Source organism: Physella acuta, unplaced genomic scaffold (assembly GCF_028476545.2).
Source record: "Physella acuta isolate Inbredline_101_S28 unplaced genomic scaffold, ASM2847654v3 ptg000345l, whole genome shotgun sequence".
NCBI lineage: Eukaryota > Metazoa > Mollusca > Gastropoda > Physidae > Physella > Physella acuta.
In genome coordinates, this window is record NW_026731864.1 from 306028 (window position 1) to 594385 (window position 288358).

At 38.0% G+C, this 288358-nt stretch overlaps 15 protein-coding genes and 2 long non-coding RNA genes across 30 annotated transcripts; 8 read left to right on the forward strand and 9 right to left on the reverse strand.

Moving 5' to 3' along the window:
* Positions 1–12624: 12624 nt before the first annotated feature.
* Positions 12625–56573, forward strand: LOC131941092 (b(0,+)-type amino acid transporter 1). The gene is made up of 16 exons (XM_059300089.1): positions 12625–12937; positions 14287–14564; positions 15047–15154; positions 41231–41331; positions 43071–43289; positions 43548–43649; positions 48712–48975; positions 49200–49325; positions 49543–49642; positions 49944–49988; positions 50730–50853; positions 51158–51261; positions 51477–51573; positions 51835–51984; positions 52220–52388; positions 53383–56573. The coding sequence occupies exons 4-16, from the start codon at positions 41256–41258 to the stop codon at positions 53448–53450; spliced, it is 1644 nt and encodes a 547-aa protein (XP_059156072.1). The 5' UTR covers positions 12625–12937; positions 14287–14564; positions 15047–15154; positions 41231–41255; the 3' UTR covers positions 53451–56573.
* Positions 56574–68088: 11515 nt separating this feature from the next.
* On the forward strand, positions 68089–86683 carry LOC131941106 (b(0,+)-type amino acid transporter 1). 2 transcript variants are annotated; one of them, XM_059300112.1, is made up of 16 exons: positions 68089–68342; positions 70189–70374; positions 72162–72263; positions 73436–73552; positions 74122–74247; positions 75102–75227; positions 75625–75724; positions 76892–76936; positions 77885–78008; positions 78790–78893; positions 79421–79517; positions 81083–81232; positions 81473–81647; positions 82292–82340; positions 82560–82869; positions 83408–86683. In XM_059300112.1, the coding sequence occupies exons 1-16, from the start codon at positions 68327–68329 to the stop codon at positions 84131–84133; spliced, it is 2553 nt and encodes an 850-aa protein (XP_059156095.1). In that variant the 5' UTR covers positions 68089–68326; the 3' UTR covers positions 84134–86683. The 2 variants fall into 2 exon arrangements, with proteins under 2 accessions (XP_059156095.1, XP_059156096.1); XM_059300113.1 differs by lacking the exons at positions 68089–68342; positions 70189–70374; positions 72162–72263 and adding an exon at positions 73075–73088.
* A 498-nt stretch (positions 86684–87181) lies between these two features.
* LOC131941072 (uncharacterized) lies at positions 87182–110812 on the forward strand. Its single transcript, XM_059300057.1, has 17 exons — positions 87182–87278; positions 88807–88940; positions 89958–90099; positions 95899–96009; positions 96263–96434; positions 96747–96803; positions 99295–99345; positions 100380–100427; positions 100658–100714; positions 100961–101038; positions 103466–103480; positions 104212–104235; positions 104378–104410; positions 104779–104802; positions 107079–107312; positions 107744–107890; positions 109618–110812. Exons 1-17 carry the CDS (start codon positions 87234–87236, stop codon positions 109698–109700), a joined length of 1455 nt encoding a protein of 484 aa, XP_059156040.1. The 5' UTR covers positions 87182–87233; the 3' UTR covers positions 109701–110812.
* A 2032-nt stretch (positions 110813–112844) lies between these two features.
* LOC131941068 (dermatopontin) lies at positions 112845–118434 on the reverse strand. 3 transcript variants are annotated; one of them, XM_059300053.1, is made up of 5 exons: positions 118144–118434; positions 116000–116131; positions 115268–115391; positions 114560–114644; positions 112845–112946 (listed from the first exon to the last, which is right to left on the reverse strand). In XM_059300053.1, the coding sequence occupies exons 1-4, from the start codon at positions 118364–118366 to the stop codon at positions 114584–114586; spliced, it is 540 nt and encodes a 179-aa protein (XP_059156036.1). In that variant the 5' UTR covers positions 118367–118434; the 3' UTR covers positions 112845–112946; positions 114560–114583. The 3 variants fall into 3 exon arrangements, with proteins under 3 accessions (XP_059156036.1, XP_059156033.1, XP_059156035.1); XM_059300050.1 differs by lacking the exon at positions 114560–114644; XM_059300052.1 differs by lacking the exon at positions 112845–112946 and having other exon boundaries at positions 114423–114644.
* A 723-nt stretch (positions 118435–119157) lies between these two features.
* On the reverse strand, positions 119158–125893 carry LOC131941100 (dermatopontin-like). Of its 2 annotated transcripts, none has more exons than XM_059300100.1 (4): positions 125538–125891; positions 122637–122768; positions 120778–120901; positions 119158–119260 (listed from the first exon to the last, which is right to left on the reverse strand). In XM_059300100.1, exons 1-4 carry the CDS (start codon positions 125758–125760, stop codon positions 119188–119190), a joined length of 552 nt encoding a protein of 183 aa, XP_059156083.1. In that variant the 5' UTR covers positions 125761–125891; the 3' UTR covers positions 119158–119187. The 2 variants fall into 2 exon arrangements, with proteins under 2 accessions (XP_059156083.1, XP_059156085.1); XM_059300102.1 differs by lacking the exon at positions 119158–119260 and adding an exon at positions 119940–120122 and having other exon boundaries at positions 125538–125893.
* Positions 125894–131183: 5290 nt separating this feature from the next.
* On the reverse strand, positions 131184–134881 carry LOC131941070 (dermatopontin-like). Its single transcript, XM_059300055.1, has 4 exons — positions 134513–134881; positions 134004–134135; positions 132747–132870; positions 131184–131388 (listed from the first exon to the last, which is right to left on the reverse strand). The coding sequence occupies exons 1-4, from the start codon at positions 134733–134735 to the stop codon at positions 131328–131330; spliced, it is 540 nt and encodes a 179-aa protein (XP_059156038.1). The 5' UTR covers positions 134736–134881; the 3' UTR covers positions 131184–131327.
* Positions 134882–157354: 22473 nt separating this feature from the next.
* Positions 157355–168613, forward strand: LOC131941086 (diphosphomevalonate decarboxylase). The gene is made up of 12 exons (XM_059300081.1): positions 157355–157572; positions 162891–162961; positions 163555–163622; positions 163963–164009; positions 164330–164467; positions 164595–164649; positions 164838–164982; positions 165387–165554; positions 165767–165889; positions 166302–166463; positions 166640–166705; positions 167479–168613. Exons 1-12 carry the CDS (start codon positions 157503–157505, stop codon positions 167548–167550), a joined length of 1185 nt encoding a protein of 394 aa, XP_059156064.1. The 5' UTR covers positions 157355–157502; the 3' UTR covers positions 167551–168613.
* Positions 168614–169501: 888 nt separating this feature from the next.
* Positions 169502–173198, reverse strand: LOC131941081 (protein O-linked-mannose beta-1,4-N-acetylglucosaminyltransferase 2). 3 transcript variants are annotated; one of them, XM_059300067.1, is made up of 2 exons: positions 173172–173198; positions 169502–172456 (listed from the first exon to the last, which is right to left on the reverse strand). In XM_059300067.1, exon 2 carries the CDS (start codon positions 172432–172434, stop codon positions 169837–169839), a length of 2598 nt encoding a protein of 865 aa, XP_059156050.1. In that variant the 5' UTR covers positions 172435–172456; positions 173172–173198; the 3' UTR covers positions 169502–169836. The 3 variants fall into 3 exon arrangements, with proteins under 3 accessions (XP_059156050.1, XP_059156051.1, XP_059156052.1); XM_059300068.1 differs by lacking the exon at positions 173172–173198 and adding an exon at positions 172956–173048; XM_059300069.1 differs by lacking the exon at positions 173172–173198 and adding an exon at positions 172808–172903.
* Positions 173199–174004: 806 nt separating this feature from the next.
* Positions 174005–218508, forward strand: LOC131941085 (synaptic vesicle membrane protein VAT-1 homolog-like). 5 transcript variants are annotated; one of them, XM_059300079.1, is made up of 12 exons: positions 174005–174326; positions 176511–176751; positions 178826–178955; positions 201883–202098; positions 207891–208039; positions 209011–209114; positions 210549–210604; positions 212679–212702; positions 214590–214784; positions 215035–215118; positions 215345–215450; positions 215897–218508. In XM_059300079.1, the coding sequence occupies exons 2-11, from the start codon at positions 176549–176551 to the stop codon at positions 215426–215428; spliced, it is 1245 nt and encodes a 414-aa protein (XP_059156062.1). In that variant the 5' UTR covers positions 174005–174326; positions 176511–176548; the 3' UTR covers positions 215429–215450; positions 215897–218508. The 5 variants fall into 5 exon arrangements, with proteins under 5 accessions (XP_059156062.1, XP_059156059.1, XP_059156063.1 ...); XM_059300076.1 differs by having other exon boundaries at positions 176528–176751; XM_059300078.1 differs by lacking the exon at positions 174005–174326 and adding an exon at positions 175709–175974 and having other exon boundaries at positions 176528–176751.
* A 142-nt stretch (positions 218509–218650) lies between these two features.
* Positions 218651–227803, reverse strand: LOC131941082 (protein arginine N-methyltransferase 5). The gene is made up of 16 exons (XM_059300070.1): positions 227512–227803; positions 226254–226372; positions 225903–225988; positions 225584–225715; positions 225379–225488; positions 224705–224918; positions 224122–224283; positions 223831–223908; positions 223600–223658; positions 223091–223216; positions 222437–222612; positions 222075–222187; positions 221795–221888; positions 219704–219820; positions 219146–219210; positions 218651–218978 (listed from the first exon to the last, which is right to left on the reverse strand). Exons 1-16 carry the CDS (start codon positions 227631–227633, stop codon positions 218823–218825), a joined length of 1929 nt encoding a protein of 642 aa, XP_059156053.1. The 5' UTR covers positions 227634–227803; the 3' UTR covers positions 218651–218822.
* Positions 227794–246295, forward strand: LOC131941084 (dual specificity calcium/calmodulin-dependent 3',5'-cyclic nucleotide phosphodiesterase 1B). Of its 4 annotated transcripts, XM_059300072.1 has the most exons (18): positions 227809–227860; positions 230755–230945; positions 231629–231673; positions 236299–236374; positions 236966–237079; positions 237374–237458; positions 237688–237735; positions 238056–238208; positions 238536–238634; positions 238750–238850; positions 238945–239061; positions 239182–239283; positions 239401–239533; positions 240249–240330; positions 240615–240686; positions 240805–240875; positions 241100–241187; positions 242279–246295. In XM_059300072.1, exons 4-18 carry the CDS (start codon positions 236358–236360, stop codon positions 242395–242397), a joined length of 1401 nt encoding a protein of 466 aa, XP_059156055.1. In that variant the 5' UTR covers positions 227809–227860; positions 230755–230945; positions 231629–231673; positions 236299–236357; the 3' UTR covers positions 242398–246295. The 4 variants fall into 4 exon arrangements, with proteins under 4 accessions (XP_059156054.1, XP_059156057.1, XP_059156055.1 ...); XM_059300071.1 differs by lacking the exon at positions 230755–230945 and having other exon boundaries at positions 227794–227860; XM_059300074.1 differs by lacking the exon at positions 230755–230945 and having other exon boundaries at positions 227794–227860; positions 242283–246295.
* Positions 246296–247852: 1557 nt separating this feature from the next.
* LOC131941088 (acanthoscurrin-1-like) lies at positions 247853–250219 on the reverse strand. The gene is made up of 3 exons (XM_059300083.1): positions 250106–250219; positions 248234–248447; positions 247853–248054 (listed from the first exon to the last, which is right to left on the reverse strand). The coding sequence occupies exons 2-3, from the start codon at positions 248442–248444 to the stop codon at positions 248029–248031; spliced, it is 237 nt and encodes a 78-aa protein (XP_059156066.1). The 5' UTR covers positions 248445–248447; positions 250106–250219; the 3' UTR covers positions 247853–248028.
* A 14216-nt stretch (positions 250220–264435) lies between these two features.
* On the reverse strand, positions 264436–265540 carry LOC131941087 (acanthoscurrin-2-like). The gene is made up of 3 exons (XM_059300082.1): positions 265468–265540; positions 264842–265100; positions 264436–264539 (listed from the first exon to the last, which is right to left on the reverse strand). The coding sequence occupies exons 2-3, from the start codon at positions 265095–265097 to the stop codon at positions 264520–264522; spliced, it is 276 nt and encodes a 91-aa protein (XP_059156065.1). The 5' UTR covers positions 265098–265100; positions 265468–265540; the 3' UTR covers positions 264436–264519.
* Positions 265541–268549: 3009 nt separating this feature from the next.
* LOC131941110 (uncharacterized) lies at positions 268550–270101 on the forward strand. The gene is made up of 3 exons (XR_009386612.1): positions 268550–268674; positions 269436–269679; positions 269987–270101. It is a non-coding gene; the product is annotated as an uncharacterized LOC131941110 (long non-coding RNA).
* A 3157-nt stretch (positions 270102–273258) lies between these two features.
* LOC131941109 (uncharacterized) lies at positions 273259–274579 on the reverse strand. Its single transcript, XR_009386611.1, has 3 exons — positions 274519–274579; positions 273668–273911; positions 273259–273378 (listed from the first exon to the last, which is right to left on the reverse strand). It is a non-coding gene; the product is annotated as an uncharacterized LOC131941109 (long non-coding RNA).
* Positions 274580–276173: 1594 nt separating this feature from the next.
* Positions 276174–285062, forward strand: LOC131941094 (putative PE-PGRS family protein PE_PGRS46). Its single transcript, XM_059300091.1, has 6 exons — positions 276174–276219; positions 276480–276723; positions 279238–279576; positions 282578–282681; positions 284352–284697; positions 284947–285062. The coding sequence occupies exons 2-6, from the start codon at positions 276483–276485 to the stop codon at positions 284964–284966; spliced, it is 1050 nt and encodes a 349-aa protein (XP_059156074.1). The 5' UTR covers positions 276174–276219; positions 276480–276482; the 3' UTR covers positions 284967–285062.
* Positions 278945–280158, reverse strand: LOC131941071 (uncharacterized). Its single transcript, XM_059300056.1, has 3 exons — positions 280074–280158; positions 279260–279578; positions 278945–279057 (listed from the first exon to the last, which is right to left on the reverse strand). Exons 2-3 carry the CDS (start codon positions 279573–279575, stop codon positions 279038–279040), a joined length of 336 nt encoding a protein of 111 aa, XP_059156039.1. The 5' UTR covers positions 279576–279578; positions 280074–280158; the 3' UTR covers positions 278945–279037.
* Positions 285063–288358: the final 3296 nt, after the last annotated feature.

Consider the following 288358-nt stretch of genomic DNA (forward strand, 5'->3'; position numbering starts at 1 on the left):
GTATCATTTGTCCTGATATATTTTGTCCCGGTATCTTTTGTCCGTGAGATCATTTGTCCTGGGATCATTTGTCCGTGAGATATTTTGTCTGAGATCATTTGTCTTGTCACCGTCCAATCAGTTGGGGTCAGAATGTCCGACCCAGTTGGGGTCAGAATGTCCGAACCAGTTCATCAGTTGGGGTTAGAATGTCCGAACCAGTTCATCAGTTGGGGTCAGAATGTCCGAATCAGTTGGGGTCAAAATGTCCGAACCAGTTCATCAGTTGGGGGCAGAATGTCCGAACCAGTTCATCATTTGGGGTCAGAATGTCCGAACCAGTTCATCAGTTGGGGTCAGAATGTCCGAATCAGTTGGGGTCAAAATGTCCGAACCAGTTCATCAGTTGGGGTCAGAATGTCCGAACCAGTTGGGGTCAGAATGTCCGAACCAGTTCATCAGTTGGGGTTAGAATGTCCGAACCAGTTCATCAGTTGGGGTCAGAATGTCCGAATCAGTTGGGGTCAGAATGTCTGAACCAGTTCATCAGTTGGGGTCAGAATGTCCGAATCAGTTGGGGTCAGAATGTCCGAACCAGTTCATCAGTTGTGGTCAGAATGTCCGAACCAATTCATCAGTTGGGGTCAGAATGTCCGAACCAGTTCATCAGTTGTGGTCAGAATGTCTGAACCAGTTCATCAGTTGGGGTCAGAATGTCCGAACCAGTTCATCAGTTGGGATCAGAATGTCCGAACCAGTTCATCAGTTGTGGTTAGAATGTCCGAACCAGTTCATCAGTTGTGGTCAGAATGTCCGAATCAGTTGGGGTCAGAATGTCCGAACCAGTTCATCAGTTGGGGTCAGAATGTCCGAACCAGTTCATCAGTTGGGGTCAGAATGTCCGAACCAGTTCATCAGTTGGGGTCAGAATGTCCGAACCAGTTCATCAGTTGGGGTCAGAATGTCCGAACCAGTTGGGGTCAAAATGTCCGAACCAGTTCATCAGTTGGGGTCAGAATGTCCGAACCAGTTCATCAGTTGGGGTCAGAATGTCCGAACCAGTTCATCAGTTGGGATCAGAATGTCCGAACCAGTTCATCAGTTGTGGTTAGAATGTCCGAACCAGTTCATCAGTTGTGGTCAGAATGTCCGAATCAGTTGTGGTCAGAATGTCTGAACCAGTTCATCAGTTGGGGTCAGAATGTCCGAACCAGTTCATCAGTTGGGATCAGAATGTCCGAACCAGTTCATCAGTTGTGGTTAGAATGTCCGAACCAGTTCATCAGTTGTGGTCAGAATGTCCGAATCAGTTGGGGTCAGAATGTCCGAACCAGTTCATCAGTTGGGGTCAGAATGTCCGAACCAGTTCATCAGTTGGGGTCAGAATGTCCGAACCAGTTCATCAGTTGGGGTCAGAATGTCCGAACCAGTTCATCAGTTGGGGTCAGAATGTCCGAACCAGTTGGGGTCAAAATGTCCGAACCAGTTCATCAGTTGGGGTCAGAATGTCCGAACCAGTTCATCAGTTGGGGTCAGAATGTCCGAATCAGTTGGGGTCAAAAAACCGAACCAGTTCATCAGTTGGGGTCAGAATGTCCGAACCAGTTCATCAGTTGGGGTCAGAATGTCCGAATCAGTTGGGGTCAAAAAACCGAACCAGTTCATCAGTTGGGGTCAGAATGTCCGAACCAGTTCATCAGTTGGGGTCAGAATGTCCGAACCAGTTCATCAGTTGGGGTCAGAATGTCCGAACCAGTTCATCAGTTGGGGTCAGAATGTCCGAATCAGTTGGGGTCAGAATGTCCGAACCAGTTGGGGTCAAAATGTCCGAACCAGTTCATCAGTTGGGGTCAGAATGTCCGAATCAGTTGGGGTCAGAATGTCCGAACCAGTTGGGGTCAAAATGTCCGAACCAGTTCATCAGTTGGGGTCAGAATGTCCGAACCAGTTCATCAGTTGGGGTCAGAATGTCCGAACCAGTTGGGGTCAAAATGTCCGAACCAGTTCATCAGTTGGGGTCAGAATGTCCGAACCAGTTCATCAGTTGGGGTCAGAATGTCCGAATCAGTTGGGGTCAAAAAACCGAACCAGTTCATCAGTTGGGGTCAGAATGTCCGAACCAGTTCATCAGTTGGGGTCAGAATGTCCGAATCAGTTGGGGTCAAAAAACCGAACCAGTTCATCAGTTGGGGTCAGAATGTCCGAACCAGTTCATCAGTTGGGGTCAGAATGTCCGAACCAGTTCATCAGTTGGGGTCAGAATGTCCGAACCAGTTCATCAGTTGGGGTCAGAATGTCCGAATCAGTTGGGGTCAGAATGTCCGAACCAGTTGGGGTCAAAATGTCCGAACCAGTTCATCAGTTGGGGTCAGAATGTCCGAATCAGTTGGGGTCAGAATGTCCGAACCAGTTGGGGTCAAAATGTCCGAACCAGTTCATCAGTTGGGGTCAGAATGTCCCATCCTAAGAGTGGGGGTGGGAGCGTGGAGCCAATGCGACCCTCTAGCACCGAGCCTGTGACGAGGGCGGTCACCAGATTCTAGCAGACGATCGATTTTCCCCACACATGAGGGCTGTGTGAGGGCTGGGGTTGGATGAAGGTGAGAACATCCAACAGTTGCCGTGTATTGTTGGTGCCTTAGATCAACTGCTTTAACAACATCAACATCAGAAGACTCAGAGATACTCGACACATACAGCAACATCTTCTAGCTATGGCGGTCAGCATATGAACATACCGGCCGTCTGATACAGGAGACATCTTGTGACATCAGTGTGACATTTGTCGGTGGAGACATCTTGTGACATCAGTGTGACATTTGTCGGAGGAGACATCATTACATTCTCTGTGACGTCTCATTTGTGCTTGTGGCAATAGGTAACAATTATCTTTACTACATTATTAAAATAGTCGGGTCATTTGTTAATTTATTTTCATTATAATAGAGGGAATAAGATGATATAATTATTAAAATTATTTGACTAAAATAAGTAGAGGATATTAGATGAAAACGGCAACGACTCAGTCAGACGAGGCTCATATGACTGAACCATATGAAGTCTACATGGTGTCAATGTTTGTGTCTACTTTTTCTCTTGTTAAAATAATGTAATCTAATGTAATGTTGGCGCTGGTGTAGGTGGTGTAGAGCTCGCTGATCACCTGTCGACGTCAAGACAAAGTTGACGACTCGACTCTAAAACGTTCACACAAAGCTGTTTATTTTAACACAAGCTATAAGGCGTCTCTACGTATAGATATAAGGCGTCTCTAAACATAGATCTAAGGCGTCTCTGAATGAAGATCTAAACAGTGATGGAGAAACAGAAACAGCCGCTCTAGTACAGCTTAAAAAAAACAATTTAAGATTCAATTCTGTAATGTTACGTTTTTTAAACCCACTTGGTCACATATCGCCACTAAAGTTCGACCTCCCCCCTCCTCCCCTCCCCTCCTCCCCCTCCCCTCCTCCTCCCCCCCCCCCCGGGGTGGTAAAGCAATTAAGGAATAACCGTGAGTCAGGGGGCTAATGTTACTGATCGATTGTGTCATCCATCTATTCGATGATTCCTACAAGCGTTAAATTTTAGTGGTAAGTAGGTGGTAGATAAATACATGTTTCACATCTAGTTGGTCATAGCTAAATAATGTCACACAGCTAGTTTTATATAGCTAAATAATGTCACACAGCCAGTTGCTGATAGCTAAATAATGTCACACAGCCAAAATAATGTCACACAGCCAGTTGCTGATAGCTAAATAATGTCACACAGCCAGTTGCTGATAGCTAAATAATGTCACACAGCCAAAATAATGTCACACAGCCAAAATAATGTCACACAGCCAAAATAATGTCACACAGCCAAAATAATGTCACACAGCCAAAATAATGTCACACAGCCAAAATAATGTCACACAGCCAAAATAATGTCACACAGCCAGTTTTATATAGCTAAATAATGTCACACAGCCAGTTGCTGATAGCTAAATAATGTCACCCAGCTAGTTGGTGATAGCTAAATAATGTCACCCAGCTAGTTGTTGATAGCTAAATAATGTCACCCAGCTAGTTGTTGATAGCTAAATAATGTCACCCAGCTAGTTGTTGATAGCTAAATAATGTCACACAGCTAGTTGTTGATAGCTAAATAATGTCACCCAGCTAGTTGCTGATAGATAAATAATGTCACACAGCTAGTTGGTGACAGTGGTGTAGCGAGGTTGGGTGTCACCCGGTGCGGCACTTAATGGTGTCACCCCCCCCCCCCCCCCAGGGGCGTTGCGACCCTTCCCGGGGACAAACTTTCAAGTTTTCGATTTGCACCCCCCTCAAACTTTCGATTTGCACCCCCCCCCTCAAGTTCTTCTCTATATATTTTGCTATTTTTTGCCTTGGTGTCACCCCCCTAAATGGTGTCACCCGGTGCGGTCCGCACCCCCCACCCCCCTCGCTACGCCCCTGGTTGGTGATAGCTAAATAATGTCACACAGCCAGTTGATGAAAGCTAAATACATATAATAGAGCCATCTTTCTCAGCTGAAATGGAGAAATGGCGACCCAGACGAATCTAGACTGCGACACAGAGAGAACCCAATTTCAAGTCGCACTCGAGCGATAATTTGTGTCCCCTGTGAATGAATGCCTGAACTTGTAATGTGAAATGAAATTGCTGTGTTTATAACGGACTGCAGTCTGCGCTGTCTCCAGAATCAATTTATGTTCCAGACGGTGCCCTGTCAAAACGGCCCGGGACAAATCGGCCCCGTCAAAACGGCCCCGTTAATACGACCCCGTCAAATCGACTCCCGACAAACCGACCCCGTCAAAATAGCCCCGTCAAAAGGGCCCCGACTTATTGGCTCCCGTCAAATGGGCTCCCGTCATATTGACTTGCGACATATAGGCTCCCGACAAATGGGCTCCCGATATTTAGGCTCCCGACAAATGGACTCCCGACATATTAACCCCTGACAAATAGGCTCAGGACATATTGGCTCCCGACGAAGCGGCTCCCGACATATTGGCTCCCGACATAAGGGCTCAAGACAAATGGGCTCCCGGCAAATGGGCTCACGACATTTTGGCTACCGACAAATGGGCTCCCGACATATTGGCTCCCGGCAATTGGGCTCCCGACATATTGGCTTTTGACAAAATGACTCCCGACATATTGGCTCCAGAAAAATGAATGATATGACCACTATTGGCATAAAAGTAACCATTGTGTCCTACCTCCAATACCACCATAACCTCTTTTTAATGCCCGAATGAAATTATTTTTTCATGAACCAACATTAATTCACAAACAAATCGAGCCCTTAACAGCTAAATTCCACCAATTCTAAAGTTTTGATAATGTTTAATTTACAACAGAAAAGATCTGTTGCTTAAAAGCGAGCACAGAAGTGTAAATGTATGATATACATGATGTTAACATGATAACAGCAGATTGTTTTGATAACCTACAAGCACAGTGGCGTAGCGAGGTCGGGTGTCACCCCCGGGGACAAACTTTCAAGTTTTCGATTTGCACCCCCCCCCCCCCAAACTTTCGATTTGCACCCCCACCCTCTCAACTTTTTCTCTATATATTTTGCTATTTTTTGCCTTGGTGTCACCCCCCTAAATGGTGTCACCCGGTGCGGTCCGCACCCCCCCCCCCCCGCCCCCCCCCCCCTCGCTACGCCCCTGTACAAGCATATTGCAGTTAGGAAGGTACAGCGTGGACCCTTCTCCCCACACAATGAGTTGGAACAGCCTATAACCGACTCAATTATGGATGTCATAGATAGATGACCCTTAAATTAAAACATACTATATTTTATAATAGATAAACTAATATAAAAATAAGGCCTGCCGAACAAGAGATGCATACGTTGTATTACATAAGAGTGTTGGATAAGCTAACTCTAAAGAATATTGATGAAGGGGTCCCACTGGCAGATGTCATATTCAATGAGACCGCTTTGCCGGGAGACTTAGTCTCTACAGAAACGGTATTGTCAGTGCAGTGGCGTAGCTAGGATTTTGGTCCCCTATGCAAAAATTATCAGTGGGCCCCTTCGTCAGCCGTTAGGCCAGTGGCGTCGCTAGGTCGGGTCTCACCCGGTGCGGCACTTCGTATTGTCACCCCCTCCCAGGAAACAAAGCATATATATATATATATATATATATATATATATATATATATATATATATATATATATATATATATATATATATATATATATATATATATATATATATATATATATATATGTGTGTGTGTATATATATATATATATATATATATATATACACACACATATATATATATATATATATATATATATATATATATATATATATATATATATATATATATATATATACACATATATATATATATATATATATATATATATATATATATATATATATATGTGTGTGTGTGTGTGTGTGTGTCGGCCTACATAGGCCTAAAATTTATATATATGCTACATACTGGTACACGTACGTGTTTAAGCTTAATCACTGCTGACTTAATAGTTACGATGTTTATCTACAGTCTGTTTATAATACAGTTGGATTTAGCATTGTTTTCTTTATAGTTTACATTTACGTCGTGGTGTCACCCCCCCCCCCCCCCCCCCCTCTTGATATAATTTTCGATTTGTACTTAGAAGACTATTTAACTTTAACTAATGGATCTGGAAAATGGCATTTCATTCTATAAATTTTACAATTTTTTGCCTTTGGTGTCACCTTCCCCCCTCCTAAGTGGTGTCACCCGTTGCGGTCCGCACCCCCCGCCTCGCCTTCGCTACGCCTCTGCGTTAGGCTACAGAGGAGTTAAACGAAGAGATCAACTTCTACTTACGATGGATATTTTTTAATATATAAATATTCTGAAGGCAACATTTTGTATTTTATATGTCCTGATTTTGTATTTATACTGTATTATTATGCTTGCCTACTACTGCTAAAAAGTTTATTTATAGGCTGATTCTCTCAATGTCTTGCACGACAAAGTGATATAGCCTGTAGTGTTATTATAACGATTGGGCTCTGTTTGACCCACAAACACTGAATCCCACTGCCGAAACGGTGGGGGGGGGGGGGGGGCTTTTTGGAACTTTTAACCTTTTTCTTTTTTAAAATTATTTATATGTAACAAATATTAAAATTCCATTGTAAAAGTTTTAATTTTTTATGAGGGAAAAGGGCCCCTATGTGCCTTGGGCCCCCTTGCCTTGCTTACGCTAGCTTTACGGTAGCTACGCCACTGTGTCAGTGGTCCTTTTGTCTGGAGCCAAATTGACAGGAGCCTTTTTGTCGGGACCCAAAATGACGCTAGCCTATTTGTCGGGAGTCGTAATGACGGGGGCCGTTTTGTGGAGAAACTAAATGGCGGGAGCCTATTTGTCGGGAGCCAAAATGACGGGAGCCTATTTGTCAGGAGCCTTATTGACTGGAGCCCTTTTGTCGGGAGCCTATATAACGGGAGCCTATTTGTCGGTAGCCTAAATGACGGGAGCCTATTTGTCGGGAGCCTATATGACGGGGTCCATATGTCGCTGGCCCTTTTGACGGGGCCGATTTGACGGGGTCGTTTTGACGGGGTCGTTTTGTCGGGGTCGTTTTGACGGGGCCGTTTCGTCATTGGCCGAATTGACGCCGCACGGTTCCAGACACACTGAGATTTCTCAACATCAGGGGAAGCTACTTGTGTTTAGTAATGGCGCCAGGCTATTTTTAGATCACCGAATGATGATGGTTTGTCTGGGGTGACGGGAGTTATGGCCCCTGGGATTGCCGGATATTCTGCTTGGGCGGCTGAATAATTTTCACTAGGCCCTATAGGATACACATTTTAGAAATACATATTTTAAAATTTAGTTTTAAAAAATCATCCTTCATGTATGTAAGGTTAATTAATACATTATTTTTTTAAAGCCTTTAAAATTTAAAAGGCATAGAAACAAAAACGTAAACATACAAACAAATGCACAAACAAACACACTACTTTGAGGGAAGAAAACTCGTAGACGAAATTAAAATAGATGAGTGTAAAAGGGGAAGGAACTGTGCAGCAAATGACGTGATAATTACCCGCCGCTGTCGCTCAACAAGATAATTAAGTCTGTATGTGACAGTATATGTGACAGTATATGTGACAGTATATGTGACAGTATATGTGACAGTATATGTGACAGTATATGTGACAGTATATGTGACAGTATATGTGACAGTATATGTGACAGTATATGTGACAGTATATGTGACAGTATATGTGACAGTATATGTGACAGTATTTGTGATAGTATATGTGACAGTATATGTGACAGTATATGTGACAGTATATGTGACAGTATATGTGACAGTATATGTGACAGTATATGTGACAGTATTTGTGACAGTATATGTGACAGTATATGTGACAGTATATGTGACAGTATATGTGACAGTATATGTGACAGTATATGTGACAGTATATGTGACAGTATTTGTGACAGTATATGTGACAGTATATGTGACAGTATATGTGACAGTATATGTGACAGTATATGTGACAGTATATGTGACAGTATATGTGACAGTATATGTGACAGTATATGTGACAGTATATGTGACAGTATTTGTGACAGTATATGTGACAGTATATGTGACAGTATATGTGACAGTATTTGTGACAGTATATGTGACAGTATATGTGACAGTATATGTGACAGTATTTGTGACAGTATATGTGACAGTATATGTGACAGTATATGTGACAGTATATGTGACAGTATTTGTGACAGTATATGTGACAGTATATGTGACAGTATATGTGACAGTCTGGCTAACGTAGTCTGTGTGAGGATTGAAACGTAGGTTTAGTAACTTGACTCAACTGTTCAACACAATAGATCAGGTAGGTTGAATAACATTTACTTCTTTAATTTGGTGTTTACTGTGCCCGTTTCGCACCGTTCAAATGACCTTTGACCTTTACACGAGCCGTTTACTAAAGAAAGTTGTCTAGGCCAGTAGATTTTCTCTTTTTTTTACTTTCTCGTATATACGAAGTATAGAGAAAGTCTTGTAATCGTGCAAAAAAAAAATCGAGATTTTTGCAAATCTCGACGTTTTACATCTCACTGATACGGAAAAACATAATTTTGCAATCTTGTCCGTATGTCTGTGTGTGTGTGTGTGTGTGTGTGTGTGTCCGTGTGTAAACACGATTACTTGAGTACCGTTACAGCTAGGTTGATGAAATTTCATATATAAGTATTTTATCAAAATCGTAGATCCGTATCAACTTTTGAGCGATTTCCGATAACCGGAAGTGGTACTTTTTCTGCTTTGAAATTTTCAAAAGCCTATAACTTGAGTACTATTTCAGATAGATAAATGAAATTTGATATGTAAGTAAAAGATCTAATCCTCTACCTTCTGTCAAATTTTGAGTAATTTCCTTTGACCGGAAGTACTAATTTACGCTATTTCCGATTTCTCAAAAACGCATGTAAATTTATAAAGTACTAATAAGATTGCGCACTATAATGCACATCTTTATTTAGCGTTCACTTGGTGTGCATTTCTTTTTTCTACGAGATTATATTCTATTTTTAAAAATTTGAGTAATTAAAATGGATTAAATATTATGTCTAGAAGTCTATATCCCGAGTTGCCATCCCCCATAGTGTTATATAAGAATATTCGAGAAAGTTTAGGGGAGATCACTCCCGGTTTATTTTACCTTTGTAACCCACCTAAACCTAGATGATAAGTGGATGCCCTGCGTCCACTATTAAAAACTGACAAAACCAACATTTAACTGATCAACCTCTGGTTGTTGATTCTGTTCCACACTGTTGTATGGTGTTACATATGTGATACAAATTCATGTTATGTGGTGTGTTGGCACACGGTGTACACATTAAGCCGTGTGTTATAACACATATGCTACCCACAGATTGTGTGCTGTGTTGTTAGACTGATGGTAACGATAGCCTAGTCCTAACCTGGACCTAGAGATTGACGTCAGCAATGTTACACGTCACCAGGTTACACGGGTGTCAGGTGTTTTAGGTCATAGACCGTCACAGACGAGATACTGACAAAGTTGCTAAACCTGGACAATGTTACTAAACCTGGACAAAGTTGCTAAACCTGGACAATGTTATTAAACCTGGACAAAGTTGCTAAACCTGGACAAAGCTGCTAAACCTGGACAAAGCTGCTAAACCTGGACAGAGTTGCTAAACCTGGACAGAGTTGCTAAACCTGGACAAAGCTGCTAAACCTGGACAGAGTTGCTAAACCTGGACAAAGCTGCTAAACCTGGACAGAGTTGCTAAACCTGGACAGAGTTGCTAAACCTGGACAAAGCTGCTAAACTTGGACAAATCTGCTAAACCTGGACAGAGTTGCTAAACCTGGACAGAGTTGATAAACCTGGACAAAGCTGCTAAACCTGGACAGAGTTGCTAAACCTGCACAAAGTTGCTAAACCTGGACAGAGTTGCTAAACACGTGTTCGGCTATTAGAAGGAATGTTTTGGTGTCAAACAATTGGACTAAGTAAAGAAGGGTGAAAAGTCATGGAAGTAGTTTGAAAGATCGCTTATCTTTCACATTGCAGTTCGTGTAGAGTTTTTTCTTATATAACAGCGTGGGTTAGGCCTACTGGCTGTAGAATAATCTCAGCTTATAGCTTTTTAACTGTAACGAAATGTTCACACTTAAATTTTTTTATTGTTTATTTATAGTCGGCGAGACTAGGCCCCCGAACGGCCCGACAGCACATTGACGAAAATCTGGGTGCAATAGCACCTTGAACTAGATCTGTGTCCAAAAGAACACAATTCATAGCACCTTGACTTAGATCTGGGTGCAAAAGAACACAATTCATAGCACCTTGACTTAGATCTGGGTGCAATAGAACACAATTCATAGCACCTTGACCTAGATCTGTGTGCAATAGAACACAATTCATAGCACCTTGACTAAGATCTGGGTGCACTAGAACACAATTCATAGCACCTTGACTTAGATCTGTGTGCAATAGAACACAATTCATAGCACTTTGACCTAGATCTGGGTGCAATAGAACACAATTCATCGCACCTTGACTTAGATTTGGGTGTAATAGAACACAATTCATAGCACCTTGACTTAGATCTGGGTGCACTAGAACACAATTCATAGCACCTTGACTTAGATCTGGGTGCAATAAAACACAATTCATCGCACCTTGACTTAGATCTGGGTGTAATAGAACACAATTCATAGCACCTTGACTTAGATCTGGGTGCAATAGAACACAATTTATAGCACCTTGACTTAGATCTGGGTGCACTAGAACACAATTCACAGCACACCTGGCTATTAAAGCCAAACCTTATCAGGCAGGTAACCGAGTTACAGGTAAGACAGAATGATGAAGTGTCAGCAAATGTGCACGTACATTGTGAGTAACACGAAAGCACGACCCTGTCACTTTAGGTGGGGGCCGAGTAACTCATGCTGTCGCTTATTGTTTGTGTTATTTTGTTTTAAACGTTAAAGCCCCCCCCCCCCCCCACATATATAGGTTCACTAACACTAGCACAAATACACGCACACACGCATACACGCACAGCTAAACAACGTGCTGTTCAGAACAATAATAAACAGGTAAGTGGATTATAATTTAACGAGCCGACCCGCGGCGTATCATATGCCGCTATTTAGTTGTTTTATTTTCTACTTTTCAGTAATTCATAATTTGTGAATTCGACAGTACCAACGCTGCCACTGAAAATATTTGCTTAAATACACTATAAGTAGGTCGTTAAAGACGATAACCACTCCCTCCTTTCCCCCAACCCCCCCCCCCCCCCGTGAAAGCAGCCTCCTCTTAGTTACCTCCCCTAAGTTTAAAATAGTTTCAAACTAAATTATCTGCCCCTAATAGCCGTCACTAAACCCGGCTCTACGATTGTAAACATTTAGCGTAAACCACAGCTCACCAGACCATGTGGGGGTGGAGGTGGTAGGAATATGCCTAGAGAGGAAGAGAGGGGCCTGCTAGGCGCGCTTACAGCTTTGTGTTTTCTATGGTATCCAAGAAGTGAATTATATATATATATATATATATATATATATATATATATATATATATATATATATATATATATATATATATATATATATATATATATATATTTAAACTATAAATATGCAAGCTGATCATATTGTAGTTGTAGTGAGCCCAATATCGTTGATCATATTGTAGTTGTAGCCTAATATAGTTGTAAGTGCATGTTGTGGTTCCTATTTTAGCCTGCCATAACTAGGCCCATGCGGGCAATGTTCATTAACATGTCTACACACAAATAGCATTGAGCAAACAGCCAGACACTATTGCTGCGACGGGCATTGAGCAAACAGCCAGACACTATTGCTGCGACGGGCATTGAGCAAACAGCCAGACACTATTGCTGAGAATTCCCCTGGAACCCCAGAACAGTTCTGTCAATGCCGGGCAACCCTCACACCTTTACCTTTGTTCACCTGGGTGACGTCACGCCCTTTGTGGCGAGCGAGCCACACGCAATCAGAAAGTGTGTGGTTACCGGCATGTAGGCAGGTGATACCTGAGATTATACCAGTGTGGTGGATCTTGTGGATTAAGTATTGGATATGTAGTGTAGTGTAAGATTATCGGATCTTTAAACGTGTGGATTAAGTGTTGGATAGTTATAGCAGTATACTGTTAAATTATTGGATCGTTGAAGTAGTGGACTGAGTGTTAGACGTACCAGTGTAGGATGTCTATCATGTAGGTGTCAAGTCTAATGAAAGATATAGACCAGCTGGTGTCTGAAATAGTTGAGTTACTGGAGGTTAAAATTGATTGAGTCCAATTAAAGTTAGCTGAGCACTGTGTGGTAAATATTGTTGTAGTGATACTGGATGGTGTTCTAGCTAAGCTTATCATGCAGGTAAGTCTAGCAGTTTGTTGATTTCAACATATTAATTGTACCTCAAAACTGTGTATATTTATGTGTGTGAAAAAAATATTGTAAAACTGGATTGGAAGATATTCGTGTGTCAATCACGTACAATATCTACACGGTTGTTTTTGTGACAGTGTGTTGTAGCCACTTCAGACGTTTGTTGGATTGTTGTCAGATGATTGTTGGATTGTTGTCAGATGATTGTTGGATTGTTGTCAAATGATTGCATATTGTTGTCAAATGATTGCTTGATTGTTGTCAAATGATTGCTTGATTGTTGTCAAATGATTGCTTGATTGTTGTCAAATGATTTCTTGATTGTTGTCAAATGATTACTTGATTGTTGTCAAATGATTGTTTGATTGTTGTCAAATGATTTTTTTACTGCTTTCAAACGATTGTTGTTTGAAGATTGTTTGATTGTCAAATAATTGTTGATTGTTGTCAAATAATAGTTGATTGGAGTCAGGCAAAAGTTAGATTATTGTTACTCAAGAAGTGTACGTGGTTTAATGAACGAAAATGTGAACGAGGCTTATGACCTACCGTTGAGGGAATGTTGGAGAATAAATGTCATGAAAACTAATGACTGCCCGCTCATTATGTTTGTTTGATTAACCTTCAACAAGGTTATTGACTACGTGCAGCGACTTGATTCGTACAGGACTCTGGTATGTGGCGATGTGGTTGTATAAAGATGTGATATGTGGTAATGTGGTTGTGTAATGATGTGATATGTGGTGATGTGGTTGAATAATGTTGTGATATGTGGTGATGTGGTTGTATAATGATGTGATATGTGGTGATTTGGTTGTATAATGATGTGATATGTGGTGATGTGGTTGTATAATGATGTGATATGTGGCGATGTGGCGATGTGGTGTTGCTGTGATGTGGTAGTGTTGTTGTTTTCATGTAGTGATGTTTTGATGCGGTGATGTGGCGATGTTGCGATGTGGTAATGTTGTAATGTTGTGATGGATGTGGTCATATGTGATGTGGCGATGAGGTGATGTTATAATGTTTTGATGTGATGATGTGATGATGTATAATCGTGTGACATAGCTCCAACCAGCTATGACGAAACCAAAACGTCCAATAACCCTATCCAGAACTAAACCCTTCCTAAACCTAACCGCACCCACTTGTCAGTGTGGAGCTAAACAAGTGATCCAGACTTTTTGTAGCCAAATGGTTTTAAAACTGTCTATGCATCTGTATGTTTGTAGTGTTATCAGTTCAGTCTTTTTGTAGCCAAATGGTTTTAAAAGTGTCCATGCATCTGTATGTTTATAATGTTATCAGTGCGATAAAGTCACGTGATCTATTTTCAGTGCACCTTTGGTCTGTGTGACTTTCCCCCCTGGAACAGAGAGCTGTGACAGTGGCGACCTCTGACCCCGCCCCCACACGGAACATGTTCCCTCAAGCCAAGACTGACAACGTGTTATGGACCATGTCCGATATCCTCAGACTTTCTCTGGCCGCCCCGCTCTCCCTATACAAGATATGATTCACTGACCTTGACATTTAACTAGTTCTGTGCTTGTGATTTTATGCATTTCATTTGCATCTGAAATTTGATTTGGCACAAAAGAAAAAGACGTCCTTGGTAAGTTTTCCTACAGCTTGTAAATATTTTAAAAATTAGTTCAGGAATAAAGCATTCATTCTTTTGAGCTAGTTGTGAGGCTTTGTTATCAAAACTTTTATTTGCGTCTGAAAGTAGAAAGTGAACTGACATTTGGAGTTCTAATAGATTGAGAACTGACTTTAGTTGTAGTTCTATTAGATTGAGAACTGACTTTAGTTGTAGTTCTATTAGATTGAGAACTGACTTTAGTTGTAGTTCTATTAGAGTGAGAACTGACTTTAGTTGTAGTTCTATTAAATTGAGAACTGACTTTAGTGGTAGTTCTATTAGAAAGAGAACTGACTTTAGTTGTAGTTCTATTAGATTGAGAACTGACTTTAGTTGTAGTTCTATTAGATTGAGAACTGACTTTAGTTGTAGTTCTATTAGATTGAGAACTGACTTTAGTTGTAGTTCTATTAGATTGAGAACTGATGTTTATGTGTATTGACACTGTACAGGTGGACAAGATACTTGAAGGACATCGAGTTGTCCCACACACAGGATATTTGCTGTTTGACCAAATTTGGTAGCATCCATATTTAAAGGGGAATTCTCCCTATTTGAAGGTAGGCTTGTGTTTTTATTCTTTAATTATGTTATGTACTTTTCAACGATCACTGCATGTAAACAAATATCTACGTACCTACTCTATAATTCTCCCAACCATTTTAACAACTTGCTAGGTGTGGGGTGTTTAATGTAGCTGGCAAGTATCACCATGTTATATGTTAGGTGTTGTACAGGCTATTAGAAACTGTATCAAGATTTGAAAAGAGAATTTAAACACCAGGACATAAAATATTATTGTATGGTCGACATATATTAGGCGTAAGCTCTTGTTTTTATCGTTGTTCTGGCATGTGGTCAGATATTCAACCTGGGGTACTTTAACTTTAGGTAGATCCAATAGCCTCAGGTAGATCCAATAGCCTCAGGTACTTTAGCCTCAGGTAGAATTAATAGCCTCAGGTAGATCCAATAGCCTCAGGTAGATCCAATAGCCTCAGGTACTTTAGCCTCAGGTAGATCCAATAGCCTCAGGTAGACCCAATAGCCTCAGGTACTTTAGCCTCAGGTAGATTCAATAGCCTCAGGTACTTTAGCCTCAGGTAGATCCAATAGCCTCAGGTAGGTCCAATAGCCTCAGGTAGATCCAATAGCCTCAGGTAGATCCAATAGCCTCAGGTAGATCCAATAGCCTCAGGTACTTTAGCCTCAAGTAGATCCAATAGCCTCAGGTAGATCCAATAGCCTCAGGTACTTTAGCCTCAGGTAGACACAATAGCCTCAGGTAGATCCAATAGCCTCAGGTACTTTAGCCTCAGGTAGATCCAATAACCTCAGGTACTTTAGCCTCAGATAGATCCAAAAGCCTCAGGTACTTTAGCCTCAGGTAGAATTAATAGCCTCAGGTAGATCCAATAGCCTCAGGTACTTTAGCCTCAGGTAGATCCAATAGCCTCAGGTAGATCCAATAGACTCTGGTAGATCCAATAGCCTCAGGTAGATCCAAAAGCCTCAGGTACTTTAGCCTCTCAAGGTCAGGATTTAATGTTCTATGGTAGCTACTGTCTGAGATTATTGATTATTTTATTTGTCGATGATCTCAGTGAGTTGATGACGTCATTAATTTAATTATACAAAATTAATTACATTAACGATATGAAACGGATGCTATTCCTAATGATTAACCTAAATAAAAAAAGTTAGACATTAAAATCTCGAATAACGCGGGCATCAAATGAACAGTTTAAGATAAACATACAATTTAAAAAAAAAAACTTTGAAGTTTTATTTTTCGTCTTAACATGTGGAAATGTTGTTTCAAGCATATTTGGTGGGATTATCCGTCTTATTTTAAATTACCTGTAAAATGCGGCTTGCCTTACAGAGGCGTAGCGACCCTTCCCGGCGCCCGGGGACATACTTTCAATTTGGCGCCCCCCTCGGGAGCAAATTTTCGATTTGCACCCCCCCCCTCGAACTTTTCATTGCACCCCCCCTCGAACTTTTCATTGCACCCCCCCTCGAACTTTTCATTGCACCCCCCCTCGAACTTTTCATTTGCACCCCCCCTCAAACTTTCAATTTGGCGCCCCCCCCTAAGGTCGGCGCCCGGGGACATATGTCCCCCCCGCCCCCCCCCCCCTCGCTACGCCTCTGTTGCCTTAATGAGTGAATAATTAGGTAATTAACTGGGTGAGCCAGATGTGCTGCTGTAAGACACCTCCACCTGCCTGATAATCTGGATCCGTTAATTAGCGAGGTGCTCTGTGAATAAATTGTCCACACGGTACGCATGTAATTAACCTTGAGTGACCTTCATCTGATCAACGCTGATTTCTCAAGCCGCCATCTTGAATATGGCTGACCGAGGTTCACACCTGCGCATATGGTAATTTTCTTTTACTACGTACTGGCAGCGGAAGTGCGCAGTCTGTAGACATGATAAAAGATGGGCCACTGTGGAATCCTCGTGACCCATAACCTCGGGGGGGGGGTGCACCTCTTTAGACTCCTTCATTTATTACTTGACACCTTTACCTGTCTTCGGCTGCTTTTTGTGATATATATATATATATATATATATATATATATATATATATATATATATATATATATATATATATATAAATATATATATGTATATATATATGTATATGTATATATATATGTATGTATATATATATATATGTATATATGTATATATATATATATAGAATATAGAATTAAGAAATCTGCGCACACAAAAAAATGTGCATACTAAATCACGCGCAGACAAAAAGGCGTACTTATATGAGGGTGTATGTTACTGAATGGACGATGCCCCGGGAAATGATCAGATCACTATGCCAGTGTAGCAATTAACTACATGGATGTGACGACAAATTGAAGCAAACTTTAGACAAATTGAAGCAAACTTTAGACACCGCTGTGTTCACATCCTTGTCTTACCAGCTCAAGCTGTCGCCCTCAGCTGGTGCAAATATTTCATCCAACAAAAACTCTAATGAATAGTTTTGTTTACACTCGAAACGCTCGCTGTGTTTGGTACGTGGGTATGTATTGATTGACCGTATGACTACACCACACAACTATTTGGATTCCAGTGGTGTCTTGGCGCCCCATTGAGTGGCATGTTTTGGCGCCCTAGGAAGGCGGTGTATAATTGCCTCCAGATGTTTTGCCGGCCTAGGTAAAGGATTTACTGCGCCCCACGTATGGCGGTAAAATGGAGCCCAGGGAAGTTGTTATACTGGCGCCCCATTTAAGGCGTTGTTTTGGCGCCAGTGAAGTAGGGTTACTGCCGCCCCATGTATGGCGGTAAAATGGAGCCCAGGGAAGTTGTTATACTGGCGCCCCATGTAAGGCGGTATTTTGGCCCGCAGTGAAGTGTGGTGCACTGACGCCAAAGAAGTAATGAGGTGTCTGGAAGGCTGGTATCAGGGATGGCAATATGTAAAGATGTGCTCACTCAATACAGGTCATACAGTCTAGATCTTGTCTCACTCAATACAGGTCATACAGTCTAGATCTTGTCTCAATACAGGTCATACAGTCTAGATCTTGTCTCACTCAATACAGGTCATACAGTCTAGATCTTGTCTCAATACAGGTCATACAGTCTAGATCTTGTCTCACTCAATACAGGTCATACAGTCTAGATCTTGTCTCAATACAGGTCCTACAGTCTAGATCATGTCTCACTCAATACAGGTCATACAGTCTAGATCTTGTCTAACTCAATACAGGTCATACAGTCTAGATCTTGTCTCACTCAATACAGGTCATACAGTCTAGATCTTGTCTCACTCAATACAGGTCATACAGTCTAGATCTTGTCTCACTCAATACAGGTCATACAGTCTAGATCTTGTCTCACTCAATACAGGTCATACAGTCTAGATCTTGTCTCACTCAATACAGGTCATACAGTCTAGATCTTGTCTCACTCAATACAGGTCATACAGTCTAGATCTTGTCTCACTCAATACAGGTCATACAGTCTAGATCTTGTCTCACTAAATACAGGTCATACAGTCTAGATCTTGTCTCACTCAATACAGGTCATACAGTCTAGATCTTGTCTCACTCAATACAGGTCATACAGTCTAGATCATGTCTCACTCAATACAGGTCATACAGTCTAGATCTTGTCTCACTCAATACAGGTCATACAGTCTAGATCTTGTCTCACTCAATACAGGTCATACAGTCTAGATCTTGTCTCACTCAATACAGGTCATACAGTCTAGATCTTGTCTCACTCAATACAGGTCATACAGTCTAGATCTTGTCTCACTCAATACAGGTCATACAGTCTAGATCTTGTCTCACTCAATACAGGTCATACAGTCTAGATCTTGTCTCAATACAGGTCATACAGTCTAGATCTTGTCTCACTCAATACAGGTCATACAGTCTAGATCTTGTCTCACTCAATACAGGTCATACAGTCTAGATCTTGTCTCACTCAATAAAGGTCATACAGTCTAGATCATGTCTCACTCAATACAGGTCATACAGTCTAGATCTTGTCTCAATACAGGTCATACAGTCTAGATCTTGTCTCAATACAGGTCATATAGTCTAGATCTTGTCTCACTCAATACAGGTCATACAGTCTAGATCTTGTCTCACTCAATACAGGTCATACAGTCTAGATCTTGTCTCACTCAATACAGGTCATACAGTCTAGATCTTGTCTCAATACAGGTCATACAGTCTAGATCTTGTCTCACTCAATACAGGTCATACAGTCTAGATCTTGTCTCACTCAATACAGGTCATACAGTCTAGATCTTGTCTCAATACAGGTCATACAGTCTAGATCTTGTCTCACTCAATACAGGTCATACAGTCTAGATCTTGTCTCACTCAATACAGGTCATACAGTCTAGATCTTGTCTCACTCAATACAGGTCATACAGTCTAGATCTTGTCTCACTCAATACAGGTCATACAGTCTAGATCTTGTCTCACTCAATACAGGCCATACAGTCTAGATCTTGTCTCACTCAATACAGGTCATACAGTCTAGATCTTGTCTCACTCAATACAGGTCATACAGCCTAGATCTTGTCTCACTCAATACAGGTCATACAGTCTAGATCTTGTCTCAATACAGGTCATACAGTCTAGATCTTGTCTCACTCAATACAGGTCATACAGTCTAGATCTTGTCTCACTCAATACAGGTCATACAGTCTAGATCTTCTCACTCAATACAGGTCATACAGTCTAGATCTTGTCTCACTCAATACAGGTCATACAGTCTAGATCTTGTCTCACTCAATACAGGTCATACAGTCTAGATCTTGTCTCACTCAATACAGGTCATACAGTCTAGATCTTGTCTCAATGCAGGTCATACAGTCTAGATCTTGTCTCAATACAGGCCATACAGTCTAGATCTTGTCTCACTCAATACAGGTCATACAGTCTAGATCTTGTTTCACTCAATACAGGTCATACAGTCTAGATCTTGTCTCACTCAATACAGGTCATACAGTCTAGATCTTGTCTCACTCAATACAGGTCATACAGTCTAGATCTTGTCTCACTCAATACAGGCCATACAGTCTAGATCTTGTCTCACTCAATACAGGTCATACAGTCTAGATCTTGTCTCACTCAATACAGGTCATACAGCCTAGATCTTGTCTCACTCAATACAGGTCATACAGTCTAGATCTTGTCTCAATACAGGTCATACAGTCTAGATCTTGTCTCACTCAATACAGGTCATACAGTCTAGATCTTGTCTCACTCAATACAGGTCATACAGTCTAGATCTTGTCTCACTCAATACAGGTCATACAGTCTAGATCTTGTCTCACTCAATACAGGTCATACAGTCTAGATCTTGTCTCAATACAGGTCATACAGTCTAGATCTTGTCTCACTCAATACAGGTCATACAGTCTAGATCTTGTCTCACTCAATACAGGTCATACAGTCTAGATCTTGTCTCACTCAATACAGGTCATACAGTCTAGATCTTGTCTCAATACAGGTCATACAGTCTAGATCTTGTCTCACTCAATACAGGTCATACAGTCTAGATCTTGTCTCACTCAATACAGGTCATACAGTCTAGATCTTGTCTAACTCAATACAGGTCATACAGTCTAGATCTTGTCTAACTCAATACAGGTCATACAGTCTAGATCTTGTCTCACTCAATACAGGTCATACAGTCTAGATCTTGTCTCACTCAATACAGGTCATACAGTCTAGATCATGTCTCACTCAATACAGGTCATACAGTCTAGATCTTGTCTCACTCAATACAGGTCATACAGTCTAGATCTTGTCTCACTCAATACAGGTCATACAGTCTAGATCTTGTCTCACTCAATACAGGTCATACAGTCTAGATCTTGTCTCACTCAATACAGGTCATAAAGTCTAGATCTTGTCTCACTCAATACAGGTCATACAGTCTAGATCATGTCTCACTCAATACAGGTCATACAGTCTAGATCTTGTCTCACTCAATACAGGTCATACAGTCTAGATCTTGTCTCACTCAATACAGGTCATACAGTCTAGATCTTGTCTCAATACAGGTCATACAGTCTAGATCTTGTCTCACTCAATACAGGTCATACAGTCTAGATCTTGTCTCAATACAGGTCATACAGTCTAGATCTTGTCTCACTCAATACAGGTCATACAGTCTAGATCTTGTCTCAATACAGGTCCTACAGTCTAGATCATGTCTCACTCAATACAGGTCATACAGTCTAGATCTTGTCTAACTCAATACAGGTCATACAGTCTAGATCTTGTCTCACTCAATACAGGTCATACAGTCTAGATCTTGTCTCACTCAATACAGGTCATACAGTCTAGATCTTGTCTCACTCAATACAGGTCATACAGTCTAGATCTTGTCTCACTCAATACAGGTCATACAGTCTAGATCTTGTCTCACTCAATACAGGTCATACAGTCTAGATCTTGTCTCACTCAATACAGGTCATACAGTCTAGATCTTGTCTCACTCAATACAGGTCATACAGTCTAGATCTTGTCTCACTAAATACAGGTCATACAGTCTAGATCTTGTCTCACTCAATACAGGTCATACAGTCTAGATCTTGTCTCACTCAATACAGGTCATACAGTCTAGATCATGTCTCACTCAATACAGGTCATACAGTCTAGATCTTGTCTCACTCAATACAGGTCATACAGTCTAGATCTTGTCTCACTCAATACAGGTCATACAGTCTAGATCTTGTCTCACTCAATACAGGTCATACAGTCTAGATCTTGTCTCACTCAATACAGGTCATACAGTCTAGATCTTGTCTCACTCAATACAGGTCATACAGTCTAGATCTTGTCTCACTCAATACAGGTCATACAGTCTAGATCTTGTCTCAATACAGGTCATACAGTCTAGATCTTGTCTCACTCAATACAGGTCATACAGTCTAGATCTTGTCTCTATACAGGTCATACAGTCTAGATCTTGTCTCAATACAGGTCATACAGTCTAGATCTTGTCTCACTCAATACAGGTCATACAGTCTAGATCTTGTCTCAATACAGGTCATACAGTCTAGATCTTGTCTCTATACAGGTCATACAGTCTAGATCTTGTCTCACTCAATACAGGTCATACAGTCTAGATCTTGTCTCTATACAGGTCATACAGTCTAGATCTTGTCTCACTCAATACAAGTCATACAGTCTAGATCTTGTCTCACTCAATACAGGTCATACAGTCTAGATCATGTCTCACTCAATACAGGTCATACAGTCTAGATCTTGTCTCAATACAGGTCATACAGTCTAGATCTTGTCTCACTCAATACAGGTCATACAGTCTAGATCTTGTCTCAATACAGGTCATAGTCTAGTTCTTGTCTAACTCAATACAGGTCATACAGTCTAGATCTTGTCTCACTCAATACAGGTCATACAGTCTAGATCTTGTCTCTATACAGGTCATACAGTCTAGATCATGTCTCACTCAATACAGGTCATACAGTCTAGATCTTGTCTCACTCAATACAGGTCATACAGTCTAGATCTTGTCTCACTCAATACAGGTCATACAGTCTAGATCATGTCTCACTCAATACAGGTCATACAGTCTAGATCTTGTCTCACTCAATACAGGTCATACAGTCTAGATCTTGTCTCAATACAGGTCATACAGTCTAGATCTTGTCGCACTCAATACAGGTCATACAGTCTAGATCTTGTCTCACTCAATACAGGTCATACAGTCTAGATCTTGTCTCACTCAATACAGGTCATACAGTCTAGATCTTGTCTCACTCAATACAGGTCATACAGTCTAGATCTTGTCTCACTCAATACAGGTCATACAGTCTAGATCTTGTCTCACTCAATACAGGTCATACAGTCTAGATCTTGTCTCACTCAATACAGGTCATACAGTCTAGATCTTGTCTCACTCAATACAGGTCATACAGTCTAGATCTTGTCTCACTCAATACAGGTCATACAGTCTAGATCTTGTCTCACTCAATAAGGTCATACAGTCTAGATCTTGTCTCAATACAGGTCATACAGTCTAGATCTTGTCTCAATACAGGTCCTACAGTCTAGATCTTGTCTCACTCAATACAGGTCATACAGTCTAGATCTTGTCTCACTCAATACAGGTTATACAGTCTAGATCTTGTCTCACTCAATACAGGTCATACAGTCTAGATCTTGTCTCACTCAATACAGGTCATACAGTCTAGATCTTGTCTCACTCAATACAGGTCATACAGTCTAGATCTTGTCTCAATACAGGTCATACAGTCTAGATCTTGTCTCAATACAGGTCATATAGTCTAGATCTTGTCTCACTCAATACAGGTCATACAATCTAGATCTTGTCTCAATACAGGTCATACAGTCTAGATCTTGTCTCACTCAATACAGGTCATACAGTCTAGATCTTGTCTCAATACAGGTCATACAGTCTAGATCTTGTCTCACTCAATACAGGTCATACAGTCTAGATCTTGTCTCACTCAATACAGGTCATACAGTCTAGATCTTGTCTCAATACAGGTCATACAGTCTAGATCTTGTCTCACTCAATACAGGTCATACAGTCTAGATCTTGTCTCAATACAGGTCATACAGTCTAGATCTTGTCTCACTCAATACAGGTCATACAGTCTAGATCTTGTCTCACTCAATACAGGTCATACAGTCTAGATCTTGTCTCAATACAGGTCATACAGTCTAGATCTTGTCTCACTCAATACAGGTCATACAGTCTAGATCTTGTCTCACTCAATACAGGTCATACAGTCTAGATCTTGTCTCACTCAATACAGGTCATACAGTCTAGATCTTGTCTCAATACAGGTCATACAGTCTAGATCTTGTCTCACTCAATACAGGTCATACAGTCTAGATCTTGTCTCACTCAATACAGGTCATACAGTCTAGATCTTGTCTCAATACAGGTCATACAGTCTAGATCTTGTCTCACTCAATACAGGTCATACAGTCTAGATCTTGTCTCACTCAATACAGGTCATACAGTCTAGATCTTGTCTCACTCAATACAGGTCATACAGTCTAGATCTTGTCTCACTCAATACAGGTCATACAGTCTAGATCTTGTCTCACTCAATACAGGTCATACAGTCTAGATCTTGTCTCACTCAATACAGGTCATACAGTCTAGATCTTGTCTCACTCAATACAGGTCATACAGTCTAGATCTTGTCTCACTCAATACAGGTCATACAGTCTAGATCTTGTCTCAATACAGGTCATACAGTCTAGATCTTGTCTATAATCATATCTTGAAACAACCACACTTTGGGGAGGGGGGGGGGGATTGGGAAGGCTCTGCCGTATAGTTTTGATACACATATTACACACTGATATTAGGTTTACAAATTAAAGCTGGATAATAGATTTGGATAAATATAATCTGATATTTAACTCTTAATGTTTATTAAGCTATTTGTATGTATGATTATTTCTATTGTAATGGACACGTTGCAAAAACATACGCCATGGCCATGATGTTTTAAACAAAGCTCTCTCAAATGCTAACCTTTAAAACCCGAATGTCTCAAAACTGAGGATATAATGTTTGAGTTCTCCGTACCTGTATGGGTCTATTTGTAGATAACCAATCAAGGGCCACTTGAATGACGTCACACAAAAGTGTTGTCATGGAGATAAAACATGAAGAATTGATAGGCTGGCATTGTGAGTGACACTGATTGGATGCTTGTGTTAAGTGTAGCATTGTGTGGGTGGCATGTATGGTTTTGTGTGGTGTTGTGTGGTGTTGTGTGGTGTTGTGTGGTGTTGTGTGGTAGAATGTGTGGTGCTGTGTGGTGTTGTGTGGTGTTGTGTGGTGTTGTGTGGTAGAATGTGTGGTGTTGTGTGGGTAGAATGTGTGGTGTTGTGTGGTGTTGTGTGGGTAGAATGTGTGGTGTTGTGTGGTGTTGTGTGGGTAGAATGTGTGGTGTTGTGTGGGTAGAATGTGTGGTGTTGTGTGGTGTTGTGTGGGTAGAATGTGTAGTGTTGTGTGGGTAGAATGTGTGGTGTTGTGTGGGGAGAATGTGTGGTGTTGTGTGGGGAGAATGTGTGGTGTTGTGTGGGGAGAATGTGTAGTGTTGTGTGGGTTGAATGTGTGGTGTTGTGTGGGTAGAATGTGTGGTGTTGTGTGGTGTTGTGTGGGGAGAATGTGTAGTGTTGTGTGGGTAGAATGTGTGGTGTTGTGTGGGTAGAATGTGTGGTGTTGTGTGGGGAGAATGTGTAGTGTTGTGTGGGGAGAATGTGTGGTGTTGTGTGGGGAGAATGTGTAGTGTTGTGTGGGTAGAATGTGTGGTGTTGTGTGGGTAGAATGTGTGGTGTTGTGTTGTGTGGGGAGAATGTGTGGTGTTGTGTGGGGAGAATGTGTAGTGTTGTGTGGGTAGAATGTGTGGTGTTGTGTGGGTAGAATGTGTGGTGTTGTGTTGTGTGGGGAGAATGTGTGGTGTTGTGTGGGGAGAATGTGTAGTGTTGTGTGGGTAGAATGTGTGGTGTTGTGTGGGTAGAATGTGTGGTGTTGTGTGGTGTTGTGTGGGTAGAATGTGTGGTGTTGTGTGGGTAGAATGTGTGGTGTTGTGTTGTGTGGGGAGAATGTGTGGTGTTGTGTGGGGAGAATGTGTAGTGTTGTGTGGGTAGAATGTGTGGTGTTGTGTGGGTAGAATGTGTGGTGTTGTGTTGTGTGGGGAGAATGTGTGGTGTTGTGTGGGGAGAATGTGTAGTGTTGTGTGGGGAGAATGTGTGGTGTTGTGTGGGGAGAATGTGTAGTGTTGTGTGGGTAGAATGTGTGGTGTTGTGTGGGTAGAATGTGTGGTGTTGTGTGGGTAGAATGTGTGATGTTGTGTGGTGTTGTGTGGGTAGAATGTGTGGTGTTGTGTGGGTAGAATGTGTGGTGTTGTGTGGGTAGAATGTGTGGTGTTGTGTGGTGTTGTGTGGGTAGAATGTGTGGTGTTGTGTGGGTAGAATGTGTGGTGTTGTGTGGTGTTGTGTGGGTAGAATGTGTGGTGTTGTGTGGTGTTGTGTGGGTAGAATGTGTGGTGTTGTGTGGGTTGAATGTGTGGTGTTGTGTGGGTAGAATGTGTGGTGTTGTGTTGTGTGGGGAGAATATGTGGTGTTGTGTGGGTAGAATGTGTGGTGTTGTGTGGGTAGAATGTGTGGTGTTGTGTGGGTTGAATGTGTGGTGTTGTGTGGGTAGAATGTGTGGTGTTGTGTGCGGAGAATGTGTGGTGTTGTGTGGGTAGAATGTGTGGTGTTGTGTTGTGTGGGGAGAATGTGTGGTGTTGTGTGGGTAGAATGTGTGGTGTTGTGTGGGTAGAATGTGTGGTGTTGTGTGGTGTTGTGTGGGTAGAATGTGTGGTGTTGTGTGGGTAGAATGTGTGGTGTTGTGTGGGTAGAATGTGTGGTGTTGTGTGGTGTTGTGTGGGGAGAATGTGTGGTGTTGTGTGGGGAGAATGTGTGGTGTTGTGTGGTGTTGTGTGGCTAGAATGTGTGGTGTTGTGTGGGTAGAATGTGTGGTGTTGTGTGGTGTTGTGTGGGTGGAATGTGTGGTGTAGTGTGGGGAGAATGTGTGGTGTTGTGTGGGGAGAATGTGTGGTGTTGTGTGGGTAGAATGTGTGGTGTTGTGTGGTGTTGTGTGGGTAGAATGTGTGGTGTTGTGTGGTGTTGTGTGGGTAGAATGTGTGGTGTTGTGTGGTGTTGTGTGGGTAGAATGTGTGGTGTTGTGTGGGTAGAATGTGTGGTGTTGTGTGGGTAGAATGTGTGGTGTTGTGTGGTGTTGTGTGGGTGGAATGTGTGGTGTTGTGTGGGGAGAATGTGTGGTGTTGTGTGGGGAGAATGTGTGGTGTTGTGTGGGTAGAATGTGTGGTGTTGTGTGGTGTTGTGTAGGTAGAATGTGTAATGCTGTGTGGTGTTGTGTGGGTAGAATGTGTGGTGTTGTGTGGGTAGAATGTGTGGTGTTGTGTGGGGAGAATGTGTGGTGTTGTGTGGGTAGAATGTGTGGTGTTGTGTGGTGTTGTGTGGGTAGAATGTGTGGTGTTGTGTGGGTAGAATGTGTGGTGTTGTGTGGGTAGAATGTGTGGTGTTGTGTGGGTAGAATGTGTGGTGTTGTGTGGTGTTGTGTGGGTAGAATGTGTGGTGTTGTGTGGTGTTGTGTGGGTAGAATGTGTGGTGTTGTGTGGGTAGAATGTGTGGTGTTGTGTGTAGAAGGTGTTGTTGTGTGATGTTGTGTGGTGTTGTGTGGGTGGAATGTATGATTGTGTGTTTTAGAATGTGTGTGTAGAAAAAACCGTGTTGTGTTAATTAAAATTTGTTATTTGGCGAATAAAATTGAGACAAAGTTTAAATCACTGAAGGTGAAGCTCCATGACGTCGGTGCACTAATCAGAGCCAGCAGTTAAAAATATTTCTGGCAGTCAGCTAAGGTACAGAACACGTCTGCAGACTTCAGGCTATTGTCTGTAGATTACCGTTTTATTGGCGCCATGACAGGAACAATAGATGACAGGTATTCTCAGACAGCAATAAATAGAGTTATTTACACACGAAATTATTAATGCTTGTAGAGTACTTTATATATATATATATATATATATATATAGGCCTATATATGTATATAATATTATATATATATATATATATATATATATATATATATATATATATATATATATATATATATATATATATATATATCTGAATACATCTAATTATATATATATATATATATAGATATATATATATATATATATATATATAATGTATGTATAAATTAACATGCGTGATTAGAGTTGTGTGAAGTCATGCTGTAGATTTAGCACAGTCTTGAAATATGTGGATTTTAAAGAACTGCATTCACCCATTATCTCTGTCATTAGCCAGATATTTATGTCATGTTAGGTTCAAAACCCATTAAGTTGGTCCGCCTGTCTAACCTTAGACCAAAGGTCGCTGGGAACTTTGAAAAAACTAGACCAAGTTAGACCAGATTACAGAAAAAGTAGGGAATGGGAGATTAATGGGCTTTAGGTCAGGTAGAACTGCAGGTAAATTTATCAAATGACCCAGAGAAACCACTTCTGTATCTGAATGACGTTTGGTGGAACCATTGTAAGAAGGCGTGGGGGGGGGGGGGGTTGATTAGAGGGTGGGGGAGATAAAGGGTTGGAGGGGTGAGGAAAGGTGGAAATGAAATGAAACGGCACTTTTGGTACAGTCAAAGGAATGTGTCTGAGAAATGTAATTGGAAATAATTATCTGATGTAAGAGCTTTAAGTTTAATCGATATCCGACCTAGGAAATCAATCGAACTGTCTGTGTGTTAAAGGCCCTCTTCTGTTGCAAGTGATAGCCAATCATGGGGCAACGTTGGACTGGCAGCTGGGGGGTGGGGGTGGGGGGGGGTGGGCAGATGCCGTGTTGTATTCTGGACTGGAGGGGGGGGGGGAATGGTGCGATGTATTCTGGGCTAGCAATGGAAAGGGGGTGGGGCGGAGACCATGGTGCGATGTTGTATTCTGGGCTAGAAAGGGGGGGGGGCAGTGGTGCCATGTTGTATTTTGGTCTGCCAAGAAAAAAATGGTGCACTGAATGCAACAGCGGTATTGCACGTACGTCCAATGGCATTTTTCCACGTCTCGCGAAATGTTTTTTAAACAAGGGCAATCTGGGATTGATATCCGCTTCCACCCACCCTCTCCATAGCCCCACCCCCAATCTGGGATTGATATCCGCTTCCACCCACCCTCTCCATAGCCCCACCCCCCGCTCCCAACTTTTTTATTTGAATCATTTGTTAACAACGTTTGGTTCATCCCTTTAAATCAACCCCGCGTTCTATTTTAATCCACGTCTTCTTCAAAGTTCTTTTGGCAACTGGTATTGAAGGCTGGGAGTAAGAGGCATGTGTTTGTGTGTATGTGTGTTTGTGTGTGTGTGTGGGGGGGGCATTGGTGGCTTTAATAAGGTTGTTTGGGAGAGTGGGATATTTTTGTGGTGTAGCAGGGGTGGGGGAATGGGGGGATTTAGTATTGTTGTGGTGGGAGAGTGGGCTAATACTACAAAATAAAAAAAATTTCCCATTTTATCCGTTAACAACACTTGCACACATAGACAATTTAAAAAACATCTTAAGTCGCTTTTCTTTAGAATTGTAATGATTACTAGCCATCGGTACCCGTTCCACGTCAATTATAGGCCTATATGTTTTTAATGTTAGACTCGTTTGAAAAAAATAATGTATAAAATAGTTATTGGTCAAAATGCAATATGCTTTGCTACCCGCTGAAAGATAATATTGACAAAGCAAATAAATAGCCAAATAGCTAAAAATACGACACATTTGAAATATTACCTATTAGAACATCAAAACCAAATTATTTATATTATTACTCAACACAACACCATATTAAATGCACACACTGATGTTCAATTTGACACCAAATTTGGCAAAAACTGTATAAATTGTCCCCCAAAAAATACAATATTATATTGTTTGAAGTATTTTAAAGTTAATACAATTCCAAAAAAAAGCATGTATTGTATAGCTTGTAGCAAAATGTGCTTTGACTACAGATCCCCCCTTAAGAGACTTAAAGAATTCCGTTAAAAACCCGGCTGTTCAATATTTATAATGTTTCTTGAAGTAATTTGTATTAGTTTTCGCTGAGAAAATTGTGTAAATATCATAGCGTACGTCTTAACACACAGATCAATAGATGTAAACTAAATTTGATGTAACAGTTCATTTCTTCATATTCTAAAATTGGAAGATGTGGGAAGCGAATGTTATTGAGGGTAACTTCATTAGTATTGTGTATCAGGTACGACATTCCATGCTTCATTCTATTATGTGATACAATCAATGGACGCTTTAGTGTTATGTGCTTTCCGTAGTTTAACCATGTGAAATTTTTTTTTTCGCCTCAGACATGTAATTTACATCGTCAGTTGTGTGTGTTCGCTTTAGTATTACAGTTTTCATCATCGGCTTGTGAGGACTGATACAGATTTACAATAGTAATATTTCTTTCTTACTTGTAGCCTACTTTCATTCATTTAAGATGGTTTACTTATACATAGATCTAATACAAAACGTCTAATTACAATCAAAGAAAAAAAAGAAAAACTGAAAATGCAAATGTGTAATTAAATGATGATTCAAGGGATTTTTTTTTTCCATCGGCGTGGTTGGCTGAGGGGGGTTTGGACTTTTAAGTAGAGCTGAAATAAATTTGGGATTACATACTGATCTCATAGCATGTGAAAATATTTTGCGGACAGAGAGAAGTGCGCACATGGGCTTTTATCTATTAAGGATTATTGTCAAATGTGGTTTTTGTTCTTACCAACTGATGTTTAGATTATCAGAATTTTATTTTAGAATTATTTTCATATATTGATTTTAAAAAAAAATGCATTTGGTTTAAAAAGTTGTGCTTGTAAAAGGGTTGTTTATAAATGGTTGACTCTGTATTCTTCATGTATGTTTATAGCTTAAACCCAGATGTCTCAGTAACAATGGAGAGAGCTATTTCTGTATGTGTATGTTGTCCTTAAACTAAGACAGCTAATTATCCCGTAAATTGAATGCGTGTGTGTGACGTATGGTTAGCCCTCCTTGAGTGAAACAAAAAAGTGTTTACAAACTGAAACAACATTGGTATGTAAGTAAAGCTACTTATACCTGGCCGTTTATATTTTTCTGTCCAGGAACTTATTTATTCCATCAATTTGTATTCACACGTGATTTAAGTTTCAGATCTCCTCATAAGGGGTAGGAAAATTAACCCGCGGAGTGAGGGTTGTGGGGGTAGGACCGGCAGATGCAAGAACGACGGTGTGGTGGGAGCGAGTGAGGTGGGGTGGGGTGGGGGGTGGGGTGGGGGTGAATGGATTAAAACTAGATGCTGGATAGGCCTAAAGCTTGCTGATGAAATTTGAGAGAGTTGGGAAGCCAACATGCATGTGATGAGCGGAACATGGAACTGTGGCTGATGTTTGCTCACGTTTGTAGGTGAGAAGTAGGTGAGGTACAGGTGAGGTAAAGAGATAAAATTTTATAAAAATGTATGAGATCTTGAAGGTGCGAAAAGAATGAGATACATAATTTGAAGGTTTAAAAAATGTAAAGAAATGTGGGTGAACGATATGACGTAAACAATCCGTGTCGATTGACTTACATATAGCCGTGCCAGGATTTGAACCTTGACACACAAAGATGTATCTCACCACGCCCTAGTTGTCATCTACCTAAAGTTGCTTACACGCAACCGTGTTGGTGCTCGCTTACATGTAACCATGTATTATTTCCCCTGATAAGACCTGTGGTCAGAGAGAACTTGATTACTCCTATCGACCCCCCCCCCCATGTAATAAATAACGTTTCCCTTATCTCAGTTGCCAGTTACCTCCCTTGGCCAAGACTTGTGCTGACATTGATCATGGTCAAACGGCTCGAGTCGTTAGCTGATTGGTTGGATAGGGCGGGGGGGGGGGGGGGGGCTCAACGTTAGGTTAGGGTTAAGCCGATAATCTTGTGAGGAACAAGCGGACAAACTTTATATCAGCAGACGCACATTACCTCATTGTTTTTATCAGCCGACAATCATTATAAAAGTGTATATCAGCAGACGGTCATTATAAAAATGTATATCAGCAGACGGTCGTTATAAAAGTGTATATCAATAGGCGGTCATTACTTAAGTGTTTTTACCTAGTTAATTGTGTTTAGAAGGTAGAAAAAAAACACCAACGCTACTGTGAAAAAAGCTCCCTTTGTCTTTTGTCCTTATGTTGAGAGAGGCCTAAGGGGTGAAATGGCAGTGTTAAAGTGACCCGGGGAATTTTAAAAGAGGCCCCTGCCCCAGATTACATTTTTATTGTTCACAATTCCACATCAGAGCCTGACGATCATCATCAGCTTGATGGAAATTCACACGGCAAAGTATTTTAAAAGATCAAAGCACTAAAAAGCCCATTACAGCGCAGTTCCACGGGGCCCACCGGGATTTTTGTTACCTTGGGGTACAACGGGAATGTTCCATCCCACAGGAGAGGCCTTTAATGAGTCAAACTTGTACTTTATAATTATAGCTCTTATATCAGTACATTTTTTATAACTAAATTTTGGACAAGTGAAGTCCGTAGAAGCCGATTACGGTAGGTCAAGGTCAGGTCAAGAAGATGAAGTCACCTTGGTGGGTCTGTGAATTCATCCCCCACACGACCAGGATTTCCTTGAGATATCGATTTGTGTGACGTCACTAGCACGTGGTTAACACGCGCCGGCCGGAGTTTGGAAACCTTTGATCAGAGGGTCTGGGGGTGGGGGTGTCATCGAGTAGAAGAGTCAGGGAGTCTGTACTTTACAGAGTAGAAGAGTCAGCGAGTGTGTAAGGCTCTGGGAGTTTGTATGGATCAGGAGTCAGTGAGTCTGTGGGTCTCTAGAGTCAGTGAGTGTGTATAGATCTGGGAGTCAGTGAGTTTGTGGGTCTCTAGAGTCAGTGAGTGTGTATGGCTCTGGAGTCAGTGAGTCTGTGGGTCTCTAGAGTCAGTGAGTCTGTATAGATCTGGGAGTCAGTGAGTGTGTATGGCTCTGGGAGTCAGTGAGTGTGTATGGCTCTGGAATCAGTGAGTCTGTGGGTCTCTAGAGTCAGTGAGTCTGTATGGCTCTAGAGTCAGTGAGTCTGTATATATCTGGGAGTCAGTGAGTATGTATGGCTCTAGAGTCAGTGAGTATGTATGGCTCTAGAGTCAGTGAGTCTGTATGGCTCTAGATTCAGTGAGTGTGTATGGCTCTAGAGTCAGTGAGTGTGTATGGCTCTAGAGTCAGTGAGTATGTATGGCTCTAGAGTCAGTGAGTATGTATGGCTCTAGAGTCAGTGAGTATGTATGGCTCTGGGACTCTGTCTTTGGCTCTGGGAGTCAGTGAGTCTGTGTGGCTCTGGGAGTCAGTGAGTCTGTGTGGCTCTGGGCGTCAGTGAGTCTGTATATCACTAGAGACATGCAGCATGCAGTATCAAGTCGTGTGTGTAAACCTTCACGTGTCTGTACTGTCGGTTGTTCTACGTCTGCTGCTAACCAATCGATGACAGATGGCTGGTCAAATATTGAAAACCATTTCTGAATGTTTCAAAATATTTTTTAAAGATAACAGAAATAGACCGGGTCATGAAAGAATTGAATGTTGATGATTTTTTTTAAATATTTAGAACTGCGTTAGTTCAAACCAAGAAATTGGTACGGTACAAGAGAAATAGTCACAGAGGCAGAGAGAGGGAAAGAGTGAGGGAGGGAGGGGGGTGATCGATCCTGCTGACGTCATCAGACCGAGGCTTAGGGTGGTGTATAGATCTGGTCTAGAGAGGTGCCAGTCTTGTGATGGATTACATCTCAAATACATGATTATATCTCAAATACATGATTACATCTCAAATACATGATTAAATATCTACAAATAAGGACCCAAAAAATTAATTAACAGTAATCTTACACTCATTATAGTCGGATTTGATTGCTAATTAAAGATCACCCTCTCCTAACCTCTCTATCTTTTTTATTTCTCCGTCTCTCTCTTTCCCAGCTCTCTAATACAGTGGAATTTCAGATAGTTTCAGACAGTTTTTTTTATTTCTTCCCAACAATTATTTTTAAACTCACGCGCTCCGTAAAGCAGACACAGGTTTGCAGGCAGACCAGACATTGTTGCAAGTAACCTGCAGGGTGTCTGCTTTAAGCCATTGGGTTTGAACGTTGCCAGTTCTATTTAGATAACACTGCACATAAATATGGGGCTTGGAGGAGATGGTAAAAAGATAACAGCACATCCAGATAGGCTAAAAACTTGATGAATGGCTCGATCGTCATCATTGTCGGCATTTGTTTTTTTTTCTTTCATTTTTTTTTTTGCCAAATGAAGATATTTGGGCTGTGGGTTAGGGGAGTTTTTAAAAGTGCATCACCTTTTCTCACCGGCGGTACAAGGTTTTCCCCATATTCCATGATACGACAGTAGGTGTTGATATTGGAAGCTGCTTACCAACAAGGCTAAAAAAACTAAACAAAAACAAGTAGAAACATTTTTAGCTTCTCTGGAATTGTTCAGTTTGGTTCACGTCGAGGATTATAGAATGTTACAAGGTACGGCATTAAGTTCCACATATTCATAGTCATACGACACAAAGTTCCATTTGTCCATACGACACAAAGTTCCATATGTCCATACGACACAAAGTCCCATATGTCCATACGACACAAAGTCCCATATGTCCATACGACACAAAGTTCCATATGTCCATACGACACAAAGTCCCATATGTCCAAATAAATATTCATAGTTTATTGTTTCTGTTGCTAATATTAAAGAGACGTGAGAACACTTCGGGGGTTTATATTAAAGTTTGGGCTTAGTGTCAATATTGACCATTGTCGACATTAGAAGTTTATATTGCATAGATGCATGGCTATAAAGAAGGGGGAGGTGTGGGTGGGTGGCACTACTGGGGGGGGGGGGGTAGCTATTGTATTCTGCTAACGAGATCGTGACTTACGCTGTATTGCTTTTACGTAATTAAAAAATTGTAATGAAAACTGGTAGCTGGAGTGTGGTGGATGAAAGGATCCAATAAAAACTGCTAGCTGGAGTGTGGTGGATGAAAGGATCCAATAAAAACTGCTAGCTGGAGTGTGGTGGATGAAAGGATCCAATAAAAACTGCTAGCTGGAGTGTGGTGGATGAAAGGATCCAATAAAAACTGCTAGCTGGAGTGTGGTGGATGAAAGGACCCAATTCTGTTTGCCAACAACCTAGAGCACGGATGTTTATCAGACCATCCAGCCTTCCTGTGGTCTGTTTTAAATCTCAGGAATGACGTTACATCGATGACGTCACAAGTCTGATCTGGATTGTTAAAAACCTGCTATGGTTTAAGCCCTGACCGATCAGTCAGCTTTTCAGGATCTATCGATGGTTTTTGTCAACTATTTAATTAGATTTATTTTATATTAATTTATAAATAATTTGTAATTTATAACAATAAAATATTAATTTTAAAGTGCCTCATTGGTCAAGGACTTTACTTCCCAACCTGCTAGATGTACGCTGTTGTATTAAATTGATCTACATCTAAAGGGTTGTCTCCGACTAAAAGATTTACTAGCACAACACGAGGAAGGAAAAAATATTTAAAAATATGTATAGATATGACTCCTATCATTGTTTGAAACAGAATGAATTGGAAATCTTTTTAGTTAGTCAAGGTCCGTGTTAGTCCAAGAAATTTTAAAGTATCTCGTGTAGTTCGTTTCGATTTTACATTGATTTTAAAATAAAGAATGACTAAAATTGCGAGTTACACATCAGTATAACAAATCCATTTCAGATATATTTTTCTATGTTCATTTTTGTATACGTAAAATATCCCTGAATGATCTAACTGTTCTCCTTGTCTTGTTGACCTTGGATGTGCTGTTTTAATGGTGTCAATCTTACATTGCTGATGGGTCGATCTCAGCTAATTTATGGGGCAGTTTTATCTTTCTCATGGGGTCAATAGTTTCTTTTTTATGGGGTCAACCGTTTTTGTGGATGGGTCAACCGTTTTTGTGGATGGGTCAACCGTTTTTGTGGATGGGTCAACCGTTTTTGAGGATGGGTCAACCGTTTTTGAGGATGGGTCAACCGTTTTTGAGGATGGGTCAACCGTTTTTGAGGATGGGTCAACCGTTTTTGAGGATGGGTCAACCGTTTTTGTTGATGGGGTTAAAATATTTTCATCATTGGGTCAAATATTTCTATTTGATGTCCGCTACATTGTAAATTAAATACCCTTTCTAAACTTTTATAAGCGACCCAAGCTTTACTTTATAGAAATTTAAACTGTTATGCATTAATATAGTGACTTTTTTGCTCTCCTTTGCGTGCATATACAGAAGCTTGTTATTAAAAGGTTTTTTGTTTACAAATTTAAGCTCACTTGTCTTTGTTAGGGCCTTCCTTTCAGTTTATGCTAATGCATGGACTAGAACTACGGTTAAGCCTATGATTATATTGAGGATTAAGATGGTATTGTTATTAGCATGAACGCCCTGAGTCTGGGATAATGGCGCCGGAATTATTTTACTCTTTTATTACGCTTTTAAAAAATTATTTCATAAATAATTAAGCTTTACAAACTATTATAACACTCAAATACTTATAACGTCTAGATTTATAACAGAAATGACTGTTTTAACTTAGTGCACTTGTTATGGACAACTAAGAGACCTGTCTGCGCCTAGGTATACCTAGGTATAGTGGTTGTTACACACATACAGTGTTTCTTCCATGCATCTCTTCGAAATGGAATTTATATATAAAATATATAATTTTAACAGTGTCCACCCACACCCCCCCCCCCTACCCAAAATTTCAAGTGCCCCCCCCCCCCCCCCCCCGGATAAAAAAGTCTGGAAGAAACACTGCATGCATACATAGGAGGGTATAAATAATCGGCAAGCAATGAAATCACAATTGACGGCGTCAGTTGATAGATATGCTATGACCTTCAACCCAAGGTCAGACGATAAGGTTAGCCGAGTGTCAGCGTGACATCAATAATCCCAGCTCAAACCAAGATCAAAGAGTTAATCTCTGTATACACGTCTGGCACAGTAAAGGTGTGTAGCTGTGTGTGTAGGGGTGGTTCAGCCAGCTTATGGTTGAATCTGCTTCAAGTTTAAAGTGACTGAACGTATATTTTTTGTCGTGTTTAGTATACGATATATCAGTTGGGTGGCAGAGCGTATATTTTCTGTGCTGAGGTTTGCTAAACTAAACCCCAATATCCCAGTACCTGCCGTAAGAGGGCGCTGCGACACTGACGTCCCAGACAGATGTAGTGCGAGGCTTGGCAGATAAAATTTTTAGTCTGTTTTAATTTGGCTTGCTGATGAAATGCCAAACAGGCTTCAGGTGGTGATTTACGTGTGACAGAGGCGTAGCTCAATAGATGTGCCAAGTGGGGCCAGTTACCTACCTCGTTGTGCCAACATATCTGACAAGTTATGGGACATGTTGACATCGTACATTTAACATCACATTCACATGTTTACCTTGGTACATCTAACATCACATTCAGATGTTTACCTTGGTACATCTAACATCACATTCTAATGTGTTTACTTTGGTACATCTAACATCACATGTGTTTATCTTGGTACATCTAACATCACATGTGTTTACCTTGATACATCTAACATCACATGTGTTTACCTAAGTACATCTAACATCACATTCCATGTTTACCTTAGTACATCTAACATCACATGTGTTTACCTAAGTACATCTAACATCACATTCTAATGTGTTTACTTTGGTACATCTAACATCACAAGTGTTTATCTTGGTACATCTAACATCACATGTGTTTACCTTGGTACATCTAACATCACATGTGTTTACCTTGATACATCTAACATCACATGTGTTTACCTAAGTACATCTAACATCACATTCCATGTTTACCTTAGTACATCTAACATCACATGTGTTTACCTAAGTACATCTAACATCACATTCTAATGTGTTTACTTTGGTACATCTAACATCACATGTGTTTATCTTGGTACATCTAACATCACATTCTAATGTGTTTACTTTGGTACATCTAACATCACATGTGTTTATCTTGGTACATCTAACATCACATGTGTTTACCTTGGTACATCTAACATCACATGTGTTTACCTTGATACATCTAACATCACATGTGTTTACCTAAGTACATCTAACATCACATTCCATGTTTACCTTAGTACATCTAACATCACATGTGTTTACCTAAGTACATCTAACATCACATTCTAATGTGTTTACTTTGGTACATCTAACATCACATGTGTTTATCTTGGTACATCTAACATCACATTCAGATGTTTACCTTGGTACATCTAACATCACATGTGTTTACCTTGGTACATCTAACATCACATGTGTTTACCTTAGTACATCTAACATCACATGTGTTTACCTTGGTACATCTTACATCACATGTGTTTATCATGGTACATCTAACATCACATGTGTTTATCTTGGTACATCTAACATCACATGTGTTTACCTTGATACATCTATCATCACATTCACATGTTTACCTTGGTACATCTAACATCATATGTGTTTACCTTGGTACATCTATCATCACATTCACATGTTTACCTTGGTACATGTAACATCACATGTGTTACCTTAGTACATCTAACATCACATGTGTTTACCTTGGTACATCTAACATCACATGTGTTTACCTTGGTAATCTAACATCACACGTGTTTACCTTGGTACATCTAACATCACATGTGTTTACCTTGATACATCTAACATCACATGTGTTTACCTTGGTACATCTAACATCACATGTGTTTACCTTAGTACATCTAACATCACATGTGTTTACCTTAGTACATCTAACATCATATGTGTTTACCTTAGTACATCTAACATCACATGTGTTTACCTTGATACATCTATCATCACATTCACATGTTTACCTTGGTACATCTAACATCACATGTGTTACCTTGGTACATCTAACATCACATGTGTTTACCTTGGTACATCTAACATCACATGTGTTTACCTTAGTACATCTAACATCACATGTGTTTACCTTGGTAATCTAACATCACACGTGTTTACCTAAGTACATCTAACATCACATGTGTTTACCTTGGTACATCTAACATCACATGTGTTTACCTTGGTACATCTAACATCACATGTGTTTACCTTGATACATCTAACATCACATGTGTTTACCTTGGTACATGTAACATCACATGTGTTTACCTTGGTACATCTAACATCACATGTGTTTACCTTGGTACATCTAACATCACATTCACATGTTTACCTTGGTACATCTAACATCACATGTGTTTACCTTGATACATCTAACATCACATGTGTTTACCTTGGTACATCTATTATCACATTCACATGTTTACCTTGGTACATCTAACATCACATGTGTTTACCTTGATACATCTAACATCACATGTGTTTACCTTGGTACATCTATTATCACATTCACATGTTTACCTTGGTACATCTAACATCACATGTGTTTACCTTGGTACATCTAACATCACATGTGTTTACCTTGGTACATCTAACATCACATGTGTTTACCTTGGTACATCTAACATCACATTCACATGTTTACCTTGGTACATCTAACATCACATGTGTTTACCTTGGTACATCTAACATCACATTCACATATTTACCGTAGTGTTTATTTGTATTTTATTTGATAACTTGTTCAGGCTGTTTAGAAAACACTACATCTGTCAAGTTACGTGAAAAGTAAACTTGACAGCATCTTTATAATTTTGTTATTATAAATGTGATATGTTCGTCAAACATGTTAGCGCATAAAAATGGCATATGTAAAAGTACACTCACTCCTATGACGTGTTTTAAAGTACAAAAAAAAAGAAAAAAAAAACCTACATGCACACGTTACAATTGATGAGCCAAAACAATAAATCAGTGTATTTTGCGGAATTTTTTTTGGTCGACTTTCATTAACGTCAATTAGCGTCTGTTGGAGAGGGTAGTTTGTTATAAGCCGTTCTTTCTATATTTACTTGAGTGCAGATATCCAGGTGAGTTTGTTACGTCATAGAGGTACGGTAGGTAAGAATAGCGCTGTTTCATCATCATTATTTTCCAAGTTTTCAAGTTCGGTTGTAGTCTACAAACATCTGTAAATGTTACTCAGCATGTAATTGTAACTTCTAAGGGGTCCGCGCGTTTTTCCTCGAAATGTAGATACAAGAATGTTTCAAAACCACCTTTGTGATGGAGTGGGGCACAATCCCCCACACCGTGCCACACACAATCCCCCACACCGTGCCACAACCGTGCTACAACCCTCCCCTCCCACACAATGTGCTACAGCCCTCCCCTCCCACACAATGTGCTACAGCCCTCTCCCCCCCACCTCGTGACCCCCCCCCCCTGTATTGATCTGCTATGTCTGGGCACTGACGTAAGACGGTTCTAGACTTGCTAAGTAAATCCCAGCGTCTGTTTGCCTAGCTGCTAGTTCTCAGCGCTTGAACAGACTCTAAGAAAACGATACAGTCATCAATCCTACATCAATAATGCTGGCATATTGCATTGGGACCGTAGAGATCTGAGGAGAGGGTAGGGTCTGTTAGGTAGTCAATCAATAGAGACAGTAACATTTGTTACAGATGGTATAGGTTGTGTTACCATAGAGCTCAAACATACAGACCGTTTATGTTCTCGTATTTTTGTTTCTCTTGTTGCGGAATTTTGTTTAATTACAGATGTAATATCTGCGTATTGGTTAACCTACTAAGAGAGATAACCCACATTTTCAGTCGACTTTCTTTTTAAAAAAAGTACACACTAGATGTTGCCTCGATTGTTTCCCTTTATGAGCAGAGCGCCGATATAAGCCGACATGCCTGCACGCGTTACCTGTAATCCTATAAATATTGTTCTAGCGCAGAATCGTATCATTGGCCGTGTGCGTGTTGCTGCACACGCACGCACACTCGGCGGGTTAGTTCAAGTCAGGCGATTGTTTTATCAGTCGATCGTTCCTTGAGTCTCCTGCCGCGTCAACTATGCCAGGATTTTACGACAAGAATTCTCGTGCTTTCTGATGTTCATCAAATGGTTGTTGAATAAAAGATTTGCGCACCAATTACGTTTTAAACACCCCCTGTTTTAAGCCATATGTTGACATAGTTGATGAGACAAGAGGGTGAATCGGCTCAAATGTCGATTGAGTGCGATCAATATTATCACGAGGCAAGAGAAAAATGAGAGCAAACAATTATTATTTTTAATGATATCAGTATGAGTCAAGGGCATTGACAGTTTATTTTTAACTTAAAATATAAACCTATGTTTTTTAGTCCAAATTATGCTGATGTTTTCTCTCTTTACACAAAAGGGTGGTGACTCGGGTATTGCTCGAAATTATAAATATTTGATTCAATATTTTGATTTTTGTTGTTCCGTATTTGACTACACTTAATTATTTGTATACAACTAGATCTATACATTTTGTGTCTTGTGCTATCCTCAGAAGCCTAGGGACATCGAAGTCAAATATGCCGTGTAGACAACTTCAGCGCGGCAACTCGCCAAAGTTACATGACCAGGTGAACCAGGAAATGAATGATTTAGGTTAGTTCTAAATTCTAATTGGCTGTTCAAAGAAATAATTTTTTCTACTGTTTAGTCTGCAACACATCTGTTTAGTCGGACGTCAGATTTGTGGCAAAGTGGTGCTTCTGTTTGTTTTGACGTTTAGAATTTGGTGATCTTATTTTACATTAAGTTTAAGATTTAGGTAATCTAGATTTCTAGACCTGCTATTTTTTAAAACCAAGAAAGACAAAAGTTCGTACTCTTAATTTGAATCTTTGTTGTTTATTAATGTTTATACTTTATTATAGAACGCTAAAAAAAGTAAATAAAGAAATGATGTGTAATGTGTATTAGCTAGATCTAGACTTAGTAGCTAGAGTTAGTCTAGCTAGACTAGAGAGATCTAGAGTAAAGTTCCACGCGCGGTCACACATAGCGAACTCCCGACTTTCATCGGGCGCTATTTTGTAACCGTTTAACACAGAAACAAACCCAATGTACTATATTATTCCTCTGCCTTTCTACTCTTAATATGTATCAATCATTTTATATTCCTACGCATTGAATTTGAGATATTCATGTTTTAGTGACGTGCTACTTGCGATGTTTTTTTCCCCTCTTTTTTTTTCCCTGCGGACATCTGAACCGGCTTGCGTAACGATCGTGTTTTATACGTTTTAATCCTAGTTTAATAAATAAAATAAATATTTTACACTTTTAAACGTGTTGTTGATTGTATTATTAATTAATAGATTTCAAAACCAAATTAAAAACATGTTAATTAAATTAATTAACGACATTAAAAGTTGACCCAGTGATGACTCAAGGGACGCAACTATAATAATCATAACAAAGGGACGTAACAACCACTGACAAGACATAACGTAACATTTGCTTAGATATGCTTGTATATAGAGACACAAACTAGATTTAGAAGAAGTAGATGATCGAAATAATTTAAAACAGCAGAATAAAATAGAAATTATACAGATTCTAGTCTTAGCTTGAAATGTAGAGCATCTAGAACTAGGCTAGTCTAGCTCAAGTCGTTGGTTACGCAGCGCGGTGAAACCACCCAAATCGACACCCAAGCTGCGGACACCCCTATTTACCTATCAGGTTGCTTTATTAGCCTAATCTATCGTATGTACAGTGTCCCGCACATATTGTAGAAGCTATTTATAGTTAACCTAGTTATAAAAAGCTTTGATTGGTTGGTTTATTCATCTCATCCGGGACCTAGTGTTTTTCATACGGGGAACTAGAATCGCCTTCGACGTCATACCTCGAAACTTTAAAATTTAAAAACTCGACTTCCAGAAGGAGAAAAACAAAAGAATTTGACCTGGACATATTTAGAAATGGACAGGTTTACAGCAGATATCGGTAGTTTCGTATAAAACATCAAAACAAATATTGTACGAAGCGATAAACAGGCGATGACCGCACCGGTGTTTTAACCGCGCGTGGAACTTTACTCTAGATCTAGAATCTAGCTAGTAGAAGATCTAGATTGTAGCTGTGATTCTTAATCTAGCTGCCAGTATTTAGATCTAGATCTAAGTAACAGTAATTCTACAGCTAAGACTACTCAGAGTCTAAGACAAGTCTAGCCATTTTCAATATTGGTTCTATTAACATGAGAAAACAAAGAAATTATAAAATATTTAACAATTGTAAAATGCTTCAAATATGTCTGAGACTTTAAACTTAATTGCCACTATAAATAAAAAAGTAATGACATGTAAAAATTTTGTATTTCTCTTTTTACCTAGTTTCCCCCAGTAGTCAGCCTTTCCTGCAGGATCCAACACTTGTAAGAAACTTGGACAGAATGGCAGAGGTCAGTGCTGGACCAGTGTACAACTCACTAACAGAACCAGTCAGCCCCAGCTCCTCAGAGAACAGCATTGTTGTAGAGGATGGGACAGTTAAGGTTAAGAGGAAGCTAGGCCTTGTGTCTGGCACGGCACTCATTGTTGGCACCATGATAGGTAAACATCTTGTTGAGAAATACTTTCTTCTTTAAATAGCTTAGTTTTAGTTTATTAATTTAAAGTTGTAAGTATCCTGTAATGTTTAACATAATTATGACACTATTTTTCACTATTGTATATTTAGCTGAACAGGTTTAAAAAATTTCTTTCATTTTCCTCGCTTCTAAAAATTGAAAAAAATGTTTCTTTTTTAGATCTATATACTTGGAAATTTAAAACAATTTAAATACTTTTTTTTCTCTTGTTTTAAAACAGGTTCTGGAATATTTATCTCACCCAAAGGTGTTCTTGCTGGCACAGGTTCTGTGGCTCTAAGTCTTATAGTGTGGGTGTCATGTGGTATCATCTCTCTTTTTGGTAAGCCACACCTGTTTCAATTAGTTTCTTTAATTAGTTTTGAATGCATGATTGAATTATTTATTTGTAAGATTTAAGCAGTATTTCCATGATATTTATTCAGAAAAAAATGTGTTGTTTTGTTCTGTGTGTTAAGTTCAAAGTTGTAGTTTTGGTGTTTTTGATTTCTTTGTTTTGTTAAAACCATTGGAGGGGGCTACGTGATTTATTTTGCTTATTTTCTCTAAAAGCTTTTATTGTGTGCATTACCATATTTATTTATAGATTTGCTTGAATCATTTTTGTTACATCATTTAAAATACTGTCCATTTTTGTCAGCTAAATTTGCCTTATTTGTTTAAGTTGAGTGTTTGAAATTGAAAAAATAATTAAAGCCATTTTTAAACTAACATTGACTGTTGTGGTCATTTAATTTGTTTTTTTCCTCAGTATCCAATGTGCAAGTTTCTGAACTGTCTGCTCTAAGTTGCTGTCATTCACTGCTTCTCTTTGCACACTGTTTATTTTTTATCCAAATATTCTTCTACGCTAATGTTTAAATATGCCAAATTTTGTCATTGTTTTTGTCTGTTTTTGTAATTTAAATTTTTTTGTGTCTACAAACTAAAAACATTACTTTTCTGATTTATCAAATAACATGAACATTTTGGAATGAAGTCAAATCAAGTTTATTATAATCTATTGTTATTAATGTAGGTCCAATACAAAAACAATAGATGTGTTGTCCTGTTAGTCTTAGTGCTCTCTTTTCTAGTTTTGTGTTGCTGTTTGTTTTGTCTGCATTTGTCTAATGAGTTACGGTGCTGTCTTATCTAGTTTTGTGCAGCTGTGCTATTTGTCTGACTCACAGATCTAGTTTTGTACTGCTGTTTGTCTGCATGTGACTGTCATATGTCAGGAGGGAGCCTCTCTTTGGTTCCCTCCCTTTAATTCAAATGCTTCTTCCTTTTTCTACTGCACAGGTCTCTCAACCATAACCAGAGGTGGGACAGGATGTGGCCTTCACTTGTGTCCATCTCTTGCCCTCTGATTGTAAAGCCCACTCTACCAATCACACAATCTCTCCTGGCTTGTGATTGGCTTGCGGGCTAGTGGGAGGGGCCAAGGCCTCACCTTCCACTCATTCAGTGCACATATCCCCTTATTTTAAGGGAGATATTGGCTGATCTATGTAAGTAAACGCCCAGTCGTTGACTATTTCACTCCACCCACTATTTGTTGGTCTAAGAATTCTGACCATATTAATATGGGTTTAAAAGCTAAAGGAGATCATGCGACTAATTTTTCCCTTCTGAATAAAATCTTGGACAAGAGATGTTTGCAGTATTTTCTACACTTTGAGAATACACTGGTTTCTTCTTGTAATAAAGACACATGAAACATTGCCTGGATATAGATTTTATTTTTTATTTTTTTACATCGGGCAACATACAAAAATTGTTTTGACTTTGAGAAAAAAAATTTAAACAGGGAAGATTGATTGAATTCTTTCAAACAATCTTTCTTTCGTCATTTAGAATGACTCAGGAAAAAAATATGAATCCGTGAAATGTTAATGAAAGTTTTGTAATTCAATAATATTATGGATAAATATACACAAATAAAGTAATAACATACAATACGTTCAATAACCTGAGTGTTTAGTCATTTTAGACTAACTTCAGTGTATATAGATGACCATACTGCAATGCAACGCAGGTTTGTTATACAATATTAAAAATTAGGTGGGTACTCAATTTTCTGCATATGAGAACAGAAACACATTGCAAGGCTTGGGACTCAGGCTGATGTAGACCACAGTCAGTGTCAAGGAGATGGACCATAGTCAGAGTGAAGCTACACAGTAAGAAGGATTAAAGAAGTCACTCACTAAATCTGCTCTAAAGAAATGATGTACAATATGTTGGCAGTTTCTGCAAACCATCATAGAGCAAATAGGATGGATAGGAGAATTCAGAAAATATCCTCACCAATGGAAAGAAGTTCAGGCACAACTGCGTACAAAAGTAGTTTTTAGTTCTACAGTAAAATGTTTTTACAAGTTTGGCAAATACTAATTTCATCAAACCATCATTCTAACAAGTTGTGTAAAAGGGTAATTCATGAAGAAAAGAACTATCAAATTTGACTGAGGGAAGCATTATCACTACATTTGCTTATTCATTTGATATTATTTGAGGAAATGGAACTTTGAAAACATTCTCAGATTAAAAAAAAATTTTTTTTATCAGTTTCTGATTTTCCCACATGTGTTTTGATGAGTTTGCCATCAACTATAAAAGTTATATTGTTGATGAATTCTATCATATAGTACGCAGAACACAAATATTTAAATTATTTTAGTGATGATCTTTCTTTTTATGATTACAACAAAATAAAAAAGACCATGTTTATCTGAGGATTGGAGTTCTCATATTTCTCTTTCCATGTTTCCTTAAATTATCCTGAAGAATATACAACCAAGATCAGCTGTAGACAACACAATGTTATACTGAAATCAAAGCACATTAAATTCTTTATACCATAACAGGGGAAATAACTAGTTTTACATATTCTTAAAAATAGAACTTCAAAGGTATGACCTTTGTTGCAACACCAATGTTATCCACATATTAAACAGAACTGAAAATATATTGTGCTGCATCTCAATAAAACAAAATAATTTTTTTATAATGAAATAAATGGTAATATTATTAAAAACATGGATAAATGTATTGAATTTAAGAAATGCTTGTAAATTATACAAGGCTGTTTTAAAGTATAATTTAAATAAGGCAATTAACCATGAAAAGAAAATGCCAGAAAGAAAACATTTTGAATAAAAATAGTCTGTCAAAATTTTTTCACTTCACTATTGACATTTGATTGAGTTTTTAGGGTAAATAATATTTTATTAAAAAAGAAATATTGCATGAATATTATTTTTTTGAAAATATAATTGATTCTTACTATTTTGAGTATCTGAAGTTTAATTCATAAACAAAATGCTTTTGGTGAAAAAGTTACTTGAGGTTGGTAGGAAATATGAATGATGTATTTATTCGATCATCTTTTGTAGAATTTAATACCAATCTTTTTAGGAAAAACAACAGAAAAGATTACTTGGAAGCTGTTGATTAAAACTATTCATTTTTCTGAATGTAATCTTCAAAGGTATATCGTCATTTGAAATGGTGATGATGATTATAACTAATTCAAGATTTGCTTTTAGGTGGAGATAGAGATTTGATTTCTGTTGTTTATTCTTCAGACTCAGCAAACTAAGTCATCTTTGCCATTTTTTTCTTTCTTATGTAATTATTACTTTAATTTGCAACTTAAACTGAGACTTCAGTTCTCTAGCAGTCTGATTTTTTATTATCTTTTTTCTAAACTAGTAAAAAAATAAGGCTATTTCTATATTGTGATTCTTTATATAAGTTTGAATTAAATGTAAGTTTCTTCTGATAAATATTATAATGTCTGTGTCTGCAGAAAAAGTTGTAAGTATTATGAATAATTTACTTATTGGCCTATAGGGCCCTATGTCTTCAGAAATTTATTATTGTGTCTTGAGAGGATTTAAAACATTGTATGTGTTTGTGTAGCTTCACTTATGGTCTTTTTTCATAGTCATTAAATAAGAATTAAAATAGTGTGTGTTTTTAAATAAGTAATAGAATACTGTGTTTCTTTAAATAAGTAATAGAATAATTTGTTTCTTTAAATAAGTATTCAAATAGTGTGTGCTTTTAAATAAATATTGAAACAGTGTGTGTCTTTAAATAATTAATAGAATAATGTGTGTTTCTTTAAATAGTATTGAAACTGTAGGTTTTTAAATAGGTAATAGAATAATGTGTGTTTAATTAAATAAGTATTGAAACTGTGTGTTTTTAAATAGGTAATAGAATAATGTGTGTTTCTTTAAATAGTATTGAAACTGTGTGTTTTTAAATAAGTATTAGAACAGTATATTTACATTCAGATAAGTATTAAAATAGAATATCTGCATACACTTAAGTATTAAAATAGTGTGTGTAACTTCAGAAAAGTATTATTGTGCGTGACTTAGATTAGCAGTCGTTTTTAAATAAGTGTGTCATCAGATAAAATATAAATTTTGAGTGTCAGAATTATGTGTTAAAGTGTTATGCCTCTTCCATTAGTTTAAGTCATTGTGTGCCTCACAACAAATGTTTATATTTAACTTTTTTCTTTACAGCTTCATTATGCCCAACACTTTTGGATTTGGATGAAATAATTATATTTTTCCTTTAGTTGCAGAATTTCTTATTTTAACAATTTGTGTATGTCTTAGTATGTTTATGTGTCTGACATCCTATCCTTTTGTTGCAGGGCCACCTATTCCAACAACTTTTCTCTGACACAATATGTTGCTGTGGGATTTAGATTTCTCACATGTTCTGTTTTCATCCTGTTTTAAACAGCTAATTATTAAATGTTTTACATTATTTCTGATCATTGTTTGTCTCTTGTTTTAGTCTTTACAATTTAATTAATCTTTTTTTTATTGTTTGATTAATGTAAATATTTTCAGTTAAATACCTTCAGCTGCTCAACGCTTTGTTTTACTTACAATCTTGTATTCATGTTTAAAAAAAATAAAAAATGGATTTTGTTTGATAAAAAACTAGATGAATTTTGAATTATCTTTTTAAGAATGTAATGTTTATCAGGATATAAAAATTAAAACAAGTTGAACTAATAATTTGCTCTTTTTTAAAATAAAAAATTAATCTGCTTTTAAAAAAGCTATTCTTTTTTAAAAGGTCGCCACATGAGCTAAAGAAACAAATTATGCTCATCATATATACAATTTGAAAAGATGCTCATTATTCATTTTTTTCTAGTTTGTTCAAAATTCCTCTGACTCAGAACTCCCAGGATAACCCAACTACTTTGAAGAATTTAGCTTGTCATTAAGTTCCATTTTTCCTTATAGATAACTGTACCATTGTTAGCATTTACATTTCACAATATTTAAAAATCAAACTTATAAATACTACGTCAATTTTCAGTATCACAGTTTACAATTGTTTTACTTTTCTATTCTACACAGGTGCCCTAGCCTACGCTGAACTCGGCACCATGATCACCAAGTCTGGCGCTGAGTACGCCTACCTGATGGAAGCTGGGAAGGGACTGCCCAGGTGGATCGCACCTGTGCCAGCGTTCTTGTTTTCCTGGGTTTCTGTCTTTGTCCTCAAGCCCTGCCTATTTGCTGTCATCTCCCTGAGCTTTGGTATCTACGCTGTAGAACCATTCTATCACGGCTGTGAACCTCCAATGGCATTGATTAAACTTTTGTCTGTTATCTGCATATGTGAGTCTAGAGACTAGTCAAGGGCCTTAACTGCTAGAGTTGGCTTTGTTTTAATAGCTTAAGTACTTTAATTGAGATGTTATCCATATCTTAGAGACTATTGAGATGTTATCTAAATCTTTGAGACAGTGGTAACTCAGTTTTGCATTTAAGTCAGATCTTGTATATCTGTTTGTGTTCTGTGAGTTTGTTAAAGAATCCAAATGTTTTTTTTGCTTTGTAAGGCCTTGTGGCAGCTGTCAATTGTTACAGTGTTGCTCTAGCTACCAGAGTACAGAACTTCTTCACACTTGCCAAACTGATGGCTGTTGGAGTTATTGTTCTTGGTGGATTTGTCATGATATTTAGAGGTGAGGTTTTAATTGCGATTGACATCAAACTTTTTAGCCATCTTTTCAAAATGCTGTAAATTGTTTAAAATTTTTACCATTTAAATATCGCAAGTATACCACATGATGACATTAGGTTTTTTGTATTCATTCTCAAAGTAATTTTTAACTCAGTAATTTTTTGTTTTGTTTTTGCTTTTTGTATTAATTATTTTGTATTCTTTGTATTATTTTTCAGGTAGCACAGAATACATCAATGAAGGATTTGAAGACACATCCCGTGATGTATCCAGTATTGCTCTTGCATTCTATGATGGTCTATGGGCTTATGATGGATGGTAGGTTTTTGACTTTACATTTTAACAAGAACTAGACATATTTTCATACATTTATTTTTAAAATAAAAAAAAAGTTAATTATTGCATTTTATCAAAATTTACATGTGAACACCATTTTTTTTTTTTTAAGATATTAAAATTATTTTAAAATATAATAACAGTAGGCTATCTACTTAAAATGATCTCTTTACCCTGCCATTTTTATTTTTTAATGGCTTAATGTAATTACTAACAAAACTGTTAGACTTGTAGTTAGAAGCATCATTAAATTATCTTGTAATGTATGACCACATAATTTCAGGAATAATTTGAACTATGCAACAGAAGAGCTGAAAAACCCTTATGTGTAAGCAAACATTTTTCAACCTTTCTATACCTTAATTAAAACATATTTTTAAAACAGAAAATAATTATTAATTTTGCTAAATCTATTTTATTTTAAGGGTCATACTTCTTTCTTCTTCTTCGTTCTTAATTTTAGTGTTGGAAGGGATCCCCCTCCAACACAATTAAGGATATGTGTCAACTGGTTTTGCGCCATGAGGCCATTGACTCCAATTTCAGCCTGCTTTTCTTTTTGGATTTGCTTCCATAGCCTTTGTCCAACCAAGAACAAACTACAAGGCAGCAGTTGTTTGATTTTGGAGTTGTCTCTCCTAGAAGAGTGGCTGTCCCCAGCTAACGAGCCTCATCTGCCCGAGGGTTCGAACTCGAGACTTTCCGGTTTAGCAACCATGAGCTTTACGACTCAACCACGCCGACCCCTAAGGGTCATACATAAATGACTTTTTAAAATATTTACCTCCTTCCCCATGGTCACAAAAAGCCAAACTGCCCCTAAATTGATGTCTCACCTCAGCCTACAACTTGCAGTGTTATTCATCAATTTCTTTAAAAATTTACAAAAACACATTTTTAAAAATGTAAATTTATGGCTAAAATTCTGTTACTAGCATTGCTTTTAAAACGCACAACAAACCCCCCTCCCTTCACAAAATTTGAACTCCCCATAAGAGTGATGTCATTTATGGACGACCCTTCAGCTCCACTTCTAATGATGTGCTCAGTATGACGATGTTTTTTTCAGCAATTTACCCCGTGCTATAATGCTTGGGATCCCACTGGTGACATTGTGCTACTTGCTGACCAATCTCTCCTATCTCGCTGTCATGTCTAAGGAGACATTATTGGCATCTAATGCTGTAGCCGCGGTTTGTTTACATACTTTCTACTCTCTTTACTTACATCAGAATTGGTATCAGAAATTATATATGTGATACTATTGTGTTTCTTGCTGGTAACTGTTTAACATTCTATTGTTGATATATGTTATTGGACATTTGTAGCTAATCTGTCTAACAGCTGTTAAAATTCATCTGGCTTAATTAAATTAACAGTTATTTACAAAGTAACCATTTGATACTCATTTCATTTAATTAAATTAATTAGCCATTAATTTATTCCCCTAATTTGACTTAATTAATGGTGTATAACTAATATGATTTAACCTACCAGACATGGGGAGCAGAAGTACTCGGAGCAGCAGCTGTTTTGATTCCAATATTTGTGACCCTGTCAACTTTTGGTGCAGCTAATGGTTCATGTTTTACAGGAGGAAGGTGAGCTCTCACACTTATTTTTTAGACCTTACATCAAGCCTGCCCCCCCCCCCCCCCCCCCACTAATGGTTACCAATTTAGAATTTAGTAAAGATTGATTTTAGCTGCTGTAATAGTGGTTTAATTATGGAATTTTGTTTTCACTTAAAAAAAACCCACTTCAAATCTTTAAGCTGTATTTGCCATGTTTGTAAACCTTAATGCTACTGCTCCAGACTGGTGTATGCTGCAGCCAGAGAAGGCCATTTGCCAGAGGTGTTCTCATACATCCATGTCAAGAAGGCTACACCACTGCCATCACTGTTGCTTACAGTTAGTAGTCCTTGAGTTTTATTTATAGTCAGTAGTTCTGTACAAAGTAGTCTTTATGCATTTACTTCAGGTTTATTTTTCTTTTTAATAATTTCTTTCTATCCTCAAAAACTTGTTTCTATTCTAGGAAAATAAAATTGTAACTGTAACCCTCAGAATAAGTTTTATGTGTCTTATATTATAAATAATTAGGTGTGTAGTGAACTTACGCAGTAAAATCTTTTCATAAAAATGGTATGTAAGAAGAATTTAAAATTTCAGACAACAGTGGCCATAATGATGATGATACCTGGAGATATCTTCAGTCTGATAGATTTCTTTAGTTTTGCTGCCTGGCTGTTCTACGGCGCCACCATGGGCTCAGTGTTAGTGCTAAGATATACCAGACCAGATGCTCCACGGCCCTATAGGGTAAGGTCTACTTTTTAATTACACTTTTGTTGTTCAACTTTTGTTTTTAATTCATGAATTTTAATAGTTCTTAGCCATTGGAATAAATATTATTCCATGAAATTTTACCTGTTTAATTCATATATAGTGTAAATAGAATGTATTGTAGAATTTTTATATTTTCATTATCATCCTCTAAGAGTAAAATAATTTTGTTTTGAAACATCAAATGTTTAGATTTGTCTTTATGTTTCAGGTCCCAACAGTTATTCCAGTCATTGTGCTCATCATTTCCTGTTACCTCGTCATGGCACCAATCATTCAGCAGCCAAGAATTGAATTTTTTTATGCTACGTTATTTATCCTGAGTGGTCTTCTCTTCTACGTTCCCTTTGTTTTATTCAACGTTAAAATCAAGTTTCTTGGTAAATATTGACACTTCAGTTGTTTTCTCGATTATGTCTCTCTTGCAATAATAATTAGCAATCTTATTATAGCAAGCTACTTTAAAACAGCATTATTGGCTACTTTAATAGATCTGAATTTTTTTTTTTGTTTTTAAAATCTGAAATGTTTACTTTTGAAGAGTTATCGACCTGTAACAAGTTATGTGTATGGATTAAAAACGATTCCCTAAAATCAAAAGAATATTGTACAGTTCCTCTTAAATCAGATACTGATGGACTCAGAGTCTTACAGCCTGTGCTAACTACCATTTTGTTGAAGTCAAACTTTATGAAATGTACATTGAAGTCGATTTAATATCTTAATGACAAAATTTTAAAAAAATTAGCTATCCTTATCATAGGAAAAGCACTTCAAACTTTATAACATTTTATTTGTATCTTGGAAAGTTTGTCAAAACTAGATTTTGCTAATTTTTGTGGCCTGATGAAGAAAGCTGGCTTGATAATAACAAAGGCATGCAAAATTAAGTTAGACAAAGTTTCATGAAAATGAAATTTTTTAAATAAATATAATTAGTAATAAAACAGTGTTAGTTGACCTTTTCTTTTGGATATCATGGCATTTAGACAAGACGTGTTTTCACTGTAGAGCTAAGTCCAAAATTGTGTTACTGTTTGTCTTTTGTCTAATCTGTAACCATTTCCATACTGTTGTGTGGTGACGAAGACCTTGGGTCGAAACGTCCATAGTATTTATAACTGTCTTTAACTTGTGAGGTAACTAACACTATTTGTTTTAATACTAGTTGAATTAACCTCACTGCAGCTGCCATTTGTAAATAAATATAATCATGATAAAAGTTAGTTTATTAAAAAAATTTCACTATCTCAGAACTACGAAATTTAGACGTCAAGCTTTGCTAAATGACTCTTCAATTCATATAGTCTAAGTATTTTGTTAAAGATTTTAGTTTAGTTTGCAAAAAATTAATCAGGGGCTTGAATATTTCAGAGCCGTTCACAACTTTTATTCAGTGCGCCCTGGAAGTGGCACCAAGCAGATATGCACCGCCAGAATGAAGAGCTTTAGGACTAAAGAAAGCTGTCACACAGTTATTTATACACATGTTGCATGTTATGATGCCATTAAAGATGTTTGGATTCTATCTGCTCAGATCACACCAAAAAAAATCTTTCATTGTTGTGTTTGCCCGGTTGCTAATTATTAACTAATTAATTGACAACTAATTCCAATAACATGAGCTATGCTGACAAATCATTATATTATTCCATCAAATGTCATAAAAATAATGAAAAGCTTGTATTGCAGTTTGATATAAGTTTCTCTTCAATGCTCTTTTAAAAAGAGGTATAAAGTAGAGAGAGACAGATATGGCTATTATGTTGACGCTGATAATTATAGTTTTGGTTTTTACTTTTTCATCCTGTTTGATAAAGTCATTTTTAAAAGTTATTTAATTAATAAAAAAACAAAGCCTTTAAATCATTGACTACAGAAAAATATTTTTATGGTAAATTTTAAAAGACGTAACCTTTAATTTGAAATCATTTATTTTATTCATCAAAAAAAAAAAACTTTGAAAATTTTCAATGCCAATTTATTGTTTTTTCCCCACAAATAAGTAGGTCTACTGTAACTGTTTTTTTTTCTTCACATTTTTATTTTTTCAGAGTCCTCTAAATTGTTTATCTCAGCTTTGTTATATTTATGATTTCATGGATGGACTAGATATCTCCAACATGCTAGATGCATGTTCAAGTATCTTTGTGTGATATACAAAGTGGTAGAGGCTTGAGTAGAACCAACCAAAGAAATATTTTCCATGTAGCCAGTCTATGGTGATCTCAAGGCATTCTGTACATAACATGTTTAGTTATGAAGTCTTTCACTAAGATGTCTAGCCAGTTCAGATCCAAAGATGTGTTGATGTATACATATAGGTATGTTGGGTGATGTCTAACTAGTTCAGATCCAAAGATGTATTTATATATACATATAGGTATGTTGGGTCATGTCTAACTAGTTCAGATCCAAAGATATATTTATATATGCATTAAAGTACGTGGGGTGATGTCTAACTAGTTCAGATCCAAAGATATATTTATATATGCATTAAAGTACGTGGGGTGATGTCTAACTAGTTCAGATCCAAAGATTTACGATTTGTTGATATATGCATTAATGTACGTGACTGGATGTCTAACTAGTTCACATCCAAAGATATGTTTGTATATGCATTAAGGAACCTTGGTTGTTGCCATAGCACATGTGTGTGTGTTTGAAGTATGAAAATGGCTGACAAAGATTAGTTGTATTTATCGTAACATACTCATAAATATTTATTTTCCTGATAGTCTGCAGTTAATGAGTTGTCGATTTTAAAATAATGTTTTTACAAACCAATACTGTTGTTATTTAGTTGGTTTTTTTAGCTTCTAACCAAAGAGATTTGAGGAGATTTAAATACAAAGAACTATTGAATTATTGAGATTCTATTTTTTTAAACGCGTGTATTGCATTTGAATTGACTGATATATAAATATGACTTTGAATACACATATAACAACAATTTATTATTTTTCTATTTTTAACAAAGTAAGTAAAGAGATAATGTATTTCTTAAAATAATTTTGTTATGTTATGTAGTTTACAGTTACTTATTCTCAACACTTTTAAAAGTATGTGAATGTTGCTTTGATTTTTATTTATTGTTTTGGCCAAATTTATCAAAAAATAAATGGTCAATTGGTTTTTATCTATTTGGTGAAAGAAACATGATTTTAACAAAAATGTATATTTAAATAAAATAAAAATTATGATTGTGATATTACGTTGTATTATTTAGTTAACAACATATCAGATGATAAATCAAGTTTCCAGAAAGACTAGTGTCTTATCAAGGCTTAACAGAAAAATCTGTTAATTTTTTTATTACCAAACTGAAGCCCAATACCCCCAGAAGTTATTGTAGTCATAACAAAAGTTGGCTTCAGAATAGTGATAATAATTGTCTATTCATCAGAATAGTGATAATAATTGTCTATTTCTTCAATCTGTTGATCAAGGTTGAGTGTAGAGATTTGAAAATTAAATAATACTTACATCATTAAGTGAAGATACTTTATTCTGTCAATGAAAGTTTTGCTTTAGGTGTAAGTTTTCTTTTATCCTATGTCATTTTAAAATTGAAATAAATTCAGGTTTTTTTAACATGGTAAAAACTTTGTGGCCTGTGCCATAAGACAATCATTGTGTTGTAGAAATGTTTGGTGTTTGTTTTCACATACTGGTGTTACATTTATGTGATAATAACATGTGTTTTAATATGTAACAAATTTATTTACTAAATCACCCCTAATGATTGATACTAAGTATTAACTACATATTAATACCAGTAAGTTTAAAAGTTTAAGTTAGACATATTTCAACTGAAAATATTAATTTATATCGTTTACCCCCAAGAGTTTTAGCATGGTTTTTTTTTTTTTGCTTGGACTTGTTTGTCCAGGCTCTCATAATAATTCTTAATATCTAAAATTTATTACTTTTACTATTTTTTTAAATTTTTACAGAATTATTATTTAATATAGCATATCATAAAATACATATTTTACATTTTTTTTCTTATTTATAATATATCTTTTACGTTGTCTTCCAAAATTGTATTATGATGATTTTTTATTGTGTCATGTTTTAAAATCTTTGACCTATCTCATTAGGTTAGTGCTGCTGATAATGTATGATGGGTAAGGATTTTTACCAAGAAGGTTTCATGTTTCTAAAGTAAAGTCTTTAACAGTTTAGTTAGATAGTTTCACATCTTTTCATCTACCATGTTGTGTTGAAGTGTATTATACTGGAATCATGCAGTGCTGTTGATCTTTTAGCTTCTAATTGTAAAGAGTGGCATAACCATTTAAACAGATTTATATTGTTTTTTTTTAACATCACTACAAGAATGTTTGATCATGTTGTAGTTAATCTATCACTATAAGTTATAAGAGCATCATATAGTTGATTCACTCTCACTGACAATCATAAGGAACATGGCATTGTTTACTATCATAGTGGGTAAGGCTTTAAAGGTGTCTTCACTTATAATGGTCCATGATTGCAACTAGATCTTAAATATTGGCTCAATACATTTTTTTAGGTTGAAATAAATTTTTTCTTTAAGTGAATGCACAATGTTTTTTGAGATTATTATAACGTGTGAATGTAGAGTGTGATAAAACGTATTTACAAACATAAGAAACCATTTTAAAAAGTTGAGCATTTTTTAAAAATTAATTTGATTGAACAAAAAGAAGTAACATTTAACTGTAACTAATAATAATAGGCTTACTGGTTAGTTCAACCAAATTGAACATGTAAAGCTAGGTCTATAAAGAAATATATGATGATGTTGTTAGCTCTTATTTTAATTAATTGTTAAACACATTTTTATGCACCATATGTTAGCAAAAAGATCACAGAAATTATTAAAAAATCTGTACAAGATAGCAACCAGTGAAGCAGTTTTCAATTTTTTCCACAGGAAAAAAGTCATGACTGGTGGCTTGTAGTTGTACTAGTTGTAGACCGTGTCGACTCAGTCAAGCTTTGGTTACTAAAATACGTAAGAGATCTCATGGGCGACAAAAGATTTTATTAAAGTGTTGTATTTTCTTATGTTCGGTGCATTCAAAAGCTCGTTATTGTAAATGTTCTTTATATTTGTTTTATTTTCCACTATTTAGTCATTTGTTCAAGGTTACGATTAAAAATACTTGTTTCGAAACCCGACCAATAGCTTCAAAAGACAGTTGTCCCTAGTTTGTGGACAAAACCCAGACAGCCAGCCTTGACCACACATGCGTGAACCAGAGCTCAGCAGACTGATTGGACAAACATGTCTAGCTAGTTATCTCCCCTTTTATTATTGATTTTTAGAAATTTTTAATGATAAATCTGATGTATGATTTGATTTAAAAAAAAAAAAAAAGGTATCCGTGTACTGTCATCAAAGACGAACGTATCTGGAAAGTTTGAACAAAATCACTACATGAGAAGTGAGTAAGAAATTAGTTACAAGATTTGCCACAAATCCACAAACAAACTGACGTAAAGTAAGTAAAAGCTTGTAAAAAGCAGAAATTAATGATTTAAAATATTCCAATTCAAACAATCATCTGATGCCTGTTACAAGATGAATGTAAACAATCATGGAATGATTGTGTGGGGGAAGCTGAGGCATAAAAGCATCCAGAGAGCAGGTAGAGATTTAGTTTAAAGATAAGTAAGATAGGCTACACTAAACTGTAATAGTTTAAAGATAGGCTACACCACACTAAACTGTAATAGTTTAAATAAAGATAAGTAAGATAGGCTACACCACACTACACTACACTGTAATAGTTAATAGTTTAAAGATAAGTAGATAGGCTACACCACACTAAACTGTAATAGTTTAAATAAAGATAAGTAAGATACTAAAAAGATAGGCTACACCACACTACACTGTAATAGTTAATAGTTTAAAGCTACACCACATAATATTTGTTATGAAACATTGAAGGAAATAAAATAGCATTGATGATAGGCGGCAGTTAGCTATTGAAAAGATTTTAACGAGTCGAACCTGTCTGTAAATACATTTTTTTTGTTGAAGCAACAAGCTTTTAATTGCATGGAAAATTTAAAAAATAAAACAAACTCGTTTTTCATAAGAGTTATGTTATTTTAATCAGATTGTCTTCCCTTTTATTATTGAGTCTAGTAAACTCAACTGGTAATCTATCGTTTTGGGTACGTAAAATCGCCCGCGGCTATTAATGTACGAAAACGTTACCTCATTATCAAGGCTGTAATATTGTATATTGTGATATGTTTGTGTCAAATATTATAGATAAATGAATAATAAACCTAAATCAATGGTTAAATATATCAATATAGGCCAGAAATTAACTTTAAACAGCAGTGTCTGCAAGCAAGATTTGCTATATAAACAGCAGCCATTTGTAAAATAGAGTGACTTCCGCCTTTTACAAGATGATTGGCTGTGTTATAGTAAATGAGCATGGTTGCATCTGTTGGAAACATCGCTGGTGTTCATTTATTAGTGAAAAGTTTTAGTTCAATTGTTTAAAAACAGGTACATAAATGAAACAAGGAAACATTTTTGTATTTTTCAAAACATAAATTCTCCTCAAAATGTGAAATAATTATTACAATGTAAGGAGTCACCTGTTTTTCACATTACTAGTCGCGGGCGATTTGACGTAGGCCTACCTAAAACGATAGATTACCACTCAACTTTTTAATTACCATTGAAATTTTAAATGTCGTAAGAGACGAATATATCTGTAAAGTTTAAGAGAAATCGTTGCATTAGACATGTCACGAGCAGAGACGACAGTAAAGGTTTATAAAAACAAAAGTTTTCAAAAGAGGACCGGCACAATAACATCCGATATCTGACAACGTTGGCCAGATAACAAAAACAAACACTTGTTGCCAGAGTGACGACAGGAAAATTGTCACCGATCTCTAGGATGTTTTTGTTGAATTATCAACTGTAGTCTTAGTTCGGTGATGACGAGTTGTTTGAACAGTACCTGCTGTCATCGCGACATAAGTGACATGTGTCATAGACAATACTGACATGTGTCATGGACAAAAGTGTAGTGAAGAAACGGTGAGGATGTTGTTTTTTTTAAAGTCGGACATGTGGAAAAGTAGACTTAAAAAATATTGACCCTGTTTGAAGATTCACATTTCAGTAAATGACGTCAGCCGGTCTCCTACTATTGCAAGAAAATATTTGCCTGGTACACAATTCAAAGTGGGGTTTTGTCATGTGGTGGGGGGGGGGGGGGGGTTAAAAAACAAACATACACACACGCATACATACACGCATACACACACACACACATGTACACACTCAAAACTCCTTCCTACGACAATGTAGAGGTGAAAGATGTTTGGTTATATTGTAAATATACTAAAATAATTGACACGTCAAAGATGTTTGGTTATATTGTAAATATACTAATATAATTGACACGTCACAGATGTTTGGTTATATTGTAAATATACTAATATAATTGACGCGTCAAAGATGTTTCAAGATGTGATGACGTATATTACATGTCACGTGTATTCCGTCTCATGTTAAGCCATTGTGGGTGTCTCCTGTAGATCAACAATCGTTACAAAAAGACAAGTCAGATTTTGGCAGCCCACCAGTGTAAAATCTGGACAATCGTTTTTATCTTGTTTGTTCTGTCTGTGTTCGTTGTTTTAGGAGAGGGGCGGATGACAGGATGGAAAAAAACAGCAATGTCCTTAGATGTAGGACACAATGATGTCCTTAGATGTAGGTCACAATGATGTCTTTATTTATGTAGGACACAACGATGTCCTTAGATGTAGGTCACAATGATGTCCTTAGATGTAGGACACAATGATGTCCTTGTAGGACACAATGATGTCCTTAGATGTAGGTCACAATGATGTCCTTAGATGTAGGACACAATGATGTCCTTAGATGTAGGTCACAATGATGTCCTTAGATGTAGGACACAATGATGTCCTTGTAGGACACAATGATGTCCTTAGATGTAGGTCACAACGATGTCCTTAGATGTAGGGCACAGTGATGTCCTTAGATGTTGCACAATGATGTCCTAAGATGTAGGACACAACGATGTCCTTAGATGTAGGACACAATGATGTCCTTAGATGTAGGACACAATGATGTCCTAAGATGTAGGACACAATGATGTCCTAAGATGTAGGTCACAATGATGTCCTTAGATGTAGGTCACAATGATGTCCTTAGATGTAGGACATAGTGACGTTGGACACAGTGATGTCCTTAGATGTAGGACACAGTGATGTCCTTAGATGTAGGACAGCGATTTCCTGCCATGTAGGACACCGTATGTTTACACGAAGGACAAAGTGATGAACAAAGTCAGCCAGTGACAGCAAAGAGAGATAACAAATAAAATCAGAAGACGACACGAGTTATGTGACTTTAGAATCAAAGCACGACATTGAGCGTTAAGCAAAGACAATCTGCCGGAGTGGGGCTTTGGTAGCGCTGTCAGTCGTGTGAATCGTGTGCCACGGTGATGGGATATGAGGGGAGGGGGGGGGGGTCTTAAAACTTGTATTGTTGTTATCTATTAATAATTTTTTTTAAAATAATCTCCCCTACTCCAACAATTGCTCTGTTTACAGTTTACTGAATTATTTGGCTTTAAGCTATATATATTGTTACGATCCCATGAGGGGGATCTTACCTTTTTTTGGACATGGTTGAACGTGGGTTAATTAGGGTGTCACCTAGAGATTTATGGATGGGGAGAACTCTCGACGTGAACCCCCTTTTTTGTGGTCGGGCCAGGCCGTAATGAGAGATGCCACGGACTGGCGCAGGTCGTGAAAGAGACAAAGGGTGGGATGTTATTGTTGATGCTAGCGGGTTACACCCCCCCCCCCTTCTCACCTGAATCGCCTGGCCTGGTAATAGGTATGTAAATGTAGGGAAAAGCCGTACGAGAGGTTAAGTCAGGACATAGACCCCTGCACCTCGACTGGACTATTTTAGGAGGGGTAGATGGCAGTCTGCGAGGTGTTACGACTGTGGGGGCGTATATAGCAGGGTAGGGTTGACAACAGACGTGACCCAGATTGAACAGGTCTAGATGGAGACAATCAACGAGGCACGTGTTAGAATTAGGTTACATTTACGGACGACGGCATCAATGAGGGTAGTATATTAGCAGGGTCTGACAATTTAATCAGGTACCCCAGACCTGTTGGCGACATTTAATTAGGTTAGGCTTGAGTGGGAAGTGTTGGTGCATAATTAGCCCCGCACCTGGACATTCGTGAGTCCGTTATTTAAGGAGGGGGAGACAGACACTCTGGAGAGACACTCAGTCAGAGCTCACGAGTCACACACGGAGACGGACTCGGATAGCTAGGTCTAGACGAGACAGACATGGGGCGTCTCTGTGAGCTAGTGGACAACCAAGAGATGCCTGTACTGTAGTAGACCTAGGCTAGTTAGACAGTTAGGGACAAGTAGGGTAGTCGTACTAAGAACTTTAGTTGTTTGTAGCTATTTGTGTATATTTCTGATTGTTGTACTTTGGTGGCGGGTTAACTTTAAGTGTTGTAATTTGTGGAAATAAATAGAAATTACTGAAGTGGCGTTCATTTTTATTTTTATTTTTCTTCTTGTTTACGATTCCCTGACTAGTTCGAAAGGATTAGAGAAGGGAGTCGTAACAGAATTGGTGGCTAGCGTCCGGAATTGAATAGACAACGAGGCCATAGTTGAATAGTTTCTTTTGATGCCATGTTCAGTTGGGGGCTCACGAGCTTGTGTTTTAGTTTAAGTTTTATGAGTAGTGACAGTAAAGTTGTTCACGGAATCAGAGAGAGTTTTCCAAACATTGAGTAAGTAGCGAGCTTATCACCTTTGTGTTGACACTGATTTATTCATTAGAAGTTGTTCTTTTTTTTTTGTTGATTCGGTATAGCTGGAGGGATTAATGCCCAGTATACTCGAATGTTCTTGTGTGATCCAGTGGAACTGGAGTTTTCTGATTTGCTCAGTATAGCTGGAGGGTCAATTCCCAGTATACGTGAGTAAATCGTCTGTGATCCAGTGTAGCTGGATGATTTAGTTTGGTTGGCCCAGTATAGCTGGTGTCTACCTATTTAAAGTGTCAAAGGTGATAGCCGTACTTGTAATGTTTAAGTTAAAGTTTTTGTGTGAGCCACATTTTCTTAGTTAACCGCCACCATTTAGCTGGATAAGTTCCGTAAGTGTGAGTCATGGACCTAATGAGTTTTATTGAGTGTCCAACTCTAGAAGTTTTAGACAAGTTTTGTCGCTTAGAGTTGTTGTGTCTAGTTGAGCAACTAGGACTAGAGGTTGATGTCTCGGATAGAGATAAAGTTCTACGAGATCATATTGTTGTTGAGTTGGTAAATACAGGTAGATTAGAGGAGGAGTGTCTAGTCTCTATAGAATACTACGAGATAGGACGCATTAGAGTAGAAGAAATTAAGAGAAAGTATCAAGTTAAGTTGTTAGAGATTGCAAGAGAACAAGAGGAGAAGTTATTAGAGATCAGGAGGGATATATTTATGTCAGAATCTTGTAAGGAAAATGATATTCAAAGTTTAGAGAAACTGAGAATACATGAGGTTAAACTATTAGAGATCAGGAGGGAACGGGATTTACTTAGGCTAGAGGAGGAGGCGCAGCTTAGTGGGTTGTTTGACTTTCCAGAATCTGTCTCTGTTTTCTCTCAGGCTAGTGTAGTAGTTTCCGAGGATCGGTATAGAGATGAAGATAGTTTGTTGTCTGATAGAGTTGGTAGTGAGTTTTGTCAGTCTCAGACTAAGGCTGCCACTAGCTTTGGCTCAGTCCCTGAAGTCGACTCTAACCTAGCAGAACCAGCACAAACGTCAAAACGTGCTGATAGTTTACGAGTTGAAAGTTTTCTGCCGACAAGTACTGAAGGCAGTCAGCAAGTTATTGGTTTAGATGAAATCACGGCGACCACTCTGATGTTGACCAGTCATGAAAAGGGGCTGTCAATATCTGACCCAGTGGATACAACCACCGATGATATCACGGCAACCACTCTGATATTGGCCAGTCATGAAAAGGGGCAGTCAATGTCGGAACCAGTGGTTACAACCACCGCTGAAATCACGGTAACCACCGAGAGAGTGAATACCCATGAGAACAGGCTGTCCTCGTCTGAACCTGAACCAGTAACTGTATCTGATCAAGACCTTACTACTTGTCGTCTTGATGGCGTCATGACCTTATCTGGAGGTCATGTGAATGGTGACCTATATCTTCAGTCAGACGAGTCATCAAATCTTCTGCCAGCATCGGTAACGGACGAAATCTTTACCCATTGTCTTGGAGGTGAGCCTAACACGGGCTGTCCTCCCATTGTCACAGCAGTGTTTAATTTCTCCCCGACCAAGTCCAGCAACCTGGAGGCCATGACCTCACCTGGAGGTCACGTGGATTGTGTTTTACATCCAGAGATCGAGGAGACGGTGAATCTTTTGTCAGCGTCGGTGACGAACGAAGAAGTTGCCTCTTGTTTTGGAGTTGAGCCTAACTCAGGCTTCCCTCCCCTTATCTCGGAGCTGATTTATTGTTTTTTGACCGACCCGGAGAAGACCGGTAATGTGACCTCAGCGGGTCACACTTCTCCCGTCAACCGAGAATGTGTACATGTGAGCGCATCCCACCTCACTTTCACAGAGACGGGGCGTGCAATCGACCTCTCTTTGTGCGGCTCGGTGTATTTGTTGTGGGCGGATAATATCTCCGTCACTAAAATTGTGCTGCGACGTTACAAAGTTCGGCTAAAGATTTATATTTACGGACTCATGATGACCCACAAGACGGAAACATAATGACAATGTGTACCTTTGAGTTTCAAGCCTGTTATAGAACTGTTTCCTATATTGACTGTTTCATGTTTCCCCAAGTCACAAGTGTTCTAATTAAAATGAACTGTTTTCAGGCTTGCAGAGTATACCCTTTTACAGATGTCTTTTGTTTAAAAAAATGGGTTTATGATTTATGGTATGAGGATGTATCTGTAACAGGTTTTTTTTTTGTGTGTGTTTAATGCTTTGACACAATTTGTTGACTGTTGACGTAAATATAATATAACGAAGACTGTTATTTTCATCTTGAAGATTATTTACGACAGTGACATATTTGTGGCTTATTTGATGTTTTCTTTACTTTAATGTCAATTTTTGCAGTCATCAATTTGGGATTCTTAGTCAAACGTGTTATTGTGACTAAACCATTGATGTTACTTATCTTCTTAATAATGATCATGTTGGATTGATTTTGCCCAGACTGGGTTTGTTCTGGGACTTTTGAAATATTGTGTGATGTGGTGTGGTGATCAATGTGTTGTTCAATTAATTCACCAAATGGCGAATTAATTTCTTGAAGGGTGGAGGTGTTACGATCCCATGAGGGGGATCTTACCTTTTTTTGGACATGGTTGAACGTGGGTTAATTAGGGTGTCACCTAGAGATTTATGGATGGGGAGAACTCTCGACGTGAACCCCCTATTTTGTGGTCGGGCCAGGCCGTAATGAGAGATGCCACGGACTGGCGCAGGTCGTGAAAGAGACAAAGGGTGGGATGTTATTGTTGATGCTAGCGGGTTACACCCCCCCCCCTTCTCACCTGAATCGCCTGGCCTGGTAATAGGTATGTAAATGTAGGGAAAAGCCGTACGAGAGGTTAAGTCAGGACATAGACCCCTGCACCTCGACTGGACTATTTTAGGAGGGGTAGATGGCAGTCTGCGAGGTGTTACGACTGTGGGGGCGTATATAGCAGGGTAGGGTTGACAACAGACGTGACCCAGATTGAACAGGTCTAGATGGAGACAATCAACGAGGCACGTGTTAAAATTAGGTTACATTTACGGACGACGGCATCAATGAGGGTAGTATATTAGCAGGGTCTGACAATTTAATCAGGTACCCCAGACCTGTTGGCGACATTTAATTAGGTTAGGCTTGAGTGGGAAGTGTTGGTGCATAATTAGCCCCGCACCTGGACATTCGTGAGTCTGTTATTTAAGGAGGGGGAGACAGACACTCTGGGGAGACACTCAGTCAGAGCTCACGAGTCACACACGGAGACGGACTCGGATAGCTAGGTCTAGACGAGACAGACATGGGGCGTCTCTGTGAGCTAGTGGACAGCCAAGAGATGCCTGTACTGTAGTAGACCTAGGCTAGTTAGACAGTTAGGGACAAGTAGGGTAGTCGTACTAAGAACTTTAGTTGTTTGTAGCTATTTGTGTATATTTCTGATTGTTGTACTTTGGTGGCGGGTTAACTTTAAGTGTTGTAATTTGTGGAAATAAATAGAGATTACTGAAGTGGCGTTCATTTTTATTTTCCCACGTTTTCTTTAACTTGCTTTCTCTGTTTGTGTGTTTGTCTTTCCAATCAAATCTTGCGATCGAAATTTCTGGCACTTCCCAGTTAGCTAGCGCGCTGAAATTTTCAGGGAAGCTTTCTTTTGGATGACCATTGAATATTCAATTGTTATTATTACTAAATTGATCAATGGAAACATTTTATTGAGCATTTTAGACCGCTATATAATCTATATATATAATTCTCCTCTGCTAGCCATTAGAAAAAAAACCAGCGACGCGTACCTCGCGCGCAGTGAAGCGAACGATCACATGTCGCCACAGGCTTAGGGGCAGAGAATTTAGCTTGAACCGAGTTTAAACTTACAGGAGGTAGACCAGTTTGGGGGAGACGATATGGTCGAGTGGTTGGGCACACGATTGCTATCCCACTCGACACGGGTTCAAATCTATGTGTTCTAGTCAGTAACGTATTCAAACAACGTGTTTTTTACGAGTTGTCTTTTTACGAGTTGTCTTTTTACGAGTTGTCTTTTTACGAGTTGTCTTTTTACGAGTTGTCTTTTTACGAGTTGTCTTTTTACGAGTTGTCTTCGTTTACCCAAAAAAAGTGAAAAGATAAAATCGATAGCAAGATTTTAATGCAAACAAACAGACAAAGACTAAAAAGTAGAAAATAATAATCATTAAAAAAGTTTTAAAAAACCCACGTTTTCTGATTGAACTAAAAAGTAGAAAATAAATGCTATAGGCCCTACATCACAATAATGCAAGCGATCACTCTACTATAAGCGAGCAAAAACGTGGGGCGCCGTGATTTTCTTACAGTTTCTAATACTGTTGACTCTCTACAAGCTCCCTAATAAAAGTCAATAGTATTATCTAATCAATAGTAATATAACTTTTACTTCGGCGCCCCACGTTTTTCATCGCTTATAGTAGAGTGATCGCTTGCATTATTGTGATGTAGGGCCTATAGCATTTATTTTCTACTTTTTAGTTCAATCAGAAAACGTGGGTTTTTTAAAACTTTTTTAATGATTATTATTTATTTTTCTTCTTGTTTACGATTCCCTGACTAGTTCGAAAGGATTAGAGAAGGGAGTCGTAACAATATATATATATATATATATATATATATATATATATATATATATATATATATATATATAAATACATACATATATATATATATATATATATATATATATATATATATATATATATATATATATATATATATATATATATATATATATATATATATATATATATATATATAAAACATACAATTTTCGGTTATCGTTGCTTGCCTCTGATTTCGTGGCTTTTAGATCGTACTGACTTCCAGAACAAGACGTCTTTCATAGTTGATGTCAATCTATTAGACGATGTTGACGGCCTCCTCTCCTGATCGTCCCTTTCATCAAATATCCCCCCCCCCCGCACACACACACACACACCACCACCACTACTAAAATAACGGCTGACTTGAAACCCTTACCCAATTAACTTGCAATTTTGTTTTAAAGCAGGATTTTTTTTCTAAAATATTTGGCTGAACTAAGACTTAGCATATTGGAAACATTTATTACACTTTCCAAGAATGTTAGTAAAACGCGAACTAGCTATTACATTTCAGGAAAAAAATATCACTTTTAAAGTACAAAATAGCGTGCTGATCATCCCCTCTCCCCACTTAAGCACGATCCCCTCATCTTATGATGTACAACATATGCCCCTGTGCATATAGGCTATGTGAGAAACACGGCAGTATATACAATGCTTAAACCCTCTATGTAACTTATTAGGCTTTAGGTGAGTTAATAATCGACAGCAGCGTGTAATCTTTTTGACGGGGAAAGGGAAGTAAAATACAAAGGTGTTGCCTGGGGGGGGGGGGGGGGGGGGTTCAAGGGTATTGACGGAGGAAGTGGGGGGGGGGGGTGAGGGTAGAATACAAGGGCATTGACGGGGGGGGGTAATTTCCAGCTCCCGGGTATCGTCTCCCCGTGGAGGGTTGTGTACACGGCTTGTGGCAATCTCCCAAACAAATTGGGTCAGGACTAAACTAGTTCATTGTCAATGTATATGTACAGCCCAATATTTGATTTTTTTTTTCAATTAAGAAAGGGCCTACAACTAGGCTTAGGCTAAACAATCGACAACCGTTATGGGCGAGGGAGAGGCTTTGTTTCTTTAACAATAATTACACCTCCCCCACCCACGTAATATAAAAGTTTTATATATACTTTGATTGATATGAAAATAATAGGAGTGTTTGTGTTTTGAAGATTGTATTCGTGCAACATAAGAGGATTGTATTAATATGTAGGATTTCTGTATCTATATTTTAATCTGTAAGTGAATATTTATATGTATGTATGTATATATATATATATATATATATATATATATATATATATATATATATATATATATATATATATATATATATATATATATATATCGTCAACGCCTAGGTAATAAAGTCGCTTATCAAGTCCTGCGTTGCTTTTGTTTTTAGAAGATAAGAATGTGACGTCATAATTATAGTAAAAGGCTGGGAGCAGCTAACAAGGGGAAATCACCTCTGTGATGACTATAAACTCAGGACCAATAACTCTAATAATGTATACATCTTTAACTTTAAATACATTACAAAGTGTACTCTCATGGTGTACTCAGAGTTTCTTATCTTAGTTTTTTCTCGTTTCGCCTCATCACGTGACATAGATAAAACTTTTGGTTGACGAACGTTTCCCATTCAGCCAGTGGCACGCGTCTGCTAGCTCTGGATGATTTCTATCGTCTGCAAGTGGAAGATGATTTCAATCGTCTGCTAGCTCTGGATGATTTCTCCCAGCAAGTTTCAAGCAATGCCTCCCAATCAACGATCACTGGATTTATTTGCAACTTTATTTGACCATGTCTATATCGACTCTACCTCCAATCGTTTCGTAATAAGAATAACATTTTTCTAATGGAGCGAAATAAAGGTAACGTGTTTGGTTCATTTTTTTTTTTTTTTTTTGACTACTAAGTTTCCGTGTTTATTTACTTGCAAAGGCTATTAGTAGGCTATGGAAACTTCCTGTAGACAGTTCCAGTATTGGCCAGTTTATATATATATATATATATATATATATATATATATATATATATATATATATATATATATATATATATATATATATATATATTCTCACATTGGTCTTTTTATGTCAATCTAGAACCACAATAATTCAGAAAGATACATTTTTTTATTTCGTTATATTTTTAACTTATAACTGTTACGTGAATATATTAGGTAGTTTTTTTGTCAAGCATTTGTGTCAGTAGTAATGCTGCCTAACATTTTGTTAACTGGCTAATAATTATGTCAGTATCAATACTCCCAAATACTTGTGCCAACTGGCAAATCTTTGTGTCAAGTGTCAAATCTTTGTGTCAGTGCCAAACATTGCGTGTATTTTCACACAAGTCCAACAATTCCAGCCGACATTTTCCCGTGTGAATCACCAGATGGCGACACAGCAGCTTTTGTTTTTTTTAATGAATGAACGAAAGCCCAGAGAGATAGCACGTAACACACTGACCACTTTCATTTTAAAGTTATTTTTACACATAAAACATTAAAACATATTCGTAGTAAATGCATGTAGAATGTAATTTTAATTATCCTAGGTGAAATGAAATTGTTAAATTTTAACGGCGTAAAAAAAGAACAACACCGTACGGTGTTAGGTTACCCTCCTACTCTATCTGTTCGGTAAATATTTTGATCTATTGTTTCCTGACCCGTGCTGACCTCCCATGATCTGCCGACATGTAATCGCTAATTAGGAAAACTGATCAACTCCTACAAGTACACACACAATTTACAGAAATATATTTTATCCCTAGACAGTATTGCATTAAATAAAAAAAAAGTTCAACTCAAAGAAAAAGAGCCCAGTTTATACACCAGAAGAAAATTGCGCTATTAATACATTGCGTTGTCAGAAAATTGCGCTATTAATACATTGCGTTGTCAGAAAATTGCGCTATTAATGCATTGCGTTGTCAGAAAATTGCGCTATTAATACATTGCGTTGTGAGAAAATTGCGCTATTAATACATTGCGTTGTCAGAAAATTGCGCTATTAATACATTGCGTTGTCATAAAATTGCGCTATTAATACATTGCGTTGTCAGAAAATTGCGCTATTAATACGTTGCGTTGTGAGAAAATTGCGCTATTAATACATTGCGTTGTGAGAAAATTGCGTTATTAATACATTGCGTTGTCAGAAAATTGTGCTATTAATACATTGCGTTGTGAGAAAATTGCGCTATTAATACATTGCGTTGTCAGAAAATTGCGCTATTAATACATTGCGTTGTGAGAAAATTGCGCTATTAATACATTGCGTTGTGAGAAAATTGCGCTATTAATACATTGCGTTGTGAGAAAATTGCGCTATTAATACATTGCGTTGTCATAAAATTGCGCTATTAATACATTGCGTTGTCATAAAATTGCGCTATTAATACATTGCGTTGTCAGAAAATTGCGCTATTAATACATTGCGTTGTCAGAAAATTGCGCTATTAATACATTGCGTTGTGAGAAAATTGCGCTATTAATACATTGCGTTGTCAGAAAATTGCGCTATTAATATATTGCGTTGTTAGAAAATTGCGCTATTAATACGTTGCGTTGTCAGAAAATTGCGCTATTAACACATTGCGTTGTCAGAAAATTGTGCTATTAATACATTGCGTTGTCAGAAAATTGCGCAGGAAGAAATCATCTAAATTTTATCTTCTGGATATTTTGACTTTTGTCCTGACCAACTTCAGCGTGCTACAGGAGAGGGTCGGGCTACCCCGAGGGTCACCGTCCCTCTGTGACGTGGAGCATCAAAGACAACCACAGTGAGGATGGGAGGAGGAGCCAGGAGGGGGAGAAGAAGCCGGAGCAGAAGGACGTGGGGAAGGAGATAGGTCTCTTGTACGGTGGCTCTCTCGTCATGAATGCTATCATTGGTAAACTACACCAGTCGTTTTCTACATCTACACAACTAGGTCTTTTCCATAAATGTATCACAACAAGGTCTATCCCTACATGAGTATTTATCTAACAGTACACAACTAGGTCTATCCCTACATGAGTATTTATCTAACAGTACACAACTAGGTCTATCCCTACATTAGTATTTATCTAACAGTACACAACTAGGTCTATCCCTACATGAGTATTTATCTAACAGTACACAACTAGGTCTATCCCTACATGAGTATTTATCTAACAGTACACAACTAGGTCTATCCCTACATGAGTATTTATCTAACAGTACACAACTAGGTCTATCCCTACATGAGTATTTATCTAACAGTACACAACTAGGTCTATCCCTACATGAGTATTTATCTAACAGTACACAACTAGGTCTATCCCTACATGAGTATTTATCTAACAGTACACAACTAGGTCTATCCCTACATGAGTCTTTATCTAACAATACACAACTAGGTCTATCCCTACATGAGTATTTATCTAACAGTACACAACTAGGTCTATCCCTACATGAGTATTTATCTAACAGTACACAACTAGGTCTATCCCTACATGAGTATTTATCTAACAGTACACAACTAAGTCTATCCCTACATGAGTATTTATCTAACAGTACACAACTAGGTCTATCCCTACATGAGTATTTATCTAACAGTACACAACTAGGTCTATCCCTACATGAGTATTTATCTAACAGTACACAACTAGGTCTCTACCTACATGAGTATTTATCTAACAGTACACAACTAGGTCTATCCCTACATGAGTATTTATCTAACAGTACACAACTAGGTCTCTACCTACATGAGTATTTATCTAACAGTACACAACTAGGTCTATCCCTACATGAGTATTTATCTAACAGTACACAACTAGGTCTATCCCTACATGAGTCTTTATCTAACAGTACACAACTAGGTCTATCCCTACATGAGTCTTTATCTAACAGTACACAACTAGGTCTTTTCCTACATGTACGCATCTAGGTTTCTTCCTACATGAGTCTTTTCGGCAAGTAGAGCATAGTACTGTTAACCCGAAAGTATTGAGTTCGAATCCCAGTTTTGGGTCTATAGAGCGTCCCTTAGTCCACCAAGCTCAGATGGGTACCTGACTTATGCTAAGGAAAGTAAAGGCGCTATCTCTTCATATGCCGAGGTTACTGAAACAGGTAAACTCTACTTCATCTGCCTCATGCACCTCCAGTTTTGAAAGGGTAACTTTGTTTACTTTTACACAACTAGGTATTTTCATAACAGTAACCCTAGGCTTTTTCGGACAGTGCACAACTCTCTTCACACTACAATACAAGTATTTTTATACAAGTCTTTTTATACAACAAGTCTTTTTATACAACACGTCTTTTTATACAGGTAAACCCTTGGTTTTCTCTGCTCTGTTCTGGATCTGTATCTAATGAGGTCTTTTTCTTGTAATCAGTGACGTAGGGGATGGTAGAGCACTAAAGTCTTTAGTTCAAACTCTGGGTTTGTGTCAGTCCCTGAGTCCACCCAACTCTGATGGGTACCTGTCACATGTTAAGGATTAGGTACTTGACTAAACAATCTACAGTTCTGTTTAAAATTTGAAATCATTTGATAATTTGGCTATGTTTTCATTAGTCAAACGTCTATTCCATAAGTATCTTGACCTCACAAATCTATAATAATAAACAGACAAAAAGTCCACAAAAAGCCAGCAGTATACCAAAAGTATAGCAGCATTGAACAAGTAGTTTATCGTCTATGTATTTTAGGTCCCGGCATATTTGGCACTCCTAAAGGTGTTTTGGCTGGCGTTGGTTCTGTGGGGATGAGCCTTATCATGTGGGCGTTTGCTGGTATCTTTAGTATGTGTGGTAAGTTGTATGTGCTGGTATCTTTAGTATGTGTGGTAAGTGGTATGTACTGGTATCTTTAGTATGTGTGGTAAGTTGTATGTGGTGGTATCTTTAGTATGTGTGGTAAGTGGTATATTTAGTATGTGTGGTAAGTGGTATGTACTGGTATCTTTAGTATGTGTGGTAAGTTGTATGTGGTGGTATCTTTAGTATGTGTGGTAAGTGGTATATTTAGTATGTGTGGTAATTGGTAAGTACTGGCATCTTTAGTATGTGTGGTAAGTTGTATGTGGTGGTATCTTTAGTATGTGTGGTAAGTGGTATATTTAGTATGTGTGGTAAGTGGTATGTACTGGTATCTTTAGTATGTGTGGTAAGTTGTATGTGGTGGTATCTTTAGTATGTGTGGTAAGTGGTATATTTAGTATGTGTGGTAAGTGGTATGTACTGGTATCTTTAGTATGTGTGGTAAGTTGTATGTGATGGTATCTTTAGTATGTGTGGTAAGTGGTATGTGATGGTATCTTTAGTATGTGTGGTAAGTGGTATGTGCTGGTATATTTAGTATGTGTGGTAAGTTGTATGTGATGGTATCTTTAGTATGTGTGGTAAGTGGTATGTGATGGTATCTTTAGTATGTGTGGTAAGTGGTATGTGATGGTATCTTTAGTATGTGTGGTAAGTGGTATGTGATGGTATCTTTAGTATGTGTGGTAAGTGGTATGTGCTGGTATCTTTAGTATGTGTGGTAAGTGGTATGTACTGGTATATTTCGTATGTGTTGTAAGTGGTATATTTAGTATATGTGGTAAGTTTTATGTGTTGGTATCTTTAGTATGTGTGGTAAGTTGTATGTGCTGGAATATTTAGTGTATGTTGTAAGTGTTGGTCTTTAGTGTTAAGTTTGACTTCTGCTTACAGCTGCCCTCTGTTTATATGTGCATACATCTGTCCTGTGTTTTGCTTACATTTGCCATGTGTTTTGCTTACATTTGCCCTGTGTTTTGCTTACTTCTACCCTGTGTTTTGCTTACAGCTGCCCTGCGTTTTGCTTACAGCTGCCCTGTGTTTTGCTTACATCTGCCCTGTGTTTTGCTTACAGCTGCCCTGTGTTTTGCTTACATCTGCCCTGTGTTTTGCTTACAGCTGCCCTGTGTTTTGCTTACATCTGCCCTGTGTTTTGCTTACAGCTGCCCTGTGTTTTGCCGAGCTGAGAGAGTCAGTCAAACGAGAGGGAGTAGAGTACGCCTACATCACTGAAGCTTTCGGTCCACTTGCTGGCTTCGTCTACTCGTGGATGAGAATAGGTGGGTACACATGTGGTTAGGTGGTTGGTGTGGCTGGTTACATGTGGTAAGGTGGTTTGTATAGCTGGTTACATGTGGTTAGGTGGTTTGTGTAGCTAGTTATGTGGTTATGTGGTTGGTGTGGCTGGTTACATGTGGTTATGTGGCTGATGTGATTAGTAATAAAACAGATAGTATTAGTTACCTCACAAGTTAAAGACAGTTACAAGTACTATGGACGTTTCGACCCAAGGTCTTCGTCAGCACACATAATGAACGTTGTGTGCTGACGAAGACCTTGGGTCGAAACGTCCATAGTACTTGTAACTGTCTTTAACTTGTGAGGTAACTAATACTATCTGTTTTATTACTAATTACATTAACCTCACTGCAGCTACCATTTGTTTTTTTATCTTGTGGCTGATGTGGCTGGTTACATGTGGTTATGTGGTTGGTGTGGCTGGTTACATGTGTTTATGTGGTTGGTGTGGCTGGTTACATGTGGTCATGTTGTTGGTGTTGCTGGTTACATGTCTTTATCCACCTGTTTGCCCCTTGTGTTGATGATGCCCTCCACTGCCTGCCTCCAGTTGCCGCTGAGCCCTGCTCCACCGCCGTGTTTGCCCTGGCCTTCACCGACTACGTGGCTGACGCCGTCTATGACGAGTGTGGTCCTCCAGCAACTTTCTTGATCGTCGTGGCCAGCATTGCTGTCTGTAAGTCTTGATCGTCGTGGCCAGCATTGCTGTCTGTAAGTCTTGATCGTCGTGGCCAGCATTGCTGTCTGTAAGTCTTGATCGTCGTGGCCAGCATTGCTGTCTGTAAGTCTTGATCGTCGTGGCCAGCATTGCTGTCTGTAAGTCTTGATCGTCGTGGCCAGCATTGCTGTCTGTAAGTCTTGATCGTCGTGGCCAGCATTGCTGTCTGTAAGTCTTGATCGTCGTGGCCAGCATTGCTGTCTGTAAGTCTTGATCGTCGTGGCCAGCATTGCTGTCTGTAAGTCTTGATCGTCGTGGCCAGCATTGCTGTCTGTAAGTCTTGATCGTCGTGGCCAGCATTGCTGTCTGTAAGTCTTGATCGTCGTGGCCAGCATTGCTGTCTGTAAGTCTTGATCGTCGTGGCCAGCATTGCTGTCTGTAAGAACTTCATACTCAGGGGAGGGGTGGGGTGATGAACGAGGGGTGTGTCGTACGGGGGTCGGGGCATAGGGTTTTGTGGCACAATGAGCATGACACATTTTAATTGTGTCACTCGGGAGGGGGAGGGGCTTTTGAAACTTTGGGGGAGGGGTTGAACACTGATTAAAGGATATTTTAGTATAAATTATACATTTTTAAAATTTCGTTCTGGCTATCATTGTGACTTTACAACACGTTTCTTCAAAATTAGGCTAATTTAAAATGTTTGAATTTTGTTTTTGTATTTTACCGTCTGTCAAAAGTTGTTGTATTTCACTGACAGTCAAAATTTGTTTCACTGACTGTCAAAATTTATTTCACTGACTGTCAAAGTTTGTTTCACTGACTGCCAAAGTTTGTTTCACTGACTGTAAAAGTTTGTTGTGTTGCAGTGACGATGGCACTTGTCAATGTGATGTCGACTAAACTGTCAGAGAATCTCCAGATGTTGGCGTCAGTGGGGAAGGTCACGGCCTTGTCTGTCATCATCGTCATGGGTGTGAAGAGAATGGTGGAGGGTGAGTTAATAGGGGGTGGGGGGGGGGGGGTTATGGAGTGTGGTGGTGGAGGGTGGTGGAGGGTGAGTACAGAGGGGGTGGGGGTGTGGAGGTATGGTGGGGGGGTGGTGGAGGGTGGTGGAGGGTGAGTAAACAGGGTGGTGGAGGGTGGTGAGGGGTGGTGGAGGGTGGTGGAGTGTGGTGGAGTGTGGTGGAGGGTGAGTACACAGGGTGGGGGAGGGGGTGGGGGTGGGTGGTGGAGGGTGGTGATGGGTGGAGGAGGGTGAGTAAATAGGGAGACATATTATTAAGCTTACATGTTCATAACGAAGAAACTATTGACATTTTAGAAAATCTACTATTTATAGTTTATAGGATAATGAAACCGAAGCCAAAATGTAATAAATGTATCCCCCAGGTCACGTGACTGTCATCAGTGAGGGGATGAAGTCAAGTCGATGGTCACCCACTGACCTGGCGTTTGCTTGTTACAATGGGCTGTGGGCTTACGGTGGCTGGTAGGTCATGTGGGCTTACGGGGGGGGGCGGGGGCTGGTAGGTCATGTGGGCTTACGGGGGGGCTTACGGTGGCTGGTAGGTCATGTGGGCTTACGGTGGCTGGTAGGTCATGTGGGCTTACGGTGGCTGGTAGGTCATGTGGGCTTACGGTGGGGCTTACGGTGGCTGGTAGGTCATGTGGGCTTACGGGGGGGCTTACGGTGGCTGGTAGGTCATGTGGGCTTACGGTGGCTGGTAGGTCATGTGGGCTTACGGTGGCTGGTAGGTCATGTGGGCTTACGGTGGCTGGTAGGTCATGTGGGCTTACGGGGGGGCTTACGGTGGCTGGTAGGTCATGTGGGCTTACGGGGGGGCTTACGGTGGCTGGTAGGTCATGTGGGCTTACGGTGGCTGGTAGGTCATGTGGGCTTACGGTGGCTGGTAGGTCATGTGGGCTTACGGTGGCTGGTAGGTCATGTGGGCTTATGGTGGCTGGTAGGTCATGTAGGCTTACGGTGGCTGGTAGGTCATGTGGGCTTACGGTGGCTGGTAGGTCATGTGGGCTTACGGTGGCTGGTAGGTCATGTGGGCTTACGGTGGCTGGTAGGTCATGTAGGCTTACGGTGGCTGGTAGGTCATGTGGGCTTACGGTGGCTGGTAGGTCATGTGGGCTTACGGTGGCTGGTAGGTCATGTGGGCTTACGGTGGCTGGTAGGTCATGTGGGCTTACGGTGGCTGGTAGGTCATGTGGGCTTACGGTGGCTGGTAGGTCATGTAGGCTTACGGTGGCTGGTAGGTCATGTGGGCTTACGGTGGCTGGTAGGTCATGTGGGCTTACGGTGGCTGGTAGGTCATGTGGGCTTACGGTGGCTGGTAGGTCATGTGGGCTTACGGTGGCTGGTAGGTCATGTAGGCTTACGGTGGCTGGTAGGTCATGTGGGCTTACGGTGGCTGGTAGGTCATGTGGGCTTACGGTGGCTGGTAGGTCACAAGGGCTTGTTGGGGGAGGGGCGTTTGTAGGCCACATGGGCTTGTGTGGGCAGTAACCTCCATGTTGACCTGTGGGGACTGTAAGGTCAAATCGTTTATTTTTATCAGCCCGATAAGTTAAACCTTTTTAAAGAATTTAAAAAAAATTCTCGTTATCGAAAATTGCCCGGCATTCATTTTGTTTGTTTTTCATGCAGGTCAAATGTCAACCACGTGACAAGTGGCATTAAAAAACCTCCACGGTAAGCTGAGCTGTACCAGCCAATTAGACATTTCATACCTGGGTTTGACATCTGGGTTTGACATCTGGACATTTCATACCTGGATTTGACATCTGGACATTTCATACCTGGCTTTGACATCTGTACATTTCATACCTGGGTTTGACATCTGGGTTTGACATCTGGACATTTCATACCTGGCTTTGACATCTGTACATTTCATACCTGGGTTTGACATCTGGGTTTGACATCTGGACATTTCATACCTGGCTTTGACATCTGTACATTTCATACCTGGGTTTGACATCTGGGTTTGACATCTGGACATTTCATACCTGGCTTTGACATCTGTACATTTCATACCTGGGTTTGACATCTGGGTTTGACATCTGGACATTTCATACCTGGGTTTGACATTTGGACATTTCATACCGGGGTTTGACATCTGTAACAAAGACGCTCTCATACACATACACACACAAACACTCACACGTGCACTCATAGGTTAAAGAGGATAATAGGTGTCGTGTGCAAACAACACCAAACACAAATATTCCTATAAGAAAAAACATGCTCTGTAGATGAAAATGTCATTTTATAATTGATACTGCTCAGTCAATTGAGTCTTATGTGCAATCATAAAGATAACTAGATCTAAATAAGGCTTTAATCCAACCAACACACCTGTATGACACCTGTATGGCATCAATGTGCCACCTACATGACACACCTATGACACCTGTATGACATCAATGTGCCACCTACATGACACACCTATGACACCTGTATGACATCAATGTGCCACCTACATGTCACACATATGACACCAACCTAACACCTGTACGCCACCTGTGTAACATCTGTACGCCACCTGTGTAACACCTGTACGCCACCTGTGTAACACCTGTACGCCACCTGTGTAACACCTGTACGCCACCCGTGTAAGACCAGTACCATGACGTATTACAGAAACGTCCCCCGTATCGTGAAGACCATCATCCCGCTGGTGCTGGTGCTCTACCTCTTGACGGTGCTGTCGTTCTTCACAGTCATGACACGTGATCAGTTCCTGCATGCACGTGGCATCGGTGTGGTCAGTACACGTATGTGTATGTGTGTCGCTCTCTGTGTGGTCAGTACACGTGTGTGTGTGTGTGTGTCGCTCTCGGTGTGGTCAGTACACGTGTGATTCATCAAACCATCCTTAATGACATGAATTAGCAAAAATAAGAATAAAGTGATCCACACACTTACTTCACATAATCCAATATAATAGAATTATTAACCATCTCTCTACCCAAGAATAATGTCGTCGATCTTGTTTTTAGCACAATTTAAAGCTTGTTATTAAAGTCCTATGATCTTTCATCTCTTCCTTTGTGTCTCTTAAAATCTACGGTAATCAGTGCAACTGACTTTTTAAAATTTTTCCTCTTTTTAAATTCTTTCTGTGTTTGAAATCTTCCCGTGTTTTAAATCTTCTTATGTTTAAAATTTTACTATTTTAAAACCTTCCTGTGTTTAAAATCTTCTATCATGTCTGATTGTTCAAAACCTTCCTGTGTTTTAAAACTCCCTGTGTTTAAAATCTTCCTGTGTTTAAAACCTTCCTGTGTTTAAAATCTTCCTGTGTTTAAAAACCTTCCTGTGTTTAAAATCTTCCCGTGTTTAAAAACCTTCCTATGTTTAAAACCTCCCTGTGTTTTAAAACCTTCCTGTGTTTAAAATCTTCCTGTGTTTAAAACCTCCCGGTGTTTAAAAATCTTCCTGTGTTTTAAACCTCCCTGTGTTTAAAACCTCCCTGTGTTTAAAAACCTCCCTGTGTTTAAAACCTCCCCGTGTTTAAAACCTCCCCTCATATCTGACTGTTCTAGCGCTGGGCCGAGGACGCCCTGGGTCCGGCCAGTTCCATCATCTCCATCAGTGTGGGGCTCATAGCCCTGGGGAGTGTCAACGCCACCTTTCTCTCGTCTGGCAGGTCAGGCCACACACATACACACACACACATACAGATACACACACAGACACACACTCCTATGACAGGTCAGGCCACACACACATGTACAGACACACACACATACAGATACACACAGACACACACACTCCTCTGGCAGGTCAGGCCACACACACGTGTACACACACACACATACAGATACACTCACAGACATACACAGACACACACACACACAGAGACACACATATACACACAGACACACACAGACACACACACAGACACAGACACACACACAGACACACACAGACACACATACACAGACACGCTGTCACACGCACTCACACACTTACACACACAGACACACAGAGAGACACACACACACACGGACACACACAGACACACACAGACACACAGAGTATACTTATGGTGGTCGAAATAAGATCTACATTTAACATTTACAAAATATATACGTGACGTATGAGGCTTATGACATAATCGTAGGACGATAATCTAAACGACGAGGTGTTACAGTTGACCTACATAATCTCCAGGCTGTCTGGTGTGGCCGCCAAAAACGGACAAATTCCAGACGTCGTTTCCTGGGTACATGTCAGAAGTAAAACTCCCATCATTACAGTAGCACTAAGGGTAGGTAACTCCCATCATTACAGTAGCACTAAGGGTAGGTAACTCTCATCATTACAGTAGCACTAAGGGTAGGTAACTCCCATCATTACAGTAGCACTCAGGGTAGGTAACTCCCATCATTACAGTAGCACTTAGGGTAGGTAACTCCCATCATTACAGTAGCACTAAGGGTAGGTAACTCCCATCATTACAGTAGCACTAAGGGTAGGTAACTCTCATCATTACAGTAGCACTAAGGGTAGGTAACTCCCATCATTACAGTAGCACTCAGGGTAGGTAACTCCCATCATTACAGTAGCACTTAGGGTAGGTAACTCCCATCATTACAGTAGCACTAAGGGTAGGTAACTCCCATCATTACAGTAGCACTAAGGGTAGGTAACTCCCATCATTACAGTAGCACTAAGGGTAGGTAACTCCCATCATTACAGTAGCACTAAGGGTAGGTAACTCCCATCATTACAGTAGCACTAAGGGTAGGTAACTCCCATCATTACAGTAGCACTCAGGGTAGGTAACTCTCATCATTACAGTAGCACTAAGGGTAGGTAACTCCCATCATTACAGTAGCACTCAGGGTAGGTAACTCCCATCATTACAGTAGCACTTAGGGTAGGTAACTCCCATCATTACAGTAGCACTAAGGGTAGGTAACTCCCATCATTACAGTAGCACTAAGGGTAGGTAACTCCCATCATTACAGTAGCACTAAGGGTAGGTAACTCCCATCATTACAGTAGCACTAAGGGTAGGTAACTCCCATCATTACAGTAGCACTCAGGGTAGGTAACTCCCATCATTACAGTGGCACTCAGGGTAGGTAACTCCCATCATTACAGTAGCACTAAGGGTAGGTAACTCTCATCATTACAGTAGCACTAAGCGTAGGTAACTCTCATCATTACAGTAGCACTAAGGGTAGGTAACTCTCATCATTACAGTAGCACTAAGGGTAGGTAACTCTCATCATTACAGTAGCACTCAGGGTAGGTAACTCCCATCATTACAGTAGCACTCAGGGTAGGTAACTCCCATCATTACAGTAGCACTAAGGGTAGGTAACTCCCATCATTACAGTAGCACTAAGGGTAGGTAACTCCCATCATTACAGTGGCACTAAGGGTAGGTAACTCCCATCATTACAGTAGCACTAAGGGTAGGTAACTCCCATCATTACAGTAGCACTAAGGGTAGGTAACTCCCATCATTACAGTGGCACTAAGGGTAGGTAACTCTCATCATTACAGTAGCACTAAGGGTAGGTAACTCCCATCATTACAGTAGCACTAAGGGTAGGTAACTCCCATCATTACAGTGGCACTAAGGGTAGGTAACTCCCATCATTACAGTAGCGCTTAGGGTAGGTAACCCGTTGTTATAGCGCTCACCTTTGGTTTATTTAATTTTATTTAAAACATTTAGTAAATAATGATCTCATTATAAAACAGTAACTAGTTTGAAATCAGACGAATAATGTAAGAAAACCGCTACTTTGTATTAAGCTGTCTTATAATGATCTCCCCTCCACCCGTCTATTCCTTACACTTGCATGTGTGTGTCGCCAGTGTGTGATCGCCATTGTGGTCATGTGTGTAGCAGACGGACAGGAACTGCTCAGGTTCTACATCTTCACGGTCTGGTTGTTTCACGGTTCATCGATCCTCGCGCTGCTCATTCTCAGGGTCAAGAACAAGAACAAGAAACGTCCTTATAAGGTTGGTGCTCAGTTCTTATAAGGTTGGTGGTCAAATCTTAGGTGGTCAGTCCTTATAAGGTTGGTGGTCAGTCCTTATTAGGTTGGTGGTCAAACCTTAGGTGCTCAGTACTTTGTAGAGTTCCCCAAAGATATTCCACCCCACTCAAGCCAATTTAATGTTTGAGGAGAACTTTGGTAAGTCATTGGAACTGCTGGCTCATGTTTTCTTTGACCTGTCACGTGATTGATGTCGTCACAGGTCGACCTGTGGGTTCCTGTGGTTGTCGTACTTGGCATCGGTTATCTGCTCTTGGCACCGTTCCTACAGTACCCCAAGAGAGAATTTATTGCAGCCCTCGTTCTTATCGGCACCTCCATAATTAGCTATTACCCAATTAACTGGCTCAAGTCCAAGAAAGTCATTAATATACCAGGTAAATTAGAGGTTTTTTTTGAAAATATGACAAAGAAAACATTTTTCTTTTGCATTTTTCTACATAGTGTAAACATTTGTCTTTTTAATGAGCTAGTCTCGGAATTTTCTTTATAAAGAACTAAGTTATCATTTAATCATTAAGTAGGTGTCACTATAGTCCTAAAATTTATCGATTCTCTTACTAAGTTAATAAGTTCATAGGCTCTTCTAACTCTTCTAAAAGTCTGCTTTTACCGTTCAAGCTTATCAAAGAAAAACTTCTAGTTCTTCTTTTGACCTCATGATCCAAATGTAGATGAAGTAGAGTTCATGTTTCTTGACCTCGGCGTAAGGATAGTGTGATCAGCAAAATGCATAGCTGCCTTTACTTTACCCAACGTAGGTTGGGTACTCATCAAAGCTGGGTGGACGCAGAGACGTCATACAGTCACAAGTCCGAACTGGGATCTGAACTCGAGACCTTAGGGACTGAAGACAAACGCTCTACTATTCGACCACGCCATCCCATATTATCAAACTAAGGTGTCACTAGACACTGACTAAACATGAACACGGCCTGTATATTATTTTGTATGTCTAGTCTCTAGAGATTACTAGATTATATGCCCTACAAGGAAGTAAAGATTTCTTTTTGTTCGACAGATCAGCTTGTGATATGGCTTCAACTGTTCCTTAGAATTGCTCCAAAACGGTCAGTGTGTATGTGTGTGTTCGTATGTATGTGTGAACATGTGCCCGTGTGTGTGTGTGTAAGTACGCCTTGTGTATGTCTTTGTGTGCCTTGTGTGTGTCTGAGTATGTATGAGTCATCACCGAACACCCACGTGACTCACCTATCGACCAAAACGTCACCCACCCAATCCTTGAAACTATTAACAACCCATCTACTTGATCTACTTTTGTTTCCTAGTGACCTGAGACGCGAACGCCGATCTTTCCTGCGCACGATGGGCATGCTAGCACGTGACAGCATCATCATCACGCCCAACGTCCAATCAGATCCCGCCATGAGAAGGTTCTCACGGCGCATGTCCATGCTGGCTAAAGCTGAAGGCTCTCCGGCCCTGCTGCGGCGCCTGGACGAGACGGCCGGCATGGGCCTCCGACACCGGATACACCGGACTAGTTCTCTGGCAGAGGCAGACATCAACGGCAGACTCAAGTCAGAGGCAGACATTCCCAGCAGACTCAAGTCGAGTGTCTGGAGTCTAGAGGGGAAAGTGAGGCTGAAATGTTTTTCTTGGTGGATACACATCTTATAGAATAGGCAATCTTTATAATACATACAACATGTTACTGAGCCCACCCAGCTCTAACGGGTACCTAACTCACGATAGGAAAAGTAAAGGCGGCTAGGCACAAAGCTTACCACACTATCCCTTCATATGCCGAGGTCACTGGTGAACTCTACTTCATCTGCCTATTTGACCGTCAGGTTTGTAAAGGAAAGTTTACTTACATACAACTTACGGGCTTAATAACATACAGACGTAAAACCTACAGTCTTAAAGATTATAAACGTAAAACAGATAAACCTACAAACCTTTTTAAAACCTACCAAAGCAGAAGAGGACTAAGAACCATGCCAGAAAGGTATGAGCAAATAATGTATTCACAAAAAGATGCAATACTGTGCAATATATTCATGACACATTTATTTTAATTACTTTTTTTTTACATTTTCTGACACATTTAAAAAAAAAACTGAAGTAAATATTTGCCCCACTGAGACCATCCTGTTGTCCACTGTCTCCTCAGGCCTCCCCTGCTATCATAAGAAAGAAGGCAAAGAGCAGAAGTAACTCCTTCAACCAATCAGATCTCCCCGCCCTCCGGTCGCCGCCATCTTTGCCCATTTTAAAAAACCGCTACAACACGACGCAGGAAGCGGGCGCTGATTGTAAACCTGGGTCTCTGGCGCCCTCCACCCTGCCGCCCCCTCACCACGTGCTGCGGCCCCAGCCCAGCCCCATACCCGAGGAGGAGTCAGCGAACAGCCGAGCTATGACGCAGGCGTCGTCAAACAACCGTGCTACGACGCAGGAATCATCAAACAACCGACCACTGGAGCAGGAGTCAGAGCCTGACCACGAACATCTGCAGGTGATTGCCGGGTTTGAGAGTGACGGGGGCGGGGAGTACGAGGTGTTGGCCCGACCAGAGGACGCTAGAAGGTTCTCCACAGACGTGCCGGACATCGTGGTGGACGGGGACACGGACAGCTCGTCCTCCTCAGACTCGGACAGCGGGCAGGCCAAGAACAAGCACCTCAACATCTTCTCACACATCCTCTCCTCATCTTCCTCACTCTCGTCTGACTCCTCCATGGAGGAGGAGGGCTCAGACGACGAACCGGAAATACCATCCCATAAACGTTACTATATCAGTGAGGATGAGGAAATGGGCGTGGTCGCGGGTCATGTCAACAAGGGTCACGTAAACAAAGCGCTGACCCTTGATGACGAGCAGGTGAGTACCATATAGACCTGACGTGCAAGAATGCCAGCACCAAGCCAGTACTCACGTATGCCAGGTGTCATCTGATGTATCCGGAGTTTCAGCTTCAGGACTCTGGCATGTTGGCAGATTAGATGGACCAGACACTCAAATATGTTTTCATACTGACACTCAACTCAAATATGTTCTCATACTGACACTCAACTCAAATATGTTCTCATACTGACACTCAACTCAAATATGTTCTCATACTGACACTCAACTCAAATATGTTCTCATACTGAAGAAAAAAACAACAACATACAATTTTATGTTCTAAGTGTTTTACATTTTACAACGAGCTTGCATTTTACAGGGACCGTGTATTGAACAGGGACCATGTATTTTACAGAGAACATGTATTTGACAGGGAACATGTATTGTACAGGGAACATGTATTTTACAGCGACCATGTATTTTACAGGGAACATGTATTGTACAGGGAACATGTATTGTACAGGGAACATGTATTATACAGGAACCATGTATTTTTCAGTGACCATGTATTTTACAGTGACCATGTATTGTACAGGGAACATGTATTATACAGGAACATGTATTGTACAGGGAACATGTATTTTACAGGAATATGTATTTTACAGGGAACATGTATTGTACTGTGTAGACTTTAAAAAAGACTTCCTGTAAATCTTCCAGCACCTACAGAAAAAGACACCAAACGATAAAAGATTTAGTTGTCTGATGTTAGAATACTTACTGCCAAGATTTTTAAAATGTTGCTGTTGCCTGTATTGTTATATTTGTTGCTGTAAGATTTTAAAAATGTTGCTGTTGCATGTATTGTTATATTTGTTGCTGTAAGATTTTTAAAATGTTGCTGTTGCCTGTATTGTTATATTTGTTGCTGTTAGATTTTTAAAATGTTGCTGTTGCCTGTATTGTTATATTTGTTGCTGTAAGATTTTAAAATGTTGTTGTTGCCTGTATTGTTATATTTGTTGCTGTAAGATTTTAAAATGTTGCTGTTGCCTGTATTGTTATATTTGTTCCTGTAAGATTTAAAAATGTTGCTGTTGCCTGTATTGTTTTATTTGTTGCTGTAAGATTTTAAAATGTTGCTGTTGCCTGTATTGTTATATTTGTTGCTGTAAGATTTAAAAAATGTTGCTGTTGCCTGTATTGTTATATTTGTTGCTGTAAGATTTTTAAAATGTTGCTGTTGCCTGTATCGTTTTATTTGTTGCTGTAAGATTTTAAAAATGTTGCTGTTGCCTGTATTGTTATATTTGTTGCTGTAAGATTTTAAAATGTTGCTGTTGCCTGTATTGTTATATTTGTTGCTGTAAGATTTAAAAAATGTTGCTGTTGCCTGTATTGTTATATTTGTTGCTGTAAGATTTTAAAAATGTTGCTGTTGCCTGTATTGTTATATTTGTTGCTGTAAGATTTTAAAATGTTGCTGTTGCCTGTATTGTTATATTTGTTGCTGTAAGATTTAAAAAATGTTGCTGTTGCCTGTATTGTTATATTTGTTGCTGTAAGATTTTTAAAATGTTGTTGTTGCCTGTATTGTTATATTTGTTGCTGTAAGATTTAAAAAATGTTGCTGTTGCCTGTATTGTTATATTTGTTGCTGTAAGATTTTTAAAATGTTGCTGTTGCCTGTATTGTTATATTTGTTGCTGTAAGATTTTAAAAATGTTGCTGTTGCCTGTATTGTTATATTTGTTGCTGTAAGATTTAAAAAATGTTGCTGTTGCCTGTATTGTTATATTTGTTGCTGTAAGATTTAAAAAATGTTGCTGTTGCCTGTATTGTTATATTTGTTCCTGTAAGATTTAAAAATGTTGCTGTTGCCTGTATTGTTTTATTTGTTGCTGTAAGATTTTTAAAATGTTGTTGTTGCCTGTATCGTTATATTTGTTGCTGTTAGATTTTAAAATGTTGCTGTTGCCTGTATTGTTATATTTGTTGCTGTAAGATTTAAAAAATGTTGCTGTTGCCTGTATTGTTATATTTGTTGCTGTAAGATTTTTAAAATGTTGCTGTTGCCTGTATAGTTATATTTGTTGCTGTAAGATTTTTAAAATGTTGCTGTTGCCTGTATCGTTATATTTGTTGCTGTAAGATTTAAAAAATGTTGCTGTTTGCCTGTATTGTTATATTTGTTGCTGTACCCAATACGGTCGTCTGGTCGCTTGTCTATAATGACAGTAGTGACATTAACTAATTACCTCTTAATTAAATCCTTGTATACTCTGTTACTACTATAATTTATATGATTTCTGAGAAAATAAATGGATACAATTTGATATTTTTGCAGATTAATAAACTTCAAATGAGACTGGTTTGACAATGATACACTTGATATATGACATCAATATGACATGACACCACTGTACCATGAGACTAACGTGACATGACATATTCGACATGACACTAATGTGACACAACAAAAGGGTAACACTGTCATAATAACACCGCCAATTTTATCAATGTATGACTCGCCCTAGAAAATGATTTTTTTTGGCATGGATAGAAATATTTTTTTGTCAATTTTGTCTTCGTGGTGGCAATAAAAAACACTCCAATCAGGATTTTTTTTAGAAATTTAATATTTTAAGAATCGTTGTCATAAAAATAAAATGTTCTAACACATCATTGACACAACCTTGACACAACACAGACATAACACAGACACACAATTGACACAACATTGACATATCACTGACACTATACTTACACATCAATGACGCAACACAGAGAACACTAGCACAACACTGACACATCACTGAGACATTACTGACACATCACTGACACATCACTGACACATTACTGAGACATCACTGACATATCACTGACACAACTGAATGTGTGATTTAGACTATGTGTGTATTATAGCTAAACCTAGAGCGCAGCAAAAATGTTCTAGAGTAGTTTTCCCCGTGAAGTGATGCGCTTAGCTGTAGTGGTGCGCTTCAGTGTTGTGGTGCGCTTCGGTTCAGTGGTGCGCTACGGTGCAGTGGTGCGCTTCAGTGTTGTGGTGCGCTACGGTGTAGACGTCATAAGTAGGAGGATAGGGTGGCCATAACGAAGTAGAAGACTGAACCAAAACAAATAGGAGCCAATGGAGACCAACCCGAACAGTCTCTCCAAACTTCCCGCTCTCAAAGTAAGTCACATGACCGGTCGTCAAAATAATAGGACACTAACAATCACGGCTAAAGGTCTAGTCCTACATACAGACAGGCTAAAACCCGAAACAGTGAAACAATAACAAATAAAAGATCTATTCACAAATGGCGATAACAATTAAAATGAGTAAATAGAGTTTATTTTGTCAAAGATATCATAGAATTTGCTTTCAAAATTTACAATTAACGTAGTTGGAGTGAGAGTTATGACACATGTGTGTCCTTTATCGTGGGAATATGCACGACAAGAAGTGTGTGGCCGACGGGTCACTCTCCCCCACAAGAAGTGTGTGGCCGACGGGTCACTCTCCCCCACAAGAAGTGTGTGGCCGACGGGTCACTCTCCCCCACAAAATGTGTGTGGCCGACGGCCTTCCCCACAAGAAGTAGCCTATGATGTGTATATCACATATGAAACAGTAGCATATGATGTGTATATCACATATGAAACAGTAGCCTATGATGTGTATATCACATATGAAACAGTAGCCTATGATGTGTATATCACATATGAAACAGTAGCCTATGATGTGTATATCACATATGAAACAGTAGCCTATGATGTGTATATCACATATGAAACAGTAGCATATGATGTGTATATCACATATGAAACAGTAGCCTATGATGTGTATATCACATATGAAACAGTAGCATATGATGTGTATGTCACATATGAAACAGTAGCCTATGATGTGTATATCACATATGAAACAGTAGCCTATGATGTGTATATCACATATGAAACAGTAGCCTATGATGTGTATATCACATATGAAACAGTAGCCTATGATGTGTATATCACATATGAAACAGTAGCCTATGATGTGTATATCACATATGAAACAGTAGCATATGATGTGTATATCACATATGAAACAGTAGCATATGATGTGTATATCACATATGAAACAGTAGCCTATGATGTGTATATCACATATGAAACAGTAGCCTATGATGTGTATATCACATATGAAACAGTAGCCTATGATGTGTATATCACATATGAAACAGTAGCATATGATGTGTATATCACATATGAAACAGTAGCCTATGATGTGTATATCACATATGAAACAGTAGCATATGATGTGTATGTGACATATGAAACAGTAGCATATGATGTGTATGTGACATATGAAACAGTAGCCTATGATGTGTATATCACATATGAAACAGTAGCATATGATGTGTATGTGACATATGAAACAGTAGCATATGATGTGTATGTGACATATGAAACACTAGCATATGATATTCCTGTCTGTTATAACATTGCCGAAGCTGTGGTTAAGTATAATTTCGGGATTGGCCCAGCTATTATTGACACGGCATTGACACGGTGTGGTAAATATTTACTTCAGCCTATTATAAAGGCCAGTTGAGTGTCTGGTGTGTTATTATAAAGGCCAGTTGAGTGTCTGGTGTGTTATTATAAAGAAAAGAAAACGTCCTTAAAGGAATTCCTCATCTTCCCCCCCCCCCCCCCCCCCCCCCTCATTCCAGTACTTATCCGACGACTTCCACTACAACCATTTCCTGAAGAAGACAGTTGGACAGTACCTGCCCCAGTGCCTGCGCTATGTCACTGAAGTGCGACCTACGGACCCGATCGACTGCATCGCTCAATGTCTTTACAGGTACCACAGTTGTCCTGTTTATTTATCGCGTCCACAGACATTTATTTATCACGCCCACAGACGTTTATTTATGGCGCCCACAGACGTTTATTTATGGCGTCCACAGACGTTTATTTATGGCGTCCACAGACGTTTATTTATGGCGCCCACAGACGTTTATTTATGGGGTCCACAGACGTTTATTTATGGCGTCCACAGACGTTTATTTATGGCGTCCACAGATGTTTATCACGTCCACAGACGTTTATTTATGGCGTCCACAGACGTTTATTTATGGCGTCCACAGGCATTTATTGTGACGTCCTTATAACAGAAAATTAAAATGTGTAACTGGCGTTTCAAAAGTACAAAAAGTTCAGCCTTTAAAAATACAAAAACAGCTATTTAACTTTGTAAGTGAACTCTTGTAATGAGAGATCGATACTGTTAATCTTGTTGTGAGCAACGGCTTAGAGCTGATCACATATGTGACGTAGACCTTTGATCAACACATGAACAACAAATAGAAGACTCTAAGCTAGAACAATTTTGTACAGATCGTAACTGACAAGAAAAGGTAAAAACGTAGGGAACAACTACAGATGGCAGATAGTTTAAAGTCACGGGTTGTTTGACGGCTAACATCTGGCTGTCATGTGACTTGTTGTACGTGGCTGACCAGTGACTTGTACCTGGCTGACCAGTGACTTGTACCTGGCTGACCAGTGACTTGTACCTGGCTGACCAGTGACTTGTACCTGGCTGACCAGTGACTTGTACCTCGCTGACCAGTGACTTGTACCTCGCTGACCAGTGACTTGTACCTGGCTGACCAGTGACTTGTACGTGGCTGACCAGTGACTTGTACCTGGCTGACCAGTGACTTGTTGTACCTGGCTGACCAGTGACTTGTACCTGACTGACCAGTGACTTGTACCTGGCTGACCAGTGACTTGTACCTGGCTGACCAGTGACTTGTACCTGGCTGACCAGTGACCTGTACCTGGCTGTACCCCAACCTGTGCCGACTGTCTGCAGGTGTGTTGACGGCAACATGTACCAACAGGAGAAGATCCAGTACCTGCAGGAGCTAGAGAGGAGCAACAAGCAGGTCATGGCCAGGCGGAGGTCACTCGTGCTCAAAGTCAATCCCATACTGGACACGACCAGACGACAGGAGGTAATTTAGGTCAATCCCATACTGGACACGACCAGACGACAGGAGGTAATTTAGGTCAATCCCATACTGGACACGACCAGACGACAGGAGGTAATTTAGGTCAATCCCATACTGGACACGACCAGACGACAGGAGGTAATTTAGGTCAATCCCATACTGGACACGACCAGACGACAGGAGGTAATTTAGGTCAATCACATACTGGACACGACCAGACGACAGGAGGTAATTTAGGTCAATCCCATACTGGACACGACCAGACGACAGGAGGTAATTTAGGTCAATCCCATACTGGACACGACCAGACGACAGGAGGTAATTTAGGTCAATCCCATACTGGACACGACCAGACGACAGGAGGTAATTTAGGTCAATCAAATACTGGACACGACCAGACGACAGGAGGTAATTTAGGTCAATCCCATACTGGACACGACCAGACGACAGGAGGTAATTTAGGTCAATCCCATACTGGACACGACCAGACGACAGGAGGTAATTTAGGTCAATCAAATACTGGACACGACCAGACGACAGGAGGTAATTTAGGTCAATCCCATACTGGACACGACCAGACGACAGGAGGTAATTTAGGTCAATCCCATACTGGACACGACCAGACGACAGGAGGTAATTTAGGTCAATCCCATACTGGACACGACCAGACGACAGGAGGTAATTTAGGTCAATCCCATACTGGACACGACCAGACGACAGGAGGTAATTTAGGTCAATCCCATACTGGACACGACTAGACGACAGGAGGTAATTTAGGTCAATCCCATACTGGACACGACCAGACGACAGGAGGTAATTTAGGTCAATCCCATACTGGACACGACCAGACGACAGGAGGTAATTTAGGTCAATCCCATACTGGACACGACCAGACGACAGGAGGTAATTTAGGTCAATCCCATACTGGACACGACCAGACGACAGGAGGTAATTTAGGTCAATCCCATACTGGACACGACTGGAGGTAATTTAGGTCAATCCCATACTGGACACGACCAGACGACAGGAGGTAATTTAGGTCAATCCCATACTGGACACGACTGGAGGTAATTTAGGTCAATCCCATACTGGACACGACCAGACGACAGGAGGTAATTTAGGTCAATCCCATACTGGACACGACCAGACGACAGGAGGTAATTTAGGTCAATCCCATACTGGACACGACCAGACGACAGGAGGTAATTTAGGTCAATCCCATACTGGACACGACTGGAGGTAATTTAGGTCAATCCCATACTGGACACGACCAGACGACAGGAGGTAATTTAGGTCAATCCCATACTGGACACGACCAGACGACAGGAGGTAATTTAGGTCAATCACATACTGGACACGACCAGACGACAGGAGGTAATTTAGGTCAATCCTATACTGGACACGACCAGACGACAGGAGGTAATTTAGGTCAATCCCATACTGGACACGACCAGACGACAGGAGGTAATTTAGGTCAATCCCATACTGGACACGACTGGAGGTAATTTAGGTCAATCCCATACTGGACACGACCAGACGACAGGAGGTAATTTAGGTCAATCCCATACTGGACAAGACTGGAGGTAATTTAGGTCAATCCCATACTGGACACGACCAGACGACAGGAGGTAATTTAGGTCAATCCCATACTGGACGCGACCAGACGACAGGAGGTAATTTAGGTCAATCCCATACTGGACACGACCAGACGACAGGAGGTAATTTAGGTCAATCCCATACTGGACACGACTGGAGGTAATTTAGGTCAATCCAATACTGGACACGACCAGACGACAGGAGGTAATTTAGGTCAATCCCATACTGGACGCGACCAGACGACAGGAGGTAATTTAGGTCAATCCCATACTGGACGCGACCAGACGACAGGAGGTAATTTAGGTCAATCCCATACTGGACACGACCAGACGACAGGAGGTAATTTAGGTCAATCCCATACTGGACACGACTGGAGGTAATTTAGGTCAATCCAATACTGGACACGACCAGACGACAGGAGGTAATTTAGGTCAATCCCATACTGGACACGACCAGACGACTGGAGGTAATTTAGGTCAATCACATACTGGACACGACCAGACGACAGGAGGTAATTTAGGTCAATCCCATACTGGACACGACTGGAGGTAATTTAGGTCAATCCCATACTGGACACGACCAGACGACAGGAGGTAATTTAGGTCAATCCCATACTGGACACGACCAGACGACAGGAGGTAATTTAGGTCAATCCCATACTGGACACGACAGGAGGTAATTTAGGTCAATCCTATACTGGACACGACCAGACGACAGGAGGTAATTTAGGTCAATCCCATACTGGACACGACCAGACGACTGGAGGTAATTTAGGTCAATCCCATACTGGACACGACTAGACGACAGGAGGTAATTTAGGTCAATCCCATACTGGACACGACCAGACGACAGGAGGTAATTTAGGTCAATCCCATACTGGACACGACCAGACGACAGGAGGTAATTTAGGTCAATCCCATACTGGACACGACCAGACGACAGGAGGTAATTTAGGTCAATCCCATACTGGACACGACCAGACGACAGGAGGTAATTTAGGTCAATCCCATACTGGACACGACCAGACGACAGGAGGTAATTTAGGTCAATCCCATACTGGACACGACCAGACGACAGGAGGTAATTTAGGTCAATCCCATACTGGACACGACCAGACGACAGGAGGTAATTTAGGTCAATCCCATACTGGACACGACCAGACGACAGGAGGTAATTTAGGTCAATCCCATACTGGACACGACCAGACGACAGGAGGTAATTTAGGTCAATCCCATACTGGACACGACCAGACGACAGGAGGTAATTTAGGTCAATCCCATACTGGACACGACCAGACGACAGGAGGTAATTTAGGTCAATCCCATACTGGACACGACCAGACGACAGGAGGTAATTTAGGTCAATCCCATACTGGACACGACCAGACGACAGGAGGTAATTTAGGTCAATCCCATACTGGACACGACCAGACGACAGGAGGTAATTTAGGTCAATCCCATACTGGACACGACTAGACGACAGGAGGTAATTTAGGTCAATCCAATACTGGACACGTCTGGAGGTAATTTAGGTCAATCCTATACTGGACACGACCAGACGACAGGAGGTAATTTAGGTCAATCCCATACTGGACACGACCAGACGACAGGAGGTAATTTAGGTCAATCCCATACTGGACACGACCAGACGACAGGAGGTAATTTAGGTCAATCCCATACTGGACACGACCAGACGACAGGAGGTAATTTAGGTCAATCCCATACTGGACACGACCAGACGACAGGAGGTAATTTAGGTCAATCCCATACTGGACACGACCAGACGACAGGAGGTAATTTAGGTCAATCCCATACTGGACACGACCAGACGACAGGAGGTAATTTAGGTCAATCCAATACTGGACACGTCTAGACAGGAGGTAATTTAGGTCAATCCCATACTGGACACGACCAGACGACAGGAGGTAATTTAGGTCAATCACATACTGGACACGACCAGACGACAGGAGGTAATTTAGGTCAGTCCTATACTGGACACGACCAGACGACAGGAGGTAATTTAGGTCAATCCCATACTGGACACGACCAGACGACAGGAGGTAATTTAGGTCAATCCCATACTGGACACGACCAGACGACAGGAGGTAATTTAGGTCAATCCCATACTGGACACGACCAGACGACAGGAGGTAATTTAGGTCAATCCCATACTGGACACGACCAGACGACAGGAGGTAATTTAGGTCAATCAAATACTGGACACGACCAGACGACAGGAGGTAATTTAGGTCAATCCCATACTGGACACGACCAGACGACAGGAGGTAATTTAGGTCAATCCCATACTGGACACGACCAGACGACAGGAGGTAATTTAGGTCAATCCCATACTGGACACGACCAGACGACAGGAGGTAATTTAGGTCAATCCCATACTGGACACGACCAGACGACAGGAGGTAATTTAGGTCAATCCCATACTGGACACGACCAGACGACAGGAGGTAATTTAGGTCAATCCCATACTGGACACGACAGGAGGTAATTTAGGTCAATTTAATACTGGACACGTCTAGACAGGAGGTAATTTAGGTCAATCCCATACTGGACACGACTGGAGGTAATTTAGGTCAATCCCATACTGGACACGACCAGACGACAGGAGGTAATTTAGGTCAATCCCATACTGGACACGACCAGACGACAGGAGGTAATTTAGGTCAATCCCATACTGGACACGTCTGGAGGTAATTTAGGTCAATCCAATACTGGACACGACCAGACGACAGGAGGTAATTTAGGTCAATCCCATACTGGACACGACCAGACGACAGGAGGTAATTTAGGTCAATCCCATACTGGACACGACCAGACGACAGGAGGTAATTTAGGTCAATCCCATACTGGACACGACTGGAGGTAATTTAGGTCAATCCCATACTGGACACGACCAGACGACAGGAGGTAATTTAGGTCAATCCCATACTGGACACGACCAGACGACAGGAGGTAATTTAGGTCAATCCCATACTGGACACGACCAGACGACAGGAGGTAATTTAGGTCAATCCCATACTGGACACGACCAGACGACAGGAGGTAATTTAGGTCAATCACATACTGGACACGACCAGACGACTGGAGGTAATTTAGGTCAATCCCATACTGGACACGACAGGAGGTAATTTAGGTCAATCCTATACTGGACACGACCAGACGACAGGAGGTAATTTAGGTCAATCCCATACTGGACACGACCAGACGACAGGAGGTAATTTAGGTCAATCCCATACTGGACACGACAGGAGGTAATTTAGGTCAATCCCATACTGGACACGACCAGACGACAGGAGGTAATTTAGGTCAATCCCATACTGGACACGACCAGACGACAGGAGGTAATTTAGGTCAATCCCATACTGGACACGACCAGACGACAGGAGGTAATTTAGGTCAATCCCATACTGGACACGACCAGACGACAGGAGGTAATTTAGGTCAATCCCATACTGGACACGACCAGACGACAGGAGGTAATTTAGGTCAATCCCATACTGGACACGACCAGACGACAGGAGGTAATTTAGGTCAATCCTATACTGGACACGACCAGACGACAGGAGGTAATTTAGGTCAATCCCATACTGGACACGACCAGACGACAGGAGGTAATTTAGGTCAATCCCATACTGGACACGACAGGAGGTAATTTAGGTCAATCCTATACTGGACACGACCAGACGACAGGAGGTAATTTAGGTCAATCCCATACTGGACACGACCAGACGACAGGAGGTAATTTAGGTCAATCCCATACTGGACACGACCAGACGACAGGAGGTAATTTAGGTCAATCCCATACTGGACACGACCAGACGACAGGAGGTAATTTAGGTCAATCACATACTGGACACGACCAGACGACAGGAGATAATTTAGGTCAATCCCATACTGGACACGACCAGACGACAGGAGGTAATTTAGGTCAGTCCTATACTGGACACGTCTAGACAGGAGGTAATTTAGGTCAATCACATTCTGGACACGACAGAATGTAATTTATATCATTCATAGTCTGTTAAAGAAGTTTTGATAAATTCTCTACTTTTAAAACTTGATGTGGTATCAACATTTTCTAAACAGAGATTGTGTATTTGATATTGACGTTCTTCTATAAGAAAAAGTGGATATGACATTTCAAATCTCTACAAGCCCACGTGTGATCGATGTTTATTTCTTGTTGCAGGAACTTTTGCGGCGACTTCGACTCGAGGAACTGAATGACCTACTTTACATTCTTAAAAATACAGACGACCCTATAGACGACCACATCAGAGAGAGGCTGACATTTTTAGCGGTTAGATCTGACAACTTGTTCAGTTGTAACAACAACTCGTTCGCCAGCCTGCTTCGATGATGTTCTTTAAACTCTACATCCCTTTTACACTTGCGACATGTATACTATACATGTATCGAAAAAAAAACTTTTTTTCCCGCGGAACATTTATATTAACTTGCTGCGACTTTTTTTCTAGACATGTATAGTATACATGTCAGAAGTGTAAATCCTGTGTTAGGTGTTCTATAAAGTGTTGTAATCTGTGTTGCAGAACTTGTTCTCGGCACAGAAGACAGTGAAAGAGATGCTGATCCAGCGAGCCAGGCGAGTTCTGGACAAACGTGCCCACTCTATAGACGTGACGAAGATCATGGACTCGGTCAAACAGAAACAGTCAAGGCCGCTCGTCGACACGTCATCTTCTGAGTTGGATGACAAAATAGGTCAGTAGGGCAGCTATCTGGGTCAGCTGGCTGGGTCGGTTGAGTGGGTCAGTTTTGAGGGTCAGTTATGTGGGCCAATTAAGTAGGTCAGATTCTCTTTGTGCTATACACCTGTCTATGGGAGTATATGGTGATAACTAAAACATTGTAAACATGTCTTATCGTCATAATTTATTCCATCAGCCCTAACAATAATTAGAAGCACTTTAGAGGTATGTTAGCACACTTATCCATTTATTAATGCACACACTCCCATATATATATATATATATATGTTGTGTATGTACATGTGTATATTTTCCATGTCTACAGACAGATCGAACCTGGACTGGGGAGCAGTTAGTTCTGGACAGTTGCACGTTATCAGCGGTAAGTGTTCACTGCTCTCACTATATAATGGCTGCATGTTGTTTGCGTTAGGTTTAGTTGTTCTATTCTATGCTCACATCTGTAACTAGTTGCCATGTTCTCTGCTCAAATTCACATTCAACTTGAGCCAGCTGATAGTGAATACACTGTACATAGGTAGAGACTTCTGCTGGTGGAGAGTAGTGGAGAGTAAGAGAGAGTGGTGGGAAGTGGTGGAGAGTAGGGGAGAGTGGCGGAGAGTGGTGGAGAGTGGGGGAGAGTGGCGGAGAGTGGGGGAGAGTGGGGGAGAGTGGGGGAGAGTGGTGGGAAGTGGTGGAGAGTAGGGGAGAGTGGCGGAGAGTGGTGGAGAGTGGGGGAGAGTGGCGGAGAGTGGGGGAGAGTGGGGGAGAGTGGGGGAGAGTAGGGGAGAGTGGCGGAGAGTGGGGGAGAGTGGCGGAGAGTGGGGGAGAGTGGGGGAGAGTAGTGGGGAGTGGTGGAGAGTGGTGGAGAGTAGTGGGGAGTGGTGGAGAGGGGTGGGGAGTGGTGGAGAGTGGTGGAGAGTGGGGGAGAGGGGTGGGGAGTGGTGGAGAGTGGTGGAGAGTGGGGGAGAGTGGGGGAGAGTGGTGGGGAGTGGCGGAGAGTGGTGGGGAGTGGGGGAGAGTGGGGGAGAGGGGTGGAGAGTGGGGGAGAGGGGTGGAGAGTGGGGGAGAGTGAGGGAGAGTTGCGGAGATTGGAGGAGATGTAAGCCGGGGGTAAAGAGGTTGAGCTGATATAACTTGATGAGTATTAACCTTAGCATCGACTGGTAGACTCCCTAACACTATGGGTACCTGACTCTAGTCCACTCAGCTCTGATGAGAACATGACTCTAGTCCACCCAGCTCTGATGGTACCTGACTCTAGTCCACCCAGCTCTGATGGTACCTGACTCTAGTCCACCCAGCTCTGATGGTACCTGACTCTAGTCCACCCAGCTCTGATGGTACCTGACTCTAGTCCACCCAGCTCTGATGGGTACCTGACTCTAGTCCACCCAGCTCTGATGGTACCTGACTCTAGTCCACCCAGCTCTGATGTTACCTGACTCTAATCCACCCAGCTCTGATGGGTACCTGACTCTAGTCCACCCAGCTCAGATGAGAACATGACTCTAGTCCACCCAGCTCTGATGGTACCTGACTCTAGTCCACCCAGCTCTGATGGGTACCTGACTCTAGTCCACCCAGCTCTGATGGTACCTGACTAGTCCACCCAGCTCTGATGGTACCTGACTAGTCCACCCAGCTCTGATGGGTACCTGACTCTAGTCCACCCAGCTCTGATGGTACCTGACTCTAGTCCACACAGCTCTGATGTTACCAGACTCTAGTCCACCCAGCTCTGATGGGTACCTGACTCTAGTCCACCCAGCTCAGATGAGAACATGACTCTAGTCCACCCAGCTCTGATGGTACCTGACTCTAGTCCACCCAGCTCTGATGGTACCTGACTAGTCCACCCAGCTCTGATGGTACCTGACTCTAGTCCACCCAGCTCTGATGGGTACCTGACTCTAGTCCACCCAGCTCTGATGGTACCTGACTAGTCCACCCAGCTCTGACAGTACCTGACTCTAGTCCACCCAGCTCTGACAGTACCTGACTCTAGTCCACCCAGCTCAGATGAGAACATGACTCTAGTCCACCCAGCTCTGATGGTACCTGACTCTAGTCCACCCAGCTCTGATGTTACCTGACTCTAATCCACCCAGCTCTGATGGGTACCTGACTCTAGTCCACCCAGCTCAGATGAGAACATGACTCTAGTCCACCCAGCTCTGATGGTACCTGACTCTAGTCCACCCAGCTCTGATGGGTACCTGACTCTAGTCCACCCAGCTCTGATGGTACCTGACTAGTCCACCCAGCTCTGATGGTACCTGACTAGTCCACCCAGCTCTGATGGGTACCTGACTCTAGTCCACCCAGCTCTGATGGTACCTGACTCTAGTCCACACAGCTCTGATGTTACCAGACTCTAGTCCACCCAGCTCTGATGGGTACCTGACTCTAGTCCACCCAGCTCAGATGAGAACATGACTCTAGTCCACCCAGCTCTGATGGTACCTGACTCTAGTCCACCCAGCTCTGATGGTACCTGACTAGTCCACCCAGCTCTGATGGTACCTGACTCTAGTCCACCCAGCTCTGATGGGTACCTGACTCTAGTCCACCCAGCTCTGATGGTACCTGACTAGTCCACCCAGCTCTGACAGTACCTGACTCTAGTCCACCCAGCTCTGACAGTACCTGACTCTAGTCCACCCAGCTCTAATTGGTACATGGCTTGAAATTGGGCAAATACAATCGGAATGGCTTACTACTGGCCATACAATCTATTAATGCACTTAAGTAAATGACTCTAGCGAGCTACACTCTCCCACCCACCCCCGCTGCTTAGATTTTTTTTAAAAAACTTGATAGATGTAATTATAATTTTTTTTTTAAACGCTATGAAATATTTTTCTGTACAGAGCTAGACGACGATGATGAGACATCTTCACTCAGAAAACATGGACTTTCATGTAATTATTGTTTCATTGTTTCTGTCTTGCTTGCTTTTGTGATCAAGTTCTTTGAATAAATTCTTTGAGTTTTGTAGAGGGACAGAAAACCCATAGGCACCTTCTTCTATTGCCTGAGTCAGAAGATAATCCTTAAATTTGGCATTATCCGTGGACTGGCCCACTTCTTTACTGCTAGATGTAACCACTAATGTGATTGGCTTTTGTGTTGTAAACACATGTCAATGATGACCTCAACTGACTCCGGCTACTTGAGCTAGCTACGTCATTTGACCAACTATATAAATTATCCAACTAAATTAGCCTATGGGTTAGCCATCAAGATTGTGTACCTGAAGGAAATTTGAATTGTCCATATGTTAAGTTCAAGTTAGATGACAAAAAATGTTACATATATTTTTCTTGTAAGATGACAAAATAAAAAGGTTACAGATATTTTTCTTGTAAGATGACAAAAAAATTTATAGATACTTTTCTTGTAAGATGACAAAAAATGTTACAGATATTTTTCTTGTAAGATGACAAAAAATGTTAGATATTTTTCTTGTAAGATGACAAAAAAGGTTACAGATATTTTTCTTGTAAGATGACAAAAAAGGTTTCAGATATTTTTCTTGTAAGATAACAAAAAAGGTTACAGATATTTTTCTTGTAAGATGACAAAAAAGGTTACAGATATTTTTCTTGTAAGATGACAAAAAAGGTTACAGATATTTTTCTTGTAAGATGACAAAAAAGGTTACAGATATTTTTCTTGTAAGATGACAAAAAAGGTTACAGATATTTTTCTTGTAAGATGACAAAAAAGGTTACAGATATTTTTCTTGTAAGATGACAAAAAGGTTACAGATATTTTTCTTGTAAGATAACAAAAAAGGTAACAGATATTTTTCTTGTAAGATGACAAAAAGGTTTCAGATATTTTTCTTGTAAGATAACAAAAAGGTTTCAGATATTTTTCTTGTAAGATAACAAAAAGGTTTCAGATATTTTTCTTGTAAGATGACCACACAATTTATTTTTCTTGATTCTAGCACCACCAGGTACATTGACGCCAGATAGAAAGCTTGGATTAAAGAGAGGTCAGTGTTGCGGGGACTTGTTTGGGTTTGTTGCAGGAACTTGTTGATAATGTTGGTAGATGTAGTACTGAAGTAGTGTGTTGTATGAATGTGTTGACAATGTTGGTAGATGTAGTACTGAAGTAGCGTGTTGCATGAAAATGTTGATAATGCTGGTAGATGTAATATTGAATTAGTGTGTACACATCTGTACGAGTCAACTAACGACAGCAACCTTGTTCTATCCACAGTTGACTCACAGATGCTGTCTCAGTCAGTATCGGATAATATTCAGCAGATGCTCAAGGGTAATCAGTTTCGTTCAGTCAATTTAACTTCGTTAGGTTATAAAAAAATATTTAAGTGACGTCTTTGAATTATTTTAATAAAACGTAAGTTGCTTAGTTTAATTAATTAATTAAAACTTGAGTGACGTGTTTAATTTGTTTAATTAAAACTGGTATGGCGTCAAAGAATGACCAACAAAGTAAATCGAGTTAAGTGAAAATAACGAATGTTTGTTTTTATGTAAATAACACATGTCTGTTTTTAAGAAATGGACGACGAATCTTCGACTTCTGTACGTGTTGGTGTGGGGAGGCTGTCCAGATCAGCTTCGATCATTGCACAAGGTAAGGGTTGGCTAAAGTTGTAAGGTAAGGGTTGGCTGATGTTGTAAGGTAAGGGTTGGCTGATGTTGTAAGGTAAGGGTTGGCTGATGTTGTAAGGTAAGGGTTGGCTAAAGTTGTCCTTCAGGTTGGGAGTTGGAGCACCTATGACATTTGTCATAGGTGGTAAATGTACAGATGTCATGGGTGGTATTTGTCATGTGGTGGTGAGGTGGTATTTGTCATGTGGTGGTGAGGTGGTATTTGCTGAAGTTGTAAGGTAAGTGTTGGCTGAAGTTGTAAGGTAAGTGTTGGCTGAAGTTGTAAGATAAGGGTTTGCTGAAGTTGTAAGGTAAGAGTTGGCTGATGTTGTAAGGTAAGGGTTGGCTGATGTTGTAAGGTAAGGGTTGGCTGATGTTGTAAGGTAAGGGTTGGCTGATGTTGTAAGGTAAGGGTTGGCTGATGTTGTAAGGTAAGTGTTGGCTGAAGTTGTAAGGTAAGTGTTGGCTGAAGTTGTAAGGTAAGTGTTGGCTGAAGTTGTAAGGTAAGTGTTGGCTGAAGTTGTAAGGTAAGTGTTGGCTGAAGTTGTAAGGTAAGTGTTGGCTGAAGTTGTAAGGTAAGTGTTGGCTGAAGTTGTAAGGTAAGGGTTTGCTGAAGTTGTAAGGTAAGGGTTTGCTGAAGTTGTAAGATAAGTGTTGGCTGAAGTTGTAAGGTAAGTGTTGGCTGAAGTTGTAAGGTAAGGGTTTGCTGAAGTTGTAAGGTAAGTGTTGGCTGAAGTTGTAAGGTAAGTGTTGGCTGAAGTTGTAAGGTAAGGGTTGGCTGATGTTGTAAGGTAAGTGTTGGCTGAAGTTGTAAGGTAAGTGTTGGCTGAAGTTGTAAGGTAAGGGTTGGCTGATGTTGTAAGGTAAGGGTTTGCTGAAGTTGTAAGGTAAGTGTTGGCTGAAGTTGTAAGGTAAGTGTTGGCTGAAGTTGTAAGGTAAGTGTTGGCTGAAGTTGTAAGGTAAGTGTTGGCTGAAGTTGTAAGGTAAGTGTTGGCTGAAGTTGTAAGGTAAGGGTTTGCTGAAGTTGTAAGGTAAGGGTTTGCTGAAGTTGTAAGATAAGTGTTGGCTGAAGTTGTAAGGTAAGTGTTGGCTGAAGTTGTAAGGTAAGGGTTTGCTGAAGTTGTAAGGTAAGTGTTGGCTGAAGTTGTAAGGTAAGTGTTGGCTGAAGTTGTAAGGTAAGGGTTGGCTGATGTTGTAAGGTAAGTGTTGGCTGAAGTTGTAAGGTAAGTGTTGGCTGAAGTTGTAAGGTAAGGGTTGGCTGATGTTGTAAGGTAAGGGTTTGCTGAAGTTGTAAGGTAAGTGTTTGCTGAAGTTGTAAGGTAAGGGTTTGCTGAAGTTGTAAGGTAAGTGTTGGCTGAAGTTGTAAGGTAAGTGTTGGCTGAAGTTGTAAGATAAGGGTTGGCTGATGTTGTAAGGTAAGGGTTGGCTGATGTTGTAAGGTAAGGGTTGGCTGATGTTGTAAGGTAAGTGTTGGCTGATGTTGTAAGGTAAGAGTTGGCTGGAGTTGTAAGGTAAGGGTTGGTTGATGTTGTAAGGTAAGTGTTGGCTGATGTTGTAAGGTAAGAGTTGGCTGGAGTTGTAAGGTAAATGTTGGCTGATGTTGTAAGGTAAGTGTTGCCTGGAGTTGTAAGGTAAGTGTTGGCTGATGTTGTAAGGTAAGTGTTGGCTGGAGTTGTAAGGTAAGTGTTGGCTGATGTTGTAAGGCAAGAGTTGGCTGGGGTTGTAAGGTAAGAGTTGGCTGGAGTTGTAAGGTAAATGTTGGCTGATGTTGTAAGGTAAGAGTTGGCTGGAGTTGTCCTTCAGGTTGGGAGTTGGAGCACCTATGACATTTGTCATAGGTGGCAAATGTACAGATGTCATGGGTGGTATTTGTCATGTGGTGGTGAGGTGGTATTTGTCATGTGGTGTTGGGGTGGTGTTTGTCATGGGATGGTGGGGTGGTTTTGTCATGTGGTGGTGGGGTGGTATTTGTCATGTGGTGTTGGGGTGGTTTGTCATGTGGTGGTGGGGTGGTATTTGTCATGTGGTGGTTAGGTGGTATTTGTCATGGGATGGTGGGGTGGTTTTGTCATGTGGTGGTGGGGTGGTATTTGTCATGGGGTGTTGGGGTGGTTTTGCCATGTGGTGGTGAGGTGGTATTTGTCATGTAGTGTTGGGGTGGTTTTGTCATGTGGTGGTGGGGTGGTATTTGTCATGTGGTGGTGGGGTGGTATTTGTCATGGGGTGGTGAGGTAGTATTTGTCATGGGATGGTGGGGTGGTTTTGTCATGTGGTGGTGGGGTGGTTTTGTGATGTGGTGGTGGGGTGGTTTTGTCATGTGGTGGTGAGGTGGTATTTGTCATGTGGTGTAACATGCACTTTATTTTTTAATTATCCTTATCTCTGTAACGTCTTGAATTCATTGTTACAGATTGGAAAGAAGGAGGTAAGTTTTTTTTTTTGCTTTATGTTCGAACATTATATTTGTTTGTGTTATCCACCACTTATTTTCAATATTCAACCTTGTTCTTTCAAATTAACTTTATCATTATATTTACATAATAAACTTAAATTTTCGAGCGCTTAAAATAGAAGTCCTTAATTAATAACTCAATGCTTTAGTTTGTTTTTGATCGTATGTAAATGTTTACTTTAAAATTTGAGCCAGAAATTACCTGGTCATTTGTTTCGTACTTATTAAAAAATTTAACTTTTTAACAAATTCGACTTCTCGTGAAACAATTCAATTATTTTAGACGAGTTTACCAAATGCTTTTTAGCGCAATTTCCATACTGGACAATTGCTATTATTAACTCGTCATTTCTGGTGATGGGTGGATGTGTGTCCGCAGCTTTAAGTCGTATCTCCTCCTCAACGAAGCAATATCGAGGACTAGTTCCAAAAGCAAATATGTTAAGCAATTTCCGAGGAATTCCTTCCTGGATTTCCCGGAAAAGCCAAAAAAAACTCGAAAAAATGCAGTTTTTTTGCCCATATCTCGGCAACCAGACCACTTAGCGACTTGAAACATTTACCAAACGATTTCTGCCATAATTTAGAACAATATTGCCGAAGAAAGTTTTCAAAAATATCCTTTCTTTCGGTCACAAAAAATTAATTAAGGAAATTGCGCTTAAATTGTCACTAGACTTTTTATTAACTTGTTTATTCTACAGGTGCCGACACAGACAGATTAAAAGGTATGCTGGGTGTGGAGGGGTGGGGTGGTGGGGGATCAGTGGGTTAATGGGGTTCCCGGACTTGCTGTTAAATTGCTAATTTAGTTTAATTAAGTGAACATCTGAAAATGTTAGTGAAAGCATATCAATACTTTTTTTTCAGACTTCAAGAAATTAAAAGATATTTTACGAAAAGGTGAGCCAAATTAGTCGCTTAGTATAAGATGGTATAGGATACCCGTGCATGTAGCAGTTTAAAATCTGGACTATCGCCGAGAGAGAAGTGTACTAGTGTACAGACTAGTTTATGCGTGAAGTATATCTTGGTGTGAGGCGACGCTTTCATCACTCGTGTATATAGGACTATATTTTTAATCCATTTCAATTACTACCCTCAAAAATTTACATACGCATGTAAAAGTTGGATACACACAATAATCCATATATATATATATATATATATATATATATATATATATATATATATACATATATATATATATATATATATATATATATATATAACGAGTATTATGTATAAGCATGGATATTTCTAATCTCCAGTGAAAGACGATGCGGATCAAATAGGTAAAGTGTTGTGATGTTTTGTCAGCGTTTTCTATTTCTGTTCTTTTCAATTTCTGTTCTTTTCAATTTCTGTTCTTTTCAATTTCTGTTCCTTTCAATTTCTGTTCCTTTCAATTATTTCTGTTCCTTTCATTTTCTGTTCTTTTCAATTTCTGTTCCTTTCTATTTCTGTTCCTTTCAATTTCTGTTCCTTTCAATTTCTGTTCTTTTCAATGTCTGTTCCTTTCAATGTCTGTTCCTTTCAATTTCTGTTCCTTTCAATTTTTGTTCTTTCAATTTCTGTTCCTTTCAATGTCTGTTCCTTTCAATTTCTGTTCCTTTCAATTTCTGTTCTTTTCAATTTCTGTTCCTTTCAATTTCTGTTCTTTCAATTTCTGTTCCTTTCAATCTCTGTTCCTTTCAATTTCTGTTCCTTTCAATGTCTGTTCCTTTCAATGTCTGTTCCTTTCAATTTCTGTTCCTTTCAATGTCTGTTCCTTTCAATGTCTGTTCCTTTCAATTTCTGTTCCTTTCAATTTCTGTTCTTTTCAATGTCTGTTCCTTTCAATTTCTGTTCCTTTCAATTTCTGTTCTTTCAATTTTTAGTGAATTATTCTGACACTAACAATAAGGAAACTTTTGTTTGTTCCTGTTCAAATACAAGAGTGGTGCGGTTATCATTATACATACAGACTTTAATGTATTATTCAACAGCTGATGTCATGACATGTTTTATCCTACAGCTGATGACACGACATATTTTATCCTACAGCTGATGACATATTTTATCCTACCGCTGATGACATATTTTATCCTACAGCTGATGACATGTTTTATCCTACAGCTGATGACATATTTTATCCTACAGCTGATGACATGTTTTATCCTAGAGCTGATGACATGACATGTTTTATCCTACAGCTGATGTCATGTTTTATCCTACAGCTGATGACATGTCCATGTTTTATCCTACAGCTGATGACATGTTTTCTCCAACAGCTGATGACATGTTTTCTCCTACAGCTGATGACATGTTTTCTCCTACAGTTGATGACATGTTTTCTCCTACAGCTGATGACATGTTTTCTCCTACAGCTGATGACATGTTTTCTCCTACAGCTGATGACATGTTTTCTCCTACAGCTGATGACATGTTTTCTCCTACAGCTGATGACATGTCCATGTTTTATCCTACAGCTGATGACATGTCATGTTTTCTCCTACAGCTGATGACATGTCCATGTTTTCTCCTACAGCTGATGACATGTTTTCTCCTACAGCTGGTGACATGTTTTCTCCTACAGCTGGTGACATGTTTTCTCCTACAGCTGATGACATGTTTTCTCCTACAGCTGATGACATGTTTTCTCCTACAGCTGATGACATGTCCATGTTTTATCCTACAGCTGATGACATGTCATGTTTTCTCCTACAGCTGATGACATGTCCATGTTTTCTCCTACAGCTGATGACATGTTTTCTCCTACAGCTGATGACATGTTTTCTCCTACAGCTGATGACATGTTTTCTCCTACAGCTGATGACATGTTTTCTCCTACAGCTGATGACATGTCATGTTTTATCCTACAGCTGATGACATGTCATGTTTTCTCCTACAGCTGATGACATGTCCATGTTTTCACCTACAGCTGATGACATGTCCATGTTTTCTCCTACAGCTGATGACATGTTTTCTCCTACAGCTGATGACATGTTTTCTCCTACAACTGATCACGTGTTTTCTCCTACAGCTGATGACATGTTTTATCCTACAGCTGATGACATGTTTTATCCTACAGCTGATGACATGTCATGTTTTATCCTACAGCTGATGACATGTTTTCTCCTACAGCTGATGACATGTTTTCTCCTACAGCTGATGACATGTTTTCTCCTACAGCTGATGACATGTCATGTTTTATCCTACAGCTGATGACATGTCATGTTTTCTCCTACAGCTGATGACATGTCCATGTTTTCACCTACAGCTGATGACATGTCCATGTTTTCTCCTACAGCTGATGACATGTCATGTTTTCTCCTACAGCTGATGACATGTTTTCTCCTACAGCTGATGACATGTTTTCTCCTACAACTGATCACGTGTTTTCTCCTACAGCTGATGACATGTTTTATCCTACAGCTGATGACATGTTTTATCCTACAGCTGATGACATGTCATGTTTTCTCCTACAGCTGATGACATGTTTTCTCCTACAGCTGATGACATGTTTTATCCTACAGCTGATGACATGTCATGTTTTATCCTACAGCTGATGACATGTTTTCTCTTACAGCTGATGACATGTCCATCACGTCCGAGCAGGAAGACATGGAACTGTTCTTCAGCGACAAATCCATCACTGAGGAGCTACAGAGCTCCCAAGTGGACCTGACCCGTAAGGATATGGCTGATGCTCTCAAGGAGGGCCGCTTCGCCATCACCAAGTCGGGACTTGTGGTCTTCGTCAGCACTGACCTAGGGATCCTGGCACCTAAAGCTCCGGGGACGAAACCCCAAAGTCAGATGGGTAAATGCTGTTTGTGTTAGTAAGATTATATAAAGTCAGATGGGTAAATGCTGTTTGTGTTAGTAAGATTATATAAAGTCAGATGGGTAAATGCTGTTTGTGTTAGTAAGATTATATAAAGTCAGATGGGTAAATGCTGTTTGTGTTAGTAAGATTATATAAAGTCAGATGGGTAAATGCTGTTTGTGTTAGTAAGATTATATAAAGTCAGATGGGTAAATGCTGTTTGTGTTAGTTTAAGGCGTACCCGGCTACAGTCAAATACCCAACGCCTCAAACATTTTATTGTGTCTATACACACTAGAAACCCGGGATCATGTTTAGCCTAGGCCCAAATGAAACTTTATTCCCCCACCCCCCTTAATTCAAGACACCCCATATAAAACATGCTCTTGTGTCCATGGTAACGCCGTGTTGTGTGTGTCGAACAGAAAAACCCGAGGAGTGGGCCAAGCGTGAGTTCGCCTGTGAGGTGCTCTACGACTCAGAGCTCTACACGGTCTGTGACTTCAGTGACGTGGACAGGTACAAGGACGTGGAGGAGATGACCATACAGGAGTTTCTAGAGCCGGTCTACAGTGGGTCTCACTTTTGTTTTATGGCTGCTTGTAGATTGTATAGCTGTGTGAAGATTGTATGGCTGATTGAAGATTGTATGGCTGCTTGCAGATTGTATGGCTGTTTGCAGATTGTATGGCTGTTTGCAGATTGTATGGCTGTTTGCAGATTGCATGGCTGATTGAAGATTGTATGGCTGTTTGTAGATTGTATGGCTGTTTGTAGATTGTATGGCTGTTTGTAGATTGTATGGCTGATTGAAGATTGTATGACTGTATAAAAATTGTATGACTGTTTGCAGATTGTATGGCTGCTTGCAGATTGTATGGCTGTTTGGAGATTGTATGGCTGTTTGCAGATTGTATGACTGTTTGAAGATTGTATGGCTGTTTGTAGATTGTATGGCTGATTGAAGATTGTATGACTGTATAAAAATTGTATGACTGTTTGCAGATTGTATGGCTGCTTGCAGATTGTATGGCTGTTTGGAGATTGTATGGCTGTTTGCAGATTGTATGACTGTTTGAAGATTGTATGGCTGTTTGTAGATTGTATGTCTGTGTGCAGAATGTATGGCTGTTTACAGATTTATAATGCCCCATGTCTTGTATCTCCCCCTGTAGGAAGTTAACATTGCCTCATGTCTTGTATCTCCCCCTGTAGGAAGTTAACATTGCCTCATGCTTTGTATCTCCCCCCCCCTGTAGGAAGTTAACATTGCCCCATGTCTTGTATCTCCCCTGTAGGAAGTTAACATTGCCTCATGTCTTGTATCTCCCCCTGTAGGAAGTTAACATTGTCTCATGCTTTGTATCTCCCCTGTAGAAAGTTAACATTGTCTCATGCCTTGTATCTCCCCCTGTAGGAAGTTAACATTGCCTCATGCTTTGTATCTCCCCCCCCCCTGTAGGAAGTTAACATTGCCTCATGCTTTGTATCTCCCCTGTAGGAAGTTAACATTGTCTCATGCTTTGTATCTCCCCTGTAGGAAGTTAACATTGTCTCATGCTTTGTATCTCCCCCTGTAGGAAGTTAACATTGCCTCATGCTTTGTATCTCCCCCCCCCTGTAGGAAGTTAACATTGCCTCATGCTTTGTATCTCCCCTGTAGGAAGTTAACATTGCCTCATGCTTTGTATCTCCCCTGTAGGAAGTTAACATTGCCTCATGCTTTGTATCTCCCCTGTAGGAAGTTAACATTGTCTCATGCTTTGTATCTCCCCTGTAGGAAGTTAACATTGCCTCATGCTTTGTATCTCCCCCTGTAGGAAGTTAACATTGCCTCATGCTTTGTATCTCCCCCCCCCCTGTAGGAAGTTAACATTGTCTCATGCCTTGTATCTCCCCCTGTAGGAAGTTAACATTGTCTCATGCCTTGTATCTCCCCCTGTAGGAAGTTAACATTGTCTCATGCCTTGTATCTCCCCTGTAGGAAGTTAACATTGTCTCATGCCTTGTATCTCCCCTGTAGGAAGTTAACATTGTCTCATGCCTTGTATCTCCCCTGTAGGAAGTTAACATTGCCTCATGCCTTGTATCTCCCCCTGTAGGAAGTTAACATTGTCTCATGCCTTGTATCTCCCCCTGTAGGAAGTTAACATTGTCTCATGCCTTGTATCTCCCCTGTAGGAAGTTAACATTGTCTCATGCCTTGTATCTCCCCTGTAGGAAGTTAACATTGTCTCATGCCTTGTATCTCCCCTGTAGGAAGTTAACATTGCCTCATGCCTTGTATCTCCCCCTGTAGGAAGGCCACCAGCCAACTGGGAAGAGACGAAACTCTATGAACGTGACAGTCTTCTGGCCCAGCCCAAGCCACGCAGCAACTAGACCATCACACGCTCAGTGCTGCTTGTCTGCCCCTGACGATTCTCTGCCCCTAGTAGTAGTCTGCCTGTAATGGTTCTCGTCTTCTAGGGGTGTCTGCCTCTAGCGTGTGTCTTCCCCTAGCGTGTGTCTGCCTCAAACTTGTGTCTGTCCCTAGCGTGTGTCTGCCTCTAGCGTGTGTCTGCCTCAAACTTGTGTCTGTCCCTAGCGTGTGTCTGCCTCTCTGTCTGCCTCTAGCGTGTGTCTGTCCCTAGCGTGTGTCTGCCTCTAGCGTGTGTCTGCCTCTAGCGTGTGTCTGCCTCTAGCGTGTCTCTGCCTCTAGCGTGTGTCTGCCCCCAGCGTGTGTCTGTCCCTAGCGTGTCTCTGCCTCTAGCGTGTGTCTGCCTCTAGCGTGCCTCTGCCTCTAGCGTGTTTGCCTCTAGCGTGTGTCTGCCTCTAGCGTGTATCTGCCTCAAACGCGTGTCTGCCTCTAGCGTGAGTCTGCCTCTCTGTCTGCATCTAGCGTGAGTCTGCCCCCTAGTGGGTATGTGACTGGTGCCCCTGTACCTATAGGCCAAGCCCAGTGTTAGAACGTGTAGCTGTCTGCCCTGACTGAGAGACCAACAACTAACAACAGACACCGACCAACCAGACACAGAACAACCCGACCGTTCACTCGTTCAACATGTACAACAATTTCAGGCTAACTTTGTCAGATTAAAGGTTGCGTCAGGGTTTGTGGAGAGTCGTGTGATGGTTTGTGGAGAGTCGTGTGATGGTTAGGGTTACCAAGATGTTTGAAGGCGTGACATTGGGGCTGAGTTTGAACATAGTTCAGTTATTTGATTTTGAAAGTATTATGGTCCCCTAAAGTCATTATTATCTATTTATCGAACATGTATTATTATTATTTTATATTTTTATTATTCCTTTTGTTTATCTTATTACCATTGATGGTAGATTGAAAGTAGATTAGCTTAGTAGACAAGTATATATCGACATGATACAAACAGGTGGAACAATCATGACACAATCTTGACTCAATCATGACGAAATGTTTTCTACCCATATACATATTTTGATACTCGTTATATACACTTTTTCTTACAGCTTTAAATAAACGTAAATACGATAAACTTATATTTGTTTCTCATTTATTTATCTACAAATTTATCTTTACATTCTGGGATAAGGAGATTTGTTATTTTGCAAAAAATCGAAATTCCAGATTTGCAATGTCGCCTGCATGTTTTTATTTCTGTACGTCTGTTTGTCATTCAGTGAACACGATAACTTTTGATTAATGTTTCACAGTTAGGTTGACTAAATTTCAAATATACTTATTAGATCGTATTCCTCGGTTCGATTAAAAACTTCTGAGCGATTTTCGGTAACCGGTTGGAGTCAACACGATAACTTGAGTACTGTTTTATTTAAGTAAAAGAAATTTTAGAAATAAAATTGTATACTTTGGTTTTTTTAATGGTTTCCAATATACTTTACTATATTTCTGGTTTTATAAATTCCGACAACTTTTGAGCAGGTTCCGATAAACGGAAGTGGTGTTTTAATCCACTACCTGGTGAACATGATAGTTTGATTATCACTCCGATAGGTGGACGAAACCCTCTACATAGGTTTCTATTAACGCTTGAACTGTCTTCGGTAACCGGAAGTGGTACTTTACTCTATTTTCGGTTTCTCAAAAAAGTTAACAATTTCACATTTTTCTTTCTATTATTATAAAGCTGCATGTTCTAAGTACTTTTTGCCTCTGTGTCTCTTGAAAAAAAAAACGACTTTGTCACAAACCTACTATTTCTACAGCTGTATTTCACTGAAATCGCCAGCCCGACACCTACTGTTATGTAAGAATCATGGAGAAAGTTGAGAGGGGCTCCTTACTCTCGTTTTGTTTCAAGTAGTTTTCGCGCCACTACTAGAAGTAGCACTAACCTACCACAACTATAGTGGCTATAGTCTTGAACCTAAATCAAACTTCACATTCAAAGCTTAAAGAAAATAAACCGGGAGTGATCTCCCCTAAACTTTCTCGAATATTCTTATATAACACTACGGGGGATGGCAACACGGGATATAGACATGATTTTTAATTACTTATACTTTTTAAAATAGAATAGAATCTCGTAGAAAATAGAATCGCGCACCAAGTGAACGCCAAACAATCTGTGTATAATAGTGCAGAATAGTAATAGTACTTTATAAATTCAGATGCGTATTTTGAGAAATCGGAAATAGCGTAAATTACTACTTCTGGTCCACAGAAATTACTCCACCTTTTATAGAAGGCAAGAAAGTAGATCTTTTACTTAAAAGTGAAATTTCGTTCAACTATCTCAAACAGTACTCAAGTTATACACTGGAGAAAAGATGGGATCGAACGCAGTCGATTGGGTGATTGTCTATTGGGTGATTGTCATTTGGGTGATTGTCTATTGGGTGATTATCTATTGGGCGATTGTCATTTGGGTGATTGTCTATTGGGTGATTATCTATTGGGCGATTGTCATTTGGGTGATTGTCTATTGGGTGATTATCTATTGGGCGATTGTCTATTGGGTGATTATCTATTGGGCGATTGTCTATTGGGTGATTATCTATTGGGCGATTGTCTATTGGGTGATTATCTATTGGGCGATTGTCTATTGGGTGATTGTCTATTGGGTGATTATCTATTGGGCGATTGTCTATTGGGTGATTATCTATTGGGCGATTGTCTATTGGGTGATTATCTATTGGGCGATTGTCTATTGGGTGATTATCTATTGGGCGACAACCAGCTCGGCGATACAAAAACTGGACTATGACCAACTTGGCGAAATATCAATTTATGAAAGAATCATTTAGTAGTATTTTTTTTAATAAATAAAAGTCAATTCTACATTTGTTTTTGTTTTTTGTAATATCCAAAGGCAATTTTTTAAAATATTTATATATTATAATTATTATTGCTAAATAAGATATTGCTGTTTTCATTAAATGTAGGTAAAAAATTTTAGTTTTTTTTTAAAATGCCGAGACAAAGAAATATAAATGATTAAAAATTAATTTTAAAAATAAGAAATTAGCGCAACTCTATGTTGAATGGGAGAACATTGTACACATGAAACAAACACCATAGCTTGACTGTACTTAGAACACAAGACGAGAAGTGCCGAGCGTTTTATTGTTCACTGCTAGCCAACAATGATGCCACCTTGTCCACCCAGAGGGTCAAGTTTACAGATGTCAAATTTGAAGATTCGGTCTCTGGAAGTACAAGATACAAGCAAACTATTATCCCAATTATTTTCTTAGTTAGTTCAATATTTAAAATTAAAAGTTCTTGGTTTTGAAGATTCGGTCTCTGGAAGTACAAGATACAAGCAAACTTTTATCGTAATTTTTTTCTTAATTAGTTCAATATGTAAAGTTAAGAGTTGTTGGTTTTATGTCCTTTTCTTGCTTGAATTTATCTATTGATTAATTTCTTATTTTCTTTGTGATAGTGAGGATATATAAAGGTCTTATATTAGGTCTTTTCTGTAGAGCAGTGAGGTCTTTATGTACAAGACTAATGTTTACTTTTTTGTGTTTCATTTTCTTTTGCTTTTCAACCCTATATGTGCTATAAAGTTGTAGCTCTATGCTGGACTAGTGACTCTCGGTGTTTTTCTGATATTAACTTTCTTGAATAAAAGGGGACATAACTGAACAAACTCTACTGCTGGTTAGAATCCACTCGGTGACCAGCAGAGTTCCTGCCAGGCATCTCTTCGTCCCCCGAAAAAAATCTACCCCCCCCCCCCTGAACGAAATGAAATTTATATAATTTATATTGAAAATATATACTTTAAACAGTGTTCGCCCCCCCCCCCTCGAGAAAGTCTACCGCCCCCCCCCCCGAAAATTTCAAGTGCCCCCCCCCCCCCTCACCGGAGAAAAAAGTCTGGAAGAAACACTGGTGACCAGATGGCAAGAAGCGACTGTTTAAGATTTAAATTCATCAACAGAACTTAACGGGCTTTTACTATTATCCCAATCATTTAAAATAATTGAATCCTAGAAGTTCAAAATTCTCAGTTTTTATTTCCAATTGTTGCTTGAATTAGCACTTTTTGTTTTGTTTGGTGATTTTTTTTTTCTATTTACCCAGTTGTCGTGAAGTTATTTACACTCTAAATTTTTAGGGATTATTAATTATGTAGTTTGGTGTAGGTCTTCTTAGGCATTTGTAGTTCAGTGTTTCTTGCAGACATTTTTCTCCGGGGTGAGACACTTGAAATTTTCGGGGTGTGGGGGGTGGGGGGCGGTAGACTTTCTTCGGGGGGGGGGGGGGGGGTCGGACACTGTTAAAAGTATATATTTTCTATATAAATTTCATTTTGTTCGGGGGGGGGGGGGGGGCTCTGTTGAACATGTAAGACTGTTTTCCTGATACTAATTTTGGTGATGAGTGGGACACATTCAGGCTTTACTTTATTGGATGAAAGGGGACGTTACTGAACAATCTCTAATCCTGTTTACCATGTTGGCCTACTTTGTGACTCTACATTCATCATAGGAATAAAGTGATAAAATTTTTGTTTTTTTAATCTTCATAATTTTTTTTTTAAATTTAAAATATGCCCGAGTAAAAGCGATAAGAATTTTATCTGATCATAATTGACGATTTGGTGAAATCTAACAGTACTGAGCGGCAAAAAAGTTGACAATCTTAATAAAATTGTATTGAACAAAACTTCAGGCAACCATGCGCTTTTTAAATTTATTATTTGAACATGGGAGACACACATGGTTTTTGTCCACGCTCTGCTGTTGCATATTCACTTGCTAGGATTCCGTTTTATTTATCAAAGAACCACAACTCTTTTGGTTATTACCAAAGTTCCATAACTCTGTGTTATTTAACCAACGGGTATATTCAATGGATCCAGTTTACAGATGTCAAACTTAAAGATGCGATCTCTGAAAACACAAGATTGTGTCAAGGTTAGGGGGAGTGCTGCTAAGTTGGTATTGGTAGATGTGCTACAGAGATGTCCTGATGTTGCCTAAATGTGGTGCTATCAATATGTGGTGCTATCAATATGTGGTGCTATCAATATGTGGTGCTATCAATATGTGGTGCTATCAATATGTGGTGCTATCAATATGTGGTGCTATCAATATGTGGTGCTATCAATATGTGGTGCCGACTAATATGTGGTGCTATCAATATGTGGTGCTATCAATATGTGGTGCCGACTAATATGTGGTGCTATCAATATGTGGTGCTATCAATATGTGGTGCTATCAATATGTGGTGCTATCAATATGTGCTAAATGAAATATGGTGCTAATTTGCTCACGTTATAGAAAATAAAGACGAATGCTGACCACACTATCGCTTCATATACCGAGGTCACAAAAACAGGTGAACTCTACTTCACTTGCCCCTTAGCCTTCAGGTAAGAACAGGGAACGTTTTTTAAGTCTGATGTTAACAAACATTTGAAGCTAAATGGAATGTGGTGTTAACATACATGCTGTGCTAAACGAAATGTGGTGTTAACTGGAATGTTATGTTAACTCAACAAAAGTGAACTTACTCGTGGCCGTTGTCATGGACACTGGTGACTCCCCTCAGGACCATGCCGTCCGGCACCCTGTAGGTCAACATCTGGTCGTATTGGTTGACGTACGGCGTGTACTCACACGCATGGGAGACATGACCTGCAAGTGAAAGTGTCAAAGGTCATTCGGTGCTTCTTACAATAAAAATAAAAATTTAATAGTCAAATAAAATATTTTTCAATATGAGAAAAAAACGGTGTTTAATTTGGTGCTGACAGTGTTTAAGAAAACACCACTACCAGTTGGTCACCCCCCCCCCCTAGATACACACACCCACACACATTTTTTTTAAAGTGTGGTGTCCCAAAAAAAAGACGAATCTGCCTATGACAAGTTTGTCCTAGCTCCATTGCTATCAGAGACCAACCAAAATCCAATTGTTCTAACTAAACTCTAGCAGCAACCCTTCCTTGGGGACTCCCTAGTACAACTTTCAAAACATAGGTTATGCACTGAATCAGCCAAAGCAATAGTTTATATACATTGCTAAGTATCATAAGGCTTACCATCTGTTATAATAAGAATCGGCTACAGCAATAGTTATTATACATTGCTTAATATCATAAGGCTTACCATCTGTTATAATAAGAATCAGCTAAAGCAATAGTTTATATACATAGTAAAATATCATAAGGCTTACCATCTGTTATAATAAGAATCAGCTAAAGCAATAGTTTATATACATAGTAAAATATCATAAGGCTTACCATCTGGGTTACAACACTGAAACCCCCACATCCTGTCTTCATGACCGTTGTCATGGATACTCTCTACACCGGTGATGATGCCGTCGTTAGGACATTGAAACTCCAGCAGCTGGTCGTAGCTGTTCTTGTAGCCTAAAATAGGAAAATTGTCTATGACATTATCAGTTAATTGCCTTGATCAATAATTCTCTCAAAGTAGTAAATATGTTTTTAATGCACGGTGCTATTAATTATTTTAAATTTAAATGGCCAGCTTTTGTTGAACTTGGTTCCTCGTCCGTGTTTATTGGTTTTTGTAGTTTTACTTACCTTGTCATAGATCAAAACATTGGGATAGATATTTCAACCAATCCCATTCTACCTGACCGATTTCTTTCAAGCTTGACACGAAGGTCAAGACCAGATGACGATACAACGTGACATAAAACGGCTAATGTTTTAATTTATTTCTAAAAATTACTTAATGATTACTTTAAAAATTATTAATTTTTCATGCTATTATCACCGTACATTTTTTAAACGTTGTTTTTTTTAAGATTTCATGTAGATTAAAAAGAAGCAAAACAAATGTATTTTCCTTACATTTTTTTAATAAATAAGAACGTACCACTATATAAATAACTACAAACAAAATTGTTGGTGGTAGTTATATTATATTTTAAATACTACATTTTTTTTTTTAAATTTTAAATAGTGGTAGAGGAGCGGAAGTTTTCCCGATGGACAAGTGTCCGAAAGCGACAAATGCCCTTATGCCACTTGCCCGAAAAAAATGTTCATGTTATATGTTATCAAACCCCCTATGGTCAAAGCCCCTACGGTCAAAGCTCCGCTGTGGTCAAACCCACTATGGTCAAACCCCCTATGGTCAAAGTACCTGTGGTCAAAGGGGGTTTGACCACATGTGTTTTCTAAGCAGAGGGTCTTTGATCACAGGTGGTCTATAAACGGGTGTTTGATCACAAGCGCTGTGTCCGGCTTTGATCATAGGTGTGATACAATTAACACGATTTTATACATGTTTCCTGAGAGTACGTTAATAGAAATTAACATGTATTTAAAAAAGCCAAGAACTATATTTTAGTCTCCACATAAAGGCTGGTGCTAGGCCTCATAGATTTATTTTAAATATAAATGAAACACAAATAATGCGACATATAACAAGTTTCACAAATAAATAATGTAGAAGTACTTGAAAATACATAGCATATATAAAGGATAAAAAATGATACAAAACTTGCCAACAATATAGTCAAAGATGTAATACATAAAATGGTTAACTAAATGACAGATGTGCTATAGCACGCAAATATGTCAGTACATCTGTTTGACCATATTATTACATCATGTCGAAATTTAAAATATAATTTAGCAACTTTTAAAATAAATCCTTACCATATATGGACAGCATTGGACAAAACACCTGAGATCAAAGACCCTCTGCTGACAAAACACCTGTGGTCAAACCCCCTATGGTCAAAGCTCCTATGGTCAAAGCCCCGCTGTGGTCAAACCCCCTATGGTCAAACCCCCTATGGTCAAAGCTCCTGTGGTCAAAGGTCCTAGGACCTGAACGTCATTTTGACATTTTGATAATCAACACAATGAGTAGTTTCTAATTAGATTAAAACCATAAATATTATTTTATAGTCGTCGGAAAAAAATGTAGCAGGAAAAAATATACGCGGATGAGACAGGGACTATAGCAATAACTGGACACTACATGAAATTAGTGGACTATATGCATTACATGTGTTATGATGTATGTTTCAGATAGATCCATTGAATGGACAACACGCAATAACTGGACAACACACAATAACTGGACAACACACAATAACTGGACAACACACAATAACTGGACAACACACAATAACTGGACAACACGCAATAACTGGACAACACGCAATAACTGGACAACACACAATAACTGGACAACACACAATAACTGGACAACACACAATAACTGGACAACACACAATAACTGGACAACACGCAATAACTGGACAACACACAATAACTGGACAACACACAATAACTGGACAACACACAATAACTGGACAACACGCCCAAGTAAACAACATGAGATAAACAACTATTAGTTTGTCCACACGACACTAGAATAAAAATCAAGAAACGTTTACCGCTCCATTCACAAGCACTGAGGATAGCCCCGTGGGGTGGGGTGGCACACCCAAAGTTCCAGACTCGGTCCTCTTTGCCGTTGTCATGGATACTCTCTAGAGTTTTGATAGTTTGACCAGCCGGACACTCGATCTTAAAGTGCTGGTCGTATTCTGTCATCCAGGCATGACACTGGAGTGTCATAAATGTCAAAAGAAACCCACAAACTGTTGTAAGCATCATGGCGTCTGGTAGGTTGTACTGTATGTAGTGTGAGAGGTGACGGTTCTGACAAGACAGGTGTATGAGTCATGAACTGGGTCCTTATCTTTCTTATCAATTCCTATTCATGCTCGTATTTCAAGGATTAACTAAAACGGTTACATATTTCTAAAGGAGTAAGAAAAAGACAAAGAAAAATAGTGCTAAATAATGTGGAAAATGTAGAAAATTGTCGTTTGATATTCAATTACTATGGGTTTTTTTTTTAAATTTAATAACAGATGTTAGATTGTTGCTGGTAGTCAGGACTGTCATGAGCAGCTGATTAAGTTTGTTTCGTGTATCACTGGGATGTTTTTTATTTTTGTTTTTCGTTGGAGATGATTAATGCCGAGATTTTAGAGGCGAGAGAAAATAATATGAAGACAGACGGAAAGGGCAGTGAAGAGATTTAGATTTTAGTACTACGTAGATTTTAGTAGCACATCGTGGTCGAGTCGTAGGGCACTCAACTGCTTGCTTAAAGTTTTTGGTTCAGATCCCAATCCTGTAGGACGGCTCTACGGCTCTAATAGGTTCCTGACTATTGTTTGTGACCGTAAAGGCGGCTGGGCAAAGTGCTGACCGCACCATCCTTTCAAATACCAAGGACAAGAACTCTAGTTCATCTGCTCTATGGATTGTTAGGTCTCATGCGGGAAATTTACAGCAGACTTCAGACTTGGGTATAAATTTGTTTAACGAATCAAGGCGTGCAATCTGTATGCCGTGTTTTTAATAGCTTGATTGTACTTAGAACACAAGACGAGAAGTGCCGACCATTTCTACTTTATTGTTCACTGCTAGCCAACAATGATGCCACCTTGTCCACCCAGAGGGTCAAGTTTACAGATGTCAAATTTGAAGATTCGGTCTCTGGAAGTACAAGATACAAGCAAACTTAAACGGGATTTTGCTATTGTCTTAATAATTGTTTTTTAAATATTTAAATCTAGGAAGTTTCAAGTTCGTGGTTGTATTTTTATTTGTTGTTTAAATGGTTGTTTTCCATTGATTACTTTCATAGCTGACTTATTGCAGTGAAGTTATATAAAGGTCCTGATGTATGTTGTCTGATGTAGGCCTATTAGGTCTCCTCTGTTGTGTAACGAGGGCTTTATTTACCAGCTTTAAAACGTAATATTTTTGTGTATATTTGATGTTTTTTAGTTCCTACATTATTTATGTGCTATAAAGTAGCTCTATGCTGGACTAGTGACTCTCGGTGTTTTCCTGATACTGACGTTGGTGAAGAATGGGACACAACTCCATGTATTCACTTTTTTGGATAAAAGGGGACATAACTGAACAAACTCTGCTGTTGTTTACATTATAGGCCTACTTAGTGAATCATTTCAAGATCAAAGATGAAAATTCAACTTCCAAATTTAGATGTGGTGTTTTTGTTTTATATTAATCGTTATTTCGTAGATTTAAAAATGGCCTAATAAAATCGCGCATAATTTTTTTTTCATTGTTGTTGACGATTATGTGAAATTTCATTGCACCGATTGATCAAAACCTTAAAGTAAATAGACCAAACAAAACTTCAGGCAAATCTGCATTTATATTTATTATCTGTACAAGCTGTAATTGTAGAACTAAATTGTAAAATTTGAGAGAAGCAACACAACTCCTTTTGTGTGTGGTTAAAACCAAGTCCTATGACTCTGTTATCTAACCAACGGGTATATTCAATGGATCCAGTTTACAGATGTCAAACTTAAAGATGCGATCTCTGAAACACAAGATTGTGTCAGGGTGAAGGAAAGTGACACTTAGGTGGTATTGGTAAATGTGCTAACAGAGATTTGGTGCTAAGTGAAAGGTGGTGATAACAGAGATGAGGTGCTAAACCTACTTAAGGCACAGTCCTATAATGTTACGTTTTTACTTTTTGCTCAATATAAACCAATACAGCAATACAGTATGGTAGAGCTTATAACTGCTAACCAGAAAGTCTCGAGTTCGGATCCCGGGTTAGAGTTAGTAGGACATTGCCGAGTCCATCCAGCTCTGATGGGTACCTGACTCAAAGTACTGGGCTCATTATCTTCTCTTATGCTGAGGTCACTTAAACATCTGCTCCATGTGTTTTAGACACAAAACGGTAAAGTTGATGGTGACCGTGTGAATTGAGAAAGCGAAATTTTGAATGCATTGTGTTTTGTTCGGCTGTTATGTTGATTTTCTTTGAAAGGCCATTATGCTTTTCCTCAAGTGAACATTTACTTCCCTTTTCATGTATGAAAAAAAAACTACACACGATCTGTAGACGGCATGGAAGAAATACACATGACCTGTAGACGACTTGTGGTGATAACATAAATGTGTTGTTATTAGTATGTGTCAATGTGGAAAGTTAAAACTTTCTGAACAAACGGTAAACTTACTCGTGGCCGTTGTCATGGATACTGGTGACTCCCCTGAGGACCATGCCGTCAGGTACCCTGTAGGTCAACATCTGGTCGTAGGAGTTGACGTACGGCGTGTACTCACACGCATGGGAGACATGACCTGCAAGCGAAAATGTCAAAGGTCATTCGGTGCTTCTTACAATAATAAACCGGGAGTGATCTCCACTAAACTTTCTCGAATATTCTTATATAAAACAACAGGGAATGGCAACTCTGGTTATAGACATGACTTTTAATCCATTTTAAATAAACTTTTTAAAATAGAATAGAATCTCGTAGAAAAAAGAATTACACACCAAGTGAACGCCAAACAAAATGTGCATTATAGTGCGGAATATTATTAGTACTTTATACATTCACATGCGTTTTTTGAGAAATCGGAAATAGCGTAAATTACAACTTCCGGTCAACGGAAATTACTCTTAATTTGATAGTAGGCAGAGAATGAGATCTTGTACTTACATGAGAAATTTCATTTATCTATCTGAAATAGTACTCAAGTTATAGGCTTTTGAACAATTCAAAGTAGAAAAAGTTCCACTTCCGGTTGTTGAAAATCGCGCAAAAGCTGATGCGGATCTACATATGTGATATAATACTTATACATGAAATTTCATCAACCTAGCTGTAACGGTACTCAAGTTATCGTGTTTACAGACACACACACACACACATACACACACATACACACACAGACATTCGGATAAGATTGCAAAACAATGTTTTTCCGACTCAGGGAGCTGTAAAACGTCGAGATTTGCAAAAATCTCGATTTTTTTTTTGCACGATTACAAGACTTTCTCTATACTTCGTATATGCTAGAAAGTAAAAATGAATGCCTGTTTAAATGGTACAAACACTACTTTATTTATCAAAATGAGGCGCACGACTGTCATAATTTGTAATCAGTTACTAGTGTAGTTTAACAAAATAGGTACTTTTATTATGGTAGCTGGTTAATTTTATGATATTAGACAATATGTCAATGAATTGAAACACATCAACATTCACCCTAAATTAAACAGCCATTGACCATACTAAAGATGAATATTGCCTTCAGTACACAGCTAGAGGCTCTTCTAAAGAGAAATGGCCTTCAGTAAACAGCCAGAGGTCCTACTAAAGATCATTCTGCCACTGTCACCTGAAGTTTGATTAGTCGGGTAAGGTGAGGGATAGAGGGGTGTGATTAGTGGGAGATGTTCTGTTGGTAGTGGGGCGGGTTGGGGAGTGGGAAGGGTAGTTTCGTGCGGGTTTTGGTGCGGTATATTCATATTCATACTAAATATAGTCGTAGTAGTATCTCTAAACCTTGCACCTAAGATCAAATTGACAAAAGGAGCATTTAGAGTTTCTTTCAGGCAACTCTTTAGAGGGAGGGGGCATAGCCCCCCGAAGAAAGTCTACCCAGCAGCGTAGCGAGGGGGGGGGGGAGGACATATGTCCCCGGGCGCAGTTGTTTGATTTTGGAGTTGTCTCTCCTAGAAGAGTGGCTGTCCCCAGCTAACGAGCCTCATCTGCCCGAGGGTTCGAACTCGAGACTTTTCGGTTTAGCAACCATGAGCTTTACCACGCCGACCCTTAGAGTGATTACTCTAGAATTAATGACGTCATATTATTGTGTGTACTTTTCCGGCTTTAGACTATTTCCTACTGTATGTTCCATGTGACGTCACGGTTCGTTTACGTTCTACTGTGAAAGTTTTTACTTTGCTTGTGTTTTCTCTATAGCGTTCCCAACAGATAGATAGATAGACAGACAGACAGCGAAACCATTATTGCACATCAGCGCGGGACGGGATCGCGAGTAGTATATAAAATTTCATGAGGCTCACCATCCGGGTTACAACACTGAAACGCCCACATCCTGTCTTCATGGCCGTTGTCATGGATACTCTCTACACCGGTGATGATGCCATCATTAGGACATTGAAACTCCAGTAGTTGGTCGTAGCTGTTCTTGTAGCCTGAGGTAAGAAAACAAAAACAATTTAGCTGTAAGCTAAAAACTCTCAGACAACAAACAAGATGGACGTTCTTTAAACACGTCTGGAGAGCTAAAAAAACATATGTAACTATTAAAAAACGTCTGGTGGTTTTTGTAGGAATTTTGAAAATATGGACGTATTTATGAAATTATCATCCTAGGTAACTATTTATTTTTTTAATTTTTTTTTTGGGGGGGGGGGGGGGGGGAGGGGGGGAAAGGGAGAGCCAAAATAATGTCGTTTTTTCAAGCTTTTTAAAACTAGCTTCTTCTGTCTGTATGTCTATTTGGCGTCAAATATCTACTTTAAATTTGACTTAATTGGATGCCTAATTAATTATTTTTTTTATAAATTAGTTCAAAGTTTCTGAAATTAGGAGGATGACATAGTACTATTCCGTAATATTATACTGGCATTATCATGTTCTTTGGTGCGCAATAGTTTTTAGTCATGAAACTCTGTTGAATTTTTAAAAATTAAAGTCCTATAAATTGCATGTGCAATAAACAAAATTAAACTATTAACCTAATATATAAAAGCCCATGTGGCCACTTTCTCTCTCTCTCTCTCTCTCTCTCTCTCTCTCTCTCTCTCTCTCTCTCTCTCTTTACGCAACATTTTGAGGCTATGTGATCAGTGTTCAGCGATATATTGAGAGCTTTAAGACACGGACTTTTGTTGAAAATATTATATTGGATTTTTTAAATGTATAAACTAAATTTTATTTGAAGAAAGAAAATAAAAATAAAGCAATATTCGAATGTAGGAACACATTTTTAATTATGCAACCGGAAAATTGTTTATGGTTGTGACAAGAACGCAATAAACAATGACGTCACAATCCACAAGTTCAAACTACGGAAAGAACACAACACTAATGGCGTCATCTTCCAATTTTAGAATATGAAGCAATAAACTGTTTGATTCAAATTTGATTTAGATCTATAGATCTACTTATCAAGACTTACGCTATGAAAAGTATACAACTGTTTCGGCCAAAAGTAATAAAATTTCTTTTAAAACAAGTTAATAAAAAGACTAGTGACAATTTAAGCGCAATTTCCTTATGTTATCCATAACAATTTTTAATTTTTTGTGACCGAACGAAAGGATATTTTTTTGCGCTAAAAAAAGACAACTATTTTTTGAAAACTTTCTTCGGCAAGATTGTTCTAAATTATGGCAGGAATCGATTGGTAAATGTTTCAAGTCCCTAAGTGGTCTGGTTGCCGAGATATGGGCCAAAAATTGTATTTTTTCGAGGTTTTTTTGGCTTTTCTGGGAAATCCAGGAAGGAATTCCGGGAATTTTTTTGGCCCACAATCATCCTCAGAAATTGCTTAACATATTTGCTTTTGGAACTAGTCATCGATATTGCTTCGTTGAGGAGGAGATACGACTTAAAGCTGCGGACACACTGCAGACACACATCCACCCATCCAGAAATAATGAATTAATAATCGCAATTGTCCGTATGGAAATTGCGCTAAAAAACATAAATACCATTGAACAGCCTGGTTTTTAAACATAATCATTTAAGTCTCTTTATTAGTGTGTTCATTTAATATGGTGTTGTGTTGACTAATAATGTATATAATGTGGTTTTTCTAATAGGTGAAATAGCCTATGTTATTTTAAATGTTACTGATTTTTAGCTAATTAGTTATTTCTTTGCTTTGAAACCAATGTCCTTCAACATGTAGTAAAGCACATTGCGTTTCGACCAATAACTATTTTATACATTATTTTTCACAAACATTAAAAATATATAGGCCTATTATTCACCTGTAACGGGTACCGACGCCTAGTTATTAGTATTACCCTAATAAAAAATAAAATAAAGCAGAAGAAAATTACTTCTATCGTTTGTTTTGATGTTGGAATAAACAATTATCTAATTAGCCTGGTTTTATTTTAAATACTACCTTTTAATTTTTTACTGTACTATTTACTAATTATTCTTTTGATCAATAACATTTTAGAAGCCGTTCTTAAACATTTCTATATTTACATTTGTTTCCATTATTGTTCGTGTTTGCGTTTGCGTTTGCGTTTGCGTTTGTGTTTGCGTTTGGGTTCGCGTTTGCATTGGCATTGGCATTGGCATTGGCATTGGCATTGGCATTGGCATTAGCAATGTCATTGTCATTGTCATTGTCATTGTCATTGTCATTGTCATTGTCATTGTCATTGTCATTGTCATTGCCATTGCCATTGCCATTGCCATTGCCATTGCCATTGCCATTGCCATTGCCATTGCCATTGCCATTGCCATTGCCATTGCCATTGCCATTGCCATTGCCATTGCCATTGCCATTGCCATTGGCATTGGCATTGGCATTGGCATTGGCATTGGCATTGGCATTGGCATTGGCATTGGCATTGGCATTGGCATTGGCATTGGCATTGGCATTGGCATTGGCATTGGCAATGGCATTGGCATTGGCAATGGCATTGGCAATGGCATTGGCATTGGCTTTGACATTGGAATTAGAATTTGAATTTGACGAGACGGGATCTATAGCAATAACTGGACTACATGAAATTATTGGACTAAATGTATTACGTGGACTAGATCCATTGAATGGACAACACTTAATAACTGGACAGCACTTAATAACTGGACAACACGAAATAACTGGACAACACACAAGAACTGGACAACACGCTCAAGAAAACAACATGAGATAAACAACTATTAGCCTGTCCACACAACACTAGTATAAAAAAAACAAAGGAAATATTTACCGCTCCATTCACAAGCACTTAGCAGAGCCCCGTGGGGTGGGGTGGCACACCCAAAGTTCCAGACTCTGTCCTCCCTGTGGTTGTCATGGACACTTTCTAGAGTTTTGATAGTTTGACCAGCCGGACATTCGATCTTAAAGTGCTGGTCGTATTCTGTCATCCAGGCATGACATTGCAGTGTCATAAATGTCAAGAGAAACCCACAAACTGTTGTAAGCATCATGGCGTCTGGTAGGTTGAACCGTATGTAGTGTGAGAGATGACGGCTTTGACTAGACTAGACAGGTGTATGAGGTCTGTGCTGGGTCCTTATGTAAGCGGCATCTAAAGGTACGTTTGTACGGCACCTGTACTGGGTCCATATCTTTCTTATCAAATCTTAATCGTGCTTGTGTTTCGTGGATTAACATAAAAATATATCTAATCAAGCTATAGGCCCTACAAGACATAGACAGTTGTGGCCAAAAAATGTGGAAAAAAAAAGTAGTTTTTGAGAAAATTAAAAATAACGGTCGTTGACATCTGATGAAAATAACAATGTTGTAGATTTTTTAAAAATATTTTAGAAGTTTTTGCAAGCATTCGATTTTCGTGTATTGGTGCACAGAAGAAACTAAAGTGGCGATCGATAATTTGATAGGTTAAGTACATAATGTAGACTATTGAAATGTTTTAAAGAAACACATGAAAGATGTGTTGCTGAGGGTAGCCGAGGTACTGGATGTTTGACATAGGACTCCGATTGGTACAGCGATTCAAGTGGTCCCATACCCAAGTCGCTGGGTCAGCCAATAAGGCACACACACACACACACACAACCCAGGTAAGATCCTTCGTAACCCCCCCCCCCCTCCCCCTCTTTACCCAGCCGAATAGATTTTTTAAAAGCTATAAGAAAGCAAAAAAAAAATGTGTAACAATACGAAAATCGATTAGAAGCCAATTAAAAGTGATTGCTGAAGACCATTTTGTGTAAGACAATAAACAATTATCGTACACTTACAAACTGATCCATTTTCCACATTGAGTAGCGAAACAAATGCCTTTAAGCCGAGGAGTTTGGATACATGATTAGTCAGAGCGTCCCATTTCGTTAGAGCGCCCTATTTCAGCAGTAAGAGCGCCCCATTTCGTCAGAGCGCCCCATTTCGTCAGAGCGCCCTATTTCGTCAGAGCGCCCCATTTCGTCAGAGCGCCCCATTTCATCAGAGCGCCCCATTTCGTCAGAGCGCCCCATTTCATCAGAGCGCCCCATTTCGTCAGAGCGCCCTATTTCAGCAGTAAGAGCGCCCTATCTCAGCAGTAAGAGCGCCCCATTTCGTCAGAGCGCCCCATTTCATCAGAGCGCCCCATTTCGTCAGAGCGCCCTATTTCAGCAGTAAGAGCGCCCTATTTCAGCAGTAAGAGCGCCCCATTTCGGCAGTAAGAGCGCCCCATTTCGTAAGAGCGCCCCATTTCGTCAGAGCGCCCCATTTCATCAGAGCGCCCCATTTCGTCAGAGCGCCCTATTTCAGCAGTAAGAGCGCCCCATTTCATCAGAGCGCCCCATTTCGTCAGAGCGCCCCATTTCATCAGAGCGCCCCATTTCGTCAGAGCGCCCCATTTAATCAGAGCGCCCCATTTCATCAGAGCGCCCCATTTCATCAGAGCGCCCCATTTCATCAGAGCGCCCCATTTCGTCAGAGCGCCCCATTTCATCAGAGCGCCCCATTTCGTCAGAGCGCCCCATTTCATCAGAGCGCCCTATTTCGTCAGAGCGCCCCATTTCATCAGAGCGCCCCATTTCGTCAGAGCGCCCTATTTCGGCAGTAAGAGCGCCCCATTTCATCAGAGCGCCCCATTTCATCAGAGCGCCCCATTTCATCAGAGCGCCCCATTTCGTCAGAGCGCCCCATTTCATCAGAGCGCCCTATTTCGTCAGAGCGCCCCATTTCATCAGAGCGCCCCATTTCGTCAGAGCGCCCTATTTCGGCAGTAAGAGCGCCCCATTTCATCAGAGCGCCCCATTTCGTCAGAGCGCCCCATTTCATCAGAGCGCCCCATTTCGTCAGAGCGCCCCATTTCATCAGAGCGCCCCATTTCGTCAGAGCGCCCCATTCCGTCAGAGCGCCCCATTTCATCAGAGCGCCCCATTTCGTCAGAGCGCCCCATTTCGTCAGAGCGCCCCATTTCATCAGAGCGCCCTATTTCGGCAGTAAGAGCGCCCCATTTCATCAGAGCGCCCCATTTCGTCAGAGCGCCCTATTTCGGCAGTAAGAGCGCCCCATTTCATCAGAGCGCCCCATTTCGTCAGAGCGCCCCATTTCATCAGAGCGCCCTATTTCGGCAGAGCGCCCTATTTCGGCAGTAAGAGCGCCCCATTTCGTCAGAGCGCCCTATTTCAGCAGTAAGAGCGCCCCATTTCGTCCGAGCGCCCTATTTCGGCAGTAAGAGCGCCCCATTTCATCAGAGCGCCCCATTTCGTCAGAGCGCCCTATTTCGGCAGTAAGAGCGCCCCATTTCATCAGAGCGCCCCATTTCGTCAGAGCGCCCCATTTCGTCAGAGCGCCCCATTTCATCAGAGCGCCCTATTTCGGCAGAGCGCCCTATTTCGGCAGTAAGAGCGCCCCATTTCGTCAGAGCGCCCTATTTCAGCAGTAAGAGCGCCCCATTTCGTCCGAGTGCCCTATTTCAGCAGTAAGAGCGCCCCATTTCGTCAGAGCGCCCTATTTCAGCAGTAAGAGCGCCCCATTTCGTCAGAGCGCCCTATTTCAGCAGTAAGAGCGCCCCATTTCATCAGAGCGCCCCATTTCGTCAGAGCGCCCCATTTCGTCAGAGCGCCCCATTTCGTCAGAGCGCCCCATTTCATCAGAGCGCCCCATTTCGTCAGAGCACCCCATTTCGTCAGAGCGCCCTATTTCGGCAGTAAGAGCGCCCCATTTTATCAGAGTGTCTCAGTTCATCAGAGCGCCACATTTCGTCCCATCCCATTACATATATACATACATACTTATATACACTCAGACATACGGACAAAATTGCAAAACGTCGAGATTTGTGAAAATCTCGGTTTTGATTTTTTGCACGATTACAATACTTCCTCTATACTTCAGGTAAACGAGAAAGTAATAATTTGGTGGGAAAATCTTGGTAACTATGACAATAGCGGCCATCTTGAGAAAATAACCTCTACGTATGATTTCCACCATTCATAAAATATGATATTTTAAGCCCAATAAACAACAAAGTCATAGCCTTTTACCATATTTTGGGATACTCAGCTAAAAAATTATAAGTGCAGATCTACAAGCTAATTTTCAAATTGTGGGTCCGTTAAAAACACTAAATTTAATGCCCCAATGTCATCCGTTAAAATATGAACATGCATAAAATATATGTTCGAATTATTTTTTCCTTATATTCTAAAATTATTTACTTGCAAACTGTTGTCTCCGTGACTTTAGAAACGTGAGACCTTTCTGATATTGACGAAGGTAAAAAAATTGGTGATGATCATCACGAGGTAAATTATTCCCCTTTGTTGGATGAAAAGGGAGAGAACTGAGCAATCTCTTTTGGTGGTGACTGGGTGATTGAAATTTTCCATCCGGCTACAGCAGGGGTCTCCAAACTACGGCCCGCGAGGTCCTCTCATCCGGCCCTCGGAGATCTTTTTGTCCACGGAGAAAAAAAGGTTTGTTGGAGGTGGCTGAGAAAAAATTCAAAACATACTGAAAATGTAGCATTGAGTGCAAATACCATTCAACTAAATGTGGCCAGTTGCCAAGCAAATGACCTCCTTAAAGACATGTTCAAATAAGGGCGGGTGGGTTTTATAAGTATTTGCCCAACGAAGACTTTCCTAATATTAAAACTTTTGCATCAAAGTACCTTTCGAATTTCGGAACAACATACAAACTTTATCTAGAATGAAGTAGGCCCACGTGACGAATAATTTGAGAACAAACTTGGACCCCGAGTGTGTTGTCGGTCCCCGACAGTGTTTCTTTCAGACTTTTTTCTCTGGTGGTTGGCTTTTGAAATATGTATGTATATATATATATATATATATATATATATATATATATATATATATATATATATATATATATATATATATATATATATATATATATATATATAATATATATATATATACTAGCCGTCCCGGCCAGGCCCTGCTCTGGCTTCTGTGAAAAACCTTTCTGTTAAAGACCCTTACATGTGTGTTTAGTAATCATCATAAACCCGGCATTGCCCACCCAAACCACAACCAACCAAAACCAAAACAACAAAACGCAAACATAACGCTAACACAATTACAAATACAAACGAAAACAAAAACCTAACAACAAACCCAACCACAACCACAAACACCAATACAAACACAAAGAAAAAACAAACAAAAAAGCAAACGAAAACAAAAACCTAACAACAAACCCAACCACAACCACAAACACCAATACCAACACACAAAAAAAAAACGAAAAAGCAAACGAAAACAAACCAAATCCAAACGCAAAACCAACCAAAAACACAAATACAAACCCAAAGAAAAAAACACAAACAAAAACGAAAAAAGAAAGAACAAAAACGAACCAAATCAAAACGCAACCACTAACGCAAACCCACCTAAACACAAAGAAAACACTAACGCGAACATAAACGCCCGGGGCGGAATCACCTGTTTTAGCTTAATGAACGACTATAGTACCCCAACTTATTCATAGTCTTTTGCACTCACTTAAACGAACGCGCCTGTTTCAATTTAATGAACAATTATAATACTCCAAGCTTATCCGTAAAATACCTACAATATTTGCACTTGATCAATCCCCGCTAATTATGTAATTTTTTTTTTCCAAACACCAAAACAAAGTAATAAAAAGTAAATTCTTTTCTACTAATGCAATGGTTTTATAAAGGGAAGTAATTGTGTTTTCCTAATTTATCAAAGGGAAGTAAGTGCTATAGGACTAAATAAAGACATAATTAGAATTTTTGTAAAAGATGATATCTTTTTAAAACTTGTGTTTAATGAACATGTCGAAAATTATTACTTTCAGTTTGATAAATGAAAATTATTTCCCAAAACTTTCAATATTAATTTTTTAACTCATAAATTCAGACCATAAGGACTTTATTTATCTAACACTTTAATCCATGGAAGTATGTCAACGACAAACATATGTATTTTTACATACAGAACTGAGCTTTATATATTAGATATATATATATATATATATATATACCATTTCGTTGGGTGGGGCTGGGAGTGGATGGCGTTCTTTGGTGGGGGGGGGGGGGGAAAGGGAGGTTGGGGTGGGGGGGGGGCCTCCGCCTCCCCGAAGAGATGCTTGGAAGAAACTCTGGCCCCTGAACTTATATTTGATAGTTAATGCGGCCCTCGGGCTGAAACGTTTGGAGACCTCTGGGCTACAGCTTTGATAAATTCCATATGTTTATCATCGCGACAATCGTAATAATTGTCTTTTTTTTAAAATTAAAGTTCCTAATAGATATCAGACTGAATTGGCTGATTCCTGTTCATAATTTGACTATTATTTGTCACAATTTGGTAAATTATAAATAGCCACATCTATATTTATAGTTGTACGACTAATTAGAAAATTAAATTAACTAAAATGTACATAACAAAACATAAAGGAAATCGTTATCTGTTTATTAAATGAGTACACGCTTTGATTGTAGACATGCTTTACAATATGAGATGATATTTTCTCGTCCACGATGTTTTGCATATTGCCTGTTTCGTTTAGATGGAAACTAAATTCCATAACTCTGTGTGGTCTAGCCAACAGGCGCAGTCAGATGATCGAGCTTGCAGATGTCAAATTTGAAGATACGATCTCTGGGGATACAACATTGGGGAGCGGTTAGGGTTAGGGTTACTGGTATATCAAGCTTACTTCTAAAATATACTTTATATTGTTTACATTCCACACCTCCTCTAGCACTAGTCAACACATTCGCTAGTACTAGTCCACACCTCCCCAACGCCGGTCCACACCTCCCCGTCCTCACCTCCTCTAGCACTAGTCTACACCTCCTCTAGCACTAGCCTACACCTCCTCAAGCACTAGCCTACACCTCAAGCACTAGCCTACACCTCCTCTAGCACTAGCCTACACCTCCTCTAGCACTAGCCTACACCTCCTCTAGCACTAGCCTACACCTCCTCTAGCACTAGCCTACACCTCCTCTAGCACTAGCCTACACCTCCCCTAGCACTAGCCTACACCTCCCCTAGCACTAGCCTACACCTCCTCTAGCACTAGCCTACACCTCCTCTAGCACTAGCCTACACCTCCTCTAGCACTAGCCTACACCTCCTCTAGCACTAGCCTACACCTCCCCTAGCACTAGCCTACACCTCCCCTAGCACTAGCCTACACCTCCTCTAGCACTAGCCTACACCTCCTCTAGCGCTAGTCCACACCTCTCCTAGCACTAGCCTACACCTCCCCTAGCACTAGCCTACACCTCCTCTAGCACTAGCCTACACCTCCTCTAGCACTAGCCTACACCTCCTCTAGCACTAGCCTACACCTCCTCTAGCACTAGCCTACACCTCCCCTAGCACTAGCCTACACCTCCTCTAGCACTAGCCTACACCTCCTCTAGCGCTAGTCCACACCTCTCCTAGCATCCGTCCACTCTCGAGCATCAGTACTTCACCGCCCCACAATAATACCCCCACCCCCTCAGCACTACCCCCACAAACCTCTACCTTCAGTACCCTAGCACTACCTCCCCAACACCGGTCAACACCTTTATAAAAGTTACACTTGGTATATATCAGCAGCTCTTAGCTTCATATGCGCTTTGACCGAACCCTTTTGTTAGTCTAGCGTCCGAAATGAAAAAATCCGCTCGTGAACAATATGAGCCGTGTTTGTGTCTTGATCTCCGCCAAACCCCTGAGACTGACTCACCGAACCCCCGACCCGGGTAAAGAACTAGGAGTCTATAATATATTTTAAAGTCATGACTATCGGTCAGCCGACGTACAAGAGTTTGTTTGGTGTGTCTGTAGCATGTCTTCCATGGGGGTCATTATAGACCATGTTGTGCTAACAAAAAATGTGGTGCTTACAGATATTGGATGCTAACAAAAATTGATGTGCTAATGATTATGGCGTGCTAACAGAAATGTGGTGCTTTCTTAAATGTAATACTATCTAGGCAGGAACCAACAGCTGAACTTACTCGTTATGGTTGCTGTGCACACTGTTGACGCCCCTGAGGACCATGCCGTCCGGCACCCTGTAGGTCAACATCTGGTCGTATTGGTTGACGTAAGGAGTAAACTCACAGGCGTGAGTAACGTAGCCTGCAAGAGCGTGTCAAAGGTCATTCTTACAGTGGAAATGAACGTGACAGCCTTTTTCCCCACCATTTCGATTTTAACTAAGTTGTTTTTTTTGTACCTTCTCGTAGACATAGTATAGAGGAAGTAGTGTAATCGTGCACAAAAAGTTAATTAAATTTTGACTATTTTCGCCGTTTTACAACCCCTTACTTTATCGCATACGGAATATAAAGGATGTGTTGTAATCATGAAAAAAATCTAAATCGGGGATTTCATCAATCTTGTCAATCTTGTCTGTATGATAGTGTATATCTAAACACGATAACTTTAGGGCCATTTCAGTTAGGTTGACGAAATTTCGTTCATAAGTACGACATCAAATTTGTAGTTTTCTTTTAACTTTTGTGCAATTTCCTGTAACAGGAAGTGATACATGCTGTACCTCCGGTCTTTTGAAAGCCGTCTACTTGAGTACCATTTAGGTATTTAACTAACATTTAGTTAGGTAGACGAAATTTCACATACAAGTATTAGATTGAACGCTCGGGTTGCATTCTACTTTTGAACGATTTCTGTTCACCGGAAATGGTAGTTAATTCTATTTTTGTGGGAACAAAAAACTTAAGTACTGTTTCAGTTAGGTAGACGAAAATCTTAAGTGAATTCCGCTATCCAGAAGTGATAGTGGTACTTTACATAAGTTTTTGTTTCTAAATATACTAAAATACAAAATAACCGGAGTACAGTTTCAATTAGCTGGACGCAATTTCATGCTTGATTATATGATCTTATTCGCTGGTTCCTGACAAATTTTGAGTGATTTCCGATGACCAGGAGTAGTACTTTACGCTATTCCCAATTTGTCACAAAAAGGTAGTCAATGTTTGCTTTATAAATTACTAATTTTCCTCTGTAGTATACTCATAGTTGTTCATTTTGTGCGCAATTCTTTTTTCTACTATATTTTATTCTGTTTCGAAAAATTAAGTGTTAAAATTTTTGTTAAAAAAACATTTCTATAGCTTTTGAATAACCACCCCCTCCTGCTTTAGAAGAACATTTAAGGAGATCGCTCAACACAACGCTGTCAATGTTGGATTGAAAATGGGCTGATGTTGCATACAATGTGTGTAACAAAATGGGCTAAGACCTACCAATTGGGTTACAACATTTAAACGACCACTTCCGGTCTTCGAAGTGGTTGTCGTGGATACTCTCTACTCCAGTGATGACGCCATCATTCGGGCATTGGAACTCCAGCAGTTCGTCGTAGTTGTTCTTGTAGCCTTATAAGGTAAAACATACAACTGTTTAGATAGTCAGGTCATTCTTAAGTTTCAGATAGTTCATGGAGACTGTTTATATATATATATATATATATATATATATATATATATATATATATATATATATATATACATATATATATATATATATATATATATACATATATATATATATATATATACATATATATATATATATATATATATATATATATATATATATATATATATATATATATATATATATATATATATATATATATATATATATATATATATATATATATATATATATATGTATATATATATATATATATATATACCTCCGCATTCAACAACTAATCTCTAATTGAATTCCGAACGAAATGAAACTTTACCGCTCCATTCACAACCGCTGACATGAGCAGAGTGAGGTAGGATGTGGCACCCAAAGTTCCAGACTCGGTCCTCTTTGCCGTTGTCATGGATACTTTCTAGAGTTTTGACAAACTGTTGGGCCGGACACTCGATCTTGAAGTGCTGGTCAAATTCTGTCATCCAGGCATGACACTGGAGTGTCATAAATGTCAAGAGAGTCACACAGAATGTTGTGACGGTCATGTCGTCTGGTAGGTGGACGTGCAAGCAGTGGGAGAGGTTGCAGCTCAGAAGTGGCAGATGTATGAGGTTCGAGTTGATGCCTTATATGTACTAGCCTACACTGGGTCCATATTTTTTTCCCCTTAGTTTTTTAATACACTATCGTGTCACATGAACTAGCACGAATAGTTTCAATAGTTCTAAAAATATAATTCAAGCCAACAGAGGCGTGGCCAGCGAGCGTTTAAAGAGTCGCCAACTATGAGAAAATAGCCATGTGTTCAAAGGAGTGGTATCTTAGTGAAAACGATGGGGGGGGGGGTGTAGTAGAATATTTCAGGGGCTTAGTTGTCACAAGAGGGAGGACATACATTACTCCCTGTAAATCAAGGGCGGATTAAGCTTGAGAGGGGACTCCGACTGAATTTTTTTGGGGCCCCTATATATATATATATATATATATATATATATATATATATATATATATATATATATATATATATATATATATATATATATATATATATATATATATATATATATATATATATATATATATATATATATATATATATATATATATATATATATATATATATATATATATATATATATATATATATATATATATATATATATATATATATATATATATATATATATATATATATATATATATATGCGCGTGTGCACGTATTAGATATTTTGTAAAAGAATTTGAAGCTTGTGGTGCAAACATTAAAACTTTAGTTTTAGTTTTAAAAGTGAAAACCAACAATTAAGTAGTAAATTTGGGGGGTCCCTAAAAAGCTGGGGCCCCTGACTTCATTTCTCTCAGCCCCCCTCCCTTAATCCGCTACTGATGTCAATTATTCCCCCCCCCCCCCCCACACACACACACCCTCCCCTTGAAAAACACCTCAAATTAATCAACCGCATATCAATCACCACTCTACATTATAGCAATATCTCCCCACATCCCAAAAAACTTTACATTACATATGGTTGCTTATATATCACTATACTTATTAAGGATAGGGATATTGATAGGGATTTTTATATGTATAATATGTAATCTCAAGTGTATGACTACCCACGGAGAAAGGAGTAATTGATGAGGAGAAATTGACATAGGTTAATCAATCTCGTGAGTACTGACGGGGTTAATTGTTCGGAAGGTGGTGGGAGTTTGGGCGATGTCCAAGCGCCTTGAAACATCAGTAAAATTGTTCCAAATGTTCACCGTGAGATGAGTTGATCACCACGTCGGTGTCATAGGGTAAAACAAAAAAGTTTGTTTGAAGAAAACAGTTGAGTTAAATTTTTAGACCGAACAAATAATGGGGCCCACTAACAATAGGAATAAAGACGTGAGACTTTCTTACAGTAATTAACGAGTTTTTATAAAAAATGCTACAACCTCTTAAAATAGGTAATTACAATAAAGATGAGAGTCCTGTGACAGTAGGTAATTACAGTAAAGATGTGAACAGAGGCGTATATATATATATATATATATATATATATATATATATATATATATATATATATATATATATATATATATATATATATATATATATATGTGTGTGTGTGTGTATGTTTGTGTGTGTGTGTGTGTGTATGTGCGCGTTTGTGTGTGTATGTGTGCGCGCGACAGTACGCGAAGTTAAATTCCCTAAAGACGCGTTATTCTTTTTAAAATAAACCGGGAGTGATCTCCCCTAAATGGGTGATGGCACCTCGGGATATAGACATGATTTTAATGGATTTGTAATTCATTTGAGGTGTAAAACGATCAAAACTGTCAAAATTTCATGTGATTTTTGTGTACCATTACAATACTTTCTCTATACTCTGTATTCGAGAAAGTAAAAAGATATAAAAATTTCAGAAAACAATTAGCCTCATCTGAGTTTAGAGGGAAGTTTGTAGCAGAGCTAATTCGTTTAGGCCAGTCTGTCATGTTCTATCTTTGGAACAATCTCTGTTATGATATGTTACATAGTTGGATTATAAGTTTGTTAGAAAAAGGTTAAACAAGTGACATACAATAACAAATTATCAGAAACATTTATTGTATACCTTGTAATACGACATGCGTATTTAGTTGACTGTTTTATTGTAAGATGAATCCAGCACGGGTTCCCAACCTGGGGGTCGCGACCCCCTTGGGGGTCGCGAAGGTCTTTCTGGGGGGTCGCCAACTGGTATACTAAACCTTAGTAATTTGAAACAAAACATAAATATTAAGAAGAATTTTTGAAATTCGGCTTCATTAACATCACTGGAAATGTAATAGAGAAGAAACACTGTACAAAGTTGTTCTCAGTCACGAATCTATGAAATCTTCAAAACTAAAACGCCATTTGAGACGAGTCATTCGGAACACACCAAAAATATATTGAGTTCTTTCGTCGGTAAGAAGCTAGTTGCAAACGCCAGAGACTTGATCGAACAGGAAGTTTTTACCAGCATTAGTGCAAGCATTAAATGAAGTCGCGATAGAAAATGCCAAGCAAAAAAAAAAAACAATTGGAGAAAATCTCATCAAACGCTGCATGTACGTAAATGTTAAATAACACATTTTTATCGAAATTAAGCTTTCACCATTGTTTGCTTTTCAACTTGATAAATCAACAGACGTGAGTTCGTGTTCGCAGTTGCTGGTCTGTGTCTATATTCATGCGGATGTTAGCAAATAAGAGTTGCTCTTTTGTTAAAACGACATAGAATGGTTGGAGAGAGTATCATACCTAGCAGATGTGTTCGAACATCAAGATAAGCTTAACATGAAGCTTCAGGGAAAATGAACGAATATTATAACTTTCCATGATAATCTCGGGGCATTTTTATCAAAGCTGCAAAATTGGTAAAGAAAATAAATCTTGGAAATATTGTAAATTTGAGAAATTCTGCGGTGTGGTAGATGAATCTGATTGTGAGATAATTAAAAATTTGAAAGAAGCGATTTCTGGGCATCTAGAATCTCTTGAAAACGAACTGCATCGCTATTTCTCTGTGCTGAAAAAAGAAGAATCTGCATTACCCATTCTCTTCTTCCCTTGATGTTGCAAGCATTCCCGATGAATTATAAGATGAATTCTTTGATTTGCAGAATGATTCCGAGTAAGATGAAAAACTGCAGACACAATTTTGGTGTAGTTTTCAAACGTAAAATTGATTGACTTTTCGAGAATATATTTTCAACACTGTTCTTCGATTAAAAACAAAATTAAGATAATTATAATGAAATAGGTTGGCGTTAACAAAAATGTTTTTAAATTAAAACTTAACCACGAAGGTTTAGTGAATAGTATGCAATTTCACTCATGCTATTAAAATAGTTATCAAGAGTAGTTCATATTGAAAGTCTACTAGAAAATCTTATTTTAGTGCTTATTGATTTCCATACTAATTTCGGCTTTTTAATTCTATGGGGGTTGCAGGTCACTTACTTTTTATAAAAGGGGGTCGCCACTCGAAAAAGGTTGGGAACCACTGAGCTAGAGGAAACAAAGTAGAATCCAACGGGCACAACAGCTCGAAATAATGCAGAATAAATAGTACTAACCGGTTTTATGATAGTTGCATCGCACATGACGTCTGATTAGAATCAGCAGCGATAAAATGCGTTTTAACATTTTAAGCCAATGTGGAGTTCAAATGCATTGCCAAAAAAAAAATAATTCAATCAGTATCTATAGCTAAATGTGAAGTCTTATTTACTGTATGGCACGGAGCTAGGGAGTAACAGACAGTGGAGAATGAAATAAGAGCAACGAAGAGGTGCTTGTTAGGGCATAGTATCAGAAAGACAATAAATAACATCGCTGAGCAGGTGCTGGTGTAAAGTCCACGGGGAAAGTCATGAAGGAAATCGACTGAAATAGATATGGGAGAGGCTTGATTATTAGGGTTCGATCCTCATAAAAATCAAGTGAGTTGACAAAGTGTTACCTATGCTCCCTGTGAAGTGGAAGAAAAAAAAAGAAAATCAAGAGTTTAGAGCAGTGGTTCGTAGCCTGGGTTCGATCGAACTTAAGAGGTTCGGTAAGTCAGTCTCAAGGCTTCGGCGGATGTCAAGATACATACCCGACTAATACGATTCACGATCGGATTATGGCAGTGGGCATGATAAAGCTATTAAGAAGGTTCGGTTAATACGCATATTAAACTGGTGTGGCTCGGTACCTCTAAATAGATTAAATACCACTACTTTAGAGAGTAATTTGTAGAAGTTACAAGCATATTTGATCTATTTTGGTCGTTTCTTTAGAACAATTTTGATAACAGTATATTACAGTTTTAAATTATAAGTTAGGTTGAACAAAGTAACAAAGCAGTAGCAGTCGTGTTGTACTATTTTTACCAAATTTAGTAGGTCTAGTGGCCTTAGCTGTATGAAATTGCAGTACTAGGACTTGTTATAAATAAGCAATAAAAATGATCTATTTGGAATAGTATGCTAATTTTCTTAGCTCTTAGAACTTTCCGGCTAAGAGTGTCGCCTTTCACCCACCAGCCCCGACCGTATGCTATTTTACTGATCGGTTAGCGACAAAAGAATCCGTGATATTTATTTCTTTTTAATACAGTGATGCAGGCAAGACGTAATGCAATCAAGTAAAATCAAGTAAAATAATCTCATCACTTATGTTGAAGTTGAGATAACTAGTCGAGTAATTTCTTAACAAAACTGGCTAGTGAAATCATACATTACACGTAAATGCAGTTGGTTTCTATTCTAAGTGTTAAACCATTTATCACCTCACCGTTCTGGTTTAAATATTTCCCATTTACCTTGGTGGAAAAAAAAAATATATATATAAAATTTTATATATATATATATATATATATATATATATATATATATATATATATATATATATATATATATATAGGCCTATATATAAACAATTGTGTAAACATGTTTTATCAGCAGATATGACTACAATAGATGACCCCAGTAGCGGTTGTTTTGTTTCAGATCAAGCTGGCATTTTTTTAAAAAGTGTTTTAATCAAATGTATAGTCGAGTAATTGGGTCAGGGTTATATGACTGACTTAACAATGAGTTCGTGGTGCATTGGTACCAGACCTGCTTACAAGTTTAAAACAGGCAGCCTTCTTTTATCTGTCCTTGTGTCATGAGACGACCTCTACTTTTCTAAGTTGTGCTGGATTTAATAATGGAGTGTAATGGCACTAATGTATTACACTTTAAGATGTAACCTTGCTCTAATCAAATACTTCATGATGTTGTTTTGTAGTGCCTTACATATAAGGCAGAAACACAAAGGCTTAGCGACCTATTCCGGCGCCCGGGGCGAACTATCAGTTTTCGCTCCCCAACCCCCTTTATAAATAGTTAATCACGTTGACTGAAAAGCGCTCTCATTCAACAGTTTTTATTTTAGTGTCACGCAATAAATGTAGAAAACGGTTAAATAAGTTCATAAAGCAATGTGCAGTCTATTGTTTTTAAAACTTTGTTTTTAAAACTGCCAGAATGAGCTTTTCATTTTTTCTACCCCGCTTGGCGCCCCCTTTGCTTGGCCGCCCCACCCGTCCTCCCTTAGCTACGCCTCTTCAGAAACATATTTCATGTTTTCGTGTATATTATGATCTAAATGTAAGCCCTGTTAGGGGGGGGGGGGGGGAGGATAACTAAAATCTACCCTTCTAGGCTTATTTAACCACTGTCCGGTCAGTGCAAGTCCGGCTAAACCCAGACTGGTTAATAACCTTAACCTTAGCCTAAAAAAAAAAACTTTAACAATTTATTAAATGGAACCAATCAAAATAAAAAAAAAATAGATAAAAAACTACAGACACTAAACAAAACAGATCCCCCCCCCCCCCCCCATGGACCCCTCTGTAAAAAAATTTACTGTCATAATACCACTATTACTTACTTAAATCTATTTCTGAATCATATAGGCCTATATGTAAAATTGTATATGTATGTTTAGAACCATCATCTAAAAACTGACGCTATATTCACTCTGATTTGATTTCCCAGACCCCCCCCCCCCCACTTCACCACCTAAAACAGGACACACCTAGGTATGCGCTGGGTAAGACAATTGACCTAAAGTGACCGGACAACGGTGAATGAAGTTTAATATAAAATCGAAAAGCGTGCTTTTAAACCAACTCTGATTTTAAAAACTTAAATTATTAATACTAATAGTTTCGCTGTCTGTCTATCTATCTATCTGACAAGAACGCTCTAGAGAAAACACAAGGAAAATAAAAACATGCATAGTAATTCGAAAAACGAAGTATGACGTCGACACATTTAGCACAGAGTAGAAAATAATCTCAAGCCGGATAGTGCACACATTAATATGACGTCATTGATTATCGAGTAAACATTCAATACAAAGGCAATTTGGTCTAATCTAAGTGGTTTGCGTGAAGAGTTTCTTTCATACAATTCTTCGGGTAGGGGCGAAGCCCCACCCCCGCGTAAGAACGTCTGAGCCCCCCCCCCCCCCCTCCCCAACTCAAAAGAAATTTCCTCATCGATACTCTATAATAAAATTACCGCCTAATTAATGTGTCTAATCTAAAAAGTGGTTTTCTTGCAATTTCTTTAATGCAATTCTTCGGGTAGTGGCTAAGCGCGACACCAGTGTTTCTTTCAGACTTTTTCCTCCACGGAGAGGGGTGAGGGTACTTGAAATTTTCGGGGGCGGGGGTAGAATTTTCGGGGAGGGGGCGGACACTGGAAAAAGTATATAATTATATTTCGTTGAATGGGACGGTAGACATGTTTTTTTTCGGGGTGGGGGTGGGGGGGTGGGGGGTGGTGTGGGGGGGGGGTGGGGGGGTTGGGGGGGGGGTGTGTGTGGGGGGGTGGGGTGGTTTTAGTTTAGACTTTTTCCTTCCCTTAGAGGGGTGGAGGTACTTGAAATTTTCGGTGGCGGGGGTAGAATTTTCGGGGAGGGGGCGGACACTGGAAAAAGTATATAATTATATTTCGTTGAATGGGACGGTAGACATGTTTTTTTTTGGGGGGTGGGGGGTGGGGGGTGGTGTGTGGGGGGGGGGGGGTGGGGTGGTTTTAGTTTAGAGAAAAGAGACAGCACTATCAGCCTAGCGCCCGTTGTATCCTTCCTCAACGGGCCATTTTTCTCGTCTATAATAATATTTTCGCTGTCTGTCTATGTATCTATCTATGTATCTGTCTGACAAGAACGCTCTAGAGAAAACACGAGCAATTTAAAAACCTGCATAGTAATTCGAAAAACGAAGTATGACGTCGACACATTTAGCATAGAGTTGAAAATAATGTCAAGGCGGAAAGTGCACACAGTAATATAATGACGTCATTGATTATCGCGTAAACATTGAATAAAAAGGAAATGTTGTCTAATCTAAATGGTTTGCGTGAAGAGTTTCTTGCATACAATTCTTCGGGTAGGGGCGAAGCCCCACCCCACGCGTAAGAACGTCTGAGCCCCCCCCCCCTCCCCAACTCAAAAGAAATTTCTTCATCGATACTCTATAATAAAATTACCGCCTAATTAATGTGTCTAATCTAAAAAGTGGTTTTCTTGCAATTTCTTTAATGCAATTCTTCGGGTAGTGGCTAAGCGCGACACCAGTGTTTCTTTCAGACTTTTTCCTCCCCGGAGAGGGGTGGGGGTAATTGAAATTTTCGGGGGCGGGGGTAGAATTTTCGGGAAGGGGGACGGACACTGGAAAAAGTATATAATTATATTTCGTTGAATGGGACGGTAGACATGATTTTTTGGGAGTGGGGGGTGGGGGGTATGGGTTGGGGTTGGGGGGGGGTTGGGGGTGGTGTGTGGGGGGGGGGTGGTTTCCTCATCGATACTCTATAATAAAATTACCGCCTAATTAATGTGTCTAATCTAAAAAGTGGTTTTCTCGCAATTTCTTTAATGCAATTCTTCGCGTAGTGGCTAAGCGCGACACCAGTGTTTCTTTCAGACTTTTTCCTCCCCGGAGAGGGGTGGGGGTACTTGAAATTTTCGGGGGCGGGGGTAGAATTTTCGGGGAGGGGGCGGACACTGGAAAAAGTATATAATTATATTTCGTTGAATGGGACGGTAGACATGTTTTTTTGGGGGTGGGGGTGGGGGGGGGGGGGTGGGGGGGTGGGTTTGGGGGGGGTGGTGTGTGGGGTGGGTGGGGGTGGGAGGGGTGGGGGTGGGGGGTGGTGTGTGTGGGGGGGGTGGGTTGGTTTTAGTTTAGAGAAAAGAGACAGCACTATCAACCTAGCGCCCGGTGTATCCTTCCTCAACGGGCCATTTTTCTCGTACCGTAAGATTTTAGCATTTATGATGACAATATATTTAATTCTGATTGTAGAGAACACATTTTTGTAAAAAATATTAATATTATTATTAATATTAAAAAAATATTAATGCACTACTATTTATATCACTATAAATAAAAGCGCGGACCGCTTGTTTAAATATTTATGATTATAGCGGCCCACGCTTTTATTTATAGTGAAATAAATAGTAGTGCATTAATATTTTTAAAGAAAGTAATTTTTTTATATTTAAAGTAACCGCAGATTTATTATATTTTTTTAAAAATTATTTTATATTTAATAAATTTTTTATTATTTTCTTCTTTTTAGTGCATTTATAAAAGCTTGTAATTATAAACGTTTTTATGTATTTATTATTTTTATACTTTTTATTATTAACGAGTTATACGCATGTTAAGACAATATAGTGTTGTAACAAATATATGATACACAATTTGAAAAACAGTTTTGCTTTAATAATATGATTAGTTTTACTATACGTGCCACATTTACTGATGTTTTAGTTACAATCCAAAAATTGCCACAATTAGATGAACACATATCATAGAACAAAAATCTTTAACACTTCTTTAACCAAAGACATTAATACTGTTCAGTCTGTGGTCAAGTTTATAGCTAAAGTTTGAGTTGACTTAAGGTGTTCTTCAGTCTATTTAACTCCGATAAAGCTTCGTTGTTGCAGGGTGTCTTGCTGGTTGAGACGTCCACGTCCGTAGAGTGGTTATACAATGAAACGAAGCTGGGCTGATGCGATGGCGAACAATGACGTAACATTCAGTCGCTGTGAACTTCTAGCAGTTAATTTAAATAGTACATCAACTTCGCGCGGCTATTGAACGTGATGACGCGCTTTTGACGTAGAGCCCCTCCCCCCCCTCGCTCCACGCCCAACACGGCCGTGATGACGCGTGTGGATAGAACTGCCTACTAATTCGGTTCAAATTTTAATTAATTCATAAACAAATAATTAGGCGACCAATTGAGTCAAATGTCACGATGCATTGTCTTCATGTCTGGACCCACGTACGAACCGTATCTGTCAGTTAGAAGTGCCTGCAATTGCACACCGCCGTTAAGATCTAGACAGACAGACAGATAGACAGACTGACGACAGACTTACGAGGAAGCAAGTTAAATAAAAGCTTGTAATAAACGTAAAGAAACGATCAAAATATACAAAAGTAAATTTTAAAAAGTATAACTTGCATGGTTTTATTTTCAACAAAATAATATTAATTTATTACGACTCAATAAAGATAAACAATCAACTTTATTTTTTTTAAAGTTTGTTTCAATTATTTAATAATTATAATAATGTACACGTTTTAAAGTCACAATTGCCTTCTAGAAATAGCTCAAAAAGTTAATGTAAAGCTTTGTTTTTTTTACAATGGAAAAAAAAACTTACAATTTCATGACTTCTCTTTTTTTCCCCCCACGATCAATACAAAAAATAGTAAATAGGCCACTAAAATTAAAATCATAAATTGTAGACCTACTAACATTCTGCATCTAATTTAAGCAACTACGGTCAAAGCCCGAAGTAGGCCAAAGCACGCATTTGTCGGTCAATGTGCAGTAGTCGGTCAATGTGCACTGGTCGGTCAGTGCGCATTGGCATATATCACCTCCCATCGGTTGGCAACAGTCCGAAAGTATTCTTGGTTTCGGACATTCGCCAGCCAGTCCGCGGAATGTCTAGGGGAGACCGGCCAAAGTCCGAATAAATGGATCATCCAACCCATAAACACTCACACACATTCATACAAACATACTCTCATACACACACTTCAAAATATGCTTAGGCTAAGGCTAGTCATCCAAAACTTAATCTAACACCTCCAATCTACCACAGCCTTTACGCACATTCACTCGAATAATTAAAGTATATTACAAATACACCAACCGATAAAATTACCACAAATTACACTCCTTATATTTTAGAACTCAAATATGTTAACGTAGTCGTATGATAAACCAAGTATGTTTTTAAACATTTTCAAAATTTAATAACACTTACACAATATCAATCTAAATTTAAGCGTAAAACCCAAATAAACTTAAACACCGCAATAACAATAAAGGACCATATATATGGCATTCATATGGCACTCATATGGCATAGAGTTAACTCATAGAAATAATCATTACGCTCAGCTAGGCTAGTTATCTTCGAGAGAAAAAAAGTTGAACTTCAATAGTCGGCAAATAATCGTACCCCGACCACCTTTTAAAATATTATTACAAATTAACATATTTTTCCTTCTGGGGGAGGGGGGAGGACTTGAAATTTTCGGGGGGGGGGGGGGGAGGACTAAAATATCCGTGGTGGCGGAAACCGTTAAAAGTATATAATTTCTATATAAATTTCATTACGTTTGTGGGGTGGGGCGGCGATAGAGCGCCCCCCCCCCGAAGAGATGCCTGGAAGAAACTGACTATAACGTTGGATAGCCGCCACGTGTCTTACATAGTGCTGCTTGATTAAAGACGTTTAAATTATTTTAAAAGAGATGACTTTTACTTTCTCGTATATACGAAGTATAGAGAAAGCCGTGTAATCGTACAAAAAAAAAGTCGAGATTTTTTGCAAATCTCGACGTTTTACAGCTCCCTTAGACGGAAAAACAAAGTTTTGCAATCTTTTCCGTATGTCTGTGTCTGTGTGTGTGTATGTGTATGTGTGTGCGTGTGTGTATGTGTGTAAACACGATAACTTAAGTACCGTTACAGCTAAGTTGATGAAATTTTATATATAAGTATTTTATCAAAATTGTAGATAGGTATCAACTTTTGAGCGATTTCCGATAACCAGAAGTGGAACTTTTTCTACTTTGCATTTTTCAAAAGCCTAGAGTACTATTTTAGATAGATAAATAAAATTTCACACGTAAGTAAAATATCTAATTCTCTTCTTTCTGTGAAATTTTGAGTAATTTTGAGTAATTTCCGTTGACCGGAAGTAGTAAATTTCGCTATTTCCGATTTCTCAAAAAAACGCATGTGAATTTATAAAGTACTAATAATATTCCGCACTATTATGCACATTTTATTTGGCGTTCACTTGGTGTGCAATTCTTTTAAAGTATTTAAAATGGATTAAAGTCATGTCCATATCCCGAGTTGCCATCCATTGTTGTTTCTTATAAGAATATTCGAGAAAGTTTAGAGGAGATCACTCATGGATTATTTTTAGTGGGTTTTTTTCAAATTCAGTTCATTTATGTCATATTTCTGAATTCGTAGTTTCAAATATGATTTTGCAAATCTCGACGTTTTACACCTCCCTGAGTCGGAAAACATAGTTTTGCAATCTTGTCCTTATGTCTGTGTGTATGTGTCTGTGTATGTGTGTCTGCGAACACGATAACTTGAGTACCGTTACAGCTAGGTTGGCGAAATTTCATATAATAATAGTATTATATTAAATTTGTAGATCTGTATCAGTTTTTCAGCGCTTTACGGTAACCGGAAGTGGCACTTATTCTACTTTGAATTTTCCAAAAGCCTATAGATCTAGCTTGCCTACTGTTTCAGATAGATAAATGAAATTTCCCATTTCAGTAAAAGATCTAATTCACTGCAGTGGCGGAACTAGAAAAAAGGGCCACCCCCCAACAAATTTTTAGCCCCCCCCCCCCGCCCCAATATATATATATATATATATATATATATATATATATATATATATATATATATATATATATATATATATATATATATATATATATATATATATATATTCAAACAAAATACGAACATAGGATACTCATTGCTGGCCTGTTCGGGTTTTGAAAAAAAAAATTCAATTAATACAAATTGCAGCATAATTTCATGTGTGTAAGTGCATTAGGGTGTTTTGTGAAAATCAGTTTTATTTTATCTCTGCCATAAGACCTCTTGAACTCTGGTTGGTCAATAGAATGTAAACCATGCAGTGTCGTAGCTATTATTTTCGGGCCCCTATGCAAAAATTATCGGTGGGCCCCCTTCGTCAGTCTTCAGGGCTACAATGGAGTTAAACGAAGAAATCAACTGCTACTTAAATTTTTTAAATAATATTAATATTCTTTAGGCCTATATTTTATACGTCCTGATTGTGTACTTATACTATTTTATTTTGTAGTTTTGTAGAAATGTTAGTCTTACAGTTATTTTTTTTTTAAATAAACAGAGTAGCGTCATAAGGCGGGGTCAGAGCTGCGGAAAAATGTCTGGAAAAAAACACTTCCTTTGGAATAATCTCAACGACTTCCCAACGTTTCTTGGCGATTGGATGAAAATTTAAAAAAAAAACCGATAGTGTTTGTAGCGCCATATTGATTAAAGATTAATTAGATCAACAAATGAAATGTCATTAAGGTAAAGAAAAACTTTGAGACTCTGCTGGCTGTGGAAACACTGTCCATGTTTTTTTTTAATGTCTCAGTTGTTACCATGGATGTTTAGTAAGATGGAATTTCGTGGAGGGCAGACAGTTGTGAGAGAGGTGCAGGTCTGTGGGATGGGATCATGAGGTAGGGAATATCCCAATCAGTTGAGGTTTGTAGCGATGTAGATTTACGGGTGTTGGATGCCGATCTTACAAAATAGTCAGTTCATGTTTATTTAAAAGCTAATTCTCTCAATGGCTTGCACAACCATGCGGCAATGCCTGTAATGATATTATTACGGATGGGCCCTTTTCAACCCCCCACCCTCACTGAATCACACTATTTGTAAAGTAAGAAAGGACAGGGGGGGGGGGGGGGGCTTTTTGGAACTTTTAATTTTTTCTACAATAGAAAAGAAACTGAATATTTCTTTTTGAAATTATTTATATTAAACAAATATTAACATTTCAATGTAAAAGTTTTACTTTTTTTTTAGGGAAAAGGGCCCCCAAAGTGCCGTGGGCCCCTATGCCTTGCTTACGATAGCTTTACGGTAGCTACGCCACTGAAACCATGAAAGCTCTGTATAAGTAATGGTGTCTCGTGTTATGTTTATTTTTATTTTATTTTTGTATTTATATTATTAACTTTAAATACATTTCCTTTTTGTACAATGTCATTCTTTAGAAAGTATTTTTTTTAAATAATAATATTGAGAAGTAATTGCTTTTTTAATTCGTTTAGTACAAATCTATTAAAAGAAGCTTATGAGCACCTCTACTTGACTTTTTAAAAAAGGAAATAAGTCATGGAAGTGGTTTGAACGTTTGCTTATCTTTGATAAGTTTGATTGTAGGAGAAAGAGGACTCGGCTTTCACAGTGGTTTAAAAACAAAGGGAAAAAGAATAATTATACAAGAGTGTGAGGTGGTGTCTATAGAATAAAGATAATCCAACCGCAGCTACGGTAATCTTTTTTACAAAACAACCATCAAGACAAAAATGCAAGACAATTTTTTTTAACTATAAAAAGTTATTATGGTCGGCAGAGGCGTAGCTAGGGGAGGGCGGCCGCCCCGGGCGCCGACCCTAGGGAGCGCCAAAAGGTGTAGAAATTTTTTTTTAAAGTTGATTTTAAGCTGCAGTTTTGAATTATAAACAGTCAGGGTAAAGAAATTTAACGGCTGAGAGCCTTTGCATACTGATTTAACTGTTTTCTACCTTGATTGTGTAACTCTAAAACGTATATCTTTAAGAAACAGTGACCGGAAAAACGCTTTCCAGCTCTCCTAAATGGGGAGGGGGGGGCGCTTTTTCGAAGACTAAAATCGGAAATATTCACACCGGATTAAGGAATAAATAACCGATATCACTCAGAGGCGTACGATTTCACTACCCAGTTTTACTAAGTAATAACGCGACTAGTTCTTTGTACGATTCAATTACGATTCTCTCAACTTGTTCGTGATAGATCAGATACTTTTACTTGATTGCATTACATCTTGCCTGGATCACTGCATTAAAATTAAAGAGAAATAAATATCACGGATTCTTGTATCGCTACCCGATCAGTAAAAAACAGACTGTCGGAGCGGGTGGATGGGAAGCGACGCTGTTTGCCAAAATTTTAATAGAGAAGAAAATTAGCATATTGTACTGATTACTTTGTTCAACCTAACTGATAATTCAAAATTGCAGTATTGGCCTACTATTATCGAAATTGTTCTAAAGACACGACCAAAAGTAGACAAAATAAGACTTGCACCTTCTACAAAATACACTCTAAAGCAGTGGTTCTTAACTTTTTGGAGTACCGAACCCCCACCAGTTTCATATGCGCAATCACCGAACCCTCCTCAATAGTGGTATCGTCCACAATGACAAAATCCGATCGTGAATCCTATGAGTCGGGTGTGTGTCTTGACCTCCGCAGAAGCCCCGAGACTGAATTACCGAACCTCTCGGGTTCAATGGAGCCCAGTGAAGTTTTAAGGAACGACAATCGGCGTAATTGTATATATATATATATATATATATATATATATATGTAACGAGCGAACAGTTACCCTGCTCGCAACGCCACATGTTACGAGACTATTTGCCTGTAGTGCCAAATGTAACGAGTTTAACCACTCATTCTACACAACATCGACTACAGTAGAAATACTCGAAGATGCAGGTTCGCTATTGATCCTTTTATTACATGAATCAAGAAATGCTTCAAAATAACACAATGAATCAACAGGAATGCTTCACAATAATAGTCTGAATCAACTGACCCCTAACAGTCCTCACTAGGCTTCATATAACTGAATCCACATGTCTATCGTCCTTCTTAACCCAAGACGGCTAACCCGTTCTATAACCAACTGTCACACAGACTGACTGATCTAAAGCGAGCGATCGAAAGAGAGCGAGCTCCGCCGTCCCCTCCTATTTATCCCTTGTATTCGTACTCGTATTCGTACTTGTATTCATCCGTAATCGATATTTGTAATCGATGTCTCCGACTACTAGTTGCGCAGTTCTAACGTACAGCCCGATTAATAAAACATCTGCATCCTATCAATCAAAGTTGACAGGCCGTCTGAATCCCCTCGTACCGTTTCCCAAAATAGCACGCGTTGGCTTTGAGATTGTTATCAGTCCGATTTAATAAGCCACCTGCTATCAGTTGCATCAGACTGTAATACTGCGTCGCGGCTTATCGTTCGTTATCAGTTGCATCAGATTGTAACTAGTAGTTAGGCCTACCCTAGTTACATCCACCCCTGCCTTTTTTTGTGTGTTTTCAACCACAAACAACGCTTGGCAGGTGCATTCCTCCAAAGTCAATCGCACCATCGTAAAAAAATTTATTGTTCCACTCACTGTCCACGTCGTCCCATTCGTATACGATTGACAGTTCTACCTATTTCACATATCAACTGTGTCTACATCATCTTCCTGAGACACAAAACAGTTCTAGAATTCACATCCACCCTTTCCATTTGGTGCCTTCACCAGTTCACTTTTATAGCTTTTTGAACAGTCTGTTCTCATACCAGCGCGACCATGAAAGAATTGATGGTTGCTGACAAAAAATTTCGTCTTCCTTCTGTTCCTCAAACTTCTCCGCGGACCACTTATCTGATGGTCTACTGTCTCTCTGCTTCTGGGAGGAACGGGATCCTCTTTGTTGCCGTTATCCTCCACTTGTGTATCGCTGTTGTTCTGTTGATGGTGATATGGTCCCGGGATGGGTATGTGAATTTCCGTTGTAACTTCCGGTTCCCTAATTGTCTTAGGTTTCTCTGTGTGTAACTGCTCTTCTTGCCTATTCCAATATTTCTTTAATTGAGCAATGTTCGCCCACCGATCCGGTTTGGCGTGATCAATGGGTCTTATCTTAAAGGGGCCACCTGCTACTTTAGGCATCTCCACGACTTGCCATATCTCCTGTCCCCAGAGGTCGTGGATCTTATTTCTGCCTAACGGGTGGCTACGCAGTAATACCCTGTCGTTCAGTTTGAGTGGCGGGTCCTTTGTCTGTACCGGCGGTTCCCTTCGCCGAGATTCATGTTCTAGTCTTTCCTGTACTACCCTGTACATTTCTCTAATTCTTCTCATATGTTCATTCACATATTCCAGTGCGGTGTATGAGCCAGTCATACTCTCCCTTTTTCCTAGGAACAAATCAAGAGGGAGTCGAGCCTCCCGTCCGAACAGCAACATGTGTGGCGCAAAGCCCGTTGTGGCATGGGGGGTGCAGTTGTATAGATATACCAACTCTGGGAGAAAATCCGGCCAACGTTTTTTCTGTTCAGGTTCTAGGGTACGCAGCAAATCATGCATGCTGCGGTTGAACCGCTCACACTGTCCGTTTCCTTTCGGATTAAATGTGGTTGTTCTAGATTTGTTGATCCCGTAGTGGCTGCACAGTTGGTTGATTACTTCTGACTCGAAGGCCCTTCCTTGGTCAGAGTGTAATTGTCTTGGTATGCCATATTTGATGAACCAATGTTCTATTAATACCTTTGCCACTGTTTTGGCAGTCTGATCTCGTGTGGGCACCGCCACCGTCCATTTGGTGAATACATCAGTCATTACCAACACATGTTCCGTCCCATCCGATGATTGCTCCAACGACGTAAAGTCCATAGCCACAATCTCTAGTGGTTTTGTCGCTAGTAGGTGTCCTGATGGCTGTCTCATTTTGACAACTGGCATTTTCGCATGCTGACACCTCACACAAGCCTCACAATGGCGTTTGACCTCCATTTCCATATTGGGCCAGTAACACCTCCGTCGTAATATTTTGTGCGTCCTGTCCTGACCCTGGTGTCCTGCCCTGTCATGTGCCAACCTTAGCACTTCCTCTCGTAACTGTCCAGGCACCACCACCTGGTGTATTGTCCCATCAATTTGGTCATGAATTCTCCGCATGAGAACACCATCCTCTATACTGAGACGGTCCCACTGACTCAGTATTTTCTTTGTTTCTCGACCAAATTGTTCTCTTTCCCTTCTTCCTGGGAATTTTTGTTCCTGGACGTATTTCAATAGCGGTTGTAAGCCACTATCCGTTCTCTGGGCATCTCTTATCTTTTGGTGATTAAGGCCGTTAAAATCACTACTGTCCATAAGTCCGGGCTCTGTGGATATGTGGTCCACCCCGGTCTGCCCGTTTTGCATCACTTGTACCCCATGAGGGATATCTGTTGACGCTCTGACCTCACATATTCCTGTCAGTGTTTCTTCCTCATCGCCCGGTCTCTCGTAAGGATTCCTTGATAAAGCGTCCGCATTGCCATTGGACCGCCCCGGGCGATATTTTATCTCCAGGTCAAAGAGTGCCAATTCTGCTGCCCATCGCTGTTCGATGGATCCCAACTTTGCTGTCTTTAGGTGACTCAAGGGGTTATTGTCAGTGTATACCACACATTTAGCACCTAATAGATAGTCCCTGAATTTTTCAGTCACAGCCCATTTTAATGTCAAAAGTTCTAGTTTCATGGCGCTGTAATTTGTCATGTTCTTCTCTGATTCCTTCAGAGCTCGACTGGCATACGCAATAACCCTGAAACCTTGCTGTTGTTGTTGTGATAGCACAGCTCCCAGACCTTTAGAGCTGGCGTCAATTTCTAGCCGAAATGGTTTGTCAAAGTCTGCGTATCCTAATATCGGCGCCTCTGTCAAAGCCTTTTTCAAGAGCTTAAACGAGTTCAGGCATTCATCAGTCCATAATTCACCTATCCGGTGTGTTTTACCTTTCTTTTTCTCCTTACTGTGTTTCTTTGTCATTTTGTTTACCAAGTCATGCAATGGTGCGGCAATTTTTGCAAAACCAGGTACAAATTTTCTATAATAGGAAGCAAAACCCAAGAATGACCTGACCTCTACCGTAGTTGTTGGTTGTTTCCATTCTTTAACAGCTGCAATTTTATCTGGGTCAGTGGCGATGCCATCCGACGAAATCACATAACCCAAAAAATGTACCGATTTCAGACCAAAGCAGCATTTGTCTGGGTTCAGCTTTACTCCTATCTCCCTGAGACGGAGAAACACTTGTTCTAATCTTTTTAGATGGTCCTCCCAAGTTTTTGAGTAAACTAGAATATCATCCAAGTACACCAACATTATTTGAAATAGAAAGTCACTCATAGCACTCTGCATTACTCGCTGGAATGTAGCAGGTGCATTAGTTAGACCAAACGGCATACGGGTCCACTCGTACAGTCCCAGTGGAGAAATAAATGCAGTTTTATGTTGATCGTTGGGGTGCATGGCCACTTGGTGGTAGCCGCTAGCCAAATCCAAGGTAGAAAAAAATCTTGCTCCCCCCAACGCATCAAGACATTCATCAATACGAGGCAAGGGGAATGCATCCCTTCTTGTGATATTGTTCAATTTCCGGTAATCACAACACAGTCTTATCTCCCCTGACTTCTTTTTTACCACTACTATCGGTGCCGCATACGGGCTTGTACTGGTTGTAATAATTCCCTTTTTTAGTAGATCATTCAGGTGTGCTTTCACCGCCGAGTAGTGACTTGGTGGTAATCTTCGGTAGGGTTGCGCCACCGGCTTGTCTTGTAGTAAGGGTATCTGGTGTTTGATTACTTCCGTGTACCCCAAATCACCCTCATACGAGGCAAATATATCACTGTATTTATTCAGCAATTCATTTAGTTTTGGGTCCTCAGTTTCCGGGAATGTATATGATCGGCCATCCTCTTTCTTCACCTCGGCCGTCACATTGACCGACCTAATTGTTACTTCATTACTACTGGTATTGATCAGTTCGATGTACTGTGCCGACCTTTGTACCTCGACGTTCTGTGGTACTCCTACCAGAGTATTAGGCGGTATAAAAATTTCCTCATCCAAAACATTAGCTACCAACCCTTGAACTAGTCCGTTTTCCGCTGATGTGTATGTCCGCAGTAACACGACGCCTGCCCTCAGTGCGGCGCCACATGGTTCTATCATCACATCACCATTCACGCTTCTATCACCAATTTGTAATGTGATTGCCTTGACCGTGTTTGCCGGGACTGCTGTCCTTCCTCTGGTCTTGGCAAACCTGGCCAACTTGGATCCCCGACCTGGTGTGGTCGATCCGACAATATTTGTAAGAAATTCTGGCAACTGGCCAAGAATATTCATGCCCAATAGGCAAGGTATATTTGACACATTGGTCTCTAGGTTGTGTTTCGTAACGAACACCCCAACCTGCTTCAACCTATGTCCCGACACCACGACATCTGCCAGAAAATAACCACAGTATGGAATGGTTAGTCCATTAGCTGCCGTTAGGCGCATGCATGTGTCAGACCTCAACCTATGGTCTTTTCCTTTCATCCATTTGGTGTAAAAATTTTCCGTAATTGTCGTCACCTGGGAGCCTGTATCCACAACTGCCTTCACCGCGATGTCCCCAATCGTAATCACCATTTCTGGACAGACTCCCATCATTTTGTTTCTTGGGCCATAACCTCGCCCCTCTGTAGCCTGACCCTGCCTTACAGAGGACGACCGTTTCCCTGACAGTACCGTGCCATATGTCCGGGTTGTGAACAGGACAAGCAAATTGGTCGACCGTCGGCCGTCCATTGGAGTAATGGCTTGGCAGGACGCGGCCGTCCAACCTGTCTCTGTTTTGTCCCGTTCTTTTCCTGATTCTCAGCTGTTGACCTGCTTTCTAACCTCTCCAAACGTTGGTCAACCTTATCTAGGTGGGCCAACAGTTGAGCCATCATGGTCTCCATCGTGTCGGCCCCTGTGGGTGGGGATTGTTTCTGTTCCGGCACAGAGACTTTGTCCACCGAACAGTTCGATTGGTCCTCATCCTCGGACCTGCGGATCGCTGAGTTCCTGACCTGAAGGAAGGTCAACTGCGGGTCTTTGTGGACCTCCTCTTTCAACTCTCTCCTTAAGATCGGGGTTGCTAGCCCCTCGATGAAATGGTCCCTCAGTAGGCGCACATCAATGTCAGGTGTTTTGCCCTTTACCGAATCAAAGGCCCTGTTCATCCGGTGTGAGTACTCCATCACACTCTCCGCCATTCTCTGCCTTAAGCCTACGAACCCTGACAGCAGTTGCGATCCCGACCGTCTCTCCCCAAAGGTCTCCATAATCAGATCCAGCACCTTATCTGGATCTGATTGGATGGTTTTATCGTGGCATTTGACCTCTGCCCTAACCGTCTCTCCTATACTGCCCATCAGCAGTCTTAATCTTTCCTCTGGTGACATGCCTCTCGAGGCCCAGGCCGCTTTGACCTCCTCACTGAACCTGTTGGTTAAAGTTGGATCACCGTCCCCGTAAAATTTGTTAATGTGGGACTCTCTGGGTAGGACCACTATATGGGTCTGCTTCTCGTCCAGAGTAGACATTTTATTCCGTAAGTAACAAAAAAAGAGTTCTTTCTTACCGTGTGTGTATGAAAAATTTTTCTCGTTCCTCAATTTTCACAGTTCCTGAATGTCCGAATTCACACACACACACAAAACACAGTTATGCACAAGGTTGACTATGGGTGCCTCAAACGGCAAGTCTAGTTGAATTCATCCTGTCCGACGACGCCAATTGTAACGAGCGAACAGTTACCCTGCTCGCAACGCCACATGTTACGAGACTATTTGCCTGTAGTGCCAAATGTAACGAGTTTAACCACTCATTCTACACAACATCGACTACAGTAGAAATACTCGAAGATGCAGGTTCGCTATTGATCCTTTTATTACATGAATCAAGAAATGCTTCAAAATAACACAATGAATCAACAGGAATGCTTCACAATAATAGTCTGAATCAACTGACCCCTAACAGTCCTCACTAGGCTTCATATAACTGAATCCACATGTCTATCGTCCTTCTTAACCCAAGACGGCTAACCCGTTCTATAACCAACTGTCACACAGACTGACTGATCTAAAGCGAGCGATCGAAAGAGAGCGAGCTCCGCCGTCCCCTCCTATTTATCCCTTGTATTCGTACTCGTATTCGTACTTGTATTCATCCGTAATCGATATTTGTAATCGATGTCTCCGACTACTAGTTGCGCAGTTCTAACGTACAGCCCGATTAATAAAACATCTGCATCCTATCAATCAAAGTTGACAGGCCATCTGAATCCCCTCGTACCGTTTCCCAAAATAGCACGCGTTGGCTTTGAGATTGTTATCAGTCCGATTTAATAAGCCACCTGCTATCAGTTGCATCAGACTGTAATACTGCGTCGCGGCTTATCGTTCGTTATCAGTTGCATCAGATTGTAACTAGTAGTTAGGCCTACCCTAGTTACATATATATATATATATATATATATATATATATATATATATATATATATATATATTTATATATATATATATATATATATATATATATATATATATATATATATATATATATATATATATGTGGGGCGCCAAACTGAAAGGGGTCGCTATATACGCCTCTGATGGTCGGCTGTGGGCCCCTAAATGGCATGCCCCCCCCCCCCCCCCCGCATTGCGGGGTCTGGCGGCACTGTAGTTCCGCCCCTGCCCCCTTATCACACCGTCACAAAATTACGGACCCCATCGATCCCCCCTACGAGTGTGATGTCATTTGTGGACGACCCCTAACAGTAGCGTAGCGAGGGGGGGGGGGGGGGGGCGAGGGGACGACATATGTCCCCGGGCGCCGACCTTAGGGGGCATCGAAAGTGTGAGTGGCGGGGTGCAAATCGAGATATTAAAGGGGGGATGCAAATCGAAAGTTTGAGGGGGGGGGGTGGTGGTGGTGGTGCAAATCGAAATCTTGAGGGGGGGGATGGAAATCGAAAGTTTGAGGGGGGGGGGGTTGCAAATCGAAAAGTTTGTGCCCGGGTGCCGGAAACGGTCGCTACACCTCTGACCCCTATGGAACTTAGCAATAGTTTTGTATTTTAGTTAAGTGATCAAATTATGTCTGTATGCCACTTGAGCCAACGTCCTGTGACTTTTGGCCTCACCTTCCCCTACTGAAATCAGCGTCCGCCCCTTACACTCCCTTCCTCCCCACCCCGGAAATTTTAAGTTCCACTGTCGAAGAAAAATGTCTGAAAGAAACCTTACCCCTCCATATCACCCCACCTCCCAATCAGTGTTTCTTCCAGACTTTTTTCTCCGGGGGGGGGGGGGTGGGCACTTGAAATTTTCGGGGGGGCGGTAGACTTTCTACGGGGGGGGCGGTAGACTTTCTTCAGGGGGGGGGCGCGGACACTGTTAAAAGTATATATTTTCTATATAAATTATATACATTTCATTTCGTTCGGGGGGCGGTAAAAAATTTTCGGGGGGGGGGGGGGGGGGGAACTCTGCTCCCAATAGCATCACATGTTGTCACAAAGTCTGTGGCCTAGTCAAAAACTAAAACAAAATATTTTGAAAATATGCTTAGTATTGACGAAAGGTGTGCGTTGAATTGATTGTATGATGGCGTGATGTTGTGAGGCGACAACCTGAGTTTGAGTACATTTACCGGCTTATACTTAGATCTATAGAATCTAGATCTAGATCTAGCCTCATATCTAGAGTCTGGACTGGAGAATTCACTTTTCCTTATTCGACCTGTCCATTCATTGTCCCAGAAATGTGCAGTGACATAAATTTTAAAAGTGTTACATGTACAGCACCAGTGAACATAGCTGTTGTTAAATATTGTAAGTAGAATACTGATGAATAGATCTACGAGTCTACGAGAGATATCTATTATCTAGATCTAGATCTAGCTCTAGATCTAGTAGATTTTCTTATTAATTTTTTAATTAAAATTTTCTGTCACTTATCATATATCATTACAAACCATATCACTTACTGGTTAATTTGAAACCAAATTTATTATTTTTTTAATGGTCTAGCTCATGGGTTCCCAACCTGGGAGTCGCAGGGGTCGCGAAGGGCTTTCTGGGGGGTCGCCAACTGGTAGACTAAACTCTAGCAATGAATAAAAAACATAAATATTTAGAAAAATATTTGAAATTCGGCATTACTAACATAACTGGAAATGGAATAGAGAATAAACAATTTGTACTGTGACCTGTGCAAAGTTGTTCTTAGTCAGGAGTCTATAAAAACTTCCAAACGTCAATTTGAGACGAGTCATTCGGAACACACCAAAAAAGATATGTAGTATCTAGTTCTTTCGTCTGCATGAAGCTAGTTGCAAACGTCAGAGACTTGATCGAACAGAACGTTTTCACCAAGAAAACACAGCATTAGTGCAAGCATCATATGAAGTAGTATTAGAAATTGCCAAGCAAAAAACTTCTCACACAAAGGAGAAAATCTCATCAAACCATGTATGCTGAAGATGGTAAAATTAATTCTTGGGGATTCCAGTGCAGTAAAGATGCAACAAATATCTCTGTCTAATGATACTATGCAGCGGCTTATGTTAAAAGACAAATTTAGAATGAAATCAAGCTTTCACCATTTTTGGATTTTCAAGTTGACGAATCAACAGACGTGAGTTCGTGTTCGCAGTTGCTTGTCTTTGTGAAATATATTCATTCAGATGTTAGCAAATAAGAGTTGAAGTTTTGTGAAGATATCATGGAGAAAATAAATATTAAAATGGGAAAACGGCTGTGGGGCTTGTACGGATGGTGCGTCATGTTTCAGTACGCTGGCTGTCAATAGGAAATGTCATTGAATTGAAAGATGAAATCAAGATGTTCTTGGAAGTGCACGGAAACAAGACCTTTTGATATATTTTAACGACATGGTGTGGTTAGAGAGTATCGTACCTAGCAGATATATTCGAACATCAACATAAGCTTAACCTGATAAAGGAACAAATATTATCTCTTTTCATGATAATCTCTTGGCATTTTTATCAAAGCTGCAAAATTGGCGAGGAAAAATAAATATTTGAAATACTGCCATGTTTGAGAAACTCTGCAGTGTGGTGTGATAGATAACATTTTTAAAGGATTCTGTGCATCTTACGTTTTATGAAAGGGGGTCGCCACTCGAAAAAGGTTGGGAACCACTGGTCTAGCTTAATTAGTAATTAGGGGCAGAGAAAACAAACAAAAACAAAATAATCTAGATCTAATTACTGCTTAAAATGCAAAACTCTTTTTCGCCATCAAAAAAGGTCAAAAAGTTGGTTTGTGTTCTCTAATCTTAGCATGATGTCATGGCAATTACAACATTGGCTGTTTTACTTACCAAAAAAAACCAAAACATCCTGTTAGAAATAAAACATTGGTAATCTATCGCTTTAGGTATGTAAAATCGGCCGCGGCTAGTAATGTGCGAAAAAGTTGCCTCATTGTTAAGGCTTTAATAGAAATATATTGTGATATATTTGTGTCAAATATTATAGATAACTGAATTATAAACCATAATCTATGGCTAAATATATCAATATAGGCCAAAAATTAACTTTAAACAGCAGTGTTTGCGAGCAAGATTTGCTATATAAACAGCGGCCATCTATAAGTTAGAGGGGTTTCTCCTGAATTTCTAACTATAATTTTACCAAAAAAAAAACCAAGATGGCTGCTAAATGAGCTTGGTTGCATCTGATGAAAACATTGCTAGTCTTTATTTTTACTGAAAAGTTTTAGTTGTTTAAAACAGGTAGTCTATATTAATAAAATTTTTAAACAGTTTTGTAACTTTCAAAACAAAAATCCTCCTTAAAATGTGAAAAAGTTATAAAAATTTAATGAGTCACCTTTTTTTCACATTACTACTCTCAGCCGATTTTGCGTAGGCCTACCTAAAATGATAGATCACCCTAATTGTAATTTGTTATTAAATTGGGCCAGGGGGTAAAGAAGGGCACTAAGAGCCACATTTTTTAGCACCTGTATATTTTTAAAGATTTTTACTAATCCAAGTATTTTCTAATATTGAAAATAGTGGAAAATATTCTAACACATCTTACACAATAAAAAAATAATAACAAATAATAATATTTAATAAAATTTAAAAAATAATAACAAATAATAATATTTAATAAAATAATATAAAATTACCGATTTGTTTTGTTGACAATGTATTTTACGAAATGCAAACACTTTCAACTTTCCCTAAAATCTATTTTCTAAAAAGATATATGTGCCGTTTTATTCAGTACGCCGCGAATTATATTTAATAAGACGGTATACCAGCCACTAGGACTATGACGCTAGATCATCGGGCCGGAAAACCGGCTTTTCTGACATATATGCCTAATGTTGAAGCCGGTTTTCCGGCCTGTCAGGCTCAAAGGGTTAATAGGGCTTAATTATTTGTAGTTTTTTTTAGTGATTTTTATTTCAGTTGCATATTCATATTGTCTACTCTCTCTAGCATCAATATGCACATTTTTATCATCATCTGTTTAATAACTAAAATTGTATATATAAACCCAAAATAACTATTTTGCAACTTAACAAGAACATGGAGGCTGTTTTACCTTATACTTTGAAAATTCATTAAAGAAAACTACTGGCCTAAAATGAAATTTTGTGTAGATTATTGAATGTTGGATCCTCCTTCTAATCCTATGTACATTTTATCATTCTGTGATAATCAGAAACATTTTTACCAAAATGCCTACAGTCTTCTAGTCTCTAGAGTAAAGTCTAGGTTACCAGATCTATTTGGAGTCTAAAAAATGGAAGAGTAACCAGTGCAGTAAACTATTCAATTCTATAAAATTGATAACTCAATTTATGGGGTTGAACCGGTAAAGCTCACAGTTGCTAAACCAAAAAGGCCAGAGTTTGAAACTCGGGCAGATGAGGTTTGATAGCTGGCGACAGCAACCCATCTAGGAGAGAAAACTCCAAAATCAAACAACTGCTGCCTTGTAGTTTTCTTGGGTGGGCAAAGGCTATGGAAGCAAATCCAAAAAGAAAAGCAGGCTGAAATCTGAGTCAAAGAACCATATGGTGCATAACATGTTGACAAGTAATACTTAATTAATTGTGTTGGAGAAAATCCCATCCAACATTGCAATTAACCCTTTGAGCCAGCCAGGGCGGTAAACCGGCTTCAACATTAGGCATATATGTCCGAAAAGCCGGTTTTCCGGTCCGATGATCTAGCGTCATATTCCTAGCGGCCGGGATACCGTCTAATTAAATATAATTAGTGGAAGACTGACTAAAACTGCACATGTCTTTTTAGTGCGGGATTATGATTCTTAAAATAGATTTTAGGAAAAGTGAAAGTGTTTACATTTCGTAGCAATGCCGCCGAAACGAAAAGCTGAGCCACAGCCTTTGACTTCAGCACATAAAGTTGGTGCAAAAGATGAAGCAAAAGACCGAAATATTAACAAAAGAAGTAGAATGACTGCATCTCCGGCAATACAACTACTTATTGATTCTGATGAAGAAGATAATATTCCTAGTCTATCTTGTGATGATAGTGACGTTGAATTTGACAGTGACAATGAAACTGTTCTCGTACATTCTGATGCACGTGGTGTTGTAAAACTTCAGTCTCCTTGGTATGTTGATAATAATTCTTTTTCGGCTACAGATTCAACATTCAAAATAAGTTAAAAATGTAAATTGGTTTCTTCTATGTTCTATCAAAACAATAATTATGTCTTTGTTTTATATACATTGTTCTGTTCATATATTGTAAAAAAATAAGGAATTTCAGAATCTTGCTGCTTTGTTGTTTTATCCTGAGTCTTGATACCAAATAAGGCTTGATTATCTCAAACGGTTCAAAAGTTATAGGCAAAGCTAGAAGCATATAAGTGAAAATTGGTTTGGCCCTGGGAGCTCAGGAAATGGGAGAAATTAGGTCAGGGAGGCCAGGGCTCAAAGGGTTAAGAACGAAGAAGAAGAAAGTAACTCAATTACTAAACTAATAAAGCCAAGCCTAACATCACAAGATTAGTCTTATTTTTTAACCTGACGCAAGTCAGAGCTAAGGTGTAATTAATACATCCTAATGTATGAAAGCCCATGTGGCCACTTCTCTCTCTCTCTCTCTCGCATATGACGTCCGAGTCTATGAGATCAATATCTTCAGCAATATATGGAGATCTTAAAGATACAGACTTTTGTTGAAAATAATATGTTGAATGTACTAAATGTATAAACTAAATTTTATTTAAAGACGGAAAATAAAAATATAAGCATATTCGAATGTAGAGACACATTTTTAATTATGCAATTGGAGAAGTGTTTATGGTTGTGGCAAGGACAAAAAACTTATCCTGGTAAAGAGAATGACGTCACTGTCACATGAAACAAATAGAAAAATATCATTATGAAACAATATTAATAAAAAGTTTTAACAAGGGAAATACACAACACTTATGGCGTCATTGACTGTAGGATAAAAAATAGAATTAAAAATCAAATGTCAAAAATAATACACTAATGACATCATCTTGAATAAGATTCGATTTCCACATCTTCCAATTTTAGAATATGAAGAAATTTACTATTTCATCAAATTTGATTTAGATCTACTTATCAAGACGTACGCTATGAAAATTTATACATTTTTCTCGGCCAAAAATAATAAAAATAAGTCTAAAAAACAACAAAAATACAATTGAATAACTGGTATTTTAATGGAATCATTTAAGTCAATTAATTGGTGTGGGTATTTAATATGATGTTGTGTTGACTAACAATATATATTATTTGGTTTTAATTTTTCTAATAGAAATTGGTAGCTTATGTTATATTAAATGTGTAGGATTTTTAGCAATTTTGTTATTTCTTTGCTTTGTCACTAATATTCAACATGTAGTAAAGCACATTGCGTTTTGACCAATAACTAATAACTATTTTATAAAATATATTTCTCAAACAAGAATTAAATTTTAAAAATATAGGCCTATAATTCATGCGTAACGGGTACTGATGGCTAGTATTAATATAAAAATGACATTAAATAAGTGATGTGATAAAATTTATTGTTGATCCATACAAGATGTTTAACACTATCAGCTTTCTTTTAAATGTTTATATAAGCCTCATACTAATGACTTATATCTCTTCCATTACAGGGGGTAAACGAAATGAGAAATTAATTCTCCCTACAAATCCATCGTTGAGTGTTACACTTGGACAGAATGAGGTGAGTAATAAAGCATTTGCAGTAGTCTACCATGAGGCTAGTTTGTGTAGCTTTAACACAGCTAGTGATCTATGGGGGTGGCTACATGTAGGGGTGGTCTGGCCTGCCTGTCTACAGAGAAAAATCTCAGTGGACCCCCAGGAAAAACATCTCACTGGGTCACCAGGAAAGAATTTCTAAACCCCCAGGAAAAATCTCAGTTGTCCCCCAGGATCGGTGCTGTACTGTAAGCCCTTTGATTTAAAAAAATTATTTGTTTAATTTAGCTATTTCCCTCCTTTCAAATCAAGGTATAAGATTCAGGTCTTTATGTGGGATAAAATGCAGAACAAAAATTTTACTCTGGTGTTGGGGGCCCCTTTAAAATTTTCTGGACCGCTTAGCCACAGCCAGTCCACCCATGGCTACATGTGTGGTAGAGTTGACTCAGCTTACAACCTATTTATATTTCTTGACCATAAAACTATAACTATATTATTCAGTAAAAATATTAAAATAGAACCCTAAACCAGCAAGCTGATTCTTGAAAACTTTTATTTTAAAAGTCATTGTAGATCTTGCATTAATAATAAATAGTTTCTTCCCTTTTTCAGCTTCGTGCCAAAACTTCAGTTGCTATCAGTCCTGATTTCAGAGAGGATCGAATGTGGCTAAATGGAAAGTACTGTTGGTTTTTTAAAATTTACCATCTAAAAAAATTTTTAAATGTGCAACCAGATATATAGCTAGGGCCTACTACATATTTAACAGCTTTATTATTTTTACTCAAAAATATAAAAGTGAAAATATTTGTTTTTATAAAAGTTGTTTAAATTTTATGATACGTTTTCAGTTTAATATTTTAGTTAAAGAATGTTTGAAGTAAACAAACACAATCAGAGATAGCCTTATAATGTTTTAAATAATTTAAAATAGTATATCAAGTGAATTGTAGTTTAGTATATGTTTTGAAGTGTAGTTTTGTTTTGTTATTTGAAACTAAAAGTATTTCCTTTCACTAGGGAAGAGTCTGTAAACAGTCCAAGAATACAAAATGTTTTAAGAGAGAGTAAGTATTCTGTGTTTTGATTAATTTACATTTTTAATCTCATATTTTTATGTTGAGTTTTATAAACTAAGAAATTCTGTATAGAGTTAACGTTAGTAAATATTTATTTTTAAAACTTTATAAATAAACGTTATATGGCAAATAAATATCTGATAGTAATTCTTGTTTTACTCAAGGGCAAAGTATACATAATAAATATTTATCACTTGAAGGCTAAACATGTAATTAATAAAAAATCATTTTTAAATGAATTAAATTGAGCAAATCTACCAAATACTTGCTTATCTAATTTATGTTTGGATCTGTTTGTAAACCAACAGTTCGTCGCAGGGCCAGAAAGCGTGTTTCAGATAGTGATAAGGACGATGAAATCCTCCAACATGTCCACATTGTGTCAGAAAATAATTTTCCCACGGCTGCAGGCTTGGCATCTTCAGCTGCAGGATATGCATGTCTAGGTAGGTCATCATTTTTCTCTGGATGTTTTTTTGTTTTGTCTTAAAATTAAATTTCTCAATATGCACCTTCTAGTAAAAGAGCAAACCTATTTGTTGTTGTAGAAAAAATAATGTGGTTTTTTTTCAGTATTCTCTCTGGCAAAATTGTTTGGAGTTCAAGGTGAAATATCTGACATAGCAAGGTAGATTTTAGTTTTATATTAATGTATTATATTGATTAATCTATTTAAAAAATGTATATATTTTGCGATCTTCTGATATACTAATTTGTAATTCACGTACACAAATAGTGTAAATACATATAAACATTTCTATTGTTACATAGAAAATACATAAAGGTAAAATATGATGAAGAATTTTATCTACTTAGGTTGGGGTCAGGCAGTGCTTGTCGCAGTATGTATGGAGGATTTGTATCTTGGTGTATGGGAGAACTGGATGATGGCAGTGATTCTTATGCTGTACAGATAGCTACAGAAACACACTGGCCTGAGATGAAAGCTCTTATTCTTGTGGTAAAATATTCACATATTTGTTTAAATTACTATATAAAAATTTATAAAACACAAAACATTTTTTTAATTAAATTTTGTCACCCATTGTGATGTAGATGTCTATATAAAGTGTGCAGACACAGAGTGTGTGAGAGTGGCCTCCCCTTGGAAGTGTGGTGTAGTGTCAACTCAGTGTAGCAAGTGAATGTTCAATGTTTCTCTTGTAGTTGGTGGAAATTATACTCCAATGTACAAATTCACTTTGTGGATTGTGTTCTTTATTAGAGTTACACCTGGCCCCAAACGAGCCAAAAATAATTAGAAAGCCGAGTGTAACACCCATGTTTGAGTTTTTCTTTAATTAACCTTTTTAATGATACATATATGCATTCATCATTGTGTATTGTTTATAACAATGATGACAGGTGAGTGACCAAAAAAAAGATGTGGGGAGTACTGAAGGTATGCAGACCACAGTACTGACCAGCGAGCTCATGCAGCATCGGATTGAATGTGTTGACAGGAGGATGGAGGACATGATTGATGCTATTAGAATGAAAGATTTCCCATCATTTGCTAAACTCACCATGCAGGTCTGTGCAAATATTCTCTTGGTCTCTCAACATATTTAACATATTCTCTCATTTAGTAGTCGCACATGTACAACAATTCACTAGATGAATGTGTTTAATTCTGTCATTCAATATGCAACCACTCATATAGTGTGCTAAATTAGTTTAGTTTTAGACTTATTTCAACATAGTTTATATTGTTTGTGAATATTGCAATTTTTATTTTTGTACAGGATAGCAACCAACTTCATGCTGTCTGTTTGGACACCTACCCACCCGTGTTTTACATGACCGATGTGTCTCGGATGATCATTAGATTGGTGCACGCCATCAATGACATGTTTGGAGAAACTCTAGTAAGTCTTACAACAACATAAAATAGTAAGGGTCAAGAATAAAAATTACAAACTTTTTGTTTTGATCGGCAAAAGTTAAATTTGTAATACATGCATTAAGATAAATTATGTTTTGTTAAATTAATTGTGAAAGTTTTCCATGTTTTTGGCCTCCACTTCTTACTTCCCTGTGGAGTGCTGGGAGTAGAATCAAGTGGGTTTATCAACAATGACCATTTGATACGAATGACAGAACAGGACCAGTTAGTTACAATCCATGGTTAAATGCACTAGCTGGATTGATACAGATGACTACTTTCACAGCTTAAACAAAGATGACTTTCCCTGTTCTACTAGGAACTAAACTGTTTACATTATTCTCAAAGCTAAAAAGTCCTGTTGCCATGGTTCTAGTATAACTTTTGTCTTTCAGGTGGCTTACACATTTGATGCTGGGCCCAATGCCTGCCTGTACCTACTGGATGAAAGTGTCCCTCGTATCATGAGCATCATCAAACATTTCTTCCCCCCTGCTGCCACTGACTGCAGTTCTTTTATTACTGGCATCCCTATCCCAGATGAGCCTGCCTCTACTGTAAGTCAGCGCTGAGTGCGATAATGTTAAGTTGTATTTGAACTGAGTTGCACTGTTGATGTAAACTAAATCAACCAGATGTTCCAAAGTTGACACCCTAGTCTTGGATAAATTTAGAATAAAAAATGTGATTACAAGTTATTTTTTATTATTTAATTTATTTTTTAATTTCTTAGGCTGATATTGAACAAATCTGTTTGCCTGTAAGTCCAGGAGCAATCAAATATGTCATACATACTAAGGTATAGTGTCATTTTTATCACATTATATATATATAAATCTGAATGTATGTTTGAATTTGAGTCTGTCTGTCACCATTCATCCAATCAACATGAATCTTTGTCAAGTTATTGAGAATACTCCTGGGAAGGTTTCTGCGATTTAAAAGTTTGTCCCTCAAGCCTCCAAAATCTTTTGAAGGATAACTAAGTTTAGGTTTTTTAGCAAATAATATGAACTTTTTGTTTCCCTTTGTCCATAAAAATTTCTGGCATTGTAAAAAACTAAATGTGGGATGGTTAGCAAAACATTTTCCTCAGCGAAAAAGGGGTTACACCTAGTATAACCGTTGGCTTCTATTGAGAACCTGTGGTACTCCTTACACCTTGGCATTCCACAAGGGGTGTTCTACCTCACCCTTGCAGAGGGCGATTAACGTACACTGAAGGCTTGGTTTTTTTTTCCTCTGATGCAATATGCATCTGTTATTACAACTATAGTAATAGGTGTGGACAGAAAATGAGGTCACACTTATAAAATTATCATAATAAGTGTGCCTGAATTCTTTTCTTCTGAGATTAATCTCTGCAGCAAATGCAACAGGTACACAAAATGTGTATAGAACTTAATACTGAGAAAAGAGCAAGGGGAATACAACTTAACTCTACTGTACCAGAAGTAGTAGTTCATTGACATTTGTAAAATGGCTTTAAAAAGGTTGAAGATATTAGCATACTCATTTTGAAATTTTAGAGCTAAAAACTGCATAGAGAGCTGATTTGTTTCTTGTTGACAGGTTGGACCAGGGCCCCAAGTGCTGGATCCATCAGAAAGTTTATTTACAGCTGATGGCAAACCTAAATTGTAGTTGAGTTGTAATTTTCTTTATTGAAAGAATCAAATATTTTTGTCATCAATGTAAGTTATTTAGAACAAAGGTTTTTCTTTTTTGTTAATTTAAAAAAAAAGGTTTTTTAAGAGTTTTAAAATGTATAGTGTGACATTTTGTAGTACAATATTTTTTTATTTTTGACACAGTGCAATAAGATGTGGAAGATAATTTTATATTTTGTTGTCACTCAATCTGTTATGATGTTTTTGTTATTTTACTGCTACACTGATGAGTCATTTTGTCTTTGTTAAATTCAATCTTCCATCTGTGAATGAAAGCCTAGTTAAATGTTGCTTAACCATGGTGTTTTGGTTGGAATATTAGTTTCAAGATGATCAGTAAAGATGTGATCTATCTTGTTGATAATCTGACATTGTTTTAATCAATTACTTTGTTTCTTGCATAGACAAACTACATCAGTTGCTAACACATATTTTTCAGTGTGTAACATTCTAGATTTATAAATAAAGACTAGGTTGTTCAATTATCTTACATTTTATCATGGATTTGGCATTACAATGGAAATTTATTGTGCTATTATAAAATATGTAAAACATATAGTATTCTTAAAGGCAGCTTTTTCATTATCTATAGATTAGTCTAGCCAATTACTGTTTTATTTTTAGTCAACATTAAAATGTTTACAGATCTACACTTGGTGTGAACATTTATAAATTTGTTTAAAGTTCAGAAATATTTTTAATGAAAGATAATTTATTAATAATGCCTACAAAGGACAACATAGAGTTTTATCTCCATTATATTTCTTGTCTTGAAATATGTAAACATTTGTAAACATTTGGTTATTAAAGTTCAGATGCATTAGTCACATTTTTAATGTAAGAATAGTTATCATTTATTTACTAACCAGATTCTCATTCTAACTTAAGAATTAATTTTCCACATTTTTAGGAGTGGAATAAAAAAAGCACTGCCACACCATTCAAATTGTTTGTGTACTTTTGTATGGTCACATTTTTATCTTTACACTGGTCTGTTTTGGTTATTGATCAAACTATATATCAATTAAACATTTATCAACTAAGTCATTGTTTACTTTTCTCTTGATTCAATAGTTGAGCCTTTAATTAGAAACTTGAACATTATGTCCAAAGCAGAAAAAGATTTATTTTAGTATTATGTATACCATCATGTATTTTAATGGAAAATAACTTGTAAAATATATAGCATGTATGTAGGGGTAAATCTTTATGGACCTATGAACAATATATAGTACAGATGAAGTAGAGTTTATTTGCTGCTATATCCATTGCTTATTAAGTTTTGCCAAGATTAAGTAGCGCTGGTGGAACACAAGTAGACACATGAAATTTGAAATCAGTCATTTAATTGTTACATTACAATTTACATAAACAGAATTAATCTCAAACAATAGTATTTCACTACATTCTGTTTTAAAATTAAGGTAGTTGTTTTTATTTTCTTATTGATTTACTTTCACCTCAGATCCTCTGACATAGGTTCCACATGTGCTATGGAAGATACCAGAAACTGATATTTTTAGACCTATTACATCCTTTTTCAAGTGGTCATCCATAAATGATGTCACGCTTTTTTGGATGATTTTTACCTCCCCCCCCTCCCCTCCGTCACACATTGTCACAAAAAGCCAGACCCCCCCCCCCCCCTAAAATCATGTTACACAACTACCCTCAAAATTGCAGTTGACTTTTTTTTTAAACATCGATATTTTTCCAAAATCTTGTCTGAACGCTGTCAAAATAGAGTATTTTAATCAATTCTTATTAGAATTTATTAAAACAGTTTTCTAAAACACGAAATAACGTCTAAAATTCGTTTTTTAACATTGCTTTTTTATAATGCAAAAGTGTGACGTCCCACAATCTGAACCCCCCCTCCCCACACACCATCACAAAATTAAGGACCCCCCCCCTCCCCCCTACGAGTGTGGCATCATTTATGGACGACCCCCCAACTCTAGTCATGGTACAAATAATAGTTTGAAAAAACATTACAGAAACACACTATGATTGTAACAATGAAGCAGCTGTCATGGAAACTGCTCACAAGAAAACAAAATGCAACATATAAGGCTTTTAAAACAACTTCTTAGAATTACTAAAACAGACCTTCTGTAAAGTAGTTACATTATCAATGAGACTAAAAATGTCCTAATTAAAAGATACATTAAGAAAACAAACTATAATATCATTTTAAAAAATTCAATAGTTAATAAAACAACCACTGTACTTAGGTAACAATTGAAAGCTTGTAAGTGGGTTAAAATGGATTGATTTTACAAGCAACATAAACATAAGGTCCATATACATTAACATCAACAATAACCTTTATCCAAACATCATATTCATTTAAAATACCTTTGTTTAATGCATAAGTCTGAATATCAGACTTTAGAGTAATGGAACTTGTTTTATTAGTTCCCTTTTCTTGAAAGACTAGCTCTTGATCCAGTAATTTATAAGGAATAAATTCTAAATTCCATGGAAGTTTCCACCTTAAAATATATTTAGCTTTATTGTCTAAAGTTTCTTCTGTACAGGACAAGAACCTGACAGGTCCTGGCATCATAGGTGGGTTTGATGTTACACTTTTTAACCTCACTGCGTCTGTCCTGGCCAGAGCCTGGGCTGTTAGGGTTGCCACAGTGGACACATCAACCTCTGTGTCCTGGTAAATGTGGTACAACCACGAGGGGTCATTACAACACAGGTGATCTGCAACTTGAGTCTCTTCCCTAATCTTGGCTTGAACATCCTCAGGTAGATGACGGATGCCACCCAAGTCACCTGACCAGTCAGGATGTGGAAATGATTTTTGCTTGAATGGATTAGTCCAAGAAGTGTAAATAATTCCTGAACTAGGTATATCGCAAAAAGTTTTGAATGGAGTGTATTTTTCTGGGTTAACTGCATAGGGAAATAATTCAACAACAACAGATCCTGGCTTAAGAAAAATTGACAAAGATAATAGTGATCCATGCATGCCGATGATTCCTCTGGAGTTCCTCACAATTGAAATTATATCATTTAAAGAATGGGTTTCTAAACTGACTGACATAACTTTCAGTTTTGTAGAGCGGACAAGCCCCATGATAAACTCCCCTTCATTAAGAATAAGTCGATTGTCTTTTCTAGATAAAAGCACCAAGAAGTTGTTCTCACTACAGAAGACACATTCAGAATGGAAATGTTCAGCCAAATAGCTGGTAGCTTGTCTGACTTTGTGCATGAGTTTAGATCCATTTATCGGCAATGGTCCCTGAGGTTTAAAAAATCCGTACTGGTACCATAAGGTGGACTGGGACAGCCCTAGATGTGCAGTCTTGAAGCATAAAACATCAACATTAGATTTCAGGTGGTGTAAAAATAAAGGCGGCACTGATGATAAAGATAAGTACAGTGGGAGGAACTCTGTGCTGGTCAAACTGTCAGTAAATATCAAGCGAACATCTGAACTAGAATCTCCAAGCAAGTTTAAAGTGCGAAGGGTGTGAAATAATGGAAGAATGTCATCATGCAGTACATGCATTATGTTATCTGGTTTAAAACGGCTCATGATGATTGAAGTCCCATCCAACCACGCCACAGAAAATTTACTGAGACTCTCTGTGGGGATGGTAACTAAGGACAGCATGTGAGCGTTGTGACCAGGGACTGTTGAGAGGTTGATTGTAAACCAATCTTCTGGATTCTGCAAGTCTGGATCAAACTCTAACTGGCTAGTGTTAGACCTGAAGAATATAAAATCTTTTTCAGCTGTTTTATAACACAAGTTGTGAAACTGGCAGGATTTAGTGGAGGTACCATCTGTCTTACACCAAGATGATGTGCCTTGGCTGCTTAACGAATCATACACTTTTTTATCTAAATTCTTATTTAATATTCTTACACCGATAGGATCAGATGGTATCTCATGAACATTATACTCATTATTTACACCGTTTGACGGTAGCTCATAAAGGTGCATTGGTTCAATATTCTCTTCATTTTCCACATCATCTAAAACTTCACATTTTACGTTTTGACAAGACTGAACTTTTCTTCTGTTTTCCTTTTCATACAAAGGTTCCTCTGTTGATAAAATTATCTCTTCAGTTTTCATTTCATCATTCACATGTGTCACATAATATTCATAATCCCTGACTGACATTGACATATCCATTGCAGATTTTATAATTTCACTTGTCTCTGGAATTTGCACTTTGCTAAAATCAAAACGTGTCTTGCTAAATGGTGCATCAGTCTGCAAGATCTGAGCCTGTGTACTTCCATCATCTACTTGAAGATCATTTCTTTCAATATTGTCAATTTTTTTGATTGGCCTATTTATATATGTGCTGGATTGCAGAAGTGGCTGTTTCACAGAAACATACTTGTTGTCATCAACGTCTGCTTGTGATACCAAAGAGTGGGTTTCACTACTGTCTACATGAGTTACCTCTGTTGTTTGAAGATGACCAGTAGAAAAAGTAGCCCCAGTTTGTTCTTCAAATAGGCCATCAGTCTTTCCAAATTGATCTACTAAAAGACTTTCAGTAGAAGCCACAGCACTGGTATAAAAAAAACTTTGGGAAACAGACAAGGTTGGAGCAGTTTTAATCAATTCTGTTGTCTTGGAGATCTGCTGACCTGACGTCTGCTCCTGCAAGTGTTCCAGAGAGTTGTAGTTGCTGTGGATGTTTGAGCTTGCTGTAGATAAAAGTTGGTGGTGATAGGCAGTTGCTTTTGGTAATTTTGATACTGCATCACATAGATGTTTCAACTCCTCATGGTTTAGATAAAGTTGAATGTAGAAGTGGCTGAGTGCAACAACTATAACAAGCGTACAGATATGAATTAGTAACTGTAAGTCAAACATCCTCAGCTAAAGTGGACCTGTACTGTAGGAAAAAAAAGGAAAAATTTGAATTAAGTTAAGGTAGTATTATACAGCAAAGGTTTGCCTACTAACTATAGACCTAGGGCCAACTACACAATTAACTATGTAATGTCAAATGTTACTACTACTACAATCTAGAATAGATCTACTTATACTAGTCTTATACTTATAAGTTAATTATTAATTATATCAGCATGGGATGGGTACACAACACCAGAGTTTCTTCCAGCCCCCCCCCCCCCCCTATTTCAAATGTAATCCTAGTTTAGTTAAGTTTAGTGATTAGAGCAAAAAAGCGAGTCAAGGCTAATTAGTAATTAGGCCTCGAAAGATCTACTACAGTACACAATACTTTTTATTTTTTATACTAGATCTAGATCTTAGATTTGAATCTAGACATTTTTAACATTAATCATCATGGTGGTGAATCCTGTGACTAGTCACAGTGGTGAGTGATGGGTAGGCCTATCAATATATTTAAATTTTAAATATTATCATACATGGCCTATGTCACTGGCTAGAATTCTAGAACTAGATCTAATCAATTCTAATCTATAGATCTACTTATATATTATATAATATTGTATATTGATCTAGGTAAATCTAGTTAGTGCGTCTGTGCTTTTTAAGTAAATTTAGATTAGATCTAGACATAACTGGACCATATCTAAATTCTAGATCGGATCTAACTAGAAGAATGTCTAGACTGAACCTACTCTGAAGTTTTTCCTATCAAAATTCGTAAACATTAAAGTAGGTCAATGCCGGGTCAAAGGTAAACGGTGAATAGTTAAATTTATATTATGTGTAGCACATGCAGTAATTATTTAATAATTAATCTCAGTTCCTTAAAAATGTATGGAATTTAGTCATTCTAAACACACACATAACATACATACATGCACACACACACAATATATATATATATATATATATATATATATATATATATATATATATATATATATATATATATATATAGGGCCTATATATATAATTAACAGTAGTCCTACTACTTACAAAGGCAGAAAAATGACGACAAAAGCAATCTTATAGGCTGCCTGTTAACAACTAATAGATCTAAATTAGACTCTACCACTAATTTGAAGCTGTTACATCAATAGTGATTCGATGATAACCAAATGAAATTTCTCAATAACAAAATCGTGTATAAATGAAATGCACACCTGAGGCTCTAGTATATAGATTAGTCTAAATTTCATTTTTATATCGCTAAATCTACATTACATTGTATCTACTAAAGTCTAAAGTAAGTAATTAGTAAACTAATGGTAATAAGCAGGCTAACTAGCCCGACAAATTCCTCAGTTTTTCAGTTTCGAAAATTAGAATAAACTAGTTAATGTACTTTGTTAAGGTATTTTTATTATTATTAACTGAATTTAGATCTAAATATAACTACCCCCTTTAGGAAATTATTAAATTTGGATGGGCCTACATCTTTCTTTTAAAATGTCAATAAGCCAAGTCTGAAGCTCGACACCGGCGTCACTGAGCATCCAATCAAATTTACCGTAACTGTAAATATGTTTATTCCGCGAACTTTCACGTGGTGAATTCATCGATCAGCTGCGTGAAGCCTCTTTTAGTTCCATCATTATTATACCCCAAAAGGACAAGCCTCTGCGGCATCTGTCTAGTTTAGACCATATGGTGTTGGGTTGGATTGTTTCACATGCGACTAATAAAGTTTCGACGCCTTGTTGAGCCTCCACATTTGTAGTGTTAAAATTCACAAGCAGCTGTGACGCTCAGTATAATTGTTTCAAATCTTGCTATACAAAACACCTCAACCATTGGACTTGTTATTGCACTGGGTTTTGCTGCTTCTGCATTCTAGACTATAGCGGGTAAGAGAAGCTTTTGTTTTGAATGATTTCTTTTTGCTATAAAGGTGCCTCAATTATTATTTTATTAGATGTAAAAAGTGTTTCTCACATATGCTAATTAATTACAGTTAACTGTTATAGAATATTCTAGATCGTTGTACAGGTTTATGGAGCTTCCGTAGTTAATTTGTACGCACTATAACAAAAAATATTAATTTGGCGATATTTTGTAACTATTAAAACGCCGCTTATATTTTCAAGTTAGTTAACATTGTCGGCAATGTACAGAGCTGCTTTCGGGGTATTGTAAGATAGTGCCGTATCCCAGACCTCCAGTAGTGGAATCATTTGTTCTTTTTGAAACATTAATAAAATATGCCGGACAAAGTAACACACTAACTAGATGCAGAAAGGAAGATGGTATACTTGTAAGGTGTATCACTTTCAAGAGCCCTTACGTGGTCAGTGCTTAATTTTCATTAGCAAAATACTTGAACCCCCCCCCCCCCCCCCCCCCCGACTCCCCCGGCAGCAGCACTTAAAGATTGAATTGTCAGAACGTGGAGCAAAAAAAAATTCCGGTAGTTTCTCTGCTTCCATTTTTCTCTAGTTGCTGCCGCCAACTCCCACGCGAGGCGGGTCGGGATCTTTAATTTATGCTAACCACCCCGGGTGTGTTGCCAGCCCGCCCGTGTTTATTATTGTTTACCTTAATCAGATGCAATGTATGTGCCGGCGCAGGAGTATAATCGAAATAGTTTGTACTTGGTACTTTTTGTAAACACTGAACAAAACAGTCCACGTTTGATAAAGCGAATCAATCGAACAGTTTCCTCGTGTTTCAACGAGCTTCTCAACATGAAATGAAATAAGAGACGGCTGGCTTTGCAGAACAAGCTATTCAAACATCTTGGTAATGTGGAACAGAACAGCGAACATAGTGTAACAGTAGCAGACCTTGTTCTTAATTTGCAATAAAAAATTAAAAATGCAGTATTTATGTACATACAATTGTTGTATACATCCGAATTGATTTAAAACGAGAAATCTTTGGAAAAGTTTGAAGCAAAAGAAAGATGAATTATTGTCTAAAAATAGATTGGAATCTTCCCCATGACTCTCCCCCCCCCCTCGTGACGTTGATCGTCGTAAACAGTGTACTTTATGGAGAAGGGGGGGGGGGGGAGGGCGGAACTTTAGAAGTAAAATAATGTGACACGTCGAATGCTATTGTAGCATTGCTGTTTATAAATCATGGATGGCCCTTTGAACACAATGCTTTTAATGAATGGACCAGTTACGTTTTCAACTGCGTGAACATGCGCAGTCAAAATATAACAATCGTAACACTGCATGCAGCCTTGTTTTTTCCAAACGTGTCATCGCATTTCCGCTTACGGCACGTGAGGGTTAGAGCGTGACTCGTGATATACGCATGTCCAACATTCATAAACATTTCACGCACTGTAAAGCGTAAACATAGCGTCTCATTTTCTAGGTTCAGTCTGGGTCATCACGCTCGTGGATTAAAAATTAGTAGCATTGCTACCGACTGAAACTAATAGTATAGCAACTGGAGATTGCGGTAGTTCGTCTTGCAGGCTTTGATTCGAAACTGGTGAACACATTATTTTTTGCAGCAAATATTGACACAGTCGTTACTGTTTAGGTTAAGATTGTTATTTTACTAATTTATACTTGATTAGCTTCGGTGCATGAAATTGATTTTATCAGTAACTAGGTAAAGTGGTTCTGCGATTTTAAAGGCAGGGCCGGCTATTTAACTAAAGCGTGATTTTGATTGATGATTGTTACAGTTTTATGATTGTTACAGTTTATGATTGTTACTGTTCTATGATTGTTACTGTTTTATGATTGTTAGTTTTATGATTGTTACAGTTTTATGATTGTTACAGTTTTATGATTGTTACTGTTTTATGATTGTTACTGTTTTATGATTGTTACTGTTTTATGATTGTTACAGTTTTATGATTGTTACAGTTTTATGATTGTTACAGTTTTATGATTGTTACAGTTTTATGATTGTTACAGTTTTATGATTGTTACAGTTTTATGATTGTTACAGTTTTATGATTGTTACAGTTTTATGATTGTTACAGTTTTATGATTGTTACAGTTTTATGATTGTTACAGTTTTATGATTGTTACAGTTTTATGATTGTTACAGTTTTATGATTGTTACAGTTTTATGATTGTTACAGTTTGTCAACTATTAGCTCACAATGCCCGAGACAACGGAAAACCCCGCCCCCGAGGCAGACGCCAAGCCGGCGGAAGCCGCGCCCCCTGCGGCACCGGCCGCCCCTGTCAAAGAGATGAGGAGTGTGGTGCTGACTGGTTTCGGTGGGGTCAAGATGATGAAAGTCCAGCAGAAACCAGAGGCCAGCGCGGGGGACGGGGAGGTGCTCATCCGTGTCAAGGCATGGTGAGTTACGTCATTGTTTCAGTCAGTGGGTTATCTGCTCCTGCTGGGTAGTTTTTCTAGCTAATCTGATCCAGAGTTTCTTCCAGGCATCTCTTTGCCCCCCCCCCCCCCCCCGAGAAAAAGTCTGGAAGAAACACTGATCTGATCCCCATCAATGTGCTCTTGCCATTTTGGACAAGGCCGTAATTTAGAAATTTTCAACACTACTGGCTTTTTCTGTAGGTTATCTGCCCCTGGTAAATGTTGCTTGCCATCCGCCTCTGCTGAATTTTTTTACTGTTGATTTTGTACCCCTGTCATTTATTTCATTAGATCAGCACACTTAATTCCTCAACACCACAGCATGCATAGTATATATATATATATATATATATATATATATATATATATATATATATATATATATATATATATATATATATATATATATATAATGTGTGTGTGTGTTAAGTAGTTGTTTGCTTTGTGTGGTAATTTGGACTCCATTGAGACTCATGAACTTCCTGTACTAAAAATGTTGGAGGTAAATATTCAGAAAAAAAATGTCAACGTAATAAACACGACAAAAAATTCTAGTAGCTCTAAACGTGATGTTCAAGTTATTGAGTCCCAGTCAGTGGTGTAACACAAGAGGTTGATAATTTGAAAGCCGGCATTGAAGGCGGCTTTGTGTTTCACTCACAGAGTAGCATCTCCAGGCCAGACCCTGGATGGTCTCTAGCCCCAAGTCACGCGAATATCTTTCAGGCCGGTGACTCCTGACATCTGGCATTAAGGGTGGTATAAGGGGGTTGGGGGGGGGGGGGGGAGAGAGAGAGAGAAAGGGAGAGAATGAGCAAGCGAGGGGAAAAACGTAGGGGACATAACTATTGCTTAAAAAGTGCGAGTTATTTTTTTTTTTAAATCACACAACGCACGAAGAACTCGCCCCATCTCACCCGCCTCATTCATGAAATATTCTGATAAATTGGTGTCAAGGTCATGATGGAATTCCCGGACTGGACACATAGAGTGTTGTGTGTTTACAAAGAGCGCTCTCCTTGCATGGGAGATTGTTTAGAGTGCACGCAGTCCAAAACAACATTCTGCGCTTTTCTCACATAGACCCACGTATGCGTTAACCATCTTTTAATCCAGGGGAATAACAACAAAAATAGCCTTGACCTAAATTTGTGTATTGCGCTTTGTCGGGGATATAAAACTTTCTTTATTTTAAAATTTTATTTTCACGCCGTCGCTACTTTTTATAGTGGAGAAAAAAAAGGCGGGGGGGGGGGGGGGTTAAGGTAGCTATTACACCCTTTCCATGGAGCCCCAACATCACGCGCTTAGCTCTTTGTTGATGGTGCACTTATGTTGCTTGTTTAAAATTTTACAATTTTAAATGTCTTTAAAACAAAAACTTTGAATTATTTCAAATAATTCGTTATACACGTTTTTAGATAATTTGATTGTTCTAGGCGAATTACCATTACTGCTGTATCGTTTGTGATGTTTTGTTTTTAACTCATCTTCTAGTGAGGTGTTGTATAGTTTCTGATTTTTTTTTTTTTGAATTTTGTTTTTACCTTCGGGTTTTGTCTAGATAAGCCCCGCCACTAATGCAAACAGTGCACGCGCGAAAAGTTAAGCCCCGCCACTTTTTGCCTGCTCCAATTTAATTCACGTGCACAACCTTGAGGGTTCGGGTTAAAGGTAGCGAAATAAAGACATAGACATGCGCATTGTTAACTGTCATGTCCCGATTTCACCCTCTTCAGTACAAACTAAAGGTACAATTTATTTTTGGTGGGTGGGGGGGGGGGGGGGGGGGGGGTAGCTTCTTTGGCGGCGCTTAGCCGGACAGGAACCTTATCTTTTAGTAAGATGTACAATTTTATGTGTTTTTACCTCAACCTCTAGCGGGATGTTGTATAGTTAATATTGTTTTTATCTCATCTCCCAGCGGGATGTTGTATAGTTAATATTGTTTTTACTTCATCTCCCAGCGGGATGTTGTATAGTTAATATTGTTTTTACTTCATCTCCCAGCGGGATGTTGTATAGTTAATATTGTTTTTACTTCATCTCCCAGCGGGATGAGTTTCCCCGACCTGATGGTCAGGCAGGGTGTGATTGACCACCCCCCTAAAACACCAATCATCATGGGCTTTGAGTGTGCTGGTGTTGTGGAGGTTGTAGGAGCGAATGTCACGGATTTTGTGGTAAGTAGAAATTATTCAAGTGGTGTTGTTGTCTTAAGTTTAAGATGGTGGGTAGAGTGTATAGTGCTACAGGTGTATACAGTTTATAGGGCTACATCATGTGTATACAGTGCATAGGGCTACATTATGTTTATATAATGTATAGGGTCACATCTGTACAGAGTGGATAGGGCCACATGTGTACATAGTGTACACAGGTATGTGGTATAGAAGTTAAAATGTGTAACACAAGTCATGAGCTGGCAAGTTTTAGCGCTAGTTTTTCCAATGTGTGTATTTGTAAGTTTAATGTGTAGAAACTTTGTCTTAGAGTTTTTGGTTTTCTCCAACGTGTGGAGGATGGTAAACCAGTCTCTCAGATAACCAGCTATGGTGTTTACATTTTTTACTTGTTGTTCTACCCTACTGTACTGGTGTCAGTAATTTATTTAGTTTACTTTAAGTAGTGTTGGTCTGAACGTTTTATCGGATAGTACACAACATATGCGGATAACGATAGTACACAGAAGTACTGCAATTTACTGATGCAACCACCCTCACTTCAACTTATTTTTAGAAACTTTCCATGACGAGTCATTCGCATCCCCCCCTGACCTACTCTCCAAAAACCCATGCCTGAAGCTACCTGCTAGTTATTGATCTAGTATCGATTCTGTTTTAAATGAGATCGAAACATTAGCATAAGTAATGAAGCAGCTTTATATCTCATCGTCTGCATCGATTTAGTCCAGGATTTACTGATTCGCCCCCCCCCCCACGTGACACCCTCGTGACCCCCGCGGATGTTTGAGTCCTACCACTATCCTCAATACGACTGTTGTGTGTGGGGGGGGGGGTATGTTTTAGTATAAGTACAAGACAGAGGCGTAGCGACCCTTCCCGGCGCCCGGGGACATACTTTCAATTTGGCGCCCCCCTCTGGAGCAAATTTTCGATTTGCACCCCCCCCCCTCGAACTTTTCATTTGCACCCCTCCCCCCTCAAACTTTCGATTTGCACCCCTCCCCCCTCAAACTTTCGATTTGCACGCCCCCCCCCCCCCCCCTCGAACTTTTCATTTGCACCCCCCCCCCTCAAACTTTCAATTTGGCGCCCCCCTAAGGTCGGCGCCCGGGGACATATGTCCCCCCCCCCCCCCCCCTCGCTACGCCTCTGGTTCAAGACGATCGCCTGACCAGTGGTTAGATTAAAAAGGCTTTGACTGATTTCTTCCATCTTGACAACAACACAAGGCATCAGTAAATCAACTCGCTGTCTTCTCGTTTGAATAATTAATTAGGGCAGGGACGTACAGAATGTTTTTAAGGCCAAGTTTATCTTTCACTACTTGATTCTGTATACTGGTGTAGAGGGGAGAGGGTGTGGGTGGTTGTATGACGTCATCATGTGCTGTGTTAGCGTTATTGGTGTAGTGTAAAGGCCCCCGGGGGGGGGGTTCAATGACGTCATGTTGTGAAGTTTTCTTTAGTATAAAAATTTCAAGAGCATGTTTTGTGACGTCCCAGGGTGAAGGTTATCTAGTGTAAAGGGGGGGGGAGGGTTTAATGACGTCATAATGTTTTAAATAGTCTCGTGTAACGGCTATTAGGACGTGTCAGTGTTCTGGAATAAAATTATCCCCCGGGCATTACCGTAATGGATGCTTCCATCGATAATCTGACTTGAGGTAATCCTGTCAGTATTTAGCGCGCGAATCTCACATGCATAAGCTGGTTTCTATAAGACCACGTCTTAAATCTATAGATTTATTTTCGATGTTCATTTTATGGGCGTAAAGTTTTTTGTTGTTTAAAGAATACGAGTGACACAAATTAAAATGAGCGGATGAGAACACAATAATGTGCAATTTGTATTTGCGATTTTTGTGTGTAAATAAAGCTTTTCCGGTTTTTTTTTAAATTTAACTCAAAATTGTAATTCAAAATGGCTTTAACTCGATCAGACACGTTAGAAGTTAAAAAACAAACCGTGCTATTTTTAGTTTAACTTGAAACTTAGCAGAGACCTCAATCGATAGAAGAATTGACGTTGATAGGGTTACACGTTGGCCTGTATAGACACCATTCGACATCTTTACACGGCCACTTGATGGCCCGTACATCTTTACACGGCCACTTGATGGCCCGTACATCTTTACACGGCCACTTGATGGCCCGTACATTTCTGTCAGTAGATGGCCTGTACATCTTTACACTGTCAGTAGATGGCCCGTACATCTTTAAAATATCATGGCCTGTACATCTTTACACTGCCAGTAGATGGCCTGTACATCTTTATACTGCCAGTAGATGGCCTGTATATATTTCAAGTACACATTTTCAAACATTGTAGGGATTGATACATGTACCACACAGTGTGTTAGATATACACACAACTAATGTTGATATGTTACACATTACAATTTTCTTGGGTTACACATCCATATGGATTGAAGTAAGACTAGATCAACAATGCTATCTACGATTCTATCGATAAATCGCGGCCCTCTCTGATTAAGTCCCCCACCAAGGTAAACTACAGCTGAGATTACATCACTTTAAAAAAATTTAATTCATTGATAAAAAAAATCAATGGACGACACTATGCAAAGCGCACTGGGATGCCTCATCTGTTGATAGTAGGAAACAGCTTGGTTTTTGTGTTGGTTGATCCATTACATTCCCTTGTCATCTATTCAGTTCTCTCCCGTGTTGATTCTACCACAGTACTCTCCCCTGCTGATTCTTCCATAGTACATTCCCCTACCTTTAAAAAAATCAATCTCACTGCTTTTCTCATATTTTTGTATTTTATCCCCCCTTCCACAGCCGATCGACTGTCCATCATTGTCTGTAATGTGTTTACTCCTGTCTTGTGTCTACACTCCGCCTTATGCTAGATCAGTCTGAATGTTTTTTTTAATACTTTATTTTTCTCGACAAATACATTCATGTTACGTCATATTTCCTAACCACTCCCCCTCCACCTTATACAACAGTCACAAAAGTTTGACCCCCCCCCCCCCACCTCATCAACCTTGATGACTTCACCCCCCCCCTCCCTCACCAAGGCCCACAACTCACTTGATACTATAGACTATAGACGTATCTCTTGCCACCATAACCCACTTGCCTTGAGACGTAGAGTACGACTAACGCTATATGTGTGTTTATTATGTATTGGCCTCGATTTATTATCGTCGTTTTATTAACCTGTATGGGATCCTAGATTTATTAATCTGTATGTGATCGTCGATTTATTAACTGTATGTGATTGTCGTGTTATTAACTGTATGTGATTGTCGTTTTATTAACTGTATGTGATGATCGTCGTTTTATTAACCTGTATGGGTTCCTAGATTTATTAATCTGTATGTGATCGTCGATTTATTAACTGTATGTGATTGTCGTTTTATTAACTGTATGTGATTGTCGTTTTATTAACTGTATGTGATTGTCGTTTTATTAACTGTATGTGATGATCGTCGTTTTATTAACTGTATGTGATGATCGTCGTTTTATTAACTGTATGTGATTGTCGTTTTATTAACTGTATGTGATTGTCGTTTTATTAACCTGTATGTGGTCGTCGTTTTATTAACCTGTATGTGGTCGTCGTTTTATTAACCTGTATGTGGTCGTCGTTTTATTAACCTGTATGTGATGGTCGTCGTTTTATTAACCTGTATGTGGTCGTCGTTTTATTAACCTGTATGTGGTCGTCGTTTTATTAACCTGTATGTGGTCGTCGTTTTATTAACCTGTATGTGATCCTAGATTTATTAATCTGTATGTGGTCGTCGATTTAGTAAGTTGTATGTGGTCGTCGATTTAGTAAGTTGTATGAGGTCGTCGATTTAGTAAGTTGTATGAGGTCGTCGATTTAGTAAGTTGTATGAGACCCTAGATTTGAGCAATCAAAGATTAATGAAGTGTTGCTGTATTGTGTAATTTGAATGTACAGATTGCGACATCTCTTCAGCGGAGTCTTTTTTTTTCCTAACATAAACAATGGAGGTGAAGTGATATCTCACGTGAAATCTCCTTTCTGCAAATGTCATTTAGACAATAAAACAGGGTTTTGTATAAATATAGAAGGATTTCTAACCGAACAACTTATGTTTTGTTGCGTTTTATTTATAATCACCTTCCGCAACATTTGGACTATATTTTCTTTCTTTCCGTCATAAGATTATATCCAACAAATTATAAACTAGTTGCTTGCTGTGTTGCCTACCTCTGCAACAAACTCTAGTTTTATTTTCATCATTTATGTCATTTTTACCAGGCCCATCTAGCGCTCGTGGCCTCATTACTCTAGAATATTTAAGTGACATTAAAAATATCTGCCCCACTTATTCACACCGTTTTTACGAGCTAATCCCCCCTCCCTCCATTAATCCAGTCACATGATGCAGACAACCGTCAGCTGATGAGGTGAATCATGACGTTACGTTGTCTCTTTGTTTTTGGTCGAGTGAATTTTATGGGCCCATCACCTTGAAGGCTCGGTATATCCTGTTTAATGGCTCATAACTCGATCGAGTAGGCTCAAATATCCGTGCTCAGTGGCTCAAATATATTGGCTCAATAATCTGTTAGTGGCTTTAAGTTATTGAATACTTGGTTCAATAATCCTTTTGAATAGCTGAAACATGTAGGGTATTCTTCAAATTGTTGGAATAACAGTAGGCAGGATTTGTGACAGAAACCGTGTTTTTTTTTTTATTAAAGACGAATGTTCGGGACAATAGTTACGTTTGAAGTAACTTTTTTTCTTTCAATACACACTGGACTCAACACAAGTTGTATCTGACACGGCAAAAGTCGTATCTGACACGACAAAAGTTGTATCTGACACGACAAAAGTTGTATCTGACACGACAAAAGTTGAATCTGACACGACAAAAGTTGTATCTGACACGACAAAAGTTGTATCTGAATGCCCATGGATGGCCATGTGGCTCTACTTCCCATGGAGGGCCATGTGGCTCTACTTCCCATGGAGGGCCATGTGGCTCTACTGGCCATGGAGGGCCATGTGGCTCTACTACCCGTGGAGGGCCATGTGGCTCTACTGGCCATGGAGGGCCATGTGGCTCTACTTCCCATGGAGGGCCATGTAGCTCTACTGGCCATGGAGGGCCATGTAGCTCTACTGGCCATGGAGGGCCATGTAGCTCTACTGGCCATGGAGGGCCATGTAGCTCTACTGGCCATGGAGGGCCATGTAGCTCTACTGGCCATGGAGGGCCATGTAGCTCTACTGGCCATGGAGGGCCATGTAGCTCTACTGGCCATGGAGGGCCATGTAGCTCTACTGGCCATGGAGGGCCATGTAGCTCTACTGGCCATGGAGGGCCATGTAGCTCTACTGGCCATGGAGGGCCATGTGGCTCTGCTGGCCATGGAGGGGTTTAGTCTATTTCCCCACCTGTACTTTCAGTCTTGCGTGCTTTCTTTATCCCCTAAACTATTCTTTTAAGTAGGGACTGATGTGTAAAATATGGAATGTTTAAAATGACAGATCTGGGACCTCCTTAGGCCGGGGCCCAAACTCGATAGTTTGTGTCACAGATTCGACCAAATACCTTCTACATCCATCGTGTGTCCATCCCTAGTCAAATGAATTGTTCTATGTACGATCATGCTTAATAAACTTCTAATAAAGCAGATGTCAACATTTTAATGCATTGATCGTTAGGGGGTTGCAGTACAAGCTTATAGTCAAAATGAAATTCCTCCATGTGACTTAAACAAAATATTGGTCGTCTAGTTGTTGCAGGACTCCATTGTTTAGAGACTGATGTGTAATAAAGTGATGTGACAAACAGAAGTAATATTTACACCTGAATGTCTTCTGCTATACAAGACTTACCTGCGGGTGACACTAGAACAATAACATTTGATTGATATCATCTGTTATCGGTAACCGTTTTAATTTTTTTTTAGAACATTGAACAAGCTCAAATTCAAGTCTTTTTTCACCTGTTATTGTGAAATCTCAAATGGCTTTTTTTTTCTTATATCAATAGTCCTTGTATCAACTATGTGCAGGTTGTATAATGAATATTGTATTACAGGTAAAGTGCTTGGATATGGGCCAGATCAGCTGCTAGTATATTAGCACAAAGTATATTTTCTTCTTCTTCGTTCTTAATTTTAGAGATGGAAGGGATTCCCTCCAACACAATTAAGTATACGTGTCAACTGCTTATGCGCCATTGAGGCCATTGACTCCGGTTTCAGCCTGCTTTTCTTTTTGGGTTTGCTTCCAAGAACAAACAACAAGGCAGCAGTTGTTTAATTTTGGAGTTGTCTCTCCTAGAAGAGTGGCTGTCCCCAGCTTACGAGCCTCATTTGCCCGAGGGTTCGAACTCGAGACTTTTCGGTTTAGCAACCATGAGATTTACCTACACTTATGTTACTATAACATTTTACCTTTAACGTTGGCGTCCCAGGGGTGGGGGGAGGGGCAATGTTCCCTCTATGGGGAAAAAGCTAGTGTGCATAGTTTATTATGTGTGCGCGGTGTTCTTAGTCTTATACAAGGTCATATGTATTTCACAAAATGATTGCGCGGCAGCTCAAAACTACTGCGCGGCCGCGCAACCGCGCAGCGTAGAGGGAACTTTGGGGAGGGGTCGTTGCACTGTTGCAGCAGGGGTGGGGGTTGATGAGGCGGCGCCGAGTGGTAGAAACCCGTGCACAGATCGAAGCACCTGATTTAAAATCAATCGTTAATTGAAGCGACCATTAGAGAATATCCTGTTTATCGGGTTGTTCTAGACTGGTTGGACCATCAGGTTGTACTAGACTGGTTGGACCAACCCGTCATACCGCATCAGGTTGTACTAGAGAGGTTGGACTAGGTCGATGAGTTTAGATTTTGTTTAGAATCTGTTAGATTTTGGGCTGGGTTTAAGTTGGAGATAGTATTTGGTTAGAATTAGAATTAGTGTTGGGGGACAGCAAAATGACCCGAACATGTGATAAGTGATTAAACTGTCACAAAAAACAAATTTTTATTGTTTACATCACGAGACGATCTTGAAATCTTTGAAAGACCAAAATTTAAAAAACAAACAAACAAGCAAGCCCATCTCCTGACGTGGTACGACATGAGAACCTCATCTAATTTCCTCCTGGAGAAGACGGTCAGACTACAAGTTGAATGGTCTCCCCTTGCAAGCAGCAAACCGTGTAATGGAGCGGGCGTCGCCTGACAAGCCAATGTTGACGTTTTGAAGAAGACGGAACAAAGTAGACAGGAAGGGGAAATAATAAGCTAAGGGAGAGAACAACAGATTGGTTTCTTGGTCAGTTGGGGGGGGGGGGGGGGGGGGCATTGGTAGTAATTGGCAAGGAAAATGTCTTGGTTTTGAGAATGTTTGCATTTGTGCGTCGGTTGTTCTGTTGTTGCCATGACGCGTTGCTCCTATAAATTCGAAGATTTGTATTTCAACTGTAACGCGTACCTTCACTTAAACCGCGATTTGCAATTTTTTTTTCAAATTTTTATCATTGTAACAGTTGTCATTGTTTATTATCTCTTTATTATGCACCGGCATCTTCAGCATAATCTTATTTTATTTTCGTCATCATTTTATCATCACTACAAAAGGTATCACTTTTTTTATTCAAACACATCTCCTACATACATCAGTTTTATTGTCGTTAAATAACACTTGTAACCATTTTGTATAATCAATATCGTAGTCTGTTTTATCATGTTTTGTATAATCGTCACTATACTCATGACCTTTACTGACCTTTTGCCTGTTGTTGGGGGGGGGGGGGGGGTGTCACCTCACAAGCCTTTTTATTAAAGGGAGAAAACTGACTAGGGGCGGCAACCTCACCCCAAGACGTACAACTCCAGACTATCGTAAAGAGAACAGTCTGGAACTGCAGTGGGGGGGGGGGGGGGTGTGTGTGATGATTGATTCAATCCACCGTGTCACACTGTTACTGCAGTGGGGAGGTTGTGTGTGATGATTGATTCAATCCATCGTCTCACACTGTTACTGCAGTGGGGAAGTTGAGATGATTGATTCAATCCATCGTCTCACACTGTTACTGCAGTGGGAAGGTTGTGTGTGATGATTGATTCAATCCATCGTGTCACACTGTCACACTGTTACTGCAGTGGGGAGGTTGTGTGAGATGATTGATTCAATCCATCGTCTCACACTGTTACTGCAGTGGGGAGGTTGTGTGAGATGATTGATTCAATCCATCGTCTCACACTGTTACTGCAGTGGGGAGGTTGTGTGTGATGATTGATTCAATCCACCGTGTCACACTGTTACAGCAGTGGGGAGGTTGTGTGAGATGATTGATTCAATCCATCGTGTCACACTGTTACAGCAGTGGGGAGGTTGTGTGAGATGATTGATTCAATCCATCGTCTCACACAGTGTCACACTGTTACTGCAGTGGGGAGGTTGTGTGAGATGATTGATTCAATCCATCGTCTCACACTGTCACACTGTTACTGCAGTGGGGAAGTTGAGATGATTGATTCAATCCATCGTCTCACACTGTTACTGCAGTGGGGAAGTTGAGATGATTGATTCAATCCATCGTCTCACACTGTTACTGCAGTGGGGAGGTTGTGTGTGATGATTGATTCAATCCATCGTCTCACACTGTTACTGCAGTGGGGAAGTTGAGATGATTGATTCAATCCATCGTCTCACACTGTCACACTGTTACTGCAGTGGGGAAGTTGAGATGATTGATTCAATCCATCGTCTCACACTGTCACACTGTTACTGCAGTGGGGAGGTTGTGTGAGATGATTGATTCAATCCACCGTCTCACACTGTTACTGCAGTGGGGAGGTTGTGTGAGATGATTGATTCAATCCATCGTCTCACACTGTTACTGCAGTGGGGAAGTTGAGATGATTGATTCAATCCATCGTCTCACACTGTTACTGCAGTGGGGAGGTTGTGTGTGATGATTGATTCAATCCATCGTCTCACACTGTTACTGCAGTGGGGAAGTTGAGATGATTGATTCAATCCATCGTCTCACACTGTTACTGCAGTGGGGAGGTTGTGTGAGATGATTGATTCAATCCATCGTCTCACACTGTTACTGCAGTGGGGAGGTTGTGTGAGATGATTGATTCAATCCATCGTCTCACACTGTTACTGCAGTGGGGAGGTTGTGTGTGATGATTGATTCAATCCATCGTCTCACACTGTTACTGCAGTGGGGAGGTTGTGTGAGATGATTGATTCAATCCATCGTCTCACACTGTTACTGCAGTGGGGAGGTTGTGTGTGATGATTGATTCAATCCATCGTCTCACACTGTTACTGCAGTGGGGAGGTTGTGTGAGATGATTGATTCAATCCATCGTCTCACACTGTCACACTGTTACTGCAGTGGGGAAGTTGAGATGATTGATTCAATCCATCGTCTCACACCGTGTCACAAGCACCGGATGGAAACTGGGTCGTGGGTTGTGACAGGAGCAGGGGTGGGGGTCGGGTTGTGTAGAGTACATGTGGTAGGCGGAGTCAGTGTCTGGGTTTGTTTTGGTGGCGTCAGTGTCTGGGTTTGTTTTGGTGGCGTCAGTGTCTGGTTTTGTTTTGGTGGCGTCAGTGTCTGGGTTTGTTTTGGTGGCGTCAGTGTCTGGTTTTGTTTTGGTGGCGTCAGTGTCTGGGTTTGTTTTGGTGGCGTCAGTGTTTTGGGGTTGTTTTAGTGGCGTCAGACAAAAACTTGAATAGCGAAGAAAATTGTTTCGTTACTTTGTTTTGATTGTGTCGACTAGTGCTAATGTGTGTGTCTGATGGTAGTCTAGTGCTAATTTGTCTGAACTTAGTCTAGTGCTAATTTGTCTGAACTTAGTCTAGTGCTAATTTGTCTGAACTTAGTCTAGTGCTAATGTGTCTGAACTTAGTCTAGTCCTAATTTTCTGAACTTAGTCTAGTGCTAATTTGTCTGAACTTAGTCTAGTGCTAATTTGTCTGAACTTAGTCTAGTCCTTATTTTCTGAACTTAGTCTAGTGCTAATTTGTCTGAACTTAGTCTAGTCCTAATTTTCTGAACTTAGTCTTGTGCTAATTTGTCTGAACTTAGTCTAGTCCTAATTTTCTGAACTTAGTCTAGTGCTAATTTGTCTGAACTTAGTCTAGTCCTAATTTTCTGAACTTAGTCTAGTGCTAATTTTCTGAACTTAGTCTAGTGCTAATTTGTCTGAACTTAGTCTTGTGCTAATTTGTCTGAACTTAGTCTAGTCCTAATTTTCTGAACTTAGTCTAGTGCTAATTTTCTGAACTTAGTCTAGTGCTAATTTGTCTGAACTTAGTCTAGTGCTAATTTGTCTGAACTTAGTCTAGTGCTAATTTGTCTGAACTTAGTCTAGTGCTAATTTTATGAACTTAGTCTAGTGCTAATTTTATGAACTTAGTCTAGTGCTACTTTGTCTGAACTTAGTCTAGTGCTACTTTGTCTGAACTTAGTCTAGTGCTACTTTGTCTGAACTTAGTCTAGTGCTACTTTGTCTGAACTTAGTCTAGTGCTACTTTGTCTGAACTTAGTCTAGTGCTACTTTGTCTGAACTTAGTCTAGTGCTAATTTTCTGAACTTAGTTTAGTGCCAGTGTGTGTCTGAACTTAGTTTAGTGCCAGTGTGTGTCTGACCTTAAGAGGTCTATAGCCTTTAGCTGAACGCACTTCAATAAGTGCGTCGATTATAGTCATTATTATACATCATGTAGACGGCGTGGGCGTTATACGTCTAGGCAATAAGCTACATCTTGGTCTCGTGTGCTACATCTTTGTCGTGTGCTTGCTACATCTCCGTCGTGTGCTACATCTTTTAACTTAAAAAGTAATTACGTGTTGTTAAATAATCACGTTCCACCCGCTGCCCTTTGTACACTGTCCTCAAATAAAATTCTCTCTAAAAAAGAAAGAAAAAGAAAACATAAAGAAAACAAAGGAAAAAACTGCGTCATAAACTCTCGCGGGATATCAGCGTGTGACGTCATGTTCAGGAAAGTGGTATCATAAATCCTGCCGTCATTTGTTTTGGGTACAGGATATTTCCTCTGGTTTGACTGTAGCCTCGCTAGCACCCTGAGACTAGCACCCTGAGACTAGCACCCTGAGACTAGCACCCTGAGACTAGCACCCTGAGACCAGCACCCTGAGACAGGGGCACCCTGAGACTAGCACCCTGAGACAGGATCACCCTGTCAAACTTTCCAAGACTTAGCACGTAACAAAACCAGGAACAATTTCACAATGGCGCTCGTAGTTTTTAGCTTCTTGTTTGCCGTGTTTTTGGCCTGAACTCTGAAGAAAAGCAACCCCAGCTTGTTCATGTCAAACCAATGTGTGAATCATATCGTTAGCTAATCACGTGATTCAACTTCGCGGAGCTGTGCTAGTGGCAGAAATCAATGCGCAAGTCTGCATCGTGCGCCTTAAGGAACGCAAAAAAATAAATCAGTGTCTTGACGCAACTCTACCAGTACATTGTTTTACTTTTTACTTTAGATGTTTATATGAGAGGGTTTACCAACGACACAATTTAATTCATTACTGATCTGTTACTAGAGTCTTGGAAACGGTATCATTATAAACAATATATAGAAATGGCTGGACGCCAGTGGGAATAATTTCGAATGTTCCAGAATTACAACTAAACAAATGTGTAGATGCTAACTTTACTATAGATAGTACAAATAGTACAATTTAGTAGAGTTTTGTTTTTCAGGCATCTCTTCGGAGGAGCCCCCCCCCCCCCCCCCCCACTCCTCCGAATGAAATGGAATTTATGTAGAAAATATATACTTTTACCAGTGTCCACCCCCGTCCACCCTTCGAACATATCTAGTGCAAACCCCGGAGAAATAAGTAGGGAAGAAACAGTTAGTATAGAATATGTTTTAGTATATGAAAATTAAATATTGAACGTACTTTGATTGTATTAAATGCTAAAGGAACCTAAAGAGATGGCGTTTAGTTTTTGGCAAGTGGGAACATCGCGTCATAAAAGATGCAGGTTAATATATTTCTTCCAAGTAAATGCGGGTCTCTGAAATACGTCGACAATAAATGAACATAATCCCACGAAGACTGAATGAGCAGTTTTGCGGTCATGCATTGTTAATAGGCAGCTCATGTGTCTGCCAAATCCCAAAGGGGGAAAGGGACATTAGCGGGCCGGCCGGAAATATCGCCTGTAGTGCACGTGACCTCACGAGGAATTGTGATTGGACGGTTGATAGCTACACGGGGTAGACCTGTGGCGGTTCTTTATAGAGGAGAATTTGTGTGGATTTCATGTGAAATCAAGACAGAAGATAATCTTCTTAAAACTTGCACAACTTATCAGCCCTATGTTTACACTGCATAAGTTGTTTTTTTTAACTTCACGAAAAACATTGATTGTGTTGGCATATCATTAGCCCTTAATGTAACTTTTGTTGCGTCTGAAATTTAAAACGTACTTTTGACCCAATAAAGTTAAATTTTTAAAGCATTTTACATTACATTCCCTTTTTAAATTTTAACACAAGGTTTATCCTCATTTAATTTGTAAAACGGAAAGTTTCACCAACCGGCAGCATGTGTAGCAGTTACAGACATCAAAATGTAGCAGTTACAGACGTCATACTGTAGCAGTTACAGACGTCATACTGTAGCAGTTACAGACGTCATACTGTAGCAGTTACAGGCGTCATACTGTAGCAGTTACAGACGTGCTACTGTAGCAGTTACCGGCGTCATACTGTAGCAGTTACAGACGTGCTACTGTAGCAGTTACAGACGTGCTACTGTAGCAGTTACAGACGTGCTACTGTAGCAGTTACAGGCGTGCTACTGTAGCAGTTACAGGCGTCATACTGTAGCAGTTACAGGCGTCATACTGTAGCAGTTACAGACGTGCTACTGTAGCAGTTACAGGCGTCATACTGTAGCAGTTACAGGCGTCATACTGTAGCAGTTACAGGCGTCATACTGTAGCAGTTACAGGCGTCATACTGTAGCAGTTACAGACGTCATACTGTAGCAGTTACAGACGTCATACTGTAGCAGTTACAGACGTCATACTGTAGCAGTTACAGACGTCATACTGTAGCAATTAAAGACGTGCTACTCGCTACAATCGTATCTCTTTGTGTTTGACCAAAACTTAGTCTTTTCAAATGCTGGTCAGAGGATGTGGCCTGAAATGGTCGATTGATGGTCGATTGGTTTGTCAGTTGGTCGATGAAACGATTATCAATTGTAGTAGAGACTGACTTTTCGCCGAATATAGCTGCAAGGCTGTATTGTAACTGGATATTTTTTTCAAGTTTGAAAACGGAAGTTCATTTTTGATCGATTTTATCCCGGTAGTGTTACTTTAACAGTGACAATATTTGGTGTTTGGTCGTTAGCAGGCACAGCAAGGCAGCGGGCATTGTATAGTGCACTGTGTGATGTTAGGGGCACAACATTGTATAGTGCACTGTGATGTTAGGGTCACAACATTATATAGTGCACTGTTTGACGTTCCGGAAAAAACGACTTTTGGGGGAGGGGAGCGGGTCTAAAATCCGAAATATTTGTGGACGTCAAAAAATGGATGACCCTTAGTGCACTGTGTAATGTTAGGGACCCGATATAGTGTCTCAAACATTGCACGGTGCACTATACAACTCACAGCACGAGGAATGAACAGGGACGAACGCACACGGTACCAAGTACAAACAATATTCACCACCATTGATCGCCCTTCACTCGTTCACTACACCCTAACATGAGTTAGGTACCCATCAGAGCTGGGTAGACTCAGGGACGTTCTACTGACTTGGACCTGGATTCGAACTCGAGACTTTCGGGTTGGAAGAATAGCGACGTTGAAGTTAGTCAATTAAATACCTTTGCTGTAAATGGTCAAACGACGGCTAGAGCTTTGTAGGTATGTTTGTGTAGGTGTGTGTGTGTGTAAAAGGGCTGGGTGAGTGGGTGTGTGTGTGGAAGGGTTGGGTGAGGGTGTGTGTAGGTGTGTGTGTGTGTAAAAGGGCTGGGTGAGTGTGTGTGTGTGTGTGTGTGGAAGGGCTGGGTGAGGGTGTGTGGGTGTGCGTGTGGGAGAGCTGGGTGTGGGTGTGTGTGGGTGTGTGTGTGGGAGGGCTGGGTGAGGGTGTGTGTGTGGAAGGGCTGGGTGTGGGTGTGTGAGGGTGTGGGAGGGCTGGCTGAGGGTGTGTGTGTGGGTGTGTGTGGGAGGGCTGGCTGAGGGTGGGTGTGTGGGAGGGCTGGCTGAGGGTGGGTGTGTGGGAGGGCTGGCTGAGGGTGGGTGTGTGGGAGGGCTGGGTGAGGGTGTGGGGTGTGTATGCGCGAGGTTGAAAGAATCTTAACAAAAAGCTTCTTCCCTTTGGTTAGTGTTATCAGTATAACTATCTAAAAGCTTTGACCAGATAGCGACTAAAGAACAGCAGTGGACATCAGCCGTGCCACTGTATGGACCACTAAACTGAGTATCGATTATTTCAACCCTTTGTGTACAATGACCAGAATACAATAGGTATCGTTTGTTTGGTAATCGAATAGAGCCTATGACAAATCGAGGCTGACAGTTTAAAAAAACAGACACGTAAAAGCAGGGTAGTATAGTGACCAATACAATGTTACGGGATAAAATAGTTTGGTAATAAAAGATGTGTTAGACAACGGTCAATGTGACCAGCGCGAGCATGTAGGAAGCCATTACTCATCTTGCTAGAGATCAATCCCACGCGATTTAAGGAGAAACAGGAGCTAGACCGTCCACCTCGTCCCTCCACGTTTGCATATTGCGTGTCAGCAATTTTTTCTGTAGGCCCAGCATTTGGTGAAGGCAGGGCTAGATAGGATAGGGCAGAGTGGTGGCAGGGCTAAATGGGATAGGGCTAGATAGGGCAGAGAGGAGGCAGGGCTATTTAGCATAGAGCAGTGAAGGAAGGGCTAAACTGGTTAGAGCTTGCTATGTCTAGCTGCGAGAGCGCCTGTGACGTAGCTCCTACAGATCATCGAGATGCCTTTTTGTCGGTAAAAAAATCTCCCCGTATGTTGCCTTTTTGTCGTAAAGTTGTATGCAGTGAAGAATTTTGCTCAACATATTTTTTTCACGTTTAAATAGATCGCGTGTGTCTGTTTAAAGTGTCTCTCATAGCTTTTAATAAGATAAAGTAGGCAAGGTGTGTAGCGCCTGTTACGTCAAGGTGTGTGGCGCCTGTTACGTCAAGGTGTGTGGCGCCTATTACATCACTGTGTCAAGGTGTGTAGCACCTGTTTCATCAAGGTGTGTAGCGCCTGTTACGTCACTGTGTCAATGTGTGTAGCGCCTGTTACGTCACCGTGTCAAGGTGTGTAGCACCTGTTTCATCAAGGTGTGTAGCGCCTGTTACGTCACTGTGTCAAGGTGTGTAGCACCTGTTACATCACTGTGTCAAGGTGTGTAGCACCTGTTTCATCAAGGTGTGTAGCGCCTGTTACGTCACTGTGTCAAGGTGTGTAGCGCCTGTTACGTCAATGTGTCAAGGTGTGTAGCGCATGTTACGTCACTGTGTCAAGGTGTGTAGCGCCTGTTACGTCATTGTGTCAAGGTGTGTAGCGCCTGTTACGTCATTGTGTCAAGGTGTGTAGCGCCTGTTACGTCACTGTGTCAATGTGTGTAGCGCCTGTTACGTCACTGTGTCAAGGTGTGTAGCGCCTGTTACGTCACTGTGTCAAGGTGTGTAGCGCCTGTTTCGTCAATGTGTCAAGGTGTGTAGCGCCTGTTTCGTCAATGTGTCAAGGTGTGTAGCGCCTGTTACGTCAATGTGTCAAGGTGTGTAGCGCCTGTTACGTCACTGTGTCTAGGTGTGTAGCACCTGTTTCATCAAGGTGTGTTGGTAAAATACCAGCCCAGCCCCCCTTCCCTACCCCCATCGCGCGTGTGGTGCGCTAACTAACCGGATATCGATTTTGTTGGGATAGAATTCCAGAATCTGTGGAGATATTGAGCCAGCTCTGGTAGTAGGATTTGCATATTATTTTGTCGTTGAGGAAAACGCTTTCGTATCATTAACGTCTTATTCCCATTACAATGGCTTTGTGTATTGCCTGACTGGCATCAAACATTAGCACATTTTGTCAAGGCGAACGTACAAGAGGCGACCTTTCTATCTGTACACACATTCATCACTAGTGACTAAAAAAGACAATTTTAGCTTTTATATTTAGAGGTTTTCTAAATGTATTTTTCATTATAGTTTGTGTAGAATTGTATACGTTTATAAAATGACTACAATTCCCAGAAAAGCCCAAGAAATGTTAGAAAACGTAGATTTCCTCCCTTGACAGTTTAAAATCAGATTGACCTTGACATTAACGAGCAAAGAAATGGCGCGTTAAGACACAGGGAACTTGTTTCCTGTTGCGTGAGGAGAAAGGTAGTGGCTGATTCTAGACTAGCCTCTATACAGGAGTAATGTTAAACAAAGGTAGTGGCTGATTCTAGACTAGCCTCTAGACAGGAGTAATGCTAAACTAAGGTAGTGGCTATTTATAGACTAGCCTCTATACAGAAGTAATGTTAAACTAAGGTAGTGGCTGATTCTAGACTAGCCTCTATACAGAAGTAATGTTAAACTAAGGTAGTGGCTGATTATAGACTAGCCTCTATACAGGAGTAATGTTAAACTAAGGTAGTGGCTGATTCTAGACTAGCCTCTATACAGGAGTAATTTTAAACAAAGGTAGTGGCTGATTATAGACTAGCCTCTGTATTATGGTAATGCTTCAAGAAAAAAAAACACAGAATCGAATTTTAAAAAATAAATATTTGTTATGTTCGATACTGCCACAGCCCACAATAATGGAATCTTCTTAAAACGGGGTGCTAGGTTACTGTTAGTGGCTTATACACTAACTATACTTGCTAATGTCAATCCTATCGTAAACCCAGGGGCGTAGCGAGGGGGGGGGGGGGGCGGGGGGTGCGGACCGCACCGGGTGACACCATTTAGGGGGGGTGACACCAAGGCAAAAAATAGCAAAATATATTGAGAAAAACTCGAGGGGGGGGGGGGGGTGCAAATTGAAAGTTTGAGGGGGGGGGGTGCAAATCGAAAACTTGAGCGGGGGTGCAAATCGAAAGTTTGAGGGGGGGGGGGGGGTGCAAATCGAAAATTTGAAAGTTTGTCCCTGGGAAGGGTCTCTATGCCTCTGGGGGGGGTGACACCATTAAGTGCCGCACCGGGTGACACCCGACCTCGCTACGCCACTGCGTAAACCTTAACCCATTCCCTAACACAGCCTAAATCTTTTATTGTGGCACCAACACTGAATCTGATATTAAAATAAACCTACTGCTAATAGTTGGTCACATCATACACTTTTGTGTAGGAATACGTCACTAGTTGCTCAGTTAAGTGGTGTTTGCAGTGTGAGCTGGAAAAAAACTCCGGCTAAGTTCAATGTTTACTCCCCAAAATGGCTGTCTGTGAAATGGACATCGAGTTCACGACGAGAATCCTGCCATCATTATTGTTGACACGTAAAAAACTTTTTTCGTCAATTTGCCATTTAAAAAAAAAACAACTTCAGCTTCAAAAATTTAAAGATTAAAGATTTTTAGAATCAGTGATATAAAACTTGCAACTGTAGAGAACTTGAAACTTATTTTCATTCCCTTAGATTTCAAAATAAATCCCCTCATTTCTTGATACATTCCCTTCAGATTTCTTCATAGATTCCCCCCATTTCTGGATACACATCCGCATTGCTGGATACATCCCCTCAGATTTCTGGATACATCCCCTCAGATTTCTGGATACATCCCCTCAGATTTCTGGATACATCCCCTCAGATTTCTGGATACATCCCCTCAGATTTCTGGATACATCCCCTCATTTCTGGATACACATCCGCATTTCTGGATACATCCCCAGATTTCGGGAGACATCCCCTCAGATTTCTGGATACATCCCCTCAGATTTCTGGATACATCCCCTCAGATTTCTGGATACATCCCCTCATTTCTGGATACACATCCGCATTTCTGGATACATCCCCAGATTTCGGGAGACATCCCCTCAGATTTCTGGAGACATCCCCTCAGATTTCTGGAGACATCCCCTCAGATTTCTGGAGACATCCCCCTCAGATTTCTGGATACATCCCCTCAGATTTCTGGAGACATCCCCCTCAGATTTCTGGAGACATCCCCTCAGATTTCTGGATACATCCCCTCAGATTTCTGGAGACATCCCCTCAGATTTCTGGATACACACACCATGACATACACACTATATCCGGACTCACATATACCTGAGGACACACATACCTGAGGACACACATACCTGAGGACACACATATACTTGGGGACACACATATACCTGGGGACACACATATACCTGAGGACACACATATACCTGGGGACACACATATACCTGAGGACACACATATACCTGGGGACACACATATACCTGGGGACACACATATACCTGGGGACACACATATACCTGGGGACACACATATACCTGGGGACACACATATACCTGATGACACACGTCTAACGCTGGACTGAGTTACTCCATTGTCCAGTGCTATTCGTTTAAATTTTATTTCCAGCTTTAGAAAAAGTGTCGGTGTCCACGTTCACACAAATGTTTGGTGTGCTTTTCTTTCACTGGTGTAGACGGTATCGCCTGATAGTTCAAGCTATAGATTCACGTCTGCAGATCTTCCTCCTGCGCCCTAACACCCCCACCCCGTATCACTTTCAAATCTGGTAAACCCTTTCTAAATATAAACCTAGTCACCATTGGAAAAATATCAGTGAACGGCAGACGATAGATAACGTGTAGCCGTTTGTGGTCGCCTCCGTGACGTAATTAAAGGGACGCTTTACGGCTGTTCCTCATCAGCCGGCGGCAAGAAATTGGGAATATCCAATGCTGATCCGGCGATCGTTTGCCGCCGTTGAGGGTCGGATCAGACCAGGGTTGGCGCGTGCAGGGCCTGGGAACTACCCACAGTCCCGTCAAGTTTGGCAGACACACAGCAAATTACGATCTGATCATCGCGGGCTAATTTTAGACATGACGTAGTCCTATTCGTATTGGAGAAAAAATCTTAAAATAAATTTTACTAAATTTTTTTTTTATTGATTGGCTGTTTATTTTCCTAAGGTTTTTCAGTCCATATATGGGGTTGTATTAGTCATGCATTGGGTGCCTTTAATAAGCTGTTACTTAGAAATTTGTCGGAGAATAACTGCGAACTAATTCAAAAGTATGCTTGGTAACACTTTAATTGGACAAAAGCAGCTGATATCGATTGGGTTTTTAGAATGGTCTTTGTGAATGCAGTATTGATTTCTTCCCTTTACTGACATACTGGACCACCATTTTTTTTTTTCGGCTGAGTGGATGCTGGATGGAATGAAATTCCCCTCGATTAGCTGATGCCTAGTGTTGGCGGTGTGCGCGTCATGATAGAGCTGGAGCGCCGCCTAGTGTTGGCCGTCAGATTACAGCGCCTCGGGATTTTGCGAGACAAATAAGGACATCATATTTTTTTTTCGGCTTTTGTTTTTTGGTGCTTGACACAATGGCAGCTCCAACTTTATTTGTAGTTGTTTTTTTTTTAGTTATTTAAAAATTGTGTCTTTAGGGGTTTTACAATCACTTTTTTCAAAAGAAAACAAAAAAAAGACAAACTAGTGGAGAAGTGTTTCAGCTTAACACAAATCACGATCCCGCCTTATTAGGCCCCATTTAAAAGACATGTATATCTGGAATTATAAGGACTAGTCTTTCTTTCAGACTTTTTACTCCAAAAAAGGGAGGGGGTGGGGACGGACACTGGTTAAATTCATTCTATATAAATTCTTCCTGAAAAGATGCCTGAAAGAAACACTGATAAGATCACGTCTATGTAATGCATTTTCTCATCTTCCTGTTGAGTGTGTCCGTATCTTCCATTCATCCGTGACAGAAAAATATACGTTTGATTAACACTGATAATTAACCTAATTATTGTTCTAAACCCATGCCTTGACGTTGAAACCAACATTCGAGAATTTGTTGGGATAAAAGTTTTGTAGAAAAGTAAATCTGATCATACACCCCAGTGTTCTGTGGTCACTGTTTCATTATATCTAGATCTATGTGTTGGATACGAAAATAAAACGTAGACCTACACTCCAATGAGGTCACTGAGTTCATGTGTTAGCTTATTCAAAATAAATTCCCTCCAAGTAATCAGCTCAGTGTCGGGGGTGGATAAACTTCCACTTTGCGCAGCTAATTAACGCTAAATATTGCATCTATGCCCAGAATAATAATGAAAAGTCTTCAAATAGACAGTCCTTTATGTTGTTGCAACATAACTAGGCTACATAGAACTAATACTATAGAACCATTCTAAAATCTAAAAACAAATTGAGTTCATTCCCTTTCCCCCAGAGATGACGTAATACATCAGCATCATGCCCGCTCCAGACACGCTCATGGGCCACACAGTTTTTGCGTGTAAATCATTACATCATAAGAGACGAAAACACATCTAGTTCTGGGAGTTTAAGCTTGTAAGAGGGTATAGCTCAGTACTCAACATTTGAAACCTGTTGTTTTATTTTTTACTCACACCTAAGCGTTTAACATGACTCATTACAACAGCTGGCTTGCCAGTTAATACTCATTTGAAATATAACTTGCCAGAAAAAATGTTTGCATATGAAGTAGAAATCCACTTACATACCTTAACTATTAATTTCTTGTTAAAATGCAATGAACATTAAAATGAAAGAAAAAAGTGGTATTAACTTGGGGTTTGTAAGTGCAGTTTATTTAGGTGTAAATCTAGGTTCAGCTTTCAGTGATAAAAGGAAAATGTATTGTCAGAAATATTTCTCAGCCCATTTGTCATGTTTTAAGTATATTAGGTCATTCTGCCATGGCATATGTACATTAGGTCATTCTTTCATGGTATATGTACATTAGGTGATTCTGCCATGGTATATGTACATGAGGTCATTCTGCCATTGAATATGTACATTAGGTAGTTCTTTCATGGTATATGTACATTAGGTCATTCTGCCATGGTATAAGTACATTAGGTATTTCTTTCATGGTATATGTACATTAGGTCATTCTGCCATGGTTTAGGAATATTAGGTCATTCTGCCATGGTATATGTACATTAGGTAATTCTGCCATGGTTTAGGTATATTAGGTCATTCTGCCATGGTTTAGGTATATTAGGTCATTCTGCCATGGTTTATGTACATTAGGTCATTCTGTCATGGTATATGTACATTAGGTCATTCTGCCATGGTTTAGGTATATTAGGTCATTCTGCCATGGTATATGTACATCAGGTCGTTCTTTCATGGTATATGTACATTAGGTCATTCTGCCATGGTACATGTACATTAGGTCATTCTTCCATGGTATATGTACATTAGGTCTTTGAGGGGAGACACAGTTTTAAAGTTTACTATTTAAAGTTACACATAGGTACATTTTCATATCATAATCATAGTTTCCTCAAACTCATATTTAAAACTTTGCTATGACTATCCATCCCTGATATTATTTTGACTTAGCAAATTTGGTTTAATCAATCCCTGATTGATTAAACCTATAATTTGTTTACAACAACCTCAGCTCAATAATATACAGCATGTTGTATTAAAATGTTTTAGATACCAAGTCCAAGTTAACACTTAAACATTTTACCATAAGATTTATGGGTTGTGGCTTATTAATGAGATAAACTATGCAGATGATGATGACACATATTTTATGATAGTTCTATTTTTTGACTGCAGGTTAATGACAGTGAGAAATGTGTCTAATAGTTCAGTTTTTTTACTGCAGCTTAAAGACAATGAGAAATATGTCTAATAGTTCAGTTTTTTACTGCAGGTTAATGACATTGAGAACTGTGTCTAATAGTTCAATTTTTTTACTGCAGGTTAAAGACATTGAGAAATGTGTCTAATAGTTCAGTTTTTTACTGCAGGTTAATGACATTGAGAACTGTGTCTAATAGTTCAATTTTTTACTGCAGGTTAATGACAGTGACAAATGTGTCTAATAGTTCAGTTGACTGCAGGTTAAAGACATTGAGAAATGTGTCTAATAGTTCAATTTTTTACTGCAGGTTAATGACATTGAGAACTGTGTCTAATAGTTCAATTTTTTACTGCAGGTTAATGACAGTGACAAATGTGTCTAATAGTTCAGTTGACTGCAGGTTAAAGACATTGAGAAATGTGTCTAATAGTTCAATTTTTTACTGCAGGTTAATGACATTGAGAACTGTGTCTAATAGTTCAATTTTTTACTGCAGGTTAATGACAGTGACAAATGTGTCTAATAGTTCAGTTGACTGCAGGTTAAAGACAGTGAGAAATATGTCTAATAGTTCAGTTGACTGCAGGTTAAAGACATTGAGAAATGTGTCTAATAGTTCAATTTTTTACTGCAGGTTAATGACAGTGACAAATGTGTCTAATAGTTCAGTTGACTGCAGGTTAAAGACAGTGAGAAATATGTCTAATAGTTCAGTTTTTGACTGCAGGTTAAAGACAGTGAGAAATATGTCTAATAGTTCAGTTTTTGACTGCAGGTTAATGACAGTGACAAATGTGTCTAATAGTTCAGTTGACTGCAGGTTAAAGACAGTGAGAAATATGTCTAATAGTTCAGTTTTTGACTGCAGGTTAAAGACAGTGAGAAATATGTCTAATAGTTCAGTTTTTGACTGCAGGTTAAAGACAGTGAGAAATATGTCTAATAGTTCAGTTTTTGACTGCAGGTTAAAGACAGTGAGAAATATGTCTAATAGTTCAGTTTTTTGACTGCAGGTTAATGACAGTGAGAACTGTGTCTAATAGTTCAGTTTTTTGACTGCAGGTTAATGACAGTGAGAACTGTGTCTAATAGTTCAGTTTTTTGACTGCAGGTTGGCGACAGAGTCATGGCCTTCTCAGACTACAAAGCCTGGTCTGAACTGGTGGCTGTGTCCACAAATTACGTCTACAAGATTGGAGACAACATGAACTTTCATGACGCTGCTGCCCTGCTGATGAACTACGTGGTCGCCTACAGCCTGCTGTTTGATCTGGCGGGGGTCAGGGAGGGGCAGTCAGTGCTGGCACATTCCCTGGGGGGTGGAGTTGTAAGTTTTTTATGTGCTGTGTTTATAACATTGTCAGTGGCAGTGGGGAATTTGTGGGAGGGGGTGACTGACAGAGCTTGTGGGAGGGGGTGACTGACAGAGCTTGTGGGAGGGGGTGACTGACAGAGCTTGTGGGAGGGGGGGGGGGTCTGGCAGGGGTAGTGGGAGGGGGGGGTCTGGCAGGGGTAGGGGGGGTGACTGACAGGGGTAGAGGGCAGAGGCGTAGCTAGGGGGGGGCGGGGGGGGCGGCCGCCCCGGGCGCCGACCCTATGGGGGCGCCAAAAGGGGTGGGAAAAATTTTTTAAAGCTGATTTTATGCTGCAGTTTTGAATTATAAACTGTCTAAGTTAAGAAATATAATGGCTACACGCATTTACATACTGATTTAACTGTTTTCTATCTTGATTTCTTAATGTAAAACATATACTCTTAAGAAACAGTGACCGGCAAAACCGCTTTGAAGCTTTTCCTAGATGGGGGGGGGGGGGCGCTTTTTCGAGACTTAAAACGGAAGAATTTACACTAGATTGTTGAGTCGATAAACGTTACCACTATTAAAAGAAACCAATTGTATTAAAACGTATTGTACGATTGTTGAACTGTAAAATACGTTAGTGACTTTTATCAAGATGGTGCAGGGGGGCGCTTTTAGGCTAAATAAAATAGCAAAATTACACAGGATTCTGAGTAAACAACCTTTAGCTCTCAGAAAGAAACGAATTGTACTGTGCATTGTATAATTGTGTAACATTTTTTAAAAAAAAGTTAGTTACGTTAAAAACCGCTCTACAAACTTTGTCCAAGATGGTTGTGATGAGTGTGTGTGGGGGTGGGGGGGGGGGCGCTTTTTTCGCTAACAAAAATCGCAAGTATTTGTACTGGATTGGTGAGTAGATAACTCTCTTAACACTTAGTAAAGAAACCAAGTGTATTAACGCGTAATGTACAATTTCAATAGCCAGTTTTGTTAAAAAAAAAGACGCGACTAGTTCTTTGTAAGATTCTTACGATTCTCTCAACTTCAACGTGAGAGATCAGATACTTTTGATCAGTGTTTCTTCCAGACTTTTTTCTCCGGGGGGGCACTTGAAATCTTCGGGGGGAGGGGGGAGGCGGTAAACTTTCTTCGGGGGGGGGGGGGCGGACACTGTTAAAAGTATATATTTTCTATATATAAATTATATAAATTTCATTTCGTTCGGGGGGGGGGGGGGGGCGTAAAAATTTTTCCGGGGGGCTTCGCCCCCCCGAAAAGATGCCTGGAAGAAACTGTTTGCGAGAAGGCAGGGCAAATCTGCGAAATCCAAGACTACGAGCTGTTAACATCTGTTGGATTCCAGTTTGTTTTCTCTAGCTTGTTTTGTCATACCATCAACCAATCAACGAAATACCCATGTCGTATTCCAATGTGAACAATAAATATTTCTGATAACTTCTTCTTGTATGTCACTTGTGTGTCCTTACTCTAACAAACTTCGAATCCAATATGTACCATATCACAACAGAGATCGTTCAAAACTAGAACATAAAAGGCTGGTCTAAACATATTAGCGTTAGCTACAAACTACCCTCTAACACAGATCAGGCTTATTTTTTTTTACTGACATTACTAATCTTTCGCAAAAAAAGTTAAACGCATCTTAATGGGAATTAAATTGTCGTAAAGTTTTAAGGAATGAAAATCATACAATGTAATTATTAAACCTTGTCCGGACTGTAGCATACACGCTTACACACACGCTTACACACACAAATACACTCTTACCCACACACAAGCTTATATATAAACACACTATCACACACACATAATTATACACACACACACACACACACACATATATATATATATATATATATATATATATATAAGCGGGGGGGGGGGGCGCCAAATTGAAAGTTCGCCCCGGGCGCCGGGAAGGGTCGCTACGCCTCTGGTAGAGGGGGGTGACTGATAGGGGTAGAGGGTGGTGGGGTGGGTGACTGACAGGGGTAGAGGGGGTGGGGTGGGTGACAGGGGTAGAGAGTGTGGGGTGGGTGACTGACAGGGGTAGAGGGGGGATCCTGACACTGATAGGGGTAGAGGGGGGTGACTGACAGGGGTAGAGAGTGTGGGGTGGGTGACTGACAGGGGTAGAGGGGGGATCCTGACACTGATATTTCTACAATTGTTGGACATCCTCTCCCCTCACTCCTCTCCCACCTCCATTACCCACCCTTTCAACAAAATACCCTACAGGCACATAGGTCAGGGGTCGGCAACCTGCGGCTCGCGAGCCGCATGCGGCTCTTTTGATATCAAGATGCGGCTCTCCAGCTCCTTGCACAAATACTAATAATCTTAATAAAAGTATAAAATATTTGAAATAAAAAAAATGTTAGTGGCTCTTTAAAACCAGGGAAATTTTGAAAATTGTAACTTTTGGCTCTTCCGCTTCAAAAGGTTGCCGACCCCTGACATAGGTTGTTGATTTGAGCTTTCGAATTTTACCATGGAGTAATTTTATTTTATTACTTGTGATGATGTCAAATCATTTGACTGATTAAAATTGTGTTAAAAAAAAATTTTTTTCATGGAACATGATAAAACCGTATTATTTCTTTTAGTAAATATTATTAGTAAACAGTAGTTCAATTTTTTAAGCTCATCTTCTACATGATTTAAGCTTTGTTATTTTTAAAAAGCAGTTTCAAAATTAATTCTACCTAAATGTGCAGGGTCATGCCATAGTTCAGCTAGCCAACACTGTCCCAAATGTCACAATTTTTGCAGGGTCATGCCATAATTCAGCTAGCCAACACTGTCCCAAATGTCACAATTTTTGCAGGGTCATGCCATAGTTCAGCTAGCCAACACTGTCCCAAATGTCACAATTTTTCAGGGTCATGCCATAGTTCAGCTAGCCAACACTGTCCCAAATGTCACAATTTTTGCAGGGTCATGCCATAGTTCAGCTAGCCAACACTGTCCCAAATGTCACAATTTTTGCAGGGTCATGCCATAGTTCAGCTAGCCAACACTGTCCCAAATGTCACAATTTTTGCAGGGTCATGCCATAGTTCAGCTAGCCAACACTGTCCCAAATGTCACAATTTTTGCAGGGTCATGCCATAGTTCAGCTAGCCAACACTGTCCCAAATGTCACAATTTTTGCAGGGTCATGCCATAGTTCAGCTAGCCAACACTGTCCCAAATGTCACAATTTTTGCAGGGTCATGCCATAGTTCAGCTTGCCAACACTGTCCCAAATGTCACAATTTTTGCAGGGTCATGCCATAGTTCAGCTAGCCAACACTGTCCCAAATGTCACAATTTTTGCAGGGTCATGCCATAGTTCAGCTAGCCAACACTGTCCCAAATGTCACAATTTTTGCAGGGTCATGCCATAGTTCAGCTAGCCAACACGGTCCCAAATGTCACAATTTTTGCAGGGTCATGCCATAGTTCAGCTAGCCAACACTGTCCCAAATGTCACAATTTTTGCAGGGTCATGCCATAGTTCAGCTAGCCAACACGGTCCCAAATGTCACAATTTTTGCAGGGTCATGCCATAGTTCAGCTAGCCAACACTGTCCCAAATGTCGCAATTTTTGCAGGGTCATGCCATAGTTCAGCTAGCCAACACTGTCCCAAATGTCACAATTTTTGCAGGGTCATGCCATAGTTCAGCTAGCCAACACTGTCCCAAATGTCACAATTTTTCAGGGTCATGCCATAGTTCAGCTAGACAACACTGTCCCAAATGTCACAATTTTTGCAGGGTCATGCCATAGTTCAGCTAGCCAACACTGTCCCAAATGTCACAATTTTTGCAGGGTCATGCCATAGTTCAGCTAGCCAACACTGTCCCAAATGTCACAATTTTTGCAGGGTCATGCCATAGTTCAGCTAGCCAACACTGTCCCAAATGTCACAATTTTTGCAGGGTCATGCCATAGTTCAGCTAGCCAACACTGTCCCAAATGTCACAATTTTTGCAGGGTCATGCCATAGTTCAGCTAGCCAACACTGTCCCAAATGTCACAATTTTTGCAGGGTCATGCCATAGTTCAGCTTGCCAACACTGTCCCAAATGTCACAATTTTTGCAGGGTCATGCCATAGTTCAGCTAGCCAACACTGTCCCAAATGTCACAATTTTTGCAGGGTCATGCCATAGTTCAGCTAGCCAACACTGTCCCAAATGTCACAATTTTTGCAGGGTCATGCCATAGTTCAGCTAGCCAACACGGTCCCAAATGTCACAATTTTTGCAGGGTCATGCCATAGTTCAGCTAGCCAACACTGTCCCAAATGTCACAATTTTTGCAGGGTCATGCCATAGTTCAGCTAGCCAACACGGTCCCAAATGTCACAATTTTTGCAGGGTCATGCCATAGTTCAGCTAGCCAACACTGTCCCAAATGTCACAATTTTTGCAGGGTCATGCCATAGTTCAGCTAGCCAACACTGTCCCAAATGTCACAATTTTTGCAGGGTCATGCCATAGTTCAGCTAGCCAACACTGTCCCAAATGTCACAATTTTTGCAGGGTCATGCCATAGTTCAGCTAGCCAACACTGTCCCAAATGTCACAATTTTTGCAGGGTCATGCCATAGTTCAGCTAGCCAACACGGTCCCAAATGTCACAATTTTTGCAGGGTCATGCCATAGTTCAGCTAGCCAACACGGTCCCAAATGTCACAATTTTTGCAGGGTCATGCCATAATTCAGCTAGCCAACACTGTCCCAAATGTCACAATTTTTGCAGGGTCATGCCATAGTTCAGCTAGCCAACACTGTCCCAAATGTCACAATTTTTGCAGGGTCATGCCATAGTTCAGCTAGCCAACACGGTCCCAAATGTCACAATTTTTGCAGGGTCATGCCATAGTTCAGCTAGCCAACACGGTCCCAAATGTCACAATTTTTGCAGGGTCATGCCATAGTTCAGCTAGCCAACACTGTCCCAAATGTCACAATTTTTGCAGGGTCATGCCATAGTTCAGCTAGCCAACACTGTCCCAAATGTCACAATTTTTGCAGGGTCATGCCATAGTTCAGCTAGCCAACACTGTCCCAAATGTCACAATTTTTGCAGGGTCATGCCATAGTTCAGCTAGCCAACACTGTCCCAAATGTCACAATTTTTGCAGGGTCATGCCATAGTTCAGCTAGCCAACACTGTCCCAAATGTCACAATTTTTGCAGGGTCATGCCATAGTTCAGCTAGCCAACACTGTCCCAAATGTCACAATTTTTGCAGGGTCATGCCATAGTTCAGCTAGCCAACACTGTCCCAAATGTCACAATTTTTGCAGGGTCATGCAATAGTTCAGCTAGCCAACACTGTCCCAAATGTCACAATTTTTGCAGGGTCATGCCATAGTTCAGCTAGCCAAACTGTCCCAAATGTCACAATTTTTGCAGGGTCATGCCATAGTTCAGCTAGCCAACACTGTCCCAAATGTCACAATTTTTGCAGGGTCATGCCATAGTTCAGCTAGCCAACACGGTCCCAAATGTCACAATTTTTGCAGGGTCATGCCATAGTTCAGCTAGCCAACACGGTCCCAAATGTCACAATTTTTGCAGGGTCATGCCATAGTTCAGCTAGCCAACACTGTCCCAAATGTCACAATTTTTGCAGGGTCATGCCATAGTTCAGCTAGCCAACACGGTCCCAAATGTCACAATTTTTGCAGGGTCATGCCATAGTTCAGCTAGCCAACACTGTCCCAAATGTCACAATTTTTGCAGGGTCATGCCATAGTTCAGCTAGCCAACACTGTCCCAAATGTCACAATTTTTGCAGGGTCATGCCATAGTTCAGCTAGCCAACACTGTCCCAAATGTCACCATCTTCGGCACAGCGTCATCCCACAAGCATGAGGCCATTAAGTCTAACGGCAATGTTGCTCATCTTTTTGATCACAACGCTGACTACACTCAGGCTATCAGAAAGTGAGTAGGTCTAGTTGTAACATTTATTTGTGACTAAACAATTTGAGGCTGGAGGCTCCAGAAAGTTGATGGGGGCTCCGGAAAATTGATGGGGGCTCCGGAAAATTGATGGGGGCTCCGGAAAATTGATGGGGGCTCCAGAAAGTTGATGGGGGCTCCGGAAAATTGATGGGGGCTCCAGAAAGTTGATGGGGGCTCCGGAAAATTGATGGGGGCTCCAGAAAGTTGATGGGGGCTCCGGAAAATTGATGGGGGCTCCAGAAAGTTGATGGGGCTCCGGAAAATTGATGGGGGCTCCAGAAAATTGATGGGGCCTCCAGAAAGGATGAGGGCTCGAGGAATTTGAAGGGGGCTCTAGACGTTTTTTTTGGGGCCCAGACGTTTGATGGGGGCCCAGACGTTTTGTGGGGGCCCAGACGTTTTGTGGGGGCCCAGACGTTTGATGGGGGCCCAGACATTTGATGGGGGCATAGATATTTGACAGAGGCTCCTGCAGTTTGGTTACTTTGAGTGAATTTGGGTCTCCTTTTATTTTTCAATCTTTTTAAAATGAATATATTAACCTTATACAACGGTAACTAATAACAGTTGATTAATGATAATTTATAACAATGTACTATTTCAAGAATTCTCTTTTAGAAGTACATCTGTTTTCTGACTGGACTATATCTAATGCTATGGATCTGTACTTCCTTCTATTGGCCCACATGCAATGCTATAGAAATGTAGTACTGTTGGGCCACATGCAATGCTATAGAAATGTAGTACTGTTGGGCCACATGGAATGCTATAGAAATGTAGTACTATTAGACTATATCTAATGCTATAGAAATATAGTACTATTGGGCCACATGAAATTCTATAGAAATATAGTACTATTAGACTATCTAATTCTATTGAAATGTACTTCCCTCTAATTGGAGGCCTTCTTGTCATTACTAATGTCATTAAATTTATTTGAATCCCTGCAGAGAATCCTCAGATGGTGTTGACATAGTGTTGGATTGTCTCTGTGGAGATGATACAAACAAAGGCATTGCATTGTTAAAACCCATGGGAAAATATATTCTCTTTGGTAAAAGTTTAAATTTATTTTATGATTGGTTCGTTTTTTACACACAGTGCTTATTTTTAATTATATTTAGATGTTATAATATATTAGATTAGCTAGAAACAATTACTTTGAACATATTTGTCTCCTACATACAAAAGATTCAAGAGAGTTGAAATAATAGCTGATGCTGCCTAATCATGTGGTTTTGTTTATTGATCAGCCAAAGAAAAAAGCAGGATTTTTATTCCTTATTTCTTTTGTTTCATTTTTTAATCTATTGATGGTTCTTGAAATTTAAAACAATTATTTAAAAAAGAATTGAAAAACAAGAAGTGTTCTTAAAATGTATTGAATTTTTAGAAATCCTTAGTCAGCTTATTTTTATTTTTTTTAATTTGCAGTTCATAAAAGTTACATGCATTCCCATCCTCAAAAATGTTGTATTCACTATTTTTGATAAATAAAATACTAGCTTAACACAAATAGTTTTAGTAGTAGATTTCTTTGGTAAAGTCACATCTATATGACTGTTGTTGCAACTTATTCTCAGCAATCTTTCAACTCATTAACTCTTGATTCATTTTAATCCATCTCAAATGTTTGAACTTTGATTAATCAACATTTATTTTTATACATCTAAGAACGCCGAAATGTAAATGTTATTCAATTTCTACGGTTGTTTTAAATTTTCTTTATCTAAAGTTTTTACCAGTGTATTTTTCAATTTATATTAAGCATTAATAATTTTGGCTAACAACAGCTGGTAGCTTTTAGCATTTGCATTATTTCCACCTAAAGCATTTTTAAAGAACTGCTTTAGTAAGGTACTATCAAATTAGGAAAGCTGTGTTAAGTTTTAGATCAAAGTTTGTGAGAAATTCAAGACCTCCTTGATCTTTTATATTTTGAACAATTCAGCATTTAATTATGTTTTTGTTGGCACGATAGAGCACTGTTGTTTTGGTTGGTATGATAGAGCACATGATTACATAGGGATAGAGTTGGGATCCAATGAACAATGGTCTTGTCTGTAGCTTGTTGACAGCCTCATGGTACACTTGCAACATGTATTGCTAGGGAAAAAATGCAACATGTTAATGTTAAATGAAAACATTTTCCACACAGAGCATGTATACTTGTTTGTGCTTTTTTTTTTCTAGACATGTATACTAGTATACATGTTGCAATTTTAAATGTGATGTTACAGACTAACATTTAGTGGTCTGAAAGTAATCATTATGTAAACAATCATTCAATTTGGCTGGCCACAGAAAGTTTAGCTCTGTGCCTAACCACAAAGTTTAGCTGCTCTGTGCCTGACCACAAAGTTTAGCTCTGTGCCTGACCACAAAGTTTAGCTCTGTGCCTGACCACAAAGTTTAGCTCTGTGCCTGACAACAGAAAGTTTAGTTCTGTACCTGAATACTATTGAACCTAAATATTTTTCTTCTACAGGGTCCTCAAATATCGTGACAGGAGAAACTAAAAGCATAATCAGCTTTGCCAAATCTGTAAGTTTTATATGGTCTCATTTTTATAGTAGTCCATATATGCATCAAGTTATTAAAAATAGTGAATAAACTATGAATTGACAGCTGTTAAGCAGTAATTACTCTAACACGAGACATCTTAATATGCAACTAAACAAAAGCCCATTAGTATTTTAACATTAAAATTGCTTGCATAAAGGTTGTGATGTTTTCTTGTGTACATGTTTTGCTTTAGTCATTTCTATGCCAGCCATAATTCTCCATAATTTCCAATGGAGTTTTTCAGATTACATTCTGGCTTAAGTTTTGTGGATGTTTTGCAAAAGTGTCCTGAAATTTTGTTTTTGAAAAGTGCTGGTGCTCCATTTTAATTGTTTAAATGTTTTTTTGCTTTATTATACAAATATCTTTGAACTATTAAATTTGTTAACCTAATCCATTTTTTTAATTTAAAGAACTTAATACTTCAATAGAATATTTCTTTGAGCTCTGGTCACGTTTTAAAGTGTTATTTCCATGTAGAACTGTTTAGTTCATGTGATCATGTCTTGAACATGTAAAGCGTTCACATTGGGTAGATATAGATGTAATCATACAAATTTTAATGGTATGCAAGATGTTTGAAAAAGATTGATTTATTCAACTGAGAAATTTAACTCAACTTTATAACTGAAAGCATGATGGGCTTTGAGACTTTTCATTGGTGTTGGAGTAAATTTCTTCAAAATTTAAAAAATTCACTGCAGGATTAAAACAGGTGCATGTTTTTAACACATTAATAACAACTAACCTCTTCCATTCTGCATTTTTTACTCAATCTCTCCTCTCTTCTGTCTTTTTTTTTTATCCATGAAGCATATTCTGACGCATGTAAGACAAATATTGTGGACTTTATGACATGTGATTTGTTGTTTAGGAAAGGATGTGATTAATTTTGCCTCCATTATGTTAGAGTTAAAAATATTGAAATATATGTTCTATGTTAGGCAAATAAGTATTTTGCTTATATACACTGGAAAAAAATGCATATTCTTAAACCCTTTAAAATTAGAGTATTTAAACAAAATAAAATCCATCCCTTTCCTATATGTGTACAATGTTATCTGTTAGGCTCTTAGTACATAAAATATAGGTAGATTTCTTACAGAATAGATCTAGTGTTAATTTTTATAAAATTTAATTGACAAAAAACATTTAAATTAAAGTAACATTTTTGACATTGATCTTTTTTGTGAATGCCTTCAAAGTAAAACTTGAATGGACACACTATTTAAAATCTTAAAGGACGGTAAAGATATAAATATTTTATCTTTTGTTTTTCAACTCAGACCAAAAAATATTTACAATTTTAAAATATGTGTAACTGACAGTAGTTAATTAGGTGCTGTAGATTGACAACTTCATTAAAAATTTTAACATATTCCAATTTAGAATGATTTATGAATTACAATAGCCTATATCCCTGTAACCTCAGTGATTCTAAAACAGAGAGACATTGTCACCAATTTCTAGTAAATTCTGGTTTCCACACAGTTTGAAAACAATAAAATGTGTGAAATCATGTATTGAACATAATTTACTTAAGAAGACTTAGTTAGCAAGTTAAATAAATTATATACAAAGATTTAAACAATTTTAAAAGTTAGAGTAAATTGGTTTGAATTTTTTCAAAGTTATTAAAAACTTGTGGCACATTGTCATTGGTGAACTCAGTGTTTGCACATTCAAGACCTGTTGAGTTATTAAAAAAAGAATCAAGTTCAAATTATTTCTAATGTTGTAAACATGTAATTGATTAGAAATATAATTTTTCCTGTAAAGTATTACTCTGTCTGTTATTAATTTATTAATCAAATGCTTTTTTCGTTACTCTCAACCAGAATATTTAAATGGTTTAATAGATTTTTTTCTAGTTGATTATTGTTATATATAAAAAGAAAAAATATATATATATATAAAGTAACATTTCAAAATAGAGCTTAGGCAAGGAGTTAGAAAGTAACCCTTGTTGATAAAGAGTTTCCTTTTTCAAGCAGCTAAAGGCAGTTGATATAAAGTAACTTTAATAGAGGGTTTTAATGTTCCTTTCTAAAAGCTACAACTTCCTGACAAAGTGGTGGTAAGTATTTTACAATAGAAGAGGGGGTTGTGTTCAACTGTAGGTGTTCCCCTTTTTTTATTTTAAATATTGTGTTTTCAATTTGATTTTTATAGCTGAATATGAAATAACAGAAGCTAGTAATGAAATTGTTGTACTTGCACCTTAGCTCCATTTTTAAAAATTCAACAACAAAAAACTAAATTTCCTTAAGATTTCTAGTCAATTTGGAAAATAAAATTGTATAATTTATCTCCTAATTTGTGAAAGTACTATCAAAATAACAGTTTATGTTTTTCTAAAATCTTTCATTCCTCTTTTGTTCATAGCAATTATTATAGGCTTTGATCACTGTTGCCTTTCAAGATTTAGTTTAGCAATTTAATAAATGTTGCTTGTTTCAGTAACTGCTGAAAATTTGTTGCTATGAAGTTTTTATATTGGCAAGCTGCCTACATGTGTCTTAACTGTCAACTAAAATGTTTATTCTACAGAAATAAATACTCTAATTTGACAGGAAATGGTTAAAGGATTTTTTTTTAAATTGTTTTGTTTTACTTATTTTTAATCATTACATTTGTGTTTAGCTTTACCAATATTTATTTGATTCCTCGAGACAAAACTTTAGTTGACAAAATGAGAAATAAAACAGTTTTGTTGGCTGGTCTACATTGTAGACTCTATAAAGGTACTCTTTATTAGATGAAAGAATTACCTCACAATAGGTATGACAGTATGAGTATTTAAATTAGATTGTCAGATGAGGTTGGTCTATTTTAAAAATTATTATAATTCATCTCCCAGAACCTAAAAGACAGCAGTTAATTATCGATGCATATTTTTAACTTCATTACGTAATTCTCATTTAGAATGATTTATGAATTACATAACAATAGCCATTTTACTGTAAAGCATGTTTTTTTTTAAAAATATGAAATTCTTGTAATTTTTTTTATCAAACTAATTTTTCTTGTTGAATGTTTATTAGAATATATATGCTAGATATATTTTTAAAATAAACAAAATTAAGATGCATGATACAATTATTTGGGGGGGAAAAACAAATTTAAAAAGTAAAGTTGGTTTGATTTGATATACTTTTTATATTTAAAAAACTAAAGTAGGTAAATCCACATATATAATTTATACTGGAAAAATAAATTATCATATTTAGTTCATAAAATATTTTAAAATTTCCTTTTGATTTTTATAGATATTTAGTGGTTTTGAAAGTAGTATGTTTGGAGTGGTGTAGGGTTAGATAGATCTGTATAGTATATTGATAAATAAAACCAAAGAAATGGCTATTTCGGGATGCATTTTCATGCATATTCAAGACAATGCAGTTCACCCTTTCTTTTACCCAACAACTTAATTCTTCAATAGTGTAAAGTGAACATATTTATTTCTAGCCTATATAGGCCCACAATGAAAATTCAATAGGTGTCCATATAGCAGATACAACTTTTTAAAAATTGCCTGCATCTGCATTTAAATTCATACATTGTAGTTTATAAAGTTTTAATTTGTGTTGTCATATCCTTGTAATAAAATTAGTAATAGATACATATATATATATTTTTTAAAACCAGGCTAATAACCATAATGTGTTTACAAAAATGAAAACTGTAACCTTTCTGATTTCAGTATTGTTAGCTTGTTTTTACACAATATATTCTTGCGTTTTTAAAGCAAGTTTTGCTTTGAAAATACAACTTATTGTCTAAAATTACTATGGCCAAATCAGTTATTTTTAAATCAACACTATCAATAGAATGTACTTGTTTTATTTTTAAAAAGGTGATCAAGCAGCTAAGTATTTTTTAACTATCTTAATCTTCAGGTTTTTTTTTTTTAAAAAGAAATGAAATAAGTAGATTAATCCAATCATTTTTTTTTATCTATCAGTGGTGGCAAGTTGACAAGGTGAACCCCTTAAAACTTTATGATGATAACAAAGTCATTGGTGGCTTCCAGTTGCGACGCCTGCTCTTCCGACAGGGTCATCATGAGTATGTGCGTTCTGTAGTGACGCGTGTGCTTGATCTATACAATCAAGGCAAGCTGAAACTGACCATTGACTCAGTGTGGGCTTTTGAAGATGTAAGTTCAAATATTAAAGATTCGGATCTTGTTTTTTTTTTAAAGGTAATAAAACATGCATTATGTAGGTCTGTTTGATTCTACTGTATTAAATGTCATTTTAAATAAAGCTTAAAGATCAAGATATAAACTCTACGAATCTAGATGTCCTCATTGAAGTTTTGCATTCAACATGCCAGTAAAAAAATTCTATGTATTGGAGCTCTAAATTTCTTTGCTAATTTTATATTTGTTGTACATTCATTGCTAGGTGGGTGAAGCAATGCAAAAGTTGTGTGACCGTAAAAATGTTGGAAAAATTATTTTGGATCCAACCGCAGAGCCTACACCCAAGGTAAATAATTTTAAAAGGGCTTTGTAAAGGAAAATTTTTGTTATCATATTTATTATGTAGGACTTGATAGGAAAACTGCAGGTTAATAATAGAAGATTATGTATTATCTAAATTATAATTACAATAATAAAAAAACATATTTTTTTTATAGTTGTTTCTTTTACAAACAAAAACTTCTTAGGCAATTGTTTAAATGAAAATTTAAAATCTTAAACTTTTGTCTTAGTCTCCAGAGAAGAAGGCAGCAGAAGCAGCAGAAAGTGCCTCTGCTGGGGAAGAGAAGAAGGAAGCTGTTGCAAATGGGGAGTGATTTCAACTGTAGAAATTTTATTGTAAGTTTGGTCCCCTTGGCAATTTTATTGAAAGTTTACTATACTCCCTTCAAAAATTTTATTGTATGTTTGCTCCCTTTAAGCTAAAAAAAATGGCTGATGCTAAAATAACATTGATGGCTGCTGGTTTTCCTGTCAAATATATAGAATTGATAGCTTTATTTAAAAAAGAATCAGACTCCCAGTTTACCAGCTGTTTCTAATCTTGGGAGGGAGGGGGGGGGGGCTAACCACATAAACATTGCAGCATATGGTGATGATCTATAAGAAAAAGCATAACATCTTTTTATTGCTTTTGAGGTGTATGGTTTTTACTTTTCATGAATGTGGAATTTTTATGTATAATTTAAATATTTCTTTTAAGCCTTCTTAAAATATATAATGGAAAATATTTTATGTTTTATTTTTCTACCATATTGAAAGTTTTTTTTTTCTGTCTATAACAGAATCGATGATTAGTTCACTTAACAAATTTAACAGCAAGTTTGATCTTCAGAACTATAGAACAAAAAAGATGCATTGTGGAAAGGATCAGGATTATAATGTTTTTAAATACTATTTTTTTTTATAGTTAAGTAAATTTAATTATTTAAACTATGTATAGGGAGAAGTATATTGCCAAAACTTACCATGTTTTTGTAACTATAGATCTAAAGCAAGTTTGTGTACATCCAATAAGTATATAGATTTTAACTGTACATTTTTCTTAATTTTTAATAGTTATGTAAAAAATAGGAAAATATCTTATTAAATTTGAAAATAATTACACCTTTAGAAAAAATTGGAATACTGCACAATTTCCGGTCTAATCATAAAAAAATTTTCTTTAATATTGAGGGCACAGTTTGTTTGCTAATGGTTTTATATATATCTCCTGCTTATTTTTAAATCAATTTGTTGTCTGGTGTTGTGCCCTGTTTATTTGCTGTGATCATTCAGACTGACCGTTGCTGTTGGTTTTGTCATATTTATTGTGATATTGATACAAATATTAAAGATATATGTTGTGTGATCTGTATATTATATTTTTGGAATGGAATTTATTAAACAATTTTTCTCCCCCTCCCAAGAAATATATTAAATCAAGAGTTAAAAAATGGGGATAACTCTAAAAATTGTTTTATTACTTGCAGTCATCAGTTTGATTTATTTGGAAAACTTTGTTCAGTATTTTATCATAAGTTGAATATTATTCTGTTTAGTATATTTAAAAAATATATATTCATGTATTTTGTATTAATTTGCATGAGAATATAAACCTATTTACTGTATCAATACATTTCACTGTAATGTAATGCTAAAAGTGCTATACTAATCATTTTTTATATTGCAATAACCAGGGGATGGTGCTTGCTGGTTTGATTCTGTTTAGCTTTTTTCCACACATTTTTTTTTATCTTTAAGATTAATACATTATATATGCATTAGCTACATTGTTTGATCTTAATGCTGAAATCAAACTAGGAACTACATTCTCCACAATTATTTAAGATACTTTACTTTTGTTAATTTTTCTGTGTATATTAACTATGGGAGTTTAATTTTCTTTTGAAAATGCTTGATTTATTTCATTAAGTGGCTCCAAGTAAAGATGTGTTTGTTGTTTAGTAACTTGCATAGCGTACACAAGCACCTGTTGTGTTGAGCCATGAGTTCTCTGTGTACTTCCTTCACAGTCTGCACTTTTCCTAGTCTTGGTGCCCACTTTTGTTTTAAAGCTTTACTAGCATTCACTGATGTCTTTGTGCTAGCCAGAGGCGTAGGTGTACCTTTTGGTGGTAATGTTGGATCAACCGGTATTTCAATAATAAAACAATACAACACTTTTCTATTTATTCCTTGTAATAGTTGCATTTTGAAATGATGAACTGGATTTTTTTCTTATTTTTGAAACTGTTTTTAAATTTCAACTTGCATTCACTTCCGTCTGAGAGTTCCTGGAATGCAAATTATTCCAATTTTTCATTTTTGATGCTAATCAGTTCTAAACATTAGAAAAATGTAATGTGTTTAATATTTTAATTGCCACTGACCAGTTTTAGAATCATTTTAATATGTGGAAACAATTAAACATAGGTTATTTTTTACAGGATTGAAATTGTTTTCAAAATTTAGTCATGTTTACTAAAGTAATTTTTTTTATTTTTAAATAAAAAAGTTCTTTGTATTTTTCTGAAGAAAAAAAACTTGCTGTAAAAATATTTATTCCAAAAAATCAAGTCAACATCTAATGTTGTAAATGTACTGTGTAAGTGTTACAGGACAACTTGATTCAATTAACTTTCCAGCTGTTCTTCTTTCAACCTTGAATGCTCTGGTGCATACCCAAACAGCTTGAGGTTCTTTCATTTCTAATCATGTTGATAGCCCCCAGCTGTTGATGGAAGTCTCAAAGCAATAAGTCATTACTACCCTGAGAAAGTGCTTAGTATTTAATCTTTGTTAAAACTAGCATTCCTGTTCACTTAAACAAAATCAACATCTTGAACCACCGCCAACATTCCTGTGAGAAATGTAAAATATCTACATTGTATATTTCTATGTGAATTTGTACTGGCTTTTTCAATACTTTTTTATGAACAAAATGAAATACTTTAACCCTTCTTAGCTCACTTAAAAATTTGGCCAGAACTAATGCAATATTTTGATTATATTCAAATAAGCTGTTATATAAATATATATATTTATACTTTGACTAGCACTTAGGAATATCATTGGTAGGCCTATACAGATTGTTTATATTTATTTTTATGAATAAATCAACTTATTCTACACATTTATCTTTTACATTAGGCTATGTTTAAACCAAACTATTAAACAGATATTTAAAAAAAAGCAGATATAAACTTTAAAGCTGATATAAACTTTAAAGCTGATATAATTGTATTGCTACCATATTGTAAGAAATGTATGAAGGAAGGTTAGAGAGCACTTGTGATGTTTGCCTAGCTATATAACACCATCAGTCTGCCTTCTGCTCTGTAGTATTGTGTAGATGTTCATGGTGTCTGTAGAATGCTCAGCATAGTTAGTGCAATAAATGTTATTGTTTAACCCCTTTGAGACTTGGTATTTTTTACTTAGTATGAAATTAATATGAAACCACATTTACTAAGTGGTTTTCTGAAGACAACTAAAACCCAATTTGAATACTTAGTAGAATAATTGAAAAATATTTTAAAAATCTGTAAACATCAAGGTTTTATTTTTTTTAATGCAAAGTTTGAATACATAAACAGTGTTACAAAACAGCAGTAATATAAAATGTACTTGTTTACTTAAGTACTTCAATACTGGGAGCAGTTAGATGGTGAAGAATTAGGTATATAACATTAAAAATCTGACAGTATCAAATTCTTGCTGGTTAAGTAATTAGAGCCCAATGGTGTAGGATCTGCCCTTTGGATTGTGTATTGGTGAGATTTGTCCACCACAGCGGAAAGCCCATTCATACCAAACATTCTTGGTTGTGCACCTGCGCCAAATGTCCACGGTGACAGTTGTGTTTTTCTTCATCATTATTGGGTCCTGTTTAGAAAAATAGTTTGAGATGTGCTTAAAATATCTTAAATAGGTAGGAGCCAATAACTAAAATATATAAAAATCTCTTCAAGCAGTAATAGCTAAAAATGTATCTATAAAGCACAGGTTAAAATTAGCTAAAAGGAAAAAGACAAGATTGGAGCTCTTCTTACCCTTATGGGGAAGAAGATGGGGAACCAACTAAACATGCCTGGTGAGTGTGTTTCTGGCACAATACCTACAATGATATAAGCAGAATAATAATAGCCATACAGTTATTTATATATATGGTGTACAATGTACATTGCTTAAAAACTGTTTTAAAACTATTTTAACTAGGATGGATTAGGCAGTTATTTTCTTTTTATCTTTAGTTAAAGCATTGGTCCCTTATGATATCACCCCTTTTTAAATATCTAATTAACTTGGTCATCATATTTGGATAGTTTGAATGAAACCACTGTCACATTGGAAGTGTGTTAAAACAGATAGTTGCAATTACAACATTTGACCACAAGCAGTATTTGTGTACAAATGATAGCATAGCTTTAAGATCAACTGTTACAAAATAAACAATACTTCAATCATAGAAAACTACACTCTATAATCAAACAATTTCTGTTAAACAAATGACATCTACAACAAGCAACAGAAAACAATTTAAGTAGAAATCTAGGACCAGTTACTGCAAGAAATCTAACTTGGTCTAGAAGTAAACAAAGGTAACTTACTTAGTGTCACTTGTTTATAGAGGTTAGTTTCAAAATAACCACCAAATCCATGAACAATAGAATCATAAGGAACTGTAAATTCGAGGGATTTGAAGCGGCAGTTGTCTATCACTGGATCTGTCAAATGTAAGAATTTTTTTTTTTGTTTTTAACACAAACAATATTTATTTTACTACGTTGTATTAATCCAATTTTTACAGTTATGACTAAACTTAGTAGAACAGAGTTTTCTCTACTGCAGCGGTTCTTAACCCTTATAGAGTTACTGAACCCCACTTGAATTATTTGCACATTCACTCAACTTTTTTTGGGAGGAATTTTTTATTTAAATTTTAAAATTCAAAACATAGGTAAATATTTTACTGGTGCACAAAATGAACCATGCACCAACATCACTGTGCTCATAGAAAAAAACATTTAAAATATGATTTTCACATGAAAATGAAATAATAAATAAAGATTCCCCTTTCAAAACCTGCAAAGTAAACTTTGACTGAATCTGAGAATAAGATTTTTTTTTTTAAATCACTCCAAATGTTTATCTGCAGCTTCAGTATTTGGCTTTGCTTTAAGAATGCATTTCAGTATGTCTTTTGGAACAAACAAACAAATTTTAAGAAAATTTCTACCCTTGACAATGAGGGGCGAAGATGATACTTAGCAGGTTTTGACAGTGGCTTAAATACTTAGCAAGTTAAGGAAGTGGTTTATTTGCAGTTCAATAGTAGTTATAATGCTGAGTTTAGACAGACATTAAGGACAGTTAAATCCTTGGCAGAATTCCATAAGACTGAGTATTGTGTTTACCACACATATGCATTTAGTCGGGTTCCTTGACATAGCTATGTCAAGGAACCCGACTAAATCTATTTCCCTGTTATTCAGCCTGCCAGCCTGAGAGAGTTTCTTAGTTTACAGCCTCACAGCAAATTCAACAGCAATGTACTATGTAAAATTCTTATGATTGCTTAGAATGAAAGCAGTCCTTAAACAAAATAAAAATAAAAAACTGGCAGTGAAAATTTACAGAAACAGATGACACAAAACAGACCACAACACATACAATTAAATTATGGCAACACAAAGTGTAGTTTACTGCCTAGGAAAATATGGTGATGGGCATTCTGACTGATTCAGTTTTAAACACTTTTGGAAGTGTCATCCTCAAAAAGACAGTCACATTCCTCTTCACATTCTTCATCCATATCACTGGCAGCTTGATTTGAGTCGTCATCAACAGATTTCAAGAAAGAAAATTGTTGGTTTGCCTCCAAGCCATCTCCAACAAATTTTGACATTAGTTTTTTAATGTCAGTAGTTTTACCCCTGTTTACTAAGAAATCTGGCACAACAAGAGATGGTTTGGCTGAAAAGGATTTTCCTCTTTTATTAATTAAAACTGGTTTGTTTAAAAAATTCCAATATTTGAGTTCTGGCTGAACCTTAGCACAAATCCTTCCTTTAGAAATAATGAAACTTTTATTCTCTTGAATTTTGTTTTGGATGAGGTTTCACCAAGGTCTGATCAGATAATGCTTTAAAATCAATAAACATCCTCTGCCAATCTCAATGTACCTTGATCTTTATAGATGTCCAGGTATTCATCTGGGCAATAAATTATTGATTTTTTGTCCAATACACCTAAAACCTTGTCACATGGAGGAAGGAATGGCCTCTGACTGGAAACCCCAGGCTGAGCTTGAGACACTAGCCAGTGTCCTGCCATCTGAATCAATGGCATTCATGTCTGATTTTTGGAGAGCATGTATAGGTGGTTTAACACAATTTGAGATGTATGTGTGTTGTGACATCAAGGGTTCCACTATTAGAAATATCACAATACCAACACATGTTATTTCGCTCAGGTGCACTTTAGTACTATGTCGTACTATGTCGTGCTTGTTGCATCTGAAAACTGTCATCAGCAGCTGCTGCTAGTCCAGACAAAATCCGATGGCAAATACGCATCAGGTGTTTCTTGACCTCTGACGAACCCTGAGATGGACTCACCAAACCCCTGGGGTTTGATTGAACCACTTCTCTATTAGGTTGTTTGAATCCTACTTAACAGTTGTCATGAAAAAAACTTACCTCTGTTAGGATGAATGAAGGTAAACACAGGTTGTGGTTTGGCAAGTGTAGCACAGTTGTGGAATCTAACAACATATGGCATTTCAAATGGAGCCTGAGAAAGATTCAAAAGTCAAGCAGATCATTCAGAGATGTAAGTACACTATAGCTATCTAAGGACAAAGATATTAGGTTCTTATAATTTTTCAGCATAGGAATGTGTAAGTAAATTTTTAATATAAAAATTCAAACTTTCAACAGCTTACGCAAAAAAAAAAAGCATAAACAAATTTGTATCTACCTCTGGTGCTTTTCCACGTTCAATTTTGGATGCTCTAACCTCATTGTGGAGCTTAGGTGACATGACAGGTGCCAGGAAGGATGTGTATTTCTCTGGTATACTAATTCCATCATCTGAAAGATGGAATAGTTTAGAACTCTTATTTTGGCTGTGTGAATGGGGAATACTTCTTGGACAATAAATATTAATGCGACTCTTGATTAACTATCACAAAGTAGCCCATTGTTCTAGTTCAAATTAGACTTAGAAAGCTTAAGGAAAATATTTGCACACATTCGTTAATTTTAGTAATTAAATTTTAGATAACAAAATTTTAAGTAAATAGGTTTACTTATATAATATACCGAGACATATCCTCTCACCTTTCAGATACCTCTGTGCACCATCTAAACACTCAGGTGACAGCTCATTATCCCCAAAAGATCCCAGAAGTTCACTGACAAGAATATCAGCTTTTTCTGGTGCCTCCCAGTCTCTCATATCACAGGAAATAACTTCCACATTGCTACCCCATTCCTCATCTTTGATATTCTCAAGTCTAAAACAGTAAAAAAAAAAAAAGGTTATGAAACAATGGTGTGTTATATTAAATAGTAACAAAAATATTCTTTATAATGTTGGAAGGAATAAATGTTATGTAGGAATCAAGGGAAGTAAATTTTTTTTGGGAACAACAATAAATTAGTTAAATTTTGTAATTATATATTGTGGCTTTATATAATAAAAAATCAAAATGACTGGAGTTAATTTTTATTTGTGTCTTTGTTAAAAACTGACTGATTTCTTACTAGTGTTCTTTGTGAAAAATGTCTTCTAACTTCTAAGTTTGGTATGAAAACCTGGATGATTAAATTATGCAATAATAAACTCACCCCCACCAAATTCTGTCAATACATTATGACAAAACTAAGACTTTCATATATTTTTACTTTCAACTTAAATTAAAAATACATTTACTACAAGCATATGATAACTACTTAAGCATGGCACTAAAGACATGATAAGGTGAGCCTCACGTTATAACAGCATTAGGATTTTTCTCCACAGCATACAGCCTCCTGATGGTGACACCTATTTCTTGAGCAGCTGCTAGAGCAGCTCGCACCAAAGGCCCTCTACCAGCACCCACCACCATTATAACACTGTAGGGAAATATTTGTTTAATGACATTTTTTTCCTAGCATATATAATGAAAGTAAAAATAAAAAAAAAACCACAGCAAACTTAAGACTAAACATCTCTATGTTTGCTGTGTTAAATTTTTACAACAAATTAATACTCTGTACTTTTTATTCTAAATTTTCTGCTTTTTTTTTTAATTTTAATTTTACACTAATTCTAATAAAAGAAATAAAAAAATTTTTTTTAATAAAAAGTTACAAAAAATAAATGTAGTAGGCCTATATGAAGTTTGGTGCTTCAACACTAAAATCTACATCAGAATACTTGGTACATAGGAAGAACTAAATAGGATGCAATGCATCTTCTACTGACTGGAAACAACAACTAAAGCAAATGAACATACACATCTTTTTTGTCCCTGTCTTCAAGTGGGATTCTTTCCCTCAGTGCTTCATACACAGCCTAGACAAGACAAACACAATTTTTACATGTATTTCTAAAAGCAAATGTATTTTATAGCCAAATTCCACAAGGAAGTTACACATATGCTGTGAAAGTAAAATCAAGATGGTAGAAGGTAGTGTTACAGAAAACTATATGAGATATATCATGTAAACAAAATACAAGCACTTACCAGTTGATATTGTGAATACTTAATTGGATCTTTCTCAAATACTTCATATGTCTGGGACTCTAAATTGTCCATCAGTGGCTGTACAAGTAGTGTTGATTACATTTTATTTTTAGTTTAGATACATTATTTTAATACCAAAAAAAGTAACCTAATGGTTAAAATGTAGCCTGATAGTTAAATGGCAACTGGTTCAATTTTATTTTTGGGATTGATAAATAATTTTACTACAAAAATACTGTAATTTTAAGGTTAAAATGTACCCTGATATAGTTAAAACCAGTGGCAACTGACCTGTAGTGGAGACTGCAAAAAGTCTTCATAGCCCTTAGCAAATTGGCTGACTGTGTCCAAGGGGTCCTGGGTCTGCCAGAGATGGTCTATATACTGCTGGTAGGATCGTATTGTCTTTTCAGGATGACGATCTTGTCCTGTAATTATAACTTGTGCGGCCAACTAAAATAGACACATCAGATAAAACATTTTTTATATGCAATACTTTTTTGGGGCACTTTTTCAACCTTTCCTATATCTGTATCTTAAAAGGCATTTTCAATTCTGATTTTTTTTCCCCCATTAAAAACTATTTCTAACGCTAAATTAAATTTATCTAACTTTTCCTTATATTTAAAAAAAAAAAACAGCATTGATTATTTATACTGTAAAAATAATAATAAGCAGCCACTGAAGAATTTAAGAATTATTTATCATAGCAGTTTCTGGTAATATATATTTCAAATAAGGGGTGGGGGGGTGGGTGGGAATTTTAACCTTTCAAAAGTTAACTAGTCAAAGTATAGATTAGGTCTAGTTAAAATTTCAGTCAGAACAAATGTAAAAAACAACGCTGGAAAAAATATATCCATAAATAATTTACCTTAAACATTTTTTTGATGACATTTTGGTGGGCTTTTGCTAGGACTGGATAGCCCTTTTTATTGGTTAGGAAAAGTGAAGTTGAAACTATAATGGCTTTAATGGGTTCTGAAAGCCATCTTTCAATGACATCATTGGATGGCAGGTCAGCAGTGAGTTCAATGGCCACCCCTAGCCGCTTGTTAGAGTCACAGAGTGAGCGGAACAAATTCCACCTACAGATAAAGAAATAAGCATTATTTTAATGAGATTTTATAAAAGTGAACATTGAACAAGAATGAATTGAGCTGGAATAAGTATCCTAAATGAAAATCTTATTAATATATACTTAGCAAAAAGAGACCAGGCAATTTTGTAGCTGTTTATATAATTTATTTAGGCTAATAAAACACCAGGCAAGAACTAGTGATATCTGATTAACAGGTGGTAATAAGGAACCCCCTCATCTACAGCCTGGTCAGACTACTCTTAACGGGCTACTGGTTGACACTATAAATGATGCTCAAATGTGTTAAGCTTTTAGAATGCATTAACTGTCAACTTTATTTTTTTATTTTATATAAAGAAGCAGTAGTTAACAAGAATTCTCGACATTTTTTCTTAGGTGAGAACTTTCAAGAAGCAGGTAAACAGAATGTTATAATTATATAGAAACTACTGAAACATTTCCCTCACCAAGACCAAGTATCCTCAAACGTTTCCCCATTCATATCAGTATCCACTCCTTCTATAACAGGCTCACACATGTCTGCAGCACTAATCAAAGGGACTTGGATCCAGTATTGCTGTATTGTTGGAAGACAGAAGCTTTGATTACTATCTGACTCATAAAAATGGCTAAGACGTTCCTGATTAAAACCTTGTTGTGTGATTAACTTACTTGTTGGTAGTAGCTAGAGGTGATATGTTCACTGATGCACTGGGCTAAGTTGGTGCAGTTTCCATTATTCAGGGGTAAAAGCACGGCTGGCAAACCAAGATGAGCTGACCAAGTGAGCTCTTCTTTCAGTGCCTAAACATTAACATTCGCAATGAAAGAAAACATTTTCTCGTGCTTAAATTGTGATATTTCAATTGTTAAAACCAGAATTCAACAACAACAAAAAATCTTATAAATTAGATAATTGTAAAAATTATTTAACACCAGAATTAAAATTCAAAACGAATTAAGCAGAATCATAAATGAGCATGCTACTTACTAGTTCACTGTTCTTTCTTGTGTGGTAATGTTTAGAATCCAGTTGAAGCCATGGTGATGTCTTGCCCACTACAAGACTGTTCCAGTCTAAAATATGGATAGTTATTTGCTCAGTACAACAGTACAAGACTATCTAGCCAATACTCCTACAGATGAACTCATGTAATTAGACAAAGGTGCCTAAATTATGTGTGGGTAATGAGCTGTACCATAGAAGTGTGAAATGCCAACAAGTATTTTATCATATTGGAAATTATGTTTATAGTGTACTGTATGTCACAGTATTAGAACTACATAACAGACGACTGGGGTTACATTACATTTTTTATCTAACAACTCTTTCCTCACTGACCTTGACTGGGTAAGCACATATCTGATCTTGTCAGGGCACATTTTCTATCTTTGGCAGGCCCATTTATAAATTCCCGTTTGAATCGGGGATTTATAAGAGGTAGGCAAACAAAATCAAAGCTGAAAGTATAAAGATCAACTTTTTAGCAAAGAGATTTTTTTAGATAAACATCACTACACTAATTACTTTGTCTTTCAAAACAAATTACTTTTTTTTTTCAATATTTCTCATCTGTAATAGATTCATAAGCAATGCAATTACCTATATTATTCATTTCTTATTTTCAGTCATTGCTGTTTAATAGATATTTTAAAATGCTACATTTTCGTGATTACTTTTTAAGACATGTCTGATGGTAGAAGTGTGGCTTTGATGGCCACCCCTTGTCTAGTTTATCTGTATTCTATTTTTTTTAAATTTTAGAATACTTTAACAGGTGGAAACTAGTTTAGAATGAAGGAGCATTGCTTTAATTGAACACATAAGAATAATGAATGTATACTGTCATTATATTTCAATTCACATTTTTCTTATATTCCGCTTGAAAGTTGAATTACCCAGACAAATAAACTACAAAGAGCAACTGCAAAGTAAAGTTCCTCTTCAGACCTAGCAATCAATTAGGCAGATGAAGTAGAGTTTGTTTCTTTACCTCGGCATAGGAAGTGATGGTGTGGTCAGCACTATGCCTATCGCCTTTACTTTCCCCAAAGCCAAGATCCAAACTCAAGAGCTAGTATAGGCTGGTAACTAACGTTCTACCAGTCCATTGGACCACGCCATCCCAATATGAGAGCAAAGGGGAGAATTTTTATAGTTATACCAGTGACTGATAATAGAATCTTCTTTTAAAAAGGGGTGTTAGCCGTTAGGTTACTGGTAGTGGTAGTTAACTAAAATAAACACATGGCTGGCTAATGCCAATGACTCAATGCTAACCCTGTCCTTAACCCTAACCCTAGTCCTACCACCATGCCATATAAGATTTTTTGCCATATAGGCCTACCTAGATAAAAAATCTGAAAAAATCTAACCCTCTAATTTCTAACCATATAAAATTATAAATTGAGTCGAGATTTTAATACTACTAAACAAAGTAACAACCCAACACACCTATTTTATTTTAAGGAAGAATATTTTCCAACACGAAACTTTTAAACTTTTTCATTTTGTCATCAATATTAAAAATAATAATATAGGGCCTAGGCCTATAGAAAATAAAGTAAATAAAAAGCAAATAAAGAATAGTTTGGCATACCCAGCCCTGCAAGCAGTTTCTAAAGCCAATGAGATATCTGGACAGCAATGGAAATCTCGACCACATGATGCTCTTGAACTGACTCTGGGCATGTTATCTTCTTCCAAGTGAGGCGATTCCATAAACAGTAATAGAAAATGTGATCAAGTTGGGCCTAGGCGGCTGCGTTGTATCGACAATGGGTAGCTTACCTTTTCTACCAATGGGTATAGCCTACTCAGTATAGCACTGCTGCAGAGCTAGATTTTACTACCAAACTGTGCCGCAGTTTAGTATCGATACTGAAATAACATCGTCTTGTTGTACATAGGGCCTAGGCTTAGGCCTAGGATAAACAAGCCTACCACAAGTGCATATTTTTTTCGAATTCGATAAAGAAATCTTGTTGTTTTTTCTGAATTTTAGGCCCCTAGACTCTAGACTAGTTAATAATAATGTGTATTTGACCTAGATCTAGATCTAGATCTTGATTTAATTTTTTTTAAATGTCTGCGCTTCATGCCCAGCAAAATTCTGAGTAGATTCTAAATTCTAGTAAACACGATTTTTTTTCAACTGTTCTGTTCTACACTACACACTCTAACTAACCATATCTCATCTAGATTCTAGACTAGGCTATCTAGATCTAGATAATCTAGATTTATGTCTAGATCTATTCTATGGTGTCCTTCTCGATCTATTAATAAATAGTAATATTAGTAGAAAGTACTTAGATCTAGTAGACCTATTCAATTCAGTAGTAAAGTTAGAGTTAGGCCTAGGCTAATAACACAGCAGACTACAAGGTGTAACAAAGATACAAAACTAGAAATATAGATAGTCTATCAATTAATCCATCATCTACTAGATCTAGAGATTATATGTAGTACTTAAAGAATCTAAGATCCTGTAGTTAGTCAGTTTGAGCGTTCTAGATTGTAAATATTCATAGTTCATAGATATCTCTTAATAACTAGACTAGACAAAGGTAATCTCACGATATAATGTCGGAAATTATCTGCCAATCTGGTAATGTTTGTTGAGTTTCGGTAACATTTGTTACTGTACTGTAAACCATAGTTTGGTAACATTTGTTACTGTAAACCATAGTTTATTTGACCGTTGAAATAAAAATAAAGTCAAGTGCATTAAGTTAATGTTTTGACTTAATTTAAAGTTTAATTGACGGAAGATTAGCTACAATTACAAAATAGTAAATCTAAATAATATTAATAAAGTCGAGTGTAGTAATTAATTAATGTTTTTTTAAGAAACACAGAAAAAAAAATGTACAGAAGATTTTCGACAACTAGATCAGGCGGATCCAGATCTAGTAAAATAAGACGTTTAGATTTACTAAAGTTAAAAGTAGTAAGAATAACTAGAACAATGTTTAGTAGCAGCAATAATTAGCACATACACTTAAAATAATTAGAAATACAAAATAATACAGTATTAAAAATGCGACTAAAATCAATCCATGCTCATTTTTAAACATTATGGCAGCAAATAGATGATGTTTTACAGTATTTCCGGTGGTTCGGAACGGCTCGACAGACTACGCTATGGTTTTACTGTTTTTTTACTGCTGTACAATTCCGGAATAATTACAGACGCTATATCATGATTTTACAATGACAAAAATAAACAAAATAAATTTCTTGTACCTTGATAGTGGTTTTGCAAACTGTAAAAACAGAAACTAATCTATTACAGTAGTGATTGTTCTACAGTAACTAAAACACTCCGTTGCATGGCAAACAAAATAAACCGGGAGTGATCTCCCCTAAACTTTCTCGAATATTCTTATATAAAATAACAGGGGATGGAAACTCGGGCTATAGACATGATTTTTAATCCATTTTAAATACTTAAAGTTTTAAAAATAGAATAAAATCTCGTAGACAAATTAATTGCACACCAAGTGAACGCAAATAAAAAAAGCGCATAATAGTGCGCAATATTATTAGTACTTTTAAAATTTACATTAGTTTTTTGAGAAATCGGAAGTAGCGTAAATTACTACTTCCAGTCAACGGAAATTACTCAAAATTTTACAGAAGGTAGAGAATTAGATCTTTTACTTACATGTGAAATTTCATTTATCTATCTGAAATAGTACTCAAGTTATAGGCTTTTAAAAAATTCAAAGTAGGAAAAGTACCACTTCCGGTTATCGGAAATCGCTCAAAAGTTGATACGAATCTACGATTTTGATAAAATACTTATATATGAAATTTCATCAACCTAGCTGTAACGGTACTCAAGTTATCGTGTTTACACACGGACAGACACACACACACACACAGACATACGAACAAGATTGCAAAATTATGTTTTTCCGTATCAGTGAGGTGTAAAACGTCGAGATTTGTAAAAATCTCGATTTTTTTTTTTTGCACGATTACAATACTTTCTCTATACTACGTATATACGAGAAAGTAAAAAACAACTACATGACTTATTGCTGTTCTTTAAATAGTTTAATAGGGGTTATTTAAATAGTTTTGTAGGCTAATATTATTATAATTAAAAAGCAGTTGCTTCTCTTAATTAATATTTAAATAAGGCACAATTAAGAATAACATAGCCATAAAAATTAATGTATTAAAAAAAATGAATAATATAAATGCAGTGGCATGGCATTATATATAGTATATATGCCCTCTCTCTCTAGATATATATATTTATATATATATATATATATATATATATACACACATACATCTATATTAGGGTGTCGCCTAAATTTTAAAACTTTATTTATGTTCATGATGACTTAAAAAATTAAAAACTACATTTATTTACCTTTAATTTGATATCAATTTTATTTATTCGATTCAATCGGTAGCCTAGAAAATGATTTGTGAAAAATCGCGTTGTTTTTAAATGGCTACAATGATAAGACTGATTTTCAACGATACAGTTGGTTAGTTTTTTAGGAGTGTTTTTGAGACGCGATTGACCATTCGCTGCCATTGAGCAGAAATGTGTCGTCTGCTAGATTTCTCCCCATTCAAATACACGGCAGGCAAAATGGGCGTGCTTAGTTTGCTGTTGTCTTGATCAAGTTACGTTTTATGGGTTTCATTTTTACCCTGCATGATTTTTAAAGCATTAATGACATTAGTTTAGTAGAAGCAAGTTATAATTTTCTATAATAATAATTATAGTTTAAAATATATTTTAAGTAAGTTTAGAACAATATCACATAGAGCAATCACGTTTTTCTTACTTTTAATATGTTCTGCTTGATATTCTCAGCGATTAGACACCAAAAAATGTACAAATGGCAAGTTAGCATCAAACACTAATTGAATAAATATATTGAAAAATACGCAAAAATAACGATTTTTAGTATACATTTCTGAAATGACCACGAAACATTGTTAAAAACGGAATCACTATATCATCGTTTTCGGCAGCCACCATTACCATGACAAGGGTAAAAAAAAGTAGGTCAAGCGACAACCTAATCTATATATGATACATAATTCCTTTAGCCAAGCAATATTTCCTACTTGTTTAGATTAAAACTACAAAAAAATTATCTGTCATAATTTAGATTTCTACATTCACTCTATAGGCTTAGTCAGTATGAGTAGTTAAAACCCATGGTGAGCTACTATTATCCCTGGGATTTGTCTACGACCACACAAAGCAGCATAGGGGGTTGTCATTGACTTTTTTAAAACAATGTATAGGCTTGTATAAGGAGTAATTCACTCACTTTCATTTTTTAACCCTCATTGAGGGTGTATAGTCTGACAAACAAGTCATTGTCATTCAGTGAATAAATAAGATTAGTTAAAAATAGTCCTCACTTACCAAATTATTTTTCAAATTTCACAATCTCACACAACTACAACAAAAGAATAATTTTTTTGGAAATTTAAATTTTGTCTACAACAAAGCCTACAGTTTTGCCAACTTCACCTCTCTAATTCATCAATGTCACTGTTTAATACAAATTCCTGCAACAACTGGTATTTAGGCCTATTCATGTAATCAAACAGTGAATAACACAAATGAACTGTTTAAATTGAATTTATAATAAGAGTATGTCCAATAATATTAAACATTGAGTACAGTGTAAATCTGTAAAAACAAAACAGGACTAATTCATTTTTTTTTTCAGCTTCAAAAACAAGAATGTCATGACATTAGACAAGTTCTATATGAGGTGAGAAATATTTTTGTAAATAACAATTCTTGTACATTGGAAGTTGTGGGGCTTAAAGCATGAGTTTAAATTTTTAAAAAAATACAAATACAACAATGCACACAAATAAAAGATTGACATATAACTTTTAGAAGCTATTTCTATTTGTACCTTGAGGTATTTTACAAACTTTCAAATAATCATTGTAAAATTAAAATAGGAAAATAATATACATTTTGTGTAAAACGCAGCAACATTAAATTTATTTGTATCAATGTTTTTATTGTTGTTGGACTTCTATTTAATCACTTAGGTCAATTTTTCCTGTATCTGCTTTAGAAAGGACACAAAACCGGTATTTTTTTTCTTGAGATCCTTATGCCTTGGTGCCCATTGATATATCACACTTTAAAGCTACTAGAGGCTCATGTTAACCTTGAATACAAGTCATTCATTCTCAGTTTCCCCCTCCTTAGTAAACCTGGCCATGTCTTTCATGGCTGTCTTACGTTAATTAAAAATTGCATATTTTATAGCTTTGGAAATGGCACTGACTTCTACCTCATAAAATGTACATCACTTTGTGAAGGCCAGCTATTCTTGTTTATTGTCTCGTCCAAGAATGCTTACAGAATTCCTTACTTTTCATTTTGGAAGCTTATTAGAAGTTTTAGATACTTCATCTTTTCCCATGACTCAAGTCATTCCACACAAACATGTATGTACTCTTTAATTTGTGCACTTGCGCTGGTCTAATTTTTTTTTTGACTATTTATTACCCCTACTTAACCCTTTGTTTAGCATATTATATGGATCAGGAACAAAAACATTTTAAAAAATAAATCTAGGTAGACAAGATTAAAGGCCTCCTTCATACCTCATCACTGTGTTGACCATATGGTTAGTTACAGAACCTAGTATTCACAGATACAACATAGAAGGCATAACAGGATTACACAGTAGGCCAGTCTAGCAGAGTTGTTGTATTTGGGGAGGATCACATACTAGACTTGTTTACTGACATTAACTAAGAGAAAATGGACCCTGATGTTTGTACAGCCAAAAATGGAAAAAAGACACAACCGAGTTCCTTGTGTGCAGATTGTGTCTTTAGTATAAAACATTGGGGGGGAGGGGGGGGGGGGGGGGGGGAAGCAAACTATTTTTTCCTTCATAATTAAAAAACAGAATCTATTTTTGTAGATTCTTCTAAGTTCTATTGTACATTTTATAGAATTGGTTTATATGCTCTTTTTTTGGGTTTTCAAACAAAATAAACAGATAAAATTACTACAAATTATGTTTCAATGTAAAAGTTTTAATTGATGGATATAGCATGAAGAAGCATTGTAATTCCATATGGTTTTTTGGTAAAGACATGATGGAATTTCAGCTTTTCCCATTTCTACCTAAGACACATGGGGCTGAAGTAGAATTCATCTGTTTTAATTACCTTGGCACACAGGGGGATAGTGTGGTCAGCTAACTTGGTTTCCCTATCGTGAGTCAGGTACCCATCTTAGCTGGGTGGACTCAGAAAAGTCCAACAGACTTGATCCCAGGATCAGAACACTAAGTTTTTGAATTAGCAGTTTTAAGCTGTACCATTTGACCACAATGTCTGCAATGGTAAAGTATTTCAACTCATATATTTTTATGAACAGCTTAGACTGCAGATATTTCTACTATAAATTGCACTGAGCCCTAATGGTAACTTCTCTTCTATACCTCATATAAAACAAGTGAACAGGCCCTATTTTTGCTTTATTTATTCATTTCATTACATCCAACTTTGCCTTCAGTTTTATTTAGTCAATGAATCATAGACTTTTTTAAATAAGCAAAAGTTGTGTAAGAAGGTGTCAGGTAGCAAATTAAAACTATGCAGTTTAAATCATCTTATTAACAGTCTCCTGATTATGTTCACCTTCTTTCCCTAGAAAAATTCACGTGATCTTGACCATTCAATTTGTCCCATATTTACTGACGTATTTAATTAATTGCTCCAAAAAATGGGCACATGTCCCACATTGTGTTCAAAATTTTAAAATAAATCGGCCCACCGATAAGAGAAAATTACCCGGTCTAGATCTAAAATTCTAGATCTACTATTCTAGATCTACTTAGTATTTTATTTAATAAATAAAAGTAAGTGCCGCTATTTAGATCTAGTTGTTTTATTTTCTACTTTTCAGTAATTCATAATATATGAATTCGACAGTACCCATGCTGCCACTGAATATTTTTGCTTTATAAGTTATTAAAACACTATCAGTAGCTCATTAAGGACGATAACATCCCCCCTCCTTTCCCCCAACCCCCCCCCCCCCCGTGAAAGCAGCCTCCTCTTAGTTACCTCCCCTAAGTTTAAAATCGTTTCAAACTAAGCTCACCAGACCATGTTGGACTGGGGGTGGTAGGGAGCGCGCTTACAGCTTGGTGTTTTCTAGGGTCTCCAAGAAGAGAATTATATAGATATATAGAAGATTATCGTTTTCCTATAAGTATCATTATTCCCCTTACCATCTTCACCACATGTCTCTACTATTTAACCACTATTTAATACACTCATTAAATGTTGCTACAGAACACGTGACGCGGGTTTGAGTCGGTATGAGTTGTGGAAAAACATGTCTTGGAAAAAACACTGAAAAATTAATTTGAACAGGTAGATCTAAGTAGCCCTAAACTTAAAGTTTGAAAATTGTAAACAATAGTAAGCAAAATCTTGTTTGAGTTTGTTTGGGGTATTAGCGCCTTAATACAGTTAGTTCTAATTTCATGGAGTGGGATCAACTTTTAGTTGACATCATTCATCTGACCATACACCAAGCCTAATCACTCAGCGGAGATGTAAAGTTTCCGCTTTTTTCCGGAAATAATATTGCTTTTAGTACTGAACACACATTTTGGGGTTCTAATTTCTGACAGCTCGAGAACGATCGATATAGATCTAGATCTAAACATTTCATCTATTGTCTAAAACTTTACTTGAAATAAGTCATTTTGGGGATCCGCTGCGGTGTTCTAACCCGCTTAATATACGCCAGTGAATGTGTGATGTCACACTTTCCAAATACCCATCTTTCATCACACTTTCACTTAGATCTAGTAAAAACATTCTACCCCTACCCATCTTACATAACTGCGATACGCTGTCATTTATAGACGAACTCATTTTTTTTTAAAAGAAAATTACAAACATTAGGCCTGTTTTTAATGCTTTTTGAAAAGTGATCATACAAAATATAGAAACTTATTTTTTTTTTTCGTATTTTTAAAATGTCGATATTTTATTGTTTTCTTGTAAACACCCCCGCCCTTCCCCCGCCTATTCCACGATGTGAGCTGTAATCAAGCAAACGTATGCTTACCACATGCTAGCAACCGCTCTCCAGTAACATAAACTGCATCATTTTAATATGAGACGCTAATCGTGTTATCTTATAACTAACGTTTAAGCCGTTATATTACACTATTTAATAATCTGTTTCCGTGTACGAATTACTTTAAAATCGTAAAAATTATTCGAACTCGTACGCTAAGACCTAGTCTAAAGTCTCTGCAGTTTTTAAGTAACTGAGAAAGACAAAATAGATTCACTAAAAAAGTAAACCGGAACAAAGAATCGTTGAGTTCATTCCCGGCTTGGTTTCAACAAACAGCAAGTTTGATGTTTGGGTAAGAATAAAAAATATATAAATATTCTAAACATGTTTATATAACACGAAACTACGTTAATAAGTTCATACGAAGCGCTTTGGACTTATTCGTGAATTGTTTGTGAGCTGTAGATCTAGATCTAAAAGAATGTTATCTAGATTATTGACTGATTCAATCACTGATTGTTGGAGTATTTTTTTTAAGTTAGGCCCCCCTAAAATAAATAATAGACTTCTAAATATTATAATTATAATCAACCTTCTGAACTTCATGAGCAGGTTTATATTTTAGAGATCTAGATTCTAGACATATTCAAAATCTAGATTAAATTTTAGATTAAGTCTAGATCTAGATTTTACAACTAGACTCTAGAATCTACCTGCTGTCATAATAAAATATTAAAATCTAAAAATAGGCTCTTACCATAACAAACAACACTAGATTTCTAGATCTAGATTCCAGTAAATATATTTTAAAATGCAAATTAAAAAATGGATCCCACTTAACTAGATTGTAAAATTATATTTAGCTTAATGCCATTTAATGGTCATTGAGGCAGGCTTTATTCATGGCCTATACAATTTTGTAAGAAGCAAAATAAAACATTTAGTGAAGACTTATTGTTACGAATTCCCTTTAAATATTCTTACTTCCTAATGTTATAACTTTTAAAATGGATGGTTTTTAAATAATATAAACATTGAGACAAAATAAACCTTAAACAAAAAACAAGGTTGCATAACTGGTGAATTGAATGTTGGCTTCGTTTATTTATATTACATTACAAATTGCAGGCTTTCTTATTTTGGCATCTAAGAAATTTTTAACTGAATTTTGTCATTTTTACTATGTCACTGATACTGACAGTTTTATTTTAATTTTATATTTTTGTGCATGTATTTTATAGCTTGTTAATATAAACAGTTTTATTGTTAAGCTAGGTCATCATTGCTTAAACCAGAACCATTATTTTATTTTGCTAGTGACAATGCACTCTGCACTCAAGTTATAATTACACGTCTTTGAAGGTTGAGGTTGAATCATGCTGAAAGAACATGAGTAAGTATTGTTTTTTTTTCTGTTTTGTTTTTAGTAGCCCTACATGACATAGTGAATTATTTAAGAACAATATTTTAAGTAGGTGGATACTCATTTATTTGAAACCCATGCAATATTTTTGGAATCTGATAAGTGTATAAAACAAAACATAAAACCATGATCTTCAAAGTTATTTTCAATTGATGCCTGCAACAGCTATTTTTTTTATGGCATTTTGTTGGGCAGTGAGAAGTGTTAATGAATGTTCAGCTTGCTAAGAAACATGTTGGGGGAGGGGGTGTTGAAAGTGCTTTTGTGACATTACTGATATTTGATTAGAAACAAAGGGGGAATCAGTCTGGATGTCTGGCTTTTTTATTATGTGTGACAATAGGTGGGTGGGTAAAAATCTACCTAAAAGCATATTGTCATAACTTATTGGATAAAATTTAGAATATTCAAATGTAATGGTGGCAGAGTTGTTCTGCTACAACACTTTGAATTGAAAAACAAAACAAGCATTAATCTGATGGGTTTTGAAAAAGTGTTCTGTGATAGGCAAATTAATACATACATTTTATTTTCTCATGACATTGATAAACAATTTTTTAGGGATGAGTATACAGACTCTGCCTTTGAATGGTCGTTTTTGGAGCTGACAGATCGTATGAAGCAGCACCTAGCTGATGATGATCACAACCTTGTACACAAACCTAATCTTGATAAGTTCGTTTTTTTTTCTTACATTTTTTCTTACAATTCAATTGCTGCCATATGTGAGGCATTTTAAAACTTTATATGTGTGTGTATGTGTATAAATATATATAATAAATATAGCCTATATATATGTGTGTATGTATATGTATATATATATAATATATAATATATATATATATATATATATATATATATATATATATATATATATATATATATATATATATATATATATATATATATATATATATATGAGAGAGAGATGGTAAATACATGTCAACGGATATAATTTTTAACTTCTAGACCTGTTCAGTTTCATCGTGTCAGTGAAACAGGAATACCAAGACGGCAGTCTGGTGAAATAGAAGATGCAGATTCTGGATTCAAGGTTAAAAAAAATTATATAAATGTTATATCAAAAAACATAACATGTTTTGTAATTGGTTTGTAGTTTTAAAGAGTTCTTTAATATCCCTGGATTTTATAATCCATTTACAGCCATGCAACCACTTTTATAGTGCATACACCCATAGTTTTATAATAGAACTAGTGTATATTAAAAATTGAACTTGTTAGGCAGCACAAACAATACAACTCTTACTTATTTTACATTTAAGGTTGAACTTCCACTTCAAAAACCACCTGATCAGCTCGAATTCAAACAGGTAGAAACACATTTTTTAATTTCTTCAAATAGATATCTTAACTTGGAGATTATCTGAACATTTGTTGGAATTCACAAAAGCTAATAAATAAACCCCATTGAAGTTAAAATAAAGTACCCTCTTTAGTGTAAATAACCATCACATATAGTTTTTTTTAGCTACCCTGATGATGGTATCTATTAATTCTAGACATGGATTTATAACAGACTTAATCCTTGACTTTTGCCATCCAATTTTAATCAACAAGCATATTTTATTTTAAATTTAAACCCTAATCCTTTTTATTGTAGACTGTACACACATTTATTTTATCATTACAGACAATTGATGGTTGGAATTTTGATATTTTTGCACTGAATAATGTTACAAATGGTCATGCAATGCAGGCTATTGCATATGAAATATTTACTGGTCATGGTCTCCTAGCTGAATTTCATCTATTAGAATCACAGTTTATGAGATTTATCATTCAGGTATTTTCCACTTATCCACTGGAATATTTTATAAAATTGAAGACCATAGGTATTTGAATAGCTCAGTTTAAAAAATAAAGACAAAATTAACTTTTTAAATTAAATTTTAATGCAGTCTTGAATGTTTAACGTTTTAATTTTCTAGTAAAAATAAATGAATTAAGATATTCCTATTTTGTCTTATTTCTTCAGACAGTGTTTTGATTTTATTGCATCTTGTATGTCTATCATGTTATTTGTCTATAGAGCACTGATCCTAGATTGAAACAAAAATCTTCACATGGCCAACTTTGAGTATTGCTTTCATCTGAAACTATATCTTTCTAGGTTGAGAAGCATTACAGAAGAAATCCATATCATAATGCATCACATGCTGCTGATGTTCTTCAGACTGCAAATTGTATTATTAAAAAAACAGGTTTTATCGTAAGTTAATTATCTGTTTATCAGTTTTTTTAAATTGATGACTTGTTTAAATGCTATTGCACTTCTTCATACAAAATAACTTAACATTTGTGTTAATTGTACGCTTTACTTTCAGACATTATTAAACAAATTAGAACTTATGTGTATGTTGGTGACTGCTATTGTTCATGATATAGAACATACAGGTACCAATAACAACTTTCATAATAATTCCAAGTAAGTTTTCCAAATATTCTTTTTGTATAAATCATTTTTAAAAAGTATACTTTTGTATGCCAATTATAAATTTAAAAAAAATAATCTTTTACAGTTCTGAACTATCTAAGTTGTATGTGGTTTCAATTTTGGAAAATCATCATTTGAGAGTGGGATTGAGAATGCTTGCAGAGTTCAAAATTCTAAATGCACTTGACAAAGACAAATTTCAGTAAGAGATTGTTTAGTTATTGTTTTTAACCTTCACTGTACATCATGATTTAAAAGCTTGTGATGATTTTTATATTCAATGCATAAATGTAATTGCTAAAATCATAATTTTTATTTACAGAGAATTCAAATTTATGCTCACTACTATGATACTCTCAACTGACATGGCAAACCATTTTCTTCTTATTACAAATGTAAAATTAATGTTATTAACATCAACCAAGTAAGAAATGGCTCCACATCTTTTTCTAATTTTAATTTATAGTATACGTGAATCATGATTAGCCCTTCCTTGTTGTACCATTTTAAAAATCTAATTTTTCTCTAACTTTATTACTAGGTGTAAATCACGTATCAGAATACAGCGAATAATGATGTTTATGCTACATGCAGCAGATATCAGCAATCCAGCCAAACCTTGGAATGTGCATAAAGTTTGGGTGTCTTTGTTGTGCGAAGAATTTTTTGCACAGGTTACAATTTTTCCTTGTTAAATAGTTTTGTAAAGATTTTGTTATAAAATTTTGATTTGTGAAGCAGTCTATTATGCTGGTAACAGCATATATGTTTATTTCAGAGATTTTCTTTAGTCTTCTTCTTCGTTCTTAATTTTTAGTGTTTGGGAGGGATCGAGCCTTATCTGCCAGAGGGTTTGAACTCAAGACTTTTTTCAAAGTTATCAACCATGAGTTTTTGCCGACTCGACCATGCTTCCATCACAATTAAGGATTACGTGTCAACTGGTTTTGCGCCATTGAGGCCATTGACTCCGATTTCAGCCTGCTTTTCTTTTTGGATTTGCTTCCATAGCCTTTGTCCAACCAAGAACAAACTACAAGGCAGCAGTTGTTTGATTTTGGAGTTCTCTCTCCTAGAAGAGTAGCTGTTCCCAGCTAACGAGCCTCATCTACCCGAGGGTTCGAACTCGAGACTTTTCGGTTTAGCAACCATGAGCTTTACCGACTCGACCACGCCGACCCCTTCTTTAGTCTGAAATTAGCCTTTATTAGGGATCCTTCAACCTAAGGTTCTGTTGTAATTTTGCTTTTACATATAGATTTTTCAATTTTATTATACTGTTACATACTGTAGCTTTTAATATGTCAGTACTTAAAATTATTTGTCCTCTAGTGAATGTAAACCTTTTTACACAAGCTAGTTACCATCTCTATACTTTGATTTCGACAGGGTGATAAAGAAAAAGAATTAAAACTACCTGTCTCACCTAACTGTGATCGGCTGACAGCTAATATAGCTACCCTACAAATTGGTAAGCATTTTGTATATTATACACTAAAATTATTGTCGTGCCACTGCTCAACCCTCACTGTTGTATTTAAATATACCAGAAAGTTTATTTGTTCATGTATTTGGATGATCATAAGATGTTTAAACAAATTAAACTAGGTTGAAAATAAATTCTCTTTGCAGAACTTAATAAAGTGTTTTAAAGAGAAAAAAAAATGATAGAACTGTGCAATTTTCTCAGAATTATTTCAAAATTTTTGTTGCATTTTAAACTATTTTCAAAATGTAAACATTATTTATTTTAAGGATTTGCACAGACGTTTGGAAAGGAAACATTTGAGGTTTTGGACAGTATGGTTGAAAAAGAACTTACCAATGGTATTTACTATTCAAAATTTACTAAGCAAGCATATTAAGTCTGTAGTATAGTGTATTTAATTATTAATGTTAAACATGTTTAAGTTTTAGAAATTATACAGTCTTTTTATTTCAACAGCTGGCCTTGTATATAATGGCTACAAACCATGGCAAGAATGCTTAGAAGAAAACATGCAAAAATGGAATGGAGTAAGTAATGATTAAAATACCCTAATGCTCATTTTTTTCTTTTGTTTCTTTAAGCTGAGTAGATCTAAGAGGACTCAATAATTTTAAGCTCTTTATCTTGTGACTTTTAAGTCATTATTCTTTGTTGATAGTCCCCAATAAGTTGTATAAGTGTTAAAAAAAACTATTTTTGCTTTTTATTCTCTAATGTGAGATGATTAATTACTTGTTGTGTTCATTAACAGAAATGGAAATACATTAAGTACGAGCAAATTCAGGAACTCTTAGTTGAAACTGCTGCTCATCGAATGAGTATTGTACCAACGAAACTGGGTAAAATATCTTTACAGAATAGAACACTTTACTGTTTAATTTTATTTTATTCTTTTTAAATTCTCGGTTTGCCTAAATTTTTATTGAGCATTGTCTTTAGAAAAAAGTTTAATCATTATTAGAGTAGTCCTAGATACTAAAATGTTAACACAAGTCCACTATCCAGAAATAGTAGAATTCAAAATAAAATTGCTAGCAGTCCTGCCCTAAATGTAAAAATTAGGTTTTAGAGTAAAACTAACTAAAATGTGGACATTTAATAATCTAGTCAGGGAGTTAGCAGTCTCCCTGCAACTCCAATACTAGTTGATGGCAAGCTGGCTGCAAACAACAGACATGGAGCAAAAACATTGTTATGGGGAAAAACAAAGAAAAAGACTTGTAATACTATCAATGAGATGTCTGCTACATTCTTGACAATATATTTTAATGTTGTATTGCAGCAGTTAACTGCTGTGGATGTATAAAGTTTTCATAAGAGAAAGAACATTTTGTGGTCCAGTTCAATTGGCCAGTAAAGCATCTCCAATTTTTATGCTTTATCTCCTTTAGAGGCCAAAAACTGGGTATGCTCCTGAAAGTCCAACAGTTTATAGTTTTTTTTTTAAATTTAATTTTGAGCAAGAATTTTGGAATGAAGAAGGGGTTTAAAAATCAGGTGACCAAAAGTGTAATCATATAACTCAATTGGTGAACAGAAGTTGTTCTTTCTCTTTTTATCTAATGTTTTGCGCTCCACACAACTGCTAAAGGACTGGTTTGCAGTGGTCAACCTACACAACCACTCCTAATTCCTTTTCATACATACTAAACATGTACTTGATCTTTTTTTGGCAATGGTTGTTAAAAATGGACACAATTTCACACACAAATTTCTTTTGATATCCCATTTCTGACTACTTGTTTTAGTGAATATTCATCACCAAATAGAATTTAAATATGTAATAACAGAAAAACTATTATTCTTTTTACCTATTTATTAAGAAACATTAAAAAAAAAATTTGACCTCACAATGAAAATATTTATTCTGTAACATTTTGTTGAATAATTGATTAGCCGACAACCGTAACTTACATTTATTTTTTTTCAGCCAGAACACAACCAGAAAAGCGAAGTGTCTTGGCAACCCTTTGCTGTTGCTTCTGTTGCCGAGCAGGAAAAAAATTAAAACAAGAAGAGTCATCTTTTGTGTACAGCGGTGAGAAGTGAAGATAATGTGGATGAATATAGTGATACCGAAACTCAACTCCAACTATATAAGGAGATGTGAATTTAGCTGCATGAACTTTTTACAAATGGTTGATCAATTTGAAGCTCTAGCTAAGGTATATGCATGGGGGACTCTTTTTCTGATGAAATATTTGTCCAACAGAGACGAACTCCTTTGAAATGTTCTTTGTTCTATTGTTTTATCAATTTTTTTTTCTTCTCCATATTATCAGATTGACATAATTTTGTAGGCAGTTATGAAAATGTGCATTTGATTTGTAATGTACATATAGTTTCCGTCCATATCTCACTTGTTAAGCCACATGTAGCTAATTTATACAAAATACATGTTTCGTTTGAAAGAAAACATGACTTGAAATTCTTTTGAAAAATTAACATTAAGTTAGTGACTACAAAGGATTAGCTTTGTTTTTTTTTTTACATAAGTAGTGTTTTATATTCTCACTTGTAAAAAAACTGGTTCCAATTACAGATTAATTGAAAAGACAGTAACTATGATTTTACTTAAAAGTGGATTATTAATTTGTTTAATCAAGTTTTCCATTAATATATTAGCTTAAAAAAAAGTTTGAGATATTCATGCTGGGGTATAATTTTACTTGCTATATTATAAATGAAACACAACTAATGTACTTACTAGAATTACTTTAAAATATTTTAAATAAGAAATATTTGCAGGGCAGCTCTGTGTATATTGAAGCAAGTGCATCTGGCAGCACATTCCCAAACTGTTATTTCTGTATAAGATAGCTAAAACCCCGACAAATTTCTTCTAATCACTGCATACCTAATGTTACATGACTTTTCAAATTAGCTTTGAAAAGATAATTAAAATGTGGCATTGCTCAATTTTGAAGAAAAGTTCTATTGTTAAAACTTGTGGCTGTCTGAATATAAGATTGATGTGATACTTATTTTATTTATTCTTATTTGAACTAGACATAATCTAACCTGTTGTATTTTACTCCTTTAGTCATTAGTTAACCGGTTAATCTGACTGTGTGTCAAATATTAATTAGTGATAGCAATCTCTAAAATGTAACTCTTTGACAAGCTATATTATTTTTTTTGTGTTTAATAATATACTTTACTCTATATCAAAAAATGCACATAATTTTACTTGGAATGATTTCTTTTTTTTTTCTGCTTTAGATGTATGAAAATGTATTGAGCTATTGATTGCATGAACATTTATTTGTATACAAGTATGTTTTGTGGATTGGCATAATTTTTTTACCTACAAGGAACACTGATATTATACATTGTAAAACTTCTGGACTGCTTTCATATTACCTCATAATATTAGCATTAATTAAGTTTAAATTTCAATTTTGTATTTCTAAAAATACATGTTTAATCAAATTTTAAAGATTCATTTAATGTCTGCTAATTTTTTAATTTTTCATAATTCAATAGTAGTACATTTCCAAAAAGTTTGTGAAACAATAGTGGATTTTATATATATACGTCAATGACATTCTTTAGAGGTTTAGCGCTGTAAGCTCTCTTTTCTCTGCTGATAAATGTTTTCATTTTTAGTCTCAGGAATCATCTGCCTATACCAAAGTTTTCACTAGTCAGCATTTTCTATAGTCATTTTTTTGTTTTGTTTTACATTTTGGCATGTACAATGTACATGTATAAAATGTACTGGCAAATTTGTTTCAACTCTAAAAGCTCTTGTTTTTTATTGCTTAAAATTTTGGACAGTGTAATTTATCCTAATGTGGTAGAAGTAGTTGATCTGCTGGATGAAACAACCTGTGATTTTTCCCTCATATACAGCATTTTTGTATAAAAACTGTGATAGACGTCTCTAGTGGTTCATTTGGAAGTAGAAAAAGTTTACTAGTTTACAGGATGGCCTGGTTACTGTTGTAATTGTTTTCAAAATGAGAAATTATGCAGCGTTAAAGTTGTGATCACTTTATTACATTTTGATTGTATCCTTTTAAGGAGTTTCTAGCAAAGAGCCACTTTTTAAAACTCAACCTTTTGGTAAAAAACTATTAAGAAATATTTTACAAACCCTTTTATAAATGTTATTGATTTGGTATTCTGTATTATTGTTGTGTCAATGAAAGTATTATCATTTGTATCTATTATGCTAAAACATTTTGTTTTCATTATGCCAAAAAAGTATTATACAAAATGAGATGTTTGAAAGTTGTGGATGACTAGTAAGATCTGAGAATATCTGGGTGGCTATTCCTGTCAAAATCAGCTGTGGTGGTTGACTTTTTCATATATTTTGTATGTAAGAGCCAAACATGATGTAGTAAGAAAAATTGTCATCTGTTTGGGCTTATTTGTATTGATTATAAAAGCAGCATTAGTTTACCTAGGCAATTGTGAACACTTTGCAGCAGTGTGAGAATTACTTCTATTGTGATCAGTTCACCCTCTGTTTTTAACTACAACCTAGTCATGGTTTTTGTTTCTGTTTTCAGTTTTTGTTGATTCAATCATTTAAGTCACAACTTTCAGATATGCTCATTGGAGCATTTTAATTAGCTATGATCTAAAGCAGTATGAATCGATGATTACTTACTTGTTTAATAAATATGTTTGTGGAGCAACAGAGGTAATTATGTTACAGGTTTTTGAAATGTTACAAGTATTGTGCTATAACTGGATATTCTTATTAGTCATCTGGGACATTCCATAAACACAAGTTGTATTCTATAAAACATTCAACAACTTTGAAGTACTTGTATGGCATTCACAGTAATCCAAAGTGTGTTAAAATAAATTGTGCATGATTATCTAGTCCATAATTTAGATTTTATTAACTAGACATTCCAAGGTATATTTTACCTAACATTGCTAATCCTATATTTAGAATTTGTCTGCTGTGGGTTTTTTCAATGTTATCTAGTCTTAAGGAATTGCAGAACTGGTTTCTTATTTCTGAAAAATGTTTGATAAAATAAGGAAAACACCTTTTGTGGAGCTCTACTTAATATGTAAGTGTTAGTGGTGAATATTTAGTTAAAAAAATATATAATTGTATGGCATATAATTACCTGTATAACGACTAAAAATATTCTCGCCATATTTGAAATTGTTTTCTTCACCTGTTGTTTTCATCCATTGAAAAGATCTCTAAACATTTTTTATGTCCATCAAGCCAGTCACGACATTTTTTTTATGATTTCAATTTGTTCTTTGTTATATTTCTTTTTTAATTTATCATTTTAAAATATGTATGTTATTTTATTCCATTTTATTTTTAACACTGTTACTGCATGTTAATTTAAATGACATAATTTTTTTTTTAAAGAATTATACCATGCGAAAGCTTTTTGTTAAGCTTGTGCTGCTAACAATACTGGTAGACTTCTTACACATTATTTGAGAAGATTACTTGTTCAACTGTCTCAAATACTAAGGAAACCTCAAAGTGATATTTTTACTTTATCAAGATGCTCAAGAAATTATTTAAATTATTAGAAAAATATACACATATAAAACCACATACAAACTTGGTTTTTTATGAAGATGGTTTAAGATATTTTTGTACAGAATTTGAAAAAAAAACTGAGCTTTTTGGAAACAAACCAATGTTCCTTGGACATTTTATTTTTTCTAAACAGGTGTGTGTCAGATAATTTGTGTGTGAAATTTAGATGTTGCATAATACTAATCCTTATACAAGTTTGTAGCGGAAACAGTATTAATTATTAACAATTTGTTTTCAAAAGCCTCCTTTTCAAGGCATGATGCATATTTACAGTGCTCTGTTAATTGACTAAATGGAATGAGGTTTAAAAATACAGTGTTTTAAAAAAACCATTACATTTTAGATTATATTTATGTTGTTTCAATTGATGTAGCAGAATTGTATTGACGTTATCAATAAAATGTTGAAATTTGCACCTATATAGTTGAGATTTGCTTTCTGGGTCAAGCAGTTTGGCTTCCATCTGGAATACTCCCTAGATGCCCTTTAACATTGTTTGTGACGTTACTCAAAGAATGTGGTTGTAAAAATATAACTTAACAAAATTTGACAAGCCAGAAATAACTTGTTTGTTTTTTGTCATCTGCACACAAAATATGTAAGCTAACATAATGTAACTAGTACCTAGGTCATGTCTTCAAAAAAGATGAGTTAATTTTAAATATTACCTGGAAAAGATTTGAGTGAAAAGTGGGACTGCAGAGATGTATTCCACTACTTCCGGTCCCCGGAAATCGCTCAAAATTAGACAGAAAACAGATAATTAGATAGTTTACTTATATGTGAAATTTCGTCTATCGGAACAAGTACTCAAGTTATAGGCTTTTGAAAAAACGGAAATAGTATAAGTTCCACTTCCGGTCACCGGAAATTTCTGAAGAATAGGGGGTCGGCGTGCTCGAGTCAATATAGCTCATGGTTGTTAAACCGAAAAGTCTCGAGTTCGAACTCACTGGCAAATGAGGCTCGATAGCTGGGGACAGCAACTCTTCTAGGAGAGACAACTCCAAAATCAAACAACTGATGCCTTGTAGTTTGTTCTTGGTTGGACAAATGATATTGAAGAGACTCCAAAAAGAAAAGCAGGCTGAAATCAGAGTCAACGGTTTAAATAACCAGTTGTGACATATACTTTACTGTCAGTGGCGTTGCTAGGTCGGGTGTCACCCGGTGCGGTACTTAGTGGTGTCCCCGTCCCCCCCCCCCCCCGAAACATATATATATATATATATATATATATATATATATGTATATATATACTCTAAGATATATATATATATATATATATATACATCTATACTCTAATGTATATATATATATATATATAAATAAATATATATATATATATATATATATATATATATATATATATATATATATATATATATATATATATATATATAGCTGTGTGTGTGTCGGCATACATAGGCCTATAATTTTAATATATGCCACATACGGATACATGTATGTGTGTAAGCTTTAATCACTGCAGACTTAATAGTAATAGTTTATCTATAGTCTGTACATTTTGCAATTTTTTGCCTTGTTGTCACCCCTAAAATGTGTCACCCGGTGCGGTCCGCACCCCCCCCCCCCCCCGCCCCGCCCTCGCTACGCCTCTGTTTATTTTGTTGGAGGGAATCCTTTCCTACACTAAAATTAATAATGAAGAGGAAGCTGGAGAATAAGTTCCACTTCCGGTTGCCGTAAATCGATAACATGTTGATACAGAACTAAAAGTTTTATATAATACTTGTACACAAAATAGCAAAGCTAAGTTTTACCGACTCTGTGAGGTAGGCCCTATAAAACGTTGAGATTTGTGAAAAAACTCGAATTCGATTTTTTACGATTACAATACTTTCGATATACTACGTATACGAGAAAGTAAAACAGAAGAAAAATTTAGATTATTTTTATTATAAAAGTGTGTCAAATCTTGTGGCGCAATGAAAGTGCAGGCAGCGAAACATAAAAGTGGTACAGCGCCTGCGCCTCTTAAAACAAGCGTACTTGTGATGTAAAGAACAGCAGACATCGAAGGGTAGTATTTTTCTCTCTTTTATGACGGGGTTGTTTCATGTGATGTGGTTCACTTCAGTAAGGGCTTTGTTTCATATGTGAAGTCTAACTAGATATGTTTCTCTTTAGTAATAGCCAAACCTTCCGAAACCTGGGGATAAAATCAAATTGTAGCAATGTATTCAACTCAGATGGCTTCATCTCATGTTAGATTAGTTTTAAGACAGCTGCTCAATATATTTATTTTACATAATATTGTACAGTAAACTGAATGTAATTGATACTTTATGGGGGAGGGGGTAGATTAACATGGCTTTTTTTTAGACTTACCTCCATAAAGACCACCAAGACCTCCTAAACCACCATACAGACCACCGAAGAGGCCACCACCTAGAAGACCACCTCCATATAGACCACCACCATAAAGGCCACCGAGTCCATAGAGGCCACCGCCGTACAGGCCACCAAATCCGTAGGCGAAGGCTTCAGCATTCATGGTGATAGCGGCAAGGAGAAGCACGGCAAGGACTAGTTTGTACATGATCTGTGAAGGCAAGGTCTAGTTTGTACATGATCTGTGGGGGCAAGGTCTAGTTTGTACATGATCTGTGGGGGCAAGGTCTAGTTTGTACATGACCTGTAAGGTCTAGTTTGTATATGACCTGTAAAGGCAAGGTCTAGTTTGTATATGACCTGTAAAGGCAAGGTCTAGTTTGTATATGACCTGTAAAGGCAAGGTCTAGTTTGTACATGATCTCTGGAGGCAAGGACTAGTTTGTACATAATATGTGGAGGTAAGGTCTAGTTTGTACATGATCTATGGAGGCAAGGACTAGTTTGTACATGATCTCTGGAGGCAAGGACTAGTTTGTACATAATATGTGGAGGTAAGGTCTAGTTTGTACATGATCTATGGAGGCAAGGACTAGTTTGTATATGACCTGTAAAGGCAAGGTCTAGTTTGTACATGATCTCTGGAGGCAAGGACTAGTTTGTACATAATATGTGGAGGTAAGGTCTAGTTTGTACATGATTTATGGAGGCAAGGACTAGTTAGTACATGATCTATGGAGGCAAGGACTAGTTAGTACATGATCTATGGAGGCAAGGTCTAGTTTGTACATGATCTCTGGAGGCAAGGTCTAGTTTATACATCATCTGTGGAGGCAAGGTCTAGTTTGTACATGATCTGTGGAGGCAAGGTCTAGTTTGTACATGATCTCTGGAGGCAAGGTCTAGTTTGTACATGATCTATGGAGGCAAGGTCTAGTTTGTACATGATCTGTGGAGGCAAGGACTAGTTTGTACATGATCTGTGGAGGCAAGGTCTAGTTTGTACATGATCTCTGGAGGCAAGGTCTAGTTTGTACATGATCTATGGAGGCAAGGACTAGTTTGTACATGATCTGTGAAGGCAAGGACTAGTTTGTACATGATCTGTGGAGGCAAGGTCTAGTTTGTACATGATCTCTGGAGGCAAGGTCTAGTTTGTACATGATCTATGGAGGCAAGGACTAGTTTGTACATGATCTGTGAAGGCAAGGACTAGTTTGTACATGATCTGTGGAGGCAAGGTCTAGTTTGTACATGATCTCTGGAGGCAAGGTCTAGTTTGTACATGATCTGTGGAGGCAAGGTCTAGTTTGTACATGATCTCTGGAGGCAAGGTCTAGTTTGTACATGATCTGTGGGTGGAGAGAAGCATTTGAGCTTTCATGTAAGGTCTGAACACAATACTTTATAGTGTCAATTGCTTGGCAGATCTGTCACGGAGTCAATCTTTTCAAATGGATATTAACAGTGTTTCTTCCATTTTTTTAAATCTCCGGATGGGGGACACTTGATATTTTCGGAAAGGGGGGGGGGGCATTCTCCGGTTGGGGGGGGGGGGGGGAGGAGGCGGACACTGGTAGAAGTATATGTTTTCAAAATAAAATCAATTTCGTTCGGGGAGGTGGGATATCTGGAAGAAACTGAATACTAACTATATTTAAAAAATGCAAATTACAATATTCTATGCAATTATATCTGCTAAAATCAGTTTATTTGAATTTATTATTGAACACATTATTAAATAAAAATGCATTCAACAATTCAAGGACTTTTGGACTATATAAACTAAGTGTAAAAATAATGAAATTTGAAGATATAAAGAATGTAATTATTATTAAACTTAATTTTTAAAATGTGTAAACTGCTTACGGAGTTGTCTGCGCTTGACGAGACCGTCCTACCAACCAAAATTCGTGAGTTGCGTCTGCTGATGGTGAAACGAGGCTGGAGAGCCCCTTATATATCCTGCCCTGCATCACCCCCTCACCCTGCCTGAAGGGAAGACATTCAATCTGGTCATGTTTTTGGTCATGTTTTCTCCATTAACACGTGAAAAATATCTCCGAGGCGTGTGGTTTCTCCTGATCAATTTGTCGTCTGACGCTCTAACCGGACGTGGACTCACGATTTGACCTCAGGGCATCTCCCCCCCCCCCCTTCCAGTTAGTTGAGGTGGGTGTGTTGCCAGTTCAGGTGACCGTACTCTTTTTTTACTTTGGTTGGTTATGTTTTTTCTTAAAACGGTTTGCTTGAACCTATAAGAATACTCAACTGACTGTTGGTGACTGAGAATCATTTCATTGGCAAGATCTAGTAATAGGGGCTAGGGTTACAGTATGGGTAAGGTAGGGAGAGGCAGGGGTAAGGTAGGGTAAAGGTAGGGGTAAGGTAGGAAGTTGTATGGGTAGGGTATGGGTGAGGTAGGGAGTGGGATTAAAAGACACAAGTTTGTTTATTATTTTTTAAAACCTTTTTAGCAAATCGTTGCTCTTATGTCTGAATGAGATGCGACGCATACATCAATACAACACATTGAACAACACATATATTCATACAACTTATTGAACAACACATATAATCATATATATATATTCATACTACACATTGAACAGCACATACATTCATACAACATATTGAAGAATACATATATTCATATAACACATTGAGCAACACATACATTCATACAACATATTGGACAACACATATATTCAAACAACATATTGAACAACACATATATTCAAACAACATATTGAACAACACATATATTTATACAACATATTGAACAACACATATATTTATACAACATATTGAACAACACAAATATTCAAACAACATATTGAACAACACATATTTATACAACATATTGAACAACACACACATACATTCATACAACATATTGAACAACACATACATTCAAACAACATATTGAACAACACATATTTATACAACATATTGAACAGCACATACATTCAAACAACATATTGAACAACACATACATTCATACAACACATTGAACACATATATTCATACAACATATTGAACAACACATATTTATACAACATATTGAACAACACATATTTATACAACATATTGAACAACACATATTTATACAACATATTGAACAACACACACATACATTCATACAACATATTGAACAACACATATATTCATACAACACATTGAACAACACATACATTCAAACAACACATTGAACACATATATTCATACAACACATTGAACACATACATTCATACAACATATTGAACAACACATATATTCATACAACATATTGAACAACACATATATTCATACAACATATTGAACAGCACATACATTCATACAACACATTTGAGTAACACAAAGACGTTTTCTGTGTCACCACTATAGTTGACGGCCCGTACCTCCACAGAGGTAGTGGACGGTGAATGGATGAATGAGTGGACAGTGAATGAATGAATGAGTGGACAGTGAATGAATGAATGAGTGGACAGTGAATGAATGAATGAGTGGACAGTGAATGGAGGAATGAGTGGACAGTGAATGGATGAATGAGCGGACAGTGAATGAATGAATGAGTGGACAGTGAGTGGATGAATGAGTGGACAGTGAATGGATGAATGAGTGGACAGTGAATGAATGAATGAGTGGACAGTGAATGGATGAATGAGTGGACAGTGAATGAATGAATGAGTGAACAGTGAATGGAGGAATGAGTGGACAGTGAATGGATGAATGAGTGGACAGTGAATGAATGAATGAGTGGACAGTGAATGGAGGAATTAGTGGACAGTGAATGGATGAATGAGTGGACAGTGAATGGATGAATTAGTGGACAGTGAATGGATGAATGAGTGGACAGTGAATGGATGAATGAGTGGACAGTGAATGGATGAATGAGTGGACAGTGAATGGATGAATTAGTGGACAGTGAGTGGATGAATGAGTGGACAGTGAGTGGATGAATGAGTGGACAGTGAATAAATGAATGAATAAGTGGACAGTGAATAAATGAATGAATGAGTGGACAGTGAATGGATGAAAGAGTGGACAGTGAATGGATGAATGAGTGGACAGTGAATGGATGAATGAGTGGACAGTGAATGGATGAATGAGTGGACAGTGAATGGATGAATGAGTGGACAGTGAATTGATGAATGAGTGGACAGTGAATGAATGAATGAGTGGACAGTGAATGGATGAATGAGTGGACAGTGAATTAATGAATGAGTGGACAGTGAATGGATGAATGAGTGGACAGTGAATGGATGAATGAGTGGACAATGAATGGATGAATGAGTGGACAGTGAATGGATGAATGAGTGGACAGTGAATTGATGAATGAGTGGACAGTGAATGAATGAATGAGTGGACAGTGAATGGATGAATGAGTGGACAGTGAATTGATGAATGAGTGGACAGTGAATGGATGAATGAGTGGACAGTGAATGGATGAATGAGTGAACAGTGAATGGATGAATGAGTGAACAGTGAATGGATGAATGAGTGGACAGTGAATGGATGAATGAGTGGACAGTGAATTGATGAATGAGTGGACAGTGAATGAATGAATGAGTGGACAGTGAATGGATGAATGAGTGGACAGTGAATTGATGAATGAGTGGACAGTGAATGGATGAATGAGTGGACAGTGAATGGATGAATGAGTGGACAGTGAATGGATAAATGAGTGGACAGTGAATGGATGAATGAGTGGACAGTGAATGGATGAATGAGTGGACAGTGAATGGATGAATTAGTGGACAGTGAGTGGATGAATGAGTGGACAGTGAGTGGATGAATGAGTGGACAGTGAATAAATGAATGAATGAGTGGACAGTGAATAAATGAATGAATGAGTGGACAGTGAATGGATGAAAGAGTGGACAGTGAATGGATGAAGGAGTGGACAGTGAATGGATGAATGAGTGGACAGTGAATGGATCAATGAGTGGACAGTGAAAGGATGAATGAGTGGACAGTGAATTGATGAATGAGTGGACAGTGAATGAATGAATGAGTGGACAGAGAATGGATGAATGAGTGGACAGTGAATTGATGAATGAGTGGACAGTGAATGGATGAATGAGTGGACAGTGAATGGATGAATGAGTGGACAATGAATGGATGAATGAGTGGACAGTGAATGGATGAATGAGTGGACAGTGAATTGATGAATGAGTGGACAGTGAATGAATGAATGAGTGGACAGTGAATGGATGAATGAGTGGACAGTGAATTGATGAATGAGTGGACAGTGAATGGATGAATGAGTGGACAGTGAATGGATGAATGAGTGGACAGTGAATGGATGAATGAGTGAACAGTGAATGGATGAATGAGTGGACAGTGAATGGATGAATGAGTGGACAGTGAATTGATGAATGAGTGGACAGTGAATGAATGAATGAGTGGACAGTGAATGGATGAATGAGTGGACAGTGAATTGATGAATGAGTGGACAGTGAATGGATGAATGAGTGGACAGTGAATGGATGAATGAGTGGACAGTGAATGGATGAATGAGTGGACAGTGAATTGATGAATGAGTGAACAGTGAATGGAGGAATGAGTGGACAGTGAATGGAGGAATGAGTGGACAGTGAATTGATGAATGAGTGGACAGTGAATGAATGAATGAGTGGACAGTGAATGGATGAATGAGTGGACAGTGAATTGATGAATGAGTGGACAGTGAATGGATGAATGAGTGGACAGTGAATTGATGAATGAGTGAACAGTGAATGGAGGAATGAGTGGACAGTGAATGAATGAATGAGTGGACAGTGAATGGATGAATGAGTGGACAATGAATGGATGAATGAGTGGACAGTGAATGGATGAATGAGTGGACAGTGAATTGATGAATGAGTGGACAGTGAATTGATGAATGAGTGGACAGTGAATGAATGAATGAGTGGACAGTGAATGGATGAATGAGTGGACAATGAATGGATGAATGAGTGGACAGTGAATGGATGAATGAGTGGACAGTGAATGGATGAATGAGTGGACAGTGAATTGATGAATGAGTGGACAGTGAATGAATGAATGAGTGGACAGTGAATGGATGAATGAGTGGACAGTGAATTGATGAATGAGTGGACAGTGAATGGATGAATGAGTGGACAGTGAATGGATGAATGAGTGAACAGTGAATGGATGAATGAGTGGACAGTGAATGGATGAATGAGTGGACAGTGAATGAATGAATGAGTGAACAGTGAATGGATGAATGAGTGGACAGTGAATGGATGAATGAGTGGACAGTGAATGGATGAATGAGTGGACAGTGAATGGATGAATGAGTGAACAGTGAATGGATGAATGAGTGGACAGTGAATGGATGCTAAAACGTCACAATTGAAATTGTTGACCACCAGAGTGATTATGAGAGTTGTACTTTAACATCGTATAACTCTCTGTAAATCCAACTTAACTAGTAAATTCACTCGTCTTGGTGAACAATTACTAGATCTGGCAATATATATGTATATTCAAGCGGGATGGTGGTATTTTTAACACCCCCCACACCTAACCTATAGACTACGACGTTTTACATGATTAAAGAATGCATATATCACGTGACGTCGGTGACGTAAATTAGTGACAGGTAGATCACACTCAGTAGTGGTAGTAAAATTGTTGATGTGTTCTAGGGGTCAAGTGATGGTGTTTAATTTGTAGTGACAAGTTCAAGTACTTTGTGTGCTCATTGTGTGTATGTGTGTGTGGGGGGGGGTGCGGGGTGGGGTGGGGGCAGGAGGTTATCAAGGAAAAAATATTTAGCACAATGGCCGTAGCGTCAATGACTGGTACCGGCCCACCCCACATGTAGCCGCTAAGATGGTAGAAGATGAAGTGACTGGACTAAAGCGTCCCTACCCTACACGTCATAAGACTAGGTCTCCGCCTTGATGCCCGCAGTCCGAGGTCGAGACCCGTTAACACTACGTTGAACCCTAGGTTCAGGTGTTTACGGTTACCCGTTAACTGTGGGGTAGCAAAAAAAAAATGGGCGGGGGAGGGGGGGGGGGGTGCAGACATAATGACAAATGTTTGAAATCTATTATAACATATACTTTAGATCCACAATATCAAATAATTAAAATACTATAGTATGCCAACTAAATCTATATATATAATTCGCTTCTTCGAGCCGTAAGAAAACAAGCTGCAAACGCTCTCCCTACCTCCCCACCCCTACATGGTTTTAGTGAGCTGTGTTCACTCTAAATGTTTACAAGCAGAGCCAACGATTTTAAACGTAGGGGGGGGGGGAGGAGGGGGGGGGGAGGAGGGGGGGGGGGGAGGAGGGGGGGGGGAGGAGGGGGGGAGGAGGGGGGGGGGAGGAGGGGGGGGGGGAGGAGGGGGGGGGAGGAGGGGGGGAGGGAAGGAAGGGGGGGGGTTATGGTCCTTAACGAGCTACTTATAGTGTTTTAAAGAAATATTTTCAGTGTCAGCGTTGGTACTGTCGAATTCACAAATTATGAATTATTGAAAATTAGAAACAACTAAATAGCGGCGTATGTTATGCCGCGGGCCGGCTCGTTGAAAATAAAAGGAATATCATGAACTGTGAATATATTCAGGCAAGCTGCACATCGCCAGTAACTATCACTCTGACTGAAACAAAGACTGCTTTTTAAATTTAGTTATGTCCCTTTTTCAGTTTAACTTCTGTTTTTTTTTAGTTAACTTTTAAATATCATCAGATAAACTATGGTTTCCATGTCCTAAAAATTATTTTGTGAATATGTTACATTTATTTTTTTCCGAAGAAGAGAACGAAAAATAGAATCAATAAAATATTGTAAACAGATGTATGATATGATCCAAGTGTCGATCAGTCAAGTTGTGCAGTACAACATTTATTATAGTCTACACGTGAACCAAGTACTTATAAACTACGATCAAGCCTGCTTATAAACATCAATGAACCTCTAATGGCTTCTCAACATCAAATTATAATTTACTTTCAAGTGTGATGTTTTTGTTTGGACCTTTAATTGTATTAATTTAACTGCTGTGCTACTCTACACTTAACGGAAGACATTTACCCAAAATCCCCATGACATGTACACATGTCTTCATTAGGTGGACGGGGTTGTTGTCCCTATTTTTCCCATAAAGAAATTATGTGCCTACATCGTTGATACAGAGAACATGATTCTGTGTTAAATTAAAACCTACAAGACCTAAACATTTGCATCGCAAAGGGCAGATGTTCATACGTGTTAGACAGACAAAATATGCCCGTTTGTTTTACGAATAGCCCCTAAACTGTATACAAAAACATGACACTACCTTTCACGGGGAGAGAATATTCGTGTTTAGGTTATAAAGCGAACTCACAAACACTGTGAACTAGGAAACTGAACATCAATGTTTATTTAAAGCATATGAACACCACTGGGTCTGAACGAAATAGACAGGAAATGTATGTCTGCCACAGTTGCCATGGTAACCACAGAAGACGCTATCCAACTCATGACGAGAGCCTTAATAATAGAGGCCTTTGCCTGTAGAGGGAAATTAGTATAAGTTATAATCATTGGATATGTGGGTTTTAGTTTGGACTTATAACTAAAATGTACAACAAAGTTCCAGGCACATTAATGTTAATCAGTGATGGAAGTTTTATCAGTGTGTTTTGTTTTCTAGCTTTTCATTGACTTGATTAGATCAGAAGTTTAACCTTACAAGGTCAACCCCACAAGGTCAACCCCACAAGACCAACCCCACAAGGTCAACCTGATACGTCCACCTTCACAAGTCCTACAATGTTTACTTAAGTTGTGGGTTAAACGTTATGACACCTATATTTAGACAAAACTCACCAAAGCCGATGCCGTATCCAAGTCTGCCGAAACCCCCAAGACCATATCCAAGACCGCCGTATCCAAGACCACCGAATCCCAGACCGCCATATCCAAACCCACCGAATCCAAGCCCACCGAATCCAAGCCCACCATATCCAAGCCCACCGAGTCCTCCAAAACCAAGACCACCATAGAAGGAAGCTTGGGCGCTCATGGAGAGCACAGCGAGGGCAAGAACGGCAAACACGAGTTGGTTCATGGTCTGTGAAATAAATAAATAAATGTTAAACAATGCACTATAAAGAGAAGTTAAGGTCACTATAAGTGACTATATTAATACCATATTGTCTATAGCTTTGCCAAAATTTAATTGCGATCTATACTTTTCCATTTGGCTATCTAAACAGTGTTTTACAACTTTTTAAATGTAAAATATTAAAACTTTACTTAATACTTTTTGTTTGCAGGAATAAAATAGAATTACCCAACACATGTACGCACGAAATGAACGCTCCAAATTTGCGTATTTTAGCGATCTTAAATTTATTTAAAACTACATTAGTTAAATATCTAATTATGTCAAGGTTTATGTCACATTGCATTGTCACCTGTTATTGATCAACACGTTAAATTTAAAATAAATCAATGCAGTAGAGTAGTGAAATTTTGCTCCCAAGTTTCAACCGATAGCGGACAGAGCAAGTACAAAGACAATAGACAAAAAACAAGAGGTATGGGTAAAAGCTTGTAAAAATAAGAAGCATAAAGCCCAACAATTGAGAACGAACATTGGGGAGGGATTGAGGACATTGGTGTTACCTTTGTGTGACTGTAGACAGTGGTGTTACCTTGAGGTGACTAGAGACAGTGGTGTTACCTTGAGGTGACTAGAGACAGTGGTGTTACCTTGAGGTGACTAGAGACAGTGGTGTTACCTTGAGGTGACTAGAGACAGTGATGTTACCTTGAGGTGACTAGAGACAGTGGTGTTACCTTGAGGTGACTAGAGACAGTGGTGTTACCTTTGTGTGACTGGAGACAGTGGTGTTACCTTTGTGTGACTGGAGACAGTGGTGTTACCTTTGTGTGACTGGAGACAGTGGTGTTACCTTTGTGTGACTCTAGACAGTGGTGTTACCTTGAGGTGACTAGAGACAGTGGTGTTACCTAACATAATACCTGCTTACCTTATACAGCACTGGCTAATCCATCAGGCCTGCGGGGTGGGAATTAGCACATCTTTAACGACCTGAATTTATTTGATGTAGTTTTAAACGGCCGCGAGCTGCGAAGATTTTAGGTGAGAATTGACCTCGCATGTAATTAACAACACTTAATTAGCCCCTAAAATGGACGAGGTTACCGGTGTTATCGGTGACCTTCACCTTAAGATGTCACTTCCGGTGGTGCAAGGTGCGTTAAACGTGGTCAAAGTTTGAGCCAGTTCTATTACAGTGTGGTCAAGGGGTAGAGCACATGATTTGTGATATTTAAATCTGGAGTTTCCATGGTTTGATCCATTTTGGGCGCCCATGTCCATTGAGCTATGCTGGGTATACTGGCCGTAGTGTGACCATACAAGCCCTTCTCTAGATGAGGTCAGAGAAACAACTGTATATCAGCGGGCCTCAATTTTACAAACTGTTCAGTAAAACTAGTAAAATGTAATAGGTAAAATATGTTCTTGTGTTGAGAACACTTCGAGTTACAGACGCTTCAGCGTACGAACGATTCGTATTTTGAAAACTTTAACCAAATGAGCGCTTAGCTCGTAAGCAACGTATTTTAAAATTCAAAATTTTGCCGATTATTTCGATCTTTAGTTCCTTTAGTTGTGAAATAATCACTTATACGCCGAGTAAAAAGCTCAGCTAACTGCTGTCAGGTACTGTTCTCATCAAATATCTTCTGTTGATGATGTAGGTACTGTTGTTGAGTAGAGTTCTCGTGTTTCTGTGACCTCAATCAGCACTATGCTCAGCCACCTTTTAAAGTGAAACTGTTTTAATTTAACACCAAGCATTCAAAGTCCTGAACAATACTCCAGTGAGATGTTTTCAAAGATGGGAAACTTTCATAAAATCATATAGATTTTTGTTCATGAACACAAACTGCGATTGATGATGTTAAAGTGTTGACATGTGCTGTTGATGATGTAGGTGTTGTTGTCATGAGATGTTGATGATGTAGGTGGTGTTGTCGACATGAGCTGTTGATGATGTAGGTGTTGTTGTCGTGAGATGTTGATGATGTAGGTGTTGTTGACATGATCTGTTGTTGGTGTAGGTGTTGTTGTCATGAGCTGTTGATGATGTAGGTGTTGTCGTCATGAGCTGTTGTTAATGTGGATGTTGTTGTCATGAGCTGTTGATGCTGATGATGATGTAGGTGTTGTTGTCATGAGCTGTTGATGATGTAGGTGTTGTTGTCATGAGCTGATGATGACGTAGGTGTTGTTGTCATGAGCTGATATGGACTTGAGACAAATTAAGTAGGATCTACTAGGGAAGGAAAAACCCGTAGTGTGTCTTTCATACATTTCTTGAAACTCGCCAAGAACACACACTACAAGGCAGCAGTTGTTTGATTTTGGAGTTTTCTCTCCTAGAAGAGTGGCTGTCCCCAGTTAACGAGCATCATCTGCCCGAGAGTTCGAACTCGAGACTTTACGGTTTAGCAACCATGAGCTTTATCGACTTGACCACGCCGACCTGTAACCGATCAACCTTGTAGAAGAAAAAGTGCAAAAAAGTAAGAATTTAAAATATCACTAACAGTACAGTTGCACATAAATCGTGTATTTAGACTAAACCATTAATTTCGTAATGTATAGATAATCCCAGCTTACTAATTCTAACGGTTTTAAAGTTTGCTTCCGGCCGTTTCCCACCATATCCCAGGTGTAACGAGCTCAGGTATAAATAGCCAGGTGAGGACGGTGGTCAAACATCGCATCGAAACTCTCAGCTAGAGAAACTTGCCGGTTTCTGAGGCCGTCATCTACCTGCGTGAGAACTGCTTTCTGTTTGTTCGCAAGTCTAGTGTTGAGAAATGGCGTACTCCTACAATTAAAAATAATGTATAATAAGCTTCCTTTTTACTGTCATCCTTCAATGTTTTTACATTCTAACTATATGTCTGTGAGATGCTTAGTTACATGACCATATTCGCAAGTTGATAAACAATATTTTATTTCTACAGACCATGAACCAACTCGTGTTTACCGTTCTTGCCCTCGCTGTGCTCTCCATGAGCGCCCAAGCTTCCTTCTATGGTGGTCTTGGCTTTGGAGGACTCGGTGGGCTTGGATATGGTGGGCTTGGATTCGGTGGGCTTGGATTCGGCGGTCTCGGATTCGGCGGTCTTGGATACGGCGGTCTAGGAGGTTGGGGACTGGGCAGACTCGGATGGGGAGGTCTTGGATACGGATATGGTCTCCCTATTTGTAAGTATTATCTATGCGTAGTTTTAAATCTACGACAAAGCATTACATTTTTTATATTTTTTTTGTGTTTACTGTCTTATGTCGACGTATAAAGCTTGGAAACAGTTCTAACTAATATATCATTGGTTTGTATAGTTTCGACAGATAAGTAACAGCTTTGTTATTTATTATTACATTGGCATAAGTTCTCGTTAATACAACAATAATAATATATAATTCTTATATTTGTTAATCAATAATTTATGTTTTATATTTTTCAGATAAAGGACTTTACTATTAAAGTAATGGCAATCAACGTGTCAAGCTAATTGTTTACTGTTGTTTTAACACGAATAAAATGTACAGAAAAATAAATTAATTTTTTATTCAGTTAATTTATGTGTATAGTTTTGGTTTGGATTACGGGTGGGTTTTTTTTTATCTGCCTGTATTTGTTTTGTTATTATATTTAACCCAGTCAATGCTTGTAATAAAATACTTTCAGTTTTAAAGGAAAGGTAGTAGATATAATAATACCAATAGTTCATCATTGAAGATTGTGTTAATGAACTAAATCTATTTGATTTTATAACTTTTCCATCTTTGAAAACATCCCACTATAGTATTGTTCGGGATTTTGAATGACTGGTGTTAAATTAAAACAATTAAAAAGGTGGCTAGGTATAATGCTTATTGAGGTCACAGAAACAAGAGAACTCTACTTTACTTGCCCAATGGACCATCAGGTTTAAAAGGGAACTTTACTTACTTACCTTAAAAAGGTATAGTATTTAAGTTTAAGTTGGGGCTAAAATTCGTTCAGATTTAACACCAATGTCGCCCAAAAAAAAAACAATAAAAAAAACAAACAACAACCACTGAACATACAAAGTTTTCATTTGAACACTGTATTAACATAAGCCCTTACGTTCAGTAATGACTGTTTTGCATCGTAGTCAGAGTTTTAGAGGGACGACAACAGATATCGCGGCTAATGCAAACACAGCAACATCAGCCCATGCAATTTTATCATGTAACACGGCAGCTAAGAAAGTTTGCAATCGCCAGGATGTATGCAAAACATTTTTGTAACACTCAGCACTAGTTAGGGAAAACCACATTAAACGTATTTACAGTAGTTATCATCAGAGAAAACAATCATATGCAGTAATATGCGAAGAGTGTCTCGCTTCAAGTGTGAGACCGCTGCGATTGATGTAGGTTCATACTACCACAAATGCAATTAAGGGTGCCGTAATTTCTTAAAACTTAAAAAGTTGACCAATCTATGCCAACTATTATTTAGTTTAAAAATAGTTCCGAATTTTTGGGACCCCATAGATTATCTTTGCAGGACTGAGTCAATTTTGATATATTATTTAGTTCCAACTTTTAAAAAAAAGCATCTGACGTTATCTTAATTAAGTGAAAAGAGTCCTTTATCTTTTGATTAGAAATCAACTTAACATACTTCGCAATAAGGGTCTTAGATTATCCTCCTTACAAACCATGTTTAGAAAACACACACACGCACACACACACACACACACATATACACACACATCTACAATGTCAATGAAAATGTGTAGATTAAACAATAATTATCGTTAGAGGAGCTGGTTAGTCCTCGAGTTATCTCAATAATAGGTCACAAGCACGAACATTTCCTAACCCTAACCCTATCTTTCCATTCGTTTGATACATAAGGACTAGGGGCTTTGAGTCTTATCGAATCGCTGAGTCTCTTTTTCAAATTTAGTGCTCATTTTCTGTAAAAAGAAATGACTGTCATTTTACGTTTTAACATCACCCAACGACCATTTGGTGGACATTTTTAAAATCATCAAGCAATTAGGAGGTGAAGTGGAGAATACACTTGTTGTTCAATAATTTGAGAGGAAAATCTTGAAATATTGTTTAAAAAGTTGACAGAGGACCAATTTTAAAATTTAAAGCAATTGTGTAAAGTAGTATATGTTGGCCCGTGCCATACACATAGAGCTTAAGAAGTTAGTATGTCAAATCTGTCTTTTCATCTATATATCTATCTATATATATATAAATCAATGTATGTCTGTCTGTCTTTTATGCATTACTACACCTCTCATCATATCGCCGTGAAACTTTGGGAAGTTGTGATTATTCCTGGGGAGGTTTCTGCTGAAATTTTTTTTTAAATTCGCAGGGGTGGCGACCAGGCATGGCGCGATTTGTTTTTTCTCTATTTACGGTATATAAAAATAAAAGTCTATTTTGGTTTGACACCATTCATCCGATCGCCATCAAACTTTAGTGAGTTCATTAGAAATTTTGCATGGGTGCCCCCCCCCCTCCCCCGGCTGGATGCGATTTGGCGCCCTGGTCTTTTCCCGTGAGCGCTATAGCGACTACGTTTGGTCTAAACAGTGTGAAAGACAATGGATAGGATGGGGTGTTACAAACGCTCACTAAATTGAATCAGGCGTGTCCGCCGGCTCCCTGGTAGGGTGCGATTTGGCTACAAACAAAAATGTCAGTTTTGGCCGCTCAGGGCCTTGTAATACGTTTTATTTTAATAATCAGAAAAATTAACCAAGGTTAGATTATTAACTGGGATGTTTATTTTTTTGTCTTTAAAAAAATCCAAACAGTTTCGTCACTTTGCAAATGATGCAATTAGCATCTATTCTTAGACAATCCAATCAGAAATTGAGATCAAGCATCTAATAATAAACCATTAGTAACGCTAACACATTGAATCAGTCACACTGATGTTTAAAACACGTCAAATAATTTTTTTTACGTCTTAAAGAAAAAATCCTGTTCATTTGTGTCACTTTAGCGAATGACGCAATCTGCATCATTGTAAACAGGATGTTATTTGGCACGATGGAGTCTGTTAGTTTTAAGAAGCTATGTGCCATAGGCGGCGCCTATGCGGTAGTGTAATGGGGGGGGGGGGCTCCTGAAAGCGCCCCTCTACGTCCCTGACACATGGGCGGTCACCGAAGTGTTTCATGCGGTAGTGTAGGTAAACCCGTGTCCAGATATTTATGATCCAGCGCAGGCATTGTTTACATTTAAATAACTCACTTAAAGAAAACAAGGTCAGGCATCTAAGAATATAGGATTGGTAACGCATGGATGAAACCCTTTTTCCTATCCCCGCGGCAACGCGCGGGGACGGGTACGCTAGTAAAAACATAAAGTGTGCATGATTATGAAAAACTATTTTTTTAATTAACAATATTTATTATTGATTTATTTTTTAGAAACCCAACCGCGCCCTACCCTGCTTCACATTTCTACTGCTTCATCATGGTGATCAGCTTTCTTCATGAAACATGTCATTACATTGTTGAAATATGACGGTACTAGCCTTTAGTGTTTGTTACTGTTTTTCAAATATCAGTTGTTTTTTTTTGTAACTTGAGTGTGCAAAGTAGACAACACAATGATACATTCATATTGAGACCTTTATAATGTTTTTAATGCGTGAGTGTAAACCAAAAAGTCCGAGTTCAGACCTCGACAATTAAAGCTCATTAGAAAGCTCAGAAACCACACAAGTGCATGTAGAGCCCCTAGAGCGATAGGATCCCCAACATTTGGTTCCATGTCGCACCTTTTACGACCTAGTTGGAGCCAAACGTGATCCTACAAACCATTTGTAGGGGTATAGTCGAGAGATGGGTCATTATTTATGGGCAACTCCTGATCTCTTCATCTGGTGCCTTGGTACATGCCCTTGGGAGAATTTTATTTTCCAAGACGTAAACATCGTCTAAAGAGGTCTTCAAGCTAAAGGTGCAATATATAATGTAAATAGACATTGATCGGTCGCTTTCAATTGTGTTATAAATAAATGGCGTATTACCGCAGTTTGTAATTTATATTTTATCAGAGACTATTTTCTCATTTTACACTGAATACATTAAATTACATGCAAGTAAAATACAAAACTCAATGATTCAACTTTTGTTTTTTTTATTGACAAACACAAACACTAAAAACACAAAAACAATGTCTTGACACGTCGTATTGACGGCTGGGATACTTGTTTAGTAATAGAGTCCCTTGTCTGGAAAATAAACATCAAACAATACCAGGGTCAACAAATGTAACAATATGTGTTTGCAGCGATTAACCAAAAAATCTTAACGTTAGACAATAGTTGTGAACATTAGATAAAGATTAAAAAATCCTACGTTTTAATTGCACGTTGGTCAAATAAATTAACAATCAATTAATGGCTGTCTAGTGCCTATTTATAGTATTCAACATGAGAAAACAAAATGTAATTAAATATTTATTAAGAGTAGCTAAAATCAAAGTGGGCTTTTCTGTTGCTGCTGAGAAATTAAAGCCCAATGAACAACTTACAAATAGGGAGACCATATCCGTATCCAAGACCTCCCCATCCGAGTCTGCCCAGTCCCCAACCTCCAAGACCGCCGTATCCAAGACCGCCGAATCCAAGACCACCGAATCCAAGCCCACCGAATCCAAGCCCACCGAATCCAAGCCCACCATATCCAAGCCCACCGAGTCCTCCAAAACCAAGACCACCATAGAAGGAAGCTTGGGCGCTCATGGAGAGCACAGCGAGGGCAAGAACGGCAAACACCAGTTGGTTCATGGTCTGTAGAAAAAAAAAATTCGTTAAATTTGCAATTAAAATAATTAGAAACACGCATAAAAGTATTAAGAAATAACGCATTGGTATTTTATTTCTACAGTCAAAATTTTAGTTCGTCTTATACTGTATAACGATATCAAATCGCATACTTAAACATTTCGTAAAATATTAAAATTTAGAAAAAGAAAAAGAATAGGTAACTTAAAAAGATATAGTTTGTTTAAAAATTGTATGCACGAGCATTGTCTTAACAGATATATGTGCGAACAAACAGAAAGCAGTACTCACACTTGGCTAATGTAAGTTTATAAACAGAAAGCAGTACTCACGCTTGGCTAATGTAAGTTTATAAACAGAAAGCAGTACTCACGCAGGTAGATGACGGGCTCAGAAACCGGCAAGTTTCTCTAGCTGAGAGTTTGGATGCGATGTTTGACCACCGTCTTCACCTGGCTATTTATACCTGAGCTCTTTACACCTGGGATTTGGTGATGCAAGGCCCCGGGCCAGATCTTGACGACCAGAACATTTACGTGGATTTGTTTGAAGCTTGGATTAACTTTAAATGTTTAAAGCCGGTAATTTGTCTTAGAGACTTTACACCTAGGTTTGCACTTAATTTTTGTACAACACCTGAGGTATGAAAGGGGCTAAGTTGACATGAACTTTAACTCGTAATGTCGTAGATATTTTAAATAATTACAGCAGGAGTGGTTGGTATTTTAAATTAAATATTTCATTGCGTGTAATGTGAAAGATATTTTATTTACTTTTAAAAAGGCGACGTTTAACTGGATGATTGAATCATTACTGTTGATCAGGGAAACCTGTGGAACGAACAAGGTAATGATTGTTTTGGCTGGGGTCAAGGCAACATATTTTGGTATAGGTCAAGGTAAAATATACTGTGACAGATGTTCAAGTAACATTATATCTTGGTACAGGTCAAGTTAAATTGTGATGTAGGGGGGCAAGGTAACAAGCGTTTTGTTTGGTCAGGGTAAAATATGTAGTAGTATAGGTAAGGCAAATTGGTATCAGGAAAACAATATGGTAGCACAGCGAGTCATCTAGGACTCAACAAGGGCTAACTACAAGGGAACATCATCATCTAGAACCACACTTCACGTGACTAGAACCACACTTCACGTGACTAGAACCACACTTCACGTGACTAGAACCACACTTCACGTGACTAGAACCACACTTCACATGACTAGAACCACACTTCACGTGACTAGAACCACACTTCACGTGACTAGAACCACACTTCACGTGACTAGAACCACACTTCACATGACTAGAACCACACTTCACGTGACTAGAACCACACTTCACGTGACTAGAACCACACTTCACGTGACTAGAACCACACTTCACGTGGCTAGAACAATACATCACGTGATTAGAACCACACTTCACGTGACTAGAACTAAACATCACGTGACTAGAACCACACTTCACGTGACTAGAACCACACTTCACGTGGCTAGAACAATACATCACGTGATTAGAACCACACTTCACGTGACTAGAACTAAACATCACGTGACTAGAGCACACTTCACGTGACTAGAACCACACTTCACGTGACTAGAACTAAACATCACGTGACTAGAAACACTTTTTATGTTTAGTGCGGATGCCCTTTTTGTGTGGGTTTTTTCAATTCGCCTTGAAGTTTTGGTGAAAAGTTACCTTCTTATGAATCTACATATTTTATGAGATTTGAGGCGTTTCATAGCGTTTTCCGCAAACGTTAAAGTTAAGGGGTTTTATAATATGTTGTTAACTGATGAGGATACAATATAATAGTAACTTGAATAAAATTTCACACTAGTTCCATTTAATCTCATTCAAAAAAAAATTCATAAAAAAACGTTTTAATAACAAGCTTTAATGTAATAATGCACTAAAAAGTAGAAAATAAATTATACACTACTATTTAAATTACTATAAAGAAAAACGTGAGTCACTTAAGTACCTATTGGATACCTTTACTAATATTTGAGAAGAGACCCACGCTTTTCTTTATAGTTATTTAAATAGTAGTGTATAATTTTTTGTCTACTTTTTAGTGCATTATTACATAAAAGCTTGTTATTAAAACGTTTTTTATGAATTTATTTTTCAGTACTTTACATGTTTAATTTACAATAGAGTTACATGACTAAAAACCATTGTCAAGTTTATAGCTAAAGTTTCAGTAAAGTATTATGGGATGGCGAAGTCTAGTGGTAAAGAACTAGACTGTTGACCCTACTAAAAACCATCGCGCCTATTGAACGTGATGACGCGCTTTTGTCTTAGAGCCCCCCCCCCCCCTTGTTCCACGCCCAACACGGCCGTGATGACGCGTGTGGATAAAACTGCCTACTACTTCGGTGCAAATTTTAATTAATTCACAAAAAATTAATTAGGCAACCAATTAAGTCAAATTGAATGTCACGATGCATTGTCTTTATGTCTTGACCCACGTACCAACTACGAACCGTCTCTGACAGTTATAAGTGCCTGCAATTTCACACGGGCGTTTCGATCTAGACAGACAGACTGACGACTGACGACAGAGGACAGAAATAAAAGCTTGTAAAAACGAGAACAAGATGCTAGAAATCTAAATCTAAAATATACTTGATAATATTTTAAGACAAAGCAATGTCAGTTACCGTCTACCATGATGTGAATTTTTATAAAGCAGTTTTTTAGCAGTGCTATTTGGTTAACCGAGAAAATTGCTACTTGAATAATTTTATTATTTATTTATTTATTTATTTCTATACTGACAAGATGAGGGCAAAAAATCATGGTGATTTTAAAGTTGTAACTATTGTGTTTAGTACTTCATAGGGACGACCAGTTTGTGGGTAGTGGTATAGGATCATTCTGGAATTTGTAGTAGCCTTTTGGTGTATATCAAGCAAGGGTAGCTAGAGAAGCGAGAGGTTCTCTTTTGGTGGGTGCTGTAGAACCTCGTCTGTTTTCACGTCGTCCTGTTTGCTGATGTGATTTTCAAAACTTGACAACACATTATACGATTGAACGTTAAATATTTTGTTACATTTTTATCCTTCCATATCCTGATTAGTTATGTAATGATTACATTGAAGTATATTGAAAGTATATTGGTAGACGGTAACTGACATTGCTTTGTCTTAAAATATTATTAAGTATATTTTAGAATTAGATTAATATTGAACAACAACAACCACAAAAAAACCCCAAAAAACAATGAACATCAACATAAGCACCCAAACTTTATACTCAAGGGGATTTCACCATCTTAGCCTGAAATGAATCGTGAGAACCTTCATATTTACTTCCTCTGGTTCATCAACATTGCTGAAAGCTTGTCTAAAAAGGTCAAAGTTCAAGGATTAATTAACGTAATAAAACAGCGAAATCCTGGCTTCATAAAAAAGTTTGATCGTCTAGATCTGGCCCGAGGCCTTGCATCACCAAATCCCAGGTGTAACGAGCTCAGGTATAAATAGCCAGGTGAGGACGGTGGTCAAACATCGCATCCAAACTCTCAGCTAGAGAAACTTGCCGGTTTCTGAGCCCGTCATCTACCTGCGTGAGTACTGCTTTCTATTTATAAACTTACATTAGCCAAGCGTGAGTACTGCTTTCTGGTTATAAACTTACATTTAATAGTTAGCCAACAGCACACTTTAGGATGATCAGACTTGTATATGTTGGGTGGGTTGGCGTGGTCTAATGGCAGAACGTTTCACTACAAGCCCGAAGGTTTCGAGTTCGGATCTCATCGTTTCGGGCTTGTTACTTAAGGACGTCCCTAAGGCAGTCAAGCACTGATGGGTGCCTGGCATACATTATGGAAAGTAAAGGCGGCTGTTCATAGTCCTGACCATACAATACAATCATTTGCAGAGGTCAAGAGACATGTCTATACTTTGTCTGCCCAATAGATCGCTAGGTCTAAAATGGAAGATTGAGAAAACGAATTTCTAATACTAAAATAAAGTAATGCTAACAATGGAACCTGCATTAGATTAAAACGTGGCTAAGGTAGACCTGTGTAGGTAATTAATGAATGCACTATTCAGGTGAACAACACCACTTTAATTACTATCTCACAGGGCTTGTCCGTTATCTTAATTAGATTGTAATGATTGGTGGTAGTATTTGGTATTAAAAGTAAAATATTCTTTCCAAAGTTTCACATTGGTAAAGAAATAAAATTAATTTTTTTAGTGAATACATTTTTTGTTGCAAAACATACAAAGTACTTTGAAAAGCCAGTAAATATTTATATAAAGCAAAAATACATTTATAAAATTTATGTGCAAATGGCTTAATTTTTTCCATACACAGACCATGAACAAACTCGTGTTTGCCGTTCTTGCCCTCGCTGTACTCTCCATGAGCGCCCAAGCTTCCTTCTATGGTGGTCTTGGTTTTGGAGGACTCGGTGGGCTTGGATATGGTGGGCTTGGATTCGGTGGGCTTGGATTCGGCGGTCTTGGATTCGGCGGTCTTGGATACGGCGGTCTTGGAGGTTGGGGACTGGGCAGACTCGGATGGGGAGGTCTTGGATACGGATATGGTCTCCCTATTTGTAAGTTGTTCATTGAGCTTTACTTTCTTAATAACCAGAAAAAAACCCACGTTTGATTTTAGCTACTATTAATAAATATTTAATTACATTTTGTTTTCTCATGTTGAATACTATAAATAGGCACTAGGCAGCCATTAATTAATTGTTAATTTATTTGAACAACGTCCAGTTAAAACGTAGGGTTTTTGTACTTGTATCTAATATTCACAACTAACTATGTCCAAAGTTAAAGTTTGTTTAGTTAATCGCTGCAAACACATAGTGTTACATTTGATTACCCTGGTATTGTTTGATGTTTATTTTCCAGACAAGGGACTCTATTACTAAACAAGTATCCCAGCCGTCAAGACGATGTGTCAAGACATTGTTTTTGTGTTTTTAGTGTTTGTGTTTGTAAATGGCAATAAAAAAAACAAAAATTGAAATATTGAGTTTTTATTTTATCTACATATAATTTAATGTATTTAGTGTAAAAATGAGAAAATAGCCTGTAATAAAACACACATAACAAAATGCCATGAAACGACTTTTATTTATAACACAATTGACCAATCAAGGGTCTATTTACATTTAATATTGTACCTTTAGCTTGAAGACATCTGGAGACGATGTTTGCATCTTGGAAAATAAAATTCTCCCAAGGGCATGTACCAATACACCAGATGAAGAGATCAGGAGTTGTCTGTACATCATGACCCATCTCTCGGCTATGCCGGTACAATACAAAGGGGTTGAAGAATTACGTTTGGCACCCACTAGATCGAAGAAGCTTCCACAGGATACTAAAACCTGGTAATCCTATTAAAAAAGTCATTTGTCGAGAAACAAAGTATGTGTCTGATTCACTACATGTTTGTATTTCTGTTTTATAGACAACATTACTGTAGTACTAGTGTGTGCGGGTCATTCGGCACGTACACATCAGTGCTGTCATGTGAAAGTGTCACTACACGTCATGTCATGTTAAGTGATGATTTTACTTTAAAAGCTTGAATAGTAAACTGTCATTTGTCTTTATTTATTTTTTATTGATAAAACAAAGCATGGATATTATTGTAAATTTAGTTTGTATGGGTGTTTAGTCTCATCTTGCTATTTGTTCTGTGTGTGTTTGTAGCCTCTGTGTGTGTATGTTTGTAGCCTCAGTGTGTGTATTTTTTATGTTTATATGATTCAAATGTTCAATTTCGTTTACCGAAGATCTTTAGAAGTTGAAAGAATCCTACTTGTAGGTTACGATACTAATACATAATACTTCATCTACCTACCTGAAACAGTACCCAAGCTACGTATGAACACATTACATACCCAGACAGACACAAACACAAATACAGACAAGATTACAAATTGGAATTAATCCAACTAATGAAGTTTTAGACATCGAATTTATTATTTCTATATTTGTCCCTTTACATTAATTCCCCCTATACTCTGTAAACAACAAAGTAAAAATAAGTCGGACGAAAAAAAGTCTAGTTTCCCAGAAATGCGTAATGGAAAAATTCGCGTTCAGAAAAATGCGCAAAGATTGAAGTGCGCACACACAAAAAGGCACAAAGAGCAATGTCCGCACTCATAAAAATACGCAGACAGAAAAATGCGACCACAGAAATTGAGCACATGAAAAAATTCACATTGAAAAAATTCAACACACAGATAGCTTAGCAATGAGAAGTATACAATGTGTGTATGTGTGTATTTATTCGTACTTGTGGAGAATGTATACATATAAAGATATATTTCATACCCATGTATTTAAATTTTTGCAAATTAATAAATACGGCCACATTTCCTAACATCCACAGAAACAAAAATTGTTTAAAATTTTCCGATCAGACATATTTTGACCGCTGGGGTCTGATATTGATTGAGATAGAAATGTGTATGAATTTCCCCTTTCAGGCATAACGATCTCTTGCGCAGATGCAGTAGAGTTATATGTAATAGAAATGTGTTGCTCGTCGTTTATTTTCTTAAACCTATTTTACGAAATCCAAATTTAATCGAACTACTGTCATTCGATTTGCAGTTTATATCGTGTTATAGTTAGTACTGTAAACAATTTACTGAGAGTCTCCAGTTTTTAGGTCAGTTATTAAATGGAGTTTTGTAAATGTTTTGATGTATGTAGTGTTCACACGTATTAAAAATAAAATAACACTATTTTAATAAAACAATTATACTGTAATTAAATAGGTTTAGTAAAATTCCGCTTAATTTCTTCTACCAAGAAAAGAAAGTAATCACACAACACACAGTATTATCAGCTTTCAGCTTAATTGCTATTCACGCAGTGACAGTGACTCACAATATATATATATATATATATATATATATATATATATATATATATATATATATATATATATATATATGGTTCCATGACAAATGATCTCAGGACAAATGATCTCAGACAAAATATCTCAGACAAAATATCTCACGGACAAATGATCTCAGGACAAATGATCTCAGGACAAATGATCTCAAGGACAAATGATCTCACGGACAAAAGATACCAGGACAAAATATATCAGGACAAATGATATCATGGACTAATGATCTATATATATATATAAATATATATATATATATATATATATATATATATATATATATATATATATATATATATATATATATATATATATATATATTTTTTATATATATATATATATATATATATATATATATATATATATATATATATATATATATATATATATATATTGGCTCAGACCTGCCTCCCCCCCTCCCCCACACACATACCAAACACGTCCCATTAACTCCTCCCTTGATACGCTACTGTATTGAGTTTCTTCAAAGTTTTACAATTTCTTCTCCCTCTATATGAGTATACTCTTCGCCTCTGTCTTTGGTGTCTCTACAGTGAAAAAACTTCTCTAAAGTATTAAATGTTCAATGTTATTGTGATTGCCTCGTAAATCTGTCATTCTGTCGTTCCATTGTGAGTTGTTATCTTATTGTTTACATTTTTTTAGAACCGTTGACTAACGTATACGAGGTAGAAGCTTTTCGACAAAGATCAATTGCGGTTGTGTGATTATATTCAGATTTTTTTCCAGGCATCTCTTCGGGGGGGGGGGGGGGGCGAAAAAAGTCTACCTCTCCCCCTCCCCCGAACGAAATGAAATTTATATAATTTATATAGAAAATATATACTTTTAACAGTGTCCGCCCCCCCCCTCCAGAAGAAAGTCTACCGCCCACCCCCCCCCCCCCCCGAAAATTTCAAGTGCCCCTCGGAGAAAAAAGTCTGGAAGAAACACTGATTATATTTAATGTACCACCACTCAATTAAACTCATGTTTTGTAAATCTACCCCAAAAAGAAACTAAAAACATACCCTGTTTATACTGTATAAGCATAATATTACATAGTAATTATAAGTTGTGTTTTGATTGTTAATGATTCATTTTATAGTTACCATTTTAAAATATTAAACAATGATGAACTTTTAAAATTTTCTATAAGAAAATGAGATTCTTTACTAGAGTCTTGTTTTGAAAAATTAATTCAATTTAAAAGACACACAAAAATAAACAAACAACAGATGGTAGTTTTTTTTAATTTTTTATTGTGGACTCAAGACATAAATATTAAACTGGGACAGTGCGAATTTAATATTGCAACGGTTGTCTAGTATGTTGTTTCCATACGTTTAATAATAGAGGCCTTTGTCTGAAAGTAAACAAACACAATCAATAATTAATATTTTAATATTAGCTAAATTTGTGTTTTCTCTAAGCGAATAATCCAAACCATAAAAAATATATTTGATCGTGCATACATATTTTTAAAATTAGCTAACAAAATTATAAAAGATAGCAATACAATAATGTTAATAGTTGCCTAGACAAATTGTAGTATTTCTTTTTATCAAGTTAATAAAGCTCTGACAAATAAATGTATATTATAAAACAAATAGGCTGCTACTGTTTGAGAAAGTAAAGCTCAATGAACTACTTACAAATAGGGAGACCATATCCGTATCCAAGACCTCCCCATCCGAGTCTGCCCAGTCCCCAACCTCCAAGACCGCCGTATCCAAGACCGCCGAATCCAAGACCGCCGAATCCAAGCCCACCGAATCCAAGCCCACCATATCCAAGCCCACCGAGTCCTCCAAAACCAAGACCACCATAGAAGGAAGCTTGGGCGCTCATGGAGAGCACAGCGAGGGCAAGAACGGCAAACACGAGTTGGTTCATGGTCTGTAGAAATAAAAATGTGTCGTTAAATTTGCAATTAAAGTAATTAGTTGATTATGACTTTTTACCGCAGGTGTGGAAACTACTTTTTTAATTAATAGATAAATATAATGGAGTTATTCGTATATATTTACCAAGATAGAATTTAAGCAAGTTAAAGTGACCTGCTCAATATATTGATCTACAACTGAGACATGTACCATGGCTGTTGTCATGTCAGACTTTACAGTATATAAATAGTTACGACCTAGTCAGTATTACACTTACCACCCTGACAGTCCTATGCTTACAACCTTAACTTTCTTATACTTATAACTATGACAGCCCTACACTTACAACTACGACAGTCCTACACTTACAACTACAACAGTCCTACACTTACAACTACGATAGTCCTACACTTACAACTACGACAGTCCTACACTTACAACTACAACAGTCCTACACTTACAACTACGACAGTCCTACACTTACAACTACGATATCCTACACTTACAACTACGATAGTCCTACACTTACATCTACGATAGTCCTACACTAAAGAACCCCTACACTTACGACCATGACAGTCCTACACTAAAGAACCCCTACACTTACGACCTACACTTACTAGTGAGGGCTTGATGCAAGCAGCAGGCTAGCTGAGCGGGTTGAACGTAACGATGGACATGACCTGCCCTTGTGTTACAAGTTCCATTTAAACCCTCGCTACTAGCCTGTGGCTATTGGACTGACAGGTCAAGATTTCATGAAATGACAGCTCATACATTTTCACATAATTATTGATGTTTGATGTACACATTGGCTGCTAACTGGTACATTTTGTTATTTTCTAGAAGCTTCGTTTGATCTATGGAGTGAAATATTTTACCATGGGGCAAGTACGAAGTTTTTAAAGTAATTTCAATTAGTAAAACTTTTATCAAATTGGACATTTTTAAAAATGTGTCCAGCAAAAATAGAGGCGTCGACTTAAAGACGATTGGTTGGTACAGGAGGAACTAAGTGCTGGCGTACTCAGTACCTGATCTGTTACCTGTGCTATCGCCATCTTCATCTTCATCATAATGTGCTTCGCTTTAGATTAAAAAGATTTCAAACAAAAAACACGGTATTTTATAAGAAAAATGAAAACATTATTTTACAAAATAAGTGTAGTTCATTTTAAGTTAATTTTATGTTTACTTAATATGCTAACTGAATAATCTAACGATCTTAATTTTAATATATCAGATTTAAAAAATGACTTGTTTGTGTTATAAAATACGGAGTATTTTAAAAGCAACAGATATATTTTAAAATTCTATTTATTATTTATCTATTTGTTTGCACAACGAAATAGGTCTATCAGCATAAACATGTAGTCCAGAAACACTAAACACATTTGGTAAATCAAGGGGTGTTACATGTTTTTACAGCTTTGAATAGACAATTTGTAAGTTATTAAGGGTATAAAAATGTGTTATATTTGAAGACAAATCTGCTGTTTCAAGATACAGTGAGATAGGCTAGCGCCTATGTGGTGTAAGCAATTAGTAATTGGGTGTCGGGTTTAAACACACCAATACAATTTTAAGAACGTAAACCTGTCGTAATGGTGTAAGCATGAGGCAACATGAGCTTAGCAGATGTAGCTGAACGTGAGTACTGAGTCTAATTGAATTTTGTCGGTCCATGGAGTGAAGGTGGGGGGACGGACTAACTTCCTTAAAACTTCCCCCCTGTACACGCCACGGACTGTGGTTCGATAATAACGTACTGAGTTGCGTGGTTTGTGTACAAGAAATAAATATAGGCCTAAACCTAACCCTAACCCTATTAAGGTCACTGCGTATGCGCAGAACTATTGAGTTTCGTATCTTCCGCCGACCAGATGGAGAAACTGGGGCGAAAAACCATTTTCCGAGTAGTCACTTCGATAAATTATTTTAGATGTTCATTTTCTTGTCATTTTTTCATGTTTGGCAATGTAACAATTGACTTATTGTGCAATGTATTTAATTTTTTTTTAAATTTCTGGGAAGTTGTCCCGAGGTTGAAAGTTAAAATGCGGTTGTCACTCGTATACGCCCCTGATTAATTAGCTCCACTAATTAATTAACTCCTAATTACGTCCATCAAAACTATTAGAAAAGTGTAATTTCCCAGGCTAAACTTCCTGAAATAAGAATTACCTGCTGTCAAGAGATGCCCCGGGTCATGTCAAGTTTGACCTGACCAGGTAGGCCTGGGGTATAAAAAGACGGCTGTACCTGAGCTGGGTATCGTCATCGCTTGCTACCTGCCAGCTGCCCTCGAGCTAACTGCCCGCGTGAGTTGACCAACACTTGACTAGAATTCTTGCTTAGTACTTTTATGTTAATTATACTACATTCGAGCATTTCGATCGTAATAAATTATATATATATATATATATATATATATATATATATATAATTTTATTATATTGATAAACTTCAATCAACCAATACGCATAAGCTAAAACAAAAACGCTGTTTTTATAGTTGTCGTATATTTTAAAAGATAATTTTGTACAAAGTGATGCATTTTTATTGATTTATTTATTTCCAGAAAATGAACCAACTCGTGTTTGCCGTTCTTGCCCTCGCTGTGCTCTCCATGAGCGCCCAAGCTTCCTTCTATGGTGGTCTTGGTTTTGGAGGACTCGGTGGGCTTGGATATGGTGGGCTTGGATTCGGTGGGCTTGGATTCGGTGGGTTTGGATACGGCGGTCTTGGATACGGCGGTCTTGGAGGTTGGGGACTGGGCAGACTCGGATGGGGAGGTCTTGGATACGGATATGGTCTCCCATTTTGTAAGTTGTTCATTGAGCTTTACTTTCTCCAAAAAAATAATTTAAAATATACAAGCACACATTTTTAGCTACTAATAATGAATATTTAATTACATTTTGTTAATTATTTAACAAATCACGATAACAGAACTGCTAGAAACACTACTAGGCAAGTTCAGATAAAGACATAAAATTTTTGTATACTTAACTATGTTTTGTCTATTTGTATATGATCTAAACAAGATATATCCGGTAACGAGATGTAATAAAGTATACAAATTGCAATTACCACGGGATGCTTAACATTAAAATAAATACGTATTTTAAAAAATTAATTGTTCAAATATTAAAACATGCTTGAACTTATTGTTTTGATATTTCAGACAAAGGCCTCTACTACTAAACACGATGCTGTCTGGGCCTGTTAATCTACGATACTGATCTGAACATTTTTATTTTTTTAAGTTTGACGTTTTCGTAACTTTTCAAGAATAAAGTTTTGAAAAACGTCAAACTGTATACGACTTATTATTGTTTTTGTGCATGGTTTTTGTTTATTGTTGTTGAATTATTGAAAGTTAGTCTGTTTATTGAGATAAAAATGAAAGTTAAGACAAACGTTTTTCTGTTTGTTGTGATAAAATTATTGAAAGTTCGTCCAATGTTTTTCAACACTGTGCTTACAAAACTTCAGAACTTATTAGGTGCAACAAAATGCCATGACTCAATAAAATAAGTCTCTTGGTTTGACAGAGCTATTGCGCTAAGGTTATGTAACAGCTGTTTCGGACTTCAAGACAAAGCTGTCCTCTCCATGTCTCCAACCATGGTGTAACGTTCAAGCCTTTGCATAAACTCGATACGGAATATTTTGAAAACTGATAGACTTAAAAAATCAATATCGTTTTATTTTGGAATCTAGAGTCAAATGAAATTGAATGAGCTGTATACATGTAAGGTCTATGTGTGGGATGGTGAAACTAAACTAAACATTGAACACGCTAAATCTGTACTTAGTGATTGATGGGGGAATGTCACCCATCAGATTACACGCTTGACTTGATGTGGTAGAGAATCTGCGTGTCTCATCATTAGACCAGGTCATGACTCCATTTAATTATCTTAATTAGGGATGGACGAAATGCAAAAGGTATGCTTTTCCCCTATGGGTTCTGTATGTCATATAATTTATTTAAAAACAATAATCCGGATTTTAAAATTGTAAGTAAAATTTTTTGAAAAGATGTTCAAGGCTGTTTTAGAGCATATACTCTAAAAGATATTTAAATTTAAGGCATGACTAGTGTTTTGGAACTAAATATAAACTTGACACAAGGTGTAAAAGGAAAGGAAATGTTGAATATAAATCTTGGCTGACCATTTTCCTATCGCGATAGTTGCTACATAAGTTGCTGATTATCACCGGTTAAAGGGCTTAGGTTATTTTGTACATGGTGACCATTCTGTCTGACATTAGAGTTACAAGTTGTTGATGATGAGTAGATACAAGATGCTGTGATCAGTACTCACAATTACTTGATGAGACACACTGTTCCGATATGGGAAGCTTTATTGTGTTAGACTCATTGGTCTCATTAGCACATTAATTATACCATGAGGCTAACTATACACAGATGGTGTAAATCTTCATTAAGACATTTTAAGCCAAGCCTGATTTTACTTGTATACAGTTCACACTCCAGTATCGGTACATTATAAAGGTGACGAGTATGGTGTTTTGGTGACGTTTATGGTGTTTTGGTGACGTTTATGGTGTTTTGGTGACGTTTATGGTGTTTTGGTGACGTTTATGGTGTTTTGGTGACGTTTATTGTGTTTTGGTGACGATTATTGTGTCTTGACCAGGGGTTGACTGGCAGTGTCCAAGAGGCCCGGGAAATTTTTCAAATTTAAATTTTCATTTAAATCCAAATCACAATGAATGTTAACCCTTTGTGTGAAGCAATAGAAATGGTATAAATGAAGTAATACAAACATTAAAAAAAAATAACAGCACCAACAGGCCTTTTACAGTACCATTCCTGGGGGCCCCGGGGGAATTTTCGAGGTAGGTCGGCGGGCCGGTCCACCCCTGATCTTGACTGAAAAAATGTTTCACCGTAAATTAATATAAGTAGCCCGTCCTGCTTGATATATAAAACAAACAATGCAACAATTATTCTTTCTCTCTTCTATGTTAAAGTTTGAACTACACAAAAATGATGCAAACAAAGACACAATATTTAATAAAAATAATTTATTTATAGTTCAACATATGGACGAGTTACGAAGTTGTCTATAACGTTTTAACACGGACTTTGCTTGACTCCACAAGTTAATAGTAAAGTCCTTTTCCTGTGAGAAATATAAAATTAAATTTATTTAAAGTGTGATTTTGAAATTACTTTAGCAAATATAATAGAATTATAAATATTATAGATACGTGAGCTTTATCAGGTTATTGTTTATTTTAATTTAAAAAGTTACTAAAAACAATTTATAATGGTTTTCGAATGTTATTATAAAAACCACAAGCCATGCCCAACACCAAACGTACCGATTATTCCCCCGTAGAGACCACCGTATCCAAGACCGCCCAATCCACCGAGTCCTCCGAATCCACCGCCGAATCCACCAATACCGCCGAATCCACCAATACCGCCGAATCCACCAATACCGCCGAATCCGCCGATTCCACCGAATCCACCAATACCACCGAATCCACCGCCGAATCCACCGAGTCCACCGAATCCAAGACCTCCGTATCCAAGTCCACCAAGTCCACCAAGACCACCAAGACCTCCATAGAAGCTGGCTTGGGCGTTCATGGCAAGAACGGCGAGGGCGAGAACGGCGAATACGATTTTGTTCATGGTCTGGAAAATTTAAGAAATATTCTGAAACTTATTCTGAAACTTTCCTGCGCTCAGTAATGCATTAATACATTAAGGCATTAATACATTAAGGCTTACAGATAAGAATTAGAAATACATGGAAATTTAAATTAAAAAATTAAAATCGTAGTAAAATTATATATATATATATATATATATATATATATATATATATATATATATATATATATATATATATATTTATTTATTTATTTATTTATTTATTTATTTATTTATTTATTTATTTATTTATTTATTTATTTATTTATTTATTTATTTATTTATTTATTTATTTATTCATTTATTTATTTATATTTATAAATATCATATTTTATTTTTATTTCCGGAATCATTTACAATGACTTCAATCAGAAATGTAAAGACTTAATCTCTCAAAGCTAAAAAAGATTGACTATAAAAAAAATTGATGTATATCTTAAACAGAAAAAAAAGCAGAAAAGGCCAGAATCAACTTACGAGAGTGTGGGCTACAGGCTTCACGTTAAAGACAGAAGTGTATCCGTGTGTAACCCGTGTGGCTATTTATACTGTTGTAGCCCATGATGAGGGAACTACAGCTGCCGGCCAGTCCATCAGTGATCAGCCTTGTGTAGCCCCAGGCCTGTGGTTTGACAGACGGATGTTCACAAAAAGTTCATTAGAAAGATCTTTCATGAATTTTTTTTAAAAAGTTCAGTGGTGTTTTAGTGAAAAGATTAATTACTAGTTAGGAAAAACATTGAATGTGTCAAAAGTTTTTAAGTTTCCGATCACTCGTGCTCAATTTTTAAAATATGAAGGAAGTCTTGAGGCGATTTGATGGTAGCATCCGATGCTCAAGGTGGCTACTAATTAGACTAATTGGCTAAACTAATTAGAAGAATATTTGTATAGACTTGTATAATGACTATGGAATGTTAATTAATTAAAATATATTGCAAGCTTTTTTCCCCCCAATGACAATGGATACAGTAAAAGTAAAAAGAAAATTTGGTAATGAAATTTTTAAAACACCACTACCACCACTGTCCTTAAACTACTACCCCGGCCACCTTATTATTACACTAGTTCTTCCTGAGTGATGTAATTTTTGTTTGTTAAGACTAGGGGTAAGGAAGGGGTGGGTTAATACCGAATATTTTAGTTGAAAACGAACATATTTGTCACCTTTTTAAAACTAATTTTACCAATGTTCACATATTTTCACACCCCTATTATTATTATCACACACGATCATTACCACCTCCTTACACCACTACCACATCCCTTACACCACTACCATCACTATTCCCTTACACCATTACCATCACTATTCCCTTACACCACTACCATCACTATTTCCTTACACAACTACCATCACTACCACCTCCCTTACACCACTACCATCACTATTTCCTTAATTCCACTACCATCACTATTCCCTTACACCACTACCATCACTACCACCGCCCTTACACCACTACCAACACTTCTACCGCCCTTACACTACTACCACCTCCCTTACACCACAATTCCCTTACACCACTACCAACACTATTCCCTTACACCACTACCATCACTACCATCACCACCATCACTACCATCACTATTCCCTTACACCACTACCATCACTACCATCTCCCTTACACCACTATTTCTTTACACCACTACCATCACTATTTCCTTACACCACTACCATCACTACCATCTCCCTTACACCACTATTTCTTTACACCACTACCATCACTATTTCCTTACACCACTACCATCACTACCATCTCCCTTACACCACTACCATCACTATCATCACTATTCCCTTACACCACTACCATCCCTATCCCCTTACACTACTACCATCACTACCATCCCTATTCCCTTACACCACTACCATCACTAACATCACCACCTGCCTTACAGCAATAGGCCTACTATCACTACCACCTCCCGTACACCACTACCACCACCCTTACACCACTGCCACCTTCCTTACACCACTACCATCACTATTCCCTTACACCACTACCATCACTACCACCTCCCTTACACCACTACCATCACTATTCCTTACACCACTACCATCCCTATTCCCTTACACCACTACCATCACTATTCCTTACACCACTACCATCACTACCACCTCCCTTACACCACTACCATCACTACCACCTCCCTTACACCACTACCACCACTACCACCTCCCTTACACCACTACCACCACTACCATCACTATTTCCTTACACCACTACCACATCCCTTACACCACTACCATCGCTATTCCCTCCCTTACACCACTATCATCATTACCACTTCCCTTACATTCCCTTAAACCACTAACTTAACTACCACCTTTCTTACAATACTACCACCTCCCGTATACCACTACCACCACCCTTACACCACCACCATCACTACCACCACCCTTACACCACTACCACCTTCCTTACACCACTACCACCGCCCTTACACTACTACCAATTTACTTCATTTAACACCACCCATTTTACCAATTTATTTCTTCATCATCTTTCACTTTTTTAACGACCATTATTTTACCAATTTATTTCATTAACCCCACCCATTTTACCCCATCCAATTATCTTAAACTTTTCTATAATTGTAAACTGATCGATTAAATCTATATTGTCTACCTTGAGAGCCAACATAAGACTCGAACCCACACCTTTCAGATGAAATAGAACCAGCTAACATCTAATCGTCTTGGCTATCCTGCTACATACAAACATGCCAAAATTTATTATTATGAGTGAATAACTTTGACACTTGTATGATTTGCCGATTAATGCACCACCTATTTATTTATCTATAATCGTAAACTAATTAATGATACCAAAAGATTTTTTAAAAGTAATATACGTAAATTAAAATAAATATTTTACTTCAATATTTTGGCTTAGTTTGATCGACTAAATCGGTCTATTTTATAACTGATGCAAAATTCAAAATTATTTGGCTTGAAGTAAACATTGGCATTATTTTCTCAGACCACAAAGATGGCTTCAATTGGAGAAAATGGCACAAGACAAAGGACTCTGGAGATCTTTGGTTGGCGGCCCATACCCCAACAGGGATGAAGGGCAGCGATGATGTGATTCTAACCGTGGTAGACAGTGTCTGCCGTCCTAAAGTTGCTGGGATGTCTTGACCGACCTAGTTGCACCAAGAGAACTTCAGAACGTTTTTGGATAACAAATTTCTACCAGTACCAGCCTTCATGTTATCTTTTATTTTCTTTAAAGTCTATCAGTTTCTTTCAGACGTATTATCGGGAGGAGGGGTGGTAGGGACATTCCCGCCTGGACGAAATAGAAAAAATATAATTTATAAACAAAATACATGCATTTTAAAATTTTTAGCGCTCCCCCCACTCAATTCCAGCAGCAATGTCTGAAAGAAACCCTGCAACCTATGCAAGCTAACATCTAACAGAAGGAAAGTTGATGCTTTTTTTGTTACATCCATCAAATGATGGTGAAATAAAGTATTTATAAGATTGTAACGTTTAAAATTTGTAGAACCTTTATTTCATTCATTTACTTTTTTTCTTTTTCAAAAGAAGGCGGAACCTGTATCAACATCCTTGCCAGTATCAACGCTTTTATCAAAATTTAAGACCCATTTTTTCTGCTTTCATGTCTAGTCAGCAGTCAGGGGTTACAACTCCTGGTGGTCATTATGATGTTATTTACCAAGTGTTCTCCCTTGCCAGTATCAACATCTGTAACGTTTAAAACTTGTAGAATCTATATTTTATTCATTAACTTTTTTTACAGGCGGAACCTGTATCAACATCCCTGCTAGTATCAAAAACCTGACCAGTAGAATCCCTTTTATCAACGTCCCTGCCTTATCAACATCTGTAACAATATCTCTGCCAATATCAACACTTGCGTCAATATACCTGTCCGTTTCGACACCTGTATCAACATCCTTGTCAGTATCAACACTTTTATTAATATATTATCAACACCTGTATCAGCATACATTCGTTTGTTTGCGTGTGTGTATGTGTGAATGTGTGTGTGTCTTATGAAATGTATCTGCCTTAGGCCATAAACGCAAAACAAAATAAAACTATAGTTCCAAAAATAACATTATAACTATTATTTCTCCCAGTTATAAAATAATTTGGTTATATAATGTATAATTAAAAATGCGAATAGGTAAAAATATTGCAAATACATAGTATGTAAATTAACCAAATTCAGTAACTCATTATTTGTTTTATATGTATGATTAGTTGCATGATTGATTTCACGAAAACAAATGCATCATGTAAAATAAATCAAGAAAATATGACAGGTAAAAATGTCAATTGATCGTTAATTAATATTTTTATTTTAATTAAACTAGGTAATTGGTTCAGCGTCAAAACACCAGAGTTGTGTAACGTGGAGCTTTCCGGCTGTCATCCATAGGCCTAGAGCTAGAGTTGCTTCCCTGTCGCTATCTCAGACAAAAATGGTATAAAAGGGAAGTCATCCAGTGACCAAACACCGCCATCACAACCAGCAAGACTGCTAGACACATCTGTCCTACACAGTAGTCAAACCTAAACTTTCGTGAGTATTTTTATTTTTCACAAACATGCTTTGAAAAATGGATTTTAATATTGGACTTTATAGCAATATACACATGAAAGTAATTTAAAGTGTAAAGAAGTACGCTTTATTTTCGTTAGAGTTTTTAAAAAAGAAATTTTCAAACTTAAGTTCAGGAGCACATTAATTAATGTAGGGTTTCCCAATTCTGTTTCAGACCATGAACAAAATCGTATTCGCCGTTCTCGCCCTCGCCGTTCTTGCCATGAACGCCCAAGCCAGCTTCTATGGTGGTCTTGGTGGTCTTGGTGGACTTGGTGGACTTGGATACGGAGGTCTTGGATTCGGTGGAATCGGCGGTGGATTCGGTGGTATCGGTGGATTCGGCGGTATCGGTGGATTCGGTGGAATCGGCGGTGGATTCGGCGGTATTGGCGGATTCGGCGGTATTGGTGGATTTGGCGGTGGATTCGGTGGAATCGGCGGATTCGGTGGAATCGGTGGATTCGGCGGTCTTGGTGGATTCGGCGGTCTTGGCGGCTATGGCAGACTTGGATTAATCGGTAGGTTTTTTAAACGTTCACACTAGGCGGCAGTAGGATGTTGTATTCTGTGTGTTGTACTGTAATGTGTTGTACTGTAATGTGTTGTACTGTAATGTGTTGTACTGTAATGTATTGCTGTTCTTTACTTACATCAGAAATATGCCTCTACATGTAACATTCCTGCAATCTAGAACATACATTAAAGTAATATTTTATTAAAATATTTTAAAGTACGCTAATAATAACACAATTTATTTATTTTTACAGGTAAAGGCCTTTACTACTAAAGTGCTTGACCCTAACGTCTGCTTACTGATGGAACTCCTTGAAGAAAGAGCCGTCTGTTTGTCTAAATCATTGCGCAATAAATATTTACAAAATTATGTTTGATTTTTTTTATATATGACTAGTATGAAAGACGTGCTTAAAATATGACATCAACATCACTTTCTGCTCAACTTTCGTTATATGGGATGTTTATAGGATGGGGATACACATTTAAATTGCTTGATTAGCGAAGTTTGCTGGATTATTTTTAGTCAGTGGTGTGATACATACTGGATCAATTATTTTAACAATTCTGATCTTTCCACCCAACTCTAGATTTGATGAATCATTGACCGCCTCGCTGCGAAATAACAGTAGTTGACTGCTTGACTGGCAAACAAATACACACATAAAGTTACAAGCATAGAAACTGTAGAGTAAATTTTGACTTTAAAATTTCAAATTTCAAATTTTAAGCATTATTCAGCAATTCAGTATTCGCAGCAAAGAAATATAAACACAAAAAGTACAATAGGAATATCATTATTGAAAACTACACTTCTAGATAAAATTCCTAGCATTCCTGAATATATGCGCAATGATTAACAACTGTCAGCTGAAGGATAGATCTTCCAGAGAAAATTGAGATGGATTGGCCACACACTCAGGAAGCCTGTAAAAAGACAGGCCCTCACGTGGAATCCATAGGGCAAAAGAAAAAAAGACGGATTAAGGAAGACCTGGAAGATGACACAAAGAAGACTGGATTCACCTGGTGACAGTTGGAGAGACTAGCCCAGGACAGAGAAAGCTCTTGTCGGCGGCCTATGTCCCCATGCATTAATAAATGCAAAAATCTGTCAATAACCAGGTTTTTAGATTGATCACACATACATGCTCGACTGTCCATATTAATTTTATCTGGATAGTAGAACCTCACAACTTGAGACAGTTTTCGCGTGAAAATGACGAGAGAGATATAAATGTGAGCGGCTGGAGTGTGTTTATCTGTTATTATAATTATTTGTAACTAAGAAGGCGAATGTCGCTTTTTATGTTCCTTTGAGGATTGTTGTGGTTTTTAGTTAAGTAGTCCGCTATTATGGCGCTGATATGATTTCGATTTTACAATGGTTTGTAGCCTGGTTATTGTGTCTTGTTTATATTTTAATGTTATTATTTATGCAAACTTTGTTTTGAATTGTTGCTCCACTTTGCTTTATGTCCTGAATGTAAGTCAGGGGCGGAACTACAGTGCCGCCAGACCCCGCAATGCGGGGGGGCCCAAGCCGTTTAGGGGGCCCACAGCCGCCCATAATCATTTTTTTATAGTTAAAATTAATTTTCTTGCATTTTTGACCTGATGGTTGTTTTGAAAAAAGAATACTGTAGCTGCGGTTGGAGTATCTTTATTCTATAGACACCATCCCACGCTCTTGTATATTCTTTTTCCTACAATCAAACACACGCTGTTGTCGGCAAAATTCTTTTGAAAAAACATCAATTGCGCGAGAGGCCGCTAGATATTAAGACGGCATTTTGAGACCATCCCAAATTTGGTACTGATGGATAAAAGCACATTGGTGCTTTGTTGTCCCTTTTAAGTTCCTTTCTCAGACCCAGAGCCGGCGTTAGGGGGTGGCGAACGGGGCGGTCGCCATAGGCCCCGCGCTTGAAGGGGCCCCGCGCTTCAGCAATGTCATTGTTATCTGAATTAGTTTGTAAACTTAAAAAGATTGTTGCTGAATTCAATTGGGAAAAACTAAATGGTCGAATGCCGACGTTGTTGATTGTTATAACTGAGGCCACGGTTGATGTTGGTGAGTCCCACCTGAACTGGGACAGGCCGTAATTCGATACAAAAATAGTGTCACACCTACCCTTTGTGTAGGGTACGGTCGCCTGGCATTTGACCTGAGCTGACTGGAGATGGCGGTCGAGAATTAGCCCACGACGTAAAGAGATACCCTATTGTATGCGGACCGATGAAGACGTCCTTTTCGTGAGCAGACGGGATGTCTATAGTAGACAGTTAGTGACCTGATGAACTCTAGTCCTGACTTTCTTGTTGTAGATGTCGTATAATGTCGTATATGTACAGTGTTTCTTCCAGACTTTTTTCTCCGGGGAGGAGGGGCACTTGAAATTTTCGGGGGGGGTGGGCGGTAGACTTTCTTCGGGGGGGGGGGGTGCGGACACTATATATATGTAGGCCTACTTGTCTTGGTATAACAAAATTAACATTCAGTTGCGTGCAGAGGGGTGGGAGGAGGGCGACGAGGAGGGGGGGGGCCTTAGGATCTATATCAGGCGGCATTAAACAGAGAGATTTATTATTATTTTTTGGAAGAAAGTTAAAACTGTTGTTATGTTGTGTCACCTTAAGGATTCACCCCTTCAATAATTAAGACAATAATGATTTTGGTTTTAAAATATTGTATGAATTCTAAACAAATTTTGAAGTCTATACTGTTTTGATACATCAGGCCGAGTTCGCTGTATTGTAAACTTTATTTTCCTAATTATTCGGCACGTGATTAAATTTTCTTAAGTGATTTGGTATGAATTACATAACTGTTAAAAGTGATTTAATATCTTAGCAAAGGAAAAAAACAAACTACGAACATTGGGTTAATACATGGAAGAGATAAAAATCTGTTATTATAGTGGAAAGTTTGACATTAGCTTATAAACTCCAAAACATTTGTGTTATTATGTGTACATCACATTATATAGGCCTTTATACATACATACATACATATATATATATATATATATATATATATATATATATATATATATATATATATATATATATATATATATATATATATATATATATATATATATATACATATATATACAAACAATACGGACATAGGATACTCCTTTCTGGACTGATCGGGTTTTGAAAAAAAAATTTCAATTTAATTTAATCCCACCAACATGTCGTGTGTATGAGTGCATTGGTCTGTTTTGAAATACGCGGGGCCTAGGGCCAACCATCCGCTCTGCTCAGACCTCCCCTCCCGCTCTTAGTCTTACAAGAAGCTAATAGATAGATCCTCAACAACTAAGCTGGCTCGTATTGGTGGTAGTGTAGACAAGCTAACGCTCCAACAACTAATATCCAAGAAATAAAGTGCCGACATTGATTAAGTTTAATAACCACTGTTCTAGAAAACAAGGCAAAAGTCTCAAATAAATACACGAATTATATATATATATATATATATATATATATATATATATATATATATATATATATATATATATATATATATATATATATATATATATATATATATATTAGTTTCGTCACTGGCACCTTGATAGTGGTTTCGTAAATAACAAACAGATAACAGATCTAATACAGTAGTGATGTTATATAGTAGCTAAGACATGCTATTGC

What these genes read in the sequence shown, in the direction of transcription:
- LOC131941088 (XM_059300083.1), bottom strand. Translation starts at nt 248,444, where the DNA reads ATGTACAAACTAGTCCTTGCCGTGCTTCTCCTTGCCGCTATCACCATG. An exon ending in TCTTGGTGGTCTTTATGGAG is followed by an intron (nt 248,055 to 248,233) that starts GTAAGTCTAAAA and finishes TTTTATCCCCAG; the next exon opens with GTTTCGGAAGGTTTGGCTAT.
- LOC131941084 (XM_059300071.1), top strand. An exon ending in ATGCAGATTCTGGATTCAAG is followed by an intron (nt 237,459 to 237,687) that starts GTTAAAAAAAAT and finishes TTTACATTTAAG; the next exon opens with GTTGAACTTCCACTTCAAAA. An exon ending in ACATGCAAAAATGGAATGGA is followed by an intron (nt 240,876 to 241,099) that starts GTAAGTAATGAT and finishes GTTCATTAACAG; the next exon opens with AAATGGAAATACATTAAGTA.
- LOC131941072 (XM_059300057.1), top strand. Translation starts at nt 87,234, where the DNA reads ATGGAGACCAACCCGAACAGTCTCTCCAAACTTCCCGCTCTCAAA. An exon ending in AGACGATGCGGATCAAATAG is followed by an intron (nt 104,803 to 107,078) that starts GTAAAGTGTTGT and finishes TTTCTCTTACAG; the next exon opens with CTGATGACATGTCCATCACG. An exon ending in GAAACCCCAAAGTCAGATGG is followed by an intron (nt 107,313 to 107,743) that starts GTAAATGCTGTT and finishes TGTGTCGAACAG; the next exon opens with AAAAACCCGAGGAGTGGGCC.
- LOC131941081 (XM_059300067.1), bottom strand. Translation starts at nt 172,434, where the DNA reads ATGTTTGACTTACAGTTACTAATTCATATCTGTACGCTTGTTATAGTT.
- LOC131941071 (XM_059300056.1), bottom strand. Translation starts at nt 279,575, where the DNA reads ATGAACAAAATCGTATTCGCCGTTCTCGCCCTCGCCGTTCTTGCCATG. An exon ending in TCTCTACGGGGGAATAATCG is followed by an intron (nt 279,058 to 279,259) that starts GTACGTTTGGTG and finishes TATTTCTCACAG; the next exon opens with GAAAAGGACTTTACTATTAA.
- LOC131941070 (XM_059300055.1), bottom strand. Translation starts at nt 134,735, where the DNA reads ATGACCGTCACAACATTCTGTGTGACTCTCTTGACATTTATGACACTC. An exon ending in CAGCGGTTGTGAATGGAGCG is followed by an intron (nt 134,136 to 134,512) that starts GTAAAGTTTCAT and finishes TTACCTTATAAG; the next exon opens with GCTACAAGAACAACTACGAC. An exon ending in TAAATGTTGTAACCCAATTG is followed by an intron (nt 132,871 to 134,003) that starts GTAGGTCTTAGC and finishes ACGCTCTTGCAG; the next exon opens with GCTACGTTACTCACGCCTGT.
- LOC131941092 (XM_059300089.1), top strand. Translation starts at nt 41,256, where the DNA reads ATGCCGTGTAGACAACTTCAGCGCGGCAACTCGCCAAAGTTACATGAC. An exon ending in CATTGTTGGCACCATGATAG is followed by an intron (nt 43,290 to 43,547) that starts GTAAACATCTTG and finishes GTTTTAAAACAG; the next exon opens with GTTCTGGAATATTTATCTCA. An exon ending in TGCCATCACTGTTGCTTACA is followed by an intron (nt 51,574 to 51,834) that starts GTTAGTAGTCCT and finishes TTAAAATTTCAG; the next exon opens with ACAACAGTGGCCATAATGAT.
- LOC131941086 (XM_059300081.1), top strand. Translation starts at nt 157,503, where the DNA reads ATGTGCAGTGACATAAATTTTAAAAGTGTTACATGTACAGCACCAGTG. An exon ending in ACAAAATGTTTTAAGAGAGA is followed by an intron (nt 164,010 to 164,329) that starts GTAAGTATTCTG and finishes GTAAACCAACAG; the next exon opens with TTCGTCGCAGGGCCAGAAAG. An exon ending in AATATGTCATACATACTAAG is followed by an intron (nt 166,706 to 167,478) that starts GTATAGTGTCAT and finishes TCTTGTTGACAG; the next exon opens with GTTGGACCAGGGCCCCAAGT.
- LOC131941068 (XM_059300050.1), bottom strand. Translation starts at nt 118,366, where the DNA reads ATGATGCTTACAACAGTTTGTGGGTTTCTTTTGACATTTATGACACTC. An exon ending in TCAGTGTTGTAACCCAGATG is followed by an intron (nt 115,392 to 115,999) that starts GTAAGCCTTATG and finishes TTTCACTTGCAG; the next exon opens with GTCATGTCTCCCATGCGTGT. An exon ending in GTCCATGACAACGGCCACGA is followed by an intron (nt 112,947 to 115,267) that starts GTAAGTTCACTT and finishes TTGTACTTCCAG; the next exon opens with AGACCGAATCTTCAAATTTG.
- LOC131941087 (XM_059300082.1), bottom strand. Translation starts at nt 265,097, where the DNA reads ATGAACCAACTGGTGTTTGCCGTTCTTGCCCTCGCTGTGCTCTCCATG. An exon ending in CGGATATGGTCTCCCTATTT is followed by an intron (nt 264,540 to 264,841) that starts GTAAGTTGTTCA and finishes TTTATTTTCCAG; the next exon opens with ACAAGGGACTCTATTACTAA.
- LOC131941082 (XM_059300070.1), bottom strand. Translation starts at nt 227,633, where the DNA reads ATGGAATCGCCTCACTTGGAAGAAGATAACATGCCCAGAGTCAGTTCA. An exon ending in TATGTGCTTACCCAGTCAAG is followed by an intron (nt 225,989 to 226,253) that starts GTCAGTGAGGAA and finishes TCCATATTTTAG; the next exon opens with ACTGGAACAGTCTTGTAGTG. An exon ending in CCATCTTCTTCCCCATAAGG is followed by an intron (nt 218,979 to 219,145) that starts GTAAGAAGAGCT and finishes TTTTCTAAACAG; the next exon opens with GACCCAATAATGATGAAGAA.
- LOC131941094 (XM_059300091.1), top strand. Translation starts at nt 276,483, where the DNA reads ATGAACCAACTCGTGTTTGCCGTTCTTGCCCTCGCTGTGCTCTCCATG. An exon ending in CGAATACGATTTTGTTCATG is followed by an intron (nt 279,577 to 282,577) that starts GTCTGGAAAATT and finishes TTATTTTCTCAG; the next exon opens with ACCACAAAGATGGCTTCAAT. An exon ending in TGGCAGACTTGGATTAATCG is followed by an intron (nt 284,698 to 284,946) that starts GTAGGTTTTTTA and finishes TTATTTTTACAG; the next exon opens with GTAAAGGCCTTTACTACTAA.
- LOC131941085 (XM_059300079.1), top strand. Translation starts at nt 176,549, where the DNA reads ATGCCCGAGACAACGGAAAACCCCGCCCCCGAGGCAGACGCCAAGCCG. An exon ending in CTCATCCGTGTCAAGGCATG is followed by an intron (nt 176,752 to 178,825) that starts GTGAGTTACGTC and finishes TTCATCTCCCAG; the next exon opens with CGGGATGAGTTTCCCCGACC. An exon ending in CAGTGTGGGCTTTTGAAGAT is followed by an intron (nt 214,785 to 215,034) that starts GTAAGTTCAAAT and finishes ATTCATTGCTAG; the next exon opens with GTGGGTGAAGCAATGCAAAA.
- LOC131941100 (XM_059300100.1), bottom strand. Translation starts at nt 125,760, where the DNA reads ATGATGCTTACAACAGTTTGTGGGTTTCTCTTGACATTTATGACACTG. An exon ending in TCAGTGTTGTAACCCGGATG is followed by an intron (nt 120,902 to 122,636) that starts GTGAGCCTCATG and finishes TTTCGCTTGCAG; the next exon opens with GTCATGTCTCCCATGCGTGT. An exon ending in ATCCATGACAACGGCCACGA is followed by an intron (nt 119,261 to 120,777) that starts GTAAGTTTACCG and finishes TTGTACTTCCAG; the next exon opens with AGACCGAATCTTCAAATTTG.
- LOC131941106 (XM_059300112.1), top strand. An exon ending in CGTGGCCAGCATTGCTGTCT is followed by an intron (nt 74,248 to 75,101) that starts GTAAGTCTTGAT and finishes GTTGTGTTGCAG; the next exon opens with TGACGATGGCACTTGTCAAT. An exon ending in CTGTGGGCTTACGGTGGCTG is followed by an intron (nt 75,725 to 76,891) that starts GTAGGTCATGTG and finishes TTTTTCATGCAG; the next exon opens with GTCAAATGTCAACCACGTGA.